The 277827-nt window shown below is 48.9% G+C and overlaps 6 protein-coding genes, 1 non-coding gene and 1 pseudogene across 19 annotated transcripts; 5 read left to right on the forward strand and 3 right to left on the reverse strand.

Moving 5' to 3' along the window:
- Positions 1 to 12799: 12799 nt before the first annotated feature.
- Positions 12800 to 23430, reverse strand: LOC104655230 (intraflagellar transport protein 122 homolog). The gene is made up of 5 exons (XM_010354637.2): positions 23211 to 23430; positions 21500 to 21685; positions 19108 to 19220; positions 16414 to 16585; positions 12800 to 13286 (listed from the first exon to the last, which is right to left on the reverse strand). The coding sequence occupies exons 4-5, from the start codon at positions 16516 to 16518 to the stop codon at positions 13002 to 13004; spliced, it is 390 nt and encodes a 129-aa protein (XP_010352939.1). The 5' UTR covers positions 16519 to 16585; positions 19108 to 19220; positions 21500 to 21685; positions 23211 to 23430; the 3' UTR covers positions 12800 to 13001.
- On the forward strand, positions 21480 to 25449 carry LOC104655388 (annotated as a pseudogene).
- A 7027-nt stretch (positions 25450 to 32476) lies between these two features.
- Positions 32477 to 68244, forward strand: ACAD9 (acyl-CoA dehydrogenase family member 9). Its single transcript, XM_010354665.2, has 18 exons — positions 32477 to 32743; positions 37564 to 37657; positions 48138 to 48239; positions 50169 to 50275; positions 51302 to 51402; positions 52902 to 52980; positions 54536 to 54710; positions 56335 to 56408; positions 57613 to 57688; positions 59140 to 59210; positions 59467 to 59586; positions 61206 to 61334; positions 63276 to 63355; positions 64064 to 64190; positions 64432 to 64509; positions 65115 to 65243; positions 65882 to 65954; positions 67634 to 68244. The coding sequence occupies exons 1-18, from the start codon at positions 32594 to 32596 to the stop codon at positions 67732 to 67734; spliced, it is 1866 nt and encodes a 621-aa protein (XP_010352967.1). The 5' UTR covers positions 32477 to 32593; the 3' UTR covers positions 67735 to 68244.
- On the reverse strand, positions 65239 to 151278 carry KIAA1257 (KIAA1257 ortholog). Of its 2 annotated transcripts, XM_010354648.2 has the most exons (20): positions 151131 to 151278; positions 150087 to 150160; positions 145712 to 145791; positions 143287 to 143439; positions 139896 to 140057; positions 138965 to 139258; positions 136948 to 137138; positions 135912 to 136125; positions 128065 to 128205; positions 126981 to 127068; positions 125812 to 125936; positions 120923 to 121069; positions 116075 to 116259; positions 103025 to 103929; positions 92567 to 92761; positions 89883 to 90180; positions 71213 to 71377; positions 70468 to 70674; positions 70233 to 70389; positions 65239 to 65473 (listed from the first exon to the last, which is right to left on the reverse strand). In XM_010354648.2, the coding sequence occupies exons 6-20, from the start codon at positions 139224 to 139226 to the stop codon at positions 65439 to 65441; spliced, it is 3315 nt and encodes a 1104-aa protein (XP_010352950.2). In that variant the 5' UTR covers positions 139227 to 139258; positions 139896 to 140057; positions 143287 to 143439; positions 145712 to 145791; positions 150087 to 150160; positions 151131 to 151278; the 3' UTR covers positions 65239 to 65438. The 2 variants fall into 2 exon arrangements, with proteins under 2 accessions (XP_010352950.2, XP_030798570.1); XM_030942710.1 differs by lacking the exons at positions 65239 to 65473; positions 139896 to 140057; positions 143287 to 143439; ... (1 more) ...; positions 150087 to 150160; positions 151131 to 151278 and adding an exon at positions 149391 to 149432 and having other exon boundaries at positions 68738 to 70389.
- EFCC1 (EF-hand and coiled-coil domain containing 1) lies at positions 148818 to 190347 on the forward strand. Of its 7 annotated transcripts, XM_030942735.1 has the most exons (9): positions 148818 to 149664; positions 151160 to 151443; positions 180264 to 180421; positions 182381 to 182525; positions 183757 to 183922; positions 186596 to 186736; positions 188460 to 188529; positions 189339 to 189476; positions 189835 to 190347. In XM_030942735.1, exons 1-8 carry the CDS (start codon positions 148969 to 148971, stop codon positions 189473 to 189475), a joined length of 1797 nt encoding a protein of 598 aa, XP_030798595.1. In that variant the 5' UTR covers positions 148818 to 148968; the 3' UTR covers position 189476; positions 189835 to 190347. The 7 variants fall into 7 exon arrangements, 4 of the variants coding, with proteins under 4 accessions (XP_030798595.1, XP_030798586.1, XP_010352976.1 ...); XR_004060452.1 differs by lacking the exon at positions 188460 to 188529; XM_030942726.1 differs by having other exon boundaries at positions 189339 to 190347.
- A 17553-nt stretch (positions 190348 to 207900) lies between these two features.
- On the forward strand, positions 207901 to 211224 carry GP9 (glycoprotein IX platelet). Of its 4 annotated transcripts, none has more exons than XM_010354683.2 (4): positions 207901 to 207919; positions 209572 to 209664; positions 210310 to 210435; positions 210546 to 211224. In XM_010354683.2, exons 1-4 carry the CDS (start codon positions 207916 to 207918, stop codon positions 211085 to 211087), a joined length of 765 nt encoding a protein of 254 aa, XP_010352985.2. In that variant the 5' UTR covers positions 207901 to 207915; the 3' UTR covers positions 211088 to 211224. The 4 variants fall into 4 exon arrangements, with proteins under 4 accessions (XP_010352985.2, XP_030776096.1, XP_010352992.2 ...); XM_030920236.1 differs by having other exon boundaries at positions 207902 to 207919; positions 210337 to 210435; XM_010354690.2 differs by lacking the exon at positions 207901 to 207919 and having other exon boundaries at positions 209586 to 209664; positions 210542 to 211224.
- A 4993-nt stretch (positions 211225 to 216217) lies between these two features.
- Positions 216218 to 216321, forward strand: LOC115892246. The gene has a single exon (XR_004052137.1). It is a non-coding gene; the product is annotated as a small nucleolar RNA U13 (small nucleolar RNA).
- A 17176-nt stretch (positions 216322 to 233497) lies between these two features.
- RAB43 (RAB43, member RAS oncogene family) lies at positions 233498 to 272817 on the reverse strand. 3 transcript variants are annotated; one of them, XM_010354715.2, is made up of 3 exons: positions 272435 to 272817; positions 240592 to 240775; positions 233498 to 237244 (listed from the first exon to the last, which is right to left on the reverse strand). In XM_010354715.2, the coding sequence occupies exons 1-3, from the start codon at positions 272636 to 272638 to the stop codon at positions 236994 to 236996; spliced, it is 639 nt and encodes a 212-aa protein (XP_010353017.1). In that variant the 5' UTR covers positions 272639 to 272817; the 3' UTR covers positions 233498 to 236993. The 3 variants fall into 3 exon arrangements, with proteins under 3 accessions (XP_010353017.1, XP_010353022.1, XP_010353029.1); XM_010354720.2 differs by having other exon boundaries at positions 233502 to 237244; positions 240592 to 240769; positions 272435 to 272795; XM_010354727.2 differs by lacking the exon at positions 233498 to 237244 and having other exon boundaries at positions 240639 to 240775; positions 272449 to 272795.
- Positions 272818 to 277827: the final 5010 nt, after the last annotated feature.

A 277827-nucleotide genomic window follows, 5' to 3' on the forward strand; every position in this document is an offset into this window, starting at 1 on the left:
GTTTTTTGGTGCACTGTTTTTTTTGTGCAAATGAGGTAGGTGGCCATGGGATAGTTGAATGTTTTTTCTTTGATACGGAGATGTTCTTGGCCTGGAATCCCGTGGCCACCATGAGCTGCGTTGCTGGGGTTCGGGTGGTCCAGGAGTCACTCTTGGTATGGAGTCAGTAGCATCTTCTGGCCACTGTCCACCCACAGGTCCCTCATCGGTTGTTCCAGCGGGGGTCCCACCCTGGGGTCTAGTGTTAGTAACTTTTTAATAAATCTATTTGAAATGAAAACAAAAATGGAGGCAACGTGTACTTTCCTGTTATATTTTGTTCTTGATGTGCATAGAGTAGAAGGGCAGAGCCCTGGCTACCATGTGGTATAGCATTTTTCTAAGCATACCTCCACGGTGGGCACTGACACTCCTGGCCCAGGAAGAGTTCTGGGGCCATGTAGGGGGTACGTGCCACAAAAGGCTGGCAGCCTCTGCTTCTTCATAAGTGTGGTGCTGAAGCCAAAGTCCAGGTATTTGGTGTTGCCGTCCTCATCCAGTAGGATGTTTTGTGGCTTTAGGTCTCCATGTGCGATGTTCTTTAAGTGGCAGTCCTGCAGTGTCGACAGAATCTGCCTGAACCCAGTGTGGGCCTCCTCCTCCTCCTCGATGTGGCCATGGTGGCATATCTGGTGGTGCAGCTGTCCTCATCTGGCGCACTCCATCTCCAAGTAGTTGGTGTCTATGGTGTCAGTCACCTGATGGAGCTGAATGTTCAGATGCTTGAGGGGCTCCGTGATACTGACCTCTCTGAAGAGTGATGCAGGGGGAGCCAGCCTTCTTCTGTCTGATTTGTGTCTACCTGGGTCCCCGTCAGCACATTGCTGGATCAGTGTGACCTCACTGAACATGCCCTGGCTGATGGTCTTGAGGATCCTACACTTTCGGATCTCTTCATCAAGTGCGTTGGAGGCCAATCCCTGCTCCATGGTGCCTCCTAACTACCCTGACTACAAATCCTACCTCTGAACTATGCTAACTGAGGCACAACGCCAACTCCGATAACTAGGCTAGACCTGCACAGGCCGCCCGGGGAGGGTGGAGCCCGAGAACCCTCTCCAGGGCCTGGTCTCCTTTGCCATGTTCCCTGTCATTTTCCCGTGCACAAGAGAGGGGGAGGGGTGTGCCCAGAAGCTAAGAGTCACTCCCCTCCTCATCCTGTCATGGGCACTCCTCTGGGGTCACACCCTCACCCTTGCCCACCCTGGAGCCCCCGTTTTGCTTCGAGGGGACCCGGGGCAGTGACTGTCGAATCACACCTGAGGCCCTGGGTGCATGCGCGGCCATGTGGGGGCAGCTAGTAGGTGTCCCCAGAGAGGCCCTGTGGTCATCCTCTGCTCCGGGGCTGTATGCAGGCCCCAGAGGCACAATCAGACTTCAGGGGCACAGCCAGAGGACATTTCCCCTCCACCGTCCCCTTTAGACTGCAGAACCCCCTGGAGGATATCCAAGCGCACACACTTTATGCTCCCCAGCTGCCCCGTGAGGGCTCGCCCTGGGTTAGTGTGAACAAATGGAAGTTGCTCCCGTGGGCAGGTCGAGGGCCTCTTGGATGCTGCCCATAAAGATCCCGGCCGTGGCCTTCCGCGGGGCTGCAATATCGCTCTGGCTGCCTCCAAATGGAGAGAGGGCTGCAGTGACCTGGGGAGGGTTGGGGGAGAAGGAGGTGGCAGGGCAGAGGAAGCAGGGGCACACAGGAGGAAGAGGCGGTGCCCTGGGCCATATCTTCTCTCCTACCCTAACATGAGCCAAATTAGAACTACCTGGATGAAGAAAAGACAGAGAAGAGCAGGGCAGGCGAGAAGTGCCCCGGGAAACACCGTCCCGGCTTTTACATTCCACTAGGTGGGATGGAGGCGCCCTCTGGTGTCCAGGAGGCTCCAGACGTTCCATCTCACCCCTTCCTTTGCATAGGAATGGTTTCAAGGCCACACGGGCACCAGAAGCTTCCTTGATTTGAATCCCATGCCGAGACCCCTCCGCCACTTTGCATGTTTCTGTCCTCCACGCTTCTGTCCTCGACGAGGCCTCCAGGATGGGGGTGTCAGACACACAACAGCGAGGGTGTCTTGCCCAGTTATCCCATGCAGCCAACTGGAGCCCACACATGGCTGACTTGTCATATGTTTGTAGTGTTTTTTGACCTCAGGACCTTCGTCCTCTCTATTCTAAGTGCAGAAAGACATTTGACATGGACCCTCTCAGGTGTTTTGCAATACGCAATACATTATCATTGACTCTGGTCACCCTGCTGTGCACTGGATGTGAAAACCTCTTCCTCCTGTCCATCTCAGACTTTGATCCTTTGACCAACAACTCTCCATTCTCTCCCTCTTTCCCACCCCCACACCTGATACCCAGCCCCTGGTCACCATGGATCTACTCACTACTTCTGTGGGGTCAACATTTTTCGATCAACACTTCCGTAACTTCATGTGGAATTTGCCTTTCTGAGGTGATGGAGATGCTAAGATTTCAACACTCCACGGTGCACACATCTATCTAATCCTCACATTGTACCCCATAAATGAATACAAGCATGATTTGCCAATTAAAATTAATTTAAAAATAACAGCTGGGCGTGGTTGTTCACACCTGTAATCCCAGCACTTTGGGAGGCTGAGGCGGGTGGATCACGAGGTCAGGAGATCGAGGACATCCTGGCTAACACGATGAAACCCCATCTCTACTGCAAATACAAAAAATTAGCCAGACGTGGTGGCGGGCGCCTGTAGTCCCAGCTACTTGGGAGGCTGAGGCAGGAGAATGGCATGAACCTGGGAGGCAGAGCCTGCAGTGAGCAAAGATCACACCACTGCACTCCAGCCTGGGTGACAGAGGGAGACTCTGTCTCAAATAATAATAATAATAATAATAATAATAATAATAATAATAAACATATGACTCAGAGACATTTTCTAAAAACAAAAATAGAAACCAACAAAAACATAATAAATAAAATAAAATGCAGAAAAGGCAGCTTGCCCGCCCCTCCCCCATGCTCAGTTTGTGTCTGGGCCGCAGCTGTCCCCTGGGTTTACTGGAGCCACTGTATTTCTCCATCCACAGTGGGACTTTGGGGCCAGGAGGAAGCAAAATGTTTTTGAAGACAAATCTGGTGGCTCCCTGGCAGCCCTGGTTCTCTTCACAAGGAGAGGCTGAGGTCACATCATCTGATGCCCAGTGGAGAGGACACTGGCTTCCCGGGCTGTTCCCTGGGAACAGGTGACTCTGGGTCTCCTGAATAGATGGAACTGGCTTCCTGGGATGTTCCCTGGGGGCAGTTGACTCCTCCTGGGCTGCTCCCACTGTTGCTGGTGCTCTGGATGGAGGGGGAGGCCACAGGGCCACACTTGGAGATGTGCTGGTATTGGGTCATGTCACCTCCAGGCCCAGTAGGGGACAAGCAGGCAAGGTGGCTTCTCTGGGCATCTTCTGCCCTGGCCCTGGTCCTCCTCGGGCTGCTGGATTTCTGAAGTAAAGGTGGGAAAGGTCACAGTGAAGACCTTTTTCACCAAACATTCCAGCCTTTGATTCCCCTTTGGTTGGGACAGAAAAGTTGGACTTAATTTTGGGGGATGGGGAAGGTAGGTGGCCATGGAATAATTATATATTTTTTCCTACTGGGGATTCCTCAATGTGCCTAGAATGTCACAGCTACCAAAAATCAGGCTGTCAGGTTGTCAGGGGGCCCAGGTGACTGGAGCAGCTTTATGTGTGGCCTGAGGGTTCCCTGGCTAGTACTGACCCAGGGGTCCCGCATCAGCTGGTCCTCTGTGGGTCACTCTCTGGGGTCAAGGATCAGAAATTTCTTGACAAATATTTCAATTCGGAAGGAATATAGACAGTACATATTTTCCTTGAAGTATGTTTTTTTGAGCCTGAGAAGTTCTGCCTGCCAAATGGCAGGGCCCTGGTCCCATGTGGTAGAGGAGAGAGCCAAGACCCACACGACCATGGTGGGGCTGTGATACTCGTGGCCAAGGAAGAGTTCTGGGGCAGCTTAAGGGGAGTCCTAGAAAAGGCGCTCAGCTTCTGGCCTTGGGAATATGTGGTGCTGAAGCCAACGTCAGCTATTTTCGTGTTGTGCTCTTCATCCAGGAGTCCTGCCACTCAGGTCTTGGCGGCTGACTTTGGTGGCAGTACTGGAGGGCAGATAGTACTTGCAGAAACATGGCTCGAGCTGCCTCCTCCTCTATGTGGCCGGGCTGGAGTGTTTGGTGGAAAAGGTCTTCACTATGAGTATCACCATAGCTCAGTATGGGATGTCCGAGGTTTCAATGACATGATATGGCTTTATTATGATGGAGCACTCAGGGCCTTCGTGACTTCTACCTTTCTGTGTAGACGCAGAAGGCTGGGGGAGCCCCTAATTTTATTTTTACAGCCACCTGAGTCCCAGTGAGTTTGTGCTGGGTCAACTTCACCTCACCCAGGCTTCCCTGGCCAATGGTCTTGAGGACTTTGGCATTTTTAAGGGCCTCCTCGATGGTGGAAGCCAGACCTGGAGAAGGTGCCTTCTCACAGGGCCAACACTTCCAGAGGGGAGTGGCACTGGGGTGGGGGCACAGACTCTGACGGGCCCTTGGGGAGCTCAAGCAGGGCCCACAAGATCCCCCTCTCAGATTGCAAATTGGCATTAAGTGGCGGAGATTCAGTATTCATACCTGGGAGACACTTGCCCTCAAAGTGAAAGGAAATCCTGGGGAGGCTTTGGTGCTCTGGCAGGCAGACGGTGGGACTGCAGCCAGGCCCTCTCCTCTGCGTGAGGCTTTATGGGGCCTCAGCATCTCCCACGATGACAGGGTCCCACGATGACAGGGTCCCCCTGAGCTCCTCTCTTCAGTGTTCCCACACGAGCCTGAGTATGGAGGACTTTCTGAGCCATTGCCCTCTGACTTCCCCTCCGTGGGCTGGGGAAGAGCTGTGAGGAGCTGTAAGGTGTGTGGTCGGGGCCTTTGGGTGGCCATCTCTGAAGATGGAGGCAGCCATCTTGGGGCACCCGAGCCCTAGCCCTTGGGATCCCAGGTGTAGGCTCTGCCTCTGCCTCTGAACGGCTGAATGGCATGGGCAGCCACTGTGGGTGGCAAACAGGGAAGGCCATGATGAGGTCTCCATTCCAAGCTGATGTTCCAGATCTGTGAGGGGGAGAATCAGGAAGGCCAGGGTAATCACCCTGCCCAGTGGTGGCCTCTGCCATGGGTACACAGACCCCAGGCCAGGGAAGAGACATGGCAGCAACCTTGGAGGAGGGGCCTCTGCCCACCTGTGTGACAGCCACCAGGGGCTCCTGGCTTCACAGCCTTGCTGGGAAGAGATGGGAAACTGAGGCCTGGGGACCCTCAGCTGCCTGAGGTGCGGCTAGACTCAGATCCACCTGAGGCTGCCCAGTCCACCTCTCCCTTACTTCCTCCTTCCAAGAATATGGGCACAATGGTGAGCATTTGGAGACGAGAGATCGGGACCAGTCCCAGCCGGAACCACTGCCCCACTGCTCAGCCTCTGGCAGCCGCTCCTCTCTGGCCTGAGTGTCCTCTTAGTTCAATGGGCATCGCCAGGTCTCTGTGGTACCTTCTTTGTCACAGGCACGTGAGGGGTCAACAGGATCATCACCCAGCACTGTTCACAGACACAGACTGAGGCTGGACCCTCGGAATCAGAGCTGGAGGGGGCCCTTTTGTGCAGATGGGGAAACTTGAGCCTTGGACTGACTGTTGTGGGAATCAGGAGACTGGAGAGACCAATGGGTGAAACAGGAGGATTTCATTTAGGTGGCCACCAGCCTAGCAGATTAATATCCAGAGGCTGATCAATGAACAAGGCCAGGCTTAACGTTTATTCAGGTGACTGAAGGGGAGTGGCTAGCCATGGCACAAAACTTGTGGGGCGGGGAAAGCAAGCTTACAGAAGCAGAACAAAGGCAGTTAATTAAACTGTGACAGGTTTTGCAACTCAGGCATGTCTTGTGATCTTTGCCATCCTGCGCAGATGGGAAAACAGGAACATATAAAATCCTTGCAAACTTGCAGAAATATTACAAAAATAGTTATAAGAGCAGAACAAAGAATGATGGCATGGGGAGAGAATTCCAGGGGGAGACTGATAAGAACTTGTTTTTCTCATCCCTACTCTTGGAACCATTTCTTTGGGACCCCTGCCTGACCTTGCAGATAATGTTATCATAGCTCCAGCTGGACTTATTTTGCCTTTACTTGTTTTTCTTATATTTCCTGCTTAATTCTCCCCTTTGATGCTGTTTATAAATAAAGTTTAATAGAAAGAATTATCATTAGAATTTAATTCTCCATGAGGAGTCAGTTCTTTATTTGGCAAAGGTTGATATTTGGTTAAAGCCATTAGTTGGGTGGTGGTTTACCTGGGTACAAGAACCTCTATGGCTGATTGGATGTTTTTGACAAGGAGAGGTAGGAGACAAGGGAGTATGAGGCAGGCTCCCAATATGACCAGAACTATTCCTATTAAGGTCTTAAATCCTCCAAGGGATGAACACCAGCCCCCAAAGAGGGTATCTGGAGACCATCCTTTCCAAATTTGGACTGGGACATGGGCTAATGTTTGAATTTTTGCAGTTATATCTTCGACGACCTTCCTATTGTCATCAATTTCTAGACAACAGTTAGTTTAACCTTTCCACATACCCCTCCTTCTAACATGGATAGAGGGAGTAGCAAGAACAAAGTAATGAATAGTATACTCATACCCAGTATGGACAGCAGAGGTCCTTAACCAGGGGAGGAGGTTGAGCATGGTGACAGGTTAATAGTAAAACAATTAAGATTACAAGAAAAGTTACTGGGCTTAAGATTTCTAACTACATTTACTTCCTTGACGAAACCTTGGCCATGCATAGACTAGTCAGCTTCCGGGGTGACTAGAGCAGGGCTGCTGTCTCCTCAAGCTTCAGCTGTGTGTAGACTGTTCAGCTTCTGAAGTCACCAGAGCAGGGCTGTTGTCACTTTCACTGGCACCTCGGTCCTGTCATAGGATCAGCCGGTTCGGATGGTCTGGGTCTTGCTGGCTGGTCCACTTGTCCTGGGCTGCTGGTTTCAGCCAACTGTGATGGATCTAAGGCATGATTCCTGCAACTTTAACAGCAGCGACAGTGGACAAGATTACAGTATGGGGCCCATCCCATGTGGGTCCTGAAGTGGTTGGATTCTATTTCTTGACCTAAACAGAGTCCCTGGGTCTAAAGGGGTGTGTGTGGTCTATTAGGCCTATGGGCATTCTTTCCTGTACCCAGCCATGGATCTCTTGCATGGCTCTCCCTAAGGCCTGCACCTGCCTTCTCAAGGTTAGCTTCCCTAACTCATGGAATGACCTTTAATTTGACCTATGGTTGGGGGTGGCTGGCCGAACAAGATTTCAGAGGGTGAATATCTAGTTTGTTTGGTGGGGGTACACCTGACTCGGAGGAGGATCATGGGCAGGACCTGATCCTATCTTAGATGAGTTTTTTGGCAATATTTCTTTAGTAGCTGCTTGAGTGTCCGGTTTATGTGCTCCACTCTTCCTGAGCTTTGTGGCCAGTTGGCCGTGTGCAATTTCCATTTCCTGAATCCCCAGGGGCCTGGTTTGCAACACGTATGTCTAGCACTGGTCTATATTCATTAGTCCTTGGTTTGCACACTGGCAAAAGCAGAGTGTTCTATGGTGACCGGCATCAGGCCAAGGTCCGGTGTTCTAACAGCCGTTTCAAATGTCCTTGAATGCCCTGTACAGCTTCTTCGGAAAGTGGGTATTGACAAACCTGAACCAGTGTTACCCCCAATTTTAGTTCCACTATCACTGGTGCCTGGTTCACAGCCAGGCCAGGGGGGTTATCCTCAGTCTACACTCCAGGAATTTTACTAGGTAACTTATACAGCTCATCTAGCCCCAGCTTTGGCATCCCTTCTGCATACAGTCTCCATTCCTCTGCCTGCAGGACGGTAAGGGTTAACACCATTTCTTCAGGATGGAGCAGGCTTAAAGTCACGGGCTGTATCACTGCCAAGTGTTCAGCCCCAGTATTTAAAGTCCATCAGGTGGTCCCCTACTTCCACTGTGACAGGGGCTCCTGGGGGCCTAAGGAGGTGGAGCCCAGTCTGGCCTACTCCTCATACCTTTCAGTCCCTGCCAGCCCAGTGAAGTCAGCGTCTGGCTCTTTCAGGGTATGATAGCCTTTAGCTGGCAGCCTTCTAACTGCTTGGCTTTCGTCCTCTCCCTCATTGCCTTCTGGACATTCATTCTTCCCGTGTCCTTTCCTCTTGCACCGCGCACACTGGTCCCTATCTAGTCTTGCCCGATTCTTGGGTCTTTGCCTGATTTGACCTCTTCCTTGTCTGCACCTATGTCCATGTCCTCTCACGACACTTGCCCCCGCTTCTGTAAGTGCTGCTGCCAGCAAATCGGTCTTTTTCCCGAGTCTCTGATCAGCCTCCTTCTTTGCCTCCTGATCATGGTTAACATACACCTTTGTCAGGTCACTTCTAAAAGCTGAGTGGCATTCACACCTGCAAAGCCCTCTAGCTTTTACAGCTTCCCCCTAATGTCCCCCTGGGCTTTTCCTACAAATGCTGTGTTCACCATGTGCTGATTTTCAGTGGCCTCGGGGTCAAATGCAGGAGTATAAAACTGCAACACCTCACAGAGTCTCTCATAAAACTGGCTGGGGCTTTCATCAATTCCCTGAAGCACCTCTGAGATCTTTCCTGTATCGATGGCCTTCTTTCTACCCTCCCTTAATCCTTGCACCAGTGCTTCTTGGTACCTCTGTAGGTGCTGAAACTGGGCTGCATCATTTGGGTCCCAGTTAGGGTCTGCTTCTCGGAACTGGCCCTGAGCATAAGCCTGAACATTAAGTGTGCCTTCTGGAGCATTGGCTTCTAACCAGTGGAGGGCTGCCTGGGTTGCCCTCTGGCACTCCTCAGTGTTAAACAGCGTCAGTAGGAGCTGTTTGCAGTCTGGCCAAGTTTGACTGTGTGTCAGGAAGATGGAATGCATTAGATCTATGAGGGCTTGTGCTTCTCCGTGTAGGAGGGAGTACGGTGTTTCCAGTTTAGGAGATCAGTGGTTGAAAAAGGCTGGTAAACGAAAGTTTGTTCTCCTCCTTGCACTTGGCTCTGTTCATTATAATAAGGGGTCCCCTTGTTTCCCTGAGAGGCATTTGCATAGCCTGGGTGCAGCCAGACTGGAGGCAGCCTGCTTGATCATTCTGACTGTCCTCCTTGACCCCCTGGGGTGAGGGCTCAGATTTCTCCCTCTGGGGTGTAGCCTGGGGCATATCACCATCTGAGTCTGGCTGCTCAGGGGCCAGCCTTGGTAAAGGGTGGGTAGATTGGAGTGTAGAGAGGAGGGGTCTCTATCTCCTCCAGTGATTCCTGCAAAACTAGTTTTTCCTGTGACTTTCCCTTTGTCTCTGTAGCTGACAGTGAAGCTGAATTCTTTCACTTTTGGCTCAACTCAAGCTACTAGTGTTCTGCAATAAGCTAATAGGCAGGGCTGCACTCAGCCATGAGCCAATATACGGGAACTGGTCTGGATGCCCTGGCTGTTCTCTGACCCTAGTCACCACCTGATATACACGACCAATTGTTTATCTATCTATAGTCCTTTAGGCCAGCCATCCTACACCAAAAGAGGGCCATTCTATTTCAGAGAGTTCTTAACCTCTGGGGGGGTCAACTTGATTCCACAGTCCCCCTTATAACCTTTCTTAAAGTTCTTTAACGTACATTCTAATGGAGTGGGTTTTGACGACTTCCCTCCCTTTTCCTCCTTTTTTGGCACAACACACTCACTCTCACTTTCACTTCAGACTCATTAGATCGTCCCCCTTGCTGGAGTCTTTCAGACGCTGCTTAGCTTTGAAGTGATTGTTAATCCCCCCACAATTTAGTAATTCCTGAGCCACATGCGGTAGCCCATGTAGGATGTTCACCACTAGTCCTGATCAGTCCCACACTTTGCTTGGAGCGTACGGTCTACGCTAAGAGCCCTGCAACCCCCACACATCACTCCCTGCATTGGTTCCTCCCAGAACCGTCTCTTTCATACGCACCCACACACGTCCCTGCTCCATTTCCTTTCTCAACCAATTTAGCAAGCCACTCTTGCATCCTGGGTTGGTTGGGGTGTAGGTTTCATCCGAAATAGCAAGCCACTCTCATGTCCTAGGTCAGATTACTTGTATGCCCTGGGTGCCAGTTTCATCTGACTTTGCAAGCCACTCTTGTATCCTGGGTCAGACTACTTGGTGCACCCCCAGGAGCTGATCAAGTTCCCTTCCACCCTTACGGGACAGGTCCTGCCTTGGGCCCCAAACCTTACTGCGGTCCTGAAGCGTGCTGTTCCTGGAATCATCCTGTAGCCCCTTTAGGTTCCGCTGCACTGTCGGGTAAGGGCACCAGACCACGGGAGAGCTGATCTCCCCTCCGGGTTGAAGTTCTCCCAATGGCACCTGGGGTCACAGGTCTCTGCTGGCCCCGGGGCTCCAGTCCCACAGGCAAATGAGACAGTAAACCTGTTGTCTCTGCTCCTGGCTGGCTTGCCAAAATGTTGTGGGAATCAGGAGACTGGAGAGACCAATGGGTGAAACAGGAGGATTTCATTTAGGTGGCCACTGGCCCAGCGGATTAATATCCAGAGGCTGAGCAATGAACAAAGACCAGGCTTGACTTTTATTCAGGCGACTGAAGGGGAGTGGCTAGCTAGTGGTGTGAAAATTGCAGGGTGGGGAAAGCGAGCTTACAGAAGTAGAACAAAGGCAGTTAATCAAACTGTGACAGGTTTTGCAACTCAGGCATGTCTTGTGACCTTTGCCATCCTGCACAGATGGGAAAACAGGAACATATAAAATCCTCGCAAACTTGCAGTGTTTGGACGAACGGAGGCAAGATGGTGCACTTCCGGGTTCTTCATCACCAACTTTTCCCGCGCGCGTGAAAATGCAGCCGGCGCCCGGGAAGGTGCAGACCAACTGGGCATGCACCAGGTGACGTCAATCCGAAGAGACCAAGATTTACCTGGTCGCACCTGTGGAACGCCTCCCCCGATACGCCCGTGCCCCGCCTATTGCCCTCCCACTCCTAGAAAAGCCGCTCCGGCCAGCGGGCCGCGGGGACTTCCCAGCTCCTCCACTCCTGTTGGGACTGTAGGAACTCCGTCCGAGAGCTCCACGGGTGACTGTTGGCCTCCTTTGCCGGAGGCCGACAGACCTCTCCCCCCCACACCTTAGGTGACCAAAAATAAACTTGCAGTTTTGCTCCTACCTTTGCCTACTCGCTGGTTCTTTTGTGCCCGCTCTGGTGGTCTTTAGAAAAAACAAATCATGCAGAAATAGTTATGAAAATAGTTATGAGAGCAGAATAAAGAATGATGGCATGGGGACAAAATTCCAGGGGGATACTAACAAACTTGTTTTTCTCATCCCTGCTCTTGGAACCCATTTCTTTGGGGCCCCTGCCTGGCCTTGCAGATAATGTTATAGCTCCAGCTGGACTTGTTTTCCCTTTACTTGTTTTTCTTATATCTCCTGCTTCAGGACAGTGCAGCCAAGAAAGGCAGAGCCAGCCTGCAACTGTGCCAACCGAGAGGCAGGCTGGGGAGCCTTCTCTCCTGCTCTGGGCTTCTTTGCACACCCTTTGTTCAGCCTGTCTGTCAGTAATGGAACATCCACAAGACAGGACAAAATGCAGTTGTAAATACAATGCAGTGGGGCCCAGGCAGGAAGGAGGGGTGCTGGCTGTAAAAGGGTAGCACAACACTAGGCACCTTGTGGTGGTGGCCATGTTCAGTGCCATGACTGTGGGGGGCGGTTACACATGCCAACATGGGAGGGAAAATTGTCCTGTAGCTTTGCACACTGTTATCATTGTGGGAAACTGGGCAAAGGGTATAAGGCATCTCTATATTATTTCCTGCAACTTATGTGAGTCTACAATTACCTTAACATTTTGCCATGCTGGATAAGCACATTTACTGACACAGAACCATGCTTCAGGAGATTGCTGAGTGAAAAGGCCAGATGACGAGTTTATAGCCAGCACTTCATAGACAGTGATAGGGCTGCCATAACCGAATGTGAGGTGAAATGAGAAGATGGCCATAGAGGAAGGGATGAGAAGTCTTGTTTATAGGCCAGGCTAGGGGAATACAGTAAATCTGAGGTTCCATCTATAGGTAGCAATACTTACACACATAAAAGTCATGAAACAGTATTTGCAGTGTGATTCCACTTTTGTTTAAAAATGTTGTAACATCACATGCTCCTAATTGTATATTAATGATACATTACATATTCACACAGAAAAGGTCTAAGCAGATGTATTTCAACATGTTTAGGAGTGATTCTGTCCTGAGGATGGGGTGCTGAGGGCTAAAGTTTCTCGCTGGTTTGCGTCTCTGTTTTATGGCAATCCTACAGTGAGCACCATCTGCATGGGGTGCAGGAGGCGGAGGGGAGACAAGCCCGCATTCGGGAGGTCAATCTCAGCCGCCTGTCTCTGGTTCTGCCCTCCTCCATTCTGTGGCTCCACACTTCAGTGCCCCATTTCTTCTGTGGCCTCCTCTTAGTTCAGGGGGCTTGTGCAGAGTCCCATGCTCCCTTATTGGCTCACAGACCTCAGGCCTCACCCCCACCCACTCATTCTCTCTCTTCCCCTCTCTCTCGCACACACATCACCACCATCACACGTGCTCACACACACACCCTGCTGGACTCTCGGCTTTGCTGCTCACTCCACTCGGCCCACGTTGGGCTCTCCGTAAAATACACTCTACTGACAACACTGTATACCCCTCCCATCCCTACCAGAAGGGGGACCAGGAAGAAATTGAGGCACAGGGAGGTTGAGCTATTTGCCCCCAGAAACACAGGTTGCAAGGAGTGGATATAGGACCGCAGGTTCCAAGCCCAGACTGCCTCCCACGACATCACAGTTGCCATTCTTCTCTCCTTGCTACTCTCCCCAAAGCACCAGCAAGGGGCCTGGCTTCCCTGGTCTTGTCAGCCTTGCCAGCGCTGAGAGTGGACGGGCACTCCCAGTTACCTGTAGCACCTCCACAGCAGAAATGAAGACGTGGAGGCAGAAGATCTTGGAACCATTGTAGCCAACCACAAAGCCCTGGAATTTCTGCCGGTGCACAGGGAAGGTGCTGGCTTTGATGTTGAGGTAGCCTCCTCCCGAGAAGCAGAGCATGTCCTCACACTGGGTGTTCCAGGCCACACTGTTGGCGTTTGGTTCCTGGGGGACAGGGACGATGGGGATCCTGTGAGAACCACCCTGGGCGTGGGCAGCGCTTGCACATTTCAGTCCAATACCCTCTTAAAGACTTAATCCCACTAAATTGCTTATAGTGGGATGGAGGTAAAAGGAGGAAAGGGGACCAAAAAGAAATGAACAGAGGCAAGCCCCTCCATGCACCTGTGTGTTGTTGGAATTTTTGAGTAAGCAGGTGTTACTTTTGAAAAATATTCTCCTGACGATTCCTCAAGGATCTGGAACTAGAAGTGCAATTTGACCCAGCCATCCCATTACTGGGTATATACCCAAAGGATTATAAATTGTGTTGCTATAAAGACACATGCACATGTATGTTTATTGTGGCACTGTTTGCAGTGGCAGAGACTTGGAACCAATCAAAATGTCCATCAGGATAGACCGGATTAAGAAAATGTGGCACATATACACTGCACTATGCAGCCATAAAAAAGGATGCGTTCATGTCCTTTGTAGGGACATGGATGAAGCTGGAAACCATCATTCTGAGCAAACTATCACAAGGACAGAAAACCAAACACTGCATGTTCTCACTCATAGGTGGGAATTGAACAATGAGAACACTTGGACACAGGATGGGGAACATCACATACCAGGGCCTGTCGTGGGGAGGGGGGATGGATAGCATTAGGAGATATACCTAATGTAAATGATGAGTTAATAGGTGTAGCACACCAACATGGCACATGTATACATATGTAACAAACCTGCACATTGTGCACATGTACCCTAGAACTTAAAGTATAATAATATTTAAAAATATATATTCTCCTGAAATATGAGTCCCTGTATAGGAAGTGGAGAATCAGACCGGGTGCAGTGGTTCACATCTGTAATCCTAGCACTTTGGGAGGCCGAGGTAGGTGGATCACCTGAGGTCAGGAGTTCGAGACCAGCCTGGCCAACATGGTGAAACCCTGTTTCTAGTAAAAATACAAAAATTAGCCAGGCGTGGTAGCACGTGCCTGTAATCCCAGCTACTTGGGAGGCTGAGGCAGGAGAATGGCTTGAACCTAGGAGGTGGAGGTTGCAGTGAGCCAAGATCATGGCATTGCACCTCCAGCCTGGGCAACAAGAGTGAAACTCCGTCTCAAAAAAAAAAAAAAAAGAAAAAAAAAGAAAAAAAAAGAATCGGCAAAGTGGGATTCCACTTCTATTACAGAAGACATACACATCTCTATACACAGAAGAATGTTTACAAGAATATGTTCCAAAAAAGGCTGAGGCAGGAGAATTGCTTGAACCTAGGAGGCAGAGGTTGCAGTGAGCTGAGATTGTGCCACTGTACTTCACCCTAGACAACAGAACAAAAGCAAAACTCCGTCTCAAAAAAAAAAAAAAAAAAAAAAAAAAAGAATATGATGTTCCAAAAGATTAACAGCATTTCTGGGTGGGTGAAATTGCATAATTAGAAAATCTTTTTTGTTTGCCTGAATTTGTTCTGTCATGAACATCTATCTATTCTGTTTGATAATAAGAGAAAGAACAGTGAGTTATTTTTAAGATTTGAAAAGAATATCTTGTCTTTGTATTTACAGTCCACACATTGTGAAAACAGAGTCACCCTGGGAGGCACCCACTGCACCTCAGTTCCCTACTCAGCCCTGGAGCCTTGGGGGCCAGCAGATGCTCACATTTTCTGCCTAGAATGTTTTACAATGTCTGAATCTTTTATAATGATTGTGGATTGCTTCTATAATTAGAAAAAAATATAGAGCTATTTTATGTGTAGGGGGAGGAGTAGTGGAGAAGAGAAAACGCCAGCAGGCAATGTCACAGCTGGGAATGCTGATGTCTCCTGGCAGGGCTGAGAATCACCTCCCCTAGCCTGCTACAGAACCAGCAGTGGGGACGGTGGAGCACACACCCTTGCACACTTGTATGGTTCTAGGCTCAGACACAGATTCACATTTGGGGCCAGCTACGCCCCCTATAGGTGGGAGGTGAGGTTGGGGAGAAGGGAGGTAATATTTCAGGCTCCATTTTGTCTCCAGCACTGAGCTAGGCACTGTGGTATCCCCTATTCCCATAGCAATTCTGTGAGGGGCAATTACTAATTTCATTTTAGAGAAAAGTAATCAAGGCTCAGAGAGGCTCACTAACTTAAGATCACACAGTAAGGGATCCAGGCAGGACCCAAGCCCAGGTCAGCCTGAAGGTTGTGCCCTCTCTTGCCCCCAAACCATTCTACTCTCTTCGGGACATGAGTGAGTTGAGGCTGACAGGGAGTCACCGCTGGGCTAGAGGTGGCCAGGTAACCCCTTCTAATTGACTGAGGCTGTTCCCTACTCCAGGCCCCTCCCCTTCTTGATTCTGCTGCTGAGGTCAAGGAGGAGCCTGGTAAGGCTGAGGAAACCAGTTAGGAGGGGCTCCAGCTTTGAGGGGAACTTGATTCTGCCAAACCAGCCCTCCCCACCTTCAAAGCCCGAAAGAGACAAAGAACTGCACGAGCCCAGCAGAAAGCCAGTCAGGCCCCGGGCACAGAGCTGCTGGGCTGTCTTCTCTGGTGACACTTCCTCAGGCCACAGGGCTGGATGACTACACTAAACAATGCCTAGGCCTCCAAAGATCCAAGTACTTCGCATTCTACCGGCTCTTCTAGCATTCTTGTGAATTAAGTAGAAGGCAAGGCTTGCCCATCCCCATGCCCCTATCAGATGACAAAACTGATCCTGTTTTCTTCCGGTGCTGTAGACACAGGCAGGCCTGCACAGGTAAGACGCAGACTTCCGCAAAGGAAGTGCATCCATCGCCCCATTCACTGAACGCTGACAACTCGCTCCCCTCAGAGTCATCGCTCCATTTCTTGTTCATGGTAAACGCTTAAGAAAGCTCTGCTGGCTCATCTCATTGGCAAGGAAACCAAAGTTAAAGAGGCCAGTCCAGGCCCTGCGGCTTGTGCCTGCATGGGAGGAGCAGGTTGTGGTCCAGGGCCTCTGGGACTCTGCACCTGTGCTTGGCCCCTGCCCCTCACTGCTCCTCCCAGAGACCTGCCTGGGCCAGAGCAGGAGAGCCTCCTGCAGGGGCTGGGAAGCTAGAGGAGAGTCTCTAATCAAAGGACGATGTCCCTGGACCCCCTCGAGGACATCACCTGAAAAAGCAGCTCCTTGGTGTCGATGTCATACACCAGGCAAGTGTCGTTTTCATCTACCACGGCCAGCTTCTTACGGGAGGCACTCATGTCCAAGCAGCGCATGGCTGTGGCCTGCTTCAGCAGGATGATAGCAAAGAGATTGTCCACGAAGATCGAAGATCTTCAGGATCTGGCAACATTTCAGTGAAAACAGTGTCAGTCACCATGGCAACAAGATCCTGGCCCACTGCCAGGCCGTTGGAATCCCATGTGCTCTGCAAGAACAACTCCCACCACCTTCACCAGAAGTTCTGTGCAGAGAAAAGGACTCATCAAAAGAAAGAGGGTGGTGGGGGTGGGGGGGGGGGGCGTTGGCTTATCCTCAGCAGGCCAGAAGCAAGGTTCATCAGAGGCTGCAGAAGTAATGACAGCCCCGAGACAGGCCGAGCTCACTTCAGTGTCTGTTCAGACCGGGGATTTATTGATGACATTACCCAAACGGCAGCGTTAGGAGAGGCCACCTAGCAGAGATCTGAGTCAAGAACTAACACAGGAAAAGGCTACTACGAACACTGACAAGACATGTGGTAGAGAATTATAATAATGATGATGACAGCCATCATCTACTGATATCCCTGGTTTAAAAAAAAATTTTTTGAGAGATAAGGTCTTGCTATGTTGCCCAGGCTGACCGCAGTGGCTATTCAGTCTTAATCATATCACACTGCAGCCTCAAACTCCTGAGCTCAAGAAATCCTCCTACCTCAGCCTCCTGAGTAGCTGGGACAACAGGTACCCACACAGTATGCCTGCTTTAATACCCTTGTTTGGGGTTTTTTTTGAAACTGGATTTAACTCCCAACCTTGATATCTGTTTTTGACAGCCCTGTGAAATGCAGTATTACCCTCATGTCAAACTATAGCCTCGGAGAGGTAAAATGACCTACCAGGGGGACAAAGCCAGTGAGTAGCTAAGTAAGAACATGACCTCAGGTTCACCTGACCCCAAAGTCCATCCTCCCATGGGAAGTGAGAGCTGCCTGAGAAAGAAGCGGCCGTTCCTCCCCTTGGCATTGCTCTTGACTTCACCCACCGCTCTCACGCCCCATGACTTCCATCCCCAGCAAAGACCCGACAAGCCTCATCCATAAGCCACCTGCTGCATGGCTTGGCTCTCAGGCTAATGCAGCTACATTTTCAGTTTTTTGTTTTGTTTTGTTTTGAGATGGAGTCTCATTCTGTCGTCCAGGCTGGAGGACAGTGGTGCGATCTCAGCTCACTGCAACCTCCACCTTCTGGGTTCAAGAGATTCTCCTGTCTCGGCCTCCCGAGTAGCTGGGATTACAGGCGCCTGCCACCACGTCCAGCTAATTTTTGTATTTTTAGTAGAGACGGGGTTTCGCCATGTTGGCCAGGCTGGTCTCAAACTCCTGACCTCAAGTGATCCACCCGACTCAGCCTCCCAAAATGCTGGGGTTACAGGTATGAGCCACTGTGCCTGGCTCATTTTCACTTTCAAAGTTTCATGTAGCAGCCCCCTTAGAACTTTTCTTATGTTGAGCAAAGAACATGCTTGTACACGCATACACACACACATAAATCTGTTTAACTTTGTGTAACCTGGATATCCCACAACTAACTGGCTATAGGCTCATTTTTCTTACGACATCTATCAGTATCCTGAGGACCCAGCATTCTCTAGGACACATACTAGAACACACTGCCCTAATCCACTCGATGCCCTAATCGGGAGCCGACCTAGGTAACAATCTCTGCCTCCCTCTAGAAATCCACAGAAGCAGCATCTCTAACAAATCTCCCACCTTCTGGTGACCTTAAACCACTAATCCACTCTACAGGTAGCCAAAGGTTATAGCTCAACTCTGCCAAAACATGGGCCTGCTATGAGTGTGAGGGCCACAGCACCTTTGGCCTGAGGCTGTCCTCAAAAAACAAAAACTCTTCTGTGAAGTCTCAGAGTTGGAAAGAGGGGTGAAGCAATTTGCCTGAGGCCACACAGCTACACTGAGAGGTTAAGTAACTTGCCAGAGGCAAAACAGCTGCACAAGAAGTTAAGTAATTTGCCTGGGGTCACACAGTTACACAGAGAGGTTTAACCTGCCTGAGGCCATGCAGCTGCACAGAGAAACTACCTAACTTGCCTGATGTCACACAGCTTCACAGAGTGGTTAAGTAACTTGTCTGAGGCCACACACCGCACAGAGAGGTTAAATAACTTACCTGAGGCCACACGGCTGCACAGAGAGATTAAGTAACTGCTGAGATCACACAGTTGCACAGAGAGGTTAAGTAGCTTGTTTTAGGCTACACAGCTGCACAGAGAACTTAAGTAACTTCCTTGAGGCCACACAGCTGCACAGAGAGGTTAAGTCACTTGCCAGAGGCAAAAAAGCTGTGCAGAGAGGTTAAATGGCTTGCCGGAGGCAAAGCAGCTGCACAGAGAGGTTAAGTCACTTGCCTGAGGCCACAAAGCTGCACAGAGAGATTAAGTAACTTGCCTGAAGTCACACAGCTGCACAGAGAGGTTTAAGTAGCTTCCCTTAGGCCACACAGCTGCACAGAGGGATTGAGTAACTTGCCTGAAGCCACATAGCTGCACAGAGAATTTAAGTAACTCGACTGAAGCTGCACACAGAGGTTAAGTAACTTGCCTGAGTTCACACAGCTGCACAGAGAGGTTAAGTAACTTGCCTGAGGTCACACAGCTGCACAGAGAGGTGGGGGCATCACTGGAGCTCCAGAGTCAAGGCTACAGTGAGCAGTGACTGTGCCACTGCATTCCAGCTTGGGCAACAGTCAAGACCCTGTCTCAAAAAGAAAGCAAAAAATAATACAAAAAAGTCTGGCTGGGCACGGTGGCTCATGCCTGTAATCCCAGCACTTTGGGAGGCTGAGGCAGGCAGATCACTAGGTCAGGAGATGGAGACCATCCTGGTTAACACGGTGAAACACCGTCTCTGCTAAAAAATACAAAAAATTAGCCCGGCGTGGTGGCAGGTGCCTGTAGACCCAGCTACTTGGGAGGCTGATGCAGGAGAATGGCGTGAACCTGGGAGGCAGAGCTTGCAGTGAGCTGGGATCATGCACTCCAGCCTGGGTGCCAGAGCGAGACTCTGTCTCAAAAAAAAAAAAAAAAGGTCAAACATAGAGTTAATGTATAAGTCAGCAATTCTTCTCCTAGGTATATGCCAAAGAGAATGGAAAACATATGTTCATAAAAAACCTGTACACCAAAACTCACAGCAGCATTATTTATAGTAGCCAATAAGAAATAAGCTAAATGTTTATCAGTTGATAAATGGATTTTAAAATGTGCTATATCTATATAGTGGAATATTTAGTCAAAAATGAATAAATCATGTTTGGGCATAGTAGCACATGCCTGTATTCTGAGCACGTTGGGAGGCCAAGGTGGGAGGATCCCTTGAGACCAGGATTTTTTTTTTTGAGGTGGAGTCTCGCTCTGTTGCCCTGGCTGGAGTGCAGTGGCATAATCTCGGCTCACTGCAAGCTCTGTCTCCTGGGTTCACGCCATTCTCCTGCCTCAGCCTCCTGAGGAGCTGGGACTACAGGCGCCCACCACGACGCCCGGCTAATTTTTTTTTTTTTTTAGCAGAGACAGGGTTTCACCGTGTTAGCCAGGATGGTTTCTATCTCCTGACCTCGTGATCCGCCCGTCTCAGCCTCCCAAAGTGCTGGGATTACAGGCGTGAGCCACCGCGCCCGGTGAGACCAGGATTTTGAGACAAGCCTATGCAACACAGCCAGACACCCTCTACAAAAACATAAAAATTAGGCAGGTGTAACAGCAAGCACCTGTAGTTCCAGCTACTTAGGAGGCTGGGACAGGAAGATCGCTTGTGCCCAAGAGTTTGAGATCGCAATGAGCTATGAGTGTGTCACTGCACTCCAACCTGGGTGACAGACTGAGACCTTGTATCTTAAAAAAAAAAAAAAAAAAAAAAAAAAAAAAAAAAAAAAAGATAAATCATGCTGCAACACAGATGACTTTGAAAACATGGTAAGAAGTCAGTCTAAAAAGACCCCATATTGTGTTATTTCATTTCAATGAAATGTCTGGAATAGGCAAATCCATAGAAACAGAAAATAACTGTTGCCATGGGAGGGGGAATTGGAGGAATGGGGAGTCACTGCCAATGGGAACTGGTTTTTTCTTTTTTTTTTGAGACGGAGTTTCGCTCGTTTCCCAGGCTGGAGTGCAATGGCACAATCTCGGTTCACCACAATCCCCGCCTCCCAGGTTCAAGCGATTCTCCTGCCTCAGCCTCCCGAGTAACTGGGATTACAGACATGTGCCACCACACCCAGCTAATTTTGTATTTTTAGTACAGATGGGGTTTCACCATGTTGGTCAGGCTGGTCTTGAACTCAAAACCTCAGGTGATCCGCCCGCCTTGACCTCCCAAAGTGCTGGGATTACAGGTGTGAGCCACCACGCCCAGCTGGAACTGCGTTTCTTTTTGGGGTGATGTAAATGTTCTGAAATTAGATAGTGGTGATGGTTCCACAACTTCGTTAATATACAAAAACCTCTGAATTATATGCTTTTTTTGAGATGGGGTCTCACTCTGTCACTCAGGCTGCAGTGCAGTGGCATGATCACAGCTAACCACATCCTTGATCTCCTGAGCTCAGGTGTTCCTCCCACCTCAGTCTCCTGAGTAGCTGGGACTACAGGTACACACCACCACACCTGGCTAATTTATGTATTTTTTTTGTAGAAATGGAGTCTCACCATTTTGCCCAGTACTTGGATCTGAATTGTACACTTTAAGAGGGTGACTTTTATAATATGTAAATGATATCTCAATTAAAAATTACATATGTGGCTTACATTATATTTTATTGGACATTATTCTAGACTATGAACCCTGAAGCCAGGCACCAAGAGGTACCATGATAAAGTCTTTACATAGTGATTCCACAGCAGAGGGCCTGGGCTCCAGTTCTACCCCATAGACCCCAGCCCGCTTGTTCCTTCCCTGGCATCTGAGAAGCTATGGCGTGGAGCTTTCCCAGACTGGCTCTGTGACTTTTTAGAGATGGCGGAAGCATCACCCACCTTATTCCCCAGGTCCAGGACACTCTTGATACTGGCAGACAAGCCCTTCTTCCTGGTGCTGGAGGAAGATGGCACAACTGTAGAGAGAGAAGAGTCCTTCCTTCCAAGCTCTGGCAGGCGATAGTGTTCCTGGTCCTCCAGAAGGGGCAGAAATGGGAGCCCCCATCAGAACAGGTGAGGTCCCACCTGTCGGGGGAGGAAACTGGGACCCTGGGAGAAGTCTTCAAGGGGTGCTAACCATCTGCTTGTCTCGATGCAGGGGATGAGGCACCCACTGTCTCTCTCCCATAAGCTTGCCAAGAAGATGGATGTGGCCCACATAACCTTTGACCTGAACAAGCTGAGCCCATAAGACTTCATCAGCTGCCTGAACATGAAGGCGACTTTCTATGATGTGTACTCCCTTTCCTATGATCTATACTGCATGAGGCTGAGTGCATGGTGAGTGAATTGGGATTTGCTGGGGACACCTCCATGACACCCTCCATCCCATCCTATCTCTTTAGTCATTTGGACTCATCTGATCTGGATTGGTCTTTGATTTGTCTGTGCATTCCCACTAGAGTGTCAGCTCCTGGAGGACAGGAATCCCATTAGCCCTGCTCATCCCTGTATCATCCTTGTATCACACCTAGTGACAGCCTGGCATATTGAGGGTGCTCAGTGCATGTTGGTTGAGTGAGTAGCTGATGGCACCGGGACAAGGAGCAAATCTTGAAGCTGAGGGGAATCCCAAATCCTATCTTCAGACAGACCTTGTTCCTTTCTGGCACAGGTGAAATGGAGCCTGGGGAGGAGGTGATGGGAGAAGGAAAAATGCCACCATGGATTCTGTTACACAGAAGCCAGTGGGTATACCATCTCCCACCCAAACAGGGGAGCAGCTCCAAGTACCCCTGGTGACAGTGGCCACGTGACTTCAACCTGGCCAATCAGAAGAGCCCAACCTACCCAGCCACAGTGATTAGCTAACGTCTGGGCATGTGACCAATCAGGTGGCGAGGGTCAGGGCAAGGGTTGGTAGCAGGGGAGAGAAGGTCTATTTCTGTTGGGTGGCTGGGGCTGTGGGTGCCATCCTGTCACCTTGAAGGGAAAGCCCACCTGAGCACGACATCCACGCTGAGGGAAGGACACGGAGTCTGAGGTTGGGAGAGTCCAGGGCGACATTATTGAGCACCCAGGTGCAGCCAAGGTACAGTTACCCCAGAACATTCTCACTGAGATCCAGGTGGCTGTGAAGGTCACCTAGAGAGCTCAGCAGAGCTCCTCCAGCCTCTGGAGTTGATAGCTGTGAAGTTGATATAATGAGGACCCCAAATCACCCAATCTCAAGCAGCTCCTTCCAGTGACTGCCATCATGTGCACTCTACACCGAGTCATGTAGCATGCCAGCTGGGACAGCTACTTTACTACATCCTAGAGCCCCACCCAAAGCAGGAGGAAGAGGCCTGAGGCAAGTTCCAGCAAATACTATCTGCCCTACAGTACCACCACCAAAATAAACATTTCTACAGGAACCTCATGCCCCAGAATGTACTTATATTTACAAGACGCCAACTACAACATAAAATATCTTTGTCTTTGGCACCAGATTTATGATAGGCTACAAGCTGGACACCTTTTGTGTAACTCCTCGTTGTACTGCCCTATGGTGAATGGATAGAGGTGGAATCTGGAGTCATTTTTTACACCACCATAACCAGAACCTTACCATTTGTCAGACCTTTGTGGAGCTGAGGAAACAAATACTGTGTGGCAAACATAAGATACAGTTGTTCCTTTCTTCAGAAGGAGAAGGGGCCTGGCTCAGTGTCTCACGCCTGTAATCCCAGCACTTTGGGAGGCCGAGGCGGGCGGATCATGAGGTCAGGAGATTGAGACGAGCCGAGATCATCCTAACTAACACGGTGAAACCCCGTCTCTACTAAAAAGACAAAAACAAAATTAGCTGGGCGTGGTAGCGGACACCTATAGTCCCAGCTACTCAGGAGGCTGAGGCAGGAGAATGGCGTGAACCCGGAAGGCAGAGCTTGTAGTGAGCCGAGATCACACCACTGCACTCCAGCCTGGGAGACAGAGCGAGACTCCAAAAAAATTTAAAAACATAAAGAGAGAAGGACTCATCAACACACTGCTGCCTGCAAACCCAGGGAAAGACCACCCTACACTACGTTATATGGCATCTGTAAATCAACATGGGCCAGCAGGAGACCCCAAGGCCCTACCAGAAGCTGCTCTTTGATCACCAGGTTCACACTGCATCTTTTTGGGAAGGTTAAAAAATAATAAATGACCACCAGGATCACAGAACGAAAGAGCTCATGATGTCCATGGAATTCACACAGATCACATCCAGGAATCTTTGGAACAAAAAATTCCCAACACCATGGCCTCATACAAAAATCCTGGGCTGCAGGAAACCTGAGGCAGAGAGCTCTGTCATCACAGTGAAGTCCCTGCCTTCAGCAGATCCCACCAACATCCACAATGTTTCCCATCACCTGAAAAAAACTCATGTATTAAACTATTACACTTCTTCAGAATATTGGAAAATGGTGCATAGTTCGTATGTTCTCATTTGTTTATCTTGTGTCCAAAGTGTCTTGTCATTCCAGGGCACTCTAATTCTTGTGTATTAATAAAAAGTTTGAGGTATAATAAGGCCTCCAGATCAGATGAGTAAAACTGAAGATAGTCACAGTTCCCAGAAGGAAGGCACAGCACAGTTAGGCAGGGCCACACGGGAAGCAGCAGGGTTGGTCAGGAGGCAGAGGGAGGGGTACTCTGAGCAAGCACCTTTCCTGTGCTGCCTACAGGGAGAAAAGAGTGAGGGGCAACAAGCAGATTTAGGAGAGGGCAGTTCCAATCATTCCAGTCCATAGGGGTCTGGTTCCTGTCACTGAGGTGATCAGGGCAGTAGGATAGTGGTCCCAGTAGGACAGCCCACAGGGGAAGTGTCTGAGGTGCAGGCACTGGATTGGTTTGTATTTGAAAAGTAGGTTGGGTACAGTGGCACACAACTATGATCCCATCACTTTGGGAGGCCAGGAGCTCAAGACCAGCCTGGGCAACATAGTGAGACCCCACCTCAACAAAAACTTGAAAATGAAAAAAAATTAGCCAGGCAGGGTAGTACATACCTGTAGTCCCAGCTACTTGGGAGGCTGAGGCAGGAAGATCACTTAAGCCCAGGTTTCGAGGCTGCAGTAAGCTCTGATCACGGCACTGCACTCCAGCCTGAATGAGGGGAGACCTTGTCTCTCTCTTGAAAAAGAAAAAGAAAAAAGTGCACCCTTGGGAGGAAGACTGCTCTGGGGGAGAAGGTGACATGGGAGGCAAAGGGCCAAGGCAAGGTGACCTGGCATATCATGAGGTTGTTCAGAACACAAAGTCCCGTGTACACACAAAGGGCAGGTGTTAAAGCTCCAAGTTCACAGAAGCTAGAAACATGGCCAAGGCCAGGGCTCAGTACAGTGTCACCTCCTCAGAGAAGCCTTTTCTGCCTGTGCCATCTACAGTGAGAGCCTCCCCTGTGCACATGTCCCTAGCTGCTCCCACTTCATTCCCTTCTTGACATTCAGGGCCTGTCCCCCTCGGCTCAGCATCTTCTGGGCCTCCCACCTCACCCAGAGTAAAAGTCCTCAGAGCAGCCCCAAGGCCTACAGGACCTGGGCGCCCTGACATCCCAGGTCTCCTCTCCCACCACTGCCCTTCTCTCAGGCCACTCCAGGCCCATCTCTGCTCTCCTGGTTTCCCTGAGCCCTGCTTCGCTCTCTGCGGCACTTCCCTCTCCACAGCACTTCCCTCTGCCACCACACTGAGTAATACTCAGTTTTTCTCTCCTGCACAGTATCACCAACAAGGAGCAGCTGGTTTTGTTTTTTTCTAAATTCCTGCTTTTGTCTACAACCTACATCATGGCTGAGCACATAATAGGGGTCAATAAATAGTAAAGGAGCAATTCTTCCCACCACCTGATACGTGTTTGTGCTCCCCAGTATCTACTCCTTCAGTGCACATTCACTGAGGCTCCACTGCATGCTGAGCCTGTTCCAGAAACCAAAGCACACCAAGGGGAGAAGCAGGCAGAAATCTCTATTCTGATGGGCTGACAGCCTAGTGAGAAAGAAAGAGAAAAAAATAAGGAAACAATACCCAGGCAGGTGGTGACATGTACCATGAAGGAAGACAAAGTCAGGATGTTTCTGAGAATGCCTGAAGGCATTTAGCGAACAATTAATGCAATGGGCAGGGTGTTCCAGATGGAGAGAACGTCAAGCACAAAGGCCCTGGGGCCACGATGGACTCCGTGTTTGAGTGTTTAGTCTGGCTTCCTGGTTTTAAGTCTGTATTCTGCCTTTATTTGTAATCCTTCATGTTTCATCTTACCTAGCTAATTAACCCAAGTCCTAGTAATGCTGAGAGATGATGCTGGCTTGACCCTGTGTAATATCAGAGGAGGGGCCTAAAAGTGGTCATTCTCAATATAACCTGAAGGTAGATAGCACTGGATTTGCTGCTCAATTGGATGTGGACTAGGAGAATAAGAGGGTACACAAGTGACCACATATGTTTGGTCTGAACAAGTGGAATAAGAGTCACCATGAACTATGATAAAGAACAATGGTGGGAAAACAGGATTGGGTGGGATCGGGAACTCAGATTTGCATATGCCACTTTTAGATGCCTATTAGATCTCTATGTGGAGCTTTTGAGTACAAAGGCAGATACAAAAACAAGCTAGAATTGAGGGGAAAATCTGTGCTGCAGGAGAAATGTGAGTCATCAGGATATTGATGGTAGTTAAAGTCAGGACACTAAATTAGGTCATCCAGGGGGTGGTTGCAGAGGAAAAGAAATGTCCACAGCCTGAGCCACAGACAACTCCAACTGTGCTAGTGAAAAACCATGGCCAATGTTTAGCAGTTGAGGAGCCAAGAAGGAACCAGCAATGGACACAGAGAAGTATCTGCCAGTGAAGTATTTAGAACATTCAGAGAATAGTGAGAACAGTGATTCAGAAACCAGAGAAGAAAGTGTGTCAACAGGGTGGAAGGATGAACAGTGTCAGATGCCAATGATGGGCCAAGTAGGATGAGGTCTGAGGACAGATCATACGATTTGACAACAGAGAGGTCACTACTGACTTCCATGGCCATTAGGGACAAACACCTGAATGGTAATGGCTCAAGATCCAATAGAGAGAACAGTTAATGATGCAGATAAAGGAAATTACCCTTGAGTAAGTGAGAAGGCCTGGGGTCTAATGAGAGGTTGATTTTGCCAGAAGCAGACAGTTCACAGTAACAGAATGTAGGTAACATGGGCATATATGCAGGGGGAGGGGGTAACTGTGCCTGTGAAGTTCCCATCTGACTGCATGGATTTTCCCAGTGAAATGGAAAGTAAAGCTGACAGCTGAGAGTAAGGGCAGGGCAAGACAGGTGGTGCCAGAGGTTTAAAGATGGAAACAGATCTGAAGGATTTGTGTTCTTTCTTTTTTTTTTTTTTTTTTTTTTTTTTTTTTTTTTTGAGACGGAGTCTCGCTCCGTCGCCGGGGCTGGAGTGCAGTGGCCGGATCTCAGCTCACTGCAAGCTCCGCCTCCCGGGTTTACGCCATTCTCCTGCCTCAGCCTCCCGTAGCTGGGACTACAGGCGCCTGCCACCTCGCCCGGCTAGTTTTTTGTATTTTTTAGTAGAGACGAGGTTTCACAGTGTTAGCCAGGATGGTCTCGATCTCCTGACCTCGTGATCCGCCCATCTCGGCCTCCCAAAGTGCTGGGATTACAGGCTTGAGCCACCGCGCCCGGCCGGATTTGTGTTCTTTCTTCACCATGCTGCTGGGAGGGAGGAGGTCCCAGGATAGAGCACCACACTGCCCCAGGTCCTGGGTAAAAGGGTTTCCCATATGTTAAAGACATAGCTCTGCATTTCCTAGCAGGGCAAGTTGCTTTTAGTCTGAGTCTTAGCTTCTGCATCTGTAAAGATGCTTGCTATAAAGGCATCAGCCTGCCTGGCAACCTCAGAAGAATGTTCCAAAGAGAAGCCAGGGAATAACTTCCGTGATAGAGGATCAGCCAACATTCAGACAAACTGAAAACAAGGCACCCCTAGGAAGGGGGAAATGCTACTGTGTTTACTCTTATTTTGTAGATGAGCACACTGAGGAACAAGGAGGAAAAGTGACTCGCTCAAGGTCACACGATCTTGAGCCTGCACTGTACATCTCCTCTGCTGCACAGTACCTTCCAATCTCCACGCACTACATAACTCACCGGGCTCTACAACATCTTCGAGTGAGACACATAACTTGCTCCATTTTAAAGCTGAAAGAATTGAACCTAAGGCCAAGTCTTTCACCTCTAAGGTGATGGTGTGTTTAATAACCTAGCTGTTACTATTGGCTGGGTTGTGCAACCTGTGGAAGTCACCCTGCAGCTAGATTTCTGTGGAACCTCAAAGGCAGGGGGTAGTGCTAGGGCTCAGTTGGCAAGGAAGCCCACAGGCCACTAGAGTGTGACATGGGAGCGGCATGGCCTGAGCTGTTTAAGAATCAGAGAGGAAGCCTTGCACATTTCGGTGTCAAAACACTGGAGTTGAGGGTCACTCCACTCATCTGGGCTTTCCCAAATTGTCCTGACAAGAACACTTGTCAAAACCATGTTTCTGCCCAGGCGTTCCCTTTCCTAGCCCCTGCCCCGAAATTAAGTTCTTCCCAAGGGAATGTGAGTGGAAGGAATCCGTGATTTCTGTCAGTTTTTAAAAGACGGGATCGTTCTTCACAGTCTCCTCTTCCCCCAGCTGCAGGCAGGGGCCTCTAGGCCCTGGGGGATGGAAGTGCAAGGCGGAAGGGGCAGGTCTTTGCAGCAGCATCTGCAGGACAGCCTTTCTCCTACTTCTTGGTGGTTTGCTGGCAATCTCTGGTGGTCTTTGGCTTATAAAATAATCAGTCCAATCTCAGCCTCAGCTTTAATAGTAAGGGATCAAGCAATAGTTTCTACTCAATGTTCCTCATACCCAGAGTCAAGCATTCTGCTATGCTAATGCTAATATTATGGCTAAAGAATGTTCATTTTCTCCTATGTTGTGAATCAGTTGTACTGATGTGAGGAGACATTCAGAACTACTGTGAGGATATTTTAAACACTTGTTAAATCAAATTTAGCCTAAAGCTGCTTCCTTATATATTTTAAGTTGGGTTTATAGGTTTTCTGCACATTGTGAACTATGACAAGTGGAGGCATAAACAGACCGTAGCCTACACTTGTGCCAATCACAGAGTTTTTGCCAATCAAATGTAGCCAACTGTTCGAACCATGTTCAAATAAGGCATGGCAGAGCTGTAACCAATCCAGATGTTTCTGTACCTTGCTTCCATTTTCTGTACCTCACTTTCCTTTGCTGTCCATAAATCTTCCACTACATGGCTGCGCTGGAGTCTCTGAGCTTGCTCTGGCTCAGAATGCTGCCTGATTTGAATCATTGATTACTCAATTAAACTTTTTTTTTTTTTTTTTTTTTGAGACAGAGTCTTGCTCTGTCACCCAGGATGGAGGGCAGTGGTGCAATCTCGGCTCACTGCAACCTCCACCTCCCGGGTTCAAGTGATTCTCATGCCTCAGCCTCCCGAGTGGCTGGGATTAGAGGCACTCACCACCATGCCCGGTAATTTTTGTATTTTTGGTAGAGACAGGGTTTCACAATGTTGGCCAGGCTGGTCTCAAACGCCTGACCTCAAATGATCTGCCCATCTCATCCTCCCAAAGTGCTGGGATTACAGGTATGAGCCACCACACCCGACCCAGCCAATTAAGCTCCTTTAAATTTAATTCAGCTGAAGCTTTTCTTTTAGTATACTGAACAGGGGAAACTGTTTAAAACCACATCATATTTCTCAGAGGTTAATACTTAAATGTAAGATGGAAGGATCAAAGTGTAACTATTTTCATTTTTATCATTTGCTGTGCTAAGTGCTTTCATGTGGATTATTTTACTTAAACCTCTTAAATGTCCTGTGAGATAAAGGGTATCATACTCATATTTACAGATGAGGAAACTGATTTTAGAAACTGGTATAGAAGTAAAACAGCAAAACTCTTCTGCTATACTCTATCGGAGCAATTAAAAATTGTGCCTTAACAGTTTTCTAATTTTTATTTTGTAAAATATGTGCCACTGGATTTCTCATTTGGTTGATTTAGGGAGACCTGTGTACACTAAAGAAGATTTGACACATTAACAGACTACTTGACTGATTTGACTACCTTTGTTCGGCAAAAATGTACAGCAGCTCAAAATTGAAAGTTTTTGCAATATATGTATATTTTTCTTTGTTTTACCTATGGGGATAATTTACAAAGGCAGTTGTTTCCAAATACCTTCTTGTGAAGCTGAATGCCAAGCAAGTATCAACCACGGATGAAGAAACCAGCTGAGAGACCTTAGACAAGGTAAAATAATCAGAAAAGATGCCTGCACATATTTTGCAGTTTAGACTCTACGCCTTGTAGAGTTTTGAGCTCTTTTTTCTTGATGTTGTGTTAGCAATTTAATCTTTTTTGGTGCTGAGCTTAGCTCACTGAGATGAAAGGGATAAAAGGATTTCATTTTGTTCTCAAGGAGTTCACACAGTGGAAGCTGGAGGCATTTCCCAACACTGTGGTCAATGCTACAGTCAGGGAACAAGTAAGTCTCCCCCAAAACAGGGATCGGAGTTTTTAAGGATAATTTGGCGAGTAGGAGCTTGGGAATTGGGGAGTGCTGACTGGTCAGGTTGGAGATGAAATGATAGGGGGTCGAAGTGAGTTTTTCTTGGTGTCTTCTGTTCCTAGGTGGGATTGCAAAACTGCTTGAGCCAGATGACCGGTCTGGGTGAAAAGCAGAGCAGCATTCTTCCTGGAGGAGCAGGCTGAAGATCTGTATAGGGCCCATGTGCACCGCTGGGCTGTGAGGTGCCCGGCATGCCCTGCCTCCTACGTGGGCTCCTATGGCCTGGCCTTGAAACCGCCACTGCAAAATTACAACTTGAGACAGTGAAAGCGATCTGACCTAACCTACTCCATCTTGCTTCTAACCTCCAGGCTGTCCTAGTTCATTCCTGGGTGTAGGCTGCACCAACCCTGGGAAGGAATGAGTTTACAGTTTAACTTCAAAACAAAATAGCCCTTTCCCAGAAAACAAACAAACAAAAAAACCTCTTCTTGCCTGGGACCAGTCGGCCTTTGGAGGAGTAACAAATCACCTATAAGATGAGAAATTACAGTTTAGAGGCCAAGCAGCCTTTGGTTGCAAGAGTCTGAACGTCCCCCAAATTGTTCTTGGGAATAACATCACTGTTGCAAAACCTAACACCACCTAGACTGGTAATCTGGCTCAACCAGTTCTGCAATCCCAACCAGGAATAGAAGACAGCAAGAAAAACTCACTTCGGCCCCCTATCAGTCCATCGCCAACCCGACCAATCAGCACCCTCCACTTCCCGAGTTCCTACTCGCCAAATTATCCTTAAAAATTCCGATCTGTGTTTTTGGGGAGACTGATTTGGCTAATAAAACTCCCTCTCAGGCCGGGCGCGGTGGCTCAAGCCTGTAATCCCAGCACTTTGGGAGGCCGAGACGGGCGGATCACAAGGTCAGGAGATCGAGACCATCCTGGCGAACACAGTGAAACCCCGTCTCTACTAAAAATACAAAAAATTAGCCGGGCGAGGTGGCGGGCGCCTGTAGTCCCAGCTACTTGGGAGGCTGAGGCAGGAGAATGGCGTGAACCCAGGAGGCGGAGCTTGCAGTGAGCGGAGATCACGCCACTGCACTCCAGCCTGGGCGACAGAGCAAGACTCCGCCTCAAAAAAAAAAAAAAAAAAAAAAAAAAAAAAAAACTCCCTCTCCAGCACAGCTGGCTCTGCGTGAATTACTCTCTCTCTATTGCCATTCCCGTCTTGATAAATCAGCTGTCTAGTCAGCGGGCAAGTGAACGCCTTGGGAGGCTACAGCCTGTCCTGTCCCATCCCATCCAATAGTTCCCATCTCTTCTCAGCTCCCTCTGTAGTTTCTCTTCCTCCACCTGCCTTTTTAGTGTTTCCCAAGACAGAGGTGACTCAGTTTTTTTCTTTTTTTTGAGACGGAGTCTCGCTCTGTCGCCCAGGCTGGAGTGCAGTGGCGCGATCTCGGCTCACTGCAAGCTCCGCCTCCCGGGTTCACGCCATTCTCCTGCCTCAGTCTCCCGAGTAGCTGGGACTACAGGCGCCCGCCACCGCGCCCGGCTAATTTTTTGTATTTTTAGTAGAGACGGGGTTTCACCGTGGTCTCGATCTCCTGACCTTGTGATCAGCCCGCCTCGGCCTCCCAAAGTGCTGGGATTACAGGCGTGAGCCACCGCGCCCGGCCGTGACTCAGTTTTATCCAGACTGCTCTGTGACTGAACACCCATTTTCTTTTCCTCTTCCAAAAAATATATGTAACATGTCAACTAGGTACAAAACAGTATCTCAAGAATCCACCATCCAGCTAAAAATGGAAACTTAACCTTACCGTGCCCCTGCAGAGACCTCAACACCACGCATTTCCCCCATTCTTTTGCTTTTCTCAAGTTTTATCCCGGCCTCGCGGCCGCAAGTGACAAAAGAGGCAAGTGGAAGCAGCTTGGGCCGGCCTTTAGGTTTCTGTACACAGGGAGATTTCCTATGGCTAGCATTTATGGAAACAACTGCTGGTATGTGAAAAACAGGTACCCTCACCGCCGTCACGACGGCCGGAGCTCATACCCGCCAACAGGCCCGCTGCCCCGGCCCTCCAATTTTCTCCGCCCAGCAACTCTGGCCGCGCAAGCGCAGTGGGACCGGCGGGAAGCGTAGGCATGTGACGTCATCAGGCGGCGCTGACCAGCCAGGTGCACGTGACTACGGCCTTGGCCGCGGAAGGTGGCAGCCGTCACGCCCTTCTGGCCTCTCCATCCCCTGCTGGGGGAGACCGCGCAAGCGCAGTGAGTACTGCACATCGTCGCGGGCCAGTAACGTCATCAGACGTTGCGGACTATGTGTGTGTCCCTGCGGCGCCAAGTAAGAGGTGGAGCCTGAGGCCGGGAACCGCGGGCGGCATGAGCTGCTGTGGGCTCTTCCTGCGCACCGCGGCTGCGGCTCGTGCCTGCCGGGGTCTGGTGATCTCTACCGCGAACCGGCGGCTACTGCGCACCAGCCCGCCTCTACGAGCTTTCGCCAAAGAGCTTTTCCTAGGCAAAATCAAGAAGGTAACGCGAGCCCTGGGCGAATCCTTGCTGTCTGGCTCCCGCTTTTCATCCTCAGCTGCAAGATTGGTGTTCAGCTTTGTTGGATTCCCCAAACCTGCCAGAGAGGCGTGTTAACACTCTGGATTCCTGAGTTCCAGGAAAACCTTCCCAGAGAAAGGGTGGGACATTTCCAAGACGGGGGACCCTTGGAAGTGTAAATTTTGTCAGGGGAATTTGGAAAACTCTAGGCTAGGTAATTTACAAAGCACCCTTCATCTCAGCTGGTCTGGTCTCGAAATGTGCGGGGCTTCCTCTCTGATTCCTAAACAGTTTAGACCGTGTCCCTCCTCAGTCACCTTCCAGCGCCCTGGGGCTTCCCCAGTTGAGCCGTAGCGCCTCTCCCTGCCATTGAGGTTCCTCAGAAATCTGGCTCCAAGATGCTTCCCAGGCGTCGTACAACCCAGCCAGTAGTAACAGTTTGGTTATAAAACACTCATTGTCCTCTTAGAGTTGGAAGACTTGGGTTTGGTCTCGGCTCGTTGGCTTTGAAACTCAGTTCTTTTTTTTGAGACAGAGTCTCGCTCTTGTCGCCCAGGCTGGAGTGCTCACTACAACCTCCGCCTCCTGGGTTCAAGCGATTCTCCTGCCTCAGCCTCCGGAGTAGCTGGGATTACAGGCGCCCGCCACCATGCCCGGCCTTTTTTTTTTTTTTTTTTTTTTTTTTGTATTTTTAGCAGAGATGGAGTTTCACCATGTTGGCAAAGCTGGTCTCGAACTCCTGACCTCAGGTGATCCGCCCGCCTCGGCTTTCCAAAGTGTTGGGATTACAGGCGTGAGCCACCGCTCCCGGCCGAGACTCAGTTCTTTCAGCCTTAAAATGGAAATAGTGTTGTGTCTCCTTCACAGAGGTGTTGTAGAGCCCCAGTGAGATAAATGGTGCATGGAGAGTCTTCTTAAACTGTAGAGTACTGTGCAGCAGAAGAGAGAACTGGGTTCAACATTTACTAGTCTTGTGACCTGGGAGCTGATGGTTTCACCTCCCTGTGCCTCAGTGCCTTCATCTACAAAATAGGAATAAACACATTTCTTGCTTTTTTCTTTGTGTTTTATTTTATCTTCTAAGGAAAGCAACAGTATACTTGCTGTTTCCTCGAGGTGCCCTGCTTTGAGCTTGGCTGAATGTTGGCTGATCCTCTATCACGGAAGTTATTCCCTGGCTTCTCTTTGGAACATTCCTCTGAGGTTGTCAGGCTGATCCCTTTATAGCAAGCAACCTTATTGATGCAGAAGCTAAGACTCAGACTAAAAGCAGTTTGCCCGGCTAGAAAGTGCAGAGCTATGTCTTTGACATATGAGAAACCCTTTTACCCAGGACCTGGGGCAGTGTGGTGCTCTTTCCTGGGATCTCCTGCTTTCCAGCAGCATGGTGAAGAAAGAACACAAATCTTTCAGATCTGTTTCTATCTTTAAACCTTTGGCACCACCTGCCCTGCCCTTACTCTCAGCTGTCAGCTTTGCTTCCCATTCCACTGGGAAAATCCATGCAGTCAGATGAGAACTTCACAGGCATAGTTACCCCCTCCCCCTGCATGTGCCCATATCATCTACATTCTGTTACTATGACTGAACTGTCTGCTTCTGGCAAAACCAATCTCTCATTAGACCCCAGGCCTTTTCACCTACTCAAGGGTAATTCTTTCCTTTCTTGGAATCATTAACTGTTCTCTCTACTGGATCTTGAGCCCTTACCATTCAGACGTTTGTCCCTAATGGCCATGGAAGTCAGTAGTGACCTCTCTGTTGTTAAATTGTGTGATCTGTTCTCAGACCTCATCCTACTTGACCCATCATTGGCATCTGACACTGTTCATTCTTCTACCCTGTTGACACACTTTCTTCTCTGGTTTCTGAATCACTATTCTCATCGTTCTCTAAATGTTCTAAATACTTCACTGACTGCTACTTCTCTGAGTCAATTGCTAGTTCTTTTTTAGCTCCTTTACTGCTAAACAATGACCAGTGTTTCCAACTAGCCAAGTTGGAATTTACTAAGACTGGGTCTGTGGATGTCTCTTTTCATCTACAACCATCTCCTGGGTGATCTTATTTAGTGTCCTGGCTTTAAATATCATCAATATCCTGATGCCTCAAATTTCTTTCTCCAGTTCAGATTTCTCCCTGAGCTCCAGATTCCTTTTGCTTTTTCAGAGTTGGGGCCTTCCTCTGTCACCCGGGCTGGAGTGCAGTGGTACCATCATAGCTCACTGCAACCTTGAACTCCTAGGCTCAAGAGATCCTCCCACCTCAGCATCCCCAGTAGCTGGGACTATAGGCACACCCTGCCACACCCAGCCAAGGTCCTTTTTTAAATCTACCTTGGTACTCAAAAGCTCTGCTGAGAGGTTTAACAGGCATTTGAGATTAATAGATCCAAAACTGAGTTCCTGGTTCCCACCCAATCCTGGTCCTTCCACCAACCTTCTTTTATCATAGATAATGGTGGCTCTGTTGTTCCACCTGTTCAGACAGAACACCTGGCATCACCTTGTATTCTTATTCTCCTAGTTCACGTCTTATTCCACAGAAGATCTGGTTTTCTCTACTTTGAGGTTCTTCAGAGTCTGACCACTTTTAGACTATTCTGCTACTACTTCGGATCAGGCCAATGTCATCTCTCACAGCCTTACTGGGATTAGAGCAGAAACATGGGATATGATGCTTAGAATCTCAGAACTGGAAAAGATCTTTCAGATTATGTAGGCCAGTGGTTGTCACCCTGCCCTCAGCCGGACCCAAGCTATTCATGGAGTGCCCCTGGAATTGCTGCAGGGATGGGTGGGAAGTTGAGTGGGTGGGATTTGGGTGACTGTTTTCCATATCAGCCGTCTCAGAACTGCTTGACTTCGTCTGTTTTACATATTTGGTTCCTGCACTAGATTTCTTTGAATAACAGGTTCCACTTTTTAAGATAATTTACAAACTGTTTATTGCAATTGAACTCTCCTCCCTTAAGGCACTGACCTGATTTGATAACATCAGAATCTTTCTCCCATGCCCCTGCAGTCTCTCCTATGTGACAGGTTTTCTGTGGTTGTACCTGAAGGCCAACTAGTTGCCAGGCTGTCTTATCTGGCCTGCCCACTGGTACCAGAATGATCTCTAACACAGCCCGTGCACAAGACCCAAGTGGCAGTGAGCCTCTGTGTTCAGTGAAGGAGACTGAGCTTTGATCTAAAAGACTGCAGAGTGATAGGGCCATCAGCTTGTTTTTTTTTCTTTTTTTTTTCTTGAGACAGTCTTACTCTGTAGCCCAAGCTGGAGTGCAGTGGTGCAATCACAGCTCACTGCAGCCTCAACCTCCCCAGGCTCAGGGGATCCTCCCACCTCAGCCTCCTGAGTAGCTGGGACTATAGGTGTGTGTAGCCTTGCCCAGGCTGGTTTTGAACTCCTGGGCTTTAAGCAGTCCCCCTGCCTCAGCTTCCCAAAGGACTAGGATTACAGGCAGTAGCCACTGCGCCCAGCCAAGCTTGTTTTTTTCTTTTCTTTCTTTTTTTTTTTTTTTTTGAGACAGAATCTCGCTCTGTCACCCAGGCTGGTGTACAATGGTGCAATCTCAGCTTACTGCAACCTCCACCTCCCGGGTTCAAACGATTCTCCTGCCTCAGCCTCCTGAGTAGCTGGGATTACAGGTGCGCACTACCATGCCTGGGTAATTTTTGTATTTTTAGTAGAAATGGAGTTTCACCATGTTGGTCAGGCTGGTCTCGAACTCCTGACCTCGTGATCCGCCCACCTTGGCCTCCCAAAGTGCTGGGATTACAGGCGTGAGCCACCGTGACCGGCCTCCCAGCTTGTTTTTTTCGACACCACCTTCAGGGTGGTTTTGGAATGGACAGAGGCAGGGATTCCTTTAAGTTGGCTGTCACTTTTAGTTAGGGACTCACCTATAAGCCTGTGGTCCTGGGCCCAGAGAGGAGAAAGCAGTGGGAGCATATTGATACAGTAGAGAAATCTGTTGGCTGATTGGCTGTACAAGGTCCGAGGAGAAGGTTGAGGTCTCTGAAAGACTTCTCTAGAGACACTTAGTGAGAGGCGCCATGAGGACAGGTGTTGCTTGGGCCTATAGCTGTGACTCAGGACATCACTGCTCATCAACCTGAAGCCCACATCTACAGCTCGTGTCATGCTGGCAACTGAAGGGGTACCAGAGCCCAAAAGTCCAGAGGGGCTTGGTACAGGGAGCAGATGTCCATGAGCAGGAGAGACAGAGGCTATAGGGATCGATGAGACTTGGTAAGCACGACATGCTCTTCTCAGCGTAGCATCTTTGAGCTCACACAATAATTGATGTAGAATTGTCCATTTCAATAAGGAGCTTCCACGTCCACTATCTTCCACAATTCTCACAAGGGCCTTGAGTAAATATTACCTGCATGTTATGCGTGAGGAGGAGGTAGTTTGGAGAACTGAAGGGATTTGGTGAAGGCCACATAATTAGTAAGCCTGAAATCAAGGACCAGACCCCCAGGCTTCTAAATGTTAGTCTTGGGCTGCATGTTTCATGGGACCATTATCATCCCTTGTACTGAGAAGGAAAGCTGATGAAAATCGGGAAGAACCTATTTGAACAGGGGAGGGAGATGGATGTGGGTGGTGGAGCCTCCACATAGTTCCTGTATCTCAAGAACCTTGCGAGGTTTGCTTTCCAGTTCCTTCAGTACGTCACGTCCCGCTGGCCAGGGTGGAGTAGAGCACATGTTTTTCCTTCCCTTTTAACTGATATTTCCATGATGGCAGCATAATAAAAATTAAATTTTTTAGCAAATATTTACTATTTTTAGAAAGAAGTTTTCCCATTTCCGGAAGTTAGCCAAGATGAACTTAATGAAATCAATCAGTTCTTGGGACCCGTGGAAAAATTCTTCACTGCAGAGGGTATGTATGGTTTTCTTTACCATTGCCGATTTCCACTGTAAGGGCGATTCAGTTGATATTTATATTAGAAGCGGCATACATAGGGGAAGTCTTCTTGAGGGAGAAATGGTTTCCACTCATCATAATTTGCTTTAGGTTTCATCCCTGTTGCCATTTAATTAAAAAACATCCAGTTAAATGCTTCTCATTGTATTTGTAGTGAAGGACCACTTTGAACATTTCCAAACTGTTCCAGGCCAACACTTCCATAAGTTATAATAAAAATGAATAACTAAAAAAATGAGATGGCAAAAAGCCAAGGCCACACACCATACAAGCCCCTGGAGCGTGTGCTGGTTGTTGCGGCAGTGTACAATTGCTCTTAGTGTTTCTTTTTTTTTTTTTTTTTTTTTTTGAGACGGAGTCTTGCTCTGTCGCCCGGGCTGGAGTGCAGTGGCCGGATCTCAGCTCACTGCAAGCTCCGCTTCCCAGGTTCATGCCATTCTCCTGCCTCAGCCTCCGGAGTAGCTGGGACTACAGGCGCCCGCCACCTCGCCCGGCTAGTTTTTTGTATTTTTAGTAGAGATGGGGTTTCACTGTGTTAGCCAGGATGGTCTCGATCTCCTGACCTTGTGATCCGCCCGTCTCGGCCTCCCAAAGTGCTGGGATTACAGGCTTGAGCCACCACACCCGGCTGCTCTTAGTGTTTCTAAAGGTTGAGTTTCAATTTCTATACTTTGGTAATTGTAAACAAATAGTGATTTGTGGACCAGCGACAGTGTGGCACCTGCATGGTGAGGCAGCATTTGACCTCAGGTCCCTCTCTCAGAGCTGTTGGCCAGTCCTCCAGCCAGGGCCTTGGTGGAGAGTTCAGTGATGGTAGATGGACAGCAGCTCTTCCCTAACACTAGGATCCTGGAGAGCTTTTGTTTATGTGGATTTTAGCTGTCAATATTTGCCCTCTTAGGGATTATTTTATTTTTATTTTACTTTATTTTTTAAAGAAAGGGCCTAGCTGTGTTGCTCAGACTGGAGTGCAGTGGTACCATCTCATCTCACCACCACTTCCATCTTCCAGGCTCAAGCAATCCCCCGACTTCAGCCTCCTGAGTTGTTGGAACTACAAGTGTGCACCCCCATGCCCAGCTAATTTTTTTGTATTTTTCATAGAGACAGGTTCTCACTATATTGCCCAGGCTGGTCTTTACTCCTAGGCTAAAGTGATCCTCCCACCTTGGCCTACCAAAGGATTGGGATTACAGGCGTGAGCTACCATGCCTGGCCCCTCTTAGAAATTAAAACTGAGGGCCGGGCGCGGTGGCTCAAGCCTGTAATCCCAGCACTTTGGGAGGCCGAGACGGGTGGATCACGAGGTCAGGAGATCGAGACCATCCTGGCTAACACGGTGAAACCCCGTCTCTACTAAAAAATACAAAAAACTAGCCGGGCGAGGTGGCGGGCGCCTGTAGTCCCAGCTACTCGGGACGCTGAGGCAGGAGAATGGCGTAAACCTGGGAGGCGGAGGTTGCAGTGGAGCTGAGATCTGGCCACTGCACTCCAGCCCGGGCGACAGAGCGAGACTCCGTCTCAAAAAAAAAAAAAAAAAAAAAGAAATTAAAACCGAGAAATTTAAAATATACTGTGGGTCTGGGCATAGTGGCTCACGCCTGTAATCCCAGCACTTTTGGAGGTCAAGGTGGGCGGATCACCTGAGTTCTGGAGTTCGAGACCAGTGTAGCCAACATGGTGAAACCCTATCTCTACTAAAAATACAAAAAGTGGCCAGGCGTTGTGGCGTGGTGGCGGGTGCCTATAATCCCAGCTACTCAGGAGGCTGAAGCAGGCGAATTGCTTGAACCCAGGAGGTAGAGATTGTAGTGAGCCTAGATTGCGCCACTGCACTCCAGCCTGGGCGACAGAGCGTGACTTTGTCTAAAAAAATAAAATAGGCCGGGCGCGGTGGCTCAAGCCTGTAATCCCAGTACTTTGGGAGGCCGAGACGGGCGGATCACGAGGTCAGGAGATCGAGACCATCCTGGCTAACACGGTGAAACCCCGTCTCTACTAAAAAAAATACAAAAAACTAGCCGGGCGTGGTGGCGGGTGCCTGTAGTCCCAGCTACTTGGGAGGCTGAGGCAGGAGAATGGCGTGAACCCGGGAGGCGGAGCTTGCAGTGAGCTGAGATCCGGCCACTGCACTCCAGCCTGGGCGACAGAGCGAGACTCCGTCTCAAAAAAAAAAATAATAAAATAAAATATACTGTGTTCATTTGTTTAAAAATAATAAATCCATTACATGTTAACATAAACAATATTTTTAATGAAAAATATTTTGAAAAATAATTAGGCCGGGCACAGTGGCTCATGCCTGTAATCCCAGCACTTAGGGAGACAACGGTGGACGATCACCTGAGGTCGGGAGTTCGATACCAGCCTGACCAACATGGAGAAACCCCGTCTCTACTAAAAATACAAAATTCGCCGGGCATGGTGGTGCATGCCTGTAATCCCAGCTACTCAGGAGACTGAGGTAGGAGAATCGCTTGAACCCGAGAGGCGGAGGTTGCCGTGAGCTGAGATTGTACCACTGCACTCCAGCCTGGGCAACAAAAGCAAAACTCCGTCTCAAAAAAAAAAAAAAAAAAAGAAAAGAAAAAAGTAATTCATGGAAAGAGTGGCATTGGTTGAAAGTCGTGCAAGTCCTTTTAATGTTTGGCTTATTAGAAGACAGCTGGATTCTCATACCTGTTTGTGCATGTAACCTCTGGAAAAGTCTGCTGTGCAGTCTTTTTTTTTTTTTTTTTTAACTGTCTTTTTTTATAATCTTCACACATGCGTTTTTTTTGTTTGTTTCTAAGACAGTCTTGCCCTGTCACCCAGGCTGGAGTACAGTGGTATGAACTCAGCTCACTGCAACCTCTGCAGTTGAAGTGATTCTCATGCCTCAGCTTCCTGAGTAACTGGAATTACAGGCACGTGCCACCACGCCTGGCTAGTTTTTGTATTTTCAGTAGAGATGGGGTTTTACCATGTTGGCCAGGCTGGTCTTGAACTCCTGGCCTCAAATTATCTGCCTGTAATCCAACGTGCTGGGATTATAGGCATGAGCCACTGCACCTGGCCTGACACATGCATTTTTTTTTTTTTCAGACAGAGTCTCACTCTGTTGCCAGGCTGGAGTGCAATGGCATGGTCTCGGTTCACTGCAACCTCCACCTCCTGGGTTCAAGCGATTCTCCTGCCTCAGCCTCCCAAGTAGCTGGAATTACAGGCATGCACCACCATGCCTGACTAATTTTTGTATTTTTAGTAGAGACGGGGTTTCTCCATTTTGGCCAGGCTGGTCTCGAACTCCTGACCTCGTGATCCCCCCCCCCCGCCTTGGCCTCCCAAAGTGCCGGGATTACAGGTGTGAGCCACGGCGCCCAGCCTGACACATGCATTTAAAGCAAGAAACACACACTTCCAGGACATAGGGCTCTGTCAGCAATAACTGTCATCTTCGTATTTGCAGAGATGTAAATATGCAAGAAACGAGCCGGGCATGGTGACTCACACTGGTAATCTTAGCACTGTGGAAAACTGAGCGGGGCAGACTGCTTGAGTCCCAGAGTTTGAGACCTGCCTGGGCAATGGAGCGAAACCCTGTCTCTACTAAAAATACAAAATATTAGCTGGGCGTGGTGGTGTGTGCCCATAGTCCCAGCTACTCAGAAGTCTGAGGTGGGAGAAGCACCCAAGCCTGGGAAGCCAAGGCTGTTGTGAGCTGTGTTCATGCCATTGCGCTCCAGCCTGGGCGACAGGAGTGAGACCCTGTCTCAAAAAAAAAAAAAAAAAAAACGAGAAACCACTGCAAACCAAACCCACTCCCTCTGACAGGAACAAATGTCTCTTGGAATAAATAGCAAATGCTGGAATAAAAGCTGTGTTCATTCAACTGCCATGATGTGAATTCAAAAAGGAAGTTAAATCCAAGGGCAAAGCAGAGAAAAGAACATACAAATATATACCTATTTCATGTATATTCAAAGAGGAGGATAATCACTGTGGACAAAGGGCCCTCTGGAACCACAGCTGTAGGCAGCTAGTGGTACCATGGAAATAGAGGCATTGTCGGCTAGAAACAGAAAAATCACATCCTCCCACAACTGGCCTCTATCAAAACCAACCAGGACAGACAACCCTTCCCTAAAAGTAATGGCCGAGAATAAAAGCACAAATATTACTGGAAATCCAAGTAGCCTATTTTACTGCTTTGAGTAACTTACATGCAAATCTAAGAGATTTTTCTGAATCCTTGATCAAGTTTTATTCATGTAAAGCCCGTACATAAATTCTGGGGAACATGGTACTTTGGGCTCCATATTGGACTCTGAGCCAAAACGTTAGATACACTATACTGCACCCCACTGTACAGTCTTCGGAGAATTAGAATTTAAAAGCAAATAACATCTTAAATAGTTTTAAGCCAGGTGTGGTGGCTCATGTCTGCAATCCCAGCACTTTGGGAGGCCAAGGCGAGTGGATCACTTGAGGTCAGGAGTTTGAGACCAGCCTGGTCAACATGGTGAAACCCTGTCTCTACTAAAAATATGAAAATTAACTGGGTGTGGTGGCACGCACCTGTAATCGCAGCTACTGGGGAGGCCGAGGCAGGAGAATTGCTAGAACCCAGGACGTGAAGGTTTTATTGAGCTGGCATCGCGCCACTGCACTTCAGCCTGGGTGACAGAGCGAGACTCCATCTCAAAAAATAAAAATAAAAAAACATAAAAAATAAACTAGTTTTGACCCTGTGGGACCCCCTAGAAGCAGCTCAGGTCCCCCAGAACCTCTTTGAGAAGTGCCAAATCGTCAGCTGTCATTACATTGCTTTGTTGTTATTTGTTTCTTATTTCACACCTGGTGATCACAAAGTATATGTTGCTAGTTTTAAAAGTTGCTTATTTGTATATAAACAATTTATAATTTAGAAATACTTATTTCTGCTTTTTTTCCTAGTGGTTATCTTCCTGTTTGTATCTTTTTTAGTTCCCATGGTCTCTTGCTCTTTTATTTAAACTTTTCCTATGTGGTCTGTCAGGTTTTTTTTTTTTTTTTCCAGGACTAATTAAGGTATAATTGATTTACAATAAATTGTACACACTGTCATGTGTCACATAATGATGTTCAAGTCAATGGCAGGCCATATATACAATGGTAGTCCCATAAGATGATCAGACCATATTTGTACTGTACCTTTTCTATGTTTAGCTGTGTTCATATACACAAATACTTACCATTGTGTTACAGTTGCCTACAGTGTTCAGCACAGCAATATGCTGTATAGCTTTTTTTTTTTTTTTTTTTTGAGACTGAGTCTCGCTCTGTCGCCCAGGCTGGAGTGCAGTGGCCGGATCTCAGCTCACTGCAAGCTCTGCCTCTCGGGTTTACGCCATTCTCCTGCCTCAGCCTCCCGAGTAGCTGGGACTACAGGCGCCCGCCACCTCGCCTGGCTAGTTTTTTTGTGTTTTTCAGTAGAGACGGGGTTTCACCGTGTTAGCCAGGATGGTCTCGATCTCCTGACCTCGTGATCCGCCCGTCTCGGCCTCCCAAAGTGCTGGGATTACAAGCTTGAGCCACCGCGCCCGGCCTGTATAGCTTTTTTGTTTTTTGTTTTCCTTAAAAAAATAAAATAAGCCAGGTGGGGTGGCTCACGCTTGTAATCCCAGCACTTTGGGAGGCCAAGGTGGGTGGATCACCTGAGGTTAGGAGTTAGAGACCAGCCTGACTAACATGCAGAAACCCCCTCTCCACTAAAAATACAAAAAAATTAGCCAGGCGTGGTGGCGCATGCCTGTAATCCCAGCTGCTTGGGAGGCTGAGGCAGGAGAATTGCTTAAACCTGGGAGGCGGAGGTTGCAGTGAGCCCAGGTCGCTCCATTGCACTCCAGCCTCGGCAACAAGAGCAAAACCCCGTCTCAAAAAAAAAAAAAAATTTACAGTGAGATGGAGTTTCACTGTGTTGCGCAGGCTGGTCTCCAACTCCTGGGCTCAAGCGATCATCCTGCCTCAGCTTTCCAAAGTGCTGGGATTATAGGCATGCGCCACCACGCATATATACAGGTTTGCAGCCTAGGAGCAATAAGCCATACCAGATAGCCTAGGTGTATAGTAGGCTCTGCCACCTAGGGTGTGTAAGTCCATTCTGATGTTCATACAGGGAGAGAATCACCTGACACATGACTGTATTTAGGGAGTACCCCTCAGGAGCCGTCAGCACAACAAAGGAAGTCAACATTACCCGTCAGAGTTTCCTCATGCCTCTTTTATTTCCCCCAGTCCCCAGGCAACTGCTGATCTGTTTTCTCTCACTATAGATTAGTTTGTATTTTCTGGAATTATGTGTGATTTTGTCTGGCTTCTTTCTGTGTCATTTTGAATTTATCCATGGTACACGTATCAGTAGTAGTACTTCCTTTTTAATGCTGAGTCGTATTTCTTTCTATAGATATACCAAGATTTGTTTATCCATTTAATTATTCATTGACATGGGGTATATATCCATATTTTAGCTATCACCAAAAAAGTTGCCATAACCATACCTTTTTTTCCTCTTTTTCTTTTTTTAAGAGACAGGGTCTTTCTTTGTCTCCTGGGCTGGAGTACAGTAGTGTGATCATAGCTCACTGCAACCCTCCAGCTTCTGGGCTCAAAGCCATCCTCTGCCTCAGCCTCCCACATAGCTGAGACTACAGGCACACACTACCATGCCCAGCTAATAATTCTTAAAAGTTTTTTGTAGAGATGGGGTCTCACTATGTTATTCAGGCTGGTCTCAGACTCCTGGGCTCAGGTGATCTTCCTACCTCAGCCTCTTAAAGTGTTAGGATTACAGGTATGAACCACCATGCCTGGCCTGTATTTTCCTTTTTTTTGAGACGCCATCTCGAATCACTGCAACCTCCACCTCCCGGGTTCAAGTAATTCTTCTGCCTCAGCCTCCCGAGTAGCTGGGATTACAGGTGTGTGCCACCACGCCTGGCTAATTTTTGGTATTTTTAAGTAAAGAAGGGGCTTCACCATGTTGGCCAGACTGATCTCAAACTCCTGACCTCGGGTGATCTGCCTGCCTCGGCCTCCCAAAGTGCTTGGATTACAGGTGAGAGCCACCTCGCCCAGCCTGGCCTGTACTTTCTTTTAGAAACTTCATAGTTTCTAAACTATGACTGGACATGGTGGCTTAACGCCTGTAATCCCAGCACGTTGGGAGGCCAAGGCAAGCGGATCACGAGGTCAGGAGATCGAGACCATCTTGGCTAACATGATGAAACCCTGTCTCCACTGAAAATACAAAAAATTAGCCGGGCATGGTGGCAAGCACCTGTAGTCCCAGCTACTCTGGAGGCTGAGGCAGGAGAATGGTGTGAACCCGGGAAGCGGAGCTTGCAGTGAGCTGAGGTCGCGCCACTGCACTGCAGCCTGGGCGACAGAGCAAGACTCCATCTCAAAAAAATAGAAAGTTTATAGTTTTAATTCAGGTTTAGAACTATGATTCATTCAAAGTTAATTTGGAGTTTGTTGTGAGGTGAAGTTTGAGGAGGATTGTTTTGCTTATGGCTATCCAGTTCCATCAACATTTGTTGGAAAGATTATCTTTTCCCTATTGGATCGACTTGGCACCTTTATCAAAAATCAGTTGACCATTTATGTATGAGTTTATCTCTGAATTTTCTATTCTCTTCCACTGATCTATTTGTCCATCTTTATTCAGGTATTACATTGTCTTGTTTGCTGAGCTTTCTGTTAAGGCTTGGAACCAAGTAATGTTAGTTCTCCAACTTTATTCTTGTCTAAAGTTGGTTTGACTCTTGCAGGTCCTTTGCATTTCTTTTGCATCAGTTTAATAATCAGCTTTTCAAGTCTACAAAAAGGCCTACAAGTTTTTAAATGGTTGGCTTGGCCGGGCGCGGTGGCTCAAGCCTGTAATCCCCGCACTTTGGGAGGCCGAGACGGGCGGATCATGAGGTCAGGAGTTCGAGACCATCCTGGCGAACACGGTGAAACCCCGTCTCTACTAAAAAATACAAAAACTAGCCAGGCGAGGTGGTGGCGCCTGTAGTCCCAGCTACTCGGGAGGCTGAGGCAGGAGAATGGCGTAAACCCGGGAGGCGGAGCTTGCAGTGAGCTGAGATCTGGCCACTGCACTCCAGCCTGGGCGACAGAGCGAGACTCCGTCTCAAAAAAACAAAAAAACAAAAAAAAAATGGTTGGCTTATCTTTTAGAGCAATTTTTTTTTTTTTTTTTTTTTTTGAGACAAAGTCTCACTCTGTCACCCAGGCTGGAGTGCAGTGGCGTGATCTTGGCTCACCACAACCCCTGCCTCCTGGGTTCAAGTGATTCTCCTGCCTCAGCCTCCTGAGTAGCTGGGACTATAGGTGCACACCACCATGCCCGGCAAATTTTTATATTTTTTTAGTAGAGACAGGGTTTCACTATATTGGCCAGGCTGGTCTCGAACTCCTCCTGATCTAGTGATCCACCCGCCTCGGCCTCCTGAAGTGCTGGGATTATAGACTTGAGCCACTGTGCCTAGCCAGCAATTTTTACAAATAGGAAAAAGGATCTTGTTACCCATGTAGTTGCTGGTTCCAGGGCTCTTCGTGTCTCTTGTAGAGTCTCTTCCTGGCTTCATATTGCTTCAGAAGAGATGTCTGCTTCCATTCTTATTTTCGTTTGTTTGTACGTAGTGTTTCTTTCATCTCTGGCTGCTTTTCAGTGGTGTTAGGAAAATTGATTATCACATTTATTTATGTAGTTTTTTGCACATTTATTTTGCTTGGAGTTCTTTGAACTTCTTGGCTCTGTGTGTTTATACTGCTTACTGAATTTAGATAAACAGTTGTACACCCATACAGTGAATACTGAACAACACAAAGTAATGAAGTATTTATACATGAAAAAACATGGATGAATCTCTAAATCATGACCTGAGTTAAAGAAGCCAGGGTAAACAGATAGGTGCAATATAGATTCATTTATATAAAACTTGAAGATGCAAGCTGATCTATAGACAAAAGATTTGTGGTTGGCTGGGGGTGATGGACAGATGGATCGATCTCAAAGGGGCATAGAGACTTTTGATGGAAAAGGAAATGTTTTCTTCTCAATTGTGATGTTTTCACTGACAAATATGCCAGAACTCAACAAATTATATATTGTAAATATGTGCAGATTATTCTTCGCCAATTATATATGTCAATAAAGTTGTTAAAGGATAAAAAAATGAAGGGTTTGGCCTGCACTTTTGGGAATCTGTAGTTCTCTTAGTGACCCATGTATACAAAAATTCTTAAGTGTAGGTTATGGTGTTTTTAACAATTTATAATACTGATGAAGTTTAATTAGCAATTCAGAAGTACACTTTAATTGACTTGATGCATACAAAAGTGTGCAGTTATAGGCCTAATACTGTTGATTGTTCAGTTTTGCTGCAGTGAATGTGAATTTTTGTTTTAGAGACGAGATCTCACTCTTGCTCAGGCTGAAGTGCGGTGGTGCCATCATAGCTTACTCAACCTCCCAGGTCGAGTGATCCTTCCACCTGAGCCTTCCAAGTAGCTGAGAGTACAGGCTGAATGTGAATGTTGAATGAATGAATGAATTGGTGTTAAACAGGCTAAACTGTCTCAGAACTGGTGGATTGTGCTGAAAGCAGTGTGGCCTCTGACAGTGAGGTAAATCTTGGCCCAGATACTGCCATGAGGTGGCTATCTAGCTGAACATTTTAGTACAATTCTGAGAGTTGCATATTTATTCTCTCATTTCCTAGAATATACTAGCCAAAAAAAGTATGAGGTCTAGAAGGAGGAGGGAAAAAATGAAGTTTAACATGCCTATAGAAAAATTTACATGCCATGAATGTATACTTTGCTGCTGTTTTACACAGCAAAAGCACCCCTGTGACTAGCACCCAGATCAAGAAATAGACCACCACCTAGCTCTGGCAGCTTTTAACAGTTTAATTCTGGCCAGGCGTGGTGGCTCACACCTGTGATCCCACCACTTTGTGAAGCTGTGGTGGGAAGATTGCTTGAGTTCAGGAGTTCAGGACCAGCCTGGGTAACATGGCAAGACCTTGTTTCTACTAAACAAACAAAAAAAAAATTAGCTGGGTGTGGTGATATGTACCTGTAGTCCCAGCTTCTTATGAGGCTGAGGCAGGAGGCTCACTTGAGCCTGGGAGATTGAGGTTCTATGAGCTATGATTGTGCCACTGCACTTCAGCCTGGGTGTCAGAGTGAGACCCTGTTTCTAAATAAATATATAAAAATAAATTTTTTCCTGGGCTAATTAAATAAAATTGAACACAGGCCAAATGACCATGACTACAGAATTTCTAGTTTTGAAAAAGTTTCTATTCTGGGATTATATATTATCAATATATAAACACTGTCCTGTTTACTTATATTTGTAGAAGCATAGCTTATATTTGTTTAATCAAGATTTTCCTCTTGGCAGTGGACTCCCGAAAAATTGACCAGGAAGGAAAAATCCCAGATGAAACTTTGGAGAAATTGAAGAGCCTGGGGCTTTTTGGGCTGCAAGTCCCAGAAGAATATGGTAAGTCAAGCAAACAAGCACCCAACCAGTTTAGCTCTTAAGAAAGCACTCTGAATTTGTCCATAAAAGGTCTAGTTGCTGGAATAGATGACACCTTCCGTCATGGGCTACATGGTAGGGGTGGACTGACTGAAGGACCTGTAGGGAGGAAGTGCTCTTGGGTCCTGGGCTTTTCATCCTAGCACAGAGGAATGAGGCATGTGGTCTGGCTGGCTGTAGAGTGCAAAGCACATCAAGGTGGGAGATTGGACCAGTGGGAACCTTTGAGCAGGGTCCTTTGTGCTATGGACTATCCCTGTAATTCTTTGAGCATCCTAGTGATGTTTTTAGCCCCCAAGTGACGGTTCTACCTTATTAGAGTTGGCCAGTCACTACAACTTGCCTCCCTTATGCTTTTTCTCAAGTTGGTCACCTGAATTCTGCAGAGGTTAAAGGGACAGGCAAGCAGTGTGTGGAAGGCGAGGTAGAAAATGGTTCAGGCCGGGCGCGGTGGCTCAAGCTTGTAATCCCAGCAGTTTGGGAGGCCGAGACGGGCGGATCATGAGGTCAGGAGATCGAGACCATCCTGGCTAACACCGTGAAACCTCGTCTCTACTAAAAAATACAAAAAAAACCTAGCCGGGCGAGGTGGCTGGCGCCTGTAGTCCCAGCTACTTGGAGGCTGAGGCAGGAGAATGGTGTAAACCCAGGAGGCGGAGCTTGCAGTGAGCTGAGAACCGGCCACTGCACTCCAGCCCGGGCGACAGAGCGGGACTCCGTCTCAAAAAAAAAAAAAAAAAAAGAAAATGGTTCAAAGGGATGGACCACACACATGTGCCATTTGTGTTTACCCTCAGGCCTTTTGGATATAAAGTTATAAAAGCCAAGGATGCTGCTAAGCATCTGACAATCCACAGGACAGACCCCCACAACAGAAAACAATCCATTCCAAAATGTTACAGTGCCACAGTGGAGAAGCCTTGTCCTGGAGTCCTCTGGATACTGGGCAGTGGGACACACTATAGTTGTTGTATTTATAAAGACCTACAACTGTGATGGAAGATCCTCGCTATGTGTTAATTGATTTGATGTGTGTGTAGATATCTTCATATTTAAAGTATGTATCTACATATGCTTGTATGCCTAGGAAAAGTGTGGATGGAAGGATATACACAGAAATGCACTTTCTGAGGCACACGATTGTGAGCATTTTTTTTTCTTTTTTGTTTTTTGAGACAGAGTCTCACTCTGTCATCCAGGCTGTAGTGCAGTGGCATGATCATAGCCCACTGTAGCCCTGAACTCCTCGGGCTCAAACAGTCCTCCTACCTAAGCCTCCCAAGTAGCTGGGACTTTTTTTTATTTTGTTGAGTTGGGGTCCTGCTACATTGCCCAGGATAGTTTTGAATTCTTGGAGCCAAGCAATCCTCCCACCTCAGCCTCCCAAAGTGCTGGGATTATAGGCGTGAGCCACTGTGCTCAGCCCTCGATTTTTGTTTACTTTGTACCTTTCTGTATTGTGATTTTTTTTTTTTTTTTTTGAGACAGAGTCTCTTGCCCAGGCTAGAGTGCAGTGGTATGATCTTGGCTCGCTGCAACCTCCGCCTCCCAAGTTCAAGTGATTCTCATGCCTCAGTCTCCCGAGTAGCTGGGACCACAGGCACGCACCACCACACCCAGCTAATTTTTGTACTTTTAGTAGAGATGGGGTTTCTCCATGTTGGCCAGGCTGGTCTCAAACTCTTGACCTCAGGTGATCTGCCCACCTCAGCCTCCCAAAGTCTGGGATTACAGGTGTGAACCACCATGCCCAGCCCATATTGTGATTTTTTAAAAAAAATATAGTGATCTGGCATTACTTTATAATCAAAAGAAAAAAAAAAAACAATGAAGACTTTATGGGGGGAGTCTGGGGCTGGGCTGTGACTGACGCTGGTCCATGTCTCCTAGGTGGCCTGGGCCTCTCCAACACCATGTACTCACGACTAGGGGAGATCATCAGCATGGATGGGTCCATCACTGTGACCCTGGCAGCACACCAGGCTATCGGCCTCAAGGTCAGGTGTCTAGGGATTCTCTGGTGCTCTCTGTAGGTCTTCTGGAGTCACATGGTGGCATAGAGGCCAGAGGCTTGCTCCCTCTGAATCAGGCCTGATAATCTGACGTGCAGCCCTGCCCTTCAGTTCCCTCACTCTGGCCACACCTCGTGGTGCCCAGTCCCCACACACTGCCCACATGCGCAGTGGCCCTTGGGTTGCATGTCCCTTCCTTTTGAATCTGCCTCCTGTCCCCATTGCCTTTGATCCACCCTTCAAGGCCCAGGTGGGGTGCTGCTGTGTTTGCCTTGGGCTGGAAGTGGTCTCCCCTCCTGAGCCCTCGTCCCTCAGCCTGAGCGTGCCTCCACTCTTTATGCAAGCCGCCTTCCCCCCACTGGTCTTGAGCACCTTAGGGCAGGCCCAGGGCCAACTGCCCTTACTGGCAATCTCATTACTCAGATTATTTCTGCTTAATGTTGACATCAAAGAGAGCTGAACGCACACCATGCTCGGCTCCCCCACCCCAGAGAGCACACGCATTCATGCAGATGTTTGATGAAGAGGGGGCCTGTCTGTGTGGCACTGGGAGGGCAGCAGGTGGGACAGCCCTGACATTGAGCACCTTCTTTAAGATAGGCTTGGTTCCAGTGCTCCTGTGTCTTCACATTTCATCATCCAGACCACCCTGCCAGTGGGTGGGAGTGGCCCAGTTTGTGGATGATAAGATGGAGGAGGCTTTCTTTGGAAAGGGATATCCTTTGCCCAAGACCACCAGTCTGGGAAATGAAGGAACTGATACGAAAGTTTTGGACACAGACTGCAAAGCACTGTGGGTCTCCGAGGCTCACGGCGCTGGCACATGGGCCCCTGACAGTCTCCTCAGCAGCCTGGCTCCCTGGGCTCTGCCTGTGGCCGCTTGCTCTGAGTTCTTGCTGTCTTCTCTTGCCTGAAGTAAATATTTGCCTCAGAAAGGAAATGTTTCACAAACACACCTCATGCGCTCCTTTCTCCCCACAGCTGAAATTAGTCTGTGTCTGTTTTGTTTAGGGGATCATCTTGGCCGGCACTGAGGAGCAGAAGGCCAAATACTTGCCTAAACTGGCGTCCGGGGAGCACATTGCAGCCTTCTGCCTCACGGAGCCAGCCAGGTCTGTCCCTGCACAAAATGTTATCCCTCAGCAGCTGTGACATTGCCCAAGATTCACTGGGGCAAAGGGATGTTGGTTTTGTTGAGTAGCTGACTTTTCCTTCTTTCCAAAATTTTGCAGAGAATCAACTCAGCAACTGTTCTTGCCATTCCTCTTACCTTGACCTTATTTCTCTGTCCCAGTGAGACTTGCAAGTGAGATACCATGCTTGACAGCACTTACTAAATAAATTTTTGTGGTTTATAACACACCTTGACGTACAATACAGTAATAACGTTCAGGCTTCAAAGCACCTTTCAGAATATGTAGCGTGGGTGGTACCGTTCCCACTTACACATTAGGAGCTGAGGTTCAGTGAGGCTGTGTGATCTGCTGGATGGAGCAGGGCTGCAGCAGGACTCGGGAATCCGATGATAAGTCCATCACCTGGACCATCCTCCATCCTGCTTCCCTGTGCGTGAGAACCTGGGAACAGCCATCCTTCCTGGGGTGCCCACAACTCATCCTCACAGGACCTCAGATGAGCCCATTGCAAGCACCCATTTCCATGTTTAACCCTAAGCCCAAGCTGTTTTCACTGCCGCTTTTTTACGTGATGTATTGAAGCAAAGGTCGGCTAAATCCAGCCTCCTGCCTGTTTTTTATAAATAAGTTTTGTTTGTTTGTTTTTGAGACAGGGTCTTGCTATGTCACCCAGGCTGGAGTGCAGTGGCACGATCTCATCTCACTGCAACCTCCACCTTCAAGCAATTCTCTTCCCTCAGCCTCCCGAGTAGCTGGGATTATGGGCATGTGCCACCATGCCCAGCTAATTTTTGTATTTTTAGTAGAGATGAGGTTTCACCATGTTGGCCAGGTTGGCCTCGAACTCCTGACCTCAAGTGATCTACCTGCCTAAGCCTCCCAAAGTGCTGGGATTACAGGCATGAGCCGCCACGCCCAGTCCAGTTTTACTGGAACTTGCCCATTGTTTTACAAATTGTCTTCAGCTGTGTTCATGTTTTTTGTTTTTTTTTTTTTGAGATGTAGTCTCGCTCTGTCGCCAGGCTGGAGTGCAGTGACATGATCTCGGCTCACTGCAGCCTCCGCCTCCCGGCTTCAAGTGATTCTCCTGCCTCATCCTCCTGAGTAGCTGGGACTACAGGCATGCACCACCACACCCAGCTAATTTTTGTATTTTTAGTTGAGATGGGGTTTTACCATGTTGGCCAGGATGGTCTCAATCTCTTGACCTCGTGAACCACCTGCCTCAGCCTCCCAAAGTGCTGGGATTACAGGCGTGAACCACCATGCCTGGCCTCATGTTCTATTAATAACAACAGAGTTGAGGAGGTGAGACAGACATCCTGTAGCTTGTAAAGCTGAATATGTTATCTGACCCTTCATTTTAAAAGTTTGCTGACCTCTTAAAAGTACTAGAACCTCCATTTTCAGGCCCTCAAAAGCATTCATATTTATTCCCAGTATTCTCCCTTGACCACATCTTTCTGCATCTGCAGTGGGAGCGATGCAGCCTCGATCCAGAGCAGAGCCACGCTAAGTGAAGACAAGAAGCACTACATCCTCAATGGCTCCAAGGTAGGGCCCCTTCCCCATGGTCACGTCAGGATCTTAGTCACAACCTTCACTGCCACTGAGTGAGCACTCTCCACATACCAGGGATTGTACCTGCTGCTGTAGCACTGACTGCCTTCTTGAGCTGCTTTTATGTGTTTGTTTTTAATTTGTTTTTAGTTTTTTAAAATTTGAGACGGAGTCTCTGTCACCTAGGCTGGAATGCAGTGGTGTGATCTCAGCTCACTGAAATCTCTGCCTCTCAGGTTCAAGTGATTCTCCTGCCTCAGCCTCCTTGGTAGCTGGGATTAGAGGTGTGCGTCACCATTCTTGGCTAATTTTTGTATTTTTAGTAGAGATGGAGTTTCACCATGTTGTCCAGGCAGGTCTTGAACTCCTGACTTCAAGTGATCCACCCACCTCGGCCTCCCAAAGTGCTGGGTTTACAGGCATGAGCCACCGTGCCCGGCCTGTAAACCCGAAAAATCTTTAAATTTTTTGTTTCACAAAATTTCAGACATGTTCTGTGTGCCTGGCTGGCCCCAACTCCGGCAGTCACCTGCTCATGGCCACTGTGCCTCTTCCAGCAGCATTGCTACCTCCAGATCGCATGGTAACAATCACAGCATGCCTCTCTAAAAGACAGGAGTTTTGTTTGTTTAAATAAAAACAAAGCTGTAATATCCTTATCACATTTTAAAAATTGATAATTTCTCTTTTCTTTTGAGACGGGATCCTGCTCTGTCACCCAGACTAGAGTGCAGTGGCATGATCTTGGCTTACTGCAGCCTCAACTTCCTGGGCTAAGGAGATTCTCCTACCTCAGCCTCCCAAGCAGCTGGGAGTACAGGCATGCAGCTAATTTTTTTTGTATTTTTTTTGGTAGAGATGGGTTTTCACCATGTTGCCCAGGTTGGTCTCAAACTCTGGGGCTCCAGCTATCTGCCCACCTCGACCTCCCAAAGTGCTGGGATTACAGGTGTGAGCGACTGTGCCCAGCTGATAATTTCTTACATCTATCAGCATTCAAATATCCCTGATTGCCTCATACCTTTTTTTGGTTTAATTATGTGCTTGAATTAAGATCCACACGAGTCCCATCTGTTGGCGGTTTGTTAAGGAGTCTGTTTCTGCCTCTGACTCCCTTTGTTTCCTTTCCTCCTCCTCACCACCCTCCTGCCTTCTCTTTTTTCATTTCTTTTTAGAATTAACAAATAAATGTTGTGTGTATTTAGATGTGCAACATGATGTTTTGATATATGTATACCTTAAGAAATGATTAAACCCTTTCTTTCTTGAAGAAATGCAGTTGTCTGGCGGTGGAACCTGAGCTGTTTGACAACTTTGAATGTTCTTTCCCCCCTCCACCTCCACCCTGGCCATCCATGTCCCTTGGGAAAATCCTTGCTCTGGGCCCACTGGGCTGAGCCCTGTCCTCTGTTCACTCATGCTTGGTTGGCTTCTGCAGAGCCAAGGACCCTGCATGTCTGGCCTGAGGTCTGACTGATCGACAAAGACAGAGCTGAGATGGGTCACATAGGGGTTTGGTTTTCTCCAAAGTCCTTCCTTCTGTCCTCAGGTCTGGATTACCAATGGAGGACTGGCCAATATTTTTACTGTGTTTGCAAAGACTGAGGTCGTTGATTCTGATGGATCAGTGAAAGACAAAATCACAGCATTCATAGTAGAAAGAGACTTTGGTGGAGTCACTAATGGAAAACCTGAAGATAAATTAGGCATTCGGGGCTCCAACAGTAAGTAGCTCGTGTGTGCATGTGTGTGTGTGTGTATGTGTGTAAGGGGGAGACTGGCCCTTGACTCTGTCCAAATAGCAAGATAAAATGAGATTTAAATACTTTCAGTTTTTATTAAGCATTTTAAAAAGATCAAACTGCCGGGCGCGGTGGCTCAAGCCTGTAATCCCAGCACTTTGGGAGGCCAAGACGGGCGGATCACGAGGTCAGGAGATCGAGACCATCCTGGCTAACACGGTGAAACCCCGTCTCTACTAAAAAAAAATACAAAAAACTAGCCGGGCGAGGTGGCGGGCGCCTGTAGTCCCAGCTACTCCGGAAGCTGAGGCAGGAGAGTGGCGTGAACCTGGAAGGCAGAGCTTGCAGTGAGCTGAGATCCGGCCACTGCACTCCAGCCCGGGCGACAGGGCGAGACTCCATCTCAAAAAAAAAAAAAAAAAAAAAAAAGATCAAACTAAGAATGCCACATGGGCTTTGTCTTTGTACCCACAGCTGAGTGCTGCTCACTTGAAGACCTGCTGGTCATTCCCTGCTGTAGCTGCCCTAACGGACAGACCACCTTACCACCTTAGAGCTCAGCTTACAGTCCTCAGCCTTTAGTTGTCTCAGTCTGCAGTGCCTGGCAGCCTGCTTCAGGATGTGGGTTGGGTTCAGGTCCATCTAGGGGCTTGTTCTTAGAGCAGATCATAAGCACCTAAGGGGCCAAGCCAAGCCAAGCATTTTTTGTAGAGATGGGGTTTCACCATGTTGCCCAGACTTGTCTTGAACTCCTGAGCTCAGGCGGTCTACCTGCCTCAGTCTCCTAAAGTGCTAGGATTACAGGTGTGAGTTACTGTACCTGGCCACTTTTTTTTTTTTTTTTTAAATAGAGATGAGGTCTTGCTGTGTTGTCCAGGCTGGTCTCGAACTCCTGGGTTCAAATGATCTTCCTGCCTCTGCCTCCCAAAATGCTGGGATTATAGACATGAGCCACCATACCCGACTCTGAAAGCACATTTAAGTCCTCTGTTCATGTTGGCCTCATTCTAGTGGCCACAGGAAGTCACTTGGCCCTAGCAGGCAGGGAAAGGGAGGGAAGTCCATCCCTCCTTACAGTGGGAGAGTGCTACAGTTAGATTGCAGGGGTGTGATTGTGTTAGAGTTAAGAATTGAGACCAGTGGTCCCAGTCTACCCTAAGGCTTTAGGAAATGCTGTTCTCTCCCTCACTTCGCTTGTTCTGGCTCTTTATATCCCTGGCTCTTTTCATTCTTAAACTTCTGCTAAATGTCACCTTAGAAAAGTCTGACATAGCCCTTAATAAAAGTATTATTATCCACCCCCTTGCCAGCCTCCATTTCTCTTTATCGTGATGCCCTATTCATTTCATCCATAGCACCGATCACAATGTTACATTGTTTTGTTTATAGCTTTTGTCTCCCTAATCAAAGTATGAGCTCCACAAAGATAGGAACTTTGTCTTTCTATACTGTCCTACCAAACATTGGATGGATGGATGGATGGATGGACGGACGGACGGACGGACGGACGGACGGACGGACGGATGGTGGATGAATTGCCTGCTTGCAGGTCAAATGCAGAGTGGTTTGCATTATTAGATGAGATCTTAAATTTCATGTGTTTCAGCTTGTGAAGTCCATTTTGAAAACACCAAGGTACCTGTGGAAAACATCCTTGGAGAGGTCGGAGATGGGTTTAAGGTGAGTTGCCAGCCACAGCCCCTTGTGAGTACCAGGTAGTGTCATGAGTGCAGCTTGTTGGCTCCCAGCTTTTGCCCTGTCCCTGCTCGTAGCAGAGTAGCCTGTGCATGGCAGGTGACTTTGCATGGTTATCTGTTGGGAAATTGGCCAAATGGAGACTGGAAAATTGGCCGGCTCCTCAAAGAAGTGTATGGTAAGGATTGGGGATCTTCCTTCACGTCGCCTCGAGCGAAGGCTAGGATTCCCTTCTGCAGTGGGTGTGAGAAAGCAACCTGTGGGTTCTGGTGGATCTCAAGCTCTGTGTCCCACAACCCTGGTCTGCATCCCTGCCCTACTCTTTTCTTTTTGGACTAAGACTTACTATTTTTATTAAGAGATGATTCATATAACAAAGGACTCATCATTTTAAACCGTATCATTTCAGTGGTTTTTAGTATATTCACTATGTTGTTCAAATATCTCCTGTGTCTAATTCCAGAACATTTCCTCACCCCAAAAAGAAATGTTGTACCATCCAGTATGACCCTTACCCAATCCCTTGGCTGCTACTCTTTTACTTTATGTCCCTATGGATTTGCCTCTTTGGAACATTTCATAGAAAAGCAGTCATATGCAAGATCCGGTCTTTGGTGACAGGCTTCTCTCACATAGCATGATGTTTTCAAGGTTCATCTCTCTCATAGCATGAATGAGTAATTCATTCCTTTTATGGCTGAATTCTCTTCTCTTGAGTGGAGATAGCACATTTTGTTCATCCATTCATCAGCTGATGGACATTGGGGTTGTTACCACTTTTGGCTGCTATCAGTAATGCTACTTATGAACATTCATGTCAAGTTTTTATGTGGAAATACTTTTTCAGTTATTTTAATTTATACCTAAAAGTAGAATTTCTGTTTGGCCCAAGTTGGTCTTGGACTCCTGGGCTCAAGCGATCCTCTTGTCTTGGCCTCCCAAAATGCTGGTACTGCAGGTGGGAGCCCCCATGCCCAGCTCTGGCATGTTCCTTTGGAATAACGTGGTCTTGTGTGCGGGGACGTTGGTAGAGCTGCAACAGTGACTGAATCACCTTGTTCTGAGGTGTTAGGACAGTGCTTTCTCCCAGCTTGAGGGAAGGCAAGCTGATCCGCCTGGCCTGGTCTGGTTGTGGCCTCCTCCTGCTGCCTCCTTCAGGGCCCCTGGGCTCTCCCTGTTCTCCCTGCAGGTGGCCATGAACATCCTCAACAGCGGCCGGTTCAGCATGGGCAGCGCCGTGGCTGGGATGCTCAAGAGATTGATTGGTAGGTAAGTTAGGGACAAGGCCCATTGTGCCCCACCCCCCGCTTCCCCAGCTTCAGCCCTGGAGGCTCTGCCATTCCCCTGGCCCATTCCAGGCCGGTGCTGAACTAGGCCACCTAGACTGAGGGTCCAGCCCAAACTCGGTCCCTAGGCTTTTGTGGAGACCAGAGGGTCTCCTCAGCCTGCCCCTGAGGTTTATCGTCGTCCACATTCCTCTGTTTCATCTCCACACGGGTGATGCCGATGTGGGGACAGGCTTTCTCTCGGGTGGGGATGGGGATTGGGGAACAGGCTTTCTGTCTGGGGTGAGAGGTTGCCACCGACCAGTAGGAGCAGAGCTGCTTGGTGAGCACACACCAAGAGCCAGGCTTCCAGGATACATGGCCTCTGGTTCCCAAGGTCTGTGTCTTCTGGGTGACTGCACAGTGGGTGGGGAGTAGAGTCGGGTTTGGAACCCAGGTGCCTGGGCCCCTGGATTTTTCTTTTGTTCTCTTCTGTTAGGATACCCCAAACCTCCATTTTCCCTTGCCAGTGAACTTAGAACAGCCCTGTAACCATTCTGGTTGTGGTGGAAGCATCTGTGGGGAAATGGGGGTACCCAGGGCAGCACACCCCTAAGTGCTTTATGAAGCTCCTCTTTGATGCCAGGTTCTGGGCCTGTTTTGGCTTCCCTCCATTTTAGAGATGTGAAGACAGAGACTCAAGAAAGGGCAAGTGATTTGTTGCGGGCCATGGTCCTGGACCCAGAACGAAAGCTGTCAGGCTCCAGGCTCATGGCTCTTCTCACTCAGACACAAGGCCTCTGGGGAGCTCCTTTGCCAGGGCTCTAAGTGGGGCTTGGCCCTCTTCACCTCCTGAGTGCACCACACCTGGGAGAGCCTGTGGAGAACGTGGCTACCGGCGGGGTGGGAGTGCTTCTGCCTGGGGGAGGCGCCATGTCACTCATGGGCCCTTAGAGCTCAGCACTTTGTCACAACCACACGCCTGGAAGCCCCAGCCCAAATATTCAAGCCAGGCGGCCCCACCTGCTTTGGTCAGGAACACTGCGCTGGGTGTGAGCCTGCACCACCTCTGTCTGGGCCTCTGTGCCTGGCTCTGTGCAAGGTGCCCTCTGCCTTCCACCTGATTGCATCTTCACAGTGACTCTGAGGTGTGGGATGGTATTCAGGGAGGTGTCACACTTGGCCCAAGGCACAGGCTGTAAGAACCATGGCCAGGAATCAAGCCTGTATCTGATGCCAAACTCTGTGTGTGGGTGCCATGAGGAGGGGTGGTTCTCCTCTGACTCATGGGTGCTGGCAAGTGGGGGTGCTAGCTTCTGGGGTATTTGATCTCAGCAGACACGCTTCTCACAGTGCCTGCCTGTGGGAAGGATAAGGATGATGGCCGTAGGAAATCATGTTAGAACAACAGAAATGTTCCAGTTGTTTCTAATAACTCTGCTCTTCCTCAGAAATGACTGCTGAGTACGCCTGCACAAGGAAACAGTTTAACAAGAGGCTCAGTGAATTTGGATTGATTCAGGTACCGACGGTTGAGTACTGTATTTGTGCATTTCACTGTGGGACGTGAACGGTGTGTTCTTTTGATATCTCTGTACTGGTGACTCTTCTGTGGTGATTTGGGAAGAAGACTAGGTAAGGCTTTATTTAACACTGGTCACTGGGCTTGCTTCTCTTGGGCATTGAGACTTCTGACTTAATTACCTTCTGTCCTGTTTCACAGATTTGGCTCTCAGCACAAGCAAATTGCTTCTTGTGTTTTTTTCTGAACACTCCAGGAGAAATTTGCACTGATGGCTCAGAAGGCTTACGTCATGGAGAGTATGACCTACCTCACAGCAGGGATGCTGGACCAACCGGGCTTTCCCGACTGCTCCATCGAGGCGGCCATGGTGAAGGTAACCCTGGCATAGCCAGAGAGCTGGTGCTGGAGGGAGGCTTGGGAAAGCTCCCGCACTGTGACCTTTCAAGCCCATGCTGTTGCCTGTCATCTTCCTCCTGTCATTGATCCAGTATTTGCGATACACTTGCCCTGTGTAGCACTCCAGGGATAGGCAAGCAGTGGGGAGCAGCAGTGGGGAAGTGTCTGGTGAGCCAGTGGATCAGCAGTTTATAGCAGAAGGAGACCGTTGTGATAACATCCTTTTAGAGTAATAACATTGCAGCTGGCTTGCTTGAGAAAGACTTCTTTTTTCCTTAGTTTATGGCCTTCCTACTTTCTGGTATCAAAACTTTGTCTTAAAAACTAAGCATATGGCAGGGCATGGTGGGTCACGTCTGTAATCCCAGCACTTTGGGAGGCCAAGGTGGGCAGATCACCTGAGGTCTGGAGTTCAAGACCAGCCTGGCCAACATGGTAAAACCCCATCTCTACTAAAAACACAAAAAGTAGCCAGGCGTGGTGGCGCGCACCTGTAACCCCAGCTACTTGGGAGGCTGAGGCAGGAGAATTGCTTGAACCCGAGGAGGGTGGTGGAGGTTGCAGTGAGCCAAGATTGTGCCATTGCACACTAGCCTGAGCAACAAGAGCAAAACTCCATCTCAAAAAAAAAAAAAAAAAAAAGTATATGAACTTGGGCAATATGGTGAAACCCCATCTCTACAAAAAATACAAAAATTAGCTGGCGTGGTGGCACATGCCTGTAGTCCCAACTACCTGAGAGGCTGAGGTGGGAAGAGCATCTTATTTGGTTGAGGTAGATAATAGAGTTTGCTTTTGTTTTGTTCCGGGTAGAGGGTGTCATTTTTTAGCTGTAATAAAAAAGATGGCCACCCTTTGGAGGACCCTACTTTGTTCCCCCAACAATTGTTTTTAAGCTGGTCTCTGGAATTGAGCTCTTGAGAGAAATGGTGAGACGTATGGCAGCTTACAGAAGCAAACGTCCTGGTGTGGGCAGGAGAGTCTACCTAAAAGGTTGGGATCCTGAAGTGGCAAGGTCCCTGAAAAAATAAAATAAAAAAAAAAAAAAAAAAAAAGGTTGGGCATCTTGGGCCATGTTTGAGTCTTTTCTAGGTGCAGGCTGTGTACTGGGTGCATTTGCATGTGTTTTATCATCTCGTTTTCTTGTCACCCTTGAACAGTGACCACAGACGTTAGTTTGCTGTAGCCAGCCTCTTCCAGATGCTAAGCCTAGGGCTAAATATGGCAGTTTGTCTGCCCCCAAGGCACTTACAGTGTGCACAGACAGAAAGAAGTCACGGCCACTGGGACTGGGCAGGAACAGGTCAGGTTTTCTCGGGAGAGGGAGATCTTAGGTGGGGTTTAAAGGAACAGGAGCTAAGCCAGGTGCAGATAGGGTGAAGGTGGGCCCAGAGGTACAGAAGGTCACGGTGGGGTGGGGAACACAAGCTGGCCAGTGTGGTCAAGGAAGGCAAAGGACTTGTCCACATCACCCCTCAAGTCCCTCCCTGGCTGATCTCCTCCCCAAACCCTGGTGCCTCCCACGCCTCCCCAGCCACCCAGCTCCCTGCAGCGTAGGTCTTCCTTTTGGAAAGGATTCGGTGTGACACCCCACAGGTGTTCAGCTCCGAGGCTGCCTGGCAGTGTGTGAGTGAGGCGCTGCAGATCCTCGGGGGCTTGGGCTACACGAGGGACTATCCGTACGAGCGCATACTGCGTGACACCCGCATCCTCCTCATCTTCGAGGTGAGTGACCCCGCCACCAGCTAAGCTGTGCTCCACCCCCAGGACCCTGCCTGGTCCTGAAGATGCTGCTCAGGGCCTCACAGAAGCCCCCGCGGCCCAGGGCTGGGTCTCATGCTCTCATTGGCTCTCAAGGGCTCTCCTAGCCCTGGCACGTCTCGTTCCTGATTGCTGCCCTCCATGAAGTCACAAGCCTGAGGAGTCAGTTCAGTTAGCATGTGCCTGGTGGCAGGGAAGGGAATTGGGGCTACAGAGATGACTTTGGGTGCTGTGTTCTGATTGTGTAGCAGGGCTGACCAAGGGGAATGACAGAGTGCAAGTACCTAAAGAGGCAGGGAGCGGGCGTCCTCCAGAGGCAGCCAGAGTTTTGTGAAGCATGCCCTTAGGAGCAGAAAAAAAAGGGCTTTGACCAGGGCCGGGGGGAGGGCAGTTTATCCCTAAGGGCAGGGTAATAGAGCATGCCAGGCCCAGATGGGACTGATCTGCCGGCACAAGGTGAATGAAGAGAGAGTGAAGGGCTTTCTGGGAGCAGCAGTCAGTCCTGCCAGGTGGGCTGGGGCAGGTAGTGGGCTTGGGGGTGTTGAAGAAGGTACATGGGAAGGCTAAAAAAGTAGCCAGACTGTGGAGGACCTTGACTGACAGCAGAGGAATTTGGAAGCCATAAAACGTCTGTAAGCAGGGCATTATTTGGTTGTATCTGTATTGTGGGAAATTCCCCCAGGGGCTCAGCAAGTGCCAGACATATGGACGGGGCTCACGTGGAGAGTGAGTTGCAGGGATGAGGCCAGAGGCCAGGGGCTCTCCTGCTGGGAGGGAGATGCTAGACCTAAGAGAGCACAGCAGGATGGGTGGGATGTGATGGTGGGCATGGGTATACAGGAGGCAGCCTGAGACAGGGAGAAGGTTTGGGCCTGAGCAGCAGGTCTGGTAATGAGGGGACATCATCAGCCTCCGGGAGTGTAGTCTTGTCTCCTGGGCCATCCTGTCCAGTGGGAAGCCTCCTTGGCTGCTTTTGTTCCTGGCCTGTCCATTGGGTTCCAGCCATCTCCACTGTTGTAGTGGACATACGGGGCAGGGGCCAGCCTGAGGGCACTGGAGTGGTCTCAGCCCTGCAAAGGGCCTTCTCCAAAGGCCCTTCCCTCAGCCCGGGAGGGCTGGAGTTCTCCAGGACTGGGGTGGTCAGCAGGGTTCAGGAAGCCCTCGAGGCCTTGGAAGAACACAGGGCTCTCAATGTGGGGTGGTAGCTCCTGTCTGGAGCCTGCTCAGAGCTGGGTGGTTCTGCCAGGAAGCCTCTGCAGTCCCCCCTTTTCCTGTAGGAAGTCCTGCTTTCCGTGTTTTCAGCCTGGCTGCAGAGGACAGTCCTCAGTCCCTGGTGCTGGCTGTGTAGCCTGGGTCAGGCCCCTGCACCTGACGCACATCTCCATTGTGCAGAGTGGGCAGAAGCCCACCGGCCTCTCACTGATCAGAATCATGGGTTGGGGGAGTAGGGAGCATGTGGCCCTCTGGGTGTTGACACCTGGCTCTGAGGAGCTTCTAGCTGCCACTCAGCAGTTTGTGGCTTCTGTTAGGAATCTGGCCTCCACCTGGAGCCAGCAATGTCTGTCCGGCACTGGCTGAGCCCCAGGCATCAGCACCCCTCACCACCCAGGGAAAGTTGGTTTTCATTTTAAAGAGGACCTGGAGACTTGGAGAAAGGCTTGACACGTGAAGCTGGTCACCGAGCAGCAGAGGGTCCCAGCGGGAGCCCATGGCCATCTGGTCACCTCCTCCTCATCCCTGTGTACTCTTTGAGCCCTGGTCAGAGCCCTGTTCCCAGCTACTTCAGGAGCAGTGGCTTCTGTGGCATGGGCAAGCAGGCAGTGGCTGGCCCTACCCAGCACATGTGACACTACCATGGCTGCCTGGCTGGGGGGCAGCCTTTGACCTCTACACGACTGGCCACAGGGAACCAATGAGATTCTCCGGATGTACATCGCCCTGACGGGTCTGCAGCATGCTGGCCGCATCCTGACTGCCAGGATCCGGTAGGTGCCATTGTCACTGTGTGCTTCTCAGAGCCCATACCTGCCCAGCAGGGGCCAGTCCAGGGCAGTGGGAGGAAAGAGCTGCCTTGACCTCGAGTGGGGGCATGGGGATGTGGCATAGCCTTGTGGAGGGGACCTTCCCCTGTGGTAGTTGGGGGCTTGTTGCCCAGGGAAGCCCTCGCTGCCCTGCCCTTATGGCCACACCACCCTACAGCTCCAGTGTGAACACCGTATCCCCCCTCTGGTCCCTCACACTGGAGGCAGCTGGTTTTTCAGAACCTGAAGAATGACAGGTGTCCCCTTAAAGGTGCCAGGCCTCGCAGCCAACATAAGACCAGTGTTTTTCTTCTCTGCCCTTCTTTCCCTCCTGCCCCCCTCCACCCCCATCCTAGGGGCACAGCAATCCCAAATCACTGCTGGAGACTAAGTACAGGTTGCTGGTAGCATTTTGTCTCCTTCACAGGAGACAGCTGCTGGGAAGTTGGCTGCGACTCCACCCCTCATGGGGTAGCACATGTGTGGCTCCCTTGAGGCGACTGGGTGCTCTCCGGCAGGTGGTTTGGTTGGGGGGTTCAGCCTATAGCCAGGGGCCCGGCATATCCAGGCCAGGGAGGGGCACGGAGCTTCTGGGTGCCAAGTTGGCCGTGTTGCTGGACAGTGAGAGCCAGCAGTGAGGCCTCCAGTCACAGGACCATGGACTTTCTGCAGTGAGTTTAAACAGGCCAAAGTGACCACAGTCATGGAGACTGTTGGCCGGAGGCTTCGGGACTCCCTGGGCCGAACTGTGGACCTGGGACTGACAGGCGACCATGGAGTTGTGCACCCCAGTCTTGCGGTAAGTGGGCCCAACAGGCATACCCCCTACTTCAGTGCCCTTCTGCTAGATCTCATGGCAGAAAAGATCTCACTGTGGGAGTTCTGGGCTCCTCCAGGGGAGGTTGGGGAACACCAGCTAGTCCATGACACCCTGGATTGCCTCCCTCAAATGGGGCATCTTTGCCTGGTACCCGGGCTGTGGGACAGGACAGGGCACTGTAGGGATGAGGTGCTGAACTGACTCCTGTCTTGGTTAATAGGACAGTGCCAACAAGTTTGAGGAGAACACCTACTACTTCGGCCAGACCGTGGAGACACTGCTGCTCCGCTTTGGCAAGGTAACCAGGCCCTCCCAGGCCTGGGTCGCAACTGGTCCCCCAATTTGGCCAGCATCCATGAGACTACTTTTTGTCAAGCATCCTTTGGGACCAGGCCTAGAACAGAAATCTTGATCACCCTGGAGGGATGGGGTGGTGAGGTCAGGCTGACTTTGTCAGCCTGTCCTGGGGCCCACTTAGCTACTTGGAGGGGCACCCTTGCTGGGTGAGTTTTCTGCAGTGTTTTTCTGTGCACCTTTCAGGTAGAGAGGCTCCCTAGAATCGGGAGGGCAGCCCCACCTGGGGCCTGAATCTAGGGACCTGATTGGTGGGGCCCTTGCTGCTGAAGGTGACAGTAGCACAGTAGTCACTGGCTTCTGGTCTCAGCCAAGTTTCTGGGACCTGGTCTTGCCTTAACCCCCTCCCTGAATCTAGAGATCAAAGAGAAGGGAAAACAGAAGGTGGCTGGGAGCCATTCTCCCACAGCCTGAAGGGAAAGGCTTTATTGGCTCCACTTTCTCAAGGAACACAGGAAACTAAGACAGGCAGAGATGCAGCCCAGGGAGGGACCGTGTTGGGGACTGGTTTAGGTAGTGAGTCCCCACTCGGAGCCTCTGTGATCCCAGACAATCATGGAGGAGCAGCTGGTGCTGAAGCGGGTGGCCAACATCCTCATCAACCTGTATGGCATGACGGCCGTGCTGTCGCGGGCCAGCCGCTCCATCCGCATCGGGCTACGCAACCACGACCATGAGGTAAGTCCAGCCTAGCCTCACACAGGGCCTGGCTGCTGGCATCTGTCCTGCTGCACTTTAATGAAGTTAATTGTTGAGGAGGGTGTGGGGGAGGGCTGGGCCAGTTGAGGGGGTATCCACAGGTCCTGCAGGCAGAGACTATGGGGGAGGCTGTGCAAGTTCACCATGCGGTGGCTGTGGGAGGGTCTGTGCTGTTCAGGAGATGGGGCCGTTCCCTTTCTTCTTCCTGCCTGAGAGAAGAGGGGGGTGAGTGACAGGGGTTCCCGATCCCAGTGCCCCGACCCCCAGCGAGGGGCAGACCCTGCACATTGCCCGCTGTGCTAGGGGGAGGCAGGTGCAGTGTCTGAGGACCCACTGTGTACCAGGATCTCTGCCTACACTTCCCAGAGTGCCTGCAGATACCAGGATTGTGACATCTGCCTCTCAGAGGAAACAGGCTCAGAGATACTGAGTCACTTGCTGTTGGGGAAAAGCTGTTGGGTCAGGGCTGGAATTAGAACCCGAGACAGGGTGACTCCTGAGCCAGGCCTTTTCACCCCTGCCATGCTACCCAGTTTGGCTGATAGGCTGGGTTTTTGAAGCTCAGAGGTCAGATTCCAGGAATTTGGGCATATCTTTTCTGTCCTCGGTTCTGGCAGGTTCTCTTGGCCAACACCTTCTGCGTGGAAGCTTACTTCCAGAATCTCTTCAGCCTCTCTCAGCTGGACAAGTGTGAGTGGCGGGAGGGAAGGAAGGGCCCACTTCTAGGCCCCTATTGAGGGTGAGCTGTTTCTGGACCCTGTCAAGCTCCCAGAGCCTGCTGGCTACTCACAGACCTCTGCCTTAAGTGAAGGCCTGGGTAGGCCTGGGCTTAGCTGCAGCAGTGCCCGCCAGGCACTGTAGGTGCAAACCTGCCCCATTCACGAAGGTAGTTGTATTTATTTATATTTATTTATTTCGAGATGGAGTTTCGCTCTTGTTGCCCAAGCTGGAGTGTAATGGTGCAATCTCGGCTCCCTGCAAACTCCACCTCCTCGGTTCAAGCGATTCTTCTGCCCCAGCCTCCCACATAGCTGGGATTACAGGCGCACACCACCACGCCCAGCTAATTTTTTGTATTTTTAGTAGAAACAGAGTTTCACCATGTTAGCCAGACTGGTCTCGAACTCCTGACCTCAGATGATCTGCCTGCCTCAGCCTCCCAAAATGCTGGGATTACAGGCATGAGCTACCGCGCCCTGCCTGCCAAGGCAATTTTAGATTGAGCGAGTGTAGAGCCCTTTGTGCAGGACCCCTGGCATCTGCCCAGCGTGCCTGGCTGTATTCTTTTTTTTTTTTTTTTTTTTGGAGACATAGTCTCACTTTGTCACCCAGGCTGGAATGCGTGGCATGATCTTGGCTCACTGCAACCTCCACCCCCTGGGTTCAAGCAATTCTTGTGCCTCAGCCTCCTGAGTAGTTGGGATTATAGGCATGCACCACCACGCCCAGCTAATATTTGTATTTTTAGTAGAAGCAGGGTTTCACCATGTTGGCCAGGCTGTTCTCCAATTCCTAACCTCAGGTGATCTGCCTACTTGGCTTCCCAAAGTGCTGGGATTACAGGCGTGAACCACTGTGCCTGACCCTGGCTGTATTCTTGAAGCTGTCCGGGGAAGGCTCACGAAGGGAGGAGCGCCAGGTTGTACCTGATTCTGGATACAACAGCATTTTACCTGCCCCTTTACACACTGTGACCCATCCAAAATGACCTTGCAGTGCCCTGCAGAGGTCTCAGGCCTTGGCCTAGAGAACAGAGGGCTTTGCTCGTGCTCCCCGGTCTGTCTGCAGTGCTCTTCCTCTTCTATAGCCACTTGACCCCATCTGGGTGGGAATGCCCAGCTCAGTCTACCTCTGACCCTCACAGTCCTGTTGGCCTGAGGCTCTGGATCAGTGTCCCTGCAGAGCCCAGTCCTGTTGCCAAGTGACGGGGGTAGGCGCCAGCACTGTGGCACTCGCTGAGTGGCATATGATTTTTGGCAGGTCCTAGCCCTGGGGGTAGCCCAGACCGCCCCCCCCCCCCCCCCCCCCCCCCCCCCCCCCCAGTGCTGACAGGTTATGTGCTGTGGAGGATGCTGAAATGGTTTCTCCTCCAGTGGGCTGGAATCACAGATGGAGCAAGTGCCGGCTCCACCCCACAAGATCTGGGGCTTAGAAATGAGCAGGATGAGTCCTTTGTAACTGAGAATGAAGCTGTACCCTTCTCTCCCTACAGCCCTGAATCACTTGCTAGGGGTTTGGAGGAGGGGGTCACCCTTAGGGCTGCTTCATGGTGGGTGGGCTGACTTTGTGGAAAAATGCCCCCACTTCAGCCATGTTTGTCTTATCACAATGCAGAAGGATCACCCACCATCTCTCCTTTTCCTTCCCAGATGCTCCAGAAAACCTAGATGAGCAGATTAAGAAAGTGTCCCAGCAGATCCTTGAGAAGCGAGCCTATATCTGTGCCCACCCTCTGGACAGGACATGCTGAGGCAGGGGAGAGTGTCCCCTTCTGCTGCCCGCCCCCACCCATGGCCCATTGCTGGATGACTGTCACTCTTTTTTCAGGTGTTATAACTTGGCATTATCACAGGTTGAGCCATTTGTTCCCTGTCTGCACCTGAAGGGTTGTCTCCTGGCCTGGGAGAGCCTCTTCCAGGTTTCGACCTGCAGGAGTGCTGTCTAACAGGACCATCACAGCTTCTGAACTGAGCCGGAGACAGAGAATGGAATTGCCGACCTCTGGAACTGGCGGGTATTCTGGTCATTGAGGAGACACCATAGTGGAAACTGGGGCTTGTGCTGCTGCCTCCAGGGCGTGAGGTGGGTGGGGACCTGTGTCAGGTGTGGACAGCCATTTCTGCTCAACCACACATTCTCTAAGGAACAGCTTGAAAGCTGTGTCTGGGTCATTCAATTAAACTAGAAGCAGAGGCACTTAAAACATGTACCAGGAACCATTTAACGAAGAATATAAAATGTCACAATCTGTGTACTCTTAGCCTTTGCTGTACTTGTCACACTGTTCCTCAGAACCAGCATTTAATGGGTGACAGCAGGACCCTGAGAACCACCCTTTGTTGATGGCCTCGGGTCCCCTTTGTCCTCACTCTGCAAGGAGGGCCCAGAACGCTAAGGAGCAGACACAGTGCAGTCCGCAATGCCTTGGGGTTATGAGCCCTTAGTTTTTATCCTCCTCAGGAGATAGGGAGGCTGCCTCAGCTGAGGTACCCACCTAGGGACTTTAGTTTCTTTACAAAACTGGCCTGTACTCTTGAGGAGAGGATGAATGGTATCTCCAGGCTGTCCCAGCAGGCCTTTGCATTTCTCCAGCCTCCCTTCTGCTGGCGCTTGTAAGATACACCGGGTCCCAGCGTGCTCACTGTGGTGGACTTTAAGCTTTGGTGTGGTCCTTGGGTGGTCTGGAGCTCTAAAATGCCTATTGTGGACATTCCCTTGAGCACAGAGAAAGCGGCCAGCTCTTTTTCCTCCAAGTATATTCCCAATTTACTGTGATGCTGGAAATAGGCAAGGAGGAGATTGGGAACTTGGAGAGCTGAGCTGGCTGAGGGGGGCTGGCCTGAGCATTCTGCCAGGGGTTTGGTAACTAGTTTTTAAAACGGGAAAGTTTCTAAATATTGTGACCATGTAAATAACCTCTCAGTGAAACCTAAAGTTCTGTTTTGTTAATAATAGCAAGGAAGCATTTTGCACAAAATGAAGCATGCATACCTCTGGACAAAAGGCTGCTTGGAGTTTCTTTGCACAGGGGAAGTTTGGGGAGGGGCTGTCAGACCCACCCCCCTTCTAGGCAGACCTCTGGAAGGGGGCTTCACTCTAGGCTGGTGGCATGTAAGGCCTCGGTCAGCAGCAAGTTCTCCATTCATCTATCTGGGTTGAAAAGGCCTAGCGACCAGTTCAAGCCTGTCCCTCTTATCTGTAGTTGCTAACTTTTCTTAAGCATGTTGTGGGAAGAGGAGACCCAGCATGTGTTTCTTAAATGATTTCACCAGTGAAACCCCCAGGAGACTTTTGCTGGGAAGGCTGGCAGTGGAGCTCACTAGGAAGCATTCTTACCAAGGAAAAGCCTTGTATTAGGCTAGACAGCTCTCCTAGCTGGAGCCTCCTTGAGAGCCACAGCAGTAACTGTGGGCCTGAGACATGCCCACAGAGAACAGGTCTCTTCAGGCAACCTGGGAGATCCTAGGGCCTACTGGGAAGGGAGGGAGCGAAGTCTAGGCAAATGGAGAAAGTGACATTTTAGCAAACTTGTTAGCACTTCCGTGGAGCTGTGATCAGCTGTCCTTAAGAGTCGAGGAGGAGAGCAAGCCATCATGTTCACCTGACCTAGTTTTCTGGGAGAGGTTTCTCTGGCAGACCTTGTTGTTAGATAGGTTCATGTCTCGTTCTCCCTGAACAAAGGTTCTGGCTCTGTTAACCGACAAGTTTGGATTCTATATTAACCTCTAGATGATCCTGAGATCAATTTTCATAAGCAGGGATAAAGAGGAAGAGGACTTGGAGGGACTGGTGTAGGAAGACCTATGTTTCCTGCCTCCGCCTTTCCCCCACAGGAAGAACTGTCAGTATCTTTGCAGCTGGCAGGTCCCAGTGAAGCCCAGAGCCTCTGCCTCCAGCTCTTGGCTGGACACCTAGAGATCAGTCATGGGTAATAGTGTTGAAGCTCAGGAAGCCTTTAGACCTGTCTTCCAACTTTCCCACTTTATAGCCAAAAAACCAGGCCCAGGGCATGAAGGGATTTGCCTGAAGTCACACAAATGTCACACTTCGGACTAGAATCCTGGTCTGAGTTCCAGCCCAACATTCAATCTCTTCTATCAGACCCGTTCTGCATCTTGATTTTTTTAGCATAGAAAGTTTGGTTGATAGCGTAAACAAAATGGGTACCACTGAAGATGCAGAGTGGCACAGAGCTCCTGCCTGCCCACGGCATCAGGAGGCCCAGCTTGGCAAAGCTTTGCCTGTTACCTGTTATAGGAGCTGGTGCGGGCGAAGGGGGCAGCTTGAGGAAAGGTGGTGGCTTCTTGTACAGATCAAAGTCCACGTGGTGCCTGTCCCAGCTCCACCGGTCTCGATCCAACACAGGCTCCAGTACGTTAGCAAACAGGGAGTTTTCCTTCCACTCCTAAATTGGGGGAGTAAGTAAATCAGGAGAAAGGTCCCTATGGACACCCCACCTGAGACCCTGCTCTTCCCTGTGGACCTCATTCAGCTCTTTGATGGGTGGCAGCTTGAGATCCTGAAAGCTGCCTTCAGTGTTGCTCTGAAGACCTGTCACTTGGAATCCCCTGGCTGTGAGCCAGGCTTGGCGGGATTTCTTCTGGGCTTTCTTCTCCTCTTCCTTCAAGTCCAGGGGCTCCACCATGGCTGAGAGGTAATCCTGTGAGTACGTGAATCTCTTTCTTGGCTCCTAGAAATGGGGGCAGACAGGTTGGGGTAGAAGGGCTGATAGCAATCTTGGATTTCTTGTAGGAATCAGAAACAGCTGGGGGCATAATCATAGTTCCTGACAACGTAAATAGTGCATTGAGAGGAAATGACTGTGCAGCAGCCCTGTAAGGGTCATATTATTGTCCCCTTTGATGGGAGAAGCCGTTTCCTAAAGTTAATGTGTGCTGGAAGCCTAAACCATGGCTTTCCCTTCTGTTGGTAGCTGCCTTCATAAGCAGCAATCATAAAGTGTACCCCAGAGGTAAGGATGCTACAGTTGTTCTCCTTCATGTACATCTGAGCTTCCATTGAGGATCTCGGGCTCACCCTCAGTGTGGTGGATTCTCATTTAGTGCGGAATAGAACACCTCTCAACATCTGAGCCTTGTCTACTTCCCCTAGCATGATTGGCTTTCATCTGTACACCTGAGATCCCCCACTGACCTCCAGGCAGGTGTGGTCAGAGGAAAGAATTCATGGGATTTGCAAGCTGCCATCATCCTGTCTGGGTCTCTCACCTTGGCCATCTCTTGATACAGCTCTTTCTTGGCAAGCTCTGTAGAATTCATGGTCTGGATACTATAGTTGTAGATGGCCTTGTTGGCAGGGGCTGAAATTCTAATCACCTTCGCCACGGACTTTGGAGGCTTCTTGCTGACCTGGTAGGCTTCTGTGATATTTTTCTGAAGAAAGAGACACCAGTCACTACCCACACCAGGTCATCCTCACCCCCAACTGCCAGCTCATAGGCAGTGAGATGATCTCTGGGACATAGCTGTGGTGCAGGTATTGATTGATTCCTCAATACTGGTGCTGTTATTTCATCGTAGAACCAGGGCAAAGGGCCACTAGTCCAACCTCTCACTATCCAAAATGGAATTTAAGAGGACCAAAAAATTGAGACCCCTGAGATCACTGTAACTGGAACACACATTATCTGGCCACTCATCTCCCAACCAGCTTGTGATAAAGACAATTTCTGTCTCACATGGTCAGAAGTAGGAGAGTGTGGACGGGATATTACAACCTAAAGCAGCAAGGACTGCCGTCCTTGACCGTGGTTAACTGTCAAGTGTGCGTAAGGAGTATGACCCTCATTCTCTCCAGCAGGCCCAGTATGGAAATGGGAATTCTTCCCTGAACAGAGAGAAATAAGATGGTCTGTTGGCTTCCTTTGTGAATGAAAATAGAAATGTGGAAGGAGATAAAAGACAACACAGAAGGCTGGGGGGATAGGTGGCTGGGACCCAAAACAAGGGAGAACTGGGAAAAGTTACCACTCTAAATTGTTGGGCACTGTGCAGTGTTTCATATGCATATTTCACAGTAATCTTCAGCAAAATACCATCTTTTACCTTGAAAAATTTTTTTAGCACAAGATGGTGACCTTAGCTCAAATACAGTGGCTTGACTTTGGAATCTTTGAGGAATTTCTGCACAAGAATACAGAATAATAAGGGGAGGACAAAATCTGCGATTCACACACATGAAAGAACAGACTGTCTAGGCAACAGGGATGCAAGGCAAAGACAGGTCTAGGTCCTCAGACTTTGGAGCACCTGCGAGAAGATTATACTAGGGATGCCATGTAAAGCAAGGATCCTGTCATGGCCCACACAAAACTTCAATCAATATTTCTTGATGGGTCCAGTTTTTTTAGTTGTCCTTAGGTGGGGAGTTGATCTGAGTTTCTCAGTCTGCCATTCCTAGAAGTCCCTGCTCCTTCCAAATCCTAGAATTGGTGAATTACAACCTAGGGGGACAGATTCTTCTTTCCATGTTACTCCTTTCTTACAATTTGAAGTTGAAATTCTGACCTAATGCTTGTTAGAGGGAAAGCAAACTGTTCCATAGTTCTTCTGGGTGCCTGAGATTCTCTGCCAAGGGGTGACACCTGCAGGATAATTTGGACTCAGAGCAAAAGTCGATGCTAGAGAAGTACGTAACAGTATTAAAAAAAGGCCACAGACTGAACAACTGAAGCTAAATTATTGGAAAAGATGAGCTAAGAATTTAACATAAATTATTTTAAAATAAGAGTGAAGATAGCAATATGAAGCAGAAGTAAGATTAAAAGGAAAAGTATTGAGTATGAAAATAGTTGAAATAGAAGACAAGAGAAAGATATATTGCAGAAATGATACTGTTGTAGAACGAATGAATGAACTGGAAGATCCACTTGAGATATGCTGTCAGAAAGTAGTCCTGTATAAAAAGATAAAATTAGAAACTGAGCATAGAGGATGGAAATAACATCCCAATAACAGAAGTCCCAAAAGGAGGGGAAAAGAACAAGAAAATTTGAAGAAATAATGAATGTCAGAAAAGACAAAACTTCCAAGCCTGGGTACACTATTATTAGTGGGATTTAAGCAAACAAATACAAAGATAAACTCTCAAAGCTTCTAGAGGAAAAGAGCAGGCCACCTGTAAAGAAAAAAGTATCACTTGTGATCAGATCCACAACAGCAACAAGGTAAATTAACTTCAACCTAGAATTTCATATCCAGGCAACCTGTGTAATTGTGAGGGCATATGCTTAGGTTTACAAGGCCTTAGGTTTTATACAAAACCCTCCTTTAAAAACTCTTGGGGCCGGGTGTGATGGCTTATGCCTGTAATCCCAGTACTTTGGGAGGCTGAGGCAGGCAGATCATCTGAGGTCAGGAGTTCGAGACCAGCTTGGCCAACATAGTGAAACCCTTTCCATTCTAAAAAATACAAAAATTAGCTGGGCATGGTGGCACATGCCTATAGTCCCAGTCACTTGGGAAGCTGAGGCAGGAGAATTGCTTGAACCCAGGAGGTGGAGGTTGCATTGAGCTGAGATCATGCCGCTCTACTCTAGCCTGAGTGACAGAGCGAGACTTCGTCTCAGAAAAACAAACAAAAGTCATGGGAGAAAATTCAAAATGGAGGAGGAACATGCAGGAGGATTCAAGGTTAGCAAGTAATGTCCAGTATCCTAGTAAAGTTGTCTTAAAAGGACTAGGAAAAAGTAAAATTTCAGAGCCTGAAACTGAAATTCTAGAGACTATAAAAGGGATGGTGTTGTGTGGGTAGGAGATGAGATAAGAGGGATGAGAATGTACTATTTGTCTTACAAAGGGAATATAGTTTTATGAGTTTAACAATTATGAGTTTAACAGTTCAGTAGGAATGCCTAACCATATGGTCTTCAGGATAACCACCTTAAAAACAAAGATAGAATGTATAACTTAAGTCCACAGAAGAAAACTTGATCTACCCAAAGAACACAGGAATGGAAGGTTTAAAAGTAGATTAGGTGGCAAAAATGCCTCATCTAACAGTAATTAGTGTTAAGCTTGCCAATTAAAGAATCTCAGATTGGATTTTTTTTTTTTTTTTTTTTTGAGACAGAGCTTCGCTCTTGTTGCCCAGGCTGGAGTGGAATGGCGCGATCTTGGCTCACTACAACCTCCGCCTTCCAAGATGAAGTGATTGTCCTGCCTCAGCCTCCTAAGTAGCTGGGATTACAGGCGTGTGCCACCATGCCTGGCTAATTTCGTATTTTTAGTAGAGATGGGATTTCACCATGTTCAGGCCGGTCTTGAACGCCTGACCTCAAGAGTTCCACCCACTTTAGCCTCCCAAAGTGCTGGGATTACGGGTGTGAGCCACCACACCCAGCCTGGATTTTTTTTTTTTTTTTAAGCTAACAATATGCTATCTGTAAAACTTTCAACACAAAGATACAGGTTTGACAGCTAAAGGGAGACAGCATATACGCTAGGCAAAAAGCATCAGAAAACAAAGACAAAAAAGCTGTGTGGCATTCTTAATATCTGCTGAAACAATTCAAGTTAAAAATCTATCAAAAGGGGCAAAAGGATATTGTATATTGAGGACAACAAAAAGGTATAACTTGTAAATATATATGCACCTAGCAGTATAGTCTGAAAATATATTAAGAAACAACTGACAGGATTACAAGAAGAAACAGACATCTATCTAACATCACTGGAGAGCAACCAAGGCAACCAGGATTTGAGAGGCCAAGAATTTGGAGAAAAGGGAAATAATGGTGGTTCCATTTTCTTTTTGCAGTTTTTTCTCAAGGGATTTACTGACTACTAAGTTGCACATGGATAAGGCAGAAATAAGAACGTAAGCAGAAAAAGAAGCTAAGAATGTATTTTGGAAAATGTTGCATTGCTAGGGAAACAAAATTGGATTTCAAAATTGGAAATTGTGCCAAGGAGGAAGGGCCCTGGTACCTCTAGGCCTCCAGTTTAGAATTCAGAAAATCTGTGCTTTAGGAGTAAGGGCAAGCCTGGCTCTGATTAAGGAGATTTATCTGTCCTCTGTCTCCTGCTGTATCATCTCTGGAATAAGACATCAAGAGTCTCTACAGTTTTCAATACACTCTTTACCATTTAACAAAAAATAACAGACATGCCAGGAAACAGGATGAAAAGATGGAAAACAAGAAAAAAGAGAGACAATAGAAACAGACCCCAGGTAATCCAGATATTGGAAGTATCAGACAAGAACATTAAACTAGTCTGGACATGGTGGCTCATGCCTGTAATCGCAGCACTTGGGGAGGCCGAGGTGGGTGAATCACCTGAGGTGAGGAGTTAGAGACCAGCCTAACCAACATGGTGAGACCCTGTTTCTACTAAATATACAGAAATTAGCTGGGCGTGGTGGTAGGTACCTGTAGTCCCAGCTACTTGGAAGGCTGAGGCAGGGAGAATTGCTTGAACCCAGGAGGCAGAGGTTGCAGTGAGCCAACTGGACTCTAGCCTGGGTGACAGAGCAAGACTCCATCTCAAGAAAAAATAATAATAATTATGATTAATCAAAATAAATGAAAATGAGAATTTCACCAGACACCTGGAACCTATAGGAAAAGTAAATGGAAATCATAGAATTGAAGAAATCATTAAAGTTAAGATCCAGTAGATGGGTTTAATTGCAGCTTGGACACAGTGTTGGGGAAAAGCTGAATGTTGGGGAAAAAGGCTGAGACAGGGCTTGCATGTCTGACATAATGTAAAAGAGTCTTGGAACATGTCTGGGATCCAGGGTCTAAAACCCCTTGTGGCCTTTGGATCACCAAGCTCTGTGCCAAAGGGTGGAAGGCTGCCCTGCTGCACCACAATGTAAACCCAGGGCACAAGCCACGCGGGCACATCTTGGATGGAATCCAGGGCTCAGGTCATAAAACCCCTCGTGGCCGCTTTAATGTGTCTAGACTTGCTGGCACCTTGCTTCTAGCACTCTCAGGCTCATAGATTGATTGTATCTTAAACTAGAAGAACATGTTTCCCATTATCTTAAGTAGCAGAACATGTTCCATATGCTTCAGAGGAAATGCTAAACCGTCACAGCTGTAGATCATGCACTTGATACACTGCTGTCTTTCAAACCCCACATCCTCACCATCTGCTTTGATCACCAGTAAGTAGTGTAGGCTTCCAGAGCTCAGGGCCTTCACAGCCTCCATACTAGTGTTGGCCCCTGGTCCCATTTTATGCACTCTGGTCTCATTCCTTTGACTCTGCCGGATTTCCTAGCCCCCAACGCCTGGTGTTGGGTCTGATCACCCCAACATTCCTGGTGCCCAATGTGAGGTGATGAAGACCCCGGCGAAGGAATGCTAGATGTGTGAAAGCAGAAGATGCATCATCAGAGGACACCTAAGGATGACTGAAAGAAGCTCAGGAAAGCTGAGGGCTCAGAAGAACCAGGGTAACAATGGGACAAAGTGAAAGCAAACATTCTGCTTATTTGAATTTCTTAAGGCATTTATTACGAAGAGGGGGAGTGAAAGTTAGTACTCAGAATTTGTTACCACTCTTTAGTACAGTAGAACAGTTTTGCCCATGGTTTCTGGAACAAGGGACTATGGAGTTGGATGAATGGGAGAGAATTGGCAGAGATTTTAAAAAGGGATATAAAGATGGAGCAACAATTCCAGTTTCCATTTGGTCAATGTGGGCGCTAATAAAGGCAGCTCTTGAGCCATTTCAAACAGGGCAGATTCAGATGAGGAAGAGGAGGACGAGTGCGAAAAACTAACTTCAGATTCTGAATGTGAGGAGCAAAAAACCAGAAGAGGTTTATGAAAAGAAGGAGAAACTGAAAAAGGTATATTTTACTAGCTTGTCGGCTCTGCCTGCTGAATTAAGTGAATGGCCACCTCCTCCCTCTCCCCTTAATGAAAAACTTACTGCTCCTGTAGTTACAACATTAAAACCTGGAGCAATTGGTGGTGCTATACAAAATTCTATTCAAAAAGCTAGAGCTGAGGGAGACCTTGAAACATGGCAATTTCCGGTTACTATAACCCAGGAAGGAGGACAGAATATAGCCAATTGGACCACTTTTCTTTATAAGTTATTAAAGAAATTTAAGGAAGCCATTAGTCAATATGGGCCAAATTCTCCTTTTGTGCAAACTTTATTTAAAAATGTGGCTCTTGATAATAAGTTAATACCGTATGATTGGGATACTTTAACAAAATCTGTTCTCACTCCATCTCAGTATTTACAGTTTAAAACTTGGTGGGCTGATGAAGCTCAGACTCAGGCAAGGGAAAACAAGTGAAGCCACCTGTGCCTGTTTCCTTTGAACAGTTCATGGGAATTGGCCCTAATTGGGGTTGATTAGAAAATCAATCAGTACTGGAGGATGTCGCCATTGTTCAGTTGCACACTCTGTGCTTACGGGCATGGGAAAGGATAAATGTTACAGGGAAAAATATCCTTCTTTTAGTTCTGTCCGACAGGGACCTAAAGAACCATATATTGATTTTATTGCTCGGCTCCAAGAGGCTGTGTATAAAACCATAACTGATGAACAGCTCAGGATGTTGCAATACAGCTTCCTACATACAATAATGCTAATGCAGTGTCAAACTGCTATTAGACCCCTGACAGGGAAGCCTCATTTAGCTGAATATATTAAGGCTTGTGATGGCATTGGGGGTAACTTACATAAGGCTACTCTTTTAGCTCAGGCTATGGCTGGATTGAAAGCAGGAAAGAATATGCCCCGTTTCTCAGGCTCTTATTTCAATTGTGGGCAATTTGGACACACAAAAAAGGAATGTAGAAAAGGAAATCAAAAGGCAAAAACTACCATCAATCAACAGAAAAGGCCCGGTGTATGCCCCCAGTGTAAGAAAGGCAATCACTGGGCAAATCAGTGTCATTCTAAATTTAGCAAAGATGGACAACCTCTTTCGGGAAACGGGAAGAGGGGCCCGCCTCAGGTCCCTCAACAAACCGAGGCATATCCGGCACAGCCAGTGCCCTTACAAACATACAATTGTCCCCTGCCACAGTAGGCAGTGCTGCTATAGACCTCTGCAGCACAATTCCCATCTCCTTACTTCCTGGGGAGCCACCAAAGAAGGTCCCCACAGGCATCAGGGGACCCTTACCTTCAGGAACAGTCGGTCTATTACTTGGTCTAGTTTAAGAGGTGTCACTGTGCATATGGGAATAATTGACTCTGATTATACCAGAGAAATTCAATCAGTTGGCTGGGCATGGTGGCTCACGCCTGTAATCCCAGCACTTTGGGAGGCCGAGGTGGGCGGATCACGAGGTACGGAGATCGAGACCATCCTGGCTAACACGGTGAAACCCCGTCTCTACTAAAAATACAAAAAAATTATTCGGACGTGGTGGTGGGTACCTGTAGTCCCAGCTCTTAGGGAGGCTGAGGCAGAAGAATGGCGTGAACCCAGGAGGCAGAGCTTGCAGTGAGCCAAGATCACACCACTGCACTCCAGCCTGGGCAACAGAGCAAGACTCCGTCTCAAAAAAAAAAAAAAAAAAAAAGATTCAATTAGTTATTAGTTCTTCAACTCCATGGTCTGCCTCCCCAGGAGAAAGAATTGCTTAGTTATTGTTGTTACCTTACACAAAACTAGGAAGCAGCACAATGAAAAGAACAGGCTTTGGTAGTACTAATCCAGCAGGAAAGGCTGTATATTGGGTTAATCAAGTGTCTGACAGAAGACCTATTTGTACAGTAACTATTCAGGGAAAGGATTTTGGAAGGACTAGTAGATACTGGAGCTGATGTCTCTATTACAGCTTTAAATCAATGGCCCCAACACTGGCCCAAACAAAAGACTTCCATGGGTATTGTTGGCATAGGGACTGCTTCAGAAGTTTTTCGAAGTTCCTTGATTTTACCATGTCAAGGGCCGGATGGCCAGGAAGGAACAATTCAACCTATTATTACACCTATTCCTGTCAATTTATGGGGTAGAGACTTATTGCAACAATGCGGTGCCCACCAAACATCTGAAGATCTGTTATGAGCCACAGCATCTAGTGGACCCACCTGTACAGTACAAATTGAAGGTTTAAAGATTGCTTTTTTGCTATACTGTTGCACAAGAAGGATAAGCCTCAATTTGCTTTCTCTGTGCCTTCTGTTAGAAGGGGCCTGTTTCTCATTATCAGTGGAAAGTTTTACCCCATAGTAATTAACCAAAGAGGCAGAACCTGAGTTACAGCTTGTAGAACAAATGCTTCAGCAATGGTATGCCTCCCAGCTATGGCAACAAAAGTTTTTGCTTCTGTTTCACTAGTTTACTAACGTGGGGTTGAGGGTATGCTTGTGTTTTTGCAGGACATGAACAAACCGTATGGGTGCCCTCAAGATGTGTACGACCATGGAACAGGAGACTGGAGGGACCCATGGATCCCAACCATGGACCGGGTTCCCCCAGTACGAGCCATGAGCCAGTTGAATCTGAATGCAAAGATGGAACAAGGACCGACTGGAATCACACTGACATCAACCCCCATAACATGGGGACAGATCAAGAAAACCACACAGGAAGCTGAGAAACTGCTGGAGCACCAGGGTTTCACCTTTTGCTGGAACTCAGAGGTACAATAGATGCTTAACGGACCAATGCTTTCTGACTGAGCTCCTCTCTACCCTGAATACAAGAGACCCTAATAGGCAGGAATATCATCGTCCCTATTCAGCATGAAGAAGTTGCAGAAGACGGACCTTCATCCTTCTGCAACCCTTAGGATTAAGGGTCCTCTTGTAAAAGGGAAAGGAGAAATACGTAAGAAGCATTCAAACCAGAGTGACTGCATTTTGAATAAGGGCTAAGAAAAATGAAGCTGAATCACCAACCGGCAATTAAGGGTGGCACAGCCTGCAATTGCCTTGCTCAATTAATTTAAAAACAAAAAGAGAGCCGGGCGCGGTGGCTCAAGCCTGTAATCCCAGCACTTTGGGAGGCTGAGACGGGCGGATCACGAGGTCAGGAGATCGAGACCATCCTGGCTAACACGGTGAAACCCCATCTCTACTAAAAATACAAAAAACTAGCCGGGCGAGGTGGCGGGCGCCTGTAGTCCCAGCTACTCCAGAGGCTGAGGCAGGAGAATGGCATGAACCCGGGAGGCGGAGCTTGCAGTGAGCTGAGATCTGGCCACTGCACTCCAGCCCGGGCGACAGAGCAAGACTCCGTCTCAACAACAACAACAAAATAATAAAAAAATAAAAACAAAAAGAGGACCTTTTGGATTCAAAGTTGTGTTCAGCCACCTTTTATGCTAGCAATAGGGAATGTTACTCTTAAATGCATTCTGGAGGGCAAAGATGAAAATCTCATCCTTGATATTGTAAAACTAAAAGAGTAGATTTTTGAAGCCTGTCAGGCTCACTTAGCCCTGCTCCCTGGAACTGATATTTTGAACAAGACAGCCAATGGGTTGTCCACAATCCTCTTAAATGAAGGCCATTGAAAGCTCTACACTTGCAGATTTTGTTCTAATAATTATGTGTTTGTGCTGTCTCCTTTTAGTCTGCAGATGCAGAAGCCACCTCTGGAGAGAAAGCTGCCATCAAGAACAAGCAATGATAGCTGTGGCGGTTTTACAAAAAAGAAAAGGGGGCATGTTGGGGAAAAGCTGAGTGTTGGGAAAAAAGCTGAGGCTGGACTTGCATGTCTGATATATTGTAAAAGAGTCTTGGAACATGCCTGGGGTCCAGGGTCTAAAACCCCTCATGGCCTTTGGAACACCAAGCTCTGTGCTAAAGGGTGGAAGGCAGCCCTGCCACACCACAGTCTGAGCCCAGGGCATAAAACGCCTCATAGCGCCAGGTGTGGTGGCTCATGCCTGTAATCCCAGCCAGCACTTTGGGAGGCTGAGGCGGGCGGATCACGAGGTCAGGAGATCCTGGCGAACACGGTGAAACCCCATCTCTACTAAAAATACAAAAAAATTAGCTGGGTGTGGTGGCAGGCGCCCATAGTCCCAGCTTCTGGGGACGCTGAGGCTGGAGAATGGTGTGAACCCAGGAGGCAGTGGAGCTTGCAGTAAGCTGAGATCGCACCACTGCACTCCAGCCTGGGCGACAGAGCGAGACTCCATCTCAAAAAAAAAAAAAAAAAAAAAAAAACTCCTCGTGGCTTGGATGGAATCCAGGGCTCAGGGCATAAAACCCCTCGTGGCCTCTGGAGTGTGTCTAGACTTGCTGGCTCCTTGCTTCTAGCACTCCCAGGCTCATAGATCGATTGTATCTTTTTTTTTTTTTTTTGAGACGGAGTTTTGCTCTTGTTGCCCAGGCTGGAATGCAATGGCGTGATCTCGGCTCACCACAACCTCCGCCCCCTGGGTTCAAGTGATTCTCCTGCCTCAGCCTCCCAAGTAGCTGGGATTACAGTCATGCACTACCATGCCCGGTTCATTTTGTAATATTTTTAGCAGAGGCATGGTTTCTCCATGTTGGTCAGGCTAGTCCCGAACTCCTGACCTCAGGTGATCCACCTGCCTCGGCCTCCCAAAGTGCTGGGATTACAAGTGTGAGCCACTGCACCCAACTGATTGTATCTTAAACTAGAAGAACATGTTTGCCATTATCTCAAGTAGAACATTTTCCATTTGCTTCAAAGAAATTGCTAAACTGTCACAGCTGTAGATCATGCGCTGATACACTGCTTTCTTTCAACCCCCACATCCTCACCACCTGCTTCTTTGATCACCAATAAATAATGTGGGCTTCCAGAACTTGGGGCCTTCACAGCCTCTGTATTAGCATTGGCCCCCTGGTCCCACTTTATGCACTCTTGTCTTGTCTCATTCCTTTGTGAGAATGAGAACTCTGCTGGACTTTGTGGCCCCCACGGCCTGGTGTTGGGTCTGATCACCCCAACACACAGCAGGGGATACGATTAGTGATTTAGCAAAACAGCAATCTCCAACCTTTTTGGCACCAGGGACTGGTTTTGTGGAAAACAGTTTTTCCACGGCCAGTGGGAGAAGGTTGTATGGGCATGGTTTGGGGATGAAACTGTTCCACCTCAGCTCATCAGGCATTGGTTAGAGTCTCATAAGGAACATGCAACCTAGATCCCTTGCATGTTCAGTTCACAATAGCATTCACCCTCCTATGAGAATCTAATGCCACCACTGATGTGACAGGAGGTGGAGCTCAGGTGGTAATGCTCACTTGTCCACTGCTCACCTTCTGTTGTGCCACCCAGTTTCTAACAGGCCTCAAACTGCTACTGGTCCATAGCCTGGGGGTTGGGGACCCCTGCATCAGAAGATATATTGGTTGAAAATAATCAGATTGAAGGACAAAAAGGAGAAAAAAAGACTGTAAAATAAAAAGTGTGAGATGTATAAATAATATCAGATGCAGATCATGGTGAAAATATCTAACATTGGAGTCCCAGGAGGAGAGGGAGAGAAGATGAATATAAGTAATATCTGAAGAGAAATACTGTCTTAGAACTTTTAAAACTTAAGCTACGGATTTAACAAGTTCTAGAAACCCACGGCAGGTTAAATACAAAGAAAAACATGCCTATGAGCATCACAATAAAACTGCCGAAAACCAAAGAAAAGAAAAAAAATTTAAGCAGCCAGAGACAGCCAAATTATCTTCAAAAGAACAAGACTGGTTGGCAGCTGACCAACAGAAACAATGGAAGTCAGAGGACAAGGGAATGATGTCTTTAAAGTGTTAATAGCGGCCGGGCGCGGTGGCTCAAGCCTGTAATCCCAGCACTTTGGGAGGCCGAGACGGGCGGATCACAAGGTCAGGAGATCGAGACCATCCTGGCTAACACGGCGAAACCCCGTCTCTGCTAAAAAAAAAAAAAAATACAAAAAACTAGCCGGGCGAGGTGGCGGGCACCTATAGTCCCAGCTACTCGGGAGGCTGAGACAGGAGAATGGCGTGAACCCGAAAGGTGGAGCTTGCAGTGAGCTGTGATCCGGCCACTGCACTCCAGTTTGGGCAACAGAGCGAGACTCCGTCTCAAAAAAATAAATAAATAAATAAATAAAATAAAGTGTTAATAGCTGCCAAGCTAGAATTCTAAACCCAGGAAAAATACCCAAAAACTCTAACCACAGAAAAATTAATTGGTACTCACAAATACTTCTGAACACTGAAACAATGAAAAGACAAGTCACAGACTGGGAAAAGAGACACATCTAACAACTCATATTTGAATAACAGTAAAACACTGTCAATTAGAAAAATACAACTAGATTTATTTTAAATGGAGAAAATATATACATTTGAACAAGCACTTTATAAAAGGAGATATCCAAATAGCCAATCATATGTGAAAAGGTGCTCAACATTATTCAGAGAGAGAGACATTAAAGCCTGAATGTGGCTGGGCATGGTGGCTCATGCCTGTAATCCCAGCACTTCGGGAGGCTGAGGCAGGTGAATCACCTGAGGTCAGGAGTTCAAGACCAGCCTGGACAATATGGTGAAACCCTGTCTCTACTAAAAGTACAAAAATTAGCCAGGCATGGTGGCACACACCTGTAGTCCCAGCCACTCAGGAGGCTGAGGCAGGGAGAATTGCTTGAACCTGGGAGGCAGAGGTTGCAGTGAGCTGAGATCACACCACTGCACTCCAGCCTGGGTGACAGGGCAAGATGCCATCTCAAAAACAACAAGAAGCCTGAATGTAATACCAGTACACCTCACCTGAGCAGTGAACATAAAACCAAATCTAGCCACATATGCATGATGATTATACATGAAGAAGTGAGATTTATCCCAGGAATCCAAGGCTGGTTTAACATGCAAATATGAAATAATGTAGCATACCATATTAATAATGAACAAAAACCACATGATCACAATATTTGCATTCAACAAAAGCATTTTTTTTTTGTTAAATGCATCTATTTTCACAAAATTTTCACAATTTAATTTTTAAAATGCATATATTGTGAAAACATGTATATATAATGTGGAAAAATTATTTAACAAATATCCACCACCTATTCATACTGAACTCTCAACAAACTAAGATTAGAAGGGAACTTCCTTGACCTGATAAAGGGCATCTCTCAAAAATCTGCAGTTAATGTCCAACTTAATGGTAAAAGCCTGAATACTTTCTCCCCAAGATGACAAGCAAGGCAGGCATGTCTGCTCTCACCACTCCTCTTCAACACTGCACTTTATACCAGACATTCTAGACAATGCAAAGGGAGAAACAGAGGGAAAGACAAAGAGAAGGAAGAAAAGAGTGAGGAAAGCAAGTGTTATGGACTGAATGTCTTCACACTCAAATTCCTCTATTGAAGCTCTAACCCCCAGCCTGGCTCTATTTGGAGTAGGGAAGTAATTAAGGTTAAATGAGGTCATAAGGTTGGGCCCAGATCTGATAGGATTAGTGTCTTTGTAAGAAGAGACATCAGAGGATGGGCGAGGTGGCTCACACCTGTAATCCCAGCACTTTGGTAGGCCAAGGCGGGCGGATCACAAGGTCAGGAGATCGAGACCAGTGTGGCCAACATGGCAAAACCCTATCTCTACTAAAAATACAAAAATTAGCTGGGTGTGGTGGTGTGTGCTTGTCATCCCCGCTACTCGGGAGGCTGAGGCAGGAGAATGGCTTGAACCCAGGAGGCGGAGATTGCAGTGAGCCAAGATTGCGCCTCTGCGCCACTGCACCCCAGCTTGGCAACAGAGTGAGACTCTGTCTTAAAAAAAAAAAGAGAGAGAGACATTAGAGATCTCTCCTTTCTCTCCATTCACACACAACAAAGAGATCATGAGTACACAGCAAGATGGTGGCCACCTACAAGCCAAGAGAAAAGGCCTCAGAATTAAACCGACCTTGCCAGACTCTTAGTTTTAGACGTTCCAGCCTCCAGAATAGTGAGGAAATAATTTTCTGTTGTTTGAACCTCCGAGCTTATGACAGCCCAGGCAGAAGGAAAGGAAGGAAGGAAGAGTATCCAGATTGGAAAGGAAAATGACCTTTCTTCACAGATGACGTGATCCAGTTCAAAAGGTTGTAGGATACCAGATCAATGTACAAAAATTAATTCTATCTCTATATTATGGAAACAATACAGAAAGTAATTCAATTCATAGCACCATTAATTTCACGAAAGAAGTGCAAGAGTTGCACATTGAGAACTACAGAAATTGCTGAGGAAAACTGAACACCTAAATAACAGTGGAGACATTACATGTTCATAAATTGGCAACCCCAAAATTGCTAAGTTGGCAGTATTTCCCAAATCAATCTACAGATTCAGTAAAATTCCTACCAGGCATGGTGGTTCACGCCTGTAATCCCAGCACTTTGGGAGGCTGAGACGGGCGGATCACAAGGTCAGGAGATCAACACCATCCTGGCTAACACGGTGAAACCCCGTCTCTACCAAAAAAAAAAAATTAGCCAGGTGTGGTGGCAGGTGCATGTAGTCCCAGCTACTTGGGAGGCTGAGGCAGGAGAATGGCATGAACCCGGGAGGCCGAGCTTGCAGTGAGCCAAGATCACACCACTGCACTCCAGCCTGGGCGACAGAGGGAGACTCCATCTCGAAAATAAATAAATAAATAAAATCCCCATGAAATTCCTATAGAATTTTTTACAAAAATTGGCAAGCTGATCTTAAAATATATGTGGAAATGCAAAGGACCCAAAGTAGTCAAAGCAATTTGGAAAAGAACAAAGTTAAAGAACTTACAAAATCCAACTAACTAACTATAATTAAAGTCATCAAGACAATGTGTTGCTGGTATATGGAGAGGCATATAAGTTAATGGAACATAGTTTAGAACTCAGATATAAACTCTTACATTTATGGTCAATTCTTGACAAAGGTGCTAAGTCAATCCAATGGGGGAATAGCTAGTCTTTGCAAGAAATGATGTGAGGACAACTGGATATCCATATGCAAAAAGATTAATTTAGACCCTTACATTGGACCTCAAAAAAATGGTTCACAGATCTAAATGTGCGAGTTAAGAGTAAGTGTAAGAGAAAGGATATGAAATGATCTTTATAACTTTAAGCAGAGTCCTTAGCTATAACACCAAAAGCATGATTGCTAAAAGAAAAAACATAAATTGGAATTTATCAAAATTAAAAGCTTTTATACTTCAAAAGTTTTTTCTTACACCATTAAGAAAAAAAGACAAGCCACAAATATGGAGAAAATATTTGCAAATCATATTTCCCATTAAGTACTTGTATCCAGAATATATAACAACTCAACAATAAATAGACAACTTGATTTTAAAATGGATAAATGATACAAACAGAGGACCAGGCATGGTGGCTCATAATTGTAATCCCAGCACTTCAGGAAGCCAAGGTGGGAGGATTGCCTGAGCCCAAAGGGTTCAAGATCAGCCTGGGTAACATAGTGAGACCCTGTCTCAATTTGAAAAAAGAGATTAATTCAAAAAGATACAAATATAGATTACATCAAAGGAGCTTTATTAATTCCTAATAAGCACGTTAAAAGATATCTAACATCGTCAGTTATTATAAAATGCAAATTAAAAACACTAGAATGGCTATAATCAAAAGGACTGATAAGAAGTGTTTGTATGAATGTGGAGAAACTAGAACCCTCTTGCATTGCTGGTAGGGATGTTAAGATTGTGCAACTACACTGTAAAAACTGCTTTTCTTACAATGTAATTTCTTAAAATCATAAATATAAACCTACCTATATGACAGCAATTCCACTCCTAGGTTCTACCCAAGAGAAATGAAAACATATTTTCACATAATGATTTGTATGCAAATGTTCATAGAAGCAATATTTATAATAGCCCCAAGCAAGAAATAATAGTAATTTCAAAAAGTGGTGAATGGATAAATATGGTACATCAATTCAATGGAAGAATATTCAGCAATAAAAAAGGAACATACTGCTGATATATTCAGGAACATGGATGACCCTCAGAAACTTTATGCTCAGTGAAAGAAGCCAGACACAAAAATTTACATAATTATATGGTTCCAATTACCTTAAATATTCAGACAAGGCAAATCTATCAAGACAGAAAGCAGATCAGTGGTTATGTGGGACTAAGAATGGAGCAGAGATTGACTGTAAACTAGCATGAGAATACTTTTTGTGGGGATGGAAATGTTCTAAAACTGGATTGTGATGATGGTGTTATAACTATAAATTTACTAAAAACTATTTATATATACTTATAATGAGTGAATTTTATGGTATGTAAATTGTATCTCAAGGTGTAAAAATGTGAAAAAATTAAATTATGGGTGGGTTTCAATTATTATAGTATGAAGAGGAAATTTAAAGCCATTTTAGAGTAGCCATATCTAAGATAATAGGAACATGATTTTTTAAAAAGCTGGAACAATACTTACAAGCGATTTCAGCAAATTTACAAGAGATGGGGGCTAGTAAATAAATTGTATACTACTATATTATAAAATTGTCTATAATATTGCATTTTTTTTGAGACGGAGTCTCGCTTTGTCGCCCAGGCTAGAGTGCAGTGGCGCGATCTTGGCTCACTGCAACCTCCGCCTCCCAGGTTCACGCCATTCTCCTGCCTCAGCCTCCTGAGTAGCTGGGACTATAGACACCTGCCACCAAACCCAGCTAATTTTTTCGTATTTTTAGTAGAGATGGGGTTTCACTGTGTTCGCCAGGATGGTCTCAATCTTACCTCGTGATCCGCCTGCCTCAGCCTCCCAAAGTGCTGGGATTACAGGTGTGAGCTACTGTGCCTGGCCCTGCAAAATCTTTAAAAACCCTTCCTTGTGGCTGGGCATGGTAGCTCACACCTGTAATCCCAGCTCTTTGGGAGGCCAAGGTGGGTGGATCACTAGAGGTCAGGAGTTCGAGACCAACCTGGGCAACATGGCGAAACCCAATCTCTACTAAAAATACAAAAATTAGCCAGGCATGGTGGTTGTGCCTGTAATCCCAGCTACTCAGGAGGTTGAGGCAGGAGAATCGCTTGAGCCTGGGAGGCAGGTACTGCAGTGAGCCGAGATCATGCCACTACACTCCAGCCTGGGCAACAGAGCAAGACCATCTCAAAAATAAAAATAAATTTAAAATGCTTCCATATTATGTGGCATTAACAAAATTATATTAACCCATGAAATGAATATATATTCTTGTACATATCTTAAGCGCACTGAGAGGTAGGATAAGGAAGACTGCAAATACTCTCAATATTGTTTGACTTTTTTTGTTTGTTTGAGACAGGGTCTCATTCTGTCGCTCTGAATGCTGGAATGCAGTGGTGCAATCTCAGCTCACTGCAACCTTACCTCCCAGGTTCAAGTGATTCTCCTGCTTCAGCCTTCCAAGTAGCTGAGATTACAGGTGCACACCACCACATCTAGCTAATTTTTGTATTTTTAGTAGATACAGGGGTTTTGCCATGTTGGCCAGGCTGGTCTTGAACTCCTGGCCTCAAGGGATCTGCCTGCCTCAACCTCCCAAAATGCTGGGATTACAGGCATGAGGCACTGTGCCCCGCATTGAGACAGGGTCTCGCTCTGCCATCCAGGCTGGAATGTAATGGCGTGATCTTGGCTCACTGCAACCTGTGCTTCCCAGGCTCAAGCCTCAGCCTCCTGAGTAGCTAGGACTACAGGTACATGCCACCATGCCCAGCTAATTTTTTGTAGAGACGGTTTCGCCATGTTGCCCAGGCTGGTCTCAAACTTCTGAGCTTAAGCAACCTGCCCACCTCGTCCTCCCAAAGTTCTATGATATATATATTTTTATTAAACGAGAAATAAAAATGAACGAAATAGCCAACTCGAGAAGATAGAAAAAAGGAGAAAGGTGTATGTTTTAAAGTATCATAAAAAAAAAGCTGAAGTTAATGAATTAGAAAAACAGAAAAAGCAGAATTGATAAATCCAAGAACTGGTTCTTTTGAAAAAGCTAAAAACCTGAACACTAATGGAAAAAACAGCCAGGCACAGTGACTCACACCTGTAATCCCAACACTTTGGGAGGCCAAGGCAGGAGAATCCCTTGAGCCTAGGAGCTGGAGACCAGCCTGGGCAACATAGCAAGACCCAATCTCTTAAAAAAGTAAAAAAAAATTAACCAGGTATGGTGGCACATGCCTGCCTACTCAGGAGGCCAAGGTGGGAGGACTGCTTGAGCCCAGGAGTTGGAGGCTGCAGTGACCCATGATCAAGTCATAGTACTCTAGCCTGAGCAACATAGTGAGACTCAGATTCAAACAAAATAAAAGAAGTCTGTTCTTTGGTTTTCATAAAGAATGCACACATATAAAACTTACAAGCTTCTAGGAGACTTCTGTTTTTAAACTGGAGAATTGCAGGGGATGGTAGGGCCTTCACACAGACCACGAGCAGACAACTCCAAGTCATACCACAGATATTTGTGTTTTCATGTCCTTTTGGTTGGCATGGGGTGAGCGAGGTTCTCCTTGCCATTCAGGCCGCATAGCACCAGCCTTCTACCTTCTCACCAGCTTCTCAGTCTCCCATTCTCTCCCTCTGTCATGCAGATTAGTTTATGTCCCATGTTGCTTGGACATCTTACGACACTTATGCCCTGAGCAACCTAAGCAACATGTTACTTACACACACACACACACACACACACACACACACACGTGCCACAGTTCTTTCTCTATAATGAACTCTGGGGGCCATGATAAAGGTAATACACCTAATAGCATTCCTTCTCACCTTCCAGGAAGGACAAGGTTATCTAGGACTGGGAGTGAAGGTTTTTGACATGGCTCAGCCCCACCTCCTGCACTTCTTGCCCATCCAGTGGGGTAACCCAGGCCAGGAGCGCAAGCACGGACCAGAGGCAAATGTCTCACTCAGGAATATGCCTCTCAGCAGGCACCTGGACCGCCCAGGTGAGGCCTGGGAGCTCCAAGTTGGAGAGGAAGGCGGCCCACCTGGATGAAACTGTGCTTTTTGTCTTTGTTCTTCAGCAGCATGGCACTCCGCCACTGCAGGTACTTCTCCTGATGGGCGTGGATCTCTAAGGTGAGGCTGGAGTCCCGACCGTGGTAGTCCTCAAGATTGGGGGCGGGCTGAGGTGGTAGGGCAAACCGTTTCTCATCTGTGAGTTCTTCTTGCGAAAGGGGCATCCCAAACTCTTGGCTCAAGTCTTTGATCATAGCAGCGGAGGGCAGCAGGTTCCTCACCATCACGTCCCAGAGGGTGGTGCTGTTATAGCAGATGTCGTGGATCCTGGAACAAAGAACCACTGCCCCACTGAACCTCTCCTACCTTGCAAGACAGGTGTAATCACTCCCATCCTACAGCAGGAAATGAACACTCAGAGGCTGCTTAGCTGATCCCAGGCCCTGGAGCTTGTAATGAAAGAGCTCCCATTCCAGTCTGCTGAGCCTGGGCTCCCGGCAAAAGCCTCCTTCTCCATCTTCTCCCCAGCCCCCAGAAGCCAAAGGCTGCCAATGGTTTGCTCTGAGTGCTGCTGTGTTCCTGTGTCCTTAGCCATGATTCCCCTCCTCCCATACCCCATTGGGACACAGCCCCACCAGCTGCCCATCAGGGATGTAGAGCACAGAGCCTTCCGCACCAGGAGGACATCATGCAAGGAGCCTCAGGGGGCTGGCTAATAGAGGAGGAGGAGGAGGCTAGAGAGAGAGTCCTCAGCAAAGCTCAAGGACCTCCCCAGCCCTGAAGCCTCCTCCTAGGTGCCTTCTGCCATGGCCTGGTGTGCAGTGGCATTGGGTCCAGAACCCATGCTCGGTCATGGCTGTTGGCTGCTGACTGTCTCAGCTGCCTCCGAAGTCCACTGTGCGGTAGATGCCTGCCCTCACTCTCACTGTCATAGTGATCCTGGGACAGCCTTAGCCTTTCTGAATATGGTTTCCTCACCCTCAGATAGAAATAAAGCTATATGGATGCAAGTACCTTGGATGCAGTAAGCACTTCCTAAAAAGTGTGCTTCTCTTTCCTTCATAGAACCTGCAGCTACCTCCTGTCACCTACCAGGCAGGACCAGGTCTGGCCTCCTCCCAAATGCTGTGGCACCACCCCATATGCCAAAGATGAGGGCCACAGAATCAAAGAAAAGCCTCTTGGTTCCAACCAAGATCTTTATCCTTCCTATCTCTCCAGCCTCCTCCGCCTCCTTCATTAATACATCCAGCGAGCACTAGCTAGGGCCAGACCTGTTGCTGGCTCTAAAAATATAAAGACAGGGTTTGTACCTCCTGCCCCACACCCAGCAGCAAGTGAACTGTCCGCCTGCTGAACATCCCCTGGCCCTTCCTCAACAGCAGCCTCTCCTGCCCTGGGGAAAGAAGCAGCCCCCTCCTCCATGCCCCTGCTGGGTCCCAGGGCACCTGTGTTCTTTATGTCATCTCTCCTTCTGAACTGTGGCCTCCTGAGAGTGGGGACTGGTGTGCTCACAGCTCCCCTAGAGCCATTGTGGGCTAGCAGCTGCTCAATGAGGGAATGGTGAGACCCTGGTTGCCCAGGCTGGAGTGCAGTGGTGTGATCTCAGCTCACTGCAACCTCTGCCTCCCAGGTTCAAGCAATTCTCCTGCCTCAGCCTCCTGAGTAGCTGAGACTACAGGCATGTGCCACCACGCCTGGCAAAGTTTGTATTTTTAGTAGAGATAGGGTTTCTCCATGTTGGTCAGGCTGGTCTCGAACTCCCGACCTCAGGTGATCCACCCACCTTGGCCTCTCAAAGTGCTGGGATTACAGGTGTGAGCCCCTGAATCCGACCTGTTTTTGTTTGTTTGTTTCTGAGATGGAGTCTCACTCTGTCGCCCAGACTGGGGTACAATGGCTCGAACTCAGCTCACTGCAACCTCTGCCTTCCAGGTTCAAGAGATTCTCCTGCCTCAGTCTCCCAAGTAGCTGGGATTACAGGCGTGCGCCACTACACCTGGCTAATTTTTGTATTTTTAGTAGAGATGGGGTCTCACTATGTTGCCTAGGCTTGTCTCAAATTCCTGGGCTCAAGCCATCCTCTCACCTCAGCCTCCCAAAGTGCTAGGATTACAGGTGTGAGCCACTGTGCCCAGCCCACACCTGGCTAATTATTAACAACTTTTTTTTTTTTTTTGAGACCGAGTCTTGCTCTGTCGCCCAGGCTGGAGTGCAGTGGTGTGATCTCCACTCACAGTGAGCTCCACCCCCCGGGTTCAGGCCATTCTCCTGCCTCAGACTCCCTCAGTAGTAGCTGGGACTACAGGCGCCCGCCGCCACGCCCGGCTAAATTTTTTTTTTGTATTTTTAGTAGAGATGGGGTTTCACCATGTTCACCAGGATGGTCTCGATTTCCTGACCTCGTGATCCGCCCGCCTCGGCCTCCCAATTTTATTAACAAATTTTTGTGGAGATGAGGTCTTGCTCTGTTGCCCAGGTTAGAAAATGGGGTTTAACCAGCCACTCCCTCCTCAGGTGATTCCAGGACATGCCCCAAGAACTGCAGACGCTACAGAGTCACAGCATCTGGGCAGATGCCCTCCTTCCCCCACCGTCTGTTGGGGCCACTATGTAGTTTCTGGACGCCCCAGCTCGCCTGTTTGGGCGCAGAGTGCTAAGAAGCGCCCCTTCCGCTGGGGCGCAGGACCCCATGCGGGCTGCCACTGCCCACCTGGTCAGTGCCTGGAAGACCTGCCTCCACTCAGTGTCTCGCAGGAAAAGCACCGCCTGCTGCAGCAGCAGCTCCGTGGGCTGGAAGAGGTGCACGTGGTACAGGATGGCCTCCAGGTCCCCATAGAGCCGGCTGCGGAATAGCAGCTGCGAGTTGTACAGCACCTTGTATTTCCCGTGTTCTGACCTGGGAATCCTGCAAGAGACAGAAGGCCAAGGGCCAGAGCTAACTTGTGTGGCAGCTTCCTGGGACACCGTGGTGAGGGTGCACTGTCAGGTACAATTTTATGTTCTTTAAAAACAAGCCCAGGGGCCGGGTGTGGTGACTCATGCCTGTAATCCCAGCACTTTGGGAGACTGAGGTGGGCAGATCACTTGAGGTCGGGGGTTCGAGACCAGCCTGACCAACATGGAGAAACCCCATCTCTAGTAAAAAATAGAAAATTAGCCAGGCATGATGGTGCATGCCTGTAATCCCAGCTACTCGGGAGGCTGAAGCAGTAGAATCGCTTGAACCCGGTAGGCAGAGGTTGTGGTGAGCCAAGATCATGACATTGCACTCCAGCCTGGGTAACAAGAGTGAAACTCGGTCTCAAAACAAAAACAAACCAAAACGAAAAAAAAAAAGCCCAGGGGGGTGGAGGCTGCAGCGAGCCCTGATGGCGCCAGTGCACTCCAGCCTGGGCAACAGAGTGAGATCCCATCTCAAAACAATAACAAAAGACAAGGTTGGTAATGAAGACTATACTAAGATAAAAATATAGCAATTTAAAAGTATAAAAAATTAACTAAAATAATAGAAAAAACAAAAAGAATATGATGATAATGAATGCCTCCTGGTAGACACAACATCTTTCAAAACCTGGGGCCTTGACAGAGAACTGGCAGTGAAATGTTGAAATTGACCTGATCTGGCTCATGGCCTGTGCCTCCCAGCCCCTTCCTGCCCCCACTCAGCCCCTCACCACCCCTCCAAGCCCTGCCCTGGCACTCGCACTCTGCACTATGGCAACACCAGCCTGGCAGGGTTTCTATGCACAGCCTACTCTCATTGCCCTGCACTGGCCTATGCCAATCCTCCGCCTTTTTGAACCTGGTGAAGTCTACAATGCTTTCATCTCCCCTTCAGGGATCTGTGTGCTTGGTCAGGGGTAGGTCCTCTTTTGTGAAGTATTTGGGTATTTTGCCCATACTTTCCACTGGGATGTTTTCTTATTGATTCACAGGACTTTAAAAAATATATTTAGGATACTAATTATTGGTCAGTTCCAGACACTGCAAATAATTTTGTTTGTAGCTTGTCTTTTTACCATATTTACGGTGTCGTGAAAGTTGATCACGTGCATTGGGTCATTCTCATCACACCCAACTAAAACAGAGTCGAGAGGTGGGGAGAAAGCACCCAGGGCACGCAGCACTACTCCAGGAATGTCATACTCCGCAGCCTGGCTGCTGAGGCCGCCTGCTCCAACCTGAAGCCAGTCTTATCTCATAGCTACTGACACCACCTGCTGCAACTCCAAGACTACTTTTACTCACTGACACTCGCCAGTCGGAGGTTGCCAGTGCCCTAAAACTTTGTTTTGTGTAAAACACAAAACAAAGTGAATTCTCAAAACAATACCTAACATTTTTATAATGCCCCTCCTTTTTATAAAACCTCCAACCTTCTGTTTTTCAGACATACTGAAGACTGCCCAGCCTGTGTGTGTACCTCAAATTGTAATTCTTGCTTCCCAAATAAAATTTTTAAATTTAGAGATTCATCTCTGTATTTTGACTTTGACAGTATCTTTTGATGAGCAGAAGTTACTTTTAACATTGCCAAATGTACAATTCTTTTCTTCTTTGTCCTTGTCTGGTTCAAGAACTCTTTCTCCATTCTGGGGTCATGAATATGTTCTTCTATATTTTCATCTATAAGCTTTGTAATTTTGCTTTTCAAAAATAGATTTTTCACTTTGGGAGGTCAAGGTGGGCAGGTTGCTTGAGCCCAGGAGTTGGAGGCCAGCCTGGCCAACCCGGTGAAACCCCATCTCTACAAAAAATACAAAAATAATCTGAGCATGGTGGTACACACCCGTAGTCCCAGCTACCTGGGAGGCTGAGATGGGAGAATGGCTTGATCCCTGGAGGTAGAGGTTGCAGTAAGCCCTTGTACCACTGTAGTGAGCCTTTGTACCGCTCAGCCTGGGTGACAGAGACAGACCCTGTCTCAAAAAAAAAAAAAAAAAAAAAAAAAAAAAAAAAAAAAAAAGCCCAGGCACGGTGGCTAACACCTGTAATCCCAGCACTACGGGAGGCTGAGGTGGGTGGATCACGAGATCAGGAGATCAAGACCACTGTGAAACCCATCTCTACTAAAAATACAAAAAATTAGCTGGGCGCGGTGGCAGGCACCTGTAGTCCCAGCTACTCAGGAGGCTGAGGCAGGAGAATGGCGTGAACCCGGGAGACGGAGTTTGCAGTGAGCCGAGATCATGCCACCGCACTCCAGCCTGGGCCACAGAGCGAGATTCTGTCTCAAAAAAAAAAAAAAAATTTCTGGTGAAATCTGAGATCAGATCATTGTAGTCTACTTAGTTATACTGTGTCAATCAGTAGTAGTTATATAAGATGTCACCATTGGGGGAATTGGGGGACGTTGAGTAATGAGTACATGCAACCTCTCCACTATTTTTGCAATTTCAAAGTTAAAAGTTTAGGCCATCCCAGCACTTTGGGAGGCCGAGACGGGCGGATCACGAGGTCAGGAGATCGAGACCATCCTGGCTAACACGGTGAAACCCCGTCTCTACTAAAAATACAAAAAAACTAGCCGGGCGAGGTGGCGGGCGCCTGTAGTCCCAGCTACTCGGGAGGCTGAGGCAGGAGAATGGCGTAAACCCAGGAGGCGGAGCTTGCAGTGAGCTGAGATCTGGCCACTGCACTCCAGTCCGGGCGACAGAGCGAGACTCCGCCTCAAAAAAAAAAAAAAAAAAAAAAAAAAAAAAAAAAAAAAAAAAAAGTTTAGGCCAGGTGCAGTGGCTCACACCTGTAATCCCAGCACTTTGGGAGGCTAAGGCGGGTGGATCACCTGAGGTCAGGAGTTCGAGACCAGCCTTCCCAACATGGCAAAACCCCATCTCTACTAAAAATACAAAAACTTAGCCGGGCATGATGGTGGGTGCCTGTAATCTCAGCTACTAGGGAGGCTGAGGCAGGAGAGTTGCTTGAACCCGGGAGGCAAAGGTTGCAGTGAGCCAAGATCGCACCATTGCACTCCAGCCTGGGCAACAGAACGAGACTCTGTCTCAAACAAAAGAAAAAAAATTTAGCTGGGCATGGTGGCACATGCTTGTGGTCCCAGCTACTTGAGAGGCTGAGGTAGGAGGATCGCTTGAGGCAGGGGGGTCAAGGCTGCAGTGAATCGTGACTGCACCACTCCACTCCAGCCTGGGTAACAGCAATAAACCCTGTCTCAATAAAAAGAAAGAAAGAAAGAAAAAGCTCAAAAAAAAAACAACAAAGTTAAAAGTTTAAAAACAGGGGCTTGGTCTACCTAGACTAGAGTTGATTTTTATGAATTGTGTGAGCCAGCAAATTAGGAACAGATTGGAATTTCCTCAGACCCATAAGGACATCTACAAAAACCCTACACCTAACATCATAGGTAGTGGGGAAACACTGATGCCTTCTGCCGCAGAGACCAGAAACAAGGCAAGTGTGTGTGCTTTCACCAATCTTTTTTTTTTTTTTTTGAGGCGGAGTCTCGCTCTGTCGCCCAGGCTGGAGTGCAGTGGCGCGATCTCGGCTCACTGCAAGTTCTGCCTCCCGGGTTCACACCATTCTCCTGCGTCAGCCTCCCGAGTAGCTAGGACTACAGGCGCCCGCCACCACGCCTGGCTAATTTTTGTATTTTTAGTAGAGATGGGGTTTCACCGCGTTAGCCAAGATGGTCTCGATCTCCTGACCTCGTGATCCGCCCGTCTAGGCCTCCCAAAGTGCTGGGATTATAGGAGTGAGCCACCTTCACCATTCTTATATAAAACAATACTGCACGTCCAGGCCAGTACCACAAGGAGATGAAGATATACAGACTGAAAGAAAGAAATGTAATTATCCCTATTTGCGCATGACATGATGATCAGTATAGAAAATCCCAAGGAATCTCCCAAAAAACAAAACAAAAACTCCTGGAACCAGTGAGTTTCAGCAAGGCTTTAGGATATAAAATCAACATACAAAAATCAGTTCTATTTCCAGATATAGCAGTGGTTGCCAGGGATTAAGGATGTCTTTCCTTTTTTCCTATGGAACACAATTATCCTAACACCACTTATTGAAAAGTTTATCCTTTCCCTACTGAACTTCTTTGTCCACTAGAGTTACTTATTTATTTTTTTTGAGACAGAGGCTCTCTCTGTTGGCCAGGCTGTAGTGCAGTGGCGCGATCTTGGCTCACTACAATCTCTGTCTCCTGGGCTCAAGCAATTCTCCTGCCTCAGCCTCCCAAGTAGCTGGGATTATAGGCATGTGCCACCACGCCTGGCTAATTTTTGTATTTTTAGTAGAGACAGATTTTAACCATGTTGGCCAGGCTGGTCTCGAACTCCTGACCTTGGGTAATTGCCCACTTTGGCCTCCCAAAGTACTGGGACTACAGGTGTGAGCCACTGTGCCCAGCCTAGAGTTACTTTTTAATTGAGATATAATTTACATGGCAGACAATTTACCCATTTGTAAAGTATAATTCAATAGTTTTTCATCTATTTAGTGCAACCACTACCACCATCATCAATTTCAGAACATCTCATCACCTCAGAAAGAAACCCCACACCCCTTAGCTATCACTCTGTATACTCCCAACCCCCTGAATACCCCCACCCCTGATCCACTGCCCTAAGTATCTGCCAATCCAGTGGTCCCCAACCTATTTGACACCACGGAATGGTTTCATGGAAGACAATTTTTCCATGGATGGGGTTGGGGGGATGGTTTCGGGATGAAACTGTTCCACCTCAGATCATCAGGCATTAGATTCTCATGAGGAATGCGCAACCTAGGTCCCTCGCGTGCACAGTTCACAAAAAGGTTCCCACTCCTATGAGAATCTAATGCTGCTGCCGATCTGTCAGGAGGTGAAGCTCAGGCAGAGCTTGCTGACCTCCTGCTGTGCAGCCCGGTTCCTAACAGGCCAGAGACTGGTACAGGTCCATGGCCCAGGGGTTGGGGACCCCTATACTAATCTACTTTCTGATAGATTGGTCTCTTCTGGACATTGCACATAAATTGAATCATGTCATATACGACATCTTGTGGCCAGCTGCTCCTCCTCAGCATGTTTTCAAGGTTCATCCATAGTGTAGCATGTGTCAGTGTTTCATTCCTTTTTATGTCCAAATAGAATTCCAGTGTATGCATATCCCATCATTTGTTTACCCTTTTACCACTTGATGGACATTTGGACTGTTTCCATCTTTTGGCTGTTATGAATAATGCTGTTATAAACATGAGTGTACAAGTTTAGTACACTAATTAGCAATAATCCACACATTAGTGTGGGTATACATGTTTTCACTTTCTTGGGCACAGATCTAGGAGTGATATTCCTGGGTCATATGGGAACTCTGTGTTTCATCACTTGAGGAACTGCCAGAGTGTTTTCCAAAGTGGCTGCACTTATATTCCTGGCAGCAGAGAAGGACACTTCTGATTCCTCCACATCCTCGCCAATGCTTGTCATTACTGGACTTTTGGATTCTATCCATCCTAATGAGTAGGAAATAGCATCCCATTGTGTAAGATTCATCCTTTTGAAGTAGAACATTCAGTGTTTTTTAGTATATTTATTCCCCACCAATTTTGCAATATCACATATGTCATACAGCAAATGAACACTTATGTGTAGGTCTGTTTCTGGATTCTCTATTATATTCCATAGGTCTGCTTGTCTATCTCTGAACCTATCTTAATGACTATAGTTTATCATGAGTCTTGATATCTAGTACAGCAAGTTCTTCTATCTTGTTCTTATTCAAGGGTATCTTTTTTAAAAAAAGACCTTTGCATGTTGCTGTAAAGTTGCTTTAAAATTCCAACAGCTTTTAAAGTATGGACCTTGATTTAAAAAAAAAGTATGAACCTTAACACGCAAAAGTTTAAAATTTTAAAATCAATGTCCATACTTTAAAAGCTGTTGGGATTTTTAAAACTGGAAGTGCACTGAATCTATAGTTCAAATTTGAAGATAACTGAGCCTTTAGAATATTGAGTCTTCAAATTCATGAACATGGTATCTCTCTCCACTTATTTATGTCTTCCTTAATTTTTCCTGAAGTACTATAATATTCATGATGGACATCTTTCACATCTTTTTGTCAAATTTAGTCCCATGAGTTTCATATATTTTACTTTAAATGTGTTCCAATTTTTAAAAATTAGTTTTCATATGTAGATGGTATTCAAAATTTGATATTTTTATACTAATTTTTATATTCAATACCACATTAAATAATCTTACCTGAACATATTTTTGGTATTATTTTTAAAATTTCTTATAAATTTTTAAATATATTGGCATAATTTGAAACACATATCAATGTCTGCAACAACTATAATTATGTCTCAATAATTTTCAGACATTTTTCATTTCCAAATAAGCATTTTAAGGCTATACATTTTCTTCTGACTAATGCTTCAATATCACTCTGCAAATCATTTATTTATTTATTTATTTATTTTGAGACAGAGTCTCACTCTGCTGTCCAGATTGGAGTGCAGTGGCATGACCTTGGCTCACTGCAATCTCTGCCTCCTGGGTTCAGGAGATTCTCTTGCCTCAGCCTCCCGAATAGCTGGGATTACATGTGTGTGCCACCACGCCCAGCTAATTTTTGTATTTTTAGTAGAGATGGGGTTTCACCATGTTGACCAGGCTGGTCTCAAACTCCTGACCTCAGGCGATCCGCCCACCTTGGCCTCCCAAAGTGCTGGGATTACAGACATGAGCCACTGCACCCAGCCCACCCTGCAAATTTAGATAATATATTATTTTCATTATTGTTCAGTTCAAAAATGTCTAATTTCCATTATGATTTCTTTTTGACCCACAAGTTATTTGGAAGTATGGTTATTAATTTCCCTGCATATGAACTTTTTTCTGGTTAATGATCTGTGTTTTATTTCTAGCCTAATTCAACTGGGTTCAATGAGCATGCTCCATGTTATTTCTGCCACTGGAAAATGCTTTCGAGATGTAATTCATATACTATCTGCCCAGCATTAGCCAAACCACAAAGTTTGAGGGCACAGTCCCCAAGACCACCCTTACTTCTGACGCCGACTGCAAGTTCAGGAGGTTTCTGAGACTGCCCTCTGGTTTGATAACATGCTAGAAGGGCTCACAGAACTCACTGAAAGTGAGTTCTACACTCACAGTTACAGTTGTACTACAGGGAAAGAATACAGATTAAAATCCGCCAAGGGAACAAACACACGGAGCAGAGTCCATGACGGCTCCAGACACAAAGCTTCCACTGTCCTCTCCTTGTGGGGCCAGATGTGCTACCCTCCTAGCACTGGTGAGTGGTGGCGTGCAAGCACACTGCAGCCAGGCAGCTCGCCCCAGCCCTGGTGGCCAGAGTTTCCAGGGGGCTCCACTGCACAAGTATGGCAGGCGGGCTGACCACCTACATGGCTGAACTGTCTCCTGATTCTGCATGACCCAAAGCCCCCATCCCAAAGCACCCGGTTGGTCTTTCTGAAGGGTCAGCCTCCATGCTGTGACTGTCAGGTGTGGCCAGTCCCCTCCCTGAACAAAGACACTCCTATTAGGTGTGACTCAGATCGCCTCCCAGGAGCCAAGGGCAGAGCCCAGACTGTTCCTGGGCCAGGCCACATTCTCTGCTACACACGACAAAACTTTTTTTTTTTTTTTTTTTTTTGAGACGGAATCTTGCTGTGCCGCCCAGGCTGGAGTGCAGTGGCATGATCTTGGCTCACTGCAACCTCCACCTCCCGGGTTCAAGCGGATTCTCCTGCCTCAGGCTCCCAAGTAGCTGGGATTACAGGCACCTGCCACCACGTCTGGCTGATTTTTGTATATTTAGTACAGATGGGGTTTCACCACGTTGGCAAAGCTGGTCTTGAACAAAACTCAACCTTTTAAAGTGCATGAATGAGTGGTTTTGACTACATTCACAATGTTGTGCAGCCATAAACACTATCTAGTTCTAGAACATCCTCCACACCCCTAATGGCAACCCTGTGCCCACTGGCAGTGGCTCCCCGCTTCTCTCTTGCCCTCCCCTGAGTGGTTATCCCTGGCAACCACCAGCCTACCTATCTCTATGGATTTGCCGGTTCAGGACATTTCACAAACACAGAATCATACAATATGTGCCCTTTTGTGTCTGGCTTCCTTCTCTTCCTTCCTTCCTTCCTTCCTTCATCCTTCCTTCCCTTCCCTCCCTCCCTCCCTCCCTCCCTCCCTCCCTCCCTCCCTCCCTCCCTCCCTCCCTCCCTCCCTCCCTCCCTCCCTCCCTCCTTTCTTTCTTTCTTTCTTTCTTTCTTTCTTTCTTCTTTCTTTCTTTCTTTCTTTCTTTCTTTCTTTCTTTTCTTTCTTTCTTTCTTTCTTTCTTTCTTTCTTCTTTCTTTCTTTCGACAGAGTTTCGCTCTTCTTGCCCAAGCTGGAGTGCAGTGGCATGATCTTGGCTCACCGCAACCTCTGCCTCCAGGGTTCAAACAATTCTCCTGCCTCAGTCTCCCGAGTAGCTGGGATTACAGGTACGTGCCACCATGCTCGGCTAAGTTTTTCTTTCTTTTTTTTTTTTTTTGAGACGGAGTCTTGCTCTGTCACCCAGGCTGGAGTGCAGTGGCCGGATCTCAGCTCACTGCAAGCTCCGTCTCCCGGGTTCCCACCATTCTCCTGCCTCAGCCTCCCGAGTAGCTGGGACTACAGGCGCCACCACCTCGCCCGGCTAGTTTTTTGTATTTTTTAGTAGAGACGGGGTTTCACCGTGTTAGCCAGGATGGTCTCGATCTCCTGACCTCATGATCCGCCCGTCTCGGCCTCCCAAAGTGCTGGGATTACAGGCTTGAGCCACCGCGCCCGGCCTCGGCTAAGTTTTTCTATTTTTAGTAGAGACGGGGTTTCACCATGTTGGCCAGGCTGGTCTTGAACTCCTGACCTCAGACAATCCCCCCGCCTCAGCCTCCCAAAGTGCTGGGATAACAGGTGTGAGCCACCATGCCTGGCTTTCATTTCCTTTTATGGTTCAATTATTCTATGGACTTATTATCTTTTGTTCATCAGTTGATAAACATTTGGGTTATTTCCACTTTTTTTTTTTTTTTTTTTTTGAGACAGGGTCTGGCTCTGTCACCCAGGCTGGAATTCAGTGGCATGATCTGGGCTCACTGCAACCTCTGCCTCCTGGGTTCTTCCACTTTGGCCACCCAAGTAGGTGGGATTACAGGCAGGAGCTACCATGCTTGGCTAATTTTTGTATTTTTTGTAGTAACAAGGTCTCACTATGTTGCCCAGGGTGGTCTTGAACTCCTGGGCTCAAGTGATTCCAGGATCGCCTTAGCCTCCCAAAGTGCTGGGATTATAGGAGTGAGCCACTGCACCTGGCCTGTTTTCACTTTTTGACTATTATACATAACACTGCTATGAACATGTGTGTACAAGCTCTTGTGTGGAAATACGTTTTCAGTTCTCCTGGGCTTATAATAGATACAAGGTCAGCTTCTCCCGGTGCCTCTGGGCCCATCAGCATAGGAAGGCAGGTCCGGAGAGGTGCAATCCCCTTCTGGGCAGACAGCCTCAACTCCTGGACTCCCTACTGCAGACAAGTGGGTCCTGGGGCATCTGAATTCTGAAGACAGATGGTGGCCCTCCAGACTAAAGGAGGGAGATCCTATCTACCCAAACTAGTATACCTGCAAATTGTGAAAGGGAGAGGTGTCATGTCATCAAAACTAAAGAATGGAGGAACTGCAAAGGGCTACCTGCTGCAGCCCAGAATTGGACACTTTAATTATTCACCTCTAGTGTCCCCATTGAGTGGCCCCCAGGTCCCCTGAAGGCCTTCAGAGAAGGGCAACTTCCTGCAGCCTAAGCAGCCCCTCCATCTTCAAAATGATCTTCCCTGGGGCAAGCTGAAATCTAATACAGAATATTCTGCTCCTGGTTAGCCACAGTAGCCCTTGGCTCAGAACCTTGAAGACAGGCCCCACTCTCCTGGACCCCTCAGTCATCTTAGATACTCCTGAATTCCTCCCTGCAAGCAAAGGCAATCGAGTCTTCAGGTCCAATGACTAAACCCTGGTAAGTACCTCACAATGAACCCCGAAAGGAGACTCACAAACAAGGACATTGAACCTCTGAACCTAGGCTTGACTCTGAAAGACCTCTCCACTCCCTCGGCATCCAGATGCCATCATTTTTATGTAAAATGTAAAACAAACCACTTACCAGCTTTGGTGGTTCTCCCACAGCTGCCTCAAGCCTTGGTTGGCCAGGCCTTCCAGGATGAAAAGGTGGGTCTTCCCGTCCAGCAGGTGGAAGCCGGTGAGTACATCCAGGTACTGCTGCTCCTGGACCCGCATACGCATCTTGAAGGCCGACAGGATCTGCTGCAGGGTCCTGACGGGGTAGGAGTCCAGGCCGAGGGCCTTAGCGTTGATCATAGTGATGTCCTGCAGCAGGCTGTGGAGCAGGGAGACCTTCTTAAAGTCAAAGACGAAGATGATGCGGCCAAACTGGGAGCCCCCGAGGTTGGGATCGGCAGCTCTGGCCCCGGCCCTCAGTGGCACTGCGATGTCCACTCGTAACTTGAGCTGGGAGTCAGCCTCTAGGTAGTTGCCCATGGGCATTGGGCCATGCTGGTGGCCATCTCTGGGGACCCCAAGCCCCACAACCTTCCTTCTCCTGCTATCCTGGCTGCAGTGCGTGGGCTGAACCTCACAGCTGTGGATGGGGACGGCCAGGTTCAAGTACTTGTGGCCAAGGAGGAGGTCAGCAAAACTGACCTGGGCGATCCCATAAGGGTACCACATCTTGTTCTCGGATTCAAAGGGGTTGTTCTCTGTCTCTCTGGGAGAGATGAGGGCCTGGAAGTTGAGGTATGAATCCAGGGGGTCCTCCCCAAACAGCACAGGCTTCTGAGAAAACTCCTCTGACTTGCAGTCCCGGTCGTGAACTTCCACCACCATGGGGGGACCCTCCAGGTATTCCCTTAGGTCACTGGGATGCAGCGCCCCAAGGAAGATGACGTTGATGTCCTGGAAATAAACGTGGGTTCCATGGGGCTCCCCCTTGGTCTTGTGAACTGGAGTCTTATGGAACTGGTACTTGCAGTACACGGGCATGCACAGCCTCTACGAGAGAGCAGGACAGTCACTCAGCCCTAGCATGAGGAGCTCAAACCCCAGTGCCAAGCTCATTGCCTGTCCCTGTAGCCCAAGTTTCCTCATCCACAAAATATCCACGAGAGACCCTACTGTGCAAGGTCATTACTAGGACTGCAGACATCATGCATGTGAATGCACTGGGATGGTGACTGGCATGAAACAAGGACTCAAAAAGCATTCGTTAATTATTTTCCTCCCAAAATGTGAGTGCCATGAAGATAGGCCATGTGTCGTTTTTCACACCTGTACTTCTAGTTCCTATCCTAAGGCTGGGCACAGAAAAGGTACAGAGAAGTGATTTTTAGAAAGGAAATTTCTGTTTTCCAAACATACATATCTGGGGGTCGACACAGACCCCTTTAGCAGAGTCACAGGTGCCAAGCTGAAAACGGACACTCTGGGCAGGAGAGAGCCTCAGAGAGGTCTGGGCTTCAGAGAGCACGGAGAACTGGATGGAAAGGATGAGCCAAGCTATGATGAGGCAGACAGCAGGGACACTTGCATGGTTTGACCTTGGTGCTGAGATTTTATTATCACAAATTAAGCCTTGTGGTCTGAATTCGTAATCTAAAGGCACTATTTTACACTGAAGCTGAGAATTTATTCTAAAATAATCCCGGATTGGTGGTGCTCCCAGAGAAGTGGGCGGAGACACAATACCTCTGGAGATACTCACTTTCAACCTGGGCCTCAAAGAATTCCCATCAAGAAAGTTCCATTGAACATGAGATCATGGTAAAAATCACAAAACACCTAAAGACAGAAGTACTACTAGTGAAATCAGATGCACCAAGGCATAAGATATTAGAATGATCAGAGATATAAAATAAGGATATTTGAGAAGTTTAAGTAAAGAAAGAATATAATCAAGGTGAAACCTACTGTATTTCTATTTACTTGTAATAGGCTTGGTACAGTTGAGAAAGCCAAATACCAACCACACAATGGAGAAGCTGAGAACCAACCAGATTTTCTCTGTAAAACCCTCAAAAGACTTGGGAATGGCAAAGCTAGTATCTCTGGAGCTGGCAGTAAAAAGGAAGGCTGGAGCAGAGAGGACTCGGTGCAAGTTCCTTAAGAAGCAGTCAGATCCCTAGGTGTCCCCACAGTGGCTTGGCAGAAGTCTATTAGTTTGCTCTCCAGGCAAAATGTAAATAGGGGGTCCTGAAAACTTCAAAACACTGATGAAAAAAAAGTATGTAAATAAATGGAGAGATATACTATATACACAGATTGGAAGACAACATAGCAAAGATGTCAACTCTCCTCAAACTGATCAGTTTGTAGATTTACAAATGTAATGCAATTCCAATCAAACTCCCAGCACAACTTTTTATAGATATTGATAAACTGATTCTAAAATTTGTATAGAGGAGCCAAGAAACTGGAAGAGCTAAAACAATGTTGAAAAAGAAAACTAAAGTTGGAGGAACCACTTCACCCATTTTTATGACTTACTACAAAGCTACTATAAGCAAGACAGTGTCGTGTTGCTGAAAGGACAGACACAGACCCACGGATCAGAAAAGAGAATCCAGAAACAGATCCACACAAGTATGGCTAATCTATGTTTATCAAAAGTGCAAAAGAAAGAGAACTTCAATGTAAACCTCACACCATATAAAAAATTCGTTCAAAATTGATCAAAGGCTGGGGGCTCACACCTGTAATCTCAGCACTTTGGGAGGCTGCCGCAGGACTGCTTGAGGCCAGGAGGTTTGAGGCTTCAACGAGCTACAACTGCACCACTGCACACCAGCCTGGGCAACAAACGAGACTCTGTCTCAAAAAAGAAAAAATTGATCAAAGCTATATAAATGTAAACTATAAAACTATTAAAGCATTGAGAAGAAAATGGAAAAAAAATCCTTGTGACCAGGGGTTAGGCAAAGAGTTCTTAGATGTGACACAGAAACACATGCATACATGAAAAAAATGTGTAATTTGGACTTCATCAACATTAAAAATTTTGCTCTGCAAAAGACACTGTAAAGAGAATGAAAAGATGTGCTTGTCACAGATTGGGTTAAAAATAAAAGAGAACGAAAAGACAAACTATGGACTGGGAGAAAATATTAGCAAATAATACATCCAACAAAGGACTTAAATCCAGAATGTGTGTGTGAACACATATTTATTATCTATATATATATGTTTTTGGTGAGACAGGGTCTCACTCTGTTGCCCTGGCTGGAGTGAGGTGGTACAGTCATGGCTCACTGCAGCTCCAACCTCCCTGGGCTAAGCTGATCCTCCCACCTCAGCCTCCCTAGTAGCTGGGACTCCAAGTGTGTGCTACTATGCCCCACTATTTTTTTTTTTTTTTTTTTTTTTTTTTTGTAGAGACAGGGTTTTACCATGTTGCCCATGCTGGTCTTGAACTCCTGAGCTCAAGTGATCCTCCTGCCTCAGCCTCCCAAATTGCTAGGATAACAGGTGTGAGCCACTGTGCCCATCCTGGAATTTTCTTTCTTTTTTTTTTTTTTCCTGAGACAGGATATCGCTCCATTGCCTAGGCTAGAGTACAGTGGCTCAATCTCAGCTCACTGCAACCCCACCTCCCTGGTTCAAGCAATTCTCCTGCCTCAGCCTCCTGAGTAGCTGGGATTACAGGTGCCCGCCACCACGCCTGGCTAATTTTTGTGTTTTTAGTAGAGATGGGGTTTCACCATGTTGGCCAGGCTGGTCTTGAACTCCTGACCTCAAGAGATCCGCCTGCCTCAGCCTCCCAAAGTGCTAGGATTACAGGCGTGAGCCACCGTGCCCAGCCTAGAATATATATTTTTTAAAATTCCCAAAACTCAGCAGTAAGACAGTAAACAACCCAACTGAAAAATGAGCAAAAACTCGAGCAGAAATTTCACCAAATGGGATGTAAAATGGCAAATAAACACACCAAAAGATGCTCAACATCATTATCCATCAGGGAACTACAAATTAAAACCATGACGTGATAACAATACAAACTTCTTAGAATGGCTAAAATTAAAATACTGACAATACCACATTCTGGAGAGGGTAGGGAGCAACGAGAACCCTTGTTCACTGCTGGTGAGAATGTGGAGTGATCTAGCCACACTGGAAAACGGTGGGCAGTTTTTTATAGTCAGCCATATACTTAACATATAGCTGAACAATTTCATTTGTTGGCATTTATCCTAAAGAACTGAAAACTTATATTCCTGTAAAAACATGTGTACACTGTTTTTAAGCAGCTCTATTACCAAAAACTAGAAGCAACCTAAATGTGCTTTGATGAGTGCACAAACTGTGGTACATCCTTGTGATGGAATACTACTCAGCAATGAAAAGGAAAGACCTACCGATAGACACAACCACTTGGCTGAATCTGAAAGGCATTACCGTGAGTGGAGAGGCCATGTACATTTTTACCTGCTGAATCAAAGGTTACAGCTGCATGATGCTGCAAAACACACAGCCCCATTTATATGACGTTCTTCCAGAGTTAAAACTATAGTCATAAAGAACACATCAGTGGCTGTCAGAGGCTATGCATATGGAGCAAAAGTGATTATGAAGGGCGAGTACAAAGGAGGGGTCTGGGGTGACAGAACTGTATCCTAACTGTGGTGGTGATAATATTGATCTATACATGATTTTATTTTTATTTTTCTGAGACAGAGTTTCTCTCTCATCGCTCAGGCTGGAGTGCAATGGCATGATCTTGGCTCACTGCAACCTCTGCCTCCCAGGCTCAAGCAATTCTCCTGCTTCAGCCTCCTGAGAAGCTGGGATCACAGGCACACGCCACCATGCCCAGCTAATTTTTGTATTTTTAGTAGAGACGTGGTTTCCACCATGTTGGCCAGGCTAGTCTCAAACTCCTGACCTCAAATGATCCACCTGCCTCAGCCTCCCAAAATGCTGGGATTACAGGTGTGAGTCACCGCACCTGGCCTGATCTATACATAATTTTAAATTTATAGACCTATACACCAAAAGATAAACATCAATTTTACTGCAGAAAAAATTGTTTTAAAATAATAACAGAGGGTCTCTGGAATAGGGGATAGCTGAGGGCATCTGAGCCATTCCCAAACAGGGAGATTAGGTGACGAAATGCTCACTGCTTAGTGCAAATTCCCAGCTCCAGGGAGATTAGGTGACGAAATGCTCACTGCTTAGTGCAAATTCCCAGCTCCTTTCTGTCTGTGGGCATTCAGAATGCAGCAGGCTAGACTTTGACCCCCCAGGCAGGGAACTAGGAAAGCCCTGTAGATACTGATCCAGGGGTTCCCACCAACTCCCCACTCAGATCACCCGATGGTGAAGCTCAAAGCTGAGAAGCCCACTGTGTACCCAAAGCTCACCTTTTAGGTCTGTGCTCTCTCAGCCATGAGCAACGGGCCAGGGGATTAACAGACAGTGAAGGAAAACATGTGACATGGAAGGTGGAGTGAAACAAACATGAAGATCAACGTAAAGGAAGTGGACTACACATGTGATGACAGTGCCCATGAAGCATGCTGGAAGTGCTGTGACCCAGGCCCCCGAGACCTTCAAGTTCAGTGATCTGCTAGAACTCACAGAAACTCAGCAGGGGCGCAGCGCACTTGTGTTTGTGATTTATTACAGCAAAAGACACAAAGCAATCAACAAAGGGGGCAGGCACAAGCTGCCGAAGCCCTCTCCCAGGGGATACACACAGGGCGCTCAGCTCAACTCCTCCACGATGCAGTGCAACAACGTGTGAAACGCTGTCCACTGGGGAAGCCCACGAGGGACTCAGTGTCTAGAGCTTTTGCTGAGGCCTGGTCACACAGCATCCCCTGCCTAGCATGTATGAAAATCTCAGCCTCCCATTTGTTTGTGTCCTCTTTTATTTCGTTGAGCAGTGATATGTCGTTCTCCTTGAAGAAGTCTTTCACATCCCTTGTAAGTTGGATTCCTAGGTATTTTATTCTCTTTGAAGCAGTTGTGAATAGGAGTTCACTCATGATTTGGCTCTCTGTCTGTTATTGGTGTATAGGAATGCTTGTGATTTTTGCATATTGATTTTGTATCCTGCAAACTATCGCAAGAACAGAATACCAAACACCTCATGTTCTCACTCATAGGTGGGAATTGAACAATGAGAACACCTAGACACAGGAAAGGGAACATCACACACTGGGGCCTGTTGTGGGGTGGGGGGAGGGGGGAGGGATAGCATTAGGAAATATACCTAATGTAAATGACAAGTTAATGGGTGCAGCACACCAACATGGCACATGTATACATATGTAACAAACCTGCACATTGTGCATGTACCCTAGAACTTAAAGTATAATAAATAAATAAACAGAAGAAAAAAAAAGAAAATCTCAGCCTCCCAAAGGGAAAGCAGGTGTTCAGCACAAACAATACTGTTTGCAAAAGCCATTTAGGCACAGTGAGCCATTCTTGACGGGGAGTGCGGGGAAGCCTCTCAAAATGCAAGTTCCCATATGCCAACCTGGGTCAACTCTGCAAACAGGACTTTTTAAGGATGGTATTCTCAGGCCCACTCTGTTCACTCTTTTCTGAACATTTCCTAGAAAAAGGATCAATTAGGAGAGAAAGAACAATAAAAACAAGTAGAAGATAGCTGGGCGTGGTGCCAGGTACCTGTAATCCCAGCTGCTCGGGAAGCTGAGGCAGGAGAATTGCTTGAACCTGGGAGGCGGAGGTTGCAGTGAGCTGAGATCACGCCACTGTACTCCAGCCTGGGCGACACAGCAAGACTCCATCTTAAGAAAAAAAAAAGAAAAAAAGGGAAGCCCAGGAGAGTCAGCATCTAGATAACAGAGTCCCAAAAAGAGTGGGGGAGAAAATGAAGAAATAATCAATGAAATAATTTAAGACAATTTCCCAGTGCTGAAGGACGTGGGCTTCTAGGTTGAAATGGCCCACTGAATCCCCAGCTTCATGGGTAAAAATACACTTACAGAGTTCCTGTTCTGGATCAAGATGGAACAGACACACTTCTAGTTCTACTGAGTACAGCTTTAAAACTCTGCAGGTTGTATATAAAAAAACATACAAAGACTTTGAAAAGTACAGAAAAGGTGTTAAGGGAACATGGGACCCTGGGTCTTCTATGTGCCTCATATATGCTGGACTGGGTGCTGGAGAAGGTAGTATCCAGAAATACCAGTGAGAGTAGGCAGAAAAATCCCCAAGAAAAGTCTGCTCTCTCCAGATCAAAGACCAAAAAAGGAACAATCCAGCAGAACAGGAAACTTTCAGGCAAATAACTTCCTTACTCCAGACACACCATGGAAAAAATCATGCCCCACCCCAGAAACAAAGGCTGCATGGGAAGCCTGGACTTCTACCCTCACTGACTTTAACTCGGTGCTCCTTGCCTCACTGGGGTGGTGTCAGAAAAGACCTGGTGGGGAGCCAGGACTTTCCCCAACACTCAATGGAAATGAAGCCTCCCATCATGGGTCAGTGAAGTCCACAAGAGCAGTAACAAGATATCCCTACCCACAGGGTACAGTGACCAAGTGGGGAACCTGGAGTCTCATGTGGCAGTATTGAGATGGTATCTCTCTCATCTTCCCTTCCACAGGCCTGCTACACAGGCAATTTGGTGTTGGAGAAGGCCTGCTACACATACAATTTTTTTCTTTCTTTCTTTTCTTCTCCCCTTCTCCTTCTTCCTCTTCCTCCTCCTCCTCCTCCTCCTCCTCCTCCTCCTCCTCCTCCTCCTCTTCTTCTTCTTCTTCTTCTTCTTCTTTTTTTTTGAAAGACAGGGTCTCTGTCATCCAGGCTGGAGTGCAATGGTGCAATCATAGCTCACTGCAGCCTCAGCCTCCCAGGCTCAAGCCATCCTCCCACCCCAGCCTCCTGAATAGCTGGACTACAGGTGTATGCCACCACATCCAGCTAGTTAAAAAAAAAATATTAAGAAGGGGTCACAGTGTGTTGCCCAGGCTGGTCTTAAACTCCTGGGCTCAAGTGATTCTCCAGCGCCCAGCTTAAACATAAGATTTAAATAAGATCCAGTCTCATGATGTAATACTCAATATATTCCAAGATACAATTTTTAAAAAATCACTTGTCATACCAGAAAAATCAACTTGAATGGGAAAAACCAATGAACCAATGAAAAAACTTGAGATGACACAGATCTTGGAATTATGTGACAAGGAATTTGAAGCAGTAATGAACACGCTTGAAACAAATGAAAAAAATAGTTTCTCAGCAAAGAAACAGGAGATATAAAGAATAACCAAGGTGTGGTGGTGCATGCCTTTAGTCCCAGCTGCTCAGGAGGCTGAAGTGGCAGGGTCACTTGAGCTCAGGAGTTCAAGTCTGCAGTGAACCATGACAGTGCCATTGTACTCCAGCCTGGGTGACAGAACAAGATAAGACCCCATCTCTTAAAAAGAAAGTAAACAGGCTGGGTGCGGTGGCTCACACCTGTAAACCCAGCACTTTGGGAGGCCAAGGTGGGTGGATCGCGAGGTCAGGAGATCAAGACCAGCCTGGCCAAGATAGTGAAACCCCGTTATCTACTAAAAATACAAAAATTAGCCAGGCATGTTGACGAGTGCCTGTAATCCCAGCTACTTGGGAGGCTGAGGCAGAGAACTGCTTGAACCCGGGAGGCGGAGGTTGCAGTGGGCCAAGATGGCACCATTGCACTGGGTGACAGAGTGAGACTCCAACTCAAAAACAAACAAATAAACAAACAAAAAATAAATGGAAATCTTAGAACTGAAAAATACAATAACTGCAATTAAAAACTCAATGGATTCAACAGCAGGATGGAATGTACAGAGGAAAGAATCTGTAAACCTGAAGATAAAACTATAGAAATTACCCAATCTGGGCTGGGCACAGTGGCTTATGCCTGTAATCCCAGCACTTTGAGAGGCCAAGGCAAGTGGATCATGAGGTCAGGAGATCAAGACCATCCTGGCTAACATGGTGAAACCCCATCTCTACTGAAAATACAAAAAAATTAGCCGGGCATGGTGGCGGGCGCCTGTAGTCCCAGCTACTCTGGAGGCTGAGGCAGGAGAATGGCGTGAACCTGGAAGGCAGAGCTTGCAGTGAGCTGAGATTGTGCCACTGCACTCCAGCCTGGGCGACAGATGAAGACTCCGTCTCAAGACAAAAAGAAAAAAAGAAATTACCCAATCTGAACAACACAGTGGAAAAAAGACACAAAAACCAAAATCAGAACTTCAGGACCCTGTGGGACTAAAACAAAATGTCATTGGAGTTTCAGGAGGAAAGGAGACAAAAGGTGGTGCTGAAAAGTATTCCAATAAATAATGACTAAAATTTTCTCAAAATTGGCAAAATACATAAGCCTATAGATTCAAAGAGCTGAGAGAACCCCAAATAGGAGAAACACAAAGAAATCCACACCAAGACATGTCATAGTCAAACTTCTGTAAATTAATGGCAGAGAAAGAAAATCTTGAAAGCTGCAAGAGCTAAATGCCATCTTACCTATAGGGAATAAAAGCAATTTGAATGACAGCAGATTTCCCATCAGAAACTGTAGTGGTAAGAAGAAAGTGGTATAACATTTTTCAAGTGTTAAAAAAAAAAATCCGGCCAGGTGCAGTGGCTCACACCTGTAACCCCAGCACTTTGGGAGGCTGAGGTACATGGATCACCTGAGGTCAGGAGTTTAAGACTAGCCTGGCTGACATGGTGAAATCCCATCTCTACTAAAAATACAAAACTTAGCCAGGCATGGTAGTGTGTGCCTATAATCCCAGCTACTCAGGAGGCTGAGGCAGGAGAATCACTTGAACCAGGGAGGCGGAGGTTGCAGTGGGTCAATATCACGCCACTGCACTCCAGCCTGGGTGACAGAGCCAGACTCTGTCTCAAAAGAAAAAAAAAAAATCAACCCCATTCTATACCAATTCTATATCCAGTGAAACTATACTTCCAGAATGAAGGAAAAATAAAAACACCCTGAGTCAAAGAACAACTAAAAGAATTTGTTTTCAGCAGATTTATCCTACAAGAAAGGCTAAAGGAAGTTCTTGAAACAGAAAGGAAATGACAAAAGAAGAAGTCTTGCAACATTAAAAAGGAAGAAAGGATAATGAAATAAGTAGAACCGCAGGTAAACATATACACTTCCCTTCAACCCTTGAGTTTTCTAGGTTATGTTTGACAGTTGAAGCAAAAAGTATAACATCATCTCATGTGGTTATCAATCTATGTAGAGGAAATATTTAGGAAAACTAAAGGGGTTTGAAGGGAGGTTAAGTTTCTATATTTCACTCAAACTGGTGAAATATTGATACCAATAGATTGTGAAAAGTTATGTATGCATAATATAATACCCAGAGTGCCACTAAAAATCTATACCAAGAGATATAAATTCAAAAATACTACAGATAAATCAAAATGGAATTCTAAGAATTGGTCAAGTAACCCACAAGAAAGCAGGAATAAAAACCATGAGAAACGGCCGGGCGCGGTGGCTCAAGCCTGTAATCCCAGCACTTTGGGAGGCCGAGACGGGCGGATCACGAGGTCAGGAGATCGAGACCATCCTGGCTAACATGGTGAAACCCCGTCTCTACTAAAAATACAAAAAACTAGCCGGGCGACCTGGCGGGCGCCTGTAGTCCCAGCTACTCGGGAGGCTGAGGCAGGAGAATGGCGGGAACCCGGGAGGCGGAGCTTGCAGTGAGCTGAGATCCGGCCACTGCACTCCAGCCTGGGCGCCAGAGCGAGACTCCGTCTCAAAAAAAAAAAAAAAAAAAAAAAAAAAAAAAAAAAAAAACCATGAGAAACAAAAAAACAGAAGGAACAGACAGAAAACAAAAATTAAAATGGTAGACTTAAGCTCTAATATATCAACATTTACTCTAAATATAATGGTCTAAATATGTCAATTAAAAGGCAGAGTAAAAAAAGAAACATGACCAAACTACATGCAAGGGCATTACGCTGGAGTGGGGGAGAAGGCCAGTCTCAAAAGGTCACATGCTGGATGTTTTCATTTATATAACCACGCCAGTTTCCTACGAAGCGCCATAAACTGGGGGGGCTTAGAATGACAGAAATTTATTGTCTCCCTGTTCTAAGGGCTAGAAGTCAGAAATTAAGCTGTTGGCAGGGCCACGTTTCCTCGGAAGGTGCTCGAGAAGGTCCTTCCTTGCCTCTTCCAGCTTCTGGTGGCCCCAGATGTCCCCTGGCATGTGGCAGCATCCACTTTCCACGTGGCGTTCTCCGTGTGTCACTTTGCATAGTCTTCCCTCTATGTGTGTCTGTCTCTGGGTCCACTTTCCCCCTTTTCATAAGGATACCCTAATGACCTCATTTCAACTTGATCACCTCTGCAAAGACCATCTTTCCAAATAAGACCACATTCTGAGATACTGGGCGTTAGGAGTTCAACATACAATTTTTTGGGGGGGACACAATTCAATCCTTAACAATAACATTTTCAAATTGACAAAAGTATAGAGATAGAGAGCAAATTAGTGGTTAGGGATGCTGGGTATTAGGGGGTTGTTGTGACTATAAAAGGGTAGCGTGAAGGAGATCTTTGTGACAATAGATTATTTCTACATCTCAAGTGCTGTGACAGTTACATACATGTACAATAAAATGGCACAGACCTATATACACATTAGACCAATGTCAATGTGCTGATTTTGATATTGTGCTATAGTTATGAAACACCTAATTACTGAGGAAATTGGGTAAAGGATACATGGGACCTCTCTGTACTGTCTTTGCAACTTTCTGTGAATCTATATTTTAAAGTAAAAGTATGACATATGTACATGGACATACTCACACTAAGACACACAATTAAGCAGTTTCAGAAGACAAAAAGGGCTGGTACTGTGTCTCACACCTGTAATCCTAGCACTTTGGGAGGCTAAGGCAGGAGGATCACTTGATCCCAGGAGTTCAGGACCAGCCTGGGCAACATGGCAAAACCCTGTCTCTACAAAAAATACAAAAATTAGCTGGGTGTGGTGGTGTGCACCTGCAGTCTCAGCTACTAGGGAGGCTGGGGCAGGAGGATCACCTGAGCTCAGGAGGTTGAGGCTGCAGTAAGCTATGATTGCACCACTGCACTCCAGAGAGGGCAGTGGAGTGAGACCCTGTCTCAAAAAAAAATTTTTTTTTAAAGGAGACAAGGCTGGGCGCAGTGGCTGACGCCTGTAATCCCAACACTTTGGGAGGCCAAGGCGGGTGGATCACCTGAGGTCGGGAGTTCGAGACCAGATTGACCAACATGGAGAAACCCTGTCTCTACTAAAAATACAAAATTAGCCGGGCGTGGTGGTGCATGCCTGTAATCCCAGCTACTCAGGAGGTTGAGGCAGAAGAATTGCTTGAACCCAGGAGGCGGAGGTTGCAGTGAGCTGAGATTGTGCCCTTGCACTCCAGCCTGGGCAACAAGAGTGAAATTCTGCCTCAAATAAATAAATAAAATAAAAAAGGAGACAAAAAAGATTTTATGAGCACTTGGAGAAACAAAAAACAGGTCAAATACAAAGGTTCAACTTGTATGAAAATAAAAGATGATAGAACAATGCCTTCAAAACTCTGAAGGCAAATGATTTTTAGCCTAGAATTCTATACACATCCAAACTACCAGTCATGTGTAAGGATAAAAAAAGGTAGAAAAAATATATCTGCAGACATATGAGATCTCAAAAATAAATCTCCCATTGACCTTTCCTCGAGAAGCTACTAGAGGATGCACTCCAGCAAAACCAGACAGCAAATAAAGGGAGAGAATTCAGGAGACAGGAATTCAACCAGGAGAGGGAACAAAGAACTCACAGAATAAACAGCAGTACTGAACCTGGTTGGTTAACAATGAGCGAGCATCCTGCTGGTAACTGCCACGGGAACAGCGAAGCCTGGGGGCTCCTGAAGGGAGGCTCACGACCTGCATTTGAAGAGCACCTGCAGCGTAGTAAGAGACCTCAGGATTGGTCACACCTAATCCCAGGAACCCCATCTCTTTTGTATCTCACTGTGGGATCCTAAATAGTAAAATGCAGGTGATAACCACATTTCTCATTTGGGGCCATCGGGAGGACTAGTGATGGCATATGACGGGCAGGTGGGTAGAAGGGGAGGAGCTCTAAACTCCATGCGTCCAGCTCATTCTTACCTCTAGTTCCTGAATGGGCACAGGCTGTGATGGAAGGCAGGAAGCACACTTGATCTTTATGGTCAGGGGATTTAAATCCTGCTTTTGCTCCTCAGTCATGATTGGAACTTCTGTTTTTAAAGTCAAAAGGCAATCTAAAATGTTGGCAGACTTCTCACTGCCACGACTCATGACAGTTTGCCATCCTGGGGGGAAATACACCCAGCATTAGACCTTTCCTCATGACAGCCCCGAGACAAGCACAGAAGGATCAAGCAACCTGAGATGAGCCAATGATAAAATCACAACCCAAAAGGGAAAACTTTAATTAAAAAAATAAAGAATCGGGAAACACCCATGGGCAGCATGTTTCTGTGCTAGTTTCTCAAACTGAGGTCCTGTAAATTCTCTAGAATTGAATGTGTGTGACTTAATCTTGATGACATCTGTTAATAAGTAATACAAGCATTTCCTGAATCATCTGGGACACAACAGGAACACCTACGTGTGGGTGCCACTCCCAGACAGTCTGATTTCATTGGTCTGGGGTGTGGCCTCCACAATGGGAGGTTTAATAGCTCTCCAGGTAACTTGAGAACCAGCGTTCTAGACCTGTTGTGCTATCCACTATGGTAGCTATGGGCCATAGGTAGCTACTTGAATTGTAAATAATTAAAATTAAATAAAATATAAAATGCACTTCCTTCTCCACACAAGCCACATTCCAAATGCCCAGTACCCTCATATGGCTATGGGCTCCTGTATGGGTCAGCAGAGAGCCTGGCCATTGCTGCAGGAAGGCTATTAGATGGAGGGCTCCGGGCAGTTCTCCCATCAAGGACATATCATGCCAGTGTGTACATTTGGTACTCAGTGGGTTGCTTCACTTGTTGTGATCTGATGAGGAAAATACAGATATTGATGTAGAACACAACTGGCACATCTGAGCCAAATACAAGCATGCACACCTCCCACCAGGATGGTTTTCCACTAGTGCGCCTCATGAAAAGGGTGGGTGAATGGAGCCATTGCAAGGCATATAGGTAGCTGTCAGAATACTTTTTCTTTTTTCTTTTTCTTTTTTTTTTGTTTTTGAGGAGGAGTCTCGCTCTGTCGCCCAGGCTGAGCACACCTGGCCCGTGACTTGTTTTAGAAGCGCCTACTCTTTCTGAATGTGAGTGACGTGGCTTTTACATGCCCTAGAAATACATTTACAGGCATGTTGAAAGGAATAGACTGATCTTTTTGAGCACCATCTCATACATCATCTTTCTTAATCTTTTAACCCCAAGGAAGGATGTATCTATCCCCATTTTGCAGATGAAATTGAGCCTCGGAGACTCTAGCTTATCACATGACAAAGAGTCAGATCTGGGATTCAAACCCAGGTCAATCCTGCCTCCAAAACTTGAGGGTTTTTTTTTTTATTTTGTTTTTTCCCTACCTAGTACATCTCTGACTGGTGAAATACATGGATCCCTTTTATAGAAAAAGCATTCTGGGCCAGGCGCGGTGGCTCACGCCTATAATCCCAGCACTTTGGGAAGCCAAGGGGGGGGCGGATCACTTGAGGTCAGGAGTTCGAGACCAGCCTGACCAAAATGGAGAAACCCTGTCTCTACTAAAAATACAAAATCAGCCAGACATGGTAGCGCATGCCTGAAATCCCAGCTACTTGGGAGGCTGAGGCAGGAGAATTGCTTGAATCCGGGAGACGGAGGTTGCAGTGAGCTGAGATCATACCATTGCACTCCAGCCTGGGCAACAAGAGTGAAACTCCATCTCAAAAAAAAAAAAAGACTACTCAAGGTAGAAGGAATCCCCAGTGCAAAAATAAAAATTTTAAAAAGTGCTCAAACCATCAGAGTCAGTGAGACATGTACCAGAATAGAATTCCAGGCTGGGGGCTCACAGCCTCCATAGTGCCAACAGTTGGGGCAGGCCATTCTTTGCTCAGGGGACAGTCCTATACATTGTGGCATGTTTAACAGTATCTTACTAGATGCCAGTGGCATCCCACTCTCAGTCGTGACAACCAAAATGCCTCCACACGCTGCCAAATGTCCCTAGCAGACACAAGTCCCCTGAGTTAAGAGCCCTGGTCGAGTAAGAGTGGAACAGTGCAAGGGAATGTTTGTGCTCCTGCTACAGCCAGTCCCAACATGCGCTAATGTCATTTCATCCTTAACCTTGTCTGGCTGCTGTCATCGCCACATTACAGATGGGGAAACTGAGGCCCAGAGTTCTGACGCGATCATCCAAGGTCTCTTAGCCAATATGTTGTGGAACCAGCATCCAAACCAGTTCTGCGGGGCTAAGTGGGGCCCCTCCGCTATGCAATACTATCCTTTTAAAATAAGAGTTCACTCCCAGACACTGAATCTTTCTAGAATCTTACTAGGTTAGTAGCCAACCAATATTTACTAATAAGGTATACATGATCTATGGCCTAATTTGAAATTGAAGATGATTACCAAAAATAATTATGCTGGGTTTACAATAAATAATCTTATGCTATTATTTTCTGGCAAAACCAGACATACAACTGGCCTGCTGAGCCGACTCGTGCTCTGTTGATGACCATAGGCTGTGTCAGAGTATAATGGAGCGGCCCACACACACGGCCTCGGGAGGCAGCTGCTGCCTCCACACCAGCACCCTCTGGACTGTGCTAAGCAGTTTACACACATCACCTCCTGTGATCCTTAAAACTACGCTCTGAGGTAGGAGTGATCACCCCCATTTCACAGAGGAGGAAAGTGAGACTCAGAGAAAGCAGGCAACTTGCTGGTAAGTGACTAAGCCATGATCAAAGTGTTTTTGTCACCAAAGCTCTTACATATGAACCCCTGCATTGTACAGCCATGACGGTACAGGTTAAAGAGAGGGGAGGCTAGGTCAGGCGCGGTAGCTTACGCCTGTAATCCTTGCACTTTGGGAGGCTGAGGCGGGCGGATCATGAGGTCAGGAGTTCAAGACCAGCCTGGCCAACATGGTGAAACCCCATCTCTACTAAAAATACAAAAATTAGCCTGGTGTGGTGGCATGTGCCTGTAATCCCAGCTACTCTGGAGGTTGAGGCAAGAGAATTGCTTAAACCTGGGGGGCAGAGGTTGTAGTGAGCCGAGATCACACCACTGCACTCCAGCCTGGGTGAGAGAGCAAGACTCCATCTCAAAAAAAAAAAAAAAAAGAGAGAGAGGAGACCATGTCCTGGCTTCATTCTGCTGGAAACAGTCACGCCAGGCAGGCCAAGACAGTTGAACTTCTCTTTCCTCTCACAGTAAAATCCAAAGTGGGGCAGGTCCCATGGTACACTCCCCTAGGACGGAGGAAGCAGCTAGCAAAGGCGTTCGCTCAAAGTCACTGTGTGCAACAGGTATGCTGGAGCGTCAGGCTGGAGAATGGGGCGGGGGAAGACGCTCTGTAAGTTTACTCTCTGGCACTGTTGCTTCTCAAGAAGGTTCTGATGCTACGAGAAAGTGAAGGTGGTCAGGAAGGACTAGCTGTAGGTGAAGTATGATTTTCAAAAAGTCATTTAAAACTGCAAACTGCCACATGCGGCAGCTCACACCTGTAATTCTAGAATGTTGAGAGCCTAAGGCAGAAGGATTACTTGTGTCCAGGAGTTTGAGACCAGCCTGGACAACATAGCAAGACCTTGTCTCTACAGAAAATACAAAATAATAATAATAATAATAATAATAATAGCCAGGTGCGGTAGTGTGCACCTGTAGTCTCAGCTATGCGGGCAACAGAGGCAGGAGGCTTGCTTCAGGCTGCAGTGAGCTATGATTGTGTCACACTCCAGCCTGGGTGAGAGAGCAAGACCCTATCTCAAAAAAAAAAAAAAGTGCAAACTGAAAAGTTAATAGCACTTTCTCACAATGAATTGACACCAACCCAAAAGCGCATGAGGAGGATGATGACTGGCACCTGTGTAAGTGAACTGGCGGCTCTGACTTATGGGGGTTTTGCCCCCTCCTCTATGAACACTGGTCCCAGTTCAGAAAAGACCAACGCACGCGCTTCTGCAGAGTAGCCAGGAGAGGGCGCACAAGACACGTAATGGCCAAAAAAATGAACAAAGTCTGAACTTTCTCTAAAAAGAAAAAAAAGAGGGGGAGCTCACCCCATATGACTCTTTTTTGGAACAAAGCAATATAATTTTACCAAAATATATGCTGAGATTTCCATCATCAAAACATATTGATATAATATTTAGTTAAGATTTGCCAATATGTGTAAAATCTAGTTCATAAATTGTGGTAGATCTTATAAAGCAAAAGAATTAAAACCCTGTTTGGCCACTGAGCTGTGCGGCCTTAGGAAAGTTACTTAACCTCTTTGAGTTCTTTTCCTCACTGAAAAAAATGGTAACAATGGTAACCAGCACAGCCACCACCACACCACAGGTTGGCTGAGTGGCTCAGAATTTGGTCTGAGAAGTGATGTGTCACACGGGAGGTGCCTGCACCCAGAGGGGCTCAGTCAGGGTTCCCTTTCCTCATTCCTTTTACTAGATGTTTTTGTAAAAATCTGTAGGAAAGCATTTATTAAAAGCAGCATCTTCTTAGCAAACACAATGATGACATTTAATATTCCCATAGGCTTCCTTGGAGTTTGGAATCAAATAGAGCTGGGTTCAAATCCAGACTTCACATTTCCTAGCTATGTGATCTCAGGCAATGTAGCTACCCTCTCTGGGTCTTCGTTTCCCCCTGTACTATGGAGCCAATTCCCCTGAGTTTCCTGAGGTGGCTGTGAGGATGAAATGAGGTGGCACACAGCAGGGCTGTCATTAGGAGCATCCGCTTATGGCCATTCTGGCAAGCTGGAGCTGCTGGGAACAGGGCAAGGAGTGGGTACCGGCAAGGAGAGGCATGACGGCCAGTTGGATGGAGAAAGCGCTCTGCTTCCTTAGGCCTGTCAGCGTGGGGTGTGCCTCTTCTTCTGCAGGGGGCTTCTTATGTCTCCTCTGGATTTTCTTTCTTCCCTCTGAATCTTTTCCTTTAACTGTGAAATCAAATAAAGGAGATAAGCATTAAGAGGAGACTGTATCTGAGCTGCCACATGTGGACCTGAACATGCTACAGAGATTTGGGAAGGTTCCGGAAGCTCCTAGAAGGCAGGGGTTGTTCTTTGTGTAACTGCCTCTTCCCAGCAACCAGAAGTGGTGGCTAAATATAGATGGCAGGCCCGTTGCCAGTTATATGTAGTAATAAGATAAGGGTCTCTCATTCCCCGCCTCTGCTAACTGAGAACACAGGCAGAAGAGGACTAAAGTCACCATGAAAATGATGCCATAACACACTCAAGGCTCCCTCCAGTCAGCTCTTAATCTCAGCACAGGGTGGAGGGTGGGCTTTTTTAAGAGACCCTGCTCTTAAACAAAAGCCCACAGTCTGAGCCTCAGTAACCTCACCTGTTATATGAGGGCAACAGCACCTGCCTTCTAGGGCACTGAAAAGAGGAAATTAGCAACGCTACATAAAACATTCAGCTCAGTGCCAAGCTCAGACCAGAAGGAAAAGGAGATGAGAACACATATAAATCTATGGTCATCAAGACTAATGGGACAGACGAGAAAGCCCAGGAACAGACCCAAACACATAGGGGAACCCAACAGATGCCAGAAGTGGCATTTCAAATCAGTGGGTAAGTTATATTGACTATCCATAGGGGAGCAAATTAAGTTACTGAACTATTTCATGGCATATACAAAATGAATTACAGACTAAGAGTATAAAACAAAAACTTCAAAATCATCAGAAGAGTATCTAGGAGACTATACTGACATCTGGAAGAAGAAGGATTTCTTTCTTTTCTTTTCTTTTCTTTTTTTTTTTTTGAGACGGAGTTTCACTCTGCTGCCCAGGCTGGAGTGCAACGGTGCAATCGAGGCTCATTGCAACCTCTGCCTCCCGGGTTCAAGCGATTCTCCTGCCTCAGGCTCCTGAGTAGCTAGGACCACAGGCATGTGCTACCACGCCCAGCTAATTTTTTATTTTTAGTAGAGATACGGTTTCAACCATGTTGGCCAGGCTACTCTCGAACTCCTGACCTCAGATGATCCATCTGCCTTGGCCTCCCAAAGTGCTGGGATTACAGGCTTGAGCCAATGCACCCAGCCTCTTTTTTCTTTTTTTTAAGAGATGATGTTTCGCCCGGGTGCGGTGGCTCACTCCTGTAAATCCGGCACTTTGGGAGGCTGAGGCAAGTGGATCACTTGAGGTCAGGATTTTGAGACCAGCCTGGCCAACATGGTGAATCCGGCACTTTGGGAGGCTGAAGCAAGTGGATCACCTGAGATCAGGATTTTGAGACCAGCCTGGCCAACATGGTGAAACCCCATCTTTACTAAAAATAAAAAATTAGCCAGGTATGGTGGCAGGCACCTGTAATCCCAACTACTTGGGAGGCTGAGTCAGGAGAATCACTTGAACCTGGGAGGCAGAGGTAGCAGTGAGCCCAGATCGTGCCACTGTACTCAAGCCTGGGCTACAAGAGAGAAACTCAGTCTTTGGGAAAAAAAAAAAAAAGAGAGAGAGAGAGAGAGATGGTGTTTCACTATGTTGCCAAAGCTGGCCATGAACTCTGGGCTCAAGTGATGATCCCCCTCAGCCTTGCAAGTAGCTTGGACTACAGGCGTGCACTACCATACCCAGCTAGGAAGGATTTCTTTAACATTCCTGAAAGTATAAACTGGAGAGGAATATTTAAATAATTGGTGTACAAAACAAGATACCATGAATCTAGTCAAAGGATAAGTTACATACCCCTGTCTGTGAGGGTTATCATGCATATAACTGGCAATGCACAATTATCCAGATGTAAACACAAAGCTAGCAGATCATAAGACAATTTTTTTAAACTAACAAAAAAATAAGCAAAGATATGAATAGGAAAATCATAGAAGAGTGTGACCAAATAAGCCTATGCAATGCTGCTCAGCCTCACCAGGAGTCAGGAACTAAACCATGTCTGTGCAGAGCAGCAGAGAACAGCAGTCCTTAGGACTGCGAGCAGTGGGGTAAAGAGATGCTGCCTGAGGTCAGGCCCAGTGGCTCACGTCTGTAATCCCAGCACTTTGGGAAGCTGAGGCGGGTGGATCACCTGAGGTTGGGAGTTCAAGACCAGTCTGGCCAACATGGAGAAACCCCATCTCTACTAAAAATACAAAATTAGCCAGGCGTGGTGGCACATGCCTATAATCCCAGCTACTTGGGAGGCTGAGGTAGGAGAATTGCTTGAACCTGGGAGGTGGAGGTTGTCGTGAGCTGAGATCACGCCATTGCACTCCAGCCTAGGCAACAAGAGCAAAACTCTGTCTCAAAAGAAAAAAAAAAAAGAGAGAGAGAGAGAGATGCTGCCTGGACAGTAAACTAGCAGCATCTAGCAATGGGGTCAAGGCTCACAGCCTGTGCCCCAGGGGTCCCACTGGGCCAATGCCCTGGACTCACATGTGTGCCCAAACACTCATCATGGCAGTGCTGGAACAAGAAATTGGAGACAACTCAGATCCCAGGCAGGGGGACTGTGTGCATGCAGGACGGTCCACCCATAACACATGGCAAAATGCTAACACCTAAATTGTGAATACGTAGTTGTTGCATTTTTGTGTGAACTTTCCAATCTTTATTTCAAAATAAAAGAATGGTTTAAAAACCTCATTGAATGCTTAAAGCACATTTTTAGAAAGAGTGACACTTTTAATCTGGAAAAGAAAAAAGTCAGGAGTTGAGAGGCGTTCACATGTGAAAGTGTGACTCAGTCTTTGTGGACCGTAAGAATAGGAATGAGTTTTCTTCAACTGTATCTCCAGCACCCAGCAGAGAGCCTGGCTCAAGCAGTCACTTCCCTCTGCAGCCTTCGACTGTTGCACTAGAACCAGGCCAGTGTCAGCAAACAACAGATTAACTGTTTGAGAGATGAGGAAATGATCTGTAGCAATGACAGCTAAAAGGACGTGAAATGGCCCATCCCAGGAGGCAGCAGTATACCCACTGGCTCTAGATTTTCCCACCTCACACTGGAAACACAACTTCTTAATGAGAAACTGGTGAGGGGATCTAGGCTGAGAATGAGGAAGTCGATTTAGTGGCTTCTGAGGGTTCAGATCTCTTGACAGTATGTGAATAACATTACATGCTTCTGCATGAGCGGGTCCCATGACATGGGATGCTGTGTTCTTCATTCCACCATAAGAGTAAATACTGGGCCGGGCGCAGTGGCTCACGCTTGTAATCCCAACACTTTGGGAAGCTGAGGCAGGCGGATCATTTGAGATCAGGAATTCGAGACCAGTCTGACCAACTTGGTGAAACCCCATCTCTACTAAAAATACAAAAATTAGGCCGGGCGCGGTGGCTCAAGCCTGTAATCCCAGCACTTTGGGAGGCGGAGACGGGCGGATCACAAGGTCAGGAGATCAAGACCATCCTGGCTAACACGGTGAAACCCCGTCTCTACTAAAAAATACAAAAAAACTAGCTGGGCAAGGTGAGGGGCGCCTGTAGTCCCAGCTAATTGGGAGGCTGAGGCAGGAGAATGGCGTGAACCCGGGAGGCGGAGCTTGCAGTGAGCTGAGATCCGGCCACTGCACTCCAGCCTGGGCGACAGAGCGAGACTCCGTCTCAAAAAAAAAAAAAAAAAAAAAAAAAAAAATTAGCTGGGTGTGGTGGTGGATGCCTGTAATCCCAGCTACTCAGGAGGCTGAGGCCGGAGAATTGCTTGAAGCCAGGAGGCAGAGGTTGCAGTGAGCCAAGATTGCACCATTGCACTCCAGCCTGGGCAATAGAGCCGGGCTCCCTCTCAAAAAAAAGAAAAGAAGGCCGGCCGCGGTGGCTCATACCTGTAATCCCAGCACTTTGGGAGGCTGAGGTGGGCAGATCACAATTTCGGAAGATCAATGTCATCCTGGCTAACACGCTGAAACCCCGTCTCTACTAAAAATACAAAAAAAAGTTAGCCGAACGTGGTGGCAGCCGCCTGTAGTCCCAGCTACGCGGGAGGCTGAGGCAGGAGAATGACGTGAACCCAGGAGGCGGAGCTTGTAGTGAGCCGATACTGGGCGACAGAGTGAGACTCTGTCTCAAAAAAAAAAAGAAAAGAAAAAGAGTAAATACTTTATCTTTCCAGGAGAGTTTTTACATAAACATGATTCTTTTATGCTTCCCCAACATACCGCATACCTACCCCTACCACAACATCTATCACATAGAATTGTAATTCTTTATTTGAAAGTCTCCATTAGATATTAGAGATTTTCATGTCCCCCATATGCACAACACCGTGGGTCAAAAATATTGGTGGAATGGAATGGATGATGAGGGTGAGTAAATGACATGAGAAGAAATGGAACAAATGGATGGATGGATAGAGATGGATGGATGGATGGATGGATGGAAATGGATGGATGGATGGATGAATGGATGGATGGATGGATGAATAAATGGAATGGGTGGGTAGACTGATGAATGGATGGGGATGGATGAATGAATGGATGGATGAATAGAGATGGATGGATAGATAGATGGGGATGGACAGATGGATGAATGGATGGATGGGGATGGATGGATGAATGGATGGTGAGGATGGGATGCGTAAGTTGAAAATGTATACAGTACTCTTTTACTTTTGAGAAACATTTCGTCAAATATGAAAGAATCTCATTGGCATATCCTGAATTTAAAATATTTCATAATTCTTCCAAGTCTAGTTATACTATAAAATTCCCAAATCCTATCCTAACTTACTTTGAGACCTTTGTCTGTCTAATATGTTTGTTAAGCTGCTAAGTGATTCACTCTCAATCAATTCTTTGATCTCCATCATGCTTGCTCCTGCCAAAGAAATGGTTGGTGTTCTTGAAACACTCCATCTAGAAAATTCACAAAGAGAAAAATGAATGAAGGTGAAAAAAAATCAGGGGCCAGATCTGAGAATCTATTTACTGATGGACCAAAGGAGAGCAGATTTTTTGAAAACCTTATAGTGCATTCCTCTAACCCAGTGCTTCTCAGTTTTCAATGTGCCTGTGAGTTACCTAGGGATTCTGTCAAATAAAATGAAGACTCTGGTTCAGTAAACCAGGGGCAGGCCTGAAATTCTCCATTTCTACCAAATTCCCAGTAATGCTGACACACTTGGTCTGCATTCAAGGTACTAACCAACTCAAAAATATAATGGAAAATAATATATTTTTATAAAAATAACCCAAACTATAAAACATCTAAGAATTCACTTATAGGAATTATCCACAACATGTATAGGCAGAACAAATGAACTCCATTAAAGGACATAAGGGAGGGTATGAATTGAATGAAAGGATATACCATGATCATGGATGAGATACCTTAACAATGTAAAAATGTCAATTCTTCCCAAAATAATCTATATATTCCATACAAAAACAATTTTTAAAAAAATCAAAATTGTTTAAAGACATGTTCTCTTGGTTCTTCTCATTCCATTTCCCAAAACCACCAGCTGGTCTTCCATTCTCTCCCTGGTCCCCATAGCATCCAAGGAGTCTCCTTCTCCAGAGCCTTCTCAGGCTACCAGAGGCCCTAAGAGCAACTGACCTCATGCAGGATGGTTGGAGACTCAGGAGTCTGAAGCTGTGGGTTGCAATTCTGGCTTAACCAGGAATTCTGGTTTATCACTTTGTGTAAATCATTTAATTACTCAGTCACCTTGTGTAGTTATTATGAGGATCAAATGAGATAAAATAATGCATGCAGAAAGTTTGATGTGCAACATGTACTCATAAACACAAGCTGCCCTTTCTCTGTTCCCTTAATTTAGCCTGGATTGCATGAGCTCCAATTTAACTGGATTTACTAAAAAACCTACCACGACTCATAGTAGGGCTAGCACAAGAGGAGCTCCATTCCCACCACCCAAAATATCGTTCAATCCTTACTGAACCGTGGAAGAATCATCTGTTTTGAGGGACTTCTCATATTCCTCACTGTTCTTGGAAGAATTTTCGGGCTCTGCTTGGTGAGAACCTGAAAACAGTAGAAAATATTTCTAAGCTTTTTGTTACATGCTAGTTCACTAAGAAATGAGGGCCCCGACCCATTTCTGTAATGTCAGTCTGTACGCAGAAGGCCTGGGATGTGGGAAGCACTCAGTCAAAAAGTTTGTTGTTAATAAGTGAGTAAATGAATAAACATAGACTAATATTTGATTATTTGGATAAATGGAGTCAAGAGGAGACCTCCAGTTCCTTACATAACAGCCCACAGAGAAAAAGAAGAAAGTCTATTATCTATTAAATGGTCCATTTCAGTCCTGTTTACATTAGAGAATAATGAAAACAGTCCCAAGTTCCCAATCATAGGGAATGGTTAGCAAATTGCAGTCTGCCCAGAAGATGAAATACGACATAGTCACCACACTACAATGTTACATAGATTGCTCCCTGTGATGAAATTGTTTTCCCTGTTTGTTTTATATTTTTATCTATTCACTGAATTTTCTAAAAATCACATACACAACTTCCACAGTCAGAGAAGTTTTTGGGACTGGGTGCAGTTGCTCACACCTATAATCTCAGCACTTTGGGGGCTGAGGTAGGTGGATCACTTGAGGTCAGGAGTTCAAGACCAGCCTGGCCAACATGGTGAGGCTGGTCTCTACTAAATGGTCTCTACTAAAAATACAAAAATTAGCTGGGTGTGGTGGTGGGTGCCTGTAATCCCAGCTACTCAGGAGGCTGAGGCAGGAGAATCACTTGAACCCAGGAGGCAGAGGTTGCAGTGAGCCAAATTGTGCCATTGTACTCCAGCCTGGGGGACAAGAGCAGAACTCAGAATCAGCAATGAAAAGTAAGCCACGCAGCAAGAGCAGTACAGCTGTGTGGCAGGATGAGCCCCACCCGCCTCCACTGCCAACACATGGGAGGGACGCCCATGCAGATGCACCACCCCAGCACACCACACGACCGCTTTCCCTGCCATCGCCTTGCACTCAGCTTATCCACTAAGGCCTTCTCCACTCACCTTGCAAAGACTTTGGGTGTTTTTCTACTTTTTCTTGTTTTCCTGGTGGATGTTCCTGGTTCGAGTCTTCTCTGATAATGTTGGCATTCTCAATGCCCTGTTCAGAGAATTTTCTCTGATTTAAAACCAAATGTCTCACTTCTAGAATGCAGGAGAAGAAAGGATCATTGACTTAATCAATCCAAAATATTTATTGAATAACTACTATGGGCATTTCTTGGAGACACTGGGGGTTTGGTTTCAGACTACACTAAAGTAAGTATCACAATAAAATGAGTCACACATTATCTTCCCAGTGCATATAAATTATGTTTATACCATACCGTAGTCTATTAAGTGTGCAACAGCATTGCATCTAAAAAAAAAAAAAGTACATACCTTAGTTTAAAAAATACCTTATTGAGCCAGGTACAGTGGCTCATGCCTGTAATCTCAGCACTTTGAGAGGATGAATTGGGAGAACTGCTTGAGCCCAAGAATTTGAAGCTGCAGGGAGCTGTGACTGCATGCACCACTGCAGTTCAGCCTGGGTAACACAGAGAGATTCTGTCTCTTAAGGAAAAAAAGAGAAAAAGAAAGGAGGGGAGGCAGAAAGGGAGGGAGGGAAGGGAGAAAGGAAGAAAAAGAGAGAGAGAAAATACTTTATTGCTAAAATATGTTACAGGCTGGGCACAATGGCTCATGCCTGTAATCCCAGCACTGTGGGAGACTGAGATAAGAGGATCGCTTGAGGCCAGGAGTTCAAGACAAGCCGAGGCAATATGGTGAAACCTTGTTTCTACAAAAAAGAAAAATAGCTGGGCATGGTGGCATGCACCTGTAATTCCAGCTATTCGGGAGGCTGAGGTGGGAGGGCTGCTTGATTCTAGGAGGTCAAGGCTGCAGTGAGCCATAATCACACCACTACACTGCTGCCTGGGGGACAGAGCAAGACCCTATCTCACACACACACACACACACACACACACACACAAAAGCTAACACTCATCTAAGCCTGCGGGTAATCATCTTTCTGCTGTGGGGGTCTTGCCTCGATGTTGACGGCTGCTCAGTGATCAGGGTGGTGGGTAATGAGGGCTGGGTTCACCTCACCATGAAGTTGGCTGCATTGATCGACTCTTTCTTTCATGAAAGGTTTCTCTGTAGCATATGAAGCTGTTTCACAGCATTTTTCCCACAGTAGAACTGCTTTCAAAATTGGAGTCAATCCTCTCAAACCCTGCCACTTCTTTATCAACTAAATGTGTGTACTACTCTAAATTCTCTGTTGTCATTTCAACAATGTTCACAGCCTCTTCACGAGGCGTAGATTCCATCTCATCTCAAGAAATCACTTTCTTTACTCATCCGTAAGAAGCAACTCCTTATCTGTTCAAATTTGATCATGAGATTGCAGCAATTCAGTCACATCCTCAGGCTCCACTTCTAATTCTAGTTCTCTTGCTATTTCCACAACATCTGCAGTGACTTGCTCCACTGAAGCCTTGAACCCTTCAGAGTCATCCATAAGGGCTGGAATCAACTTCTTCCAAACTCCTGTTAATGTTGATGTTTTTACCTCCTCCCATGAATCACAGATGTTTTAAAGACATCTAGAATGGTGAATCCTTTCTGGAAGGTTTTTCTTTTCTTTCCTTTTATTTTTATTTATTTATTTATTTATTTTTGAGATGGAGTCTCGCTCTGTTGCCCAGGCTGGAGCACAGTGGGGCAATCTTGGCTCACTGCAAGCTCTGCCTCCTGGGTTCATTCTCCTGCCTCAGCCTCCCAAGTAGCTGGGACTACAGGTGCGTGTGACCACGCTCAGCTATTTTTTTGTAGTTTTAGTAGAGACGGGGTTTCACCGTGTTAGTCAGGATGGTCTCGATCTCCTGACCTTGTGATCCACCCACATGGGGTTTCACCGTGTTAGTCAGGATGGTCTCGATCTCCTGACCTTGTGATCCACCCGCATGGGGTTTCACCGTGTTAGTCAGGATGGTCTCGATCTCCTGACCTTGTGATCCACCCGCACGGGGTTTCACCGTGTTAGTCAGGATGGTCTCGATCTCCTGACCTTGTGATCCACCCGCCTCAGCCTCCCAAAGTGCTGGGATTACAGGCATGAGCCACCGTGCCTGACCTTGTTTTTGTTTTTTGTTTTTTGGTTTTTTTTTTTTGAGACGGAGTCTCGCTCTGTCACCCAGGCTGGAGTGCAATGGCACGATTTCGGTTCACTGCAACCTCCACCTCCCAGGTTCAAGCAATTCTCTTGTCTCAGCCTCCCAAGTAGTTGGGATTAGAGGCGCCCGCCACCATACCCAGCTATTTTTCGTATTTTTAGTAGAGACAGGGTTTTGCTCTGGATTAGGCTTCAGCTAATATTGTGGCTGGTTTGATCTTCTATCCACACCATGAAAACTTCCTCTGTATCAGCTATAAGGATGTTTCACTTTCTTATCATTCCTGTGTTCACTGAGTAGCACGTTTAACTTCCTTCTAGAACTTCTCCCTTACATTCTCAACTTGGCTGTTTGGCACAAGAGGCCTAGCTTTCAGCCTATCTAGGCTTTCGATGCGGCTTCCTCACTAAGCTTAATCATTTCTAGCTTTTGACTTAAAGGGAGAGATGTGCAAGGCTTCCTTTCACTTGAACACTTTAGAGGCCATTGTAGGGTTATTAATTGGCCTAATTGTGGTATTATTGTGTCTCAGGAAACAGGGAGGCCTGAGGAGAGGGAGAGACAAGAGAATGGCCGGTCACTGGAACCCTGTGTTCTGGAGTCAGAACACACACAGCATTTATCAGTTAAGTTCACCGTTTCACACACATGCAATTTGTGGCACCTCCAAACATTTACAAAAGTGACATCAAAGATCACCGATCACAGATCATCAAAGCAGATATAAATAAGTGTGAAAAATCCAAGAATTGGGGCTGGGTGCGGTGGCTCTAGCCTGTAATCCCAGTACTTTGGGAGGCCGAGGTGGGGCGGATCGCGAGGTCAGGATATCGAGATCATCCTGGCTAACAAGGTGAAACCCCATCTCTACTAAAAATACAAAAAATTAGCCGGGTGTAGTGGCGGGCGCCTGTAGTCCCAGCTACTCGGGAGACTGAGGCAGGAGAATGGTGTGAACCCGGGAGGCGGAGCTTGCAGTGAGCCGAGATTGTATCACTGCACTCCAGCCTGGGCAATAGAGCGAGACTCCATCTTAAAAAAAAAAAGAAACAACCATCCGAGAATTACCAAAATGTGACAGAGACACAAAGTGAGCACACGAGGTTGAAAAAACGGCATCAATAGACTTGTTCGACATAGGATTGCCACAAACCTCCAAATTGGAAAATGCATGATCTCTGTGAAGCCCAGTAAGGCAAAGCACAATCAATCAAGGTATGCCTATAAGTGACAGTCACCTTCCTCTGAAGAAGATGAAGCAATGGATAAGGCCCCTGTTCTCCTGGAGCTGCTGCCTAGGAAGCTTTCTCCAAATTCCAGGAAACTCAAAACAATAGGCACACACGTCTGGGATAGGCATACACGTTGAGGTTCTCAGACCTCAGCAGGCCAGCAGCCTCCTCCAAATGCGAGCATTGAGTCCGTGACATGCGCTGCTACGCTGGCTCCTAGCATTCCACTTTAAGGAGGGCAGTAACATTCCCCATCTCACAGATGAAGATCTGACACTGAAGTCACTTTCCCGTGGTCAGAGAGGTGGTCCTTAACAAAGCCAGGACTGCACCCAGGGTGCGTTGTCCCCAGCCAGAGTGTCAGCTCCTCAACGTCCTTCATTTCTATCCCTAGAGGCCTCGGATGCACATGGCAGCCACCAAGAATGGGGAGGATAATGAATGAATGGAGTAAGTGAATTGACAAATGGAGATGAAAGACGCTACAAGAAAGAAATGGAAAAAAGGAGGGGAAATTGGATTCAGTGCTGAAAAATAGACAACACTTTTTGGAGAAAGAGATGAGGCTGACAGCCATGGAAGAATGCCCAGCTGGTTTACCACGAGGGAGAGCCGTGTGTCTGCAGGGACCAGGAGGTGGGCTGTGGTGTGAAGGGGTAGTGGCAGTGAGAAGGAGCCTTGGAAACAGATTGTAAAATGCCTTCAAGGCCAAACCACTTGGTTCTCTAAAGGCCCTGGGGCAGCCATGAACAGCTGCAAAGCAAGGCAGCACCAGGGCCGAAGGGGAGACAGAGAAAGGCCACGCCACAGCGGCAGGAGAGAGAAGGGGGAACAATCCTGGGTGCAGAGAAAGCCAGAGGGCAGGAGGGAGAAGACAGCCAGGGCAGAGAGCTCCCAAGAACAACAGGCGGGGGATACCCACTGAGCACCGGGTGGGGGTGCCCAGAATTGAGAGCATAGGAGTAATTAAATATGACTGGGGGGCTTTGAAAAGAATGCTGTCTTCATCCAGTCCTGAGAAATCCAGCAGATGAGCAGATTGAAGAGAAAAGAAATGCTGAGTGTGATGGTGAATACTGAGTGTCAACTTGGATTGAAGGAATGCAAAATATTGATCCTGCATGTTTCTGTGAAGGTGTTGCCAAAGGAGATTAACAGTTGAGTCAGTGGACTGGGAGAGGCAGACCCATCCTCAATCTGGGTGGGCAGCTGCCAGCGCGGCTAGAAGAAAGCAGGCAGAAGAACATGGAAGGAGCTGACTTCCTGAGTCTTCTGGCCTTCATCTTTCTCCTGTGCTGGAGGCTTCCTGCCCTCAAACATCAGCCTCCAAGTTCTTCAGCTTTTAGACTCTTGGACCTACACCAGCGGTTTGCCAGGGGGATCTCAGGCCTTCAGCCACAGACTGAAGGCTGCACTGTCGGCCTCCCTACTTTTGAGGTTTTGGGATTCAGACTGGCTTCCTGGCTCCTCAGCTTGCAGACGGCCTATTGTGGGACTTCACCTTGTGATCATGTGAGTCAATACTCCTTAATAAACTCCCGTTCATACATACATCTATCCTATTAGTCCTTCCCTCTAGAGAACCCTGACTAGTACACTAAGTCAGGTTGGGATGTGTCCTTCAAGACCAGCAGGCTGAATACTAACAAGTTCTGGAATGTGACCTACCAGGCATCCAATAAACATCCTATCCCCTTCATAATATGAGACAGAACTCTTACAGTATTCCTGCACTTCCAAGAAATAAGAGTTTCTGTAAGAAAACTTTCTAAGTGAGAAAAGGCGGGACTTAAGACAACATGTACACTAGATTCACAGGAAAAATGTTAACAATGGCTATCTCTGGACAGGAATCACGTGGTTTTAACTTTTTCTCTTTTTTGCTAGGCGATTTCTAAATTGTTTTACAAAGTGAATTCACATTTTTTTTTAATGGGGAAAAACTTATTTAAATAAGAAGCAGTGATGCTAAGCTTGGGACACGGTTCAGGAAGGAGCAGGTGCTGTCATTGCAACGTTTCACAGTGCTAGGCATAGTGGCTCACACTTGTGATCCCAGCACTTTAGGAGGCCAAGGCAGGAGGATTACTTAAGACCAGGAGTAAGAGACCAGCCTGGGTAACATAGTAAGACCCAATCTCTAAGAAAGATAAAATTTAAAAAGTAGCCAGGTGTGGTGGCACATACTCGTGGTCCCAGCTACTAGGGAGACTAAGGCAGGAGGAATCACTTGAGCCCAGGAGCTCAAAACTGCAGTGAGCTATGATCACATTACTGCACTCCAACCTGGGCAACAGAGTGAGACCCTGTCTCAATCAATAAGAATACTCATAGCAGGAGGCTTGTGGCCTCTCCCTGGAGGCCATAGAACACCCTTTCTCCTTTTCTGGCCACCAAATTCCCTTTACCCATCCAAACTTTGCTACTGCGGCCCTTCCTCCAGGAATCCTTCCTGATACTCCCACCTTAGCACCCTACTCCAATCAGAGCCCACTGCAGGGCAGATACTAACCAGGAAGTCTGGCTCAGCAGCTCCAAATCAGGCCTGGAATCTGCATGTAAGCATCTGATGCAGGTGGTCCACAGCCCACACTTTGAGGACACGGTTCTTTCCTCTAGTCCAGGTAAGAAAAATTACCTTGAATCCCATTTTCTCACACTGGAAACCTACAACTTGTAGTGTAGGTATATGCATTAGTGTTTCTCAGCCAGGGGCGATTTTGATCCCCAGGGGACATCTGGCAATGTCTGAAGAAATCTGATTGTCACAACTGGCAGGCTACTGCTGGCAGCTAGTGGGTAGAGGCCAGAAATGCTGCAAAACACCCAACAATCCACAGAACAGCCCCCACAGTGAGGAGTTATCTGGCCCAAAATGTCAACAGTGCCAAGAGTAAGGAACTCTGGACATAAACGAAAGATTTAAAGTGGGAAGTTCCAAGCCTCCAAGGTCAGAAAGGCTCCTTGAGAAGGCGGGCTGGAAAATCAGAGAAAAGCAAGGCTTTCCAGCCACACAAAATTGAGGATAATTATGCTCGTCTGGAAGGTGCTGACAATGATAATAGTACCATACATCATTGATTCTAATATGTACATCTGTGTTACATTTTTTTTTTTTTGAGATAAGGTCTTGCTCTGTCACCCAGGCTGGTGTGCAGTCATACAAACACAGCTTACTAAAGCTTCAACCTCCCAGGCTTAAGCAATCCTCCCACTTCAGCCTTTCAAGAAGCTAGAATTACAGGTGCACATCACCATGCTGGGCTGATTTTTAAATTTTTTGTAGAGACAGGGTCTTGCCACGTTACCCAGGCTGGTCTTAAACTCCTGCCTCAGCCTCCCAAAGTGCTGGGATTACAAGCACGAGCCACTGTACCTGCCTTTTTAAATTTTTAACATCTCTAAGCATCAGGATGCATCTTATAATTAATGCCATGTCAGTTTAATTGGTAGCATTTAATTACAGTTCTTAAATTTTCTATAGACAATGCACACCCTCCTTATTGCCTGCACCCAGGTGGACCACTCCTGTGAACCTGCCTCCAGTATTCCAGTGAAGCAGGTACTAGTTATTTTTCCTTTTTTACAGATGAGAAACGTATGTTCAGGAACATACCCAGGTCACCAGCAAGTACAAGTTGGAGACAGGACTGAATTCTTCAAAGCCTGGATCATTCCATCCCTCCTGGCTCTATCCTTCAAGATGAGTTCAAAAGACTTTCTGACATTGGCTGGTCACAGTGGCTCACACCTGTGATCCCAGTACTTCGGGAGGCCAAGGTGGGTGGATCACCTGCGGTCAGGAGTTCGAGACCAGCCTGGCCAACATGGTGAAACCCCATCTCTACTAAAAATACAAAAATTAGCCGGGCGTGGTGGCACGTGTCTGCAGTCCCAGCTGCTCGGAGGCTGAGGCACAAGAATCGCTTGAACCGGGGAGGCAGAGGTTGCAGTGAGCCGAGATGGCACTACTGCACTCCAGCCTGGGCGACAGAGTGAAACTCCATCTCGAAAAAAAAAAAAAAGACTTTCTGATATTGATAAAATATTTACACAAATGAGTCTGGAAGAGTCTATATGAGAATCTTAAGACAATTGGCTTGGGGTGGTGGGATTTTTAAGTTTTCTCTTTTGTTTCTTGGTATCCTCTAAGGTTTTCTTTTTTTTTTTTTTTTTTCAGTGAACATATAATACTAGTCCAGACCGGTGGTGGGTGCCCGCGCCAGAGCTGCCCTGGAATGAAGGGGCCCAAAAGGTGGAGTTGCAAGAACACTGCCCACCACACTATCACTCCCCTAGGTGGCGCTTCCTGTCACCACAGCACGGCCTGGTAGGATGCCCCCACGGATGCAGAAACCCGTGTGTGAAGGAAACCAGGAGACACTGGCTTTTATGCTGTTACTACTGAGTAAGCCCCAGGCTTCCAGAACCATTTCAAATAAAACCAGAGCACCTGACTTATGAAAAGCTCCCATGTCGTCTGTGAAGCCGGCAGTCTTAAATCGGTAATATCTGACTTTTCTTGACATCTTGTCTTTAGTGTTCCAGAGCCTCAAGGTGATTTTGTGGAAATTTATTTTCTTTAATAATTCCTTTGTCACATTGATATTAAAAGTCTGCTCCCACGACACCCAGGCTTTGTCACCTTCGTGCCACGGCTTCACAGTCTGTGTAAAACAACATTCAGAGATGTCAACTGGGGAAAGATGTGTGAAGGCCGTGGTGAACAGAGCAAACCCTAGCCCCAGCCTGGCCCTCAGCAGCAGCGCTGCCTGACTTCAGTGCCTGGTCACTCTTTAGGCTCTGAGTTCAGGGAAAATGGGGTGTTGTGTACTGGGCCCCGTCAGACTTTTGCGTTCCTCAGGAAGAATAAAATCAAAGTAATTACCTGCAAATAGCATCCTCCTTGACTGCTTCTAAGCAATGACCCAGGGTCAAACCACTGGCAGGAGAGTGTGTGTGCAGGTAGTGTGTACACAAAAACTTTTGAAACATTCCAGAAATTACTGGGTAAAATATCTAAATAAAAAATAGGCCAGGTGGGGTGGTTCACACCTGTAATCCCAGCACTTAGGGAGGCCAACGCGGGAGGATGACTTGAGGTCAGGAGTTCAAAGCCAGCCTGGCCAACATAGTGAAATCCTGTCTCTACTAAAAATACAAAAACTAGCTGGGCATGGTGGCTCACACCTGTAATTCCAGCTACTCAAGTGGCTGAGGCATAAGAATCACTTGAACCGGGAGGCGGAGATGATTGCACTACTATACTCCAGCCTGGGCAACAGAGCAAGACTCCAACTCAAAAAAAAAAAAAAAGTCAGTAATTGGAATGATCAGGTCAGTGCAGATTCCTACTCAGGAGGTGGGGCCTGGGATCCTCCAATTCTAGCAAACTGGAGGTGAAGCTGATGTTGCACATCCATGGAGCGGCACACTTTTCATGATGAGCATTAGACCATATGCAAGGTCACATGCACTCACACACGCACCTTTACTCCTGACTCCAGGAACACTTTGGCCACCATTGGAAATAGCAATATGTCAACTTTTTTAGGTTCTCCATCGTCCGGCAGAAGGAAATATTCAATGTGGTAAAAACGACGTATCTTTGAAACAGAACTGTCCGTTTTAGGGTGCTTCTTATATTTTTCAATCAAACTTGCATATTTTCCCTTATGACCTTGAAGATACAGATTGAAAAAGTCTCGTTTTAACCTCATGTGGAAAAGCAGATCCATCTCCCCAGTTCCCTGGAGCTTGATGTTGTGAGAGGCTGCGCACTCGACATTGCCTGCCCAATTTGGGAAAGGAGGTACAGGTCCAGTGCTCCTAGCCAGCAAAGTAGCAGGACCTGGACTGCGCACCTGAGTGCAAAATTTAAGTGCGTGGTTTTCAGAGTGAGTGTCTCTGTTGGAGAGTGAGTGTTGGTTAGTAGGCCTAGGGTTAAAAAGGTGATAGTTAAAGTGAAATCACATGGCCAGGCCAGATGTTTTTGGGAGAGACGCCCTACTTGCCTCACCCTAGTCTCTCCTGGCCCTAAGAAGCAGGTAAAAAATAATCATCATCATCACAGTACAATGTGATTTGTGCAATAACAGCAGCAGGAACAAGGTTGTGAAGAACAAAGGTGGAGGGGCAAACTCTGCATGGGGAGGGTGGGGTGGGCCTCCCATGGGGGCCTTAGCAGAGTCTTAGAGGAGCAAAGCTAGCAGATATTCCAGACACAGAGAAAACAGCTTCACAAAAACGTCATAGGTGAAGCTACCCAATGTGGGTGGAGAGGGTGACAGGATGTGGGAGGTACAGATGGGCTTCTGCCAGAGTCCAGAGCCCAAGGAGCCCCCTGACCCCACCCCTGGTTGCTTACACTCCAGCTTAAACCCCACACTCTAGGTTGGGGTTTTTCACAGGATAAGAAGCTCCATAAGCATTTAATCCAAATATAATTCTATAAAAACATGACTCTCTTTAAAGCTATAGCTTTTAAAGTCTAAATTTTTAACCCCAGGAGGCTGCTGCAGCATTAATTTTTCTGCTACCAAAATGGTTAGCATTTGTGCAGAGACTGGAGTCAAGCTTCTCCTGCCAGGCTCTGGTAGCATTAGACCTTTTCTGATTCAATCCCAGGTGGGCCAGCTAGTGGACAAACAGAGCTTCTCATTTTCTGTAGACAGAAAGGCAAGTTATTTAGCCCTTTTAAAGGGGAAGTTGACAGTATCTGTCAAAAACTATAAATGTATGCCTTCAATCCAGCAAATTTACCTCTTGGAATACAGGCAATAGAAGTGCCCACATATATGCACAAAAATGTATGTAAAGAATGTCTATCGCAGAATTGTAACAAAAACATTTGAAACAACTCAAATATCCACCAATAAGGGGTAGGATAAATTAGAGACATATAGAGACGTTCAGAAACCAGCTGCCTTCATTCATTCACTCATTCGTTCACTCTTCAAGGAGTTTCTACCCTGAACGTCAGCACCTACTATAAGCCTGGCCCTTGCCCGTAAGATGGGGGAAAGGGGTTGATGGCTCCTCCCTCCCTCCCCCTCCATCAGCTCCCACCTCCCATTCTTTAATAAAAGCAAAGGAAGCTGTGGGCTCTGCAAACTCAGACCTCCCCACAATCTCTCTCATTAGACTCTCCTGCCTCAGACTCCCGGAAAATGTATTTTAAACAAGGTATTAGGTGATGCACAAACGCTTATGAGAATCCATGCCTTAACCTCTCCTTGGTTTTTTCTCCTCTGTAAAATGTAGACAGAACATCATCTGCTTCAGGGTTATTGAGAGGATTAAGCATGTGAAGCTGATGCAGCCACAGTTGGGCCTCTCCTAAAATTGCTGTTTCTTTTCAACCTCTGTTCCTAGCTGGCACTGGCCAGCCCGCTTTGGGGTGGGGCAGGTGGAGAGACGATGTGGGGCATATGCACCCTAAATTCCTGCAGAAAGTCATGCACCTCCTTTTTTCAGAGGGTGTTAGAGTTCTGCTCTAGCACCTACCCGTATTCACAGGGAAGGCCAGTGAGATGGTGAATGTGCAGGGGACTACGTGGGGCACGTCGGAGCTGAAGGTGCTGGCAGGCTCAGATGAGGACTCAATGCTGCTGCACTGGCGGTCAGAGTCAGACTCCTGGGCCCTGGCCTTGGCCTTGAGGTGTTCCTCCACGTCACACTCACTCGTGGACTGGTAAAAGCTGGTGATGGAGGAGATGGGCTCTATGCTTGCGGGGTCCTCTTCCCACTCCCAGGCATTCAGCGACATGCTGCAGAGCGCGCCGCTGGCCGCCGGCGCTCCTGGCAGGGAGAAAGTGAGGCTGTCCCCGCCTGTATTCCAGGGCTGCTCCAGGAGGTAAGTTCGGCCTCCTGCAGGAGCACCCACCCGTCTCTTCCCCGCTTCCCCAGCTTGTTCCTGGGTGAACGCCGAGGCTCCTTCACTGCCTGCCACACAGTCGGTACTCAATCGACTTAGAGAATGAATGGATGAAGGAACCACAGAGAAGGGTGGCTGGCAGTAAGCACGACGACGAGCAACCCCTTTCCCTTCGCCTAACCAGGAGTCAGTCCCCGGGCTTCTGGAAAGTCTGCCCCAGGTGAGCAGCTCCCGGGAGCCACCAGGAGGGAGAGGGGGCGTCTACTCAGGCAGGCCTGCTGCGACTAAGCACAAGATGCGTTTGCTATTTGGGGAGAGGCAAACCAGGCCGCTGGAAGCGCGTGCAGGAGCCTGGCGAGGTCGGGGAGGGCAAGCCCTGCCCCCTAGACAGAACATGAATGTGCACTGGGTGCTGGGGCATCAGCTCAGGGCCTACGGAGGCGGAACGCCGGGCAAACACCGAGGAGGGAACACGCGTCGAGGCGAGGAGGTAAGGGTCCCGGGCTGCTGCGGCCGAGTTAGGGGCAGGGGTCGGGATTCCCCTCCAGGTGCTGGCGGTACCTGCGAGCGGATGCGCTGGGCGGCAGCGAGGACTTGGACGGCAGCGGCAACTCCCGCACCGGATCCACAGCCACCTCAGCGAAGAGACTCCAAAACCGAAAGGAGCGTCCGCGGGTACAGGGAGGGCCAGAGGCCCAGCCACTCAGCTCCGTTTGGCGGTTGCTAGGAGATGCGAGGGCGTGCGGCCTGGGGGCGGGGCTCCGCGGGGCGGGGCTTTCCCCCTCAGCCACTGCGCGCAGTCTGTCAAATGGCTACATCCACGTTCAGAAACCAGCTGCCTTCATTCATGCAATCATTCATTCACTCTTTAAGGAGTTTCTACTCTGAACGTCAGCACCTACTATGAGCCTGGTCCTTGCCCGTACGATAGGGGAGAGGGGTTGATGGCTTCTCCCTCCCCCTCCATCAGCTCCCACCTCCCATTCTTTAATAGAATCAAAGGAAGCTGTGGGCTCTGCAAACTCAGACCTCCCCACGATCTGTCTCATTAGATTCTCTGCTTTTGTCGCTGATGTCCTTAAAATAGCATGAGAATTCTGGTTAGTGATTATGAGCGCCAACTCAGAGATGAGAAAACAAAGCTTAGAGAGGTGAAGCGATTCGCCTGAGGTCACACAGCAAGTAGGGTGCAGCACTGTGCAAGTAGGACGCAGCACTTTGTTGAAATCCGGACTGCCTGACTCCAAAGCCTCCACTCGTCTGCTAAAGCACCCAAGCTGAGAGCCCTGGCTGCGGCTCCTAACGTAGAAGACCTCAGCACAGCAAGCCGATGGGGTGGAGGGCTGCGGTAGGCTTCATGGAGGAGGTGAGCAAAGCCAAATCTGGGGGGTGACTAGGCAGAGGTGGTGAAAGCAAGAGAAAGCATTCCAGGTAGAGGAACAGCATATGCAAAGGCCCATAGAGGTGAAAGGGCATGGCAAGTTTCAGGAATGGATGCTGAGGCTGCAGCAGTGTACGGGGCCCATGGTACATAGCCCCAAAGGGCAGGTAGGGCACAGGACTATGGGCAATGGGAAGCCAAGGCAGGTCTTCTTTTGAGGGAGGGTACCCCACTCTGGCAGTCAGTTTGTTCAAGAGAATGACAGCTGAGGCTACACACATGCTTGGCTATTAAGAAAACTTTAGCTCTGAGTTGAGCTATGACCTACTTTGTGTCAAAGAGCAACACTGTGGCGGAGCTGCGGCTGAGACCCAAGTCCTGAGCCTCCTAGTGCATGCCTCCCCAGACTGCTCTCAGGGCATGGGACAGCCCCTTTAATACTGGGTGCTCCAATACTCCTCGGGTTCAGTTAGTCTAAAAAACAGCCTCAAGTACAGCTGTGAGGGAAGACACCAAATGGCAGTAGGCCCTGTGAGGAGGGGGTTCAAACTCTCAGCATGAGAGCCACAACCACCTGCCCACACCCCACCTGCAGCAGCCTGGAGACTGCTGTCTATATGCCAGAAAGTGCTCAGGAGACACACAAAGGGCTGGAAGAATACAAAGCTACTCAGATACACCAGCCCCCAAAAGGGCCCTTTAACAAGGGCAGTTCAACACCACCACCACCTTTGGACAGACATCAGGCCTCCTGCTCCCCAGGTCCTACCCACTGGCCTGAGGCTAGTTTCCCTCCAAAGGTTCCTTGATCACATCACCACCCAGGGCAGAGGCCAATCTCTCCCCAAGTTCAGTAGTGAGAGGCCAGAGGTCTTGGACCAAGGGCCAATGTGCCATCCTGGATGTGCATTGGAAATACCTACATGTCAAAAATACAATTCTGAGGCTTCATTAAAGACCTGTGGGCCGGGCGCGGTGGCTCAAGCCTGTAATCCCAGCACTTTGGGAGGCCGAGACGGGCGGATCACAAGGTCAGGAGATCGAGACCATCCTGGCGAACACAGTGAAACCCCGTCTCTACTAAAAAATACAAAAAACTAGCCGGGCGAGGTGGCGGGCGCTTGTAGTCCCAGCTACTTGGGAGGCTGAGGCAGGAGAATGGCGGGAACCCGGGAGGGGAAGCTTGCAGTGAGCTGAGATCCGGCCACTGCACTCCAGCCTGGGTGACAGAGCAAGACTCCGCCTCAAAAAAAAAAAAAAAGACCTGTGGAAGTCACTCTCCAGAGGTGGGGCTTAAGAACCAGTAGCAGATTGTATTTTCCAAAGACATCTACCTCAAAATATCCCCTCCCACATAATCTTCTGGTAGGCATCCTGAGGTTCACATTCCTCCCACCCAGTGGGGGGGGGGTCTAGTCCCCTCCCCTGGAAACTGGGTAGACCTTTGTGACTGCCTCAGTCAAAAGAGTGCAGAGGAAATGACACTACGTGATTTCTGAGCCCAGGTCATACAAATTCCATCTACCTCTGCCCTGTTCTTTTGAGGTATGCTATTCATGCTAGGAATCCAGCTACCATGTTGTGAGGAAGCCCAAGCAGCCACGTGAAATGGTCACATGAAGCTGTTGTGACTGATGGTTCCCAGCCAATTGCCAGCCTCAACTCCCAGACATATGAGAGTGCAAGACTTCAAATGATCCCAGCCTTCAGTCTTTGAGACACCCTGGCTGACACTGAGAAACAGAAACAAGCTGTCTCCATCATGAGAAATTGCAGATTTATAAGCAAAGTAAGTTGTTGCTCTCTTAAACCACTAAGTTCTGGGGTGATATGTTGTGCAATAAATAATAGGAACAGGAGCCATATTTTTAAATTACCACCAAGATTGTATTACACAACCAGAATATGCAACCACTGCCCTGAGAGAGGTGGTGTCTGGGTCAAGACCTAGAGCATCACAGGATGAAGTCAGGGCAAAGGTGTGCCACCTACTACTCAGGTGTGAGAGAGTGGTGTGTCTACAACCCCACCTCAGTGAAGATGGCTTCAGGGCTGGCAGATCAGAAGCAAAGGAAAGGGGGCTTCTGTTTCAATTATCTGTTACTGAGTAAAAACCATCTCCAAACTTAATGGCATCAAACAACAAACACTTGTTATTTCTCTCCACTCCATGCATCAGCTGGGTAGTTCTCTGCTGGCCTCGCCTGGGCTCACTCCCTGTGCTGTGCTCAGCTGGAGGACCAACATGGCTGAAAGGTGCCAGAAGGCTTCACTTGCATGTCTGGAAGTTGCTGCTGGCTCTCCGCAGGCCCTCTGGTTCCCCTCCATGGGCTCCCCCGCCCCCAGTGGTACACCAGCTTCCTTCTAGGTGGCACCTCATCTCCCCATAGCCTGGCCTGGCTTCCTCAGATGGCATTCTCAGAGCAGGGATCCCAGAGGGCACAGATGAAGCTGCAAGGCCTCTTGGGACCTAGGTGTGGAACCAGCACCATGCCACTCTGCTACATGCCATTAACCAAAGGAAGTCATGAGGCTGGCCCCACTTCAAGGGGATGAAGACATGGACTGTACCTCTGGTAAGCAGAGGGGCAAACATCCAGGGGTGGGAGGTGTTCAAGGTCACTGAACAATCCATCCCTGCTTCCTTACTCCGCCGGGTGGGGGGTTCCCAAGCTCCCACAGGTTATGTCGAGGCTTCCTGAAGTTATCCCAAGACTCTGGCAGCTGGAAGCATATTGGGAATCAGTTACATCCATCTTCTTCTTGCCCCTTCCCCATTTTTTTTTTTTTTTTTTTTTTTGAGACGGAGTCTCGCTCTGTTGCCCAGGCTGGAGTGCAATGGCCGGATCTCAGCTCACTGCAAACTCCGCCCCCCGGGTTTACACCATTCTCCTGCCTCAGCCTCCCAAGTAGCTGGGACTACAGGCGCCCGCCACCTCGCCCGGCTAGTTTTTTTTTTTTTTTTTTTTGTATTTTTTTAGTAGAGACGGGGTTTCACCGTGTTAGCCAGGATGGTCTCGATCTCCTGACCTCGTGATCCGCCCGTCTCAGCCTCCCAAAGTGCTGGGATTACAGGCTTGAGCCACTGCGCCCGGCCGCCCCTTCCCCATTTTTAACAGCTTTATTGAAGTATTTTTTATTTCACAAAATCCATCCATTTCAAGCATAGAATTCAATGATTTTCAGTAATTTTCAGTAACCAAGTGGTGTAATCACCGTCATAAATTCATTTTAGAACATTTTCATCCCCCTAATAAGACTTCATGCACATTTATAATTAATCTCTGTTCCAACCCCCAGTCCTAGGCAACCATATCTACTTTGTCTCTAAAAATTTGCCTTTTCGAGACATTTCCTATAAATTGAGTCAGACATTATGTGTTCTGGCTTTGTGATTGGTTTCTTTCACCTACCGTTATGTTTCTGAGGTTTATTTATGTTGAGGCATGTGTCAGTATTTCATTCCTTTTCATGACTGAATAATATTCTATTGTATGGACAGACCACAGTTTGCCTATCCATTCATCAGTTAATGGGCATTTGGCTTGGGCATTTAGACATTTATGAACAATGTTGCAATGAACATTCCCATGCAAGTCTTTGTGTGGACGTGTTTTCATCTCTCTTGGGTCCATATCTAGGAGTGGAATAGTTGGGTCGTATGGTCGTTTTGTGATTAACTTCTTGAGAAACTGCCAAACTATCTTCCACAGGGGCTGCATCATTTTATGTTCCCATCAACAACATGAAGTTTCCTGTTTCTCCAAATTCTTGACAAGATTTGTTGCCTGTTTTATTCATTACAGCTATTCTCATGGGTATGATATAGTATTTCATTGTAGTTTTCATGTGCATTTCCCTAACAATTAAGAATACTGAGATTGTTTTATGTGCATGTTGGCCATTTATACAACTTCTTTGGCGACATATCTGTTTGTATCTTTCACCCACTTTTGACTGGATTGTTTGTCTTCTTGTTACTTGTTACTTGTTCTTACAAGCCAGAACACACTTGTAAGAGTTCGTTGTAAATTCTGAATATAAGTTCTTTCTTTCTTTTTTTTTTGAGACAGAGTCTCACTCTGTCGCCGGGGCTGGAGTGCAGTGGCCGGATCTCAACTCACTGCAAGCTCCGCCTCCCGGGTTCACGCCATTCTCCTGCCTCAGCCTCCCGAGTAGCTGGGACTACAGGCGCCCACCACCTCGCCTGGCTAGTTTTTTGTATTTTTTTTTTTTTTTTTTGAGACAGAGTCTCGCTCTGTCGCCCAGGCTGGAGTGCAGTGGCGGGATCTCAGCTCACTGCAAGCGCCACCTCCCGGGTTCCCGCTATTCTCCTGCCTCAGCCTCCCAAGCAGCTGGGACTACAGGCACCCGCCACCTTGCCCGGCTAGTTTTTTTGTATTTTTTAGTAGAGATGGGGTTTCACAGTGTTAGCCAGGAAGGTCTCGATCTCCTGACCTCGTGATCCGCCCGTCTCGGCCTCCCAAAGTGCTGGGATTACAGGCTTGAGCCACCGCGCCCGGCCTATAAGTTCTTTACTGGCTTTAATGTTTTATAAATATTTCCTTCTAGTCTCTTATTCATCTTATTTTCTTAATAGTATCTTTTGAAGTGTAAATATTTTGAACTTTGATGAAAGTCCAATACATCATTTTTTTCTTTTTTGGACCATGCATTTGGTGTTGTATCTAAGAAATCTTTGCCTAACAACAGGCCTATTTTTAATAGAAGTAAAGTTTGGTGTCTGAACACTAAAGCAAATCCACTAACCAAGACTCCTAAAAACCCAAAAGCTTTATGACACTGAAAATAATGGCCCAAGGACATTCCCAGACAATTCTGGGCTCTGGATAGAATAACACAAGTTTCCAAAAAACAGTCTGACAATATCGCGAGTTTATAAAATATGTATACTCCTTGGCCCGGTAATAAATCACTCAAGATATGGCACAAACTGTTCACAGTATTGTTTTTGTGGAGAAAAGCTGAAAATCACCTCTGTGGGCATCTGTGGGGGATGACAAAGCACCTTATAGTTCATTCTGAGGGAGCACAGAGCAGCCTCTGGAGCAGTGTCTGCAAAGAAACCACAGTCAAGCTGTTTACAAAGCTCAGTTCCTGTGCAAAGAAAGATCCCAATGGCGCCCTTTCCACTGTGCTTTTCATATCAAGTTGAATGAGCTACAATTTGCACACTGTGAATTTCAGATGTACACAGTCATGCAACCACTATACCATGAAGACAGAGTATTTCAATCACTCCAAAAAGTTCTTTCATGCCCAAATATATAGAAAAATTTGGAAATAAATACATCAGAAATACACAGTGGTCCCCTCTTGGTGGCAGAATAGTGGACAATGTTTGCTTTTTAGCATTTTCCTGGACCTTTAAAAGACACTTTAAACAATATACTATTTGAAATGGCTCAAACAATACTGAACTGACTTCAGAAAATCATTTCTTTGCCACAGCCCTGACTCTACCCTACACAGACACATGCCCATCCCCCCAGCTCATACAAAAGAGCGCAAGGAGACCTCTGAGTTTGCTCACTTTGAACCTTAAACAAAAACCTTGTGGATGCAACCAGAATTATTTCAGAGGTGCCTGGTAACACCACGGGGCAGACAGACAGGCCTGACAGAAAACCATTATCAACCCTTACTTCCCTGAGCTGTAGGGGAGCAGAGGCCGGCAAAGGCTCCCAGCAAGACATTTAAAAGCTTTCTTTTCAATATTGACTGGCCCAGGAAAGCTACTGTTCAAAGGATTCCTTCACCAGCTGCAGGGGTATGGGGGGCGGGGAGGGTGTTGCACTCTTGCCTGGGCTACCAGCCCTCAGCACTGACATAAAATAAAATCAGGTTCTTTTTTTTGTTGTTGTTGTTTTGATACGGAGTCTCACTTTGTCACCCAGGCTGGAGTGCAATGGCAGGATCTCAGTTTACTGCAACCTCCGCCTTCTGGGTTCAAACGATTCTCCTGCCTCAGCCTCCCAAGTAGCTGGGATTACAGGCACCTGCCACCATGCCCAGCAAATTTTTTTGTATTTTTAGTAGAGAAGGGGTTTCACTATGTTGGCCAGGCTGGTCTTGAACACTTGACCTCAGGCAGTCCACCCGCTTCAGCCTCCCAAAGTGCTGGGATTACAGGTGTCAACCACCGCACCCGGCCAAGAAAAAGAAACACACGAGAACATCTTATCAAAAGGTAAATACTGCAGTGTTTCCCATCTGCAGAGAGAACCACTGAATCCACTTATGAATCTCTCCATCTTCTTCTGTGCACTCACATACACCTGTCCCAGCAGAAAATACTTAGTATTGTTTTTTGTGTTTTTGTTCTTGTTATGCAAGCATCAGTGTTGTGCATAATCAGCTTGTGCCTTGCTGTGTCTGCTCATCCTCGTTTGCTGAGTTCTAGCTGATCTGATGGACACCGTGTTGTCTCCAGTTTCTCACTGTAATAAACAATGATGCAGTGAACATCCTGTGCACAGTGGCTTTCTAAGGTAGAAGCCAAGAAGTGGATGTGATGTAAAAACTTTGTCAAATTGCCATTACTTTTATAATTAAAAACAAACCTAAAACAGTATGTCCAAAATGCTTGGGGAGAAGCCTTTAACTCCTTCCCAGCAGAGATGTACTCTGGGCAAAGCTTTCAAGAACAAGTACGGGCCGGGCGCGGTGGCTCAAGCCTGTAATCCCAACACTTTGGGAGGCCGAGACGGGCGGATCACGAGGTCAGGAGATCGAGACCATCCTGGCTAACACGGTGAAACCCCGTCTCTACTAAAAATACAAAAAAAAAAAAAAAAAAAAACTAGCCGAGCGAGGTGGCGGGCGCCTGTAGTCCCAGCTACTCGGGAGGCTGAGGCAGGAAAATGGCGTGAACCCGGGAGGCGGAGCTTGCAGTGAGCTGAGATCCGGCCACTGCACTCCAGCCCGGGCAACAGAGCGAGACTCCGTCTCAAAAAAAAAAAAAAAAAAAAAAAGAACAAGTACGAATTTGCCAAATGGACAAAGTGCTGATTCTGGGATACTGTGGCAGAGGAGACAGAATGCTATCGCTTTTCAAACGGCAAGATTTTACATTTAAACTCACGGAGTTATCCACAAGGCAAGATTCCGTCTCTGTTATAGCTAGGAACAGCTGAAGAGTCTGCCTCTTGCTCCAGCGTGGCTGGATACTGTGGCTGGATAACCGTTCCCCGTGCAGGTAACAGGTGAACAATATCACAATATCACTGCACGCCTCTCGTGAAAAAGAAAGCGAACACAGTCCAGCACTCACCAGAGAAGCAGGTTTTTCTTCATCTTCCAGAAATGTGTTCTAAAACATCAGCCAATCATCAACCTGTTAACCTAACCCCAGCTCAGAGATGGAACTCGGATCCCATTGCCAAGCCAGCATCCTCAGGCACAAAGGTGGCAGGGCCAGGAGATACCACTTTCCTGAGATTCCCATCCCCACCCCCAACAGGGATCGGGACAGAGCAGTTAGCACAGATCAGCTTCTGACCAGCGGGGTGCCCCTAACCTAGACCCCTTGCCTCTCCAAGCCTGTTTCCCTCTCTTTCCCAGTTACTACTTGGGGCTTTTTGAAAGGTCTATGGTGGCACAAGAAGTGGGTTCGGAAACCTGGTAGCTGAATTTAAGCGGAGGGGAGGCTTTTCCGCACCTACAGCTACAGGGCGGCGAGAGCAGCCTTGCCAGGCAACCCTCGAAAGGCCTTCCGGGAAGAGGGGGAAGAGTGACGCTTCGGTGTGGGGGCACATACCCAGCAACCGGACGAGGCCGCCACCCCCAAGGCCCTCCTGGGCTTCGGATCCCGCGCCAACCCCTGGCCCAGGTCTCGGGGCGAACTCTCCGCGCCAGGCGGGCGGAGCGAAGGGAGGAGGGAGTTGAGAGTGGACGGCCGGGAGTGGGAGGAAAAGCGCAGACGCCAGGAACGGGGCGGGAGTGAGGAGAGGAGAGCGCGGGAGTCACGCGGAGAAGCCAGACTCGGACGCCGACCGGGCACTAGTGGCGCTGCGGGGGTCCCGGAGGCTCCTGGACCTCCTACTCCAGGCCCCTCCAATGCAACTGGGGTAAACCAGACGCCCTGTGAGGCCAGGGCAGCTGCTGGACACGGTCCCCGGCGCCGCTCCAACTAGATCGCGACCGCTAAGCCCCTCCTTTCAAGAATCTCTGGGACCGCCCCTGGAAGTGGCGGGGCGAAGGGACCGGAGCAGCGAGGCGCGCGGCGCAGCGATGGAGCCGGGCAGCGTGGGCGCGGAGGCCGGCATGGAGGGCGCGGGAGGTGACCCGTACCGGCGACCTGCGCGGCGCACGCAGTGGCTGCTGAGCGCCCTGGCGCACCACTACGGGCTGGACCGCGGCGTGGAGAACGAGATCGTGGTGCTGGCCACCGGCCTGGACCAGTACCTACAGGAAGTCTTCCACCACCTGGACTGCCGCGGCGCCGGCCGCCTGCCCCGCGCCGACTTCCGCGCCCTCTGCGCTGTGCTGGGGCTGCGCGCGGAGGGGGCCATCGCGACCGGGGAGGTAGCCGGAGACGCGAACTCCAGAGCTGTGACCACCGGGGACGCGGCCCCTGAGTTGGCCACGGACGGGGACTCAGACACCGACGAAGAGGCGCGCCTGGCGCTGCGCGCCGAGCCGCCGGAGCTCACCTTCCGTCAGTTCCACGCGCGCCTCTGCGGCTACTTCGGCACCCGTGCGGGGCCCCGGCTGCCCCGCGGCGCTCTCAGCGAGCACATCGAGACGCAGATCCGCCTGCGCCGTCCGCGCCGCCGCCGCCGCCCGCCCTGCGCGCCTGGCCCCGACAGCGGTCCTGACTGCGAGCGCGTTGCGCGGCTGGAGGAGGAGAATAGCAGCTTGCGCGAGTTGGTGGAGGACCTGCGCGCTGCCCTGCAGAGCAGTGATGCGCGCTGCCTAGCACTGCAGGTGCGCGCTGGCCGCGGAGGGAGGGTGGTAACGCCCGGGAGAGGGCTCGAACTAAAAGCTGGCTGGCTGCGGAGCCCGACGGGACAGAGGCAGAGGAAGGGTAGACAGAGGGCAGCCCTACACCATCCCACCCCGCCTCAGCCCACTTGCATCCTGTCCCTGTTCCTCCCCATTCCACTCCAGTCCCCAACCTTATTCTTACCATCTATTCCACTCCTGAAAACCCCAGTCACATTTAGACAACCATACCCCACTTTTCTGCTCCACCCCCGCATCATCGCGTCTTGCCCCTTCTAACCCAGGAATTGCACCTGTCTGGGTAGTCTCACACATTCCCTTTCAACAAGCATCTTTCTCTCTCCTTCCTGCCAGGCTTCTGGGAGGTTTAGGAGACAGAAGTGTGAAGAAGGCCCTGACCTCACCTTTAAGGATCTCCCTGCCTCCTGGAGTAGACTGACAGCTCTTTCTGTCAATCAGCAAAGACTTACGGGGCTCCCTGCGGGAGAAACAGAGACAAGTGAGAAATAGACAGGGTGGCTCACACTATGGATCAGGCACTCACGGGCCACCAAGTGCCTGCGGGAACCAGACCCGCTCTGGGCTATTGAGAAGAAACCATGGGGTGAGATGGGGACCCAGCCTTAGCATCTGGGAGCCGTCGACAAACACTTAAGCACTGTGCCAGCCGTGCGCCAAGGGCAGTACTGGGCCGCAGGGGTCAGAGGAGGAAAGGAACAGCCCCTACCCCAGGCGACAACAGGTCAGGAAGAAAATGACGTTATATGACCCCGCTTTAGCTCAGGACACTGCAGAGTGCAGGGAAGTGGCAAGGTGTGGTTTTCAGTGTTGGTGTGCATGGAAGCCAGGGTGGAGGCGGGAAAGTACTCCCCTGATGTGGAATCCCAAGTAATGTACGGGGAGCCATGGGATGCGCCTGAAAGGTCTTCCGGCATCGCTCATGCTCGGGTATTTATTGAGCACCTACTATGTGCCAGGTTTGTTTTAGGCTCTGGGAACACACCAGGAAAGACAGACAGAAACCACCCTCAAGGAGCCTCTAGTGAGCAGGCACGGAGAGGGCTGGAAGTGCCACTGGGGGGAGTCTAGGAGATCAGGAACTGCCACCCGGCAGGCTGAACGCCGCCAACACAGGAGTAGACCGAGAAGAGGTGCGAGGTTGAAGAATCATTGGTACCACAGAGGGAACAGAATACTGTCGTCGTGTCTCAGTTTCCTTCATCAGTAAAAAAATGCTGGAGGGTGGTGGGGGGAGAGGAGGAATCATTAGAGCTCCCGCCTCCCTAGGGATGTGGCAAGGGTTAAACGAGGTTGGACACACGGGACCTAAGGGCCTGGCACCCGGAAGCAGGCGGCGCCATAAACGTGCTCACGCGCTTCTGGGTCGGAGGAATGGGGACCGCCGTCGTGGCGGGCGTTCGTCTGGTGCATGTGGCTGGGGCACTTACCCCCTGCCCCTGCTGCCCTGTCCCCGCAGGTCGGGCTCTGGAAGAGCCAGGCGAGCACCCACGAGATGGAGCGCGGCGGACCGGAGGCTGCGGTGCGGGAACTGCGGCAGGCGCAGGGCGCCCTGGCTGCGGCGGAGGCCCGCGCTGGGCGGCTGCGCCGTGGCCAAGCCGAGGTGCGGCGGCGAGCGGAGGAGGCCCGGCAGGTGGTGCTGCGCAGCCTGCACCGCGTGCGAGAGCTGGAGGCGCTGGCGCGACAGGTGCCCGGCTTGCAGCGCTGGGTGCGGCGGCTGGAGGCGGAGCTGCAACGCTACAGGTGAGCAGGGGCGCGGGCCCTGGGCCCAAGTGCCCCAATTCGGCTCCCATTTTCCCAGACTTAGGGTGTGCAAACCCCCTCCCATGCGCTCCCCAGTTTCTCCATGCGTTTATTCATGTGTTCTTTCATTCCTTTGTCAGTTATCCATTTCTTAAGTCATAAGTCTACTCCATTGCTTGCTCTGCATCCATCTGCCCACCCATCCATTCATCCATCCATCTGTCCATCCACTCACCTACCCCACTCACCCATCCATCCATCCATCCATTTGTCCATCCATTTGTCCATCCATTTGTCCATCCACTCACCCACCCCACCCACCTATCCATCCACTCACCCATTCATCCACTCACCCATTCATCCATCCACCCATCCACTCACCGACCCACCCATCCATCCATCTATCCACCTACCCATCATCCATCTATTCATCCATCCATCCACTCACCCACCCACCCATCCCCCCACCCATCCATCATCCATCCCCCACCCACCCATGCATCCATCATCCATCCTTCCCGCCACCCACCCACCCAGCCAGCCCTCCATCCATCCTTCTGTTCACCCACAAACACCCTCTATTTGTTTATCATAGATTGCAGTTGAATGTGCTTATTCTTATTTGTTCCTGAACTCGATCATAATGATAATAGCTTACAGTTACTAAGCACTTGCTGTGTGCCAGGCCTTGAGCTAAGTACTTTATGTGGCTTAACTCATTTAAGCCTCACAGCTGCCCTGTGAGGTGGGTACTGCTGTGTTTCCACTCTGTAGATGAGGAAACAGGTGTATAATGACTGCCTGTGCTAGCTCCACCAGGGCAGGAAGCTGGACTTGGGACCCAGATTCAAATCTTGGCAGGACTTTTGGCAGATGTGTGAGTGTGGGCAAGTCACCACCCCTCGAAGACCCTGCTTCCTCTTGGGTAGAACACAGATTGGGGTCCCTGCCTGCGGGAGTGACTGTTAAGAGGCCATGGGGTCCTGCCTGGCACATGGTAGATGCTTGGTAGACACAGCCTCTCTCCCTTTCAAATCACAAGGCACCCCTGCCTGCCGGCTGGCCTGACTACACATTTGCTGAGCACTTTCTGTGTGCCAGGGGCCATCCCAGGCATCAGGGATGTGACCATGTGACTAGGACAGACTGAATTCCCTGCCCTGAGCAGCCACCTGTGAGCAGATAAGACCTTCACAGGAACAGATGTGTGGCAGCAGGCAGGATGTGGGGGACACTCATCAGCCTGCCCCCAAAGAAGTGACACTTGAGGGTAGGATATTACTGGGCCAGATGGAAAGAGGAGAAGAGAGAACATTCTAGAAAATGGGAACAGTACGGGCAAAGCCCTAGGGCAGAAGGGGCCTTAGCACCATTCAAAAACTAAAAGGAAGCCAGAGTGGCTGGAGGGGTAGAGCTGGAGGTAGGCCCATTTAGGGCCTGGAAGGTGGCAGCAAGGACTTCAATTTTTTCCCTTAAGGGAAAGAACATGAAACCATGAGAAAGTTTTAAGCAAGGAGGTGACAGAAGCAGATTTACATTTCAATAAAAAGTTACCCTGGCTACAGTGTGACAAAGAGATGGGCAGACAGGGAGAGCAGGAGACAGTGCAGAGCCCAGTGAGGGGCTCCTGCCATCCTGGTCCTGAGAGGAAGGTGGTCTGGCCCAGGCTGGGGGTGGGGCAGCCAGAAGGGATGGCCTTGAACCTACTGGACATCTGAGGAGCTCACAGCTGGGAGATGGGAAGGCATGGGGCTAGAGGGAGGCCTCCAAAGAGGCAGACTCTGGGCCAGCCTCCTGCAGCGTGCAGTGTTTGGAGAGCCACTTCCTGTTTGCATAGCTGATGGCTAAAGAGCAGGGCTGGTTGGCTTGAGGCCCACATCCAGCCTTGGAACTTTATCCAAGAGGAGAAATAAAGGGGCTCTTCTTTGTTTATTTCTAAAGTCACAACTAGTCCTCTATAGCAGAATGCTACAAGTGACTACAAACATTGGCATAGCCCTTTACAATAGAAAAAGTGGATTCATAGCCAATGCACCATTTAGTCCCCATAAGATTGTTCAAGGTAGGCATTTTATCCCCAGTTTACACATTGTGAGAAATGAGGCGCTGAGAAGTTAAGTAACGTACCCAAGGCCACACAGCCACAAAGCAGAAAAGTCAAAGCACTTTTCCCCCACTGCCTGTGTGCTTTGATTCACAGTTACACGATGGCTGCTGTGCCTCCAGACTTTGCATCTGCTGATTGGGCATAAGAAGAAACCTGGAAGGGCTGGTCCTGTTAGTCAGTCTCAAACAAAACTGGGGTTCTATTTTTTGTTGGTTTTTTTTTTTTTTGAGACGGAGTCTCGCTCTGTCGCCCAGGCTGGAGTGCAGTGGCCGGATCTCAGCTCACTGCAAGCTCCGCCTCCCGGGTTTACGCCATTCTCCTGCCTCAGCCTCCCGAGTAGCTGGGACTACAGGCGCCCGCCACCTCGCCCGGCTAGTTTTTTGTATTTTTAAGTAGAGACAGGGTTTCACCGTATTAGCCAGGATGGTCTCGATCTCCTGACCTCGTGATCCGCCCGTCTCGGCCTCCCAAAGTGCTGGGATTACAGGCTTGAGCCACCGCGCGAAGCCTCGTTTGTTTTTTGAGACAGAGTCTTGCTCTGTCACCCAGGCTTTTTCGCAATGGCGCAATCTTGGCTCACTGCAATCTCTGTCTCCCAGGTTGAAAAGATTCTCCTGCCACAGCCTCCCCATAGCTGGGATTACAGACATATGCAACCACGCCTGGTTAATTTTTGTATTTTTAGTAGAGACGGGGTTTCACCATGTTGGCCAGGCTGGTCTCAAACTCCTGACCTCAGGTGATCCACCCGCCTTGGCCTCCCAAAGTGCTGGGATTATAGGCGTGAACCACTGCGCCCAGCCAAAAGTGGATTCTGTTAGTAAGGAAGAAGGAGGAGCAGCTATTGCAGAGGCTTTGAAGGAAACACCTAGTGATGAGGAGATTGAGGACCAGAGAGCGAGTGACACTATATGAAGGGCACAGAGTGATTAGGCAGATGACTGTGTCACTCATTTCTCTGCCCCTCTAGAAATATGCTTTCAACCCTACCTTGTCCAGGAGGTTGACCACCTCTGCCCATTTTCTATGGTCAGAGTTTGCTGGTTTGTGGACTGACCTGCCCCAAAGCTCTCACTCTGAGAAGAAGGGAAAGGAGAGGAGACAGAATAGCCATGGGCATTTATTGAGCATCAGCTGTGTACCAGGCACTTTTTCATGTGAGCTCATGGGGCCTCTGAACTAGTCCAAAAGAAAAGTGTTATTGTCAGTGTTTCACAGATGAGAAAACCAAGACCAGGGAGGAAGCAGCTGTCCAGTGTGGCACAGCAACTTAGTGGCAAGGGCAGGACTCACAGCCCAGCCTGATGGCCCCAAGCCACAAGCTTGAGTTGGGTTTGGTAATATGCACAAGTCCCCCTGGATTCTCCTACCCCAGAAACATCGGCCAGACATTTTACTGGCTGGGGAGGGACTGTAGGCTACAATTCACCTCTGCTTTTGCTTTTCTTTCTTTCTTTCTTTTTTTTTTTTTTTTTTTTTTTTTTTTTAGATGGAGTCTCACCTGTCACCCAGGCTGGAGTGCAGTGGCACAATCTCGACTCATTGCAACCTCCGCCTCCCAGGTTCAAGCCATTCTTTTGCCTCTGGCTAATTTTTGTATTTTTAATAGAAGTGGGGTTTCACCATGTTGGCCAGGCTGGTCTCAAACTGCTGACCTTGTGATTCCCCCACCTCAGCCCCCCAAAGTGCTGGGATTACAGGCGTGAGCCAGTGCACCCTGCCTGCTTTTGCTTTTCAAGTGCCAGAAACTCATATGTCCCTCACTATTGCGCTGAATCAACCCCCTCCTCTGCAGTTGGCCTAGGGGGCTGCAGTCTAGAGGAATTACAGGGAGAAAAGGGCCCCATGCCCCAAACAGCAGAGCCCCATTACACCCTCTTAAGTGACATCACTCTGGAATGTCTCCAGGTGCTCTGCAGATGTGTCTTTGGGGGAAAACAGAGCAATGACTGAACTCCCCCTGAGAATGACAGCTTGAAGCCATTTGGTTAGAATAAATGACCCAACTCACACTTTTCCAGCATCTCCCAGTGTTCAAAGCACTTTCACAGATACCGACTCACTCTGATCTTCTCATCTTCCCTCTAAGGTTGGTATTATATCATATGTTTCAAATGAGGAAATGGACCCTTGGAGTTGGGAGTGGTTTTACTAAAGTCACATACCTGAACTCAGCTGAATTCAGACTGCGTTGAGTTTCCTAACTTTGAGTCAAACTCTGCCACTTTCCTAAAATGGGATCTCGATGACTCTGTTGTTCATGTTAGGGCTTCTATTGAGTTCTTTTTCAGACCTATACTTTTTTTTTTCATCCTTATCAGTCCTTGTGTTGTGGGTTCTGTCTAATCCTTTATCTCTGTAGCATTCAACCATACTAATTTTACGTCTCTTTTGGATTGCTGTAATATCTGAGCTTCCTGAGATGTTTTACACCTGCTGTCTTTGTCATCATGAGGCATTCTTGGCAGGCACTGTCAATTTGGGCTGTGAACCCGTCTTTGGCAGGGCCATGATCCTTGAGAGTCACACATAGAACCGGTTGTAGAGTTCCCTTCAGAGCAGTTCTCCATTTGCCTCCACTAGGCCCTGATTCTAGACCAGTTTTTACTTGCGATTCTTAGCTTGGAGTTTCCTAGCTACACAGGTAGTGAGAGATTGAGTCCCATACCTGGGAACAAAACCCCAAGGCCAATAGGTGGAATACTTTTCATCTTTGTTTATGGATAAGACGGCCCTTGCTGGCCCCTGGCCTCATGCAGGGAGTCTCCTTCTGTAACTCATTACGCAAGGTCTCCTGTCCCTAATCCCTCCATAGGTGTTTCAGCTCTATCTCCTGCTTTCCACACAAGCTGGAGATCTCCTCTTCTTGATTTTGACTTTGGCTCTATATTCTTTTAAATAGTTCTATTTTATCCAGCATTTCAGCATATTCGTAGATGGAAGAGGGGCTTCCCATAGCACCTCAATCCACCATCTTGACCAGCAGCCTAAGAGGATGGACAGTAAATACGTAAGCAATTGGAGATATTTATTTAATTCATTCAACAGTGTTTTCTAAGCAACTTCTGTAGACCAATCCTCATGCCAGAATCCCTGGGGACACAGAAATGGCAGTAGACATGTTAGGGCACAGGTGTGCCATGTGCTGAGGGGCCACAAAGAAGCTGCTGCTGCTTTCAGAGTTGTAGGAGTTGCAGGTGAAATAGAAGCCCCCCAGGTGTCAAAAGGCATCTTCAGGCCTCCTAGAGCTGGGGAAGACTCAGGCACTCCCTGGCCCAGCCCCTGCCTGCTGAGGCATGCAGCCCTCCCAAGAGGCTTCTGGTCTCCTCACAGCCACATCAGCCTCTGATCCTGCTTCCCCGCAGCTGGTCTCTGTTCAAACACGACCTCGTCTGAGGTGAGAAACTCAGCTCCTTATCCTTCAAATCCCACAAAATAGTCCATCCCCACACAAATTTTTATGCATAGTAGACATTACTGATTATTGGAGGGGGGGATTCTGTTGCAGTAATGCAAACAGCTTCCTATGGAAAATCTGACATCACCATTCATAAAATGTCATTCAATCCCTGCCCAACCAAGGTGTTTCAGTGGCACTCTCCACCGAAACCACTTTCCACCTTTCTTCTCTCCTCTGTTTTCTCTTTCTTTTCTTCCTTTCTATCATCCAGGTCTCCTGGGTGAGTGCCAGAAAGCCTAATGCAAACTGACCTAGGTGAAAAAGAAGTTAGTTCTTAGAACTGAAAAGTGTAGGCATGTCCAGCTTCAGACATGGCTGAATTCAGGTACTCACGTAGTATTACCAGGATATGCTGAAGCTCTGCTTTACTCTCTGGCAAGTTCTCTCCCCCAGTAGCCCTTGGGGTGCCAGGCTAACATCCCCAAAGCTCAGTCCAGTAGAAAGACCGTCTGTTATCCGAACCATCCCACTGAAGTCCTGGAAATGGGTCTCATTCAGCCAACTTGGAAACATGTTCATCCTGAATTCATCACAGGGGCCAGGACAATTTGATGCTCCGACTGGCCAAACCTTAGTCACATACCCACCACTGGAGTGAGAGCAAGGCCCATTGAACTCTGGAAATGAGATCCTCCCAGGAGAAACAAGGGACACTGTATCCCAGACACATTCAAGGAACACACCCCCTTGCCCCTCTCTGGAGCTTGCAGACCAATCCTTTTCTTGTCTGGGTAGAATAGCCCACCTGTGGCAGCTCAAGATTCTGAACTCTGAAGGTCCTGGGAGGAAACCTGGTTAGACACAGAGCAGGCTTGTCTGGAGGTCAGCTTTTCCTGACTGCTGGGTGCTTTAGGGGTGGTTTCGGGGGGACTCTATGCCCTCGCCAACCTGTGCCCAGGTGATTTTAGGACTCACGGGGGAGGGTGGACAGAAGAAGATTGTTATCCCCAGGTTCTGTCCATAGCTGGGAGCCCTCCAGAGGGAGCATAAGGGTTTGGCACTTCTGTGGCCTAGCACCCAGTCCAGCCTTGGCACATAGTAAGATGTGTGTGGACACACGAATGGGCCAGCGGGCATGGGAGTGGATGCTGTCCTCAAAAGTGGAAGAAAGGGCATAACGTCTAGGACTTCAGCACAAGGAGACCCCTAAGTAGTCCAGTGGCCTTGTCCTGCCTTGAGGGGTCCCCCTTGAGTCCTCAGTAGAAGGTCTCTGGTGGATTTGTGACATCTTGTCCTTTTGAAACCGCCCGTGTCTCAGCCAGTTGCCTGGTCTGGCCGCTTACCCTGCTCTGAAGGCCCTGATAGGGGCTTCAAGGGGCTGGAAGAAGGAGGAGAGGCCTGGCGGCCTGGCCTCTGGCTTTGTTGTCGGGGGAGGATGAAAAGGCTGGGATGGAAGAAAGGGGGTGGGGGAGGGAGGGAGGAGGGAGGGCAATTGGCTGGCCACCATGGAGGGGACACAAAGGTGAGGCCATCTGAGGGCTGCCTCCTTTCTTCTGCCCTATTGCTGCTGCCTGGCCTGACCTGGGTGGGCCAAAGTCAGCGGGTCCGGGGCGGGAGGGAGGCGGATGGGTGAGGGGCGAGCAGAGGGGGCATGGGGCACCATCTGGAGCTGGGAGGCCTCGGATTCCGTCGTCCTTGGAGGTGGGTGTGTGGGTGGCCTTGGTGAGAAAAGAGGCCTTTCCTCCTCCAGGAACAATACTCAGGCTCACAAAGAGGCAGACCCACTCGGGCACCCACTGCATGTCCCAGGCCCTCAGGATGCACAGGGGGCTCAGTGAGTGGGGGCCCAGGCTCAGAAGGCCAAGCCCAATCTGGCTTTGATTCCCAGCTCCTCCACATGTGTGGTAGGAGCTGGAGCTGTTCCCTTCACTTCTGTGAGTCTCAGTTTCCTCGGCCGTAAAGTGGGTATGGGATTCTGTCTTGGCATAAACGTCCAGTGTGACGGGGGAGGCAGCATGGTGGTAGAGCTCTGGGAATGTGACCTGCGGCAAGCCATTCTCACCTCTGTGAGCCTCAGCTCATCTGTAAAATGAGATGAGAATAGTAATGATTATAATCCCCACTTCATGGAGTATTTGAAGATTCAGCGTGCTGATGTGTTGAAAGTACCCAGAATAATGAAAGGCTTAATAAATATTGGAACTTATTGGGCTGGGCACAGTGGCTCATACCTGTAATCCCAGCACTTTGGGAGGCCGAAGTGGGCGGATCATCTGAGGTCAAGAGTTCAAGACTAGCCTGGCCAACATGGTGAAACCCCGTCTCTACTAAAAATACAAAAATTAGCCAGGCCTCCTGGCACGCACCTATAATCCCAGCTACTCAGGAAGCTGAGGCGGGAGAATTGCTTGAACCCAGAAGGTGGAGGTTGTAGTGAGCCAAAGATTGTGCCACTGTACTCCAGCCTGGATGACACAGCAAGACTCCATCTCAAAAAAAAAAAAAAAAAAAAAAGAAAGAAAGAATGAAGTGGGGACACTCATTCTTGTCTATCCAGAAAAGCAAGGCCTGTCCAGGGCAGGATCACAAAGGGGCAGGCTTTGGAGAGCAAGGAGGCAGAGGAGGAGGAACCGTGGGCTATCTGTCGAGGTGGCCAATCAGTGGTGTCCCCAGAGAAACCTGCCCTCATTCAAATGCATTCCCCTAGCTGCACTTCTCGGAGGACAGAGCCTGGGCCCACACTTTAGTCTCACAGCTCAGAGATACACCCTCTCTCCAGCCTGAGGCTTTGCACCCCTCCCAGAGAGAGGGACCTTGACTGCACAAGCTAATATGTGCAGTAAATGCATCCTTCAGAGAAGGAACGTGCCTAGAGAAGGATGGTAATCTGCCCAGGCTCACCTAGTAAATCAGGGGCACAGCCAGGCTGGATTCAGTCCACGAGTTTGTGGCTCTTTCTGCTACTTCCCACAGGTGGGTTGGAAATAAGCTTCAGCCTTTTCAGGCCTGAGGCAGCCACAAAGAACATGGGGTGGGCTGAAGTGCCAGACCAGTCACCCTTGGCCATGACCTGCCTCATCTGCTAACCTATGTATGTTGCACATTTTCTTTGGTGTCTTGATGCTTCTGGGGAAACTGCAACTCAACTTGCTTGTACCTCAGTTTTCTCATCTGGAGAACAGGTTAATTTTAGTACCTACCTCACAGGGTAAGAATCCAATGAGATAATAGAAAGCATTTAAAATGATGCCTGGCACATAATAAGCCCTCCTTAAATGTCATTGTCAGCTGGCCCTGGCCTGTGGGATGCATTCCCACCTGTGGGGTGTGCCTACGTTTGCTGCACACTTCTCGGATGGGCTTTCGACCCCCGTGCCTCCAGCACTCTCCATCCACCTGGATCTCTGCTTGTCCCTGCCTGGTTCTACTCACTCCTGCTCCACATAGCTGGGAACATGGCTGCAGGGACCCCAGATTCATAACTTTTCAAATTCTGTGACCCAACATTCTGCTTCCCAGCACCTGTAGATAAAGTCCTAGGAAAGAACATGGATTGGCCCAACCTGGGTCACAGTGCCACCTCTAGGCCGAGACCAGGACCAGGCTACTAGGATAGTCCTGTTGGCCCGGACCAGGGCACACACTCAACCCTGAAGTGGGCCAAGAGTTGGGTGGCCATAGAGGTGGGACAACTCCCAAAAGGAAGGTTGGTGCTGTTACTAGGAGACAGAAAAGGATGCAGGTTAGACAGAAACAGCAAACGTCCACCTCATGAATTTCTCCTTAGAAGTGAAAATTCAAGTAATGTAAAGGCTACAGCTCAGCACCAGGCAAAGAGAAGGTGGAAGAGTGGGCATTGGGCCTCCAAGCCAGGCGTTGGGCTTTTTTTTTTTTTTTTTTTTTTTTTTTTTTTTTTTTTTTTTGAGACGGAGTCTCGCTCTGTCGCCCAGGCTGGAGTGCAGTGGCCAGATCTCAGCTCACTGCAAGCTCCGCCTCCTGGGTTTATGCCATTCTCCTGCCTCAGCCTCCCAAGTAGCTGGGACTACAGGCGCCCGCCACCTCGCCCAGCTAGTTTTTTGTATTTTTTAGTAGAGATGGAGTTGCACTGTGTTAGCCAGGATGGTCTCGATCTCCTGACCTCATGATCCGCCCGTCTCGGCCTCCCAAAGTGCTGGGATTACAGGCTTGAGCCACCACGCCCGGCCGCGTTGGGCATTTTTTATGAAGTGTAGTGGTTTTCCAGAAAGTCAAAGGGCCTGGTGCATGGATGGTTTTCCTCATTTAAGGTGGTCTCATCCAAAGAGAAAATCTCTCCTCACATAAGGATATGCTATTTACCCACAAGGAGACATTGGAAGAAGAGGCCAGTTCCTGGGTGGAGGCCTGGCTTGTCCTGTAGCTCCGGAGGCGCCAGTGTCAGGACTTTCACATGGCCTGGCCTAAGTCAGGGGTAGTATATATGGTTCTGCAGACCCAAGCCCGGTGAGCTCTGGAGGACACAAGGGGGTGGGCATCATGATCGCCAGATAGTTTTGATGGTACAGCCTGGGATATAGACGGTCAAAGTGGTCTTGTGTAGAAAAAAAATGACAAAAAATAAAAATGTGCCTCCTTTGGATGGAGAGGGTTCTATATTATATTGGATTTTTTAGTTGCTAATGACTAAAACCACTCTCACTGCCTTACGCCAAAAGAAAAGTAGGAACGGCACTTATTTATCAACTAAAAATCTCAAGTGTATGTAGCTTCAGGCATGGCTAGATCCGGGAGCTCAAGTTATGATACCTGGAATCTCTTTCTTTCTATCCTTTATCTTGTCTTTTTCCTAGCTGGCTCTGATTTCAGACATTCTTCCCATAAGGTAGCAAGACAGCTACCATCATCATCCGGATTAGCTCCTATCCTCCCAATCACCCCCAACAGAAACATTTTCTCTTTCCCAGTAGTTCCAACATAGTCCACGCCCCTCCTGGAACCAGTCACTGGTACCAGGGAAATGGAGCGCAGTATGCTGATTGGCCAACCTAGGGTCATGTGACTACTTTGGACCAATCACTGCCACTCTGATTAGCTAGGCCTGGCTGAAACATTCCCGCCCTCGGCCCTGCCGGACACATTGGCCAGGAGAAATGGAGGAGTCGATTCTCCAAAGAACAGTAGTCAGGGGGCTGGATGGGTGGCTACTTGTAGGCAATGATGGCACCCAGTCCCCCTGAGCCAGGCAGAGGACCTGGCCAAGGAAGGGCGGTGGCTTCTTTGTGACTAGGCAGGGGCAGGAGGGACTGTCAGAATCTGCTCTGAGTTGGGGGTGGGGGTTTTTCCGGAGAGGACTGAGGTGACTGGAGAAGCCTGGAGCCACCCAGTCAGAGACCCAGGAAGGGGCAGACAGAGCCTTCAGACTCTTCATTTTGCTTCTTCATGATTTTCTGTCAGAAATAACCACTGACTTTTCTTTATTCAACCAAATTCTGTCAAGTGCCCAGAGAGGGCCCATGCTGTCCTGGGCATGAGGGAGGCAGCTGGGAAGAGGCAGAGACTCTGCCCTCGTGGGCCCACTCTCAGTGCGGGATGCTGTCGACCACCAGTAACTAAGCAGGTGGACAAAGGGAGGGTCGGGGAGTATGTGAGTCAGCTTGGGCTTCTGTGACAAGCCCCACGGACCGGGGGCTTCAACAACAGGCATTTGTCTCCCACAGCTCTGGAGGCTGACCAGAGTGCAGCGTCAGCAGCGTTGGCTTCTCCTGCGGCCTCTCTCTTGGGCTGGCAGACAGGGCCGCCTTCTCCCTGTATCCTCGCGTGGTCTTCCCTCTGTGCATGTGTCTGCCCTAATCTCCTCTTCTTAGAAGGACACCAGTCAGACTGGATTAGGGCCCACCCTAAAGACCTCATTTTAACTTGATTACCTCATTAAATGTCCCATCACCAAATAAGATCACATTGTGAGGAACACTGGGGGTCTGGACATCAACATATGAATTGGGGGGACACAACCAGCCCATCACAGGAGACTTCTCTGAGGTGTGGCCTTGGAATTGAGGCCTGAGTGGCAAGGTGGGGCCAGTGACTTGTGTGATCCAGGGCAGAGGTGACCCCCATAGCAAAAAACCACAGGGCTGGGCACAAGCTTGGCTTGTCTGCACTGCCTGCACGGGGACGAGCAAGTTGGAACCAGACTGGATGCGGAGGGGCCAGTGAGGAGGAGCAGGTGAAGAGCCCTCCTCAGCTGTGCACACCGAGTCCTGCTAAGTCTCAGTTCCACGTGGCTCAGACCCACCCCCTACTCTCCAGCTGCACCCACCACCCAGCCTAGCCCCAGCACCACCCCTGGACAGCTGTCCTGGCCTCCTGACTGGTGTCCCAGCTGGCTCAGAACCACTGACCACACAGTGCCAGGTTAATCTTTTCAACACCCAGATCCCACCTCGGGCCTCCCTACTCACAACTCTCCCATGACCTCCTCCGGTCACCGTCTTGACCCCGAGTGACAGGCCCTTTCCCATCATCTGCTGCAGCCACACTGACCCTCCAAGTCTCCCCTCCTCAGGGCCTTTGGGCATAAGACTCCCTCCACCATCCACAAGCCTACTCCTGACCAATCCACATTCACCCTTCAGGTCTTGCCAGACCCCAACTCTTTAGGGAGGCCCCACCTCCATCTACAGCCTCTCCCTCTCGTCTCTCACGGCCTCTGAACTTTTCATTTCATTGCTAAGGACAGTGGCTGGCTCAATAATTCATCCTTTGGTGAATTAAAGAACCAAGTCAGTAGCTTGGGCTGGCAGGGCCTTAGAGGTCACCAGCCCAGCCTGACACCCTGCACGAGGCCCCAAGAGCTGAGTGTCTGTGTCTGTTCGCACACTCCTGTCGCACCGGTCCCACGGCCATCCCCTGCTCAGTAAACTTGGGGGGTTCCCGAGTTCAGGCAGGGACCAGAGAGGAGTCACAGAGGACCCCTGAAGACTATCCCCTGCACCCCTTGCAATTTATTTTCCGCACTTCCTCTGCCGCCCCCCGCCCCCCACCCCTCAAGCTGTTCTTCCTCCTGTTGTTCTCTTGTTTTCACATGCTGCTCTCCGCTTCCTGTGAGGCTGCTTCGCTCAGGAAACGCCATGCAGCAAAGGAAGCCGCTGTGTGCGAACCTCCAGGACCTCCCAGGGTAGGTGCTGCAGTGTGGCTGTGGCCTGATGGCCCACAGTAGCCTGGCTGGGTTCTGGGGGACCTGTCAGCTCTGCAGCTTCCTGAGACTTGCTGAGTCGCTGAGCGGCTCAGAGCATAAGAAGCAGAGAGAAAAAGACACCAGTGACGTTTCTCATCTACTCCAGAATAAACTGAGCCCGGGGGTGTAATGAGCTTTTGATGCATCCCCTGGCTTTGATGTGATGCCTTGACCTCTCCCTTGGTTACAGCCCCAAGTTACCGGTCAAACACTAAGCTACAGTTGCTGTACAGGTATTTTGCATATGGATTAAAGTCTGTCATCAGTTGACTTTAGGTAAGAGACATTATCCTTGCTGGTCTGGGTGGGCTTCAAGAGCCAAACAGGCTTCTGTGTGAAAGAGAAGTTCCACCTGTGGACAGAGGGGTGTGGAATCCATCTACAGCCAGGCCTACAGCTGTAGCTCTGAAGGGCTTTATGACAAGGAAGTGGGCTGTGTGATCGTGGGGGCTGGCTAAGCAAGCCTGAAGTCCACAAAAGGGAAGCTGACAGGCAGGTGGAGCTCACAGGTGTGCCCGTGTCTAGAGCCTCTGGGGAAGCCCATGAGCAGTGCCTGTGAGCTCCACCTGCCTGCCAGCTTCCCTTCTGTGGATTCCAGACTCGCTTAGCCAGCCCCCATGATCACACAGGCCACCTGCTTGTGATAAAGCGCTTGAGACAGAGCTACAGCTGCAGGCATGGCTGTAGATGGATTCCGCACACTGGCCCCACTTCCCTGGTCACACCCTGACTCGTACAGGGGCTGAGGCAGGAGGGGGCAGCATTGATTAAGGAACAAAAACCAATATTTCTGAGCACCCGCTGGGTATGAGGCACTGCACTAAGGACTATCTGTACAACCTTATTGCACTCCTAAGCCATGCTGTGAGTGGTTTATCAGTGATGATGCTTTATGTTGCAAGAACATAAAACCCAACTCAGAATGGCTTAAACCACAGGGACATTTATTATCTCATGTGAGAAGTCCAGGGGAGAGCAGTTCATTGGCAGTTCAGTGAAGTTTTCAAGGACCTGATTCATCTTCCACTCTGTCTTCCTCAGCTTGTCATTTTGGCCTGTCAGCAAGGGCCCCTCGTGGTTACAAGAGAGCTGCCATGGCCTCAGGCATCACTGCCATATCCGCAGGTCCTCCTGGCAGACTTCCCCTCACCTCTCTTTGGCCAGAATTGCATCACATGCCTGCTCCTAAACCAATCTCTGGCCACGTGAAGGAGGCTTCATGATTGGCTTAGGCCAGTCAAGTCTCTCTGGGAGCACAAGGCCACAGTCAGGGTTGAGCTGACAGCAGATGGGGTTTGGTTGTTTGGATGGCTGAATTTGGTTTCTATCACAACCATAGCTGATCATCACACTCTTAGTTACTTGAAACAACACCCACCTGTGACCTCATAATTCCATAGGCCGGAAGTCCAGGCGGGCGTGGCTGACTTCTCTACATAAGCTCGCACAAGGCCGAAAGCAAGGCTCCCTTGGCCAGGTCTGGAGCCCCTGGGAAAGCCCATTCCAGTGTTGGCAGAATCCAGCTCCTTTTGGCTGTGGGACCGAGGCCCCCTTTCCTTGCTGGCTATCAGCTGGGGTTGCTCTGTATTCCTTCACCCACATCGCTTTCATCTTCCAGCCAGCAACAACCTGCTGCATGTCCTTCTCACACTTCATATCTCTCTCACGGCCTCTTCTACATCAGCCCAGAAAGCTGTCTGCATTTCAAGGGACTTGTGTGATTAGACAGGGATAATCCCCTGTCTTCTGGTCAGCTGTGCCATAGAACGTCATGCCATCTCCGAGTGATAGGCTCACTTCACTCACAGGCTTTGAGAATTAGGGTGTGGAACTTGGGGGCCCATTCCTAGACATTCTGCCCACCCCGGTGGTCACCATAGTGCCCACCCCCATGAGGCAGACATTTCATTGGAAAGAAAGTTAACCTCAGAGAGGTGAAATGAGTTTCTCAAGGTTGTACCAGCCAGGGAGTTATGGTTGCAAACAACAGAAATCAATGCTGCTCATTGAAGCAAGAAAATAACAGCCCTCCCTCCTGACTACCATATGGTATGCAGTCCTGGCCATACAAGAGGGTCCCCATCCCCCTCAGGGTGGTCTTTTTATCCACAGCCAGATGCTTGGTTTCATTTATTCCCTAACCTAATAGGGTTAGTTCTCTTAGCAAATCCAGAGGCACTGGCTGACTTTGGGAGTAAAGATGAGCCCTCAGTTCTCCAGCTCATTAAACATGTTTGCCTTGGACTAAATTGTCTCCACGGGGAGCAGAAGTCATCAGTTAAATCCTGGATTAGCAACTGCAGCCTGTGGGCCAGTCCAGCTCCACCCCTATTTTTATACAATCCACAAACTAAGAATAGTTTTTACATTTTTAAATGGTTGGGAAAAAACTAAAAGAGGGATATTTCATGACATGAAAATTTCATAAAATTCAAATTTTAGTGTCGATGAATAAAGGTTTATTGGAACACAGCCATGTCCGCTTGTTTATATATTCTCTGGGACTGCTCCTGTGCAGAGTGGAGTAGCTCTGACAACCACCTCATGGGCTTCAAAGCCTGAAGTATTTACTCTCTGGCCCTTTACAGCATAAGTATGCTAGCCATGAGTCAAATGACAATGTGCTGGTCATTGGTGGCCAGCAATTCCAACCTTGGGATTCCTCATGTATCCTGAGCAGGGGACTGGGCAGGGGCAGGAATGGACTCTCTCACCTCTTGGTCCCACACGCCTTCCTGCCCTTCAGGCAGTCCCTCCCCGGTGATTTCTGTGTATATTCTTGTTGGGATGTGTTCTTGCAAAGCGAGTCTTTCGGGGTCTGTTTGCACCCAATCGGTGGCCTTGTGGCACATGTCTCGCCATGCCTCTGACTCCCCACTCGGTGTTGGAGTTCCCACCCCAAATGTTGTTCTGTGAGTGCATCTGCCCGCTGCTTCTCCCCTCTGCAAACTCCTCTGTCCACTCCCAGGGGTGGACACTAGGCTGCCTCCAACTGCCCACCACTCCAGATGACACCAAGTGCCTGTCCTCCCCCATGCCACCATGCAGCAGCCTGCTGTGAGAACTGTCCCAGGAGAGGGGTCGTGGGGTCTTGTGGAGACACATGCATGATTTGACCAAGTGATGCCCGCCGGCCCCAGTGTGTTCTTTGATGTAATCAAATTCACCAAATTCTTTTGGCTTTATGATTTTTGCCTTTAAATTATTGAGTGGTCCTCCTTTCCTAGGTCACAAGGGTATTCTGCTGGATATTCTTTTGTTTTAATCGTATCTTTCAGGTCTTCAGTCCACCTGGAGTCTACCCTTTTGGGTGATGAAGACAGGGACCCAGCTTTAAGTTTGTCCTGGGTAGGTTTAGTTTTAGCGAGGGAGGGCTACCTTCACTCACGTGGGATTTAGAAGCCCAGTCAGCCCACTTATCAGTGTTTGTCTTAGTGGTTTGGTCATCAGTCCAATAATTCCTATGAGGATGTGGGACCGCAGAAGGACACTCACTTGTATATATTTTGTGTTTATATAAAATGTCACATTCTAGATTCATATAATTGTAGTACAAACAAGTGAGAACTACAGTTCTGGGAAAAATGACTGTAAATGATTTAACTTTTAATATAAGTTGTAGATCAGCACTGTCCAACTGGATTTTATGAGATGATGGAAACGCTTTCTGGCTGCGCTGGTAGCTGTGAGCCACGGGTGGCTACTGAGCACCTGATGTAGCTAGTGCAACTGAGGAACTGAATTCTTAGTTTTATTTAACTTTGATTAAATTTACTTTTTTTTTTTTTTTTTTTTTTTGAGACTGAGTTTCACTCTTGTTGCCCAGGCTGGAGTGCAATGGTGTGATCTCAGCTCACTGCAGCCTCCATCTCCCAGTGATTCTCCTGCCTCAGCCTCCCGAGTAGCTGGGACTATAGGCACCCACCACCACGCCCGGCTAATTTTTGTATTTTAGTAGAGACAGGTTTTCATCATGTTGGCCAGGCTGGTCTCAAACTCCTGACCTCAGGTGATCCACCCACCTCAGGCTCCCAAAGTGCTGGGATTACAGGCGTGAGCCACCGCGACCAGCCTGATTAAATTTAAATAGCTACCTGTGACTGTGGTTACCACATTGGACGATGCAGGCCAGATTAAAACACTGGGACAACACTGCAGAAATTTATGCATTTATTTGAGGTTTTAGGGGGTAAAATGAGAAATGGAAAAGGAAAGATGAACAAGCAGGAAGCTGTAAACAGAGGATGGGAGTTAATATTTGTCAAGTGTTTACTGTGTGCCAGACACATATATCCCTAATTTAGCCCTGACTTGCACCCTATGAACTTGGGTGACTTATTCCCATCTAAAAGACTGGGAAGGCTGGACACAGTGGCCCATACCTATAATCCCAGCATTTTGGGAGGCCGAGATGGGTGAATCACTTGAGCCCAGGAGTTCAAGATCCACCTGGGCAACATAGTGAGACTCCATCTCTATAAAAAATACAAAAACTGGCTGAGCGTGGTGGTATGCACCTGTGGTCCCAGCTACTGAGGAGGCTGAGGTGGGAGGATCACTTGAACCTGGGAGGTTGAGGCTGCAGTGAGCCAAGATCACGCCACTGCATTCCAGCCTGGGCAACAGAGTAAGACCCTGTCTCAATAAATAAATAATAAAATGATGGGGAAGTTGAGTCTCAAAGAGGTGAAAGACTTGGTAAGGCAAGCTTATTGGAGTGGCTGGCCCAGGATTAAACAAACACAGGCCAGATACCCCTCTTAAAAGGCTGTGTGAGCCCAGAGGCTCCAGGGGAGGGGGCCAGGAAGGTTACAGGCTGGCTGGGCACTCGCAGATGGGAACCCTGGACACCACCCTTCTGAAGGCTGGGCATGGTCCAGTGTGCTGACCCGGCAGCCTCCAAGTCCAAATCCACAGGGGTGGGCACCTCATAGTCCCAGGGTGAGGCTGCCGTGGCCAGTGGGATCTAAGGCTGAGAGCTGGGAGGGGTCTGGAACAGGGCATCTCCTTGGGAGCAGTATCTCCCCAGGGACTTTCTGGAAATTCGTAGGGAGGATGGTTTGCCTCAGTGACTGGAAGGGTGGTGCTTCTGACATGTGAGGGGCCCTGCCAGGGAAACAAGCCTCTGGGCAGATCCTGTACAACCAAGCATCACCCCAAACCGCACATGAGCTCCATGTGCCTGCTGGACACATTTGTGCTGCGCAAGCCTCACTTTCGCCATGATGATCTGAGGCTGGAGCCCACCTCTGTCTTATGTATAAACACAGGGTTTTCCACAAGGTTTCAATATACAAAGGGTTTTCCAAGAATCTGATGCTGTGTGAGTTGAGAGAAGGGTACACTTTGTTTTGTTCGGCATTTTCCAAGAGTTGCTCATCATTTCAGAAGCACATCAAAGACAGTGACAACACTCATGGTGCTGAAGCTGCTGGCGTGGAATGCCTGGCCTGTAGTCCCAACTACTGGGGAGGCTCAGGCAGGAGAATCGCTTGAACCTGGGAGGCAGAGGTTGTGGTGAGCTGAGATCACGCCATTGCACTCCAGCCTGGGCAACAAGATCGAAACTCCGTCTCAAGAAACAAACAAACAAAAAAAAACCCAAAAAACAAAAAACACTGGCAGTCCTTACGCTTGTACTCCTGTGAGTCTGCGTAGGTATCTGTCTATTTATCAATCCATCTATTAATCCGGATATTTTAAAATGCCAAATATAGGGAAAGATTATCAACAACATTCAGTTGAATGTTACCTTGCCCCTCTTAAATTTAAACGTATCCATCACAGGCAGGTTTAAGTATCTGAAAATGTCATTGTTTATGAGTATTTACATATCGAAATATATATCATAAAACTCCTTTCCTTTTCTTTCTCTTTTAAATTACCATTAGGGCATCACATTAATTTTCTTGAAGTACATCTGAAAATAGGGCATATTGTGTATTCAGTTCATTTTGGGATAGCACAGGGCCATTGTAGAAAGAGGGTGTCAGTATGTTAGGGTCGGGGTCCCCTGCTGTGAGGGGCAGAGGTGGCCGGGGCAGGCACAGAGCTCTGCTCTCACAGCACCCAGAGCTCACCGTGTGCTGGTGTCTAAGCATTTGCCAAGCTTCAGATCTCCTAAGATCCATGTCATTTTTTTGTCATATCTATATAGTACCTGTATTATTTAATTAATATTTTTCCTTAAATTGACTCACTTGTTTACCTAGATAATTGTAAAAGGAAGTTATATCACTGTCATAAATGTAAAACTAAGATGGTTTGATGTGCTCATTAACTTTTTTAGTACACATTAAAATAAATGCTTAACTGTTTACAACAAGTGCCCATACTCCTAGCCATTCATCTGAGTGCCACCTAAAATTATCTCAAATATTAGCAGGGGCAGGAGCTCCACAAAGTTTAGAAGGACCATGTCATTTCATTTCATCCTCATAGGACCCCCAGGCCCAGCTAGCACAGAGCCCCCAGCAGTGTTGACTGATTAATCAGGAAAATGAAATGGAGGTTCAGAGAGGGGGAGGGAGTTGTGCAGGTCACACAGCGAAGCCATAGTCCTGAGGGTGGAACCCAGGTTTGCAGCTCCTGAGATCCACCTCTTTGCATCACAGAACTGAAGGAGGGGTCTGTTGCATGAAGATCTGGAGCCAGGAGCCAGGAGTCGCCAGTGCAGTAGAAGGGAGGAAGAGCAACATCTGGCCCTTGTCAGATTGTGTAAGCCCCTGGGCTGGTGGCCAGATGTGACCATCGGCCTCCAGCAGGAGGAAGACATCAGAGGCTCACCCAGCCTCCGGGTGCTGTGCAGATGTGGCCAGCTGGAGGGAACACCCAACCACACACAAGGACTCTGGGGTCTGCCAGGAAGTGAGGATGTGAAGGGAGAGTGGGTGGCTACCAGGGCCTGCCTTTCCCCAGAACTGGCTGGAGCCCTGACAGAGGTGCTTCAGTAATGCCCGTTGAGTGACAAGTGTCTCTGCAGCTCACAGAAGGCCCCCAGCCCATTTCCCCCATGGCTCCCGAAAGACAGTGGCCCAGAGGTGCAGCAGGCAGGAGTGAATGTGGGAGTCGCAGGCCAGAAAGCACAGGGCAGGGAGGTTGGGCCTTTGCCATGCTTTTCCAGCACCAGTTCCCAAGCTGTGGTTTGGAGCTGAGAAGTCTCTGACTTCTCCTGACAGTTGCTAGCCTCTCTTGAATGGACAGGGAACAGCCTCGGGTTCAGAGGCAGACAGAAAACAAGACCTAGCTACAGCTGACTAACTGTGTTTTATTGTTGCTTTATGTATTTGTAGGATGTTAAAAGGAAAAACTTTGGACATATTAAATTTAACAGAGTTTACTTGAGTAAAGAACAAGTCATGAATTGGGCAGCTGTCAGGGCCAGCAGAGGTTTGGGGAGCTCAGCCTGCTATTTGTTACAAATATATGCTTCTAAATTGGGGTTTGATTTCTTCACATACTAAGTTCGGCTTCAGATCATCACTCAAAGTACAGAGACAGCCTCAGGCTAATGGCCTCTTGCTGCTGCTTCTTCTTTTTTTTTTTTTGAAATGGAGTCTTGCTCAGTCGCCCAGTCTGGAGTGCAGTGGTGTGATCTCAGCTCACTACAAGCTCTGCCTCCTGGGTTCATGCCATTCTCCTGCTTCAGCCTCCTGAGTAACTGGGACTACAGGTACCCGCCACCCCGCCCGGCTAATTTTTTTTGTATTTTTAGTAGAGATGGGGTTTCACCATGTTAGCCAGGATGGTCTCAATCTCCTGACCTCATGATCCACCCACCTTGGCCTCCCAAAATGCTGGGATTACAGGCGTGAGCCACCACGCCTGGCTGCCTCTTGCTTCTTAAATTTAACAATGGTTACTATTTATGGCAAGAGATGCTGGGTTTTCATTATTGGTTATAATATTTACTACAAAATAAAATATGTATTAGTAAATAAAAGGACAAATGACCAAAAATGTCTGCAGCTTAGGAATCTGCATTATCCTATCACGTAGGGTCCACCCCTCTCTGAGGTACACAGAGGGCTTAGCCCCATTCCACAGGACAAAGCTGATAGGAACTGGGAATGGTGGGACTCAACCCATGTCTTGTGGCTCCAGATCTAGTGCTCTTCCTTCTCTGGCCTTTCTGGAACAATCCAAGAGCAGGTGTGTAGGTGATAGGAAGAAACTGGATGCTTACCCAGGCTCTGGTCTTGTCCCTGGCCTGGCCTTTCCTTGCTCTTCCTCCCCTAAATCTCATTCATTCATTTGACAAACCTTCATTGGGCCACTCTGTCCCTGTGCTAACTGTCCTCAAGGAAATCCCAGTCTGGCGAGAGAGAAACACCATAACACAGCATATGAGGGCTCTGGGAGCCACACCTCTGAGAGGTGTCTTATTCATATTTATTTGTTCTGCTGTAACAAAATACCACAGACTGGGTAGTTTATAAAGAAAAGAAATCGGGCTGAGTCTGGTGGCTCACACCTGTAATCCCAGCACTTTGGAAAGCCGAGTCAGGCAGATCACTTGAGGACAGGAGTTCAAGACCCTCCTGGCCAACATGGTAAAACCCGTTTTCTACTAAAAATACAAAATTAGCCGGGCATGGTTGCACACACCTGTAGTTCTAGCTACTCGGGAGGCTGAGGCAGGAGAACCACTTGAACCTGAGAGGCAGAGGTTGTAGTGAGCCAAGATTGTACCACTGCACTCCAGCCTGGGTGACACAGCAAGACTCCATCACAAACAAACAAAAAACAGAAATTTAGCTAAGTGTTCTGGAGGCTGGGAAGTAAACGGCATGTCACATCTGGCCATAGGCTTCTTGCTGCATCATTCCAGGGAAGAAGGTGGAAGAGCAAAAGAGGGAGAGAAGGAGACAAATGCATTCCTGTATCTGGAGCCCACTCCTGCAGTAATGGTGTGGATCCAATCGTGAGGGCAGAGCTCTCATGGCCTGATCACCTCTTCAAGGCCCCACCTCTCTACACTGTTGCATTGGGGATTAAGTTTCCAACACGTGAACTTTGGGGGACACATTCAAACCATAGCAGAGGGAGAGGTGAGTTCTGAGAAAGTGACATTTTTGGGGGGGTGGGAGAATGAAGAACCAGGAGGATTTTCTGGGCTCTACTTGCTGGAGCTGGGGTGTGCACCTTTCAGGCAGAGGAATCTGTGTGGGTTCAGAATGTGGTCGTTTGACAAGTTTGTTTGCATAAAAACACTTAAGACAGCACCTAGCACACCATAAGCTCCATGGAGGCATTGGGTATGGTTATTATCATGTGCAAAGACCTCAAGGGTAAGGCACAGGAAGTTCAATGGGTCTGGCTGTGCTGCCCAGTGACCCATGGGTCATTGCCAGCAATGATACTGGAGGGCTGGGCTGGGTCAGATGTTGGAGGTCCCTCAATGCTGTGCTAAGAACACGTTTGTTTGTTTGTTTGTTTGTTTGTTTGTTTGTTTTTGAGACAGGGTCTCACTCTGCCATATTGGAGTGCAATGGTGTGATCTTGGTTCACTGCCACCTCTGCCTCCCAGGCTCAAGTGATCCTCCCACCTCAGCCTCCAGAGTAGCTGGAACCACAGGCATGTGGCCACCACACCTGGCTAATTTTTGTATTTTTGGTAGAGACAGGGTTTTGCAGTATTGCCCAGGCTGGTCTCGCACTGAGCTCAAGTGATTCACCTGACTCCCAAAATGCTGGGATTAGAGGTATGAGCCACTGCACCCAGCCTGACACTCAAGTTACTTCTGTTGTCCATATGGAGCCACAGAAGCATTTTAAAAGCTGACCTTTGATCCCTTCAGCAGCCAGAGTGGAGTGGGGACTGGAGGGGTAGAACTGAGGTGGGAAGCGGGGCAAGGGGACATCTTTCCATCAATAGGGCCCACCTGAACAAAATATGTTCTTCCAAACGAATTTTGCATTGTAACTTCAGAAACTCCTTGTGGTGGGCTGGGATATTAGGGATCTGGACCTCTCTGGGAAGCCACAGTAGGCTCCGGGGCTAGGTGTGTCAGAGATGTGTTCAAGGAAATGGCCATGACGACACATGGTAGCAGGCTGCTGCTGGATCCAGAGAGTAGAGACAGACAGCATGTTGCAGGGGCAGGGGGCAGCTTGGTGACCTTAGAGCTGGGGGTCAGGATGCTGGACCTGCAAGTCAGGAGCAGGAGCTCCCAGCCACTGAGTGTAACAGAGAGGATGGGGCCATAGCATTCGGCCCACCCAGCAAGGCCACCAGCAACTCTGTCCTCAGTCAGCTGAGCCAAGAAACACCAAAGGCAGTGCCACCGCCTCCCAGAGCCAACTCCGGGGAGCAGATTCTTTTAATTATTATTATTATTACTATTATTATTACTATTAGAATTTGTATAGCATTATTTTTGTTTTGATCTTTTTTTAACTTTTTAGAATTAGGGGTATATGTACGGGTTTGTTATATAGGTAAACTCATGTCACTAGGGGTTTGTTGTACAGATTATTTCATCACCCAGGTATTATGCCTCGTATCCAATGGTTATTTTTTTTTTTGCTCCTCTCCCTCCTCACACCCTCTACCCTCCAGTATGCCCCAGACACTGGGGTTCTCTTCTTTGTGTCCATGTGTTCTCTTCATTCAGCTCCCACTAATAAGGGAGAATATGTGGCATTTGGTTTTTGTTCCTGTGTTAGTTTAAGGATAATAGATTCCAGCTCCATTCGTGTTCCCACAAAAGACATGATCTTGTTGTTTTTTATGGCTACATAGTATAGTGTATATATACCACATTTTCTTATCCAATCTGTCATTGATGGGCACTGGGTTGACTCCATGTCTTTGCTATTGTGGATAGTGCTGTAATGAACATTTGCATGCATGTGTCTTCATGGTAGAATGATTTGTATTCCTCTGGGAATATGCCCAGTAATGGGATTGCTATTGGCTCTTTGAGGAGTTGCCACACTGCTTCCCACAATAGTTGGACTAATTTACACTCCCGCCAACAGTGCATAAGCAGAGAGCACATCCTCACATGAAACCCACGCTAAACCCCTGGGTCCTGTGGTCCAGTCTCAGGGCCAAAGGCTGTCAGGTTTCTAGAACCAGAAAATTCTAACAAAACTTTTCACAAACCTGGACACCCACTAATGAAGTGACAGATTTGAAGTCAGTCCACCAAGAAACATTTTGTGAACATGTTTTATCAGATTGCAGCATTTATTTATTTATTTATTTATTTATTTATTTATTTATTTATGATGGAGTCTTGCTCTGTTGCCCAGGCTGGAGTACAATGGTGTCATCTCGGCTCACTGCAATCTCTGCCTCCCAGGCTCAAGCGATTCTCCTGCCTCAGCTTCCCAAGTAGCTGGATTACAGGCACGCGCCACCACACCTGGCTAATTTTGTATTTTAAGAAGAGATGGGGTTTCACCATGTTGGTCAGGCTGGTCTCGAACTCCTGACCTCAGGTGATCTACCCACCTTGGCCTCCCAAAGTGCTGGGATTACAGCGTGAGCCAAGATTGCCCCATTTTAAATCGCCCTTTTGCAGGTCAAAAGCAGTAAAAATCACTATTCCATATGGTTCAACCCCCACTGGCTTCCATCATCTATAAGATAAATAAAGGTATGACTTTTCAAGGTCTGTGTCTGGTGCCAGTGGGTAAAATGCAGCGTGGACAAGGGAATGAGGTCAAGGTCTGGAGGTGGTAGAGTCGGGTTCAAATCCCCACTCACCCCAACCACCTGGTAACCTAACCACTTCCTCCTCTGAGAGATATCAACCAGGGGCTGAGCGTTACTCCAACAGCACACACAGCCCCAGCTAGAGGAGGGGTGCCCTGCCAGGCCACTCAGCCCTCTCTGCCTCCTTTCTCTGCCCATTCCTCTCTGCTCTGGGTCCTCTTCTCTAGCTGTGCTGTACTCTTTTCTGTCCCCAAACATACTTGCTGCCTGTCTCCTAGTACTAATTCTGCTCAACCCCAGGTCTTGCTTCCTGCAGGATACCTCCCCTGCTCTCTCCAGACTCCATGCCCCGCTTGTCTGTGGAGGGAGTGGCCCAAGGCCAGTGGACACGCCCTGGAGGGAGGGCTGTGTCTGCATCCCCTGCCTGACCTCCTGGTGCTCCACCCAGAGGAGCAGCCCACGGAGGGTGGGGACTTGCAGCTCCTTCTCCCCTCCTGCCCCTCTACCTCCCCTGCCAACCTGCACAGACCTGGACATAGGAGGTGCCACACAATACAACAGCCCTTTGCCAAGCACCCTCCCTGTGGCACTCTTGGGCTGGGCGCTGGGGTGGAACTGAGTGGTTGGCCAGATGCTGAGTAGCTGCGCATGACCTCCAGGTGGCCAAACCCAGCGGCCACTCTTTGGGCAGTCAAGTGGGTGATGGCACACTTCACCGAGGGAGGGAGGAGCAGATGGAGGAAGACCAGGACAAGTCCAGGTGGCATGAGAAGCTGTGAGAAGCCTATGACATCCAAATAGAGGTGCCACAGTTAAGTTGGGGCACTTGTCAGGAACTGGATCTGAGCCCGAGGTTCAGGAGAGAGGCCAGAGCTGGAGATAAGAAGTTGGAAGTCATGGGCACGCAAAGCCATGGCGCTGGCTGAGGCCCCTCCTAGAGTGAGTGCACGTTGAGGAGAGAAGAGGTCCTCAGAGGACGTCCCAGGATTCACTGGCATTAGGGGTCGGGATGGAGAGGAGAAATTGGCAAAATGGCAAAGAGTGCCAGGGAGGCAGGAGGAATCCCAGAGGAGAGCAGTCTCCTGGAAGCCGTGGGAAGAGTGTGTAAGCGAGGAAGGAATCTGGTGTCCAGTCCTTTGTTCTTAGGCCAAGTCAAATGGGTGCTGAGAACCGGCCATTGGGCTTGGCAGCCTAGTGCTGTGGGTGATGTGACGGGGACCAAGACATGACTGGGGCAGCGTGTGTAGTAGGCACAGTGCTTTCAAGTTTTCTGTAAAGTAGGGCAGAGTAAGGGTGGTAGCTGGGAAAGTCATATGGTCAGAGGGTGTTTTGTGTATTTGCTTGTTTGAAGGTGGAGCTATTATAGCATGTGAGTGTGATGGGGGATGGCTGATCCTGCTGAATAATCCAGCAGAGAGAGGGGCAATGGGAGAAGCAGTTGAATACCATTCACTAGATAACAGTAGCACGCCCCAGGGCTCCCTGAGGAAGCACTTGTTCCATTTCTCTGCAGCCAGATTTTACTTCTTGGAAAATTCCAAAGAGTGTCCTCATCTGTCCTGCTCTCCAGATGGCTCTGTTCTCTTCCCAGCTTCACTGCCTGTGACCTGGAGTCACCCACTGACAACGGCAGCTGGGCCGGGTCATTCCAGAGTGTGCCTTCCAAGCTTCCCTTGTGCCTGGCATGCGGGCCTGCAGCCGTCTGCCTGAGTGCAGACCCCGCCTCTCCCACGGTGCGGCTTCCTCCACTTCTTCCTCCACAGCTTCCTCCAGCTCTTGGTGCTTTGGTTTCCTCCTCTGTAAATGGAGATGATGACCTTACCTATGTCACAGGGCTTTTGTGAGGAAGATGTTTGAAGTATTGAGAGTGGCTTTCAGAACACTGAAGGGTTTCGTTGGTATTGTCGTTGCTGTCCGTGCAGGAAGCTGTGCCTGGAGCAGGCTTTCTAAGACACATGCAAGTGCTAGGAGGTGGAGTGTGGGGATCCAGTCCACCCCAGGCAGCCTGTGTCAGGAAATGTTTAAACAGGCCCCTTGGTAAGAGCTGTCCCTCTATCTCATTTTGCTTGTTGAAACCCTTAAATGATTTAGGGAATAGAAGAAGCAGCAGCATCTCATAGTGGGATTTCGATATTAATGTCTAATTCAGCCTCCAACTGTATTCACAATTCCAGCTGCTGAAGTCCCTTACCTGCTGACATACCTCCTCTGCCAAGAAGCTCACTGCCTTCCACAGCACATCATCATCATTCTTCATCAGCAGTTCCTGGGAGAAAGTTGTTCCTCCCAGTGAGCTAAAATCGCCTCCCTTTGATTCCCCAACTCCCATCTTTGCTGTCTCACCCCAGTTAAACACCTCTCTATGGGGCCATATAACCAGGTACTTGCCTGTATCCTTGAGTCTTGGAGACAGTGACCTTATTCCCTTGTGTCTTTTCTTCTCCAGGCTGTAGTCTGGAGCCCGGGGAGTAGGGAGATACTGGCACCTCCCCAGTGAGATCTCAGCTATCATGACCTAAGCTGTAGTCACGCGGTCTCACACTGAAGCAAGAATCCCCACCCGGGGGTTTCCACAATGGTTGTTGCTAAGCAACATGCCCGTTCTCGGCTTGCACTGGGGGACGCTGAATGCAGGATTTTATGAATCAGAGTCATGGGCTCAAAAAACACGAAATTTCAGGGTTAGCCCTGGCTTTAGGCAAAGCCTGATCCAGCAGCTCAGCTGATGTTACTAAGGGCCCTGTTTCTTTTGCCTTAATCTTTGGGCTCTATCTGCAGCCCCCAGCATCTCTGGACGGTCCCCTCAGAGTCACAACTTCCCGCCTCGTCGGTCATCATACTCCGAGCCCTCCTCAGGCAGGCAGAGAACCGGGTCTGTGGGAGAGGACGCCGCTGAGGCCCGGAAACGCCTGCAGACGCTCCTTGTGTTTCATTGGCTCCCTGTGCAGCCCTGGGCCACTCACGGTGGCCAGGGTGGGGTTATGCTGATAAGCACGGGGAGGCCCCGCGGGCGGGGGCGGTGCTCGCCGCCGAGGTGCGGGCGGGGAGCTGGCCACCGGAGGCTGCAGGGCGGCCCCGGCGCCCGTGGGCTAGCGGGCCCTCCAAGTGCCGAGTCCACCTGACGGAGCCCCGGCCGGGAGCCCGCGCCCCTCACCTGCCCGGACTCTCCGCGGGGCCTCACCCCGGTCACGCGGATCAGCCGCGGGAAGCTCCCTGCCTGCCCCTCCTGGGTGCTGCAGGGCTTCCACCTGCGCAGTGAGACCAGCAAGGGGCCATGGCTCCGAACAGCACCTCCCGAGCAGGGGTCTTTGTGTTCCAATAATATTTGGTCGTGGGAAGTCCACTCCGCGAGTCCATATTAAATGGGGACTCTTGGGTCGGGCGCAGTGGTCCACGCCTGTAATCGCAGCACTTTCTGAGGCCGAGGCGGGCGGATCACCTGAGGTCAGGAGTTCCAATATGGAAACCTCGACTCTACTAAAAATACAAAAATTAGCCTGGCATGGTGGCGGGCGCCTGTAGTCCCAGCTATTTGGGAGGCTGAGACATGACAATCGCTTGAACCCAGGAGGTGCAAGCTGCAGTGAGCCGAGATCGCGCCACTGCACTCCAGCCTGAGTGACCGAGCAAGACTCAGTCTCAATAAATAAATAATACAAATAAAAATAAAATGGGGACTCTTTGGAGATTGAAAAATAAAGCTACAATGTATGAAAATGAGTTGTCATACTATTTAATAAAACCAGGTAATATTTTCAGCCATTTCATTCTTTTTTTTTTTTTTTTTTGAGACAGAGTCTTGCTCTGTCACCCAGGCTGGAGTGCAGTGGCCGGATCTCAGCTCACTGCAAGCTCTGCCTCCTGGGTTTATGCCATTCTCCTGCCTCGGCCTCCCGAGTAGCTGGGACTACAGGCGCCCGCCACTTCGCCCGGCTAGTTTTTTTTTTGTATTGAAAAAAATTTTTTTAATTCCCCTATAACAAGAAGTCCAGAGATGGGTGGCCCTAGGGCTGGTGAAGTCAACAGCTAAAAGACATTAGGGCTTTTGTTCAACTACTCAGTAATCCTCTTAGACATTTTTTCATGTCACAAGACAGCTGCTGCAGCTCCAAACATCACATTCTTATATGACAATGTCTAAAGGCAGGAACGAAGGGGCATTTCCTTTCCTAGAGTTTTTTTTTATAAGGATGAAAATCTGTTCCAGAAGATTTTGCCTTGAGTCCCATTGGCTAAAACTGGGTTCCATGCATGTGCCCTAGCTGCAAGGGATGCTAGGAATCCCAGTATCTAGCACTTCCTCCTGGACTGTGGGAAGCTGACTCTGCCAGGGTGACAATGGCTGTTCATAGACAGCTTGCCCATGTACAGTGGGGAATGGAAGAGTCCTGTACTCTCCTCCTCAATGCCTGTGTCTCTCCCACCACTGCAGGTCAGAGGACTCCCAGCTCCCAACCCCACAGTTAGCCAGCCCAGAGCCAGGAGACAAGAGTAATGAACCTGAAGATGCTGGGACCAGAGACCCAGACCCCACTCCAGAGGGAGCCTGGCAGTCAGACAGCAGCTCCGGAAGCAGAGCCCTGGATGAAGGTTTGTCCCTGTGTGCCCAGTCTTCCTGCCAGGCTCACAGTCCCTCAGGCTGTGTCAGCCCTGCTCTCAGGGGTCTGTCTGCATCCATGCTACCACCAGCCTCCAAACAGAGCCCACTCCCACCAGCTGCTCAGGCTGGGCTGGGGCCCTTTTCCCCAGCCTCATCATCCTAAGAACCTAGGCCTGGAGAATCTGGGGGGTTTAGAGCCATCAGGAGGTCAGGATACCCCGAGATGTTCCCAAACTTGCCAGGTGGCCAGGGTCACCTTTAAAAGCATGGATGCAGGCTGGATGTGGTAGCTCACACCTGTGATCCCAGCACTTTGGGAGGCTGAGGCGGGTAGATCGCTTGAGTTCAGGGGTTTGAGACCACCCTGGCAACATGGCAAAACCTGGTCTCTACCCAAAATACAAACAGATTAGCCCAGTGTGGTGGCACGTGCCTATAGTCCCAGCTACTTGTGGGAGCTGAGGCAGGAGGATCACTTGAGTCTGGGAGGTCGAAGCTGCAGTGAGCCGAGATTGTGCCACTGCACTCCAGCCTAGGTGACAGAGTGGGGCCCTGCCCCACCCCCCAAAAAAAAGAAAAAGAAAAAAGAAAAACATGGATGCCCAGGCCCACCCCGGATCTCTGCATGTGATTCTCTGGGGCGGTGGGGGTGGGGTCATAAGCCTGGTTTTGTTTTTAAACAGCTGTATCAGTTAGGACATCATTTGTCTCCCAGTGTCAGATCATTCAGCCCAAACCAGCTTAAGTTAAAAGAGAATGTACTGGTTCACGTAGCTTCAAAGTCCACACAAGCTTCAGGCACAGCTGAAATGTCAGCAGCACCACTGTCTCCACGCCTGGCCCTGCGTTGCTCTGCAGTGATTCATTTCACAGGAGGCACTCCCCTCATAGTGGCAAGATGGTCACCAGCGGCTCCAGGCCTGGTCCTCTCAACTCCCAGGCCAGAAGCATGGAGGGCATTTCTCTTCCCTGCAAGTTTTGAGTCCAAGTCTTGGGCTAACTCCAGTGGCTCCCACAGGGTCCCTTGCCCTTCCTGAACCAGTCGCAGAGGAGGCTGCACTCAGCCTGGCTGGGCCTGACTCAAGTGCCCCTGGAGCTGGGTGGTGAGGAAGAGGAGGGAGTGGGACTCCCCTGGGGACAGGAATGGGGACTGAGGTTGGGCAGCAGAACACCAGGGGGCCACACAGACCCCCGGGCTTCCTGATGCTAACGCAGGCGGGAGCCCACTGTCAAGGCCAAGCAACACTGGGGACCACAGACAGTCACATGCGTCACACCCCCTTCCTCCACATTACTCCAAACATTAGATGCCTGCAGTTCCCTGAGCATTGAAAATCTGTCCATCCTGGTGCCCGTACCTTGAGGAACCCACCCCAGCTCCTAAGAGACTGGCTTGGCCTTTCCTGACTGGGGTTGCCATGGCCTAAAATGGAAATAACACTTATCTCTGAGACCACAGACAGAGCCTGGCTTGTGTCATCTTAGAAAACAGGGAAGAAGTCAGGCACGGTGGTTCATGCCTGTAATCCCAACATTTTGGGAGGCTGAGACAGGAGGATCACTTGAGCCCAGGAGTTTGAGGCTGCAGTGAGCTATCATCACACCACTGTACTCCAGCCTGGGTGACAGAGCAAGACTCTGTCTCTTTAAAAAAAAAAAAGAAAGAAAGAAAGAAAAGAAAGAGAAGAAAAAGAGAGCATTTCTCCCAATGTCCCTGTGTAAAGTCCCAGGAAGGGGCTCTGACTGGCCAGCTTCACTCTTGGGCTGGTCACATTACAGGGAGGCAGACCCAGCCTTGGTGGCCTTACCACATAGGAGCCTGGGATGTGGGGGGTGGCTATCTCAAGAGGGGACATGGCACAAGAGCCCTCCCCTCGGGCTGCCACCTGGGGAGGGATGCCTGGTTCCCCACCCTTTGTCCTGCATCCCCACATCCTGTGCTTCCCCAGCAGTGGACGAGCAGCTGTTCCGATCTGTGGAGGGCCAGGCCGCCTCTGACGAGGAGGAGGAGGATGAGAAGTGGCGGGAGGAGCAGAAGACGCCGGCAGCCGAGGCCAAGACACTGCTGGCCCGGCTCTCCAGCTGCGGAGGCAGGTGTGTGGCCTGTCTAGGGTCAGCCACTGTGGGCCTCAGGCTCTCACACTCAGAGGTGTCCAGGGAAGCCAGGAGCACCCAGGAGGCTGGTTAGCCTTGCTCAGCCACCTCCCAGCCCCTCTGCGGCTCTGTCCCCTTGTCCCTCAGGGAGAGGTGGGAAGGCCCACCAGCATGTAGAGGATGAAGTGGGATGACCTTCCAGGGTACAGCTCATGGCTGGCTTGAATTCCCATTCGTGCCTTCTCACCAGCACCTGCACCGGAGCTCTTGTGGCACTCCCAGACACCACTGTCCCTCTCAGACCCCTTCCCAACCCATCACCCCTTGCCACACACCATTTTCACAGCTCTCCAGCCTGGCCCCAGGCCGGTGCTGGCTCCCTGTTTCATCCTCACCTCCACCCTCATGGGGACCGAGGACAGGCCCAGGACACCTGGGACACCTCGGACAAATCACCTGGCTTCTCCGAACCTCAGTCTTCTCGTCTCTAAGATGGGATGGTGACACTTGTGTGGCAGAGGCTGTGTGAGGATTTGAGGTCAAAGATATACAATGCCTAACAGGTGCCTGGTGCACAGTAGGTGGGAACGCTGGTGGGGGCAACAGTTATTATTGTATGATAAAATGCTGTTGATTTTCTGGAGTTGTTGTTACCACCAATTCTTCATGTCAACAGCAAACACTTATGAAGCACCTACTACTTGCCAGGCAAAATCTGAGGGACAGGGAAAATTGCAGTAAACCAGACAGTGGCCTCCTCTTTTGGATCCTCTAGTGAGTGTGACAGGCGTGAGGAAGAGGGGTCACACAGGGGTAGGGACAGAGGCGGGGCAGGGAGATGTAGGGAATGCCTCTCTGAGCAGAGCCCTGAAGGAAACGAGGGAATAAGCAATGCAGATGCTGGGGGAAGAGCATTCCAGGAAGAGGGAAGAGCAAGTGCAGAGGCCCTGAGGCATGTTGGAGGGACCGCCAGGAGGCCACTGTGGCTGGAGCAGCATGAGTGTGGGTGGGTGGGAGGGAAGGTCAGAAAGCTCACGGGGCAGATCAGGTGAAGCCTTTGGCTTTTCCTCAGAGTGAGATGGGGGCTGTGGGAGGGTGCTGGGCAGGCAGGTGCCGTGGCCTGGCTTTGCTTTAGGAGGTCGACTCCGCACCACCACCACCTCTCCAAGGCTGGACAGAGTGGGCTCTGGGAAGCAGCCCCCTGCAATGCAGGCCCTCTCCTTTGCTGCAGGTGTGATGACCAGACGGCGGAGAAGCTCATGACTTACTTTGGTCACTTCGGCGGTGCCGACCATGCCTGCACCCTGGGGGAGTTGGAGGCCTGCGTTGCCATGCTGGTGGAGCAGCTGAGGACTCAGGGCTGCGGTGGGAGGACCCTGGGGACCTCTGGGGAGGAGGTCAGCAGATCCCAGAGATCAAAGGCTGGAGCAATTCTAGAGGATCTCACAGCTGGAAGGGTCTGAGGGATTGCAGCCAAGTCTCGTGCCCCATTCCCAAATGAGTAAACCAAGGCCCAGAGGGAGGTGATTTCCTCTGATTTAAATTTAATAAGAAATCTTTTGGTTGCATATTAAAGGATCCCACCTCAAATTAGCTTGATTGCAAAACAGGAATTTATTGGAACATGGAGCTGAGAAGATGATCTGGACTTCAGGCACAGCTGGGTCCAGGGACTCAGAACAGATTGTCTCCATCTGTCTGCTGTGTTTTTCTGTAGGAGGTGGTCTCACTTTCCCCTGCTTCAAAAGGGCTTGCTTCATATGATGGGGGAAGGGAAGGCAGGACCATTAACAGCCCTAGACTTCCATCAGCCCACCTGGGAAACCCTCAGAGGAAAATGAGTCTCACTCCTAATACACGAAATCTCAGGGACGAACTCCGATTGGCCACCTCACTCATGTGCCTGTCCCTGGGCCAATCCCTGTGGTGGTGGGGCAGGTTCAGTGATTGGCATTGCCACCAAAGTCAGATGAAGTGGAGGAGGGGCAGTTTCCCAAAAGAAAGGGAGTGTGGTAGCAAGAAGATGGGGAGAGAGGCCGGGCATCCAGCTGTCTCCATTTCAATAAAACCACTTCGCATTTCTCATTCTCTATAGGAACTTCTCTACTCTATAGGAACTTCTCTATTCCACAGTAGCCAAGTGTGCAATGCTGCTGAAAGCTGTCATTTTACTAAGCCATTGCCCACTGTGCTTTTACATACTGCTTTTGACATAGTTTTATATTTATACATCTGAAATTCTAAGTCTGTACTGCTTTTTACTTATGTATGGCATGATGAAGTCCTAGTTCCTTAAATAACTTTTTAAAAATGATACCAGCTGACTTGTACGACCCATGAACCACACGCTCGGCACTGATGTGCTTTGTCTTACTTTATGTTCAAAGAGCCCAATGAGTAGGAAACGGGTTGAGAGAGGTCAGATGGGCTGGGCTGGGAGCCCATGCCTCATCCACGCCAGTGTGCCCTCCTTGAACCAAGGCGGCCACACCGCTCCGCCTTGAGGCCAGGAGTTGAGTCACTGGGGGCAGGAGGGAGCAGAGGGGTCTGTTTGGGCTCCAGCCTCTTAGTGCGTGAAATCAGAGACCAAGACAGAAGGTAGCAGGCCCTGGAGCGCTGCAGTAGATTGGACAAAGACCAGGACTATGCAAACATTCTGCTGAAATGTGCAAAAGGAAACAAAGTTGAATGTCATTACAGGGCAAGCTGGTGTGGCTGCAGCTAAACTTTCCAGTGAGATCGGGTTTGCACCACCTCCAGCTTGTGGAATCCCTGCACCGGGATAGGGGCACCCCTCACTTACTCCCCAGAGAAGTCTGCTAACACCAAGTAGCACTGCATGGTGTTTATGTGCCGGAGCCAGGCTGCCAGGATTCAAATCCTGACTCCATTTCCTATGTGACCTTGGAAAAGTTACTCAACTTTTCTGTGCCTCGGTTTCCTCACCTGTGAAATGGGCATAATAATGGTACTATACTGCATGTATCAAACAGGTGAACACTTGTGGTGAGTGCTCAGCAAACATGCGCCACAGCTGTCCCTGTTTCTAGCACTCTTTTGTGTTGTGCAGGTCTCCTAAGTTGAAAGTTGTTTCTACATTTTCTCCACCACCGCTCTGCTTTCCTGGAGGCCTTGATCTTGCCTGCCCAGGCACCCCTCAGGAAAGTCGTAGCCCTTGTGGCTGGGAAGGGTGCAGTACTGTGGGCCATCAGGAAATAAACTGGCAGTCACAAAGTTCTGAAGGGCATAGCCACCCTTCTAAGAACATTTCAAGGAAACAGGACTTGGAGGATCCTAAAATTAGCCGGCCTTCCAGTCTCATCCCTAGAGAGCAGAGGCACTGGGCCTTCCCTCCTCCTGCCCAAGCCCAGAGTGGACCCTGAGCGCCCTTGGCCACCACACTTTCCACTGGTTCTCTTTCCCTCCATTGGTGCCAGGGGAAGGGACTGCCTCGTGCCTGGCATGCCTGCTTTAGAAGGCAGGGGCCACAAAGCACTTTGTGACTGCCTGGCATCCTAGTGTTACTGGGTATGACTGACGGTTTCGGTGGTTCCCTGGCCAAGACTGGGCCCATAACTCAGACTGGGCCAACCAGGCCCCTCTCCTGGGACTCTCCATGCTGTGGGATGGGAATGGCTGGAGAGGGTCCTTCTCAGCTGTGGCTCTTGGATAAGAGGCTTGGGACACTCCCACTGTCTCAACCCTGTCCCATTCCTGAGGTTCTCCAGCTGCCAGTCCATTCTGGGATCTGCCCACTAGCCTGCTGTAAATTTCCTCTCTGTGTAAGCTAGCCAGATTGGTTTCTGCTGCTTCCCACCAAACTTAATTTGTTAAAAAAAATAAAATAAAATACAACAAAACCAGAGAAGAGAAGGGAGAATGGAGTCCCTAGAGTAGGAAACAAAATACACAATTTTTACATCAGTCCAACTCGCTGTGTGGCTTTAGGCCACACACTCAGCTTCTCTGGGCCTCAGCACCCGCCTTGGGGAGATGGAGTAGTTGATCTGGTCACCTGGAAGGCCGGGGGAGGCCAGCAAGGTAAGCACTGAGCCCCCTTCTCTCCCCAGGCAGAGTTGCAGCAGAAGGTGGAAGAGAATGAGCACCTGAGGCTGGAGCTGCAGATGGTGGAGACTGAGAGGGTGCGGCTGTCCCTGCTGGAGGAGAAGCTGGTGGACGTGCTGCAGCTCCTGCAGAGGCTCCGGGACCTGGTAGGCTCACGGGAGCTGCCACACTCAGGGAAGGGAAAGGAGCTCTTGGAGGGAGCCCCACCTGTGTCAGGCACCAGGCTCTAGGCTCTCCTCACAGTAGGCAGCTGTTACCCCATTTTACAGATGCAGAAATGGAGGCTCAGAGGAACCAACCAAAAATAGGGTTGGGGGGCTCCCCAGGTCATTTTAAGAAGCTAATAAAACTCTTGTATGTATCATTTTCTGGTTCTGTTCTCAAAACCAGAAGAGGATAAATAGAAGAAAGACAAGAAAGGAAAATTATAAACTAATGTGACATTTAAACATGGACGCAAAATTATTAAACACAATACTAGCAAACCAAATCTGGCAGTGTTTAAAGAAATGCAACATGACCAAGTTGGACTTATCCTAGAAATTCAAGGATGATCCCACATCAAAAAATCTATTACCAAAATACACCACATTGCAGATTAAAGGAGAAAGACCAGATGATCATCTCAATTGATGCAGAAAAGGAAGTCAATAAAATTCAATCTCCTTTGATTATCAAACTCCTCAGCAAATTAAGAATAGTAGAGTTCTTCTTTCACCAGATAAGGGCTCTCAACCAAATACTTCATGCAGATCTCACACTGACTGGTGACATGTTCAGAGGAATCCCCCTAAAATCAGATGTGGCTGGGCATGGTGGCGCATGCCTGTAATCCCAGCACTTTGGGAGGCCAAGGTGGGTGGATGGCTTGAGCTCAGGAGTTTGAGGCCAGCCTGGCCAATATGGTGAAACCCCCCTCTCCCATCTCTACAAAAAAAAAAAAAATTTGCTGGGCATGGTGGTGTGTGCCTGTGGTCCCAGCTACTTGGGAGGCTGAGGTGGGAGGAATTGCTGAAGTCCAGGAGGCAAAAGTTGAAGTGAGCTGAGATTGTGCCGCTGCACTCCAGCTTGGGTGACAGAGTAAGACCTTACCTCAAAAAAATAATTAAATTAAATTAAAATTAAAATCAGACTCAAGACAAGAATGCCTGTCATCACTGTTTTTATGCGAAGCAGAGGTTCCATCCAATGCAGCAAAAGGAAAGGGAAAGGCTATAAGGATTAGAAAGAAAGGAAGACCCAGGTCTGTGGGGCTCTGAAGTGGGCTGTGCCCTGTGCGTCGGGCTGCCTGGGACCCGGAGCTGCCGAGGTCCAGCCCAGTGTTCACATCCTGGGCAAGCAGAGACCTGGGGATGGGCCCCGAGAGGCCAATCCTAGCCCAGGCAGGCAAGGGCAGTGGTTCCCAGCAGAGGCCATGGGCCATGCAGCCTCAGGGTAGATGATGCGGCCCCTCCACCTCCCAGCTGGGTGCCTTAGGCAAATTTCGCATTCTTTCCCAGCATTGCTTTTTTCTGCTGGTTAAAACGGGCATAATAAAATACGTTGTTGCAAAGATCAAATGAGCAATGCATAAAAATGCTCTTAGGGTTATTTCCCAGTGTCTACCTGGGCACAGATGGTAATCCTCAGGTACGTGATCTTTGATGGCATGGATCCTGCCCACTGCCCCACTCACCCTCCAAGAATCTCTGGGAAGCACAGGGTGGGCAGCCTAGGGGTAGGGGGCCAGGAAGGGATGAGGGTTGGGGAGGGGGGCTTGATCTGTCCCCACGGAGCTGCCCAGAAGCCCCTAGGGGACACCAGTTCCCATCGGCTGAACAGTGACACAGCAACTAGTCTGATCCAGCCCTGTCTCCATTTCTTTTTAAGAACATATCGAAAAGAGCCCTGGGGAAGATTTTGCTGAGCACGCTGGACGCTTTCAGGGACCCCACCCACGGTAGGAGAGCACCCCAGTCTCTCAGAGCCCAGGCAGTGGCTGGAGGGTGTCCTGAGGAGGAGACTCCAGCGTGCTTCATCCTTAGCATCTTGTTTACAAAACAATCATGTTATTCCTGCCCTCCATGCTTTAGAAAGTTGAAGGGGCTTTTAGCAAGAGCAGAGGCACAGAAGCCTCAGGCAGAAATGCCAGACAGAAGCCCAGTGAGGGATGGGTGGGCGCCACCGGCAGCACTGCAGCCACATGTGGGGGAGGTACCCCAAGGGTTTTTAAACCCCTGAATCCTTATGAGGGACCTAGAAGGAATGAGTTGTTATCCCCTTCGTACAGAGGAAGACACTGAGGCACAGGGGTCAAGTGCTGGCCACACCCAAGGCTGAGACATCTCCCTTAAGCACTCAGTAACACGGACCCGCTGTTTACATGAAGCTCAGGGAGCAGAACGGCAGGAGTGCCAGCTTATGCCTGGTGCAGCCAGGCCGAGCTCCCGACTCACGGGGCTTCATAGGCTGACAGGGCAACCAAAAGCCCTTTGTTCGCTGACCTCCCCAGGCACCACTGGGCAGAGCTTAGGTGCACCCACTGCCCTGAGCAGTCCTTGCCCTCGTGGAGGAGATCAGAAATTGTGTGCTCCAAGCCCCCTCTCCGGGGTCCTAAGGGAAGGTGGTCCACAGAGCGAGGAAGCTGGGCAGGGCTGGGGAGGGGCACAGGGGATAAGGGTGGCTGGGTCTCAGGAAGGAGGGACAGTGGCTTTGTGGGTGAAGGCGAGTGGACTGATCCTGCCCTCCCTGCCTGCTGTTTCCCTCCAGTGGGGAGGCCCAGCCCCGCAGCCATCCTGGATGCCCTGCACCAAGCCTTGGCTGCCTGCCAGCTGTTGAGGAGACAGCCCTCGGCACCAGCCTCTGCAGCAGCTGCGCTCGCCAACCACCTCCTCGTCTCCTGCTGAGGTTAGTGGCCCAGCCTGTGGGCACCCTGCTCAGCCTGACTGCCTTTGGACCAGCCTCCATGATCAGCCCAACCACTGACAGCTGGTCTGACCACCGTCACATCATCAGAACTTGAGTCTCTGCTGGCTCCTTCCAAGGTTAAGCCCAAGCCCAGAGCCTCCCACTGCAGTCCCTGGAAGCCACCCCTTCCTTGGGCTCCTCCACATTCCCTTGCAGCCCCTGCATTCCTGCCACCAGAGTCCACATTAAAGCCCTGCAGTTGCTGGATCAGCCTGCACCTGATGCTGTATCTTTCCCCTGCCCACAGGGCAGAGGTGCCCACTTTCTAACTGAGTCTGACCCTGAATCTCTTCCCCAGGGTTTCAGGATCTCCTCCCCTCCCAGCACTGTCTCCTTCCTCCCACCAGCATGCCTGCTGCAAGGGAGACTGGGCCCAACCTTTGGGATACCTGGTCTGTAGGAAAGCACTCCACACCCCAGGAAATGTTGATGACTAGGAAAGGCTGCGGGAATTCCAAGGAAGGAATAATCACTGTAGGCTCCCTGGTGAAAGCTGGCCTTGAACCAGCTCTAGAAGACAGGTAGGATTTAGGCAAGAGCAAAGTTGTGGAACCAGCAGGGGGCCCCAGGAATGCAGTGCTTGGAGCCCTTGCTCCTGAACACACACTAACTCCTGAACTGTGAGCCCCTCCTCCCGAACTGCAAGCCCCTCCTCCCGAACTGCGTCATGGGGTTGCAGGAAGGAGTGGCCCAGATGTCCGGTATCACCTAGCTTAAACTGTCATGAGAGAGAAAGATCCACTGCCAAACAGTGCCATGGGGGTGAAACCAGTGCTAAATGGAGGTAAAATAAAGTGTTGTAAGAGCCCAACCAGTAGGGGTCTGTCCGAGCCTCGGGATGCCTGGGGAAACTGCAGGAGTCAGGGGAGCCCTGTCTGCTCTGAACCTTGGTGGGGAGGGGCAGGGGCAGAGGAGGAGGTGGAGGGAGGGTGGCAAAGATGATGAGTTTCACCCTGGCCTTCGTTCAGGTAACCACTGCAAACGCCTAAGCAGGGAAACAGGCCCAGCAACTTTCAGATGGTTCCTCCGGAAATGGAATAAAAGAGACCAAGGCCAGTGGCCACCACAGAAAGGCCACCCCCACCCCTGGTCCAATTAGATGGGACAGGCCCCTGGATCCATGGGGCCATGTACAGAGCTGGCCCCGGGAAGGTGGTCTGAGCAGGCAGGGGTGCGCCCAGCTTGCTCCTCACGTCTCCATGGAGCCCACTGGCCCTGTACCTCAGGCTCTGCACTGCCTGCGGGACCCAGGCCAGGCAGGCTCCCATGTGTCCCAGCTCGGTCGCAGGGCCAGCTGCTGTGTGTCCTGATCATGGTGGTGGCTACATGAACCTACACACGGGTTAAAACTCACTGCGGACAGATACGAGAGTTCAAAGCTCCAGGGGGCCCTCATTACAGGGAACCTCATCACAGGGGGACCCCCACACTTTTGCGAATTTTACCTCCAGGAGTTTTACTATGTTCGCACAGTGAAAACAGAAGAAAAAGTCCCCTCGTGCTTCCGGCAGGAACAGGAGAAAGTAACCATTTTAAAATATGCCAGGACATTCTGTGCTTTTTAACAAGGCCTTCCATCAAAAGAAACTATTTTACCAGGGCCTAGCCCACTAGCATTTGATTAGAGCCTAATCAAACTGGGGGAAGAGAAATACCCACCTCCAGTCCCTTCAGCCATCCTGTCCCACCTAAGAGAAAGAAAACCTAAGACGTTCGTTCACAGCCCGGGGCCCAGGCTCACTAAAAGACTGAGATCTAATCATAGGACTATAGAACACATCCCTTCCCACCACACCTTCCCAGAACATCACTAAAGGCCTCTTGACCTCTGCGTAAAAGGTAAAAGTTCCTTTTACCCAGTGCAGCATGCCTGCCTTTTAGCAAAAAATGCAAGGCAGATTAAAAGGCAAAAAGCACAGTTTGAAGAAACAGAGCAAGCATCAGAATCAGACCCACCTATATGGCAGGGATGTTGGAATCATCAGGCTATAAATTTAAAACAACTGTGATTAATATGCAAGCCCTCTCTTGGAAAAAGTCGACAAATGTAAGAACAGATGGGAAATGTAATCAGAGAGGTGAAAATTGTAAGAGAATCAAAAAGAAATGCTAGAGATAAAAAACACCGTAACAGAAATGAAGAATGCCTCTGATGGGCTCATTAGCAAACAGGGCACAGCTGAGGAAGGAATCGCTGAGCTTAAGAATATGTCACTAGAAACTTCCAAAACTAAGAACCAAAGAGGAAAAAAGACCGAGAGGTGTGGGGGAAAGACAGAATATCCAAGAAATGTGGGACATCTACAAAAGCTATAACATGCATAATGAGAGTACCAGAAAGGGAAGAAAAAGACAAAGGAACACAAACCACATTTAAAGTAATAATGACTTAGAATTTCCTCAATTAATGTCAGACACAGATCCAGGAAGCTCATAGAACACAAGTAGGTTACATGCAAAAAAGAAAAGAAAAGAAAAAACTACACCTAGGCATCATACATTCTAACTTCAGAAAATCAATGATAAAGAACACACTTTGAAAGAAACCAGAAGGAAATATAACACCTTACCTATAGAGGAACAAAGGTGAGACCTAACATCAGCCTTTTCAGAAGCCATGCAAACAAGAAGAGAGTGGAATGAAATAAAGTGTAGAGAGGAAAAAAAAATACACCGAGAATTTTGTATCCTGTGAAATTATACTTCGAAAGTGAGGGAGAAATAAAGACTTTCATCAGACAAACAGAAATTTAGAGAATTTGTTGCCAGTACACCTGGCTTGCAAGAAATGTTAAAAGAAGTCCTTTGGAGAGAAGGAAAATTACACATGTCCAAAATTTGGATCTACATAAAGAAAGGAAGAGCTTTAAAGAAGGAATAAACAAAGGTAAAATAAAAACTTTTACTTATTATTTGATCTAAAAGACAACAGTTTGTTCAAAATAGTGTAGGCAATTATTATAGTTGACATACAAGTGAAAGGAATGACAGCAATGATGCAAGGGACAGGAGAGAAGAATCAGGAATATTTTGTCATTGTAAGGTATTCGTACTACGCATAAGCAATACAATGTTATTTGAAAGTGGACTGGCCGGGGATGGTGGCTCACGCCTATACTCCTAGCACTTTGGGAGGCCGAGACGGGCAGATCGCTTGAGGCCAGGAGTTTGAGACCAGCCTGGACAACACGGCAAAACCCTGTCTCTACTAAAAATACAAAAATTAAGCAGGCATGGTGTTGTGCACCTGTAGTCCCAGCTACTTGGGGGGCTGATGTGGGAGGATCGCTTGAACCTGGGAGGCAGAGGTTGCAGTAAGTCGAGATGGTGCCACTGCATTCCAAGCTGGGCGACAGAGTGAAACTTTTGTCTAAAAAAAAAAAAAAAAAAAAAAAGAACAAAAAAGAAAGCTGAAGTAGCTGTAATAATTTTTTCAGACAAAGCAGACCAATCTAATGATAACAAGTCAATTCTCCAAAAAGATGTGATAATCCCTAATGTGTATACACCTAATAAGAGTGTGGCAAATATGTGACGCAAAAACTGATAGAACTACAAAAAAAATGAATTCACTGTTTTTGATGGAAACTTCAACGACCTCTATCAGAAACAGACAGATCCAGATCCGGCAGGCAGAAAATCAGTAAGGACATAGTTGAACTTAATAATAGCACCATCAGTCAGCTGGATCTAAATGACATGGATAGAACACCCAAGAACAGCAGAATACACATTCTCCTTAAGCTCGCACAGAGCCTTCACCAAGATAAACCACATTCTGGGCTATAAAACATGCTTTAACAAATGTAAAAGAATACAAATCATACAATGGTCTCAGATGACAATGGAATGAAACTGGATATCAGTAATAGAAAGATAGCTAGAAAATCCCCAAATTCTTGGAGGTTAAACAACACACTTCCAAATAACAAATGGGTCAAAGAGGGAATCTTAAGAGAAATTTTAAAATACTGTGAACTAGGCTGGGTGTGGTGGCTCATGCCTATAGGCCCAGCACTGTGGGAGGTGAAGGTGGGGGGATCAGGAGTTCCAGACCAGCCTGGCCAACATGGTGAAACCTAGTGTCTACTAAAAATACAAAAATTAACCAAGTGCAATGGCACATGCTTGCAATCCCAGCTAGTGGGCAGGCGGAGGCACAAGAATCACTTGAACCCCAGAGGTGGAGATTGCAGTAAGGAGAGATCACACCACTGCACTCCAGCCTGGGCCACAGAGTGACAGCTTGTACCCCTGCCACAAAAAATACTGTGAACAAAATAAAAATAAAAATACAGTGAATCAAAATTTGTGGAATGCAGCAAAAGCACTGCTTAGAGGAAAATTTATAGCACTGAATGCATATATTAGAAAAGAAAAAATATCTAAAATTAATAATCTAAGCTTCCACCTCATTAAACTATAAAAAGAAGGGCAAATTAACTGCAAAGTAAGCAGAAGAAAAGAAATAATAAAAATTAGAGCAGAAATCAATGAAATTAAAAAACAAAAATCAGAGAGAAAATCAGCAAAACCAAAAGCCAGTTCTTGGAAAATATCAGTAAAATTGATAAGCCTCTGGCCAACCTAATTAAAGAAAAAAAAAAAAAGATATAAATTACTAATACCAGAAATGAAAGAGGAACATCACTACAGAGCCCATAGACATCAAAAGGATATTAAAGGAATACCATGAGGCATCTATGCCCACAAATTTGGTAATCTATGTTTAATAGATCAATTTCCTGAAAGACACAGTCTGCCAAAACTCATATAAGAAGAAACAGGCCAGGCACAGTGCTCACGCCTGTAATCCCAGCACTTTGGGAGGCTGAGGTGGGCAGATCATGAGGTCAGGAGACAGAGACCGTCCTGGCTCACAAGGTTAAACCCCATCTCTACTAAAAAAACACAAAAAAATTAGCTGGGCATAGTGGTGGGTGCCTGATCATGAGGTCAGGAGATTGAGACCATCCTGGCTAATGTGTCTACTAAAAATACAAAAAAAAAAAAAAAAAAAAAATTGGTTGGTCATGGTGGCAGACACCTGTAGTCCCAGCTACTCAGGAGGCTGAGGCAGAAGAATGGCATGAACCCAGGAGGCAGAGGTTGCAGTGAGCCAAGATCACACCACTGTACTCCTGCCTGGGTGACAGAGCGAGACTCCATCTCAAAAAAAAAAAAACAAAACAAAACAAAACAAAACAAAAAACAGTGATTGGCTTTTGTGTATTAACCCTGTATCCTACAACTTTGGTATAGTTGCTTATTAGTTTCAGTAGTACGTTGTTGATTCTTTTGGATTTTCTACAACTTTGCTGATGATATGGTCATCTATGTAGAAAATCTTTATACCTTTTATTTCCTTTTCTTATCTTATTGCATTAGCTAGGACTTCCAGTATGGTGTTGAAAAAGAACTGGTGAGAGAGGACATCCTTACCTTGTCCCTGATCTTACTGAGAAAGCATCTAGTTCCTCACTATTCCATGTATTGTTAGCTGTGGGGTTTTTTTTGTAGATGTTCTTTATGAAGTTGAGGAAGTTCCTCTCTTTTCCTAGTTCGTTGGAAGTTTTTACCTTGAATGGATGTTGGATTTTGTCACATGCTTTTTTTGCATCTATTGACACGATCATGTGATTTTTCTTCTTTAGCCTGTAGATGTGATGAATTGCTTGATTTTCAAGTATTGGACCAGTGCTGCCTATCTGGGATAAATCTCACTTGGTCGTGGTGTTTACTTCTTTCTATACATTGTTGGATTTGAATTGCTAATACTTTGTTGAGCATTTTGTATCTATATTCATGAGAGATGTTAGTCTAGCTTGCTTTTTTTTTTCTTGCGTACAGTCGCTTTTCCAGGCACTTAGCATAATTCACTGAACACAGCAGACAGAAATCCTTGTCTTCCTGGGGGCTTCGGCTCCCGGATCCGCCGCAGTTGGTCCAAGTCGAGCGCCCCCTCCGGCATCACCTAGCGCCGCGGGTGCCCTAGCCCCGGGTGCAGGCGCGGGAGCAGCGCAGGGCGGCTCGGGCCGCCGGAGGCCCCTCAGAAGTCCGAGCAGGAGAAGGCGCGAGGCTCCGGAACGCAGGCCACGCCCTGCCCGGCCGCCGCTCACAGGCCTCAGAAGTGGTGCTCCGCGGGGGCGCGGCTCGGTCCATCAGACGCCCAGGGCGGTGAATGGGACGGCGGGGACCTGCGGGGTGTCGAGGCCCGGGCCCTAGAGCTCAGGCCCGCTCCTCACTTCCGCCGGAGCAAATTGTAGCTTTGTTTCTTGTAACGTCTTGTCAGGTTTTGGTATTGGGTCATGCTGGCGCCACAGAATGAGTTAGAAAGCATTCCCTCTGCTTCTGTCTCTTGGACGAGATTGTGGAGAGTTAGTATAATTTATTCCTTAATGTTCACAGGTAGAATTCACTAGTGTACTCACCGGGGCCTGTTCTTCCTGTTTTGGAGGATTATTATTAAATTCTTTAATAGAGGCCTATTCAGATTATCTGTTTCTTTTTTTTCTTTTCTTTTCTTTTCTTTTTTTTTTTTTTTTTGAGGCGGAGTCTCGCTCTGTCGCCCAGGCTGGCGGGCAATGGCGCGATCTCAGCTCACTGCAAGCTCCGCCTCCTGGGTTCAGGCCATTCTCCTGCCTCAGCCTCCCGAGTAGCTGGGACTACAGGCGTCTGCCACCACGCCCAGCTAAATTTTTTTTGTATTTGTAGTAGACACGTTAGCCAGGATGGTCTCGATCTCCTGACCTCCTGATCCCCCCCGCCTCGGCCTCCCAAAGTGCTGGGATTACAGGCGTGAGCTACTGCGCCCGGCTAAGCCAATCACTTTTCTATAGACAAACAATGAAAGAGCGGAATTTGAAATTCAAATACAATACTATTTACATTAACACCGCCAAATACAAAATACTTAAGTATAAATATTTTTAAATATATGTATAAGCTCTATGTGAGGAAAGCTGCAAAACTATTAAGAAATCAAAGAACGAAATAGATGGAGAGAGATTCCGTGTTTAAGAGCAAGAAGACTTAATATTGTCAAGATCTCAGTTCTTCCCAACTTGATCTATAGACTAAAAGCTATCCCGATCGAAATTCCAGCAAGTTACTTTGTAGATATTAACAAACTGATTCTGAAGTTTATATGGAGAAGCAAAAAAACCAAAATAGCCAACACAATATTGAAGGAGAAGAACAAAGTTGTGGGACTGACACTACCCAACCTCAAAGCTTATGCTAAAGCTGCAGTAATCAAGACAGTGTGGTATTGGTAAAACAACAAATAGATCAATGGAACAGAATAGAGAGCCCAGAAATATATCCATAGAAATATAGTCAAGGCTGGTCGCGGTGGCTCAAGCCTGTAATCCTAGCACTTTGGGAGGTCGAGACGGGCAGATCACGAGGTCAGGAGATTGAGACCAACCTGGCTAACCCGGTGAAACCTCGTCTCTATTAAAAAATACAAAAAAACTAGCCAGGCGAGTTGGCAGGCGCCTGTAGTCCCAGCTACTCGGGAGGCTGAGGCAGGAGATTGGCGCAAACCCAGGAGGCGGAGTGTGCAGTGAGCTGAGATCCAGCCACTGCACTCCAGCCTGGGCGACAGAGCAAGACTCCGTCTCCAAAAAAAAAAAAAAAAAGAAAAAGAAATATAGTCAACTGATGTTTTTACAAAGGAGCAAAGAAAATACAATGGAGAAAATAAATTATTTTCAACGAATGGTGCTAGAACAACTGGACATCCAAATAGAAAAAAATAAATTTAGATACAGACCTTACACGCTTTGGAAAAATTAACCCAAGGCCGGGTACAGTGGCTCACGCCTATAATCTCAGCACTTTGGGAGGTTGAGGTGAGTGGATCACCGGAGGTCAGGAGTTTGAGACCAGCCTGGCCAACATGGTGAAACCCTGTCTCTACTAAAAATACAAAAATTAGCCGGGCATGGTGGCACACACCTGTAATCCCAGCTACTCAGGAGGCTGAGGCAGGAGAATCGCTTGAACTGGGAGCGGGGCAGGGGGCAGGGCAGGTGAAGGTTGCACTAAGCCTAGATCACATCACTTCATACCAGCAAAACTCCATCTCAAAAAAAGAAAATAAATGAGCTACCAAGCCAAGAAAAGACATGTAGGAATCTTAAATGAACTATGGAGACAGTAAAAGGATCGGTGGTTGCCAGGGATTAGGAGATGGGGAAGGATGAACGAGGGGGCACAGAAGATTTTTTAAGGCAATGACACTATTCTGTGTGATACCATAATGATAGATATGTGTCATTAGACATTTGTCGCAACCCATAGAATGTCTGACTCCAAGAGTGGGCCCTCAAGCTATGGACATTGGGCAATAATGATATGTCCTTTTAGTTTCATCAGTAATAACACATGCTCCACTCTACTGGGGATGTAACTGATATGGAAGGCTGTGCCTGTTAGGGGGCAGGGCATGTATAGGAACTGACTTTCCACTCAATTTTTGCTGTGAACCTAAAGTAAAGCCTATTTAAAAAAAAAAAAAAAAGAACTGGAGAATGGATACAGGCAGCCTCTTAGCTGTCTCTGCAGTCAGCCTCGTGTCGGAGCGTCCTGGGCCCTCTGAACGTCACTGGTTTGCAGCCTGGGTGGCCTTCCCTTTTGCCCAGTGGGGAGAGGCTGAGACTTCTGTAATTTCAACACCTTGGTGTTGGGTGTGACCTGAGCACCTGCCTGATGCTCTGCCCTGGCCCATGGTTGGCCCACCACTGTCAGTCCAGCATGAGCCTCAGAGTTCAGAAGGGCTTCAGAGGACCCGGGAGCTTCCCTGGAGGGAAACCCAGATCAGGAGACCAAAGGCAGCATCAACATTTGTGACTCAGAGACCAGGCATGGGGGTTCTCCCACATCCACATTTACTGCTGAGGACACTGATGAGGACTCACGCTCACAGTCACACAGCACAATAGCAGACCCAGGACTCAAAGCTCAGCCCGACCCACCCAAGCCCACACTCAAAACCACTCGACAAGGCTGCACCTCAAAAGCACTCGACAAGGCTGCACCATGATCAACAGGCAGGGCCTGTGCTGAGTGCCAAGCCCGGAGGCCACGGAGAAAGAAAGGGGGTAAGAAGGTGCAATTTCACAGAAAAATAGAGGTACACCTTTGTTGGTTGAGCTGAAGGCTGAGACAGTGTCTCAAGGGAGCAAAATGGTTGTGTGTCCGGAATTGGTGGGTTCTTGGTCTCACTGACTTCAAGAATGAAGCTGCGGACCCTCGCGGTGAGTGTTACAGTTCTTAAAGACGGTGTGTCCACAGTTTCTTCCTTCAGACGTTCAGATGTGTCCAGAGATTCTTCCTTCTGGTGGATTCATTGTCTCGCTGTCAGGAGTGAAGCTGCTGACCTTCACAGTGAGCGTTACAGCTCTTAAAGGCACTGCCTCTGGAGTTGTTCATTTTTCCCAGTAGGTTCCTGGTCTTGCTGGCTTCAGAAGTGAAGCTGCAGATCTTCACGGTCAGTGTTACAGCTCTTAAAGGTAGTGTGGACCCAAAGTGTGAGCAGCAGCAAGATTTACTGTAAAGAGTGAAAGAATAAAGCTTCCAAGGCGTGGAAGGGGACCCAATCAGGTTGCCACTACTGACTTGGGCAGCCTGCTTTTATTCTTTTATCTGACCCTACCCACATCCTGCTGATTGGTCCATTTTACAGAGAGCTGATTGGACTGTTTTGACAGGGTGCTGATTGGTGCGTTTACAATCCTTTAGCTAGACACAGAATGCTAGACAGAAAAGTTATCCAAGTCCCTACTAGGTTAGCTAGATACAGAGTGCTGATTGGTGTATTTACAAGCCCTTAGCTAGATATAAAGGTTCTCCAAGTCCCCACTAGACTCAGGAGCCTAGTTGGCTTCACCTAGTGGATCCTGCACCGGGAGCTGCGGGCGGAGCTGCCCGGCAGTCCTGAGCCGCGCCTGCACTCTTCAGCCCTTGGGCAGTCCATGGGAGGGGGCGCCACGGAGCAGGGGGCGGCAGCCGTCGGGGAGGCTTGGGCTGTGCAGGAGTCCACCGAGGAGCGGGGGCTCGGAGATGGCGGGCTGCAGGTCCCGAGCTCTGCCCCGTGGGGAAGCGGCTTAGGCTCAGCGAGAATTTGAGCATGGTGCATGCAGGCCAGCAGTGCTGGGGGACCCGGGGCAACCTCTGCAGCTGCTGGTCCAGGTGCTAAGGTCCGTCACTCCCCTGGGCTGGCGGTGCCTGCCGGCCGCTCAGTGTGCGGGGCCGCCGCCCCCGCGCCCCCGCGCCCGCCCCCGCGCCCCGCCCGCGCCCCCGCGCCCGCGCCCGCGCCCCCGCGCCCGCGCCCCCGCGCCCCCGCGCCCGCCCCGCGCCCCCGCGCCCCCGCGCCCCCGCGCCCCCGCGCCCCCGCGCCCCGCGCCCCGCGCCCCCGCGCCCCCGCGCCCCCGCGCCCCCGCGCCCCCGCGCCCCCGCGCCCCCGCGCCCGCAGGAACTCGGTTCCCAACCGCACCTCTCCCTCCACACCTCCCCGCAAGCAGAGGGAGGCCTCTCCGGCCTCGGCCAGCCCAGAGAGGGGCTTCCACAATGCAGTGGCGGGCTGAAGGGCTCTTCAAGCGCCGCCACAGTGGATGCCGAGGTCGAGGAGGCACCGAGAGTGAGGGCTGCTAGCACATTGTCACCTCTCAGTGGCACCCAGGGAGCTGCAACCATGGGAAACATGGGGTCTCCTTTGGCCAGAAACGGAGTAAGCAAACAATTCCTAAGAAACCTTCACCAAAAAAAGAACCTCCCCTGATATTTCGGTCCAAGAAACAGTCACAATTCCGACCTAAAATGTTCCCGGCCAGGAGTGGTGGGCTCATGCCTGTAATCCCAGCACTTTAGGAGGCCAAAGCAGGCAGATCACTTGAGGCCAGGAGTTCGAGACCAGCCTGGCCAACATGTCAAAACCCTGTGTCTACTAAAACTACAAAAATTAGCTGGGTGTGATGGCGCACACCTGTAGTCCCAGCTGACTAAGAGGCTGAGGCATGAGAATCGCTTGAACCAGGGAGGCAGAGGCTGCGGTGAGCCAAAATCCCACCACTGCACTCCAGCCTGGGTGACAGAATGAGACTCTGCCTCAAAAAAAAAAAAAAAAAAAAAGATTCCTGTAACTTGAGGGTCCTAGGGGCTACTAGTAACTAATCTCTTGATTGATGCCTCTCCATAAAGGTTAGAGCTTTATTTTCTGATAGAAGCCTTGCAGTTACTTGAATTTGAAAATTTCCTGTTAAGATATATGCACAAAGTATTTGATACACTTCCTTCAAGATGGGAAGCCTACCTGTGAGCCCAGGAGCTCAAGATTACAGTGAGCCGTGATTGCACCACTGCACCCCAGTGTGGGCAACAGAGCAAAACCTTGTCTCTTAAAAAAAAAAAATTGTAAAGGCTCATTAACACTTTTCCCTTTGAAAGTGAGCTAGATAAACTTTATAACTCACTAATAAACAGAATGTGGCAGAGTTGCTGGTGCAGCTTCTGAGACCAGGTCATAAGGGGCCTGGCAGCTCCCTCCTTGCTCTCCGTCATATCCCTTGCTCCAGGGGAAGCTAGCTGCCCTGTGCAGAGAGCCACACAGAGAGTCACTGAAGTCTCCTGTCAATAGGCCAGCAAGGAACTGAGGCCTCCTGCCAACAGCCACGACTCACATCTCAAAAGCGTCTCCTCCAGCCCTGGCCAAGTCCTCTGATGCTGGTCTCACTGGGCTGAGATCTTGACTGCAACAGCCAGAACCACCCAGCTAAGCTACTCCCAAGTTCTGACCCACAGAAACATGTGAGATAATAAGTAAATAAATGTTATTGTTGGGCTGGGCATGGTGGCTCACACCTGTAATCCTAGTGCTTTGAGAGGCTAAGGCAGGAAGATTGCTTGAGCTCAGGAGTTTGACAACAGCTCGACCTAGAGAGACCCCATCTCTAACAACAATAACAACAACAAATTAGCTGGCTGTGGCAGTGCATGCCTGTGACTCCAGCTACCTGGGAGGCTGAGGTAGGAGGATCTCAAGCCCAAGGGTTCCAGGCTGCAGTGAGCTAGGATCTCACCACTGCACTCCAACCTGGGTGACAGACTAAGACCACGTCTCTAAAATATTTAAAATAAATAATTAAAATTAAAAATGTTATTGTTTGAAGCTGCTAATTTTGGGGGATGGTTTGTCATGGAGCAATAATAACAAATTTCCTAACAGAGACATATGCTCCATCAGAGCCTAGGGGCTATGCACATGTATCTGTGGCAGATTCTCGCAGTCCTCCATGCTACCCACTGTGCTGTCACAGGGAGCGCTGTGGCAGGCATGTAGGTTTACCAGTAACCATTGGAGTCCTGACAATAATCACTGGCTGGTTGAAAAGAGTACAAGGGTCCCCAGGCACAGAGCCAGCTGAAGGGGCGCTCATGGATGCAGAGATACGGGGGTCAGGGGAGTACATACTTGTTCAGGCCCTGGGGTGGGGGTGAGGGGATAGGGTGAAAAGGCCCAGATAGTCAAAAGGCAAGGAGGTGCTGGGAGGGGCACCAGTTGCAGCCCAGGCTCCAAGTCCCCCATGCATGCCTATTGTCCCATGAGACTTCACTTACAAAATACAAATTTAAAGATAAAATTGTTATGAATTTCAAGACAGCAGCTACAGAGCTTACAACCCCAGGCACAGGGCCCTTTTGAGCAGGGAGACCCCTGCAGCTACCCCAGCCCCATGCCACAAAGCCAGGCCTAGATTCATAGAGAGGTAGAGAGGGGCAGTTATCCTACAAGGTTTCAAAAAATAGGAGAATCAAATATTTATGAATAGACTTCACATCTTCCACTCTCCTTTGGCCTTTTTTCTATAAGAGATTCTTTGGGATTGTTCAAATAGCCTGCAACACATTAAAATTGTTTTCTAGGAAATTCTAACTAATGTCCTCTCTCTCACCTTCGGGCAAAAAAAGAAAATCATTCCATTGACCCTAATTTGCACTCCTAACAGCAAAAAATGTCCTGTAATTTCACACTATTTCCACTAGGTGGCGAATGCTGTCCCTGAGAGGAAAAATGAATGGTAAATCCAAAGCGCCTCCAAGCACGAGCTCTGGGAGTCCAAGTTTAACTTCTCTGAATGAACCCCTGCCCTCCCCCACACAGCCCCTGCCGTGGGTATTTACCACATCTTCCCATTATCTGTGCTATTGCCTATGTTAAAACATACATACATACACACACACACACACACACACACACACACACACACACATACATTTAGAAAAAGATAAGACTTTATTTCCTGTAAAACGTTCCAGCCTGCAAGGTGGCCATCTGCAGGCTGGGAAGTGTGCCAATGACCAAGCACTTTGAAAGAGGAGGGGTTGGGGCAGGAGCTTTATGCTGACCAGTCTGGCTAGACATACATATTCAACAGGCTACAGAAGGAGCTATGAATATTCATGAAGGCACTGTGCCTCCTGTCTGTAATCCTAGCATTTTGGGAGGCTGAGGCAGGAGGATTGCTTGAGCCCAGGAGTTAGAGACCAGTCTGAGCAACATAGTGAGATTCCATCTCTACAAAAATTACAAAATTAGCTGCGGTAATGGCACGTGTCTGTAGTGCCAGCTACTCAGGAGGCTGAGGTGGGAGGATCACTTGAACCCAGGAGGTTGAGGCTGCAGTGAACCGTGATTGAGTCACTGTACTCTAGCCTGGGTGAGAGAGGCTGTCTCAAAAACAAACAAAAGAATAGTCATGGCCAGGCGCGGTGGCTCACGCCTGTAATCCCAGCACTTTGGGAGGCAGAGGCGGACGGATCACAAGGTCCGGAGTTCAAGACCAGCCTGCCCAACATGGTGAAACCCCATCTACTAAAAATACAAAAATTAGCCGGTTGTGGTGGCACATGCCTTTAGTCCCAGCTACTTGGGAGGCTGAGACAGAAGAATTGCTTGAACCCAGGAGGCGGATGTTGCAGTGAGCCAAGATCACGTCACCGCACTCCAGCCTGGCGACAGAGCAAGACTCCATCTCAAAAAAAAAAAAGGAATAGTCATTAAGGTGTTTCTAACACATTCATTTTGAACAAACATGCATGTAACATACGACCCATGTTTGCTCTGAGATGGAGACTGAACATGTAAATGTATTACAGTTAGGCCCTATATGTCAAAAGGCTTTTCAGGACACAAACACACTCTGTGTGCAGCCTCTGTAAACAGGCTGGGGCAGACCATGGTCGGTGGTCTTCTTATCTGGAGAAAGTTATTGAAATCAGTCTCTTGTCCAATCAAAGCTGCAGTTATGGCTGGTGGAACAGGAGTTGGGGGTCAGTTAGTCACATCTGGTAGAACTGCAAATTGTTTCAGTATTGCTTATCTCAAGGCCAGTGCTTGTTTAGCTGCTAGAGAAAAAGAAAAGCCTTGTGGCAGTGAGAACAGAGTTCATTCTTTTAAGTGTGGGGTGCCTGACTTAACCCTTGCCTGGCATGGCCTTAGGTCCTGTTTATAATTTAGCATCTTATTTGCCATGAAGAGTCTGCCATGTCAGTCTTACTATCTCTATTTTAACAGTAATGCTGGTCAGTTGTTGTGTCTGAACCACAAAAAGGAGGAGGTGTAACGAAGCTTCTGACCTCCTGTCCTGTTGTGGCTGGGAGCTCAGTTTTAAAGTTTTTCTGGGGTCCCGTTGGCCATAAAGGGGTCCATTCAGTTTGCTGGGGGCTTATAATTTTATTTTTAGTTTACACTTAAAATTTTTCTTAGAATCAGTTCTCTTTTTAAATGTACATAAATGTATTTTAAGAAAGTTTATATGCTCAAATTTAATTGAGAAACCAGTCTCACCTGTCACACACACAAACTGACATCACTGTAAGTTCATAGCAAATAAAGCATCATCATTCATTTCTGATCAGATACAGCTGCCGGGCTGAAGGGCCAGACATCAAGGCTGAGAGGCGGGTAGAAGTCCCATGGTTAGGGCTCTCAGCTGGGGAGGGGTATCTCTGTGCCAAGCTAGACTGTGTTTAATCCTTTTAATCACAAGAGACAAAAATCCTCAGACACAAGAGGGTATGTCAAAGGGTGTCAGGCCTCCCTTTCTTTTCTTTCTTTCTTTCTTTTTTTTTTTTTTTTTCAAGATGGAGTCTTGCTCTGTTGCCCAGGCTGGAGTGCAGTGGTACAATCTCAGCTCACTGCAACCTGCGTCTCCCGGGTTCAAGCGATTCTCCTCCTCAGCCTCCTGAGTAGCTGGGATTACAGGTGCATGCCACCAAGCCCAGCTAAATTTTGTATTTTTAGTAGAGAGGGGTTTTCACCATGTTGGCCAGGCTGGTCTTGAACTCCTGGCCTCAAGTGATCTGCCCACCTCGGCTTCCCAAAGTGCTAGGATTACAGGCGTGAGCTACCACGACCAGCTATCAGGCCCCCCTTTCTTCCCTAACAGTGTGCCAGTGGCTCCTGCCCATGGTGACTTCCACAGTGCCTGCTATGGCCCGACCCCCAACAAAGCACCTGCCAGGCTTATCTCACTCCTTCCTCACAGCAGTCAGGGAGGTGGGGTCTTTGACTTTCCCCATTCTGCAGATGAGGAAACTGAGGCAGAGATAGGCTGAGACTATTGCCCAAGGTCACAGAGCAAGTAAATAGCAAAATCACGTTTCAGAGCGAGGCAGGCTGCTCCACAGGCTGGCTCAGAACAGCTGGGGTGATGGAGACCTGCATCTACAAAGATCCAGCAAGCAGAGGCTCTGCTCCAAGGCGGCCCAGCAGCGGCAGACAGGGTTACTCATTTCCTCCTGGTCGCACACGTGCTAAAAATGCTACCTAATAATCACTGCCTCTCGATCCCCTCTGCTTCCCATGAGAAGGAAAATTTGTCTTGGAGGATATTGAAAGATCCCAGCCTCCAAAGTAAGTTTGCCTAAGCAGTTTCCTTTATAATACAATGACCAAACAGAGGCTGTTTCCTTCAGCTCAGGGGACAAGAAAGGAGTGGCTCTCTCCCTCATGTTTCTCGTTATTTGTGTCATAGGCATGTATCACCTGAAATTGCCTGAGAGGCTCAACCAAATTTAGTCACAAGATCTGCGAACACTTCCCTAGTGGGTGCTGAGGTTCTCCAAGGAGCTGCTGGGCCCATGTGCAGACAGATAAGCAAATGGCTGGGTGAGCGCATCCGTAAGAGGTCATGCTCTTGGTGTACATCTTCCTGTAAGAGGTCATGCTCCTGGTGAATCTTAAAGGATGCAGCGTGCCAGGCAGACATTCCACAGGGCTCCAGAAAGAGGGCAGTGCAGAGGCAAAAGCACAGAGACAAAAGTCTGCGTGTGGGTGGGGAGTGAGGGACATGGCTAGCCTACCACGAAGCTTCAGATCAGGAAGAGATGACAGGTGAGGCTGGACAGGGTGGCAGAGGGTGTCCTGAAGACAGTGGGGAACCATGAAAGACATGGAGCAGGGGCATGGTGAGATTAAATCTGTATAGCAGAGGCAGAGGCCAGCATCAAGGAGACAACAATCCTGGCAAGACACAGATAAGACCAGCACTAGAGAAGAGACGGCCAGCAAGGCTGATGAGTATGTATTACATAATGCCCATGGGCCAGGCAGAGGTGCTGGGGAGGTAAGAGTTAATGGGACAGAGTCTCTGCCCTCTTGACTCTCACATCAATGGGAGGAGACATTTAATAAACACATAAAAATGTAAAAATAAGATCATTTCAGATCCTGATCAATGCTAAGGAAAATATGAAATGGAGTATTATGGTACAGAAGGATGGAGCTGTGCCTTGGCGAGGGAGGCCTTTGAGGAGGGGTCATCTGAATTGAGATGAGAATGATGATCAGGAGGAAGCCATGTGGGGCTCTGGGGGAAGGGCACTCCAAGAAGAGGGAACAGCAAGTGCAAAGGCCCTGAGGCAGGAAAGTGCCAGAGTGTTTGAGCAACAGAAAGAAAATCGGTGTGGATGGACATTGATGAGCAAAGTAGAGAGTGGGTGATGGGGTCAAGAAACAGGCAGGGGCCAAGCTACAGCGGGGCCTGTAGCTTCCTGACCACAGGAGCACAGGCTTTCTTTTATTTGCGATGGGAAGTCAAGAAGGCTAACGAAGACCAGAGCAGTAGCAGCACAGGGAGAAGTGGTTAAGTTCTGAATAGATCCTGGTGGCTGAAACGACAGGAATTACTGATGGGTTGGACAAGAAGGAGAAGTGACTCTTCAGAGGGGTTTTATGGAAGAGAGAAGCAGAAAAATTAAGGCAGGATTTTTCAAAAGGGCAGTATTATAGGCTGCTTTTTTGTTGTTGTTTGTTTGTTTGTTTGTTTTGAGACGGAGTTTTGTTCTTGTTGCCCAGTCTGGAGTGCAATGGCACGATCTCGGCTGACCACAGCCTCCAGTTCTGGGTTCAAGTGATTCTCCTGCCTCAGCCGCCCAAGTAGCTGGGATTACAGGCATGTGTCACCACCCCCAGCTAATTTTATATTTTTAGTAGAGACAGTGTTTCTCCAAGTTGGTCAGGCTGGTCTCGAACCCACAACCTAAAGTGATCCACCCACCTCAGCCTCCCAAAGTGATGGGATTACAGGCGTGAGCCATCATGCCCAGCCTGGCTGCTCCTAACCTGATGGAATGACCCAGTGAAGGAGAAACTGATGATGCAGAGGAAGGGGCACCTGATAGGGCAATGTCCTGGAATGGTGAAGAGGGGAGAACTCACAGCATGAGAGCGGGGCTTGGCCTTCGCCTTGGTTCCTATTGCTGGTGTCACAAGAGGCTTAATACATCACATATTTATTTTCTCACTCTTCATCACGCAGCTCCTGTGGGTTCTTTTCTTCCAGCCTTCCTGAGGTAGATCAGCAGGACCTGTTTTCTGAGCACCTGTCAGGACCCCTGGTCACCATCCTGCTGACGGCAGCAGGATCTGGTTGAAACAAGGTGTAGTGAAGAAGTTGGCAGAAACCAGAAACCAGCAGATGGGGACGAAAGCAACCACTAGTTGTCCTCACTGCTCTCTAACATAGACACTCCCTCCCCCACCCTCACCATGGTAGTTTACAAATGCCATGGCAACATGCCACGGCAACAACCTGAAAGTTATAGGGTTCTGGAAACTCACCACCCCTTTTCTAGAAAGTTCTAAATAACCTACCCCTTAATTTACATGTAATGAGTATAAAGCAGCTTTCTTCACCACTGGCTCTTTGACTTCTTTCCTGGCCCAAGCCAAGAGTCCTCAGCGGCTAAGCCCTGTTGTGGGGGCTCACCTGCCCTGCATCACTTGTAGGTGGAAATCAAGGTGATGCAGGGCAGGTGAGCCCCCACAACAGGGCTCACCTGGCAGGGCTGCAGTCCTCTCTGCATTACCCATATGGGTAAGTACACATGGGGAAAAAAACAGTCTTGCCTGATGTTGGGATGAGGGGGAATTTTTATTTTCTTATTCCTGTTCATCTGAATATTCTAATTTCCCACAATGAAAATCATTTATTTATTATTTATGTAGTTTTTTAAATCACGAAACCTGTCTATGTTGATGTAGTTTTTCGTTTTAAGTTGTACATGCTGAAAATAAGGAAATCTCAGAGGCTCAAGAGGAAGGAGGGCACAGGCCCCACCAGATCTGGTCAGGACACATGACCTGGAGGCTGCAGCGCCCCCACTCACTCCAGAACCCCTTACCCACCTGTGTGGGGCTCACTGGTGAATGCGTGCAGGGCAGAGGAGGCGGAACATGCCAGGGCTCCATGGGGAGGGAGGGAAGGCCCTGACAGGCTGAGGCTCCTCTCCAGGGTCCAGGCTCCAGTCGGAGTCCCCACTGAGCACACATTAGGGGACCCCCAGGAGCAACCAGGCCGGCAAGCAGGTGTGACTTCAATGGGGGAACAGAACCTTCTCCACCCTTCTCTGAGCCCAGGATCAGTGGGTGGGGGAAGCAGAGCTGGGGCCTGGCAGCCTCTCAGGGCCTCCCAGGAGGGTGAACACCCAACTTCCTGCCCCTGAGAGCAGAACCAGGTGGCGGGGGAGAGAACAGGAGGCCTCGCAGGGAAGGACTCAGCCTGCTTAGCCATGCAGGAGGAGGGAGGCTGGCCTGAGAAGGGTGTGGGACCAAAATAAGAACAGGCACACCCCCCTGTAGGACCGAGGAACATTCCCGAGGGTCCAGCGTGTCAATGAAGTGCATTTAAAACTTCCGTCAGCCTTTTGTCCTTGGCTTTTCCTGCCAGGCTTCTGTAACTTCTGTGTTTTGACCTTATTTTATTTATTTATTAATATGGAGTCTCACTCTGTCGCCCAGGCTGGAGTGCAGTGGTATAGTCTCAGCTCACTGCAACCTCTGCCTCCCGGGTTCAAGCAATTCTCCATCCCAAACTACATTTATGTTTTATAGGAAGCTTTATGTCACTAACATAAATGGAAAATGGTGTCCCTCCCCTAAGTAGACTGTGCTCTAGAAGGAAATGTACTGCAAATGTTAAACCATAGGCCAAAATTCTAGCTAGAGACTCACGCTTGGTAGAAGCTCTGCTTCCCAGGCCTGCAGCTGTTTGTCAGAAAGAGGGATGGGGAAGCGCTAAGCAGGGGCTAAAAACCATGGCACCAAGAAGAGAGGGGAGAGTTAAAAATGAAGTCACTCTCCCCACCATGGTGTTCTCAGCCAGTGGGAGCTGCCCAGCCCACACCTCTGTGAGGCAGGCAGTACGGGGTCACTGCTCCCACTTTACAGATGAGGAAAACTGAGATTCGGAGGAACAACCAGCATAGCCACATTTCTCGGGGGTCTCCTAGTTCCCCACCTTCTGGGAGCAGGCGAGGGGCCACCTCAGTCCTCCACAGACCCGATCCCAAAGCCCGTCACAGCACTGGCGGCACAGTGGGACACCCTTCATAAACCGGGGTTGAGATGTGGTTCTGTGCCCAAGGCGCGGGCCCCTGAGGGCCTCCAGCCTCTGGAAATAGGCCCCAGGGCTGCACTGGGGGGATAAGCCAGGCTATTTTCATCACTTCCTTCCACCCGCTTCCGCAGGGGCCACCTCAGCTGCATCCCATAGAGTTGCCACCCAGACCTCAGTCAGGACCTTTCAGGCCAGGCGGGAGCGCCCAACCGAAGGCTTCACAGGTAAGTGGCCCTCTGTATTACCCAACATGGCCTCCCACAGGGAGAGAGGAGGTCAACTCCTGTCCCCTTAACAAGACAGGGTTGCGTGGGACATTCTCTCTGAGACACCATCTCCTTGGCTGAGTCAAGATTAATGAGTTGATTTGACACTTACTGACTGGAAACCTGCTGTGGGTGGGGGGAGCTCTGCTTGTGGAGGGGAAACGCCTGTGGGGAAGAACCTAACAGAGGGCCGCGGTTCCCGAGACCTGAGTGGGAGTCTGGCCTCTGACACCACACCGGGCGGCCCTGGGCACACTGCTTTCCCTCTGTGGGCCTCAGTTTCCCCAAGTCAGTGTTAGCCCAGATGAGTGGCTTTCCAAATGGGGCCCCACTGGGTTCCCCTCCCTGCTCTAGTCAGTGTCCCCATCCCACTGTCTTCTGCATCTGGAAATCAGGTAACAGCTCACTTAGCTGGCGGGGGTTGCTGGGTGCAGCCTGGAGGCCCCTCCAGGGCTCTTTCCTAGTCTCTGGGGTGTGTGGTCCTGGGCTGGGACTCATTTAGCAGCCATCTGCTCCTCTCATCCCCAAGTAGGGGATGGGGTCTCTGCTAGGGGCCAGGAAGTCCCTTCCCCTTCCCAAAAACAATCTTACCCCAATCCACAGCTGCCCTCACCACCCTGCCTTCAACAGTGTCCAGAGAGGGTCAGCCAGGCCTGGGTTGGGCACGCTCTACCTTCCCCAGTCACCAGCCTGTTTCCCGGAGGAGAAGACTGAGACCCGAGAAGGGAGGTGAGTGCACCCTCTCCCATGTCAGGCTCCGATGCATCCCCGGTGCTTGCCGTCCCTGAGGATGGGTCAGCCGCCAGGCCCTCCCTCACAGCTCCTCTCTCTGCAGCCAGCCTGTCCCATGCCTGCCTGGGAAGCCCTGTTCCTGCTCTGGGCCACAGCAGAAGCCATCAAGGACTGCCCTATCCCCTGCACCTGCCGCGCCCTGGAAACCATGGGGCTGTGGGTGGACTGCAGGGGCCAAGGGCTCACGGCCCTGCCTGCCCTGCCGGCCCGCACCCGCCACCTCCTGCTGGCCAACAACAGCCTTCAGTCCGTGCCCCCGGGAGCCTTCGACCACCTGCCCCAGCTGCAGACCCTCGATGTGACGCAGAACCCGTGGCACTGTGACTGCAGCCTCACCTATCTGCGCCTCTGGCTGGAGGACCGCACACCTGAGGCCCTGCTGCAGGTCCGCTGTGCCAGCCCCAGCCTTGCTGCCCATGGCCCGCTGGGCCGGCTGACAGGCTACCAGCTGGGCAGCTGCGGCTGGCAGCTGCAGGCGTCCTGGGTGCGCTCAGGGGTCTTGTGGGACGTGGCGCTGGTTGCCGTGGCTGCGCTGGGCCTGGCTCTTCTGGCTGGCCTGCTGTGTGCCACCACCAAGGCCCTGGATTGACCCGGCCCCCAGAACCCCTGGTCCCAGGCCAGGGGGCCAGTCCCTGAGACAGGTCCCCAGACTCCACCAGGCCTGGTCAGCCCAAACCACTAGAAGCCCAAAATAAACTGGCAGCTCGGCTGTTTTATATAAGCTCAGAGATCTTTTTTCCCCTTTCGGCACTTGAGTCTGTCTCCTTCTGAAAACCTGGCTCCGTTTTGTTATAACCAGACATCAGTTGGGGCTTCCCTGTTCCTCAAGTTGTTAGTAAAATGGACTGCCCACCTCCCCCACCTTTCACCCTTAATTACACAGTCTCTGGACAACCCAAGCCAGGACCTGGGACTCTGGGTCTCATGGCCTCAGCCGTCTGCTTCTGGTGTGGGTCACCCTGGACAGCCCAGGCCAGCTTCACACTGGGGCCCAGCCCTCACCACATTCCCCAGAAATCTCGCTCTCCCAGCACAGTAGTGAGCAGAGCAGGGTGTCCCAAAGGCCCCTGGAGGGAGGAGAGGAGGGGCTTCCGTCCCCACGACAGAAATGGCTTGGCGGGCCCTGTTCTGTCGTGGCCTCTGACCACTCCACCTTGGCCGTGAGGCTGCTGGGGCTCACCTGGCCCCGTCCTCTCCTCCGTCTTCTCTCTCCTTTTTTTCCTGTCTACTCTTCTCCAGAAACAAGACAAATCCCTCTCTCATGGAAGACAAGCTCCTACAGGGCTAACATCTGCACCTCCAAACCCTGGGGTCGCCCTCCTACCCCAAGCCCTGATCACCAAATCCTTCAAACAAGGCAGCTCTCCCGCTCTGAGGAATCCTGGTGCCAGATGTTAAAATCATAAACTTTTCTCCACCACATGAGGTAACATTTATGGGCCTGTTACTGGCTAAGCCAAATCCAAATATAATTACACTGGGACCCCACCCCTCGAGGGGCTCCATGTGTAACCAGCAGACCAGCTTGGGTAGGCCTGTGGGTCGGAAGATTCCACCAGGTAGCCCAAGCGGGTTTAGAGTGCAGCTGGAGGGCACTGTCTGACAGAGCTCAGGTCGGAGCAGGAACCCCAAACTCGGAGGTGGGGGCCAGTAAGGAGTGGTAGGGAATGTAGCAAACCAGGGAGTCTGTGTTCCATCCAGAGGGGCTCAGCCAATTGCCACCATGTGGAGATGGGGGCCCAGGTGCCAGGCGTCCCGTTCTTCCAGAGAGGTCAGAAAGCTAGATTGTTATGTGAACTCTCTGAAGTCTTTGTGTTGGCAACTAAATAAGAAATTTTAGGAAATACATAGGCAGGACAAATAGAACATCAGCCAATTGGATCAGGCTGAGCCTGCGATTTCCGCTGTGACACGGCTGCCTAAGAACAATCGTAAAAGCTGGCGTCTGCTCCTTGGGCGCCAGGTGTGTCCAAGGCTTGCGTGCAGTACCTCCCATGGGTCACTCTCGGGTTTCCCTGTGGGAGCCTGTAAGGAGGGAGCTGTTCTGTGACCTGCTGCTTGGAGGAGGGTGCAGGCCCAGGTTACCTGCTTATTCTCTTTCACACGTGCTCCCTCGAAAGCTTCCAGGCCTGTGGGGGACCCTGGAACTAAGGCCCTTCAGTCCCCAACCCCCGACACGGGGTGCTACACAGATCCCCATCCTTCGGTGCCTTCCTGAGGCCGTGTGTACCCACCAGCGATTCCAGGCCCCTGTCCTGCTCGGTCCAGCAAGAACCTGCAGGCTGCCTGGGCAACAAGTTCTCTGTGGGTGGGGAGGGTGGAGGCCTCTGAGGCCAGGCAGGCATTTCCCAAGGTGGATGGCTGGTCACACAAGCACCCTAGGGAACGGTGACTCCCTGGAAGGTCACTGCCTTCGCCAGTTTTTGCTGCTTCAACCAAATGCCAGTCTGGGTACTGTAAAAACAGTGAACATTTATTTCTCATGGTTCTGAAGCCTGGGAAGTCCAAGATCCAGGCACTGGCATTCAGTGTTTGCCGACGGCCCTCGTCCCCTCATTGGCGAAGGAACGAAAGGGATAGAAGGGGCAGCCAGCTCCCTCATACACATCTTTTTTTTTCTTTTTTTCTTTTCTTTTCTTTTCTTTTTTTTTTTTTTGAGATACGGTCCTGCTCTGTCACCCAGGCTGGAGTGCAGTGGTGCAATCATGGCTCACTGCAGCCTCCCGCCTCAACCTCCCCAGTAGCTGGGACTACAGGCACGCGCCACCACGCCCAGCTAATTTTTGGTAGAGATGGGGTTTCACCTTGTTACCCAAACTAGTCTCAAACTCCTGGGGTCAAGCAATCCTCCTGCCTTGGCCTCCCAAAGCCACCACACCTGGCCAACCTCAAGCACTTTTATAAGGGCCCTAATTACCTTCCAAAGGCCCCACCTCCTAATGAAAGCACACTAGGGATAAAATTTCAGCTTTCAACAGCACCAGCCCCGGCCTCACTGCCTCCCCCACCACAGGCATGGTTGGCCAAACATACCCCTGCACAGGCAACTTCACCAGCAATTCACACCATCTCCTCTCCCTCAGAGCCGTCCACATCGCCTCCCCTGACACCAGCCTCACACTGACCTCCTGCAGTGGTGCGATCATGGCTCACCACAACCTCAGCCTCCTGGACTCTAGCGATCCTCCCACCTCTGCCTCCCGAGTAGCTGGGACCACAGGCATGCACCTCCACACCCAGCTAATTTTTGTAGTTTTTGTAGGGAAGGGTTTTGGCCATGTTGCCCAGGCTGATCTCGAACTCCTAGACTTAAGCAATTGATTAGCCAGCTTCGGCCTCCCAAAGTGCTGGGACAACTAGGCGTGAGCAGCCACCGCACCCAGCCTGTGTAGGGTAATTTTACCAGCAGCTATAACCACTGACCCACCCATCCGGCTGCTCTTCCTGATCACAGGCCTCTCTGCTGGCCACCTGCTCACTGGGAGACCTCCTTCTCTGCTGTAACATGGAATCCACTCTCAACATACAAGACAACATGCTACGGTGTCTATCATGGAAGTGGAGCTCAAGCCTGCCGGCTAATAGCGCAGCACTGGGCACAAGTGGCAAGTCTATCTTTCTAGAAACTGTCCTCCCCAGCTTCTGAAACTGTCCTTACCCTCTTCTGCATGCCCCTGGCCAGCGGGAGAGCAGAGGACAAAGAGGACTGCCTGATGCCCATGGCCAGCCCTGAGGGACACAGATCATGCTTGCACATTTGCTGTCCAGATCCCAGTCAGTGGCTGTGATGGTTAATATTGAGTGTCAACTTGATTGGATTGAAGGATATAAAGTATTGTTCCTGGGTGTGTCTGTGAGGGTGTTGCCAAAGGAGATTAACATTTGAGTCAGAGGACTGGGAGAGGCAGACCCATCCTCAGTCTAGGTAGGCACCATCTAACCTGCTGCCAGCTCGGCTAGAATAAAAGCAGACAGAAGAGCATGGAAGGACTACACTTGCTGAGTCTTCTGGCTTTCATCTTTCTCCCCTGCTGGATGCTTCCTGCCCTCAAATGTCAGACTCCAAGTTCTTCAGCTTTTGGATTCTTGGACCTATGCCAGTGGCTTGCCAGGGGTTTTGGGCCTCTGGCCACAGACTGAAGGCTGCACTGTTGGCTTCCCTATTTTTGAGGTTTTGGGACTTGGTCTGGCTAGAAATGGAAGTGAGCGGAAGGTGGAAGTTCTGTCCTGGCGCAGCTCAGCCCATGCTGGGAGGGTGACTGGTGGCATGGAAAGCCCGCTGGGACTCAGCAGCACCTGGGCCTCTAATTGCCAGCTTTCTAACCGGCTCTGGGGCTGCAGTTCTCATTTTTAATCCTTCTGGATAATAACCAGTGAGGACCTCTACTCCAGGTTTTGAGAAATGTCTCAAAATCTTGGGAAAGTGTTACTTTCTTGGATGGATCTCTAAAACAGCGGATCAAATTCAGACAGGAAAGCTAGACAGTATTACTTCCTTCATTAATTTTTTTTTTTTTTTTTTTTTTTTTTAAGATGGAGTCTCGCTCTGTGCCCCAGGCTGGAGTGCAGTGGCGCGATCTCTCCTTACTGCAACCTCTGCCTCCCAGGTTCACGCCATTCTCCGGCCTCAGCCTCCCGAGTAGCTGGGACTACAGGCACCCGCCACCATGCCTGGCTAATTTTTTGTATTTTTAGTAGAGGCGGGGTTTCACCATGTTAGCCAGGATGGTCTCAATCTCCTGACCTTGTGATCCACCCACCTCGGCCTCCCAAAGTGCTGGGATTACAGGTGTGAGGCTCCACACCCGGCCACTTCCTTCATTAATATTTAATTGCAAGGCCGGACACAGTGGCTTGCACCTGTAATCCCAGCATTTTGGGAGGCAAAGGCAGGTGGATCACCTGAAGTCAGGAGTTTGAGACCAACCTAGCCAACCTGGCGAAACCTTGTCTCTATTAAAAATACAAAAATTAGCCAGCGTGGTGGCACACACCTGTGATCTCAGCTACTTGGGAGGCTGAGGCAGGAGAATTGCTTGAACCTGGGAGGTGGAGGTTGCAGTGAGCCAAGATCACGCCATTGCACTGTCGCCCAGGCCAATCTTGGCTCACTGCGGTCTCTGCCTCCTGAGTTCAAGTGATTCTTCTGCCCCCTGAGTAGCTGGGATTACAGGCATGCGCCACCTTGCCCAGCTAATTTTTGGATGTTTTTAGTAGAGATGGGGTTTTGCCATACTGGCGAGGCTAGTCTTGAACTCCTGACCTCAAGTGATCCATCTCCCAAAGTGCGGGATGACAGGCGTGAGCCACCACACCTGGCCCATGCCATGTATGTTTTACCACAGTACATAGCAATAATTTTTTTTTTTAAGTAATAGAGCAATCTCTGTAAGCGCCTTTAGCCAAAGACAGTCACTATTAACACATGGTTAGTCTAAGCATCCCAGCTTTTCTCTTTTCTACCTCTGGAAAAGATACATTCTTAGAAAGTAAACACAGCAGCGTCAAGGCATGGAGAGAACAGTGGGGCTCGCCATTGCAGTATTTCCTTGTGGTGTCCTTCTCTGAACAGTTGTATGTAGTTGAGATCACAACCACACAAATTATCTAGCCCAACTTTTTCTTTTCTTTAAATAATGGAAATAGCTTTATTGATTTTCCTGACTATATATAATTCATGATCATAAAATTTTTCTCTAAAACTACAAAGAAAATTGGGAGCCTTTTGTAGTTTATAAGTGTGATAATTGGCTTTTCTCGTTCTTGTGTGAGAAGTGCTTCTCTCAAACCTTGTTATGATGTCAGCACATTACCTACCAGACATGAAAAATAATAATAAAAGGCCTGAAATCCAGCACCCTCCAGAGAGATATTTCTTCCTAACTTTGACTGAATATCCTTCCAGGCTTTCTCCCCAAAATGTGTGTGTATGTATACATATGTGGGTAGGTACGTGTGTGTATACACACCCACATATTTAAATATATATTTAAGATTGTTTTATTTATGAGAGTAATTGAGAATATATTTTCATGGTTCATCTGTTTTTACTTGGTCAATTTTTTTTTTTTTTGAGACAGAGTCTCACTCTGTCTCCCAGGCTGAGATGCAGTGGTGCGATCTCAGCTCACTGCAACCTCGACCTTCTGGGCTCAAGCTAACCTCCTGCCTCAGCCTCCTGAGAAGCTGGGACTACAAAAGCATGCTACCATACCCAGCTAATATATTTTTGTAGAGACAAGATTTTACCGTGTTGGCTAGGCTGGTCTCAGACTCCTAAGCTCAAGTGATCCGCCCACCTTGGCTTCCCAAAGTGCTGTGATTAGAAGCGTGAGCCACTGTGCCTGGCCTACTTAGTCATTTTTAATTTTATTGTATTCATTTTATTTTTATTAATTCACCTCTTATTGAGTAACATTTAGGTTTGGGTGGGAAATTGCAATGATAAACAGCTATTCAGTTTTTTTCACTTACTGGCATTTTCCAATCAATATTAGAATTCCAATCACTACTTCAATCAAATCCTTCATGAAGATCATTTCTATGCCACTCCTTTTCTGGGATATCTAGGTTGTTTCCAAGTCCCCCTTACCCCCACAAATGACATTATGTCTTAGTCTGTTTGTGTCTCTATAAAGGAATACCCAAGACAGGGTAATTTATAAAGAAAAGAGGTTTATTTGGCTCATGGTTCTGCAGGCTGTTCAGGAAGCCTGGCGCCAGCATGTGCTCCTAGTGAGACCTCAGGGAAGCTTTCACTCATGGTGGAGGTGAAGGGGGGCTGGTGGGTCACACAGTGAGAAAGGAGCAGGAAAGAGGGGAGAGAGGTGCCAGGCTCTTTTTGAAAATCAGGTCTCTTGGGAACTAACGTAGTGAGAATTCACTCGTTATCTCATTGGTGTGAGGACTGCACCAAGTCATGAGGGGTGCACTCCCATGACCCACCTCCCACCAGGCCTCACCTCCAACATTGGGGAATCGCATTTTTTTTTTTTTTTTTTTTTTTTTTTTTTTTTTTTTTTTTTTTTTGAGACGGAGTCTCGCTCTGTCGCCCGGGCTGGAGTGCAGTGGCCAGATCTCAGCTCACTGCAAGCTCCGCCTCCCGGGTTACGCCATTCTCCTGCCTCAGCCTCCCAGGTAGCTGGGACTACAGGCGCCCGCCACCTCGCCCGGCTAGTTTTTTGTATTTTTTAGTAGAGACGGGGTTTCACCATGTTAGCCAGGATGGTCTCGATCTCCTGACCTCGTGATCCGCCCGTCTCGGCCTCCCAAAGTGCTGGGATTACAGGCTTGAGCCACCGCGCCCGGCCGGGGAATCACATTTTAACATGAGATTTGGAGGGGTCAAATAGCAAAACAGGCCAGGTGCAGTGGCTCACGCCTGTAATCCCAACACTTTGGGAGGCCGAGGTGGGCGGATGACCTGAGGTCAGGAGTTTGAGACCAGCCTAGCCTGGTCAACATGGTGAAACCCTATCGCTCCTAAAAATACAAAAATTAGCCGGGCATGGTGGTGGGCGCCTGTAATCTCAGCTACCTGGGAGGCTGAGGCAGGAGAATCGCTTGAACGTGGGAGGCAGAGGTTGCAGTGAGCTAAGACCACGCCATGCCATCGCATTCCAGCCTGGGTGACAAGAGTGAAATTCCATCTCAAAAGAAAAAAAGCAAACCATAGCACGTTATATTTGAATTCTTTGTACATAAAACTTTTTCCACATCTAGACGTGTTTTCTTGGGATAGAATCCCCAAAGTTGATTTGGGAAAAAGTAAAGTTCAGCCAGGTGCAGTGGCTCACGCCGGTAATCCCAACACTTTGGGAGGCCAAGGTGGGTGGATCACTTGAGGCCAGGAGATGGAAACCAGCCTGGCCAACATGGCATAACTCTGTCTCTACTAAAAGTACAAAAACCAGCTGGGCGTGGTGGCACACACCTGTAATCCCAGCTACTCGGGAGGCTGAGGTACGAGGCGGAGGGAGGTTGCAGTGAGTCAAGATTGCACCATTGCACTCCAGCCTGAACGACAGAGTGAGACCCTGTCTCAAAAAAAATAAAAATAAAAATAAAGTAAGTTCATTTGGAGGGTCAAAGTTCAGATGCATTTTGTTTTGTTTGTTTGTTTGTTTGTTTTTCTGAGACAGAGTTTTGCTCTATTGCCCAGGCTGGAGTGCAGTGGAGCAATCTCAGTTCACTGCAACCTCTGCCTCCCAAGTTCAAGTGATTCTCTTGCCTCAGCCTCCTTAGTAGCTGGGACTACAGGTATGTGCCACCACACCCAGATAATTTTTGTATTTTTAGTAGAGATGGGGTTTCACCCCTCGTCGGCCTCCCAAAGTGCTGGGATTACAGGAGTGACCCACCATGCTTGGCCCCAGATGCATTTTCTTTTCTTTTCTTTTTTTTTTTGAGATGGAGTCAGTCTTGCTCTGTTGCCCAGGCTGGAGTTCAGTGGCATGATCTCGGCTCACTGCAACCTCTGCCTCCCGGGTTCAAGCGATTCTCCTGCCTCAGCCTCCTGAGTAGCTGGGTTTACAGGCACCTACCACCATGCCTGGCTGATTTTTGTATTTTTGGTAGAGACAGGGTTTCACCATGTTGGCCAGGCTGGTCTCGAACTCCTGACGTTGGGTGATCCAGCTGCCTTGGTCTCTCAAAGTGGTGGATTACAGGTGTAAGCCACCTCGTCCAGCCCCCAGATGCATTTTCAATAGCAAGAATTTTCCCTCTTTCCTCTCATTCCTCTCCCCACCCCACTTAAAATAAAGTTGGCCCTAAAATGCTGGATGAAGAAAGGAAAAAATGTCAGCAGGGCATAAATCATCATCACAAATACTCTGGAGTGCAAAGGATTGACCCCGTGTCTGAATGTCCCCTGGAAAGTAAACACTGGCGTCCGTGTATTAGTCAGGGTTCTCTGAGAAAAGACCAATAGGAAGTGTGTACAGAGAGAGAGTTTAAGGAATTGGTTCACATGATGATGAATGTTGGCAAGTCAAAAACCTGCATGCTGGACCGGCAGTCTGGAGACCTGGGGACACAGAATCACAGGTCAAGTCCAAAGCGTGTTGCTGCAGATCCCCTCTTACTCAGGGGAGGTCAGTCTTTTTGTTCTTTTCAGGCCTTCAACTGACCGGATAAGGCCCACCCAATTACAGAGGGCAATGTGCTTTTCTCAAAGTCCAATGTTCAAATGCTAATCTCATCCAAAATACCCTCACAGAAACACCCAGAATAATATTTGACCACATATCTCAATACCAGGGCCCAGCAAAGTTGGCACATAAAATAACCATCACAGTCTGTAATGTTTGTTTGCTGAATCATATACTTGGCAGGGCTGGGCACAGTGGCTCACTCACGTAATTCCAGTTCTTTGGGAGGCTTGAGGTCGGGAGTTCGAGACCAGCCTGGCCAAGAGGGTGAAACTCTATCTCTACTAAAAATACAAAAATTAGCTGGGTGTGGTGGCACATACCTGTGGTCCCAGCTACTTGGGAGGCTGAGATAGGAGAATCACTTGAACCCAGGAGGCAGAGGTTGCAGTAAGCCAAGATCACGCCACTGTACTCCAGCTTTGGTGAAAGAGCAAGACTCTGTCTCAAAAAAAAATTAATAATAATATACTTGGCAGTACTAATTACAGTGGAAACACCTATTTGGTAAGCACCAGCCATTTGTTTCACATATGTCATTATTATATATGCATTACATATAATTTCTTTCTTTTTTCTTTTTCTTTTCTTTTTTTTTTTTTTTTTTTTTTTGAGACGGAGTCTCGCTCTGTCGCCCAGGCTGGAGTGCAGTGGCCGGATCTCAGCTCACTGCAAGCTCCGCCTCCTGGGTTTACGCCATTCTCCTGCCTCAGCCTCCAGAGTAGCTGCGACTACAGGCACCCGCCACCTCACCCGGCTAGTTTTTTTTTTTGTATTTTTTAGTAGAGACGGGGTTTCACCGTGTTAGCCAGGATGGTCTCGATCTCCTGACCTCATGATCCGCCCGTCTCGGCCTCCCAAAGTGCTGGGATTACAGGCTTGAGCCACCGCGCCCGGCCTTTTTTTTTTTTTTTTTTTTTTTTTTTTTGAGACAAGTTCCTACTCTGTTGCCCAGGCTGGAGTGCAGTGCCACAATCACGGTTCACTGTAGCCTCTACCTCTCCTACTCAAGCAATCCTCCCACCTCAGCCTCCTGAGAAGCTGGAACCACAGGCACGTGCCACCATGCCCAGCTAATTTTTTTTTTTTTTGGTAGAGATGGGATCTCGCAGTGTTGCCCAGGCTGGTCTTGAACTCCTGGGCTCAAGCAACCCTCCCTCCTCAGTCTCCCAAAGTGCTGGGATTACAGGCATGAGCCACCGCACTCAGCAATATATATAATTTCTAATCTTCAGAAAACCCTGCAAGATAAGTATTATCCTCATTTTTTCAAATGAGAAAACTTATGCTTAGAGGAAGAAAGGCTCCAAAGGCAACACAGCTGCATTTGAGGGAGATGGAACTGAAAGGCTTCTTTAGTTAACGCAAAGCACCAGGCCTTTTCTGGCCACCCCTGCAAGCTGGGCAGGGATCACTCAATGTGACAAGGATTGCTTACTTGGTCTCTGAATTGTCCTCCCCTTCTTCCACGGGAATGGAATTTTAGCCAGGCACAGGGCCGTGCAGAATACAGACATTTCCCAGATGCCTTGAGTGAGCTGCGCCTACGTGACCAAGTCCTAGCCAAGGGGATGCAGGCAGGTGCTTCGGGCCGTGCCCTTAAGGAAAGGGGCGACTGGTCCTCCCTTTCCCCTTCCTGTGGAGTGGGTATGGGGAAAAGAAAGAGAGATCAGACTGTTACTGTGTCTATATAGAAAGAAGTAGACAAAAGAGACTCCATTTTGTTCTGTATTTGAGATGCTGTTAATCTGTGACCCTACCCCCAACCTTGTCCTTGCAAGAGACAAGTGCTGTGGTGACTCAAGGTTTAACAGATTTTGGGCTGTGCAGGGTGTGCTTTGTTAAACAAGTGCCTGAAGGCAGTATGCTTGTGAAGAGTCATCACCATTCTCTTAATCTCAAGTACCCAGGGACACGTACACTGCCAAAGGTCGCAGGGACCTCTGCCTAGGAAAGCTAGCTATTGTCCAAGGTTTCTCCCCATGTGATAGTCTGAAATATGGCCTCGTGGGAAGGGAAAGACCTGATCGTCCCCCAGCCTGACACCCGTGAAGGGTCTGTGCTGAGGAGGACTAGTGTAAGAGGAAAGAAGGCCTCTTGGCAGTTGAGATAGAGAAAAGCATCTGTCTCCTGCCCGTCCCTGGGCAATGGAACATATCGGTGTAAAACCCGATTGTATGTTCTGTTTACTGAGAAAGGAGAAAACCACCTTAGGGCAAAAGGTGGGACTTGCTAGCGGCAATGCTGCTCTTTATGCACTAAAAAGGTTTATGGAGATGTTTGCATATGCATATCAAGCCACAGCACTTTTCCTTAAACTTATGTCATAGAGATCTTTATTCACATGTCTTACTGCTGACCTTCTCCTTACGATGATCCTATTATCCCGTCACTTCCGTTTTTCTAAGATGGTAAAGATAATGATCAACAAATACTGAGGGAACTCAGAGACCGGTGCCGGCGCGGGTCCTCTGTATGCTGAGCGCCGGTCCCCTGGGCCCACTTTTTCTTTCTCTATACTTTGTCTCTTGTCTCATTTCTTTTCTCAAGTCTCTTGTTTCACCTAACGAGAAACACCCACAGGTGTGGAGGGGCAGGCCACCCCTTCAGTGGGAAGCAGAGACTGGAGCCAGGTGGCACCTCAGGGTGTCAGTGCAACCGCACAGATACCCTGTTCTGTTTTTGTTCAGACTTTGGGGGATATAGATACAATTTTATGCTGCTATTTGGGGTCTTTGTATTCCTATTAATTAGAAAACAACTTTGAGGCCCGGTGCAGTGACTCACGCCTATAATCCCAGCACTTTGAGAGGCCAAGGCCGGTGGATCCCTTGAGGTCAGGAATTCAAGACCAGCCTGGACAACAAGACAAAACCTCATCTCTACCAAAAAAATGCAAAAATTAGCCGGGCATGGTGGTGCACACCTGTAGTCCCACCTACTTAGGAGGCTGAGCCAGGAGGATCGCTTGAACCCGGAAGGCGAAGGTTGCTGAGAGCCAAGATTGCACCACTGCACTCCAGCCTGGGCAACAGAGTGAGATCCTGTCTCAAAAAAAGAGAAGAAAGAGAAAAGAGAGAAGGAAGGGAAGGGAAGGGGAGGGGAGTGGAGGGGAGGGGAGGCAACTTTGAGACTCTCGGTTTACAAAGATTCCATAATAAAAAGGGAAGGCAGGCTCTGCGGTTCACCCAGCCTGCTGGGTTTGCACCTACCTGTCAGTCAATACGACCAAGGCCAGAGCCTGGAATACACACTCTTTACCTGATGTCCTCCATTTCAGGAAAGCTCCATGGACCTCCATCATAACCTGAAGAATCATTCCTTCCATTGAGTTTAGAAAGTTGAATTGGCCAGGCACGGTGGCTCACACCTGTAATCCCAGCACTTTGGGAGGCCGACGCGGCAGGATCACGAGGTCAGGAGATCGAGACCAGCCTGGCCAACATGGTGAAACCCCATCTCTACTAAAAATACAAAAATTAGCTGGGTGTGGTGGCACATGCCTCTAATCCCAGCTACTCGGGAGACTGAGGCAGGAGAATCGCTTGAACCCAGGAGGTAGAGGTTGCAGTGAGCCAACATCGTGCCTCGGCACTCCGGCCTGGGCAACAGAGACAGATTCCGTCTCAAAAAAAAAAAAAAAAAAAAAAAAGAAAGTCGAATTATCTCACAGAAAGGCTTTTAAAAAATCAAGTATTTATATATTTATGTTGGATCCTTCAGCAAACATGTGGGTAATTTTATTTTGTGACTGCCTTTAAAAAGTCTAGAGTACAGACTCGGGGAGGGGGCATGTGGACCTGTTAAGTGGGTACAGAGTTTCAGTTCTCAGGTGAGAAAGCTCTGGAGCCTGGCTGCCTAACAATGGGAACAGACTTAGCACTACTGAACTGTGCTCTTAAAAAATGACAAAGATGGTGAGTTTTATGTTTGTATATTTTACCGTAAGTTTTCTAAAGTTGAGTAACGATTCTGCAACACTTTTAGCACTAAGCCCTTTTTTCAAGCTTCTAGGCAGTACCTCATATATAAGATAAATGAGTCTAACAAAACCCTCCTGGCTTCTTTGCCCCTGCCCCGTGGGCTTTTGACAAGCCTGAGGACTTCTTAAAGGAGTGTTTGGGCCGGGCGCGGTGGCTCAAGCCTGTAATCCCAGCACTTTGGGAGGCCGAGACGGGCGGATCACGAGGTCAGGAGATCGAGACCATCCTGGCTAACACGGTGAAACCCCGTCTCTACTAAAAATACAAAAAACTAGCCGGGCGAGGTGGCGGGCGCCTGTAGTCCCAGCTACTCGGGTGGCTGAGGCAGGAGAATGGCGTGAACCCGGGAGGCGGAGCTTGCAGTGAGCTGAGATCTGGCCACCGCACTCCAGCCTGGGCGACAGAGCAAGACTCCGTCTCAAAAAAAAAAAAAAAAAAAAAAAAAGCGTGTTTGTACCACACAGATCCAGAACTTTCGTGGGGTACTAAAATTTGGTTTATTGGCCAGGTGCGGTGGCTCACGCCTGTAACCCTAGCACTTTGGAAGGCTGAGGCGGGAGGATCTCTTGAGGCCAGGAGTTTGAGAGCAGCCTGGGCGACATAGTGAGACTCTATCTCTGAAAGAAGTTTTTAAAATTTGGTTTGTTAAAAACAATGATAGCAAAATGTTATTGAGAACAGAAAGAAGGTTTGAATAAATAAAAAATGTACCCGTTCATGACAGCGAGATTCAAGTCTCCCAGATGAACCTCTAAATTCAGTTCATCCTATGAATATCTTTGAAAATTTCTTTCTGAGGAACTTAACAAAGGAAGAGATGAGACTGACACCACCTGAAACTCCTTATGAGTGATTTCAGCAGAAGGCTGGGTACAGCCAGAAGAGCACCTTCCAGAGTGTCAAAATCAAGGATTAAAATATAGAGACAAATCTCTACATTTAACATTTTATGTGGGAAGCAATTTTGGTCTTACACACAGACCAAGTACGTGGTCTTCAATATGTCTGAAGAACAAAGAGGAGGTTGGAGGTGTTATGAAAAGGAGAAATGGTACATACTGTTTTTTGGAAAGTTCATTGGCACCAGTAAAATTTGGGGACACTGGCCAGCTCTAACTGGTGAGTGACAGAGTGTGAAACTCATCTTAGAGTTGCAGCGGGTGGTGTCAGTACCTATCAGATAAGACTGGCTTTGGCTGAGTGCGGTGGCTTACGCCTGTAATCCCAGCACTTTGGGAGGCCAAGGTGGGTGGATCACCTGAGGTCAGGAGTTCGAGACCAGCCTGACTAACATAGTGAAACCCCATCTCTATTAAATAGAAAAAATTAGCCAGGCGTGGTGGCGCATGCCTGTAATCTCCCAGCTACTTGGGTGGCTGAGACAGGAGAATTGCTTGAATCCAGCAGACGGAGGTTGCAGTGACCTGAGATGGCGTCACTGCATTCCAGCCTGGGCAACAAGAGCAAAAACTCAATCTCAAAAAAACAAATCGAAACAAAATAAAAAACTGGTTTCAGGTTGGAGCAGGCAGCCTCAGCAGCCAGGCTATAGAGAATGACATTCCTGGAGCAGTGTTGTGTGCCACCATCCTGCCCCCCGCCTCTGGACTCTGTTTTATTTGGGTGTGACAAGAGTTACCCAATTCGTATAATCAACTGTCACAAGAGACAACCATCACAGACAACCTGCGCTGTGGGGACGCCTCTGGAGCCTGCCCCAGGCTTCCAGCTACACTTGGCATATTGATCACACAGGGGAGAGGGGGTCTCCTCTCCCTCCCCACACCCCACCAGAATTCCTTGGCAGTTATTTTTATTTTTAAAATTTAATTCAATTTAATTTGTATTATTTATTTATTTATTTATTTATTCATTCATTCATTTTTGAGACAGAGTCTCATTCTGTCACCCAGGCTGGAGTGCAGCGGTACAATCTGGGCTCACTGCAACCTCTGATTCCCGGGTTCAAGTGATTCTCCTGTCTTAGCCCCCCAAGTAGCTGGGATTACAGATGTGCACCACTATGCCTGACTAATGTCTATATTTCTAGTAGAGTCAGGGTTTCACTGTGTTGGCCAGGCTGTCTTGAACTCCTGACTTCATGTGACCTGCCCACCTTGGCCTCCCAAAGTGCTGGGATTACAGGCATAAGCCATCACACCCAACCTATCTTTAAAAAGGGATAAATCCACAAGGACAAAGGGAATGAGGGGAGGTGATTGTGGAGAAGAGATGCCAACATGCTTCTGTGAGGCAGAGAGTGGAAGGAGGCAGTGGCCGCTTCCACAGATCACAGTGGGGCTGGCAGGGGAAACCTGAGGAGAAGCAGCCACTGTGCCCCCAGGATCCCCAGGGGTCAGCACTCAGACACTGCAGATCGCCATAGATCACGAGAGAGGCCTGAAAATCAGGGCTGCCTGGAAGTCTAGCTCCCAGCATTTATAACCCTCAGGTCCCTCCCTGACTTCTGCATCTAGGGACCACCACTTCACCCTGTCCAAGTGGAAATGTGGGGGACAGGGGTTCATTTATTAAGAAATTGGAAAGAGAACCCCAGCCTTGGGACAGCAGGCAGAGTGGAGGGCAAAAATTTGGTACAGGGCCCAAAATAGACGAGAACAGCAACAGTTCCTGCCCCGGGATCCTGACTTCCTTCCTGACTGGCTGCCCAGCACAGGCAATGAGGTTTCTCCCATCCTCACCACCCCCAGGAAGGAGATTAGAAGATCTATGCTGCAGCAAAAGAAACTACCATCAGAGTGAACAGGCAACCTACAGAATGGGAGAAAATTTTTATAATCTGCCCATCTGACAAAGGGCTAATATCCAGAACCTACAAAGAACTTAAACACATTTACAAGAAAAAATCAAACAACCCCATCAAAAAGTGGGCAAAGGATATGAACAGACACTTCTCAAAAGAAGACCTTTATGCAGCCAACAGACACAAGAAAAAATGCTCATCACCACTGGCCATCAGAGAAATGCAAATCAAAACCACAATGAGATACCATCTCACACCAGTTAGAATGGCGATCATTAAAAAGTCAGGAAACAACAGGTGCTGGAGAGGATGCGGAGAAATAGGAACACTTTTACACTGTTGGTGGGACTGTAAACTAGTTCAACCATTGTGGAAGACAGTGTGGCGATTCCTCAAGGATCTAGAACTAGAAATACCATATGACTCAGCCATCCCATTACTGGGTATATACCCAAAGGATTATAAATCATGCTGCTATAAAGACACATGCAGGCCGGGCGCGGTGGCTCAAGCCTGTAATCCCAGCACTTTGGGAGGCCAAGACGGGCGGATCACGAGGTCAGGAGATCGAGACCATCCTGGCTAACACGGTGAAACCCCGTCTCTACTAAAAAAAAAAATACAAAAAACTAGCCGGGCGAGGTGGCGGCGCCTGTAGTCCCAGCTACTTGGGAGGCTGAGGCAGGAGAATGGCGTGAACCCGGGAGGCGGAGCTTGCAGTGAGCTGAGATCTGGCCACTGCACTCCAGTCTGGGTGACAGAGCGAGACTCCGTCTCAAAAAAAAAAAAAAAAAAAAAAGACACATGCACACGTATGTTTATTGTGGCACTATTTACAATAGCAAAGACTTGGAATCAACCCAAATGTCCATCAATGAGAGATTGGATTAAGAAAATGTAGCACATATACACCATGGAATACTATACAGCCATAAAAAAGGATGAAGCTGCAAACCATCATTCTGAGCAAACTATCACAAGGACAGAAAACCAAACACCACATGTTCTCACTCATAGGTGGGAATTGAACAATGAGATCACTTGGACACAGGGTGGGGAACATCACACGCTGGGGCCTGTCATGGGGTGGGAGGAGCGCGGAGGGATAGCATGAGGAGATATACCTAATGTAAATGACAAGTTAATGAGTTAACGGGTGTAGCACACCAACATGGCACATGTATACATATGTAACAAACCTGCATGTTGTGCACATGTACCCTAGAACTTAAAGTATAATAAAGAAGAAGAAGAGGAAGAGGAAGTGGAAGAAAAGAAGAAGAAGAAGAAAGAAGAAGAAGAAGAAGAAGAAGGAGGAGGAGGAGGAGAAGGAGGAGGAGGAGAAGGAGGAGAAGGAGGAGGAGAAAGAAGGAAGAGGAGGAGGAGAAAGAAGGAGGAGGAGGAGAAAGAAGGAGGAGGAGGAGAAGGAGAAGAGAAGGAGGAGGAGGAGGAGAAAGAGGAGGAGGAGGGAGGAGGAGGAGGAGAAGGAGAAGAGAAGGAGGAGGAGGAGGAGAAAGGAGGAGGAGGAGGAGGAGGAGGAGGAGAAGGAGAAGGAGAAGGAGAAGGAGAAGGAGAAGGACCACGACCACCTGTGCTGGAGAAATAGAAATGCTGCAGGGAAAAGATCTCTTCTCTCTGGCTACAGACATTAGGGGACCCCTCCCCAGTGAAAGAGCAGCTTGGCCCAAAATCACCCAACAGGGAGAGAAGCCCACCCATTGATAAGCCCCATCTGGGCACTCAGGCTTCCAGGAATCCCCAGACCTGAGGAACGGCCCTCATATGGAAGACAATGTTTAAAACAAACAGGAAAAAGGAACGCCAGGCAAAGAACAGGAAAGAATTTAGAAGTTTGTTTTAAGAACAACACAGCCCTCAAGGGCTCCTTGGAGTAATGGCTAACTCCAGGTCTGCGGCGGAGAACGTATAACATGTGCCAGGAAGCAGAAGGGTGTGCGGGACTCGAGGGTCTTGTCCAGGGACTTGGAGCCCACTGGAAAGGACTCAGTGGCCAGAAGCCTCCAGCGGGCTCACTGGCATCACACAGATAACAGCTTCAGTGGACATGTAGAAAGCCACGATGACCCACACCCCGCCCAGGAAGCAGGAAAGTGGGAGGAGGAGAAGAAAAGAGAGGAGGAAGAGGAAGAGGAGAGGAAGAGGAAAGGGAAGAAAGTTTCTGCCTGTTGGGGCTTAAATCCTCCTTACCCTAACCAGCTTGAGGGTCCTTTAACCTTTTCATATCCAGACTCTAGTTTGTTTTTGTTTTTGTTTTTTGAAATAGAGTCTCACTCTGTTGCCCAGGCTGGAGTGCAGTGGCATGATTTAGGCTCACTGCAAACTCTGCCTCCCAGATTCAAGCAATTCTCCTGCCTCAGCCTCCCAAGTAGCAGGGATTTTAGGCACCCTCCACCATACCAGCTAATTTTGTATTTTTAGTAGAGATGGGGTTTCACCATGTTGGTCAGACTGGTCTTGAACTCCTGACCTCAGGTGATCTGCCTGCCTCAGCCCCAAAAAGTGCTGGGATTACAGGCGTGAGCCACAGTGCCAGGCCCAGACTCTAGTTTTTGCGTCAGTCATAACATTTCAAATTTCTATATTTTGGTGTTCTGAGTCATTCAGTGAATACTGCATTGTAAGCATTTTTAAATGTTATATTGTTTTCATGACTCAGAGTTTCTTTCTTTCAGAGTTAACATAATATATACTTCTTACAGAAAACTGTAAAGTTTAGACTAGATCCAGTGGCTCATGGCTGGAATCTCGCACTATGGGAGACTGAAAGGATCACTTGAGCCCTGAGTTCAAGACCAGGCTGGGCAACATAGCGAGACCCCATCTCTACAAAAAAATATAAAAATTAGCCAGGTGTGGTGGTGCACACCTGTGGCCCCAGCTACTTGGGAGGCTGAGGTGGGAGGATGGTTTGGTCCCGGGAGGCAGAGATGGCAGTGAGCTGAGATGGTGCCACTGCACTCCAGCTTGGGTGACAGAGCTAGACCCTGTTTCAAAATAAAAATAATCCTTCAGGGAGATCCCTCTAAGGGGTGTTATTTTCAGAAATGTTCATTTAGAATTGTGTCCATGTTGTTGAATCTAATCCTGATTATGTGGTAGCTGTTGCTGCAGCCACCATCTCACCCTCAAATACCCAACGTCCACTCTCATGATTTCCAGGGTTAAGGCCCAGTCCCTGGAGCCCAGATGCACAGGGTTCAAATCTTACCTCTGCCACTGACTAGATGTGCAATTTGAGGCAAAGCACCTAAACTGTCTTACAAATTCTTGTACAATGCTGAGAACAATACAAGTTTGCAGCAACCTCGCAATAAATACCAGCCCCCATCACCTTGGGTGGCTGTAGCCACCGATCTAATAGAAGTCTGAAGATTCTAGACATGAAAATTGAGCAGCCTTCAGCCACACATCTACTCACATCTGACAAAACACCATATTTGGCATCTATATGTGAATTTATGTCTTTTCTGCCCAAAGAGTTTACAGCGCCAAGTTGGTCAAGGATCAAGAAGAGATCAAGGACCATATTAGGTCTTAGACAAGGTAACATGAAGAAAATAAAAAACAACCACCACCACCACCACCACCACCACCACCACCACCACCACAACAAAACACCATTAGGGATGACAAGCTTGCATGTTTCCAGGCAGAGTAGCATTTGGATGATGAAAGTGCCCTGGGGAGAGTGTCTGGGTGTCAGGGTGATGCAGGGGTCCTGCTGACTCCATTCATGGTGCTGTCTCTGGCTGTGGGATGGAGTTTGAGCCTTGCTGAGGAGCGAGCCATGAGCGTTTTTTTTTTTTTGTTTTTTGTTTTGAGACGGAATCTCACTCTGTTGCCCAGGCTGGAGTGCAGTGGTGCGATCTCGGCTCACTGCAAGCTCTGTCCCCCAGATTTACGCCATTCTTCTGCCTCAGTCTCCCAAGTAGCTGGGACTACAGGTGCCCGCCACCAGGCCTGGCTAATTTTTTTGTGTTTTTTTTTTTTTTTAGTAGAGAAGGGGTTTCACCGTGTTAGCCAGGATGGTCTCGATTTCCTGACCTCATGATCTGCCCGCCTTGACCTCCCAAAGTGCTGGGATTACAGGCGTGAGCCACCATGCCCTGCTGCTGTGAGCCCTTTGACCTTGAAGTCTGCAGATGAAGTTGGCACTTGCAGGAAGGAAGGAAAAGACACTTGACCAAGACATAAATGGATAAGATCCTTCAGGCCAATGGAAGAACCTGAAAATTCTAGGATCTGACCCTGGGCCATGCTTGTGCAGTGAGCAGGCTGTGTTGACCAGAGTTCCTCAGTCATGTGCACACAATGAGGAGCCCCCCCTGGGGATCCTCTTGAAATTCCGATTCTGACTCAGGAGGTCTGGGGTAGAGGTTGAGGTTCTGCATTTTTGTATAGGCTCCTGGATGATGCCCACACCGCTGGCCCACAGACCACAAGTGGAGCAAGGCAGGAGCAGGCAGGCCCCACTCACCCGGCTCCAGGGAGCTCCCTCGGGGCCACCTGGCCACACTCTCCCCTCTCCCGGCCTCCTCTGCCATGTGCTACCTTCTCAATGAGCCACACCTCTCCTGCTTCCCTCCAACCAGCACAGACTGTGGAGCTTCCTGGCAGAGTGAAGGGCCAGAATACAGCAGATACAATTGTTGTGCTAAGAAACAAGTCTTTTAAAATGTGATATGAAAGGGAAACCTCCATGTCTGCAGCTTGTTCCCTGGACCGATTGCTCTGAGGTGACAGTGGCATTTTGTGTGGCCAGTCACTGAGGGGCACTGCCCTCCTGCAGGGGAGTCCCTGAAGCCCCAGCCCCAAGTGCGGCAAGGACAGGACCAGATCCCACTGTGGCATGTGGCCACAGCTGTAGACAGGGCTTCTTGCAGTGGGCCGCACCGTGGCCTGCTGAGAGCACACAGTGGACACGAACTGAGTCCAGAGCTTCCTCTGAACTGGGACTAAGCTCTCCAGTGGGGAATCATGGTCAGCAGCTACAGCCCCTGGGCAAGATGGGGCCTGGCCTCCTGCCTTCTGCAGGGTCATGGGAGTGTCTAGGAGCTCAGGGTCAGGGCCAGATGGCTGTTCCTGGGGCCTGGGGCTCCAGCTCAGGCTGTTTGGGAACAGGAACTCTTGGCTTGGAGAAGCCCATCACACAGCAGAAGGCCTGGAATGGTCAGTCTACGGGGAGCAGCTCAGTCTGAGGGTGGCAGAGCCTCGTGTGGCTGTGTGTGGCTGAGTTGGGAGAGTGGCCAGTGCTGGGCCCTCTCTAAGGAGCCAGAGGGCCACAAGGACTGTGGAAAGGGTCTGAGCGAGGGAGTCGGGACCTAGTGGCTAGGAGACTTGCTTGAGGACGCTCTGTGGCCACAAGGAGAGGCCAAGGCAGGACTAGGTCAGGAGGAGGCTGGGGCAGAGGCCCTGGCAGGTGGGTGGGCTGGGTGGGGATGGGAGTAGCCAGGATGTAGATGAGGACAGGGAAGGGCCCCCCTGCCTCCTGGTATCCCTGAGGGCGGGGCTGCCCAATCCCAGCCCTCAGTTGAGCCCGGAGGCAAATGTGTGCAGGGAGGAGAGGGGTCCAGGTTGGAGCTTTGGGAGCCCTTGGAGGGAGCAAGGCAGACTCGCCTCTGGGACCCAGCACCCAGCTTGGGTCTGCAGGTGGGGGCTCAGGAGTGAACATCATGGGGGCTTTGAGCAAGACCCTCTGGGCCCCAGACTCAGCTTCTATACTTTGAAGTCAAGGAGTGACTTGTGCTGTCTGAGTTTGCTCTGGGGTCTGGGCAGTCCTGTGGTTTAGGCAGAGGCCTCAGAGGGCCCTAGGGACAGACTGACCCTGGTCTGAGCGTCTGTGGAGTGTGGGGGTGACCGGGCTTGGACAGGCCTGGTTATGGGTTTGTCTTCCAAGGGGCACATGTGCACTCTAGTGCTTCCTGGCATTCAGAAGAGAATAGGGAATTCAGACATTAGGCCTTCCTTCTCCCTGGGAAGGATGGCAGTTGCCTGAGCCAGGCATGTCTTGAGAGTCAGAGCTCTGGGCCTTCCTCCTCCAGTCCCGTTTCAGGTCTTCAGTGCAGAAAGCACTGCCCTCCTGGGGTCTCTTCAGGGTTCCCCGGGATGCAAATGGGACAGGGAATCAGATCCCACATTTGAGGAAACCAAGGCCCAGAGAGGGGAAATGACCTGCCCAGTGCCACAGGTGAGGGCACACCTGGGTTTCAATGGCAGACTGCTCTGAGCCCCATCATGTCAGTTTGTCTCAGAGTCAGGCTTGGCAAGGGGGTGCAGCACTGCCAGGCCCCCCTCTTCTTCCTCAGGGTGACCAACCAGCAGCCCTGCTGTTTGAGAGTCCCTTTCAACAGAGAACCCCTTATTTGAGTGACCAGGAATAGACCCCTGATTATACTGGTGGGCGGGCTATGGATTTCCCGGGCTTCCCGGTGCCAGAGACCTGCTTCAGGCACTTACCTAACCTGAGCGTCTACTGTGTGCCTGGTAACATCTCTGCGCTGGTCACATCACAGGAGTGTTCTTAGGTCCTAACTCGGCATAACAACAGGTCAGAGACCCCCAACCCCCAGGCATAGGCCCTAAGCCCCTGGACACTGGGTTTTGTGTCTGAGAGGGGGTGGGAACACTTCTCTGTAGGAAATGTCTTCAGCCCAGGATCCAGGGGTGGGGGGAACCTCAACCATGGGGTGGTTGTTCCTGCCATCGTGGGATCAATATGGCTACAAGGCCCGGGCAAGGGACTCCTCATAGTGACGCTTCCCTCATGGGGAGGTCAGGGTGAGGGTGCCTGCCAATCATCAAAGAGCCCTCTCCAACACAAACCCAATGGGAGGAACCTGGGGTGTCCCTGGCAGAGAAGGGAACCAGCCCAAACTTCCTCTGCCCCTCAGGCACCGACTGCTTCTTGCTCAGGGGGTCCCCTAGGGGTTTAGGGACAGAGGGAAGGTCTCGCAGGGCTCTGGGCAGCAGACTGGCAAGGGGCAGCATGTCTGCCACCCTGGGCCTGGAGACTAGTTGAGGCACATGGCCACCTGGGCCGCCTCTGGGCTCAAAGATGAGAGAACCAGTCCTGGGCGCAGTGGCTTGTTATAGAAATCTGTTTAATGGTTTAGGAATGTGTACACTGGCTCTGCCAAGTTTCCATAAAGGCAACTTTTCCATGTTTTAAAAAATAGATTTGGTATAAAGATTTATATATTCATAAATAGGTGACATGAAAAATTACCAAATGCAAATAGAATACTTGGGCTGCCTGAAGCCCTGTTCACTCCAAGTCCAGGCCCTGCAGGGGTCAGAGAGTCCCTGCTGGAGGAGGCTCCAAGTCCAACAGCCTCTTAGGGAAGATAAACTGAATGCAATGCCTATTAGGAACCCTCCAGCTCCTTAAGCCAGCATCACACTGGCCCCACCCAGGCCTCAGCCCACCTTCCTCTGCTTCCCCCCACAGTCACCTCCACCCTTGCCCCCTCCCCTGCACTCCGGCCCCTGACCCCACCTGCTCCCACTCTTTGGCAATTTCTCAACAAAGTAAGAGATGACACTGTTCTCCCCCCCCAGAGCCTGGGCTGCTGGGAGAGCTTAGCCTGCCAAGGGGAGGAAACAAGCCGGTTTGTTTTGTCTCACACACTTCCCCATCTTCTCTCCCAGCTGTTTTAAGGACCAGAAGGGCAGTGGGGCCCCCTCCTGGTGGGATACAGCGGGGCAGGAGCCCCTGCAACCCCAGGTACAGGCCCTGAGCCTCTGACCAGCTTTTGTGCCTGAGAGAGGGTGGGAACGCTTCTAGGTAGGAAATGGCTTTAAGCCCAGAACCCAGGGGTAGGGGAACCTCGACTATGGGGTGGGTTGCTGCTGCCAAGGGGTACTAGGGGCAAGGCCCCAGGGTGGGGCCAGTTCTAGGAGCTGTGTCTAGCTAGGCCATCTGTGACCCCAAATGGCATGAATAAAAGGGCAGGTTGGTAAGAGCCAGGGGAGGGTATGGGGCAGGGAGACCAGGTTGGCCCAGACAGGACAGAGGTGCTCCAGGGACAGGATGCTCGAATGAAGCCAGGCAGAGCTGTGGGGCCTTTGAAACATCCTGAGGGCCCAGGCCTGCCACAGGGTGACCTGGGCAGAGAAGCCCAGAGGACAGCAAGGTGCCCAAATGAGAGGTCAGGGCTTCTGGGGTGGAGGGACAGGGGCACAGTAGCAGCAGGGGAAGGAATGTGGAGTCCCACGTGAGCCTGCCTTTCCAGGCCAAGCCCTTGGAGTGAGGCTGCTCCTGCCTGGGGGGCAAGAAATGGAGGTGGCTCACAGTCCCAAGGTGACAAATGAACCCATCACCAGTCAGCTACCATCCCTGTGAAGGAGCCAGGGTGGAGGGCCCTGTCCATGTCCTCCCTCCCCTCCTCCCTAAGCCCTGAGGAAGGTAACAGCCCCACCTGTGAGGCCGCGGCCTGGAAGCAGAGTCGGAGAGCTGGGCTTTTCAGAGGTGGGCAGTGGGTGGTGGTGGGCAGTACCAGTAACTATGCTCGGGTGGCTGGGACTTGCCCTGGAACTGAGGCTGAAATTCAGACAGGGAGTCCCAGGCCTTTGCTCCCAAGACCCCATGCATGCTCCCTGTTCCCCCAAAAACAGAGCGGCTCTGCAAGGACAGGCTTCGTGGGACTTCTCTTCCAGTGTGGGCCTGTGGTGAAAGACCAGCTCAGCCCCTCCTGACCATATGACCCCAGAAACATTCGCCCTAGCAGAAAGGTTGTGGGGCTGGAGGAAGGCACTTCCCACGACACATCTAGTCCCAGTGGGGTCTGAGGGCACCCCTCAGTGCCAGGAACTGTCTGCCCTGCAAGCAGAGCCCAGGCACTGCAGAGGTGCAGGGGCAGAGCCCAGACCCCACTCAGCTCCACTCGCCCCTGCCACAAGCAAAGCTGCTGAAGAAGGAAGCCAGGCAGCCTCGCCTCTGGTGTCCCCCAATCTGATGTACCCAGACTCCCCTCGGTGCAGGTGCCAGCCCCCCAGCTCCTGGCAGCCTTCCTCCCTTGCAGAACCAGGCTCAGCATTCCACAGGTAGCCTCCCTGCCCAAAAGCAAGCCTTGCAGGTGAGATGCTGGCTCCACCACCACCAAGCCCTTGCTTGTCTCAGTCTCAGCGGGGGAACCCGTCCGGGTCCCAACCCTGCCTCTTGGGTCACCGTGGCACTGCTGTAAGGCCTACTCTTGCCCTCAGCCAGGCCTGCTGGGAAAGTGTGTAGTGCAGAGGGCAGGGAAGCATGGGGGAGGCCTCTCACTGGCCCAGGGACTACCCTGAGCCCTGCCTGGCCTGGCCTGGGAGCTAGACCACGCCCCGACACAGCCCTGCTCATGGGTCCAAGAGCTGCTTATTTCTGGGGGCACCCATGCTGAGCAGGCTGTGAGGCAGAGCTGGGCTGACAGACGGACTGGGATTGGCTAGGGAAGATCACCTGGCCCCTCCAGTCCTAGCCCTGGCTCTCTTGTCAATGTGATACCTCTGAGCCACAGAGGACAATGCTGCTTCCCAGATCCCCCCACCCCACTTTTGCCTTCTAACCTTGGCACCCAGCTCAGGATGAGGCAGTTAAGGGCCCAGGGAATAAAATGGGCCAGGATAAGGACCGCCAGCCCCTCTCCTTTCTTGTCTAGGAGACTCGATTCTATAAACTAGACTGGGACCTACGCTCAGCTGGCAGGATTTCTGCTTGTGGGGTAAGGCTGGGTGCCTTGCGGTACCCTCTCATCCCTGAGCCTCAAGGATGCAAGCATGCAAGCTTCTACTTGGACCTTAAATGTCCACTTTCCCATATCATTCCCCCACCCGCCAAACTTTTGAGTGCTGGCACTGAAGGATTCGCTAATTTTGCAACCTGAGTGGCAAAACACTGGGCCCCGAGCCAGCAGACAGTCTCCACCTAGCTGTGGGCCATGACCCCATGCTGTCCCGATGAAAATGAGAAGCTACACGGAAAGCCAGAAAACCCAGGGGTCCTGATGAGGTCCTGATGAGGCAGTGAGCCAGGCCCCAGGGAGATGTCTGTGAGTGCTGCAGGGGCAGTGAAGGCAGGAAGCAGGTTCCCCACCTGGAAGGGGCTGGGGCTTCCCTGGAGCTGTGCTCAGGCACTGAGTCTGTGGGTCTCATGGCTCTTGCTCTGCTGCTCTGCGCAGAGCCCCAGGATGACCGGGAAGAACCCAGGGCACTGGGCACATCCCTGGAAAGCAGTAACCTGCTGCCACAGGTTAAGCAAACCCATGAGAGGAAACGGTCAGAGCCACCAGGCGTGGGACAGGGAGGACCACCAGCCCCTCCTACTGTGGCCCACACTGACGGGTTCAGGCCAGTCCTGGAATGTGAAGATTGTGGAGGGCCAGCTGCTGGCTGGCAGGGTGGCCCGTGAGGGTATCCTGCTTCCCCTTCCTCAAGGAGAGCCTCCATCCCACAGCCAGGCCACAGGATGCGGAGCTCCAGAGCTTCACCCGGCTGCTCTAGTCGCCAGTGCCCAGGAGGGCTGGCTCTGGAGGGCTGGGCTTGGCAGGCCGGGGAGAGCAAGGAGGTGGGGAGCTCCCAGCCTGCCGGCCCGGCCCCCGGTCAGCACCCGCAGCCCCAGCCTTCTCCAATGTCCTTGCTGTTCAGCTGGATGTGGTCAGGGCTCTTCTCGCTGAACAGTGGGCCTCCATGCCGCATGATGAGCTCCGTGGCCACCCTCAGGAAGGCCTCCTCCACGTTGCTTGAGTCCTTGGCAGACGTCTCAATGGCACACAGGATGTCATAGTGCTCAGCCAGGCTCTGTGCCTCGGCCAGGGAGACCTCCCGAAGCTCGCTGAGGTCTGACTTGTTCCCTGCAGAGGAAAGCCAGGGGCAGCATGAGGCCATGGGGGCTGGGCAAGCCCAGTCCCACCTGGGAGGGCCATGTTGGCAGCCCCACGCCACTCCCCTCCACCACTACAAATGGACACCCTGGCATGGTCATCTACCTTTCTTTAAAAAACCTTTTTTAGGCCGGGTGCAGTGGCTCATGCCTGTAATCCCAACACTTTGGGAAGCTAAGGCAGGGGGATTGCTTGAGCCCAGGAATTCAAGACCAGCCTGGGCAACACAGTGAGACCCCATCTCAATTTACCCAGCTCCTCCTAGAAGGTATGAGATGACTTCATTATGTTCCAAATGAGTTGTTAAATTGTTCCTTGACCCAATTTCTAGAATAACTTTTTAGAAGTCTCTACATGGCTGACTTTTGTAATGTAGTTATAAGGAAGACAAAAAAAAAAAAAGAGTCTGGGCCAGGGGCAGTGGCTCACGCCTGTGATCCCAGCATTTGGGAAGGCCGAGGTGGGTGGATCACCTGAGGTTGGAAGTTCAAGACCAGTCTGGCCAACAAGATGAAACCCCTTCTCTACTTAAAAAAAATAGAAAAAATTAGCCAGGCATGGTTGGCGAGGGCCTGTAATCCCAGCTACTCGGGTGCCTGAGGCAGGGGAATCACTTGAACTGGGCAGATGGAGGTTGCAGTGAGCCGAGATTGTGCCACTGTACTCCAGCCTGGGCAATAAGAGCAAAACTCCGTCTCAAAAGAAAAAAGGAGTCTGTAAAGATCTAAAATTTCCTTGGCAACCTTAATTGATATAGCAACCAGTTTCAAAGTGTGAAACTTATTTGGATCCTGATCTCAACAAACTGGAAAAAATAAAATGCATATGAATTTTATGAGCAATTATCAATCTGAATACAGACTGGCTATTTGATATTATTAAGGAAATGTCAGTATTTTTAGATGAGAAAATAATATTGCTGGTTTTTTTTAAGTGTTTACATATTTTGTAGGTTCATGCTGGAATACTGCCAGGTGAAATAGTTTGATGTGAATTTGTCTCAACACGAGGGAGGGGAGGTGACATTGTATAGATGAGAGGAGGTTGGACTTGAGTTGCTAATTGCTGAAGCAGGGTAATGGGTACCTGGGGGCTCATTATTATTCTATTCTAAGCCAGATATAGTGGCTGACACCTGTAATTCCAACTACTTGGAGGTTGAGACAGGAGGATTGCTTGAGGCCAGGAGTTCAAGATCAGCCTGGGCAACATAGCAGGACTGCATCTCTAAAAATATATGTATGTATATATGTATGTATAAATAAATACAAAAAATACTATTTTCGTAGCTGTATAAAATGTTCTATAGGCCAGGCATGGCGGCTCATGCCTGTAATCCCAGCACTTTGGGAGGCCGAGGTGGGCGGATCATGAGGTCAGGAGATCAAGACCATCCTGGTCAACATGGTGAAACCCCATCTCTACTAAAAATATAAAATTTCCATGCCAGGCAGGAATGTTTTTCAGAAATGTCCTGGATAAAAGGGAATTGGTAGCCAGGTGTGGTGGTGCGTGCCTACAGTCCCAGCTACTCAGGAGGCTGAGGCAGGAGAATTGCTTGAACCCGGGAGGTGGAAGTTGCAGTGAGCCAAGATCATGCCACTGCACTCCAGCCTGGCATCAGAGCGAGACTCCATCCCCCACGCCTGGCAAAAAAAAAAGGCAGGAAAATGGTTAGGCCAGGTGGGGAAAACTCTGTTCCTGCCAAGTGCTCCATGTCCCAGTCTATGGAAGGCAGGCCACATGGAACCAGGCACCACCCTCTTCCCACCTAGAGTCAGGTCCAGGCCCTGTCTGTACATCTGAGTCAGAAGAATCAACCAGTTGGCCCAGCTACTTGGGAGGCTGAAGCAGGAGAACCGCTTGAACCAGGGAGAGAGAGGTTGCAGTGGCTTTGGGGAGGTTGCAGTGGCTTTGCAGATCTTGCAGAACCAAGATCACACCACAGCGCTCCACCTGGGTCACTGAGTGAGATTCTGTCTCAAAAAAAAAAGAATCAACCTGTTGGGGTAAGGACCCCAGGGATAACATAAGAGCTAAAGAGCTTCTCCAGTCCAGGTCTGGGAAGGTTATATAGTAGGAAAACAAAGGTAAACAGCATCCTTCACAGCAGTAGTTCTCAAAGTGGGGTCCTTGGACCAGCAAGGTGGGTGTCACCTGGGAATTTGTTAGAAATACACATTCATGGGCCTCAACCAGCCCGCCTGGATCAGATGCTCTGGAGGTGAGGCCCTGCAGCTGCACTTGAAGAAGGCTTCTGTGAGATTCTGAGGCACAGAAGCCATCAGGTGTTCCTGCTCTGTGTGTGGCACAACACAGAAAGTCAGAAGCTTGAGGTCAGCAGGAGCAAACTCAAAGCCTACATGTGTATGCTCACAGCGGACCCGGATAAATCACTCCACTTTTCTGAGCCTCGCCCCAGGCCCTGTCAAATAAGGAGAAGCCAGGGTACAAGAGCTAAACCTTGACACATGTGAAGAACTGCAGGGCAAACTTCAGCTCCCTTTCTTCTTTCCTCTCATTCCAATGTTGAATATAACTTTCTATCTTTTTTTTTTTTTTTTTTGAGACAGAGTCTCGCTCTGTCGCCCAGACTGGAGTGCAGTGGCGCTATCTCGGCTCACTGCAAGCTCCGCCTCCCAGGTTCACGCCATTCTGCCTCAGCCTCTCCAGCAGCTGGGACTACAGGCGTCCGCCGCCACGCCTGGCTAATTTTTTAGTTGAGACGGGGTTTCACCATGTTAGTCAGGATGGTCTTGATCTCCTGACTTCGTGATCTGCCTGCCTTGGCCTCCCAAAGTGCTGGGATTACAGGTGTGAGCCACCACGCCCAGCCTTGAATATAACTTTCTAAGTGATTAGCGGGATCAGGATTTGCAAAACCATGGCTCAAACTCTGGCTGGGACTCCCTCTGGACTCAGGGTTACCCTGTGTTTAAAAAGCAGAGGGATGGCCGGGCGCGGTGGCTCAAGCCTGTAATCCCAGCACTTTGGGAGGCCGAGATGGGCGGATCACGAGGTCAGGAGATCGAGACCATCCTGGCTAACACGGTGAAACCCTGTCTCTACTAAAAATACAAAAACTAGCCGGGCGAGGTAGCGGGCGCCTGTAGTCCCAGCTACTCGGGAGGCTGAGGCAGGAGAATGGCGTAAACCCGGGAGGCGGAGCTTGCAGTGAGCTGAGATCCGGCCACTGCACTCCAGTCCGGGCGACAGAGCGAGACTCTGCCTTAAAAAAAAAAAAAAAAAAAAAAGCAGAGGGAGGCAGGGACAGGTAGAGTGATGGGATTTGTGGTCCCGAGGAACCCCCCACTCACCGATCAGTAGCTGTACAATGTTGGAGCCGGCGTACTTCCTCACATCCTCAATCCAGTGAGGCACTGACAGGAAGGAGCTCCTCTTGGTGATGTCGTAGGCAAGGATGGCCCCATTGGCACTGCGGTAGTAGCTCTGGGTGATGGTGCGGAACCGCTCCTGGCCAGCCGTGTCCCAGATCTGCAGCTAAAGAAATAGGGTTCCTCAGTGAACCCAGTGGCACAGTCTGAACATGGGGACAGGCAGAGTGACCCCACAGACCCACACCCAGAGCTGTGGTTCCACTGGGCTAGGTGGCCTTCTGAGCCCTTAGAAAGCAACTCAGTGGCTCAACCTTGTTGGAAAACTGGGGAAGCAAAGGGAAGGTGAGCAGCCCCTGTCCTGGCCCTCTAGGGTCCCCGGGGAATAGTTGAGGAAGGGGTATATTCTGAGCTGGCCCAGGTCCTTTGTGTGCCCCTCTGTGTGCCCCTCTCCCCTCAGCACTGGGCCCACTGCTGGGAACACAGAACCACCAGTGCTCAAGCGACTGGCGGCTGGAAAGCTGGCTCCAGGTGTACTGCGCGGCCAGCAGTGCACAAGGCCAGGTCCCCTCCCCTGCAAGAGCATCATGTACCCAGCTATGTGTGAGGCTCCTCCAGCATTAGGGTTCCCTCAGGACTCTACAGCCTGGTGATGAGGGCTGTGGGAAAGGTGACTGGTGGTGGCAATGGGCAGAGTCCTCCCATGGGGCCTTTGAGTACAAGGCAGTTCCCATCAGCTGACCCAGCTTGGCCAAAGCAAGGAGCTTGGGGGCTTTTTCCACCCATGTCTTCATTTCACACCTACTCTGCCCCACCTCCCACCAGACGTGGGCTGTGGAGGAGAGGTGCCCGTGGGCGGGAGGAGCTTCCCTAGCAATCTTTTAGAAGCAGAGTCTGGCAGGATGGATACCAGGCTGGGCAGGGGCAGAGGTCTGTGTAGGGCTACTCCGGGCAGAGATCACCAGCCAAGGCGCATATGCCAGGGCTCTCGGTGACCAAACGCCTCAGAGACTGCCTGTGCCTTCTCTGCCCCACCAATCACAGGTTCTCGTGGCTCTCTGAAGACAGACACCCAGCTTGTGGCATGTGCCGAGCTGCAGGTCCATCAGCCCCCTTTGCAGGCACAAACACTCAGGGTGCCTATTTACCTAGTTCTCAAGGTATGTGAGAAAGGTCTTCCTCTCAAGGTCTGTCTGGGGTGGGGAAAGGCCACAGAGGCCCAGACAGTTCCTGAAGGCAGGGCCTCTGTCCCTGGCACTGTGGAGGTGACCACCATTTCCCCAGCCCCAACACAGAGAAGTCTGAGAGTGAAAGCTCTGGGCCACAATGTGCCAAATACGACCCCTCTTTTCTGAGTTGTTTTCTGAGTTGTTCCATTTACTCCTCAGTAAATGGCTCCAAGAAAACCAGGCCTATGTTCCATAGTTCATGCGTCTAGCAGCTCACGCATGGCAACATGGGGTGACGTGCAAGGTTTATGTGTGCACCACCCAAGTCTGGGAACTGAAAGTTCCTCTACCTAAAGAAGTCAACCTCTGGTGTGGAGAAAACTCGTCTCCACACATAACACGAAAGATACCAGCCAAACAACAGCAAAAACGCAACACAGAAGAAACAACACAGAGGCAAAGTCCTCAAACAATCATCAGTGTTTCAGAAATAGGGAAAGATTCATGGAACAAGAAAAGAATACTATCTTTTTCGGCGAGGGGCATTCAGAAAGAAAAAAGAGCTCAATTAAAAATATGATAACATACATGAAAAATGCAGGATCAGGGTTGGAAGACAAAGTTGAAGAAATCCCTCCAAAGTAGAGAAAAAATACCAAGAAATGGAAAAGAAAGAAAATAAAATTGTGAGCCAGGCGTGGTGGCTCACGCCTGTAATCCCAGCACTTTGGGAGGCTGAGGCAGAAGGATCACCTGAGATCAAGAGTTCGAGACCAGCCTGGCCAACATGGTGAAACCCCATCTCTACTAAAAACAAAAAAGTTAACCGGGTGTGGTGGTGCACGCCTGTAATCCCAGCTCGGGAGGGCTGAGGCAGGAGAATTGCTTGAACCTGGGAGTCAGAGGTTCCAGTAAGCCAAGATGGCGCCACTGCACACCAGCCTGGATGACAGAGTAAGTGAGACCGTCTCAAAAACAAAAAAGAAAATTAAGAACCAGGCTTGGAGAGCAGGATAATCAGAATTTCAGAAAAAGAGAACAATAAAATCAAGGAGAGGAAATCAAGTATTTCAAGAAAAGTATCCAGAATTCACTGGGGCCCACCAGGCAAACACACACAATGGAGCAGAGCAGACCACACTGCATCCATGGGCGGAAATTCCAGAACAACAGGCAAGAAGAAAGAATACAAAAGACCCATGTGGCATTAGACAGCCAATGAAACAATGCCTTAAAATGAGGAGAAAAATTATTTCCAACCTAGAATTCTCTACCCAACCAACCAGTAGTCAAGAGTGAGGGTTTAACTAAGGCATTCCCAGACATACAGTCCTCGAAAAATTCACCTTCCTGCCACCCTTCCTCAGGGAGTGACTGAAAGTTCCTCTACCTAAAGAAGTCAACAAAAAATAAGAAAATGTGGGATCCAGAAAACAGAAAGTTCAACTGAAAGGGGGGCAAAGGGAGATGCCAGGATGATGGAAAGAGAGATAGATCCCAGGATAATACCTGAGCAGCAGCCTAGACATCAGCCAACCTGGAGCCGGTCAGAGGGCTCCTGGAGCAGCTTCCAACCATGGCAGCATCACTGGTGGCAGAGTAGCCCTCCCTCCACACACACCACAGGACTGGAGAAAATATATGAGGCTGTCATTTTTGAAATGTAGACAACAAGCAGCAAGAGACCATAACCCCTAAAAGAGGAAAAACTCATGAAAGGCACCTCATGATCATCGTGATGCTCTACCTGGGAGTTTCCTGACCATGGGGCTAGAATCCAAGCAGAGCACAGTGGTCCCACTGAGCTAAGGAGGCAGAGATCAGGGTCTGGAGCAGATTATGTGATGAAATGAGAAGACATATGTAGGGGGAGCCCAAAAGTCTATGTGAGGTGTCCCAGTGAGCCTTGACCAGAGAGTGCCCCTTCCAGAGTTGAGAACAGACCAGAGATAGAGGTTCAGGAGTGCCAGGGGATGCTGAAGTTCCAAGCCAGACACAGTGAAGAGGCCTCATTAGTGTCTCATCAGTGCCCCATATATGAGCTGAGATATCAGAATGTCACTATGGGTGAGGACCATGCCTAAAGAAAGGCCTCAACAGACCTGCCCTAACCAACATAAGCCTTGGGTTTGGAGGTTGAGTTCTGCCACATTAGAGAGGCTCAGAAACACCTTAGTCTTTCCACATATCCACCCTAACAAAACATAAAAAAAAAAAAAAAAGGCCTAAACAAACAACTTCAAGGTGATCTGCCAGTAACTGAACTGACTACTAGGACAAGAATCAACACTCTTCTAAAAAAGGTAACAGAATCCAGAGTCCCGTTAAGTTATCAATCATAATTCCCATATACTATTGAAAACTGCTAAACATGTAAAGAAACAGGAAAATATGAACCACAGATAGGGAAAAAGCAATCTACTGACACTGATGCCAAAATGGTCCAGATATTGCATTTAGTAGGGAGACTTTAAAGCAGTGATTTTAAATATGTTCAGAAAATTACAAGGAAAGTATGTTTAAAGAATTAAAGAAAAATATCATCAAAATGAGTGGACGAATAGGGGATTTAAGGAAATAAATGAAAATTATTTCTTAAAACATTAAAAAATGTTTTATTAAACTATTTATTATTATTAAAATTACTGGCTGGGTGCAGTGCTGCACTGCCCATAATCCCAGCACTTTGGGAGGCCAAGGCAGGTGGATCACCTGAGGTCAGGAGTTGAAGACCAGCCTGGCCAACATGGTAAAACTCCATCTCTACTAAAAATACAAAAATTAGCTAGGCGTTGTGGTATGCTCCTGTAATCCCAGCTACTTGGGAGGCTGAGGCACGAGAATCCCTTGAACCTTGGAGGCAGAGGTTGCAGTGAGCCCAGATCACACTACTGCACTCCAGCCTGGACAACAGAGCAAGCCTGTCTCAAACAAAAATATAGATGTTAAACTTAATTTTTTTTTGTTTTTGAGATGGAGTCTTGCTCTGTCGCCCAGGCTGGAGTGCAGTGGCGCGGTCTTGGCCCACTGCAACCTCTGCTTCCCGGGTTCATGCCATTCTCCTGCCTCAGCCTCCCAAGTAGCTGGGACTACAGGTGTCCGGCTAATTTTTTGTATTTTTAGTAGAGACGGGGTTTCACTGTGTTAGCCAGGGTGGTCTCGATCTCCTGACCTCGTGACCTCGTGATCCGCCCACCTCAGCATCCCAAAGTGCTGGGATTATAGGCATGAGCCACAGTGCTTGGCCTTAATTTTTGTTTTGAGACGGAGTTTTGCTCTGTTGCCCAGGCTGGAGTGCAATGGCACGGTCTCGGCTCACCGCCACCTCCTCCTCCTGGGTTCAAGTGATTCTCCTGCCTCAGTCTCCTGAGTAGCTGGGATTCCTGGGCATGCGCCATCACACCCGGCTGATTTTGTATTTTTGGTAGAGACGGGGTTTCTCCATGTTGGTCAGGCTGGTCTCAAACTCCCGACCTCAGGTGATCCGCTCGCCTTGGCCTCCCAAAGTGCTGGCGCAATGAGCCATTGCGCCTGGCCTAAACTTAATTTTTAAATGAGTGGAAATTCGAGAACTAAAAATTATAATAAGTGAGGCTGGGTGCAGTGGCTCACGCCTGTAATCCCAGCACTTTGGGAGGCCGAGGTGGGCGGATCACAGGGTCAGGAGATCAAGACCATCCTGGCTAACACGGTGAAACCCCATCTCTACTAAAAGTACAAAAAATTAGCCAGGCGTGGTGGCGGGTGCCTGTGGTTCCAGCTACTCGGGAGGCTGAGGCAGGAGAATGGCATGAACCCGGGAGGCCGGAGCTTGCAGTTAGCTGAGATCGTGCCACTGCACTCCCACCCGGGCAACAGAGCGAGACTTCGTCTCCAAAAAAAAAAAAAAACAAAAAAACAAAACAACAACAACAAAAAAAAACTTATAGTAAGTGGAAAATTCACTGGATGAGCTTAATAGCAGATTACAGATGGCAGAAAAAAAAAAATCAGTGAACCTGAAGAAAAATCAATAAAGAGTTAATATGAGGAAGGGGAAAAAAGATGGAAGAAAATGAATAAAATTGCAAGGATATGTGAGATAATACCAAACTGTCTCATACTCACATAATTGCAGTTCCAGGAAAAGATAGTGATAATGGGGGGAAAATACTCAAAGAGCTAATGTTAGTGGCTGAAAAATCTCCAAATCTGATGAAACACACCTGGCTTAAAGATCCAAGAAGCTCAGCAAACCCCAAGCAGAAAAAATACAAAATACACCAAAGCAGATCACAGTCAGACTGACAGAAAACAAGAATAAAGGGGAAATACGAAAAACGGTCTCATAAAAGACATATTCCATACATGGGAACAATACAAATGAGAAATAACCACTTCTCAGAATAATGGAGGCTAGAAGACAATGCTGAGAAGTGCTAAAAAGAAAAAAAAAGTGCGGAAAGAAAAAACTCTCAACGCTGAAGTCCTTGTCAAACAAAATTTTCCCTCATAAGACGGTAAAATCAAGACATTTTCAGATAAATGGAAGTAGAGAGGAAAAAAGCTGCCCTTCAAGAAATGCCAGATGGTACCACCGCACTCCAGCCTGAGCAACAGACTGAGACCCTATTTCAAAAGAAGAGCTGGAAGTGGCTGCTGTAGGGCAGGGGGTTGGCAGTATCCTAAAACCTTCTGCTATCAATCCTTGTAGAACCAAATGACTCCTCAAGCCATAGGCAAGTGTAAGTTTGCTTAAAATAAAAACTAAATGAAAAACCAACAAAATAACTACTGATTAAGGCATGTAGGTCAATCGGCCGGTCAACTGTGGGCAGTAATGGAGAAGATATTTTGGGAAAGTAGACCCTTCCTATGGCTGGTAGTATTCCCATCCTATTCCCCCAAATTAGAGGAAGGGAAGGATACAGGGTAGCAGTGGTACTCTGGGGCCAACAAGCCTGAGCTCATGACCTGATGCTCTGTCACCAGCTTTGTGTCTCTAGGCTAAAACTTCATTCTGTTTTTCTTTTTTTTTTTTTGAGACGGAGTCTCGTTCTGTCACCCAGGCTGGAGTGCAGTAGCGTGATCTCTGCTCACTGCAACTTCTGTCTCCCAGGTTGAAGCAATTCTCCTGCCTCAGCCTCCCGAGTAGCTGGGATTACAGGCGTGTACCACCACACCGGGCTAATTTTTGTATTTTTAGTAGAAATGGAGTTTCGCCATGTTGGCCTGGCTGGTCTCGAACTCAGGTGATCCACCCACCTCGGCTTCCCAAAGTGCTGGGATTGCAGGCATGAGCCGCCGTGCCCGGCCATTCTGTTTTTCATCCATACAAAAAGGTGCTGTCAGAGTCAAATTACCAAACCCTTATGCCCAAGTGCTAGCATGGAGAAGGTGCTGATAAATGCATCCGTTTAACAATATTTATTGAGCTATTATAATTTTGTGGCAAACGTTCTTAATATACACAAAAGAACTTTAATGCAAAGGAGAATATATAAAGTACCAAAAGAAATATATATTGGGCTGTGTACATGAGTCGTTCATTTTTCATTCAACATGTGGTGAGCTCCTGCCTTGTCCCAGTCTCTGCTCTGATAACTGGGGATTTAGCAGGGAATGGAGCAAAACCAGCTCCATTCTAGTAAGAGGAGACAGAATGTGCCACAGATCCTTTTAAAAGGTGATCATGAGCATGCTACAGAACGTGAAAGTCAGGGAGAGAGCCTCAGGGGTGGGTGCCAGCCTACTTGACGATCTGAGAAACTGAGCTGAGGCCTGAGTGATGAAGAGCCAACCACAGGGACGGTGTTTAGGCGGGGGAAAAGGGCGAAGGCTCAGAGGCAGGAGGGTGCTTACTGTGCTAGAGACACAGAAAGGTCAGGGTGGCCAGATGGACATGAAGAAGGAAACTGGGAGGAGACATGTTCAGAGACATGGGCCAGAGCCACAGCATATAGGATCTTGCAGGCCAAAGTCAAGATTGTGGATTTCATTTTTCTTGCAATGTGAAGTCACTGGAGATTGTCTCAGGCAGGGAAATATGAGCCAGTCTCCTCTTTTCTCCCACTCACATATCTTATCAGTGCACCCTACACTCCAGCCACAGCTGCAACAACCAGCTTTGTACACACACAAAGGCCTGCCCACACCGCACCCCTCACTCCCTGCCTGGGAGCATCTCTGAGTCTGGCCAGGGAGTCCTGTCGGAAACCACTATGTGCTCATGCCTCCATGACCCAGAAGAGAGGGGCCTCTCCAACCTAGGGATCACCCGTGACTAACGGAAACAGGGATAAAGCTCTCCTCTCCCACCTCTCAGAGGGACCACTGTGAGACACTTCCTCATGCACCTTGCAAAGTCCTCAGGGTCAAGACCACTGCCTATGGCAGCTAACTGAAAGATGCAGCTCTATCTAAGCCTTGCGTCCTTCCCCAGGCCAGTCTCCAAAGCAAAAGCCAAGCATGTGAGCCCTTCTCTTGGGCTCTGTTTTCCAGGGGAAGCCCGGACTAAGACAAGATGTGCTCTGGTTTTTTTTTTAAATGTCATGGCCAGACACAGTGGCTCACACCTGTAGTCCCAGCACTTTGGGAGGCCGAGGCAGGTGGAACATGAGGTCAGGAGATCGAGACCATCCTGGCTAACATGGTGAAATCCCGTCTCTACTAAAAATACAAAAAATTAGCTGGGCGTGCTGGCAGTTGCCTGTAGTCCCAGTTACTCAGGAGGCTGAGGCAGAAGAATGGCGTGAACCCGGGAGGCGGAGCTTGCAGTGAGCTGAGCTCGCACCACTGCATTCCAGGCCTGGGTGACAGAGCAAGACTCCATCTCAAAAAAAAAAAATAATAATAATCACTCAGGTCACTGGGTGGAGAACAGTCCTGTCATGGGATCACAGAGAGGGCTTAGTGTAACAGGCAGCTTGATCACTTCACCCATGCCTACTATATTCCAAAAGAGGAGGGAGAAGCCAAGCCTGGAGAGCCCCTTCCCCAGACCAGACCCCTCTTCACCCCAACCAAGCCAGCTGGCATTAGGCAGCACCCAAAGGAGGCTGGATGAGAGTTGAATGCCTCTGATCTGCCACTTTAGCTACGCTACTTGAGAAACAGGCAGGTGACAAGACACAGCAACCAGGAACCATCATACCATCTATTGGAGAGGCCAGGCCTAGGCTCAGTGTCTCAGAAGGCAAGCAGACCCACCCTGTGGACTTGTGGGGGTCCTGGCCATCTCACTTGTCCTTGCCACTGCCTGTAGGCAGAGACCAGGAGCCGACATTATAGAGGAAAGAGGGAGGCTCTGAGGGGTGCCAGGACTCAGCCAAGGCATCCCAACGCAGAGTCCTGGACTCCAGGCTGGCTGTCTCTCTGCCTTGGGAGAGGCTGGGACTAGCAGGGACACATGGGCTCTGAGTCCCCACTGCATCTGCCCTAGCTGTGCCCTCCTCCTGCCCACTTATCCCCACCTCCCTACTGCTACTCCAGCCTCTTACCAGGGTCTACACAAACGGCCTCAGGTCCGTCTCCACACCTCCACTTCACCCAGTCCATCTTCGGCACATAGCACAGGGAGGCTTCTGAAACAGTGCTAGGATCTTGTAACTCCTCTGCCCTCAACCCTTGGGAAGCAACCCCAGGATCTGCCTCTAGCTGCCTGCTTGCCATTCCTAGAGTATTGCAAGGCCTCTGCATCAAGGACATTGCCCTTGGTGTTCCCTGTCTGAAAAGCTCTCCCAGACGCCCATGTGACTGGCCTCCTCATTCATTCCCATCTATGCTTTTTTTTTTTTTTTTTTTTAAGATGAAGTCTCACTCCGTCACCCAGGCTGGAATGCAGTGGTAAGATCTCGGCTCGCTGCAACCTCCGCCTCCCAGGTTAAAGTGATTCTGCTGCCTCAGCCTCCCAAGTAACTGAGATTACAGGTGTTTGCCACCATGCCCGGCTAATTCTTGTATTTTTAGTAGAGACAGGGTTTCACCATGTTTATCAGGCTGGTCTTGAACTCCTGACCTTGGTGATCCGCCCGCCTTGGCCTCCCAAAGCACTGGGATTACAGGCGTGAGGCACCGCACCTGACCAAGAGGCCTTTCTTAAAAGAGCAGTCCCATCCTGTCCCAACCCCAATTTATTTTTCTTTAGTGCCTCTTCACCACCTGACATGCACACACACACACGCACACACACTTTTTAAATGTTTACTCTCTCTGCCTCATGAGTTCCACAAGGGCACAGGCCGCATCAGTCTAGTTTTCTGCAATCTGCACAGCACCTAGCACAGTGCCTGGCATGTAGAAGGTGCCTGACAGAAACATAATCTGGAGGAATCAGTACTGAGGACCATTTTGCCTGGGAAGCCTTTTACACTGCCAGTTGAATGAGCTGCACACTGTTATGGCTAAGAGTGTTTTTCACTGCCCAGAGGACATAAATGGCCTTAAACCGCTGAAAACATCTGCCAAGTTGAGAATGGGAACCCCACTTTCTCTACTCCCCACACCCAAGCCCTCCTCCTGCACACTCCCCTGACCAGCCACTAATCTGACCAGCTAACAGGGACTCTAAACTGTGAATGAGCTCCAAGCCCTCTCACCTAGCACATCACCAACTATTTGAACTTTTCCCAGTAGGCTTGTCTTAAAATTGACCTTCAGGGAAGGGTGAAGTCCAGAAGCATCTGCTGGACCCAGAGGGTATGGGTAGGGCCTAATTAGGAAAGAAAAGGGCTACCAGAGTGTATATGCTCAGAAAAGCAGCACTCCCCCTCCTCTCCCACTCAGCAAGGGTTGGCAGGTAAGTTTCATATGGGGTGGGCTGTCAATCACTGCCTCAGTGGGGAAGCACGTGTTGGGTGAGGGATGAGGCTTCTTTCCTTTTCTAAGCTCCAAACATAACTCCCAGCTTATACTATAGTATACTCAGACTCCCTCTGAGTCTCCACACTCATGACAAAGCAGTGCTGTTCTCACCATTATCTTTTCTGGGATAAACTGCATTCATCTTAACCTTTTGGTGCACTCCTACCTACCCTTCAGGACCCCAGTTCAAAAGTCTCTCATTTTCCCTGACACCATGGGCCCGTGGCCCAACCCTGAGCAGAATTAACTCTTCTTTCCTTCATGTTCCCATAACTGTTTACTCTTGCCCCTACAGCAACACACATCACAGAGTGGGTGATCCATCTAAGTCAAATGTCCCACACTGTTGGGCTTTGGGGCCAGATGAGGAACATAAAAGGCAGTAAGAAGACAGGTGGGACCTGTCTGGCAATTAGAAAAGGATATGCTATCTAAAACAAGTTCAATAGTGGGACCTGCTGGCAATTAGAAAAGGATATGCTATCTAAAACAAGTTCAATAGTAACAAACCAGGCAACTACCCTTCTGCTGGCCAAACAAAACGGGCTTTAGGCTAGGTGTGGTGGCTCACTTTGGGAGGCTGAGGTGGGCAAATCACCTCAGGCCAGCAGTTCAAGACCAGCCTGGCCAACGTGACAAAACCTTGTCTCTACTAAAAATACAAAAATTAGTTGGGCAAGATGGTATATGTCTGTCATCCTGGTTACTTGGGAGGCTGAAGCACGAGAACTGCTTGAACCTGGGAGGTGGAGGTTGCAGTGAGCTGAGATCGTGCCACTGCACTCCAGCCTGGGCAACAGAGTGAAACTCCATCTCAAAAAACAAACAAAAAAAACCCACAAAAAAAACGGGGCTAGGCGCAGTGGCTCATGCCTGTAATCCCAGCACTTTGGGAGGCAAGGCAGGTGAATCACCTGAGGTCAAGAGTTCAAGAGTAGCCTGGCCAACATGGTGAAACGCTGTCTCTACTAAAAATACAAAAATTAGCTGTGCATGGTGGTGGATGCCTATAATCGCATCGAGGAGGCTGAGGCAGGAGAATCACTTGAACCTGGGAGGCGGAGGATGCAGTGAGTCGAGGCCACGCCATTGCACTCTAGCCTGGGCAACAGGAGTGAAACTCCATCTCAAAAAAAAAAAAGTTAACATTAAAAAAACAAAAAAAAAGCGGGCTTTGTAGTGGAAACTGACCTCGGGCTACTGCTTGGCTCCTGGTTCCTATGTCCATCTCTTGCCATCAGGAATGGATTCCCTAAGGAGAAAGACCCTGTCTTATTCCTCTTGACACCATCAATACTTGCACAATGCCTGCAGAGAAGGGCCTCAACACATCAGCAGTCCGCTGTGGGCAGGTCCCAGGAGTCAGGCCCATGCAGCGGGGCTGAAAGCTGCTTTCCAGGGATTCCTGGTTCACGTTCCCACTGAGTGAATTCAGATGTGCCCCAGTGGGAAATCAATCCTGCCTACTAGGTTAAAAGCACTCCTGAAGCTCGGCTCTGGGACCTGTGTCCAGCATCTGTCCCTCCCAACGGAAACAGGAAGGTTTTATTTGACAAGACTTTCTCCTGAGTAACGAAGCAGGCGGTGGGAAGTTCCTTGCTTCTTCATATTAGAGAAGGACTTTGGAAAAGTTAGTTCTCAAGACAAACTCTGAAAACTGGTCAGACTGACCCAAATACAAGTTCCTGAGCTATTTTTCATTGCGTCTTGGGATGTGGTGAGTCAAACCAGGAGATGGAGTTTGTGGGCCGTGCCAGCTCCTGACTGCCACTGTCCCTCCTCCCACCTGTGCTGCGGTCCTCCAGGGAAGGGTTTGGCCCTGGGCTCGCAAGCAGGCCACAAGCCAGGGAATGAAGCACTGTGAAGTGCCACGGTAAGACAGCAAAACCTCTAGCATATTAACCGGCTAAGGACACAGCCTGCCACCATCTGGCCAGACAGGTGGAGAGAGACCAAAGTGAGGACAAGAAAGGTAAGACTAGGCTGTACCAGCAACATAGGCTGGCGGCAGGCAGAGCAGACTACAATGCATGCAGTCTGGTGTCAGGGGGCACAAATTCTCCTTTGCAGTAGGGGAGTAGAGGACCAGGACAGACTCTCGTGCCCAAAATTCCTCCCGCCTCTTAAACATGAGTGCCTCAAGGCTCAGCATGAGAAATGGCTTTCTTTGGGAGGCTTGGTGGCGACACTGAGTGAAAAAATATCCAGGATGTGCGTTCCTGTTCCTGTGCTCCACCAGCACAAGATGAGGGACGGCCCCTTCAGCTTCTCGCAGTTCAAGTTTCCTCCCCAGTCACCCAGGAAGCACAGTAACCCACCATGTTTTGTGGAGCCGGTGAAAGCAAGAGGCCAGAGGCCCTGAAAGTCAGAAGGCAGAGTTCTGTGGGCGCCTGGCACTGTCTGTCAGTGCTCCCTGTGTGTCAGGCCATTTCTTACCGTGACAACCCTAGAAGGTCAGTCTCATTACTCCTTATGTCTGAGGGGTCACAGGAATGAAGCATCAGCGATTCTGACTCTGAAGCCTGGTGTCCTTTACTGTGGACATGGCTCCTCCACAAGCACATAGAAACTGCTTCCAAGAAATCTCACTGCCACTGGCACCTCCTGTAGGAATCAAACCCTTTCCTGAACAGCTTGGATGGGAAAAAGGTGCACTGTGGGAAACGATCCTGGCCTCTGGCCAACAAGTCCTGCCTCTTCTGCTTGCCAAGTGCCACCTCTTCCAGGTATTCCTCTTCCTCGCAGGAAGCTAAGGGCATCTACGACTAGCCTGCTGCCACCCAAACACCTTGCTTGCTTGCAGGCCTCCTTGAGGCACCAGGGAAACATTTGGTAATGAGGAAACCAAGGCAGCATGCAGGAGCTTGCAGTGGGCACCGCTCAGCCGAGAGGCCCATCAGGAAGGGCTTTCAGCAAGCATTGACAGCATCCTCAGAGTCAGGGCTGCAAGCACCAGTGTCCTTGGTAGACAGCCTCCTGGAGCCCTCACAGCCTCCACAAGAATTCCCGGAAACCCCACACCTCTTTTCCCCAAATTCCTCAGCTGCAAGGGCCCAGGCACAAGGGATTCAGATGTCCTGTGGCCCACACTGAACACCACCAACCCTCAAACCATCCCTCCAGTTTCCTACTACTTTGGTCATCAGCGATATCCCAGACTGGCCTCACGTGTCCATCACCCTCACCCTCCACACCATTCAGTTGCCTCATCAACTCTCTAGAGCAAACCCTCCTCCCTGGGCTCCCAGGCACAGTTGGCCGTTTCACTGCCTATGGCCCCCAGGCCCACGACCTGCCAGTGCCACCAGGCTGGCCCTCATACTTGCCATGCTCTCATCTGCCCCCATTCTCCAGCTGTACGTAGCTTGGACAAACATCACACTCCTCCCTCCCAAGGCCACAGCTCTGCACAGAGGCGGCCATGGCATTCAAAGCCCTGTCCATCTCACTTCCCTAGGAATCTCTCACGAATCTTCCAGGGCCTCCCTCCCTTTCACGCCTCTGTGGCCCTGAGAAGTGTGGATTAAAGCCCCCCCACCAAGCTCCGCAGAACTCAAGCACGCCTCTCTAGGACACCTACAGCAGCCACATGGCCCTGCCTTCCAGGAACAGCCCTGACTGTCCATGTTTGGCCGGCTGTTGCCACAACGTGTGGAGATGAAAGATGAGTACTTGTCAGGCCACTTCTGAACTCTTGCTTCAGAAGTCTCAGTTACCACAGCCACAGCATTAATAGCATTGTATGCTAATTATCTGTCTACATATATTTTCTCCACCAGAGGTGAGTCCTCAAACAGAGACTGCCTCTTATTTACCTTTCTCTCTCTGGTGCCTAGAACAGTGCCTGGGAGAGAGCAGGTACCTAAGGAATGAACAAATAAACCATGCACAAGTCGCCATGCTATGTAATTTACATACAGGGTGTCAGATGGGTAATTCCCAGCCAACAACCATAACTAAACTCGACAGAGCACCACCTTCCAGGTTTCAAGGGTTCTTCCCTTTTAGCCCCATTTCAACTTGTCTGGTGCTGCAGATGGAAGGCCGTGGCTCTTAAGTGATCAAGAAACACAAGTCAAAAGAACAGAGAAATCTTTAGAAATCAACAGAAATGGAGAAAGCTGGTAAACACCACCCTAACCAGGTGATCGAACAGGCCCCATTACTAGTGGGGAACCTGGCACCAGGGGATGCCTCCCGTGCTGCAGGATGAAGCCTACAACATCCCCTAGGATACATTCTTGCCAGAATGGTTTAACTTGAGGCTCATCGAGTCCTCACACTTCCAGCTTACAGGAAATATAAGGAATAAAGAAACAAGTGAAAAGACAATATAAGGAAACTATGAGAAAAAACCAAAAGGTGACTCTAAAAACAACAAAAAATCATGGCATATACTCATCTGTAAATTAATTTTTAAAAATAAGTGTCATTTGGCTGGGTGTGGTGGCTCACGCCTGTAATCCCAGCACTTTGGGAGGCCAAGGCGGGTGGATCACGAGGTCAGGAGATCAAGACCATCCTGGCTAACACGGTGAAATCCCATCTCTACTAAAAATACAAAAAAATTTGCTGGGTGTGGTGGCGGGTGCCTGTAGTCCCAGCTACTTGGGAGGCTGAGGTAGGAGAATGGTGTGAACCCAGGAGGCGGAGCTTGCAGTGAGCCAAGATCGTGCCACTGCACTCCAGCCTGGGCGACAGAGCGCTACTCTGTATCAAAAAAAAAAAAAAAAAAAAAAAAACACAGAAAATAAAATAAAATAAAAAAATTAAAAAGTTGCATGTAGTCAGGCGCGGTGGCTCATGCCTGTAATTCCAACACTTTGGGAGGCCAAGGTAGGCAGATCACTTGAGGTCGGGAGTTTCGAGACCAGCCTGACCAACATGGAGAAACTCTGTCGTTACTAAAAATACAAAATTAGCTGGGCGTGGTGGCACATGCCTGTAATCCCAGCTACTCGGGAGGCTAAGGCAGGAGAACTGCTTGAACCCGGGAGGCGGAGGTTGCAGTGAGCCAAGATCGTGCCATTGTACTCCAGCCTGGTCAACAAGAGCGAAACTCCATCTAAAAAAAAAAAACACAGTTGCATGTTAACGTATTCAGGTGTGAAGTATGATGTTTACAACTTACTTTAAAATTTTTTAAAAAATGTATATTATGGCCGGGTATGGTGGCTCACACCTATAATCCCAATACTTTCGGAGGCCGAGGCGGGTGGGTCACCTGAGGTCAGGAGTTCGAGACCAGCCTGACCAACACAGCAAAACACCACCTTTACTAAAAATACAAAAATTAGCCAGATGTGGTGGCATGCACCTGTAATCCCAGCTACTCTTGAAAGGCTGTGGCAGGAGAATCGCTTGAACCTGGGAGGCGGAAGTTGCAGTGAGCCAAGATAGTGCCACTGTACTCCAATCTGGGTGACAGAGCGAGGCTCCATCTAAAAAAAAAAAAAAAAAAAAACAGGAAAAGACAAGAGACCTGGAAGACAGACCTTAAATTTTAGCTCCTGTCCTGTACAACCTCCAGAAAAGAGAATAGAGAGATGACAAGAAGGAGTTAATCAAAGAAATAAAAGAAAATTCTCAAGAGGGCTAGAAACACAGGAATTTTCACATTGGCTATACCTACCAAGTTCAGAGCAGGATGAATGAAAAAAGTCCCACATGTAAACAGGCTGTGGTAAGACTTCAAAACACCAGAAGTAATTTTTTAAAAAGCCTATATATTTCCAAAAGTAAAATATGAGTTAACAACAAGCAAACAATAATTCAACTACTATCAGACTTCATATCAGCTGCAGCATTAGGCTGATAATGTGTTGGTGGCTCCCAACATATTACTCACGTACTTTTGGTGATGCTGGTAGAAACAAGCCTCCTCCCAGGCTGGGTGCGGTGGCTCATGCCTGTAATCCCAGCACTTTGGGAGGCTGAGGCAGGCGGATCACAAGGTCAGGAGATCAAGACCATCCTGGCTAACATGGTGAAACCCCATCTCTACTAAAAATACAAAAAATTAGCTGGGCGTGGTGGCTGGCACCTGTATTCCCAGCTACTCAGGAGGACTGAGGCAGGAGAATGGCGTGAACCCGGGAGGCGGAGCTTGCGGTGAGCCAAGATCCCACCACTGCATTCCAGCCTGGGCAACAGACCAAGACTCCTTCTCAAAAAAAAAAAAAAAAAGAAACAGGCCTCCTCCTCAACAAGAGCCTCAGGCAGGCCCTTCAGGAAGCATCCAGATGAGAGTACTGTCATCACAGGAGGCCACAGCTCCATGCAGGTGACTGCCCCTGTAGACCTTTCAGTGGGACAGGATGTGGAGGAGGAAAACAGTGATAACGAGCATCCTGACCCTGTGTAGGCCTAGGCTAATGTGTGTGTGTCTTAGTTTTTAATAAAAAAGTAAAATAAATAAATATTTTTAAAATAGAAAAAAACTTATAGAATAGAATGTAAAAAAACATTTTTATACGGCTGTACAATGTGTTTGTGTTTTAATCAAGTGTTACTACAAAAGAGTCAAAAGTTAAAAACATTGGTGACTGTGAAAAAAATTAAAAACCAGTTTAACACAAGCTTGTCCAACCCATGGCCCACGGGCCACATGTGGCCCAGGACAGCTTTGAATGCAGCAAAATACAAATTCATAAACTTTCTTAAAACATTGTGAGATTTTTTTTAAAGCTCATCAGCTATCGTTAGTGTATTTTTTTTTTTTTTTTTGAGACGGAGTCTAGCTCTGTCACCCAGGCTGGAGTGCAGTGGCGCGATCTCGGCTGGCTGCAAGCTCCGCCTCCCGGGTTTACGCCATTCTCCTGCCTCAGCCTCCCGAGTAGCTGGGACTACAGGGGCCCGCCATCTCGCCCGGCTAGTTTTTTGTATTTTTTAGTAGAGACGGGGTTTCACCATGTAGACCAGGATGGTCTTGATCTCCTCACCTCATGATCCACCCGTCTCAGCCTCCCAAAGTGCTGGGATTACAGGCTTGAGCCACCGCGCCCGGCCTCGTTAGTGTATTTTATGTGTGGCCCAAGACAACTCTTCTTCTGATGTAGCCCAAGGAAACCAAAAGATTGGACATCCCTGATTTAAAAGTTTATAAAGAAAAAAGGGGCCAGGCGCAGTGGCTCACGCCTGTAATCCTAGCACTTTGGGACACCGAGGCGGGTGGATCACGAGGTCAGGAGATTGAGACCATCCTGGCTAACACGGTTAAACCCCGTCTCTACTAAAAATACAAAAAATTAGCCAGGCATGGTGGTGGGTGCCTGTAGTCCCAGCTACTGGGGAGGCTAACTCAGGAGAATGGTGTGAACCCGGGAGGCGGAGCTTGCAGTGAGCCGAGATCACACCACTGTACTCCAGCCTGGGCGACAGAGTGAGACTCCGTCTCAAAAAAAAAAAAAAAAAAAAAAAAGAACAAGAAAAAAGGCCTGGGTGCAGGGGCTCACACTTGTAATCCCAGTACTTTGGGAGGCCGAGGCAGGCAGATTGCCTGAGGTCAGGAGTTCAAGACCAGCCCGGCTGATATGGTGAAAAACCCCGTCTCTACTAAAAATACAAAAATTAGCCGAGAGTGATAGCGAGTCCCTGTAATCCCAGCTACTTGGGAGGCTCAGGAAGGAGAATTCTTTGAACCCAGGAGGCGGAGGTTGCGGTGAGCCGAGATTGCACTATTGCACTCCAGCCTGGGCAACAAGAACAAGACTCCATCTCAAAAATAAAAAAAAGAAAGAAAAAGAAAAAAAAAGTTTATAAAGCAAAACAAAGCTACTGTAAGCTAAGGTTAATTTATTATCGAAGAAAGAAAACTTAAGCAAACTTAGTATAGCCTAAGTGTCCAGTGTGTATGAAGTCTACGGTAGAGCAGTCATGCCCTAGGCCTTCACAGTCACTCACCTTCACTCATTCACTCACCCAGAGCAACTTCCAGTCCTGCATGCTCCATTCATAGTTAGGGTCCTATACAAATATTCCGATTTTTATCTTTTATACTGTCTTTTTACTGCCTCTTTTCTATGTTTAGCTATGTTTACTTTAGATCCACAAACACCTGCTATGGCGTTGTAACGGTCTATGGTGTTCAGTACAGGTTTGTAGCTTAGGAGCAACAGGCCACACCATATAGCCTAGGTGTGTAGGAGGCAATGCCATCCAAGGTGTGTAAGGACACTCTACAATGGGCACATGATGGACTCGCCTAACGACACACTTCTCAGAACATATCCCCGTCTTTAAGCAAAACACAACTGTAGTTCAGTATCTTAAGTTCTCAGGAAGATTATTTTGTACTTACATATCTGTATCTAAGCAAGCTAACATTTAAGTGAGGGGAAAATAATTTTGGTTATGTGATTACTGAAAGTTTATCAACTACAGACTTTTTCTGTAAGAATCATTTGAGAGGCTGGGCACAGTGGCTCACACCTATAATCCTAGCACTATGGGAGGCCGAGGCGGGTGGATCACAAGGTCAGGAGATGGAGACCAACGGGTTAACACGGTGATACCCTGTCTCTAATAAAAATACAAAATAAATTAGCTGGGCGTGGTGGCAGGTGCCTATAGTCCCAGCTACTCAGGAGGCTGAGGCAGGAGAGTGGTGTGAACCCACGAGGCAGAGCTTGCAGTGAGCCGAGATCGCGCCACCGCACTCCAGCCTGGGTGACATGAGGGAGACTCCGCCTCAAAAAAAAAAAAATCATTTGAGAAAAATTCAGACAAAACTAAAATGAATCAAAGAAATAAAGAATAGTACGTTTAAAAATAATAAAACTTAGGCCGGGCAGGGTGGCTCAAGCCCGTAATCCTAGCACTTTGGAAGGTTGAGGCTTGTGGATCACAAGGTCAGGAGTTCAAGAGCAGCCTGGCCAACACAGTGAAACCCCGTCTCTATTAAAAATACAAAAAAATTAGCCAGGTGTGGTGGCGGGCGCCTGTAATCCCAGCTCCTTGGGAGACTAAGGCAAGGAAAAGTGCTTGAATCTGGGAAGCAGAGGTTGCAGTGAGCCGAGATCGCACCATTGCACTCCAGCCCAGGCGACAGTGCAAGATTCCGTCTATAATAATAATAATGATAAAAGTTAGATTTAAGTTTAACTGTTGGTACATAATGTAAAAAAAATTTTGGAATGGGCAATGAGGAGAAAGTAAAAGTGTGCTTGGTTTTGTTTTTTTTGTTTGCTTTTTTTTTTTGGTGAGACAGTGTTTCACTCTGTCACTTAGGAAGGAGTGCAATGGTGCGATCCTGGCTCACTGCAGCCTCCACCTCCTGGGCTCAAGTGATCCTCCCACCTCAGTCTCCTGAGTAGCTGGGACTACAGACATACAACACCATACCTGGTTAATTTTTTAAAATTTTTTGTAGAGATGGGGTCTCCCTACGTTGCCCAGGCTAATCTCAAACTCCTGGGCTATAGCAATCCGCCTGCCTCTGCCTCCCAAAGTGTTTGGGATTATGGTGGTTCTTGTCTTCTTTAGGTGAAAAAAAACAAATCCTGGTAGATAAATTTAAACATGAATTTAAAACTTAATAAAATGGATAGAAACAGCACTATATTTCCAACTTACTAGAAAGTAACATGGAAGACAACTGATGAATTCAACAAAAGCAAGCCAAGAGGTAGCTAGACAAATGGAGAAAGAGTGTGCTTCCTTCCTGCCTTCCTTCATTCATTCCACAGCCAAAAGATAAAGTACACTGTGCCAAGTGCTTTGTTACCTAAGACAAAGTCCATGCCCAGAAGCGCTGAGTGCCTAAGGGTGGAAGGAAGCAAACAGTAACAAACAAGTGAAGTATGACTCGGGGCAATGCAAAGTAAAAAACAAAACGAGGCAAGTAAGGGCATAATGTTGAAAACATTCTGCAGCTAGGCGTGGTTCACGCCTGTAATCCTAGCACTTTGGGAGGCCAAGGCGGTGGATCACAAGGTCGGGAGATCGGACCATCCTGGCTAACACAGTGAAACTCTGTCTCTACTAAAAATACAAAAAATTAGCTGGGTGTGGGGGTGGGCGCCTGTAGTCCCAGCTACTCGGGAGGCTGAGGCAGGAGAATGGCGTGAACCCGAGAGGCAGAGCTAAGTGAGCCGAGATCATGCCACTGCACTCCAGCCTGGGCAACAGAGCGAGACGCCGTCTCAAAAAAAAAAAACAAAAAAAAAAAAGAAAACATTCTGCACAGTCCCACTTATGTATAACATCTAGAATAGGCAAACCTACAGTGAGAGAAAGTAGCTGAGTGGTTGCCAGGGGCTGGTGGGGATCAAGAAGTGAGAGTGGCTGCTTACGGGGATGAGGTTTCTTTAGTGGTGACGAAAATATCCGAAAATCAACTGTGGTGATGACTGCACAACTCTCTGAGTACATTAAAAAACAAACAAACAAACAAAACACTGAATTGCACACTTTAAGGGGGAATTTTTATAGTATGTGGATTGTATCAACAAAGTTTTTTTTTTTTTTTTTTTTTTTTTGAGGCGGAGTCTCGCTCTGTCGCCCGGACTGGAGTGCAGTGGCCAGATCTCAGCTCACTGTAAGCTCCGCCTCCCGGGTTTACGCCATTCTCCTGCCTCAGCCTCCCAAGTAGCTGGGACTACAGGCGCCCGCCACCTCGCCCGGCTAGTTTTTGTATTTTTAGTAGAGACGGGGTTTCACCGTGTTAGCCAGGATGGTCTCGATCTCCTGACCTCGTGATCCACCCGTCTCCGCCTCCCAAAGTGCTGGGATTACAGGCTTGAGCCACCGCGCCTGGCCAGTTTTTTTTTTTTTAAGGAACTTGGGAGAGTGCTACTTTAGACAGGACAGTCAGGTAAGGTAATTCAGGGAAAGCAAAATATCAATCTGTAGACATATGCACTTGTACCACAAATGTACAGCAAACTGGCCCCAAGCCTATCTGGACACACCTCACCTTCCATTACCATGTGCCTTCCCAAGGGCAGGGGACTCCGCAAATTCCTAGGAGGTCTCCTTTTTTCACTTCACATGCATTTCTCCTCCCATGTGTTTTGTTAAAACATGGAGGGTACCCTCCAGCCCTTTCCTGGACTCTTCTAGTAGAGCTTCTAGAGTCCATGGCTGGGCGCAATGGCTCATGCCTGAGGCCGAGGTGGGCAGATCACTTAAGGTCAGGAATTTGAGACCAGCTTGGCCAACATGGCGAAACCTCATCTCTACTAAAAATATAAAAATTAGCCAGGTGTAGTGGTGTGCACCTCAGGAGGCTGAGGCAGGAGAATCGCTTGAACCTAGGAGGCCGAAGTTGCAATGAGCTGAGATGGCACCACTGCACTCCACCTGGGTGATAGAGACTCCATCTCAAAAAAAAAAAAAAAAAAAAAAAAAAAAAAGAAAAAAAACACAAAAAACAAACAAACAAACAAACAAAAAACAAAAAAAAAAAAACACGGAGAGAGATCTGTGCTGCCAGCTGTGGGATCCAGCGGCACCCACCCATCAGATGTTGATCCTGCTCCTCACTCTCCCACTCATGCAGCCAACACATGTTGACGGCTTATTCTGGGGAAGAAACCCAAAGAAAACTGGAGGGTCAGAGTTTACACTGAAGTATTGGCCTTGAGATTTCAATGATAAAAATGATTTTTTCCTAGGAGATTTTTCTACATATTTAATAGAATTTTCATGTATTTCATAAAATTGATTCTGTTCTATATAAACATTAGAGTCTAATTCTTATTGGGAGTATTGAAAAAAATAATATAAACATAACAGATATTAACAATTCCTAACTAGCAAACTGAAGTTTACTCTGACACTAAGATCCATTTTTTTGGTCACGAAATCACCCACTATTTATGGATCCACACACAGTTAAAAGCCAAGAATAAGGCCAGGCGTGGTGGCTAACGTCTGCAATCCTAGCACTTTGGGAGGCTAAGGCAGGTGGATTGCGTGAGTCCAGGAGTTTGAGATTAGCCTGGGCAACAGTGCGAAACTCCATCTCTACTAAAAATACAAAAAATTAGCCAGGCATGGTGGCCTATGCCCTTTAGTTCCAGCTACTCAGGAGGCTGAGGTGGGATAATCACCTGAGCCCAAGAGGCAGAGGTTGCGGTGAGCTGAGATCATGCCAGTGCACTCCAGCCTGGGCAACCAGAGTGAGATCCTGAGACCCTGTTTCCAAACAAAAAAGACAAAAAAAAAAAAAAAAAAAAAAAAACCCAAAATCTAAGTTTTTAATTAGAAATTGTAAACAGAATTTTTTTAATTTTAAAAACACCCAGCCGGGCGCGGTGGCTCAAGCCTGTAATCCCAGCACTTTGGGAGGCCGAGACGGGCGGATCACGAGGTCAGGAGATCGAGACCATCCTGGCTAACATGGTGAAACCCCGTCTCTACTAAAAAATACAAAAATACAAAAATCTAGCCGGGCGAGGTGGTGGGTGCCTGTAGTTCCGGCTACTCGGGAGGCTGAGGCAGAAGAATGGCGTAAACCCAGGAGGCGGAGCTTGTAGTGAGCTGAGATCCGGCCACTGCACTCCAGCCTGTGCGACACAGCGAGACTCCGTCTCAAAAAAAAAAAAAAAAAAAAAAACCCAATTTTTATACTCCATATCCACAAAAATGGTGGGTATGGAGGTTATCTGGCTTGAAATGACAAGGGCCTTTTTTCAAAGAATAACAGAGCCTAGAGAGGCTTCTGAGATCACCCAGTCCCACTTCGTCACGCAACAGTGAGGAAACTGATGCAGCAAGGAGGAGAAATGACTCCCAGCCCTCGTGCTGTTAGCGGAAGGCCAGGCTTTTAGGTCTCTCAAACCAAAATGCATCTTGTCCCCTTTAAGAGACGTCACCTCAGAAGGCAGTACACTTACTCCAACAGCTGCCACTGCCCAGCGCATACAGGAATTGCCTAACATGAACCAGAATTATTTTATAGCCAGACGTCATTTTGGACAGAAGAACTGCTAACAGTATGGTAGGCAGGCTGGTTTTTGTTGGTGTTTTTTTTTTTTTTTTTTTTGAGACAAGGTCTCACTCTGTCACCCAGGCTGGAGTGCAGTGGTATGGTTATAGTTACCTGCAGCCTTGACCTCTGGGACTTAAGCAATCCTCCTGCCTCAGCCTCCTCAGTAGCTGGGACTACAGACATGCATCACCACACCTGGCTAATTTTTAATTTTTTTGTAGAGATGAGGTCTCCCTATGTTGTCCAGCCTTCTTTTGACTGTTTTTATGCATCAAACCCACCCCTGGAACACCCACCAAAGCAGGTGTGGGTTCTAGAGAAGTTTCCGAACACAGCATCACAGCAGATGAAACCTTTGGGAAATGCATATATAATTACCGAAAGAGATGACTCTGAAAGGGATAGCACCCACATACACGTTTCAGTTTTAGGTTATTTTAATTTTTATTATTTTTATTTTATTTTTTTTGAGATGGAGTATTGCTCTGTCGCCCAGGCTGGAGTGCAGTGGCACGATCTCGGCTCACTGCAATCTCCGCCTCCCAGGTTCAAGCGATTCTCCTGCCTCAGCCTCCCGAGTAGCTGGGATTACAGGCACACGCCACCACGCCTGTCTAATTTTTGTATTCTTAGTAGAGGCGGGGTTTCACCATGTTGGCCAGGCTGGTCTTGAACTCTTGACCTCATGATCTACCTGCCTCGGCCTCCCAAAGCGCTGGGATTACAGGCATGAGCCACTACATCCGGCCCTAGGTTATTTTTAAACGCCAGTCACATTACTCTCTAGCCACTCTGTTTTTGGGATGTCAGAGTGGTCATTCACGAGTACAGGTGAAAACCTCTAACAAGTGATGCTCACACACTGTTTCTGGGATTAAGTTTACCTTTTTCCAATCCAGAAAAGGGAGATTTGGAAGGCAAACTGGTGCAAGTAGAGGAGAGCTGATTTTAATGGTATCTGGATAGGACGTATGAATGGCAAACAGTCCTTATTCACGAACCCAAAGCAGGTTAGAAAAACCCGACATGTGGCCGGGCACAGTGGCTCATGCCTGTAATCCCAGCACTTTGGGAGGCCAAGGCAGGCGGATCATGAGGTCAAGGGATCCAGACCATCCTGGCCAACATGGTGACACTCTGTCTCGACTAAAAATACAAAAATCAGCTGGGCGTGGTGGTGTGTGCCTGCAGTCCCCACTACTTGGGAGGCTGAGGCAGGAGAACTGCTTGAATCAGGGAGGTAGAGGTTGCAGTGAGCCAGGATCACGCCTTGCGCCACTGCACTCCGGCCTGGTGACAGAGCAAGACTGTCTGGAAAGAAAAAAAAGAAAGATTCGATATGTAACAGCATTTGGTTGGCTTCTGCTGCCACATCAACAATAAAACAGCACTTCGCAGGCCAGTCTAGAAAGTGGGATTTTCCTGTCATTCACACTGGCCACTCCGAACACTACTCACAGTTCATCTGAATTAATAAACATTTATTTAATTAAGTACCGGGCATTAGAATGTTGACATGATACCGCTAATCAATGTGTAAAATGCAAGCAATACAGGATGGCCTAGATTTTAAATCAGTCCCAACCTTTTTCATTTGTGGGTTTGTGTTTGCGGTAGTAGGAGAGGGCACAACACTGCAATGAGGAGAAAAGTACCAGACTAGGAGCTGAAAAGCTCAGCTGTGGTTCGCACTTTGCCACAAATGGACTTTCATTTCCTCTTCTGTAAGATGGGGATAGTCTCCCACAGGGTGGCTATGAGGATCAAATGCAACAACTCATGAGAAAGGCAATGGAAACTGATAAAACGCATGCACATTTGAGGGAGAGTTGCTCCTCTTATTACTGAACTCTGAGAATTCCTCATACCCAAAGCACCCAGGAAAACCACCTAGCATGAGGCCTCAGCAAAGGCCAATTACAGCCTCAGCACTACACAAAAGCCAGTGCAAGGTAAAGAAACCTACAAGGGGGCCGGGGCCGGGGCCGGGGCCGGGCGCGGTGGCTCAAGCCTGTAATCCCAGCACTTTGGGAGGCTGAGACGGGCAGATCACGAGGTCAGGAGATTGAGACCATCCTGGCTAACACAGTGAAACCCCGTCTCTACTAAAAGATACAAAAAACTAGCCAGGCGAGGTGGCGGGCGCCTGTAGTCCCAGCTACTTGGGAGGCTGAGGCAGGAGAATGGCGTAAACCCGGGAGGCGGAGCTTGCAGTGAGTTGAGATCCGGCCACTGCACTCCAGCCTGAGTGACAGGGCGAGACTCCATCTCAAAAAAAAAAAAAAAAAAAGAAAAGAAACCTACAAGGGCTAAACAACCAATGAGAGGAAAGCAAGGAAAGCAGACATGTGGACATCCTGAGTCACCGCATGGACACAAAAGGTGGTAAAGGCCTTGTGTGCCTCTACTTCCTGCCATCCCTGATCAGTTTGGGGTCACTGTATAACTCCATTTCCAGTACTAGCATAGCCACAGGGGTCAGTCTCTTGCCTTTATAGAAATCCCACATGGGCCAATAAGACAGGTTTTATCGTCTTCACTTTACTGATAGGACAACAGGTCAATGAAGTGACTTGCTTACGGTCAGCCAGGCAACTAGGCTGAGAAACCAAGCTTCCTGACCCCTCCCCCGACAATCCACTCTCTCTTCTCAGGTGGTTACGCACCAACATCAGTTCCCATCTGTGAATGATCCACTACGGGTCAGGTCCTTAAGGGCAGGGGTTATGCAGGTGAAGACAGATTTGAAGAAGTGAAGTCACATGCCTGTGGTACAGTATCCCCCGCTCATCCATGGTTTCACTTTCCAAGGTTTCAGCTACCTGCCATCAACCTTGCTCTAAATATATTAAGTACGGCCAGGGCGTGGTGATTCATGCTTGTAATCCCAGTACTTTGGGAGGCCGAAGCAGATAGATCACCTGAGGTCAGGAGCTCGAGACCAGCCTGGCCAACATGGTGAAACCCCATCTCTACCAAAAAATACAAAAATTAGCCGGGTGTGGTGGTGGGTGCCTATAATCCCAGCTACTTGGGAGGCTGAGGCAGGAGAATCGCTTGAATCTGGGAGGTGGAGGTTCCAGTGAGCCGAAATCATACCACTCTACTCCCACCTGGACGACAGAGCGAGATTCTGTCTCAAAAAGACAAATAAAAATACTTTTTTTTTTTTTTGGAGACGGAGTCTCGCTCTGTCGCCCGGGCTGGAGTGCAGTGGCCGGATCTCAGCTCACTGCAAGCTCCGCCTCCCGGGTTTACGCCATTCTCCTGCCTCAGCCTCCCGAGTAGCTGGGACTACAGGCGCCCGCCACCTCGCCCGGCTAGTTTTTTGTATTTTTTTTTAGTACAGACGGGGTTTCACCATGTTAGCCAGGATGGTCTCGATCTCCTGACCTCGTGATCTGCCCGCCTCGGCCTCCCAAAGTGCTGGGATTACAGGCGTGAGCCACCGCGCCCGGCCTGACAAATAAAAATGTTAAACGGTAGATTCTAGAAAGAATGCATAAGTTTCAATTGCACATCATTCTGAGTAGCATGATGAAATCTCACACCATCCTGCTCCATCCCACCTGGGATGTCCTTTGTCCAGCGTGTACTGTATCACAGTGCTTGTGTTCAAAGAATCCTTATTTTATTTAATAATAGCCCCAAAGCGCAGGAGTAGCAATGCTGGCATATTGTTATAACTGTTCTATTTTGTTATTAATTATTGTTAATCTCTTACTGTGCCTAATTCATAAATTAAACTTTATCACAGGGATGTATGTATAAGACAAAACATAGTCTATATAGTGTTCAGTACCATCTGAGGTTTCAGGCACCCACTGGGGGTCTTGGAACATATGTATCCATTGAGGGTAACATTTAACCTGGTGCTGTGCAATTCTAAAGCTGGCCCGCTTTCCACTATCTCTCCACCAGACACGCTGTCTCAGGATTCTAAGAAACCTCAAGAGGCAAGGTTTATTTTGCAATTAGGATGGTTGTCCCTGGTATCAAGAACAGATTTCTTCAGAAAATCAGCATGACCTAGAACTTCTTTCTTATCTAACAGTCCTTTTGCTATTTCTAATGAAAGCTGAAAAAGTCAAACAGACTTTATCCAAATGGGGAAAAAAAAAAGATGAGCAGAACTAGACTCTTGATTGGAAGGACTGAGAATGCAAACTTTAACCAGAAACCATTTCCCCTTATCCCGCCCTGCCCCCTCTTTTTGAAGTGCCAGGAGCAGCTACAAAAACAAAGATGACTCCTAGGGCCAGGGGAAGCTTGAGTCAAGGCCAAAGGTCCTGAAATCTGAAGGTCCAGGCCCAAGGGCACAGACTTTACCTCTATGAAGGAGAGATCTGGCAGCATCCCTAGTGAGCAGACAACCAGCCTGAGAGAGAGATGAATAGAGGGGTACAGTTCCACAAGACTGACCTCTGCACTGGACTTGAGGCCCGTGAACCTAGTGATCTGCAAAAACGAGTTTACATAACAGGCCTTTGTGTTGTCCCAGATAAGAGTGAGTGGAGGAGCTTCAGAATGTTTTAAGGATTTAGAGCCAGCTGAGATTTCCTGAGGACACTGAGGTGGGGAGGAGGGAGGGTGGGGGAGGGGCAAATTCAGACCTAATCTGTCTCATCTAGGGAGGAAAACAGTAACTGCAGCACTAATATAATATATATTTATTTATATTTATAAATCCTTGTTTTTAAATAAGAAATGAGTAACACTGATGGCTTCTCAGAGGACACTGGGTAGCTTACGGGACAAACACGGAAGACTTTTCACTATACACCCTTTAAAGTTTTTAAAATTTTGAAATCTATTCAAAAGTAAGTCATGGAAACTTTAAACTCTTTTAAGCATGTTCAAAGTTTTCTGACAACCCTAAGAAAGAGGCAGATCAAAGACTATTAGTCCCATTTCACAGATGAGGATGCCTGAAGCTCCAAGGAGAAAAAAAATGAATTGCCCAAGTCTGTGGCAAGGTTGAAGCAAGACCCAGAACTTCAGACTCCTAGTCCAGTGCTCTGTCAGAGACTCCACAGTATACAAGACAAGCAGCACCTCAGATTCACTTTATAAGTCCAGTTCTCATAGCTACACCCAAATGCATCCACAAGAACACTGGAAATGACCACCACATACAAAGCCTTACTGACTCGTACAGCAGTGTCTCTGAGCTGTTTGGGTATATCTACACGTTCTGGTTAATAATTGATAAATATTGATAATAATTGATAAATACCCTTAAACTCTTTAACTGTCAACCCCAATTTTTCTAAAATGCCCCATTCCACATTCTTCTCTCAGGGAATGCAATGGCCACAACCGCATTTTTATTAGATCCATTCATTTTCAGAATCTCAGGGTCATCTTTATGAACTCAGAGCAAATCAGAAGGATGGTCAAGTAAAAATGAGGACTGGGCTTAGGAGCCAAACCCTTGGTTTTGCCACAGACTTGTAAGTGACCTAGCCTCAGCTTTCTCTCTATAGAGGAACCAATTAACAGGCACATATTGGACACTATGTATTTGACACTGGCCCACTGGATCCCTGTGTCTTCAAGGAGCTTAACTTCTATAGGGGAAGATGACAAAAAACAAAACAAAACAAAAAACAGTTAATTTGATGCTCTGGTAAGTGTTATGACCAGATACAATAGAGTTACAGAATAGAGGACCTGGGAGGTCAGGCAAGGCCTCTCTGAAGATGTGGCTTTGTGTTGGGACCTGAATGATGAAGTAGCAGTTACAAGGGGATCTAGAGGCAGAGTATGACAGGCAGGGGAAGAGATGTAAAGGTCCCAAGGCAGGGGTGAGCCTGCCATGTTGAAGGGCTAGTGAAGCTGGAGAGCAGGCAGTAAAGGGTAGAGATGGGCCTCTGTCTGCCTCTCCAACTTCATCTCTTTCCAGAGGTCCATCTCTTTGGGGAAGGTGTCTGGAGGTTATTCTGGTTGTAATGGGAAGTGGCTACAGAAATAAAGTAATTTGATTAAATCTGTGACTCTCAATTTTTTTTTTTTTTTTTTTTAGCAGCAGAACTCTTTAGTCAAATAACAAGAACTTCAACATACAACTAGATAAAGGTATTGCTCTGACTGGTTGGGAAACTAGTTAAAGCCCTTCTGACCTTCTCTCTGCCCTCTTGGCCTTTCTCCTCACCTTTCAGTACCTCCAAGCTTACAGGAGCTGGAAAACCACCAGGTGATCCATTTCTAAGCTTTCTCAGCTCTAATAAAATCCAGCATCATTGTAAAGAATCACAGGGAAAGCTTTAGGAGATAAGAATGGATGCTTGCTGGACAACCATCCCAGGCTTCCCAAGACAGGCCCTGAGAAGGTTTATTTTATTTTATCTTAAATAGATACCACGTCTCACTATGCTGGCCAGGCTCATCTCGAACTCTTGGCATCAAGCAATCTTCCTGCCTCGGCCTCCCAAAGTGCTGGGATTACAAGCATGAGCCACCGCGCACAGCCCCGGGAAGGTTTTACACTGAATCCCTGATGTGCTTTCCACAGAAAAAACAACAAGTTCTGGTGTATCAAGGGTTTCAGTTAAAATCACACTGCTGAAACTACAGAGACAAAAAACAGATTGGGGGTTGCCAGAGGATGGGGTGAAAGGAACTGACTACAGAGGAACAAAAGGAACTTTCTGGGTTGGTGGAAAAATTCTCGATCTTGATTGTGGTGTGGCTGCTTGTCTGTGTACGTTTGTCAAGTTCATAGATCTGTGCACCTCAAGTGGTGAAGGTTTACTGTGTGTAAATTAGACCTCAAAAAACTTGACTTAAAATCACATTGCCAAAAGACTACTCACTCAGAGGCACTTTACAGATGGAGGAGGGAAAACGGCTTGCTCCTGCTGAGGCAGCGGACCCCAGGAATCTTGACAGTGTTCCCTCAAGTTCATGGCTGCCCAGTTTTAATTTGGAGCCCCTGCAGTGGGACTGCAAAACGAGGTGGTAAACAATTGCCAGAGGCTTCCCCACCACAGACAATGGGATTCTGAAAAGCTGTCCGCCATGGAGGAAAAATCTGCTTTGGAGTCAGAAAAACTGGGAAAAATATTCCCACTTCTATCACTTCTTAGCTGTGCGCCCAGGCTCCATCCTGTGTGAGTGGGGGTAAGAATTCCCTCCAGTCAGCAGAGAATGCACCTGTAACCCAGCTGATTCCCAACAGCCTCTCAAGGGCAGCAGCTGTAACTTGGAAAGGTTTTACCACAGCTACACAGCTCTTATACTCCCCAGGCCCCAGGCTGCTTCCTAGGAAGGACAATCTGGAGGCAACCATAAGGAAAGGAAGTAACGAACTGGCCGGCCCTGCATTGCATAACCTGTGCACAGTAAACCAGGAGCTCTGCTAGGGCACAGGCTGTTATCTCAACAGGTAAACAGGAACCCTGCCCCCTCCCTGACCACCATCAGCACCGGGCCACCACAGACACTCCAGGAGCAGACCGATAGCTCATGAGGAGGACACCACTGCTCTTTAGCCTGTATTTTCACACTCCCCTTTCCCTGCAGCTGCTGGCATCATCACTGGGTACACACTCATTAATGGACACTCCACCCACTCCAGCTCTTCCCTGGCTACCTGCTCCAAAAGGGTGGTCCCGAGTGACTCAAAGCTGCCTTCTGCACCTTGCTCTTTTCCATCCACGGAGCCCAAAACACAGACCCCAGAATACGATTAAAAAATAAAAATTAAAAAACCCTCAGGCAGGAGTTTCTGCTTCCCCGTCACATCTACTGAGAGGAACTGTGGTCACAAAAGACTGTTGACTTTTTTCTCCACCGTGGGGCAGGAGGGAGGCAACACCCAGAAATTATCCCAATTTTACAGAAACAAAGACAAAGAGCTACGTATCCTAGCCAAAGGCAACAAGGAGCAGGCCTAGAGCCACCCCGAGAGGCAGAGCCCAGCAGCAGCAAGGCTCCAGTGACTCCCATATCCCTGGCAGAGATCGTCCCAGCCCTGTGCTCTGAGAGGTGTCCTGAAGATCATGAGGACTGGAAACCATGAAAGCAAGCAAAGATTTCTGTACAGTGCGGTTCAGAAAAGTTACTGAGTGCCTTCAGCCCGGGGTCTCCCGGTTGAATAGGGACTACCTAACACCTAGGTTAAGTAAATCTGATTTCATTCATCGCAAATATTTATCAAACCACTGCCAGGACATTGTGGCAACCACATCCTGCTGTTTTTATTCGGAGCCATTGCCAAAGTGTGGTCCTCTCCCCCACCTTCCGGTATCTGTGAAGTTTTCAGTTTCTATCAAACTCTAGCTGGGGGAGGGAACCGGGGCTGGCCCTAGTCGAGTAAAGTTCCACCACCAGGTCCACAAAGAGACTGCAGGGAGGCGTGGCCAGGCCGGAAATTCTGACAAAAAGTTTTGCCCTCCGGTCCTAGAAGCAACTACTTCCTGATCGCTCCTAGTCCTGGGGTGGGGGTGCAGTTCTCTGGCTGAGTGCCCCGCCGGTGGGCCGAGCTGGGGGCTGCCACCGCGGTAGATGGAGGTGGGGGGTCTGATCTCGTTCTCCGAGGCGCTCCGCTAGTACCTGGAACAGGGGAGTCTAACCCCCTGCCTCCCAATGGCTAAAGTTATTTTGGAGCACAGTCCCCCCCAGGGTGTGAGTTCCGGAGGGCAGGGCCGCCTCCTCCACACTCCCTCGCCCCTCCTCGCAACCCATGGCCGACGCTTTGAGGACTTGAACCCGGCCCAGACCCCGGGGCCCAGGCCTGCTCCGACCCGAGGAAGGAAAAAGGGGAAGCCAAAGGAAATTTCAGACGGCCGCGGGGTACGCTGGCCGCGGCCAGGGGCTCCGCTGCCCCCGCCCCGCCCGCCGAGGGAGCGCCTTCCAGGGGCCCTGGCCGGCCTCCCACCTTGACCCGCTTGCCCTGGATCTCCAGCGTCTTCATGGTGAAGTCGACGCCGATGGTGCTTCCCTGGCGCTCCGAGAAGGCGCCGGTCTTGAAGCGCTGCACCACGCACGTCTTGCCCACGCTTGCGTCGCCCACCAGCACCAGCTTGAACAGGAAATCGTACTGCTCGTCCGGGTCCCCCGGGCCCGGGCCCGGCCCCGCCATGGCCTAGAGGGAGCTGAAGGGCCGGCGCTCTGGACGCTGGGACCGGCCTGAGCTCACGCAAGCCGCGGGCCGAGCTCCGCCCGCTCCAGCCCGCGGGCTGCCTGGCTACGTGGAGCGGCCGCAACACCTGAACCCCCAGCACTGCCGACCGCCTGCCTCGGCCTCGGCCCCGCCCCACCCTGGCTCAGTCCCGCCCCACCCTGGCTCAGTCCCGCCCCACCCTGGCTCAGTCCCGCCCCGGCTCGGCTCGGCCCCGCCCGGACTCGGAGCCCCGCGGGTTCCGCTCCGCCCCGGATCCGCCAAGCCGGGCCCTCCGCAAAGCTCTGGCCCGTCCTCAACTCCGAGCCAGGCCAGTCCGGCCTGTAGGCCCGCCCCAGCCCGCCCCCGACTCCACCCCACCCGGGCTCCGCCCTCAGGCCGGCACCCACTCCGCCCCCAGCCCTATCCTCGGGCCCACCTCAGCCCGACCCCTCCCCGGTTCCGCCTGCGTCCCCGCCCCCGACTCCGCCCTCAGCTCCGACATCGACTGCGTCCCCAGTCCCACTTCAGCGCGCCCCGTCTCCGACCCGACTCTGCCCTCAGCCCGACCTCGACTCCGCCCACAGGCCCACTTCAGCCCGCCCCGACTCCGCCCCCAGCTCAGACCCGACTCCGCCCACAGGCCCATCTCAGCCCCCCCCCCGACTCCGCCCTCAGGCGCTCCTCAGCTCTTGACTCCGCCCAACCCGACTCCGCCTTCAGTCCTGCCCCCAGGCCGACCCCGCCCTTAGCACCCTCGGCCCCTCCTCCATCAACACCCCGGCGCGCCCACACCGCGGATCCGTCTGGCCCCCAAACCACTGCCCATCCCGACCCTTCCTCAGCTGGGACCGCAGGTGCTGTCCCGCGCCTCCTGCCCGCCCCCCACCCAGGCCTGGTCCGCCTGCCCGGGATCCCCTACCTGCTGCTTCCCAGACCCCCGGTCAGGAACAGACGGAGGCCATGGCAGTAGCTCGGGGCCTGCAGGCCTAGACTTAGAATGACCCCCTCCGGAATGGATCACGGGGAAGGGACGACCACAGCACCTGAGTGCCCACTCTGACAGGCGGGCAGTGCAGAGTCCCTGAGAGTGGCGGGGGTCACTCTTCCCAGGGGCGGAAGGGAAGGGAGGGAGCAGGCTGCAGAAGGCCAAAATCCAGGCTGGCTACAAAACTGCGGAGCAGGCAAAAATCCTGGTGGGGAGAGGACCCAGGCCCCCATTTCATGGGAAGCTGGGCCAGAAGGAGGAGCTGGGAGCTCTCATCTCCAAAACGCAGCCTAGCAGTGGCTGAAGCAGCTGCCAAACGGCTGGATGACCCAGCTCAGAGCAGCTACAGGCCCATTTGGGAAACTAACCCAGCCAAAAAGCACCAGTCTAGGAAAAGGAACAGAGAAACTTGTGGGGGACTCTGAGGAAGGGGAGACCAGCTCCTGAGTTGGCCCAGTGAACCAGGGCCCATCAAAGAAAGGAGACCCAAACATCTGTAAGAAGCTTATACTAGATCCAATAGGATTGGGCTTCCCAGCTCCCAAGATGGGAAGGAATTGACAGCATCCCTTACCCCTCCAGACAGCTCCCTTGTGGCACTCCAATTCCAGGTATTCAACACATTTAATGAATGCCTGCCACAGGCGGGCACTGTCCTGGGGCCTTGTAATGCACCTGTGGACAAAGCAGACAAAAATCCAGGAGAAAAGGGGAGGGTCTTCCAGAAGCTGAAGAAGACTTCAGAGAGTAAGTCCCCCAGTGCTACTGTGAGGACCCAAGCCAACCTTTCAGGTCAAGATGGGAAGGGACTGAATAAGCAGTCTGCAAAGGCAGACCCCATGGAGAAGGTAGAAGAGTTGTTTGTTTCTTCTGAAAGTTTGAACTCCACTCCCATGGGAAATACTCAACAGAATCAGGAAACCCCAAAATGCCACTGAAAAGCAATTGAGAGCCCCGCTTTGGTACACCTGATGGGAGCAGGCAGCTACAGCGGCAGAAATAACCTCCACTCCAGGGTAGAAGTAGATAGGAGATGGGTTGGAAGATTTCTGCATGCTGGGGCTAGCTCAGATCAAAGTACAGAACTCCAGAAAACAAGGCCTGCCCCCAGCTCAGAGCAGCTACCACAACACAAAATGGTGTGGAATCCAGGAGCCAGGATGAAGCATGGGGGTAGATAGTGGTTGGATAGCTAACTGGCCTTTACACTGCTCTAGCCTGGAACTGGTTGGGCTGGGGCGGGGGACATGTTGGTCTGAGTACAGATTTTGTCAGAAAACCCAGCCACCACTCCCTTGCCTTTGTGGGGTGATTCTAAAATTGGACTGTGGTAAGGGAAGCACAACTCCCCAAGTTTATTGAAATCATTAAAATGTAAACTTAAAAAGGGTGGGTTTTATGGTATGTAAATTATACCTCAATACAGCTGTCTAATATCTGCAAATATCTCTTTTGGTGGTAAATTCCTGAGTAGCACAGCGGCATTTTATTAAAAATGGAATCATGCTGATTTGAAATGCAGCAATTAAAAATATTTGTTTCATTTAATACATCAAATTTGAAAAAATGTATATTGCAAATTTTTAAAAATAGGTCAAGAATTTAGTTGCCGGGCGTGGTGACTCATGCCTGTAATCCCAGCACTTTGGGAGGCTGAGACGGGCAGATCACAAGGTCAGGAGATCGAGACCATCCTGGCTAACATGGTGAAACCCCGTTTCTACTAAAAATACAAAAAATTAGCCGGGTATGTTGGCGGGCACCTGTAGTCCCAGCTACTCAGGAGGCTGAGGCAGGAGAATGGTGTGAACCCAGGAGATGGAGCTTGCAGTGAGCCCAGATATTGTGCCACTGCCTGGGTAACAGAGCGAGACTCTGTCTCAAAAAAAAAAAAAATATATATATATATATATATATATATATATATATATCAAGAACTTTTTTTATTTTTGAGAACACTCTTGTTGCCCAGGCTGGAGTGCAATGGCGCAATTTTGGCTCACTGCAACCTCCGCCTCCTGAGTTAAAGCAATTCTGCCTCAGCCTCCGAAGTAACTGGGATTACAGGCGTGTGCCACCACACCTGACTAATTTTTGTATTTTTAGTACGGCCAGGGTTTCACTGTGTTGGCCAGGCGTGAGCCACCGTGCCCGGCCAAGAATTTAACATTCTTTTTTTTTTTTTTTTTTTTTGAGACAGAGTCTCGCTCTCCTGTCATCTTTTTCTTTCTACACTTGCCATTATTAAAATATAAACCTACAACACTATCAAACAAGTTTTCTTCTTTTTGGGGGGGAGGGGGTGGGGGAGACAGCATCTTCCTCTGTTGCCTAGGCTGCAGTGCAGTGGTACAATCATGGCTCACTACTGCCTTATATCTCCAGGGCTCAAGCCATACTCCCACCTCAGCCTCTTGTACTCGACCACAGGCCTGGGACCACAGCCGTGCGTTACTACATACAGCTAATTTTTTTATTTTTTTGTAGAGGTCGTATTATGTTGCTCAGGCTGGTCTTGAACTCCTGGGCTCAAGCAAATGATACTCTTGCCTTGGCCTCCCAAAGTGCTGGGATTACAGGTGTGCACCACCACGCCCAGCCCCAAATTTTATTTATGTGGTGATGCCAAGGCTAGTGCTGAAAATGTGCCCCCAAGTGAAAAAACACCATGAAGGCCAGACGCCAACCACAATACCCTGTGTCTTTCATACAGAGGTGCTTGCTACAAAATATTACAAAATTAAAAGTAGGATTGTGAGGTTCCGTGGTGTAATGGTGAGCACTCTGGACTCTGAAAATTAAAAGTAGGAATAAAGCAGAAATCGGCTACAGCAGTCATAAACTTCAGTGCTCTGGCTGGTGCTGACTGCTGGCTGGAAAGACTCCTCCATAGCTCTCTGCACTCACCTGGTGACCAGAGAAAACACAGGCATCCACTCTCTCTCCTCCCAGAATCCCAAAATGTCATAAACACAGGCAAATGAGCACCTCCACTCTTACTGCTTCTGTTGATAGCACTGGTCTCACACTTGAGGATCTGACTCAAAATACAGGGGTTAGCGCCTCAGCACCCCAGCTCACACCTCTACTGCTAGCCCCCAACCAGACCCAGCCATCCCCTAGAGGATCAGATTGGCTTCCTCCCTCGACTGTTTCAAGTCCCCCCAGCACAACCCCTACCCTCACCCCATCTGCTGCTGGAAGGGATCTTACAAAGGCATCCCCTGCTCAAGCAAGTTCAGTGCCAAGTCCCAGACCCTCAGGAACGTGCACACGTTTAAGGTTCCACTTCTCCCAACATCATCTCCTCCCCTCAGCCCCTCACCTGATTTCCCAGCCCCTCAAACACACATTTTTTACAGACTTCTACCCTGGTCCAGCTAGAGAGAACTGTGAACAACTCTGCCCTTTTTACGGCTCATTTTGTTGGAAAAGAAACCCAGGCTCAGGGACTGCATGACCTGCTAAAAGCCCTAGGAGTTGCGGCAGAGAAGCAGAACTAAGAGCACCAGGCCAGCCCTCCATGGACACTGCCCTCTGCATCCTTTTGGGTGGAGCAGGTGGGCAGCAAGTGTGGAGATACCAGAAGGGGGTGGGTGCCACTGCCCACCCCCGTGGATCCCTCTGCTTGCTAGTCAGCTGGGTGTTGGACAAGGCCTGATGTCCATCCAGGTGTGTTCCTGCTTTCAGTGCTGCGCAGTGAGCAGGGTGAGGACCCCCAGCTTGGCTCCAGAACCCGCCAGTATTTCAGGGAATGGGGTGGGCATGTGCAGGCAGGGCGAACGCAGGGCAATAGGAGAAAGGTTTTCATTTCTTCCTTGTTTATAAATTGCCCAAGGGCAGGTGGGGTCAGTCGGTTGGGGATGTAGCGGGAGGAGGTCAGGAGGCCTGGGTGAGGATGCTGTGACTAGTCTTAAAGCAAAACAGGAGGGAGGTGGTGTGTTTTAGACAACGGAAGACACGCAGTGTGAGGGAAGAAGGAAGTTAATGGAAACGTGACTACGAAAAAGTAGCTTTTCGGGAAACCACAGGCAGAGTCAAAGCTAATATAAACCATTCAGCAGATTTTATTAACCAAACAAAGCCTCCTGAGACGGGCCACAAACTGGGAAAAGATGACCACACCCACCCAGCCAGCTTCCCCCACCCCCAGCTGTTTCCAGGCCTAGAACTGCAGCCCTGC

Source organism: Rhinopithecus roxellana, chromosome 1 (assembly GCF_007565055.1).
Source record: "Rhinopithecus roxellana isolate Shanxi Qingling chromosome 1, ASM756505v1, whole genome shotgun sequence".
NCBI lineage: Eukaryota > Metazoa > Chordata > Mammalia > Primates > Cercopithecidae > Rhinopithecus > Rhinopithecus roxellana.

Bases quoted from the DNA above. Each gene is read 5' to 3' on its own strand.
- LOC104655230 (XM_010354637.2), bottom strand. From the start codon at position 16,518: ATGCGCTGCTTGGACATGAGTGCCTCCCGTAAGAAGCTGGCCGTGGTA. The intron at 13,287-16,413 runs GTGATGTCCTCG...CCTGTCCCCCAG, and splicing joins CCAAGGAGCTGCTTTTTCAG to GAACCAAACGCCAACAGTGT.
- ACAD9 (XM_010354665.2), top strand. From the start codon at position 32,594: ATGAGCTGCTGTGGGCTCTTCCTGCGCACCGCGGCTGCGGCTCGTGCC. The intron at 32,744-37,563 runs GTAACGCGAGCC...TACTATTTTTAG, and splicing joins TCCTAGGCAAAATCAAGAAG to AAAGAAGTTTTCCCATTTCC. The intron at 59,587-61,205 runs GTAACCCTGGCA...GACACCCCACAG, and splicing joins TCGAGGCGGCCATGGTGAAG to GTGTTCAGCTCCGAGGCTGC.
- KIAA1257 (XM_030942710.1), bottom strand. From the start codon at position 139,226: ATGTCGCTGAATGCCTGGGAGTGGGAAGAGGACCCCGCAAGCATAGAG. The intron at 70,675-71,212 runs GTGAGAGACCCA...CCCCATTTCTAG, and splicing joins TGTATCAAGAGATGGCCAAG to GAGCCAAGAAAGAGATTCAC. The intron at 70,390-70,467 runs GTCCACAGGGAA...CCCCCAATTTAG, and splicing joins CCATCAAAGAGCTGAATGAG to GAGTGGAAGGAAAACTCCCT.
- EFCC1 (XM_030942726.1), top strand. From the start codon at position 148,969: ATGGAGCCGGGCAGCGTGGGCGCGGAGGCCGGCATGGAGGGCGCGGGA. The intron at 151,444-180,263 runs GTGAGCAGGGGC...CCACCACTGCAG, and splicing joins GCGGAGCTGCAACGCTACAG to GTCAGAGGACTCCCAGCTCC. The intron at 182,526-183,756 runs GTGTGTGGCCTG...CCTTTGCTGCAG, and splicing joins CTCTCCAGCTGCGGAGGCAG to GTGTGATGACCAGACGGCGG.
- GP9 (XM_010354683.2), top strand. The intron at 209,665-210,309 runs GTAAGTGGCCCT...CCCAATCCACAG, and splicing joins CCCAACCGAAGGCTTCACAG to CTGCCCTCACCACCCTGCCT. The intron at 210,436-210,545 runs GTGAGTGCACCC...CTCTGCAGCCAG, and splicing joins ACTGAGACCCGAGAAGGGAG to CCTGTCCCATGCCTGCCTGG.
- RAB43 (XM_010354715.2), bottom strand. From the start codon at position 272,638: ATGGCGGGGCCGGGCCCGGGCCCGGGGGACCCGGACGAGCAGTACGAT. The intron at 240,776-272,434 runs GTGGGAGGCCGG...CTATTTCTTTAG, and splicing joins TCCAGGGCAAGCGGGTCAAG to CTGCAGATCTGGGACACGGC. The intron at 237,245-240,591 runs GTGAGTGGGGGG...TTTCCTCTGCAG, and splicing joins CATTGTACAGCTACTGATCG to GGAACAAGTCAGACCTCAGC.